Source organism: Somniosus microcephalus, chromosome 14 (genome assembly GCF_052327205.1).
Source record: "Somniosus microcephalus isolate GS21.2 chromosome 14, FLI_Smic_1.0, whole genome shotgun sequence".
Lineage (NCBI taxonomy): Eukaryota > Metazoa > Chordata > Chondrichthyes > Squaliformes > Somniosidae > Somniosus > Somniosus microcephalus.
The window spans coordinates 83,883,424-84,093,380 of NC_141000.1; the positions used below are offsets into that span (position 1 = coordinate 83,883,424).

A 209,957-nucleotide genomic window follows, 5' to 3' on the forward strand; every position below is an offset into this window, starting at 1 on the left:
GAAATCAGTATTCAAAATTTTCAGACTCTTTTGTGTCAGGAACCCCTCACTTCCCCCTGTATCAGCTGACTCTGGCTGCTGCTGTGCCTCATACACCCGACTGAGTTACCCAGAGTGCATTAGCGGCTCAAAAGCAGGGAACTCACAGCTGCTGTGCCATCGGCCCTCACTGTGCCATCTGTGGAGAGAAACGATAGATTCATGTTGCAGGCAGAATCCTTCTTTAGAACATTTCTTCTCAAGGAGGCTTCTGCCCAAAAGATGAATCTTTCTTTTCTCAAGGAGCTGACTGGCCTGCTGTGTATTCTGTTTCAGAAGTGCAGTGTTTGCAATTTTTTATTTATATTTGTACTGCCAGCTGTATCAGGTTAAAGTATGCTGTTGGTTAAGGTAAGATATTATTTGATGGTGTATGGGAAGTTCCAAGGAATCTTATCATATTTAAAGTTAAATCAATTATTCTTTGGGAAAAAAACATATTGGTCTCTTTTTAGGTGAGAAAGAAACATGCTTTTTAATCTCTGTAGCTCAGGTTATAAGGTAACAATGTTTTTGCTTAAATTTCAGAAACTGGCTTGCAAAGAGGCTAAAAATCCAATTAAAGCAGTTTAGTTATCAGAACTGACTTCCCAGAGTGTTTATGGTGTAATATTAGATTTTAATATTTTTGTATATAACCTGAAGCAAATATCTTTTTAAAGAATAAATCAGCATTAACAGTGTAGTACAGTGAACATGCTCCTTACCTCAGGGCAACCACAAATGGACAATAAATACGTCCTTGCCAACTTTACCCACATTCAGAGAATAAATAATAATTTATAAAATATTGATAAAGGAAATTATTAGCTTGTTAATATTCATTTATGGACAATTTTCACAACTTTTGAAATCCAACATTATACCATAATGTCGTTGAATTACAGTATGCAGACGACGCTTGCGTCTGCGGTCACTCGGAGGTCGAACTCCAAACCATCGTCAACACCTTCACCGAAGCATACGAGAGCATGGGCCTTACACTAAACATCCATAAGACAAATGTCCTCTACCAACCTGCCCCCGCCACACAGTACTGCCCCCTGATTATCAAAATCCATGACAAGGCCTTGGACAACGTGGACTGTTGTGTCGGTACCTTTCTACCTAGACACCATTTAGGACTCAGAACTCAGAGATTCAAACATGAAGTGCTTTATTGGAAGGAAAGGAAGTTCTGGCAAGTTCCGAACAAAGAGAGCTAGACTTAACCAAGAGAACACCCAACCATTTATCTACTGTGACAGTGCCACCACAGGTGGGAGGAGAACACACAATACATAACATTTCCTCCCCTCTTAAATGGAAGGTCCACATTATTCCTCAATAGGTAAGTTACTTTCAATACACTCAACTAACCTAGGGTAGAGGTAGACTGCCTCAAACCCTGACTTTACCCTGGGCTTTATTCTGCCCCAGTCTTGTGGGTAAGTCACTAAGCCTACAGATCCAAGTGCCTTGGAGGCCGCCGCTCTCTGACAGGATACCGGCGGTCATCGCTGGCTTCCACAGCAGTAGGCATTGACACAGGCCTGGATGGAGAAGGTGCCTGTGTCAGTTGAAAGTCAGGAGTTTGCACAGGTGGAACAGTCTCTTTGACTTCCTGTGTTGGAGAAGAGCACTGTGGCAAAGGGTGCTGGTTTGCGGTATCATTCGGAAACAGTTCAGGACAACCAGCCGTTGGAGCCTCTGTGGCTGTCTCTGCTCCTAGCAACAGTTGATCTGTGTGTCTTCTCCAGACGACGTCCTCAGCAGTCTCAACCGTGTAAGACACAGGGCCCGTCTGCGCGATCACCATAGCAGGAACCCATTTCGGTCCAGTGTTGTAGTTTCGAGCTAGGACGTGCTCTCCCGGATGAAACCGTCTCTCCTTGGCTCTTTTCTCTCTCTTTTCAACTTGAGCTTGTTGTTGACGATGGACAGCCTGCCCTGCCCTTGGAGGTTTGAGTAAGTCAAAACTTGTCCGCAACTGCCTCTTCATCATGAGCGAAGTGGGGGAAGTTTTGGTTGTGGCATGCGGCTCGTTCCTGTAGGACAACAGGAAGCTGCTCAGACGTTGGTGGATTGAGCCCTGACCTTGCGATGCCTTCAAGGCGTGCTTCAAAGTTTGCACGAACCTTTCTGCCTGGCCGTTAGTAGAGGGATGTTAGGGCGCAGACCTGATGTGTTGGACACCATTCACATGCAGGAAGGTTGCAAACTCCTGTGATACAAATTGTGGACCATTGTCACTTACGAGTTGTTCCGGTGAGCCATAACGGCTGAAGATCTCACCAAGTTTCTCAATTGTTTTCTCTGCCGTGGTAGACCTCATCACAGTGACCTCTGGCCACTTGCTACGAGCGTCCACAACCACCATAAACATCTTCCCTTCGAAAGGACCGGCGAAGTCCACATGTACTCGCTGCCACACTTCTGCAGGCCAATCCCAGGGGTGTAGGGTTGCCAGCTGTGGAACATTCCGGACCCTTTGACATGGGGAATATGTTTTGGCTTTCTCCTCAATATTCCCATCGAGACCTGGCCACCAGAAGTAGCTTCTTGCCATTTCCTTCATCCGAACCATCCCACTGTGGCCTGTATGAAGTTGTTGCAGTATAGGTTCCCTCAGAGGTGGCGGAATGATGACACGGCGTCCCCAAAGAAGACAATCTGCCTGGACGGAGAGCTCATTTTTTTTGAAACGTAAGGTTTCAAACTAGGAGAATCTCCTATCACTCTCCCTCGAATGACATCGTCCATTACCTCAGACAGGACTGGATCGTTGCGGGTGTACCTTCGCACCTGAACTGCAGTGACAGGTGCTCCCTCCACTTGTCTAAAGTAGAAGATGTCTATCTGACGAGGCTCTGGGGGAGTAACAGGCAAGGGTAGCCTCGAGAGACCGTCTGCGTTGCCGTGCAAGTCTGATTTGCGATATTTGATGTCGTATGTGTGTCCTGACAACAGTAAAGCCCACCTTTGCATCCTGCTTGCAGCGAGAGACGGAATTCCGGTGTGGGGCCCGAAGATTGAAGTCAATGGACGGTGGTCTGTCAGGAGTGTGAACCTTCTCCCAAAGAGGTACTGATGAAATTTTCGAATTCCAAAAACGATTCCCAAGGCCTCGCACTCGATCTGCGCATAGTTACTCTCGGCCTTGTTCAAGGTGCGTGATGCAAAGGCGATAGGTTTCTCTTCACCCGAAGGCATGATGTGGGATATGACTGCTCCCACACCATATGGTGATGCATCACATGCTAGCTGCACGGGTAGCTTTGGGTCGAAGTGTGTCAGGACCTCCGAATTCAGCAATGCTTTCTTTGCTTGGGCGAAAGCTTCGTTACACAGTTCAGTCCATTTCCATGTTTTGCCTTGACATAGCAACTGATGTAACGGCTTCAGCAATGTTGCTAAGTCTGGAATAAACTTCCCATAGTAGTTAAGTAGCCCCAGAAATGAACGTAACTGGCTCACATTCTGGGGTGCTGGGGCCTCCACGATCGCCTTGACCTTTGGCGGCGCCTTATGCAGGCCAGTAGCGTCAATCACATGCCCCAGGTACTCAACTGAAGACTGAAAGAATTCACATTTGTCTTTACGAACTCTGAGTCCGTACTCTTTCAGTCGTTGTAGTGTCGCATCCAAGTTCAGAAGATGATCCTCCTCATTTGTCCCAGTGACAAGGATGTCATCCAGGTAGCACTGGACTCCTGGCAGTCCACTCAAAATCTGATCCATTGCCCTTTGGAATAGAGCAGGGGCTGACGTAATTCCAAACGGAAGGCGGCAGTACCTGTATAGCCCCTTGTGTGTCACAATTGTCAGCAGCTCCTTTGATTTGTCATCGACATGCATTTGTAGATAAGCCTGGCATAAGTCTATTTTGCTGAACTTTTGCCCTCCGGCCAGGCCCGTAAAAAGATCAATGAGGGGAAGAGGGTACTGTTCCACAGACAGCACCAGGTTAACAGTCACTTTAAAACCCCCGCAGATTCGAACAGATCCATTCTTTTTCAGGACGGGAACAATGGGTGTGGCCCATTTGCTCACGCTCACAGGCTCCAGGACTCCATTCTCGACTAAGGCCTCCAAGTTAGCCTCAACTTTTGGCCTAATTGCATAGGGTACAGGTCAGGCTTTGTGAAACTTCGGCTTGCTGTCAGGTTTAATGTCCAGTCTCACGCTGATCTTTTTCATGCTCCCAAGTTCCCCATTGAAGAGTTCTGCATGTTTGTTTAACACTGCAGTCAGACCTGACTCCCTTTTTGACATCATGCGGACTGCAGGCCAGTCCAGCGTGATTTTCTCTAGCCACGCACGTCCCAGTAGTGATGGGTAATTTCCCTTTACCACATATAGTGGCAGTTTTGCAGTCTGTCCGTTCAATTTAACTGTCACCTCAATGACGCCTCTCATGGCCACAGGTTCGCCGGTATACGTCTTTAGCACAATGTTTGTTGGCTGAAGGGTAAGATGCTTTAGAATTTTTTTGTAGACAGTGTCTGAAACAAGGGACACAGCCGCGCCTGTGTCCACCTCCATCCGCACTGATTGTCCCTCCACCAGTGGTGACACCCAGTAGCCATTTGAACCACCTGCAACCGTCAGTATGTGCACCTCTTCCTCCTCAGAGGTGTCGCTCCCCTCTGTTTTGCTTGTTCCATCATACTGCACTGAATGAACACTCTTTTTCCTCTCTTGTCCAAATACAGACATTTTGCTTCCATGCTTCCCAGCTCTGTCTGTTCTTTTTTTACCTCTACAGGCGCGTTCAATGTGACCTTTTTTGCCACAATTTTGGCATTCCAGCTCTGTACACCAGCAGTCATTAGCGTGATGGCCCGTTTTCCCACAACGGTAACATGTGCCGTTCCGCGCACCTTTAGGCTCAGATGACACCTTGTGAACTCTCCCTGTTGAACTCAACTGGTGAGCCTCCTTTTCCGCCATCTCCATGGAGACACTAACTTCAATGGCCTTTTCAAGAGTAAGGTTGTCCTCAGTAAGAAGGCGCTTCAGTGTGGCTGCATTTTGCAGACCACACACAAGTCTGTCTCTAATGGTGTCATTCAGCACCTCCTTGAACTGGCAGTGTTCCGACAACCTTTTTAAAGCAGCAATAAACATCATCACTGATTCCCCCTCCTCTTGATTCCGTTTGTGAAATCTAAATCTCTCAGCAATAACCAGAGGTTTTGGTGAAAAATGTGCTCCAAGAATTTCCACTAGTTGCTTATATGTGTTAGTTCCTGGCTTATCTGGCTGCACGAGGCTGCGAAGTAAATTGAAAGTCTTCGGCCCGATTACACTCAAAAAGGTAGGCACGACCTTTTCATTTGCCACCGCATTCGCCAATACAAAATAGTCAAAACGTTCCGTATATGCGCTCCATTGCTCCACATTTTCATCAAAATCGCCGATGTTTCCTAATATAGTAGCCATCTCACGTTTCAAATTAAATTTTCTGTTTACTCACTGCACCCGTAACGTACGCAGATTCATCCCATCCTCATCGCCACTTGTTGTGTCGGTACCTTTCTACCTAGACACAATTTAGGACTCAGAACTCAGAGATTCAAACATGAAGTGCTTTATTGGAAGGAAAGGAAGTTCTGGCAAGTTCCGAACAAAGAGAGCTAGACTTAACCAAGAGAACACCCAACCATTTATCTCCTGTGACAGCGCCACCACAGGTGGGAGGAGAACACACAATACATAGCATGGACCACTTTCCATACCTCGGGAGCCTACTGTCAACAAGGGCAGACGTCGATGACGAAGTCCAACACCGCCTTCAGTGTGCCAGTGCAGCCTTCAGTCGCCTGAGGAAGAGAGTGTTTGAAAACCAGGACCTCAAACCTGGCACTAAGCTCATGGTCTACAGAGCAGCAGTGATACCAGCCCTGCTTTATGCCTCAGAGACATGGACCATGTACAATAGGCACCTCAAAGCACTGGAGAGGTACCACCAATGCTGCCTCCGCAAGATCCTGCAAATCCATTGCAGGATAGGCGCACCAACGTCAGTGTTCTCGCTCAGGCCAACATCCCCAGCATCGAAGCTTTGACCACGCTTGAGCAGCTCCGATGGACAGGTCACATCGTCCGCATGCCCGATACGAGACTCCCAAAACAAGCGCTGTACTCGGTGCTCCAACATGGCAAGAGAGCCCCAGGTGGGCAGAGGAAATGCTTTAAGGACACCCTCAAAGCCTCCTTGAAAAAGTGTAACATCCCCACCGACACCTGGGAATCCCTGGCCCAAGACCGCACAAAGTGGAGGAGAAGCATCCGGGAAGGTGCCGAACACCTCGAATCTCTTCGCTGGGAGCAAGCGGAAGCCAAGCGCAGGCAGCGGAAGGAGCGCACGTCAACCCAAGCACCCCACCCACCCACCCCTTCAACCACTGCCTGCCCCACCTGTGACAGAGGCTGTAGGTCCCGCATTGGACTCATCAGTCACCTGAGAACTCATTTTTAAGGTTCCCGAGGGACTGCCTAAGAAGAAGATACAACATTGTGGGGATAAATAAACTTATTTAGTTGTATTTTTAACTCAGTTGCAAACCAGTTTATGTAAATAAGAGAAAAAAAATATTGGCCAATTTTCTTTCCTTTTCCTATCCTGAACACATTGATATATCTACTGGAGTATGGTTCTATGGGTGACAGATAGCCTCCTCAAGTAACTATTCTTTGTTTGTGAGTTTAGATAGTAACCGTTGGCAGGCTATTTGACTGGGGGGCGGGAGGCGTTACGGCTGAACTTAATCTGATGATTACCCAATAAACATATACACGCAATTTCAACATAAGAACATAGAACATAAGAAATAGGAGCAGGAGTAGGCCATACGGCCCTTCGAGCCTGCTCCGCCATTCAATAAGATCGTGGATGATCTTCAACCTCAACTCCACTTTCTCGCCCAATCCCCATATCTGTTGATTCCAGTCTAGAATATGCTCAACGACTCAGCATCCACAGCTCTCTGGGGTAGAGAATTCCAAAGATTCACGACCCTCTGAGAGAAGAAATTCCTCCTCATCTCCATTTTAAATGGCCGACCCCTTATTCTGAAATTATGCCCCCTAGTTCTAGACTCTCCAGCCAGGGAAAACAACCTCTCAGCATCAACCATGTCAATCCCCCTCAGAATCTTATATGTTTCAATGAGATCACCTCTCATTCTTCTAAACTCCAGAGAGTATAGGCCCAATCTACTCAATCTCTCCTCATAGGACAAGCCTCTCATCCCAGGGATCAATCTATGGGTCATAGTCTAAGGATAAGGGGTAAGCCATTTAAGACTGAGATGAGGAGGAATTTCTTCACCCAGAGCGTGGTGAACCTGTGGAATTCTCTACCACAGAAGGCAGTGGAGGCCAATTCATTAAATATATTCAAGAAGGAGTTGGATATATTTCTTAAGGCTAAAGGGATCAAGGGATATGGGGAGAAGGCAGGGACAGGGTACTGAATTTGGATGATCAGCCATGATCTCATTGAATGGCGGAGCAGGCTCGAGGGGCCGAATGGCCTACTCCTGCTCCTATCTTCTATGTTTCTATGTTTCTAATCTAGCGAACCTTCGTTGCACTGCCTCTAAGGCATGTATGTCCTTTCTCAAATAAGGAGATCAAAACGCTGCCCAGTACTCCAGGTGTGGTCTCACCAAAGCCCTGTACAATTGTAGAAAGATTTCCTTACTCTTGTACTCCAACCCCCTTGTAATAAAAGCCAACATGCCATTTGCCTTCCTAATTCCTAAATCTCTCTGAAAACTAACATTTAATAGTTTCCCACATTTAAAAAATATTCTGTTTTTCTATTCTTCCTACCAAAGTGAATAACTTCACATTTCCCCACATTATACTCCATCTGCCATCTTGTTGCTCACTCACTTAACCTGTTTATATCCCTTTGCAGACTCTTTGGGCTCGATTTTCATTGGGCTGTTGAGGCGGGATTGGAGGCGTGTGGGGGATTAAAATTGTGAAATCGGGGGGTACGAACCCATCCCGCCCCCAACGCGCCTCCATGCCAGTTTCAAAGGAGGCGGATAGCCGACCTGTGCTGGGACCCACATCCCCGAGGCGGGAAAGGGATTAGTGCCAATTAACTGCCTGTTAATAGGTAGTTAACAGGCAGTTTTTAGCCTAATCCCTATTTTTATCCCTGAAGTGTGGGATTCCCGATGGCTCCAAATCACGCCAAGTTAGCGAGTTGGACCGTCGGGCTGAAGGGCTTGGAGGGTTCGAGATGTCCGATGTTCAGGTGACTGATGTGTGCATGAGTGCAGAGGTAAGTGTGTTTGGTGTGTGTAAAGTGTTTAAATAAGTTTTACTTGTGTATGTAATATGTATGTTACTTTAAACCTACGGCCAGGGCGGCACTACTTTGTAGGGCGTAGTGATACCATAGTACCACTCCTGGCCATAGGGGTATAAATAGTACTGTGGGTACTGATCTCCCCTCAGTTCCTACCTGTTGGTATTAAGTAAAGACCTACGTTGAATCTTCCAAGCTGTCTCGTCATTATTGGATTAAGTATAGACACATACTTTACACTGGCGACGAGTAAGGTTCGAACTCACCAGTACACGGTGCAACAAAGGAACGGCAGCAGTACGGAGAGAGGAGAGAGGCTTCTTACCAGCCAGCCTGCAGAGTCCAGCGTCGACCAAAGGAAACCGCCCAGCACTCCAGGTTCGGGAGGAGCAGCAGCAACAGAGAGAGAGAGAGAGGGTTCCAACAGAAGCTGCAGCAGCTGAGAAAAGAGGCTGAACGGGCGCTCCAGCCACGGGGCAAAAGTCCACCCAGGGCCAGGTAAACTGAAATCCTTCCCGGGGAACGGGAGCTGCAAGGGCCAGAACGGGCAGACGATCTGGGGAACAAACGGAGCCACGAGGACTAGCAAGCCACGAGAGGGGAAGGTTGTTGTTAATAGCGGCGGTGGCAATAACGGGAGCTGCAAGGGCCAAAAATAACGATGCTGGAGAGAGGTCGTTAGCAGCAGCAGGAGAAAAGGCAGGAAAAACGCCATCTAGTGGACAAAGGGGAAAAGTTTTTTCTCTTCAGCAGTTTAAAATAAAAAAATAAAAAAACCGCCATCTAGTGGACAAAGGCGGGAAAAGCTCTTCAGCAGTTTAAAATGTCTAAAGAAGGTTGGTTGTCAGAATTTGTTGAGGACACAGAAGAGTGGGATGCCTATGTCGAAAGGCATGAACTTTATTGCATAGTACACAAGGTGAAAGATGACGAAAAGGCAGCAACCTTATTAAATTTTATGGGGGCAAAAACATACGGTCTGCTGAGGAATCTTCTTACTCCAGAAAAGCCAGCAGACAAAACGTATGCCCAAATTGTTGATACGTTAAGGGAACATTTAAACCCTAAGCCACCATTTATAGCGGAAAGGTACCGCTTCTACAGACGCGACCAAAGGAATGATGAGTCGCAGGCAGCCTATTTGGCTGAGCTCAGAAGGTTGTCCAAACATTGCCAGTTTGGAGCCTTTTTGGCAGACGCGATCAGAGACAGATTTGTCTGTGGCATGTTAAATGAGAGTACACGAAAACGGTTGCTAGCCAAGAAACAGCTCAGCCTAGATCAGGCGATTGAAATAGCATCTTCCCATAAAGCAGCAGCACAGGGTGCTGCTCAAATGCGACAAAACACAACCTGCTATGACACCCATGAGGTGACATTTCACAAAGGTAAATGCTACCGTTGTGGCAAAACCACCCACGACCAAAGTAATTGTTGGTTTCGTGATAAAATATGCCGGCAGTGTGGGAAAAAGGGGCATATAGCGAAAGTTTGTCGGTCGGGTACGAAACCCAATAGTGGGGGCAGTCCGAGCAGTACCAAGGCAAAGACAAAAATACATAAGATGTCTGACAGTAGCTCAGACGAGTCACAGGAAGGCACAAAAGCAGAGCCTAAAGGTCTGGGATGTCTCAAGTTATATGGCAAAACGGAGGACCACAGCACAATGTGGGTTAAAATGAAGGTAGCAGGCGTCGAAGTTAATATGGAGCTGGACACGGGTTCAGCCCTATCAGTAATTAATGAACAAGATTATAACAGGCTGTTCAAACGCATTCCCTTAAAGGATATGGAAATTTAATTAAAAACATATACAGGACAAAAAGTTTACCCGAAGGGAAAAATGCAAGTAACAGTTAAATACAACGGCAGAAAAGTGCCAGGACTTTATTTATACGTCCTACCAAACGGTGGACCACCACTTTTGGGTAGGGAATGGATAAGAAAAATCCATTTCGACTGGAAGTCAATACACGAGTTAAAAGTAGAGACCACCAAGGATGATACAACCATTACAAGCAGGCTGTCGAAAATATTGGCAAAAACGCCAGAGGTGTTCCAACAAGGGCTGGGGACCTTAAAGGACATTAGAGCAAAAATAACTATTGCTCAAGACGCAAACCCCAAGTTTTGTAAGGCCAGACCGGTGCCTTACGCCACTCGGCCAGCTGTGGAAGCAGAACTGGATGCCTTAGAGAGTGCAGGTGTCCTTACAAAGATTGAGTGGAGTGAGTGGGCCACGCCCATCATCCCAGTTATAAAGAAATCTGCAAATAACACACCGGGGGAACCAAAGAAGGTTCGCATTTGCGGGGATTTTAAGATAACTATTAACCCAGTCCTGCACACGGTACAGTATCTGCTGCTGCGGATAGAGGACATATTCGCATCGTTAGCTGGGGGTAGACACTTTACGAAGATTGACCTTTGTCAAGCTTATTTACAGATGGAGGTGGAACAGGACTCGAAAAAGCTCCTAACGATTAACACACACAAGGGATTGTACCAGTACAATCGCCTGGTATTTGGTGTGGCGTCCGCCCCGGCAATATGGCAGAGGACCATGGAACAGGTCTTACAGGGCATTCCAGGAACGCAATGCTACCTGGATGACATCCTGGTGACAGGACAAACGGATAACGACCACCTCGCTAACCTGGAGCGAGTACTTCTGCGGTTACAACAATACGGACTCAGGGCGAACAAGCAGAAATGTGAGTTTTTCCAGGAACGTATCTCATACTGTGGTCACATTATAGACAAGGAAGGCCTGCATAAGTCCCCGGAAAAGATCGAGGCAGTAGTGAAGGCCCCGCCCCCTGAGAATGTATCTCAGTTACGATCATTCTTAGGCCTTATAAACTATTACCATAAGTTCCTCCCGAACTTATCGTCCATTTTACATCCACTAAATTCATTGCTGCAAAGGGGAGTCTCCTGGAATTGGGACGAAGCATGTGAGGCTGCTTTTAAAAAGGGTAAACAACTCATTACATCAAAGGAAGTGCTCGCACATTTTGACCCAAAAATGCCAATGAGGTTGGCATGTGACGCCTCCCCGTATGGTATAGGGGCAGTGTTGTCACACAAATTTCCCAATGGGACGGAGAGGCCAATAGCATTTGCCTCAAGGTCGTTAACTACAGCCGAAAGAAACTATGCGCAAATCGACAGGGAGGCCCTCAGTCTGGTGTGGGGTGTAAAAAAATTCCACCACTACCTACATGGGCAACGTTTCACACTACTGACGGATCATCAACCGTTGGTGTCGATATTTAATCCAACAAAAGGGGTGCCCCTGATGACGGCCCAAAGGCTACAGAGATGGTCACTGTTCTTAGGCGCACACCAGTACCTTATCGAATATAAGGGTACCAAACAGCATGGCAATGCGGATGGCCTGTCGCGGCTACCATTGCCTGCCAAGATCGAAGAGATAGTACAGGACCCCGTGGAAATATATCATACGGCTGTTATGGAACACTTGCCCATCACCAGCCAATGTATCGAGCGGGAAATACAGAACGACCCGACACTGGCAAGGGTTTACGAATTGACCGTGAAAGGCTGGCCGGCGCAGGGTGACGCATCATTGCCGGCATTTTCGGCAAGGAAGGACCAGTTGTCCGTCTGCCGGGGCACATTGATGTGCGGAGCCAGGGTGGTGGTCCCTCAAAAATTACAACATAAAGTGTTGCGGGACTTACACGAAGGTCATCTGGGGGGTGTCAAAATGAAAAGCCTCGCCAGAGCCTACGTCTGCTGGCCCGGCATTGACAGGGACATCGAGGAAGTAGCAAAAGCATGCCAAGGGTGCCAGATGGTACAGAACGTACCACCCCAAGCCCCACTACATCCGTGGGAGTGGCCCTCAACGCCGTGGCAAAGGAGCCACGTGGACTTCGCTGGGCCCTTCCTGGATGCGATGTTCCTTATTGTAGTGGACGCCCACTCAAAATGGCCGGAGGTCATAAAGATGTCATCAACGGCAGCCGAAAAGACGGTCGCAGTCTTAAGGACCATTTTTGCCCGAAACGGGGTGCCCGAGCAAGTCTGTTCGGACAATGGGCCACAATTTGTGGCAGAAGAATTTCAAGCATTCCTAAAAAGGAATGGAGTGCGACATTATACGTCCGCACCATATCATCCGTCTACAAATGGGCTGGCAGAGCGCTTTGTACAGACTTTTAAAAAGGCCATCAAGGCGATGGGGGAGGAAAGGTTGCCACTACAACACAAGGTGGACAATTTCCTATTCGCGTACCGTAATGCTGCACATACGGTGACCAACCAGGCCCCCGCCGTCATGTTCTTTAATAGAAGGTTAAGGTCTCGCCTTGAATTGCTCAGACCAAACATCCGGAGAGATGTGGAAAACCGAGTATTTCGTAGGGCTCCTGACAGACAGACACGGAGCTTCGAGGTGGGGCAGCAAGTGTTGGCCCGTGATTATAGAAATGAAAAGTGGCGGTCTGGTACGATAAAGGCCCACCAGGGACCTTTGATGTACACAGTGGATACAGGGGACGGCATAATCAGACGACATGCTGATCAACTTGTGGAGTCCAGAAACCCAACTGATTCACTACCTCAAACGTCTCAGCACATTGCTACAGCGGAATCACGGCCCAGCTCGTCGTTACGGAGGTCTCAGGATTGCGAGGAGTTCAGCACTCCAGTGATCTCCACGGCACAGGATGTGCCATCAGACACCGACGACTCCAGCGATGAAGTGGTGACGGAAGTACCGCCGCCTACACCGAGACCGACTAGAGAAAGACGTTATCCTAGTCGAGACAGGAGGCCTCCTCAGAGACTGAATCTATAACATGTTTCTTTTTATATATATATATAGGTAGACAACTCTGATGTAAATATGTTATGTATATTGTGTTACCAAATGTTATTAGCCCTAGTTATGGTGCATCTGTTGACTTAATTGCACGGGTATGTTTTAATTAAAAGGGGAGGAATGTTGTGTATGTAATATGTATGTTACTTTAAACCTATGGCCAGGGCGGCACTACTTTGTAGGGCATAGTGATACCATAGTACCACTCCTGGCCATAGGGGTATAAATAGTACTGTGGGTACTGATCTCCCCTCAGTTCCCGCCTGTTGGTATTAAGTAAAGACCTACGTTGAATCTTCCAAGCTGTCTCGTCATTATTGGATTAAGTATAGACACATACTTTACATTACTTACCTTTACTTACCTTTACAGCCTTGATCTTCCTTCAGGTCTCGGGAGTCCCTCATCTCACCGGCACAGAAAGCAGAATGGCCACGAGCTGTCAAAAGTTGCAGCATTCAGCTTTCTGTTCTGGAGAGATCTCTAAATCAGCCTGAGAGGAAGGAATTAACTTAGTGTACAGATTGTCAGTGTTTGACAGCTTCAAAGAGCTGTCAAACGCTGATATTTCATCTGTCAAAAACTCACTGGGTGGGCTCAACAAGATCAATCAAGTGAAAATCACGTGGCCACAACTCGATGGAGGCGGGACTACAACCCCAAAAGTTGTAGTCCTGCCTCCTACATGCCTCCAGTATCAAAATCCAGCCCTTTGTGTTCTCCTCACAGCTGACTATCCCACCTAGCTTTGTATCATCAGCAAACTTGGATACATTGCATGCGGTTCTTCATCTAAGTCAGGCCAGAGGCTGGGAATTCTGCGGCGAGTGTCTCACCTCCTGACTCCCCAAAGCCTTTCCACCATCTACAAGGTACAAGTCAGGAGTGTGATGGAATACTCTCCACTTGCCTGGATGAGTGCAGCTCCAACAACACTCAAGAAGCTCGACACCATTCAGGATAAAGCAGCCCGCTTGATTGGCACTCCATCCACCACCTTCATCATTCACTCCCTCCACCACCGGCGCACTGTGGCTGCAGTGTGTACCATCTACAAGATGCACTGCAGAAACTCGCCAAAGCTCCTTCAACAGCACCTTCCAAACCCGCGACCTCTACCACTTAGAAGGACAAGGGCAGCAGACGCATGGGAACATCACCACCTACAAGTTCCCCTCCAAGCCACACACCATCCTGACTTGGATCTGTATCGCCGTTCCTTCACTGTCGCTGGGCCAAAATCCTGGAACTCCCTTCCTAACAGCATTGTGGGTGTACCTACATCATATGGACTGCAGCGGTTCAAGAAGGCGGCTCACCACCATCTTCTCAAGGGCAATTAGGGATGGGCACTAAATGCAGGCCTAGCCAGCGACGCCCACATCCCATCAATGAATAAAAAAATATATATATAGATTGTAAATAGCTGAGGCCCAAGCACTGATCCTTGTGGCACCCCATTAGTTACAGCCTGCCAACTGGAAAATGACCCATTTAGCCCTACTCTCTGTTTCTGTCCGTAAACCAATCCTCTATCCATGCTAATATATTACCCCCAACCCCATGAGCCCTTATCTTGCATAGTAACCTTTTATGTGGCACCTTATCAAATGCCTTTTGAAAATCCAAATATACTATATCCACCGGTTCCCCTTTATCTACCCTGCTAGTTATATCCTCAAAAAACTCAAAATAAATTTGTTAAACATGATTTCCCTTTCATAAAACCATGCTGACTCTGCCTAATCATATTATGATATTCTAAGTGCCCTGTTACCACATCCTTAATAATGGATTCCAGCATTTTCCTGATGACTGATGTCAGGCGAACTGGCCTGTAGTTCCCTGTTTTCTCGCTCCTAGAAACTAGAACTAGGGGGCATAATCTTAGAATAAGGGGCTGCTCTTTCAAAACTGAGATGAGGAGAAACTTCTTCACTCAGAGGGTGGTAGGTTTGTGGAATTTGCTGCCCCAGAAAGCTGTGGAAGCTACATCATTAAATAAATTTAAAACAGAAATAGATAGTTTCCTAGAAGTAAAGGGAATTAAGGGTTACGGGGAGCGGGCAGGAAATTGGACATGAGTCTAGGTTCAGAATGGTCATGGCCCTGTGGGTAGTGGAGCGGGCCCAGGGGCCGTGTAGCCTGGTTCTGCTCCTACTTCTTGTGTTCTAATTCTGTGTTAGATTTCAGGAGATGGTTTTATTCCTGTTCCTGGCTGGGGTGGAGATCGCCTTTACAGAAGGTAAGTACTGTAGAAAATATAGGGACAGAGTGATCTCCTGGACGAGTTTCGATCGCCTAGATGGGTCGGAGAGGAATTTCCCAGATTTTTTTCTCCCAAATTGGCCATTGGGTTTTTTATCTGGTTTTTCGCCTCTCCTGGAAGATCACATGGGTTCAGGTGGGATGGAGAGTGATAGTAGATTTGAGGTTAGGATCAGATCAGCCATGATCTTATTGAATGGTGGAGCAGGCTTGAGGGGCCGATTGGCCTACTCCTGCTCCTATTTCTTATGTTCTTATGTTCTCCTTTCTTGAATAGTGGGGTTACGTTTGCTACCTTCCAATCTGCTGGGACCTTTCCTGAACAAAATTTGACTGAGCCACATAAGGAGATATTAGAGCAGATGACCAAAAGCTTGGTCAAAGAGGTAGGTTTTAAGGAGCGTCTTAAAAGAGGAAAGAGAGGTAGAGAGGTTTAGGGAGGGAATTCCAGAGCTTAGGTCCTAGAAAGCTGAAGGCACGGCTGCCAATAGTTGAGCGATTAAAATCGGGGATGCGGAAGAGCCCAGAATTGGAGTAGTGCAGATATCTTGAAGGGTTGTAGGGCTGGAGGAGATTACAGAGTTAGGGAGGCCATGGTGGGATTTAAAAACAAGAATGAGAATTTTAAAATCGAGGTGTTACTCAACCGGGAACCAATGTAGGTCAGCGAGCACAGGGATGATGGGTGAACGGGATTGTCGTGAGTTAGGATACGGGCAGCAGAGTTTTAGATGAGGTTAAGTTTATGGAGGGTGAAAGATAGGAGGCCTGCCACTGCCAGGAGTGCATTGGAATAGTCAAGCCTAGAGGTAACAAAGGCATGGATGAGGGTTTCAGCAGCAGATGAGCTGAGGCAGGGTTGGAGTCGGGTGATGTTACGGAGCTGGAAGTAGGTGGTCTTTGTGATGGAGCAGATATGTGGTTGGAAGCTCATCTCAGGGTCAAGTACCACACTAAGGTTGCGAATGGTCTGGTTCAGCCTCAGACAGTTGCCCCAGATAAGGGAGCGAGATGGAGTTGATGGCAAGGGAATGGAGTTTGTGGCGGGGACCAAAGACAATGGCTTTGGTCTTCCCAATATTTAGCTGGAGAAAATTTCTGCTCATCCAATATTGGATGTTGGACAAGCAATGTGACAAATTAGAGACAGTGGAGGGGTTGAGAGACAGTGGTGGTGAGGTAGAGCTGGGTGTTGTCAGCGTACATGTGCACCCTGATGTGTTTTTGCATGATTTTGGATGATGTCACTGAGGGGCAGACTGTAGTTGAGAAATAGGAGGAGGCCAAGGATAGATCCTTCTTTGCACAGTGTTGTGAGGTGAATTCACTTCCAAGGTTAGTGGTTTAGGCAGAAACTATTATGTCATACGATAGCAAAATACTGCGGATGCTGGAAATCTGAAATAACAACAGAAAATGCTGGAAAAACTCAGCAGGCCAGGCAACATCCGTGGAGAGAGAAACAGAGTCAACGTTTTGGGTCAAAACCCTTCTATAGAACTGAGAGAAAAGGCAGGAAATGAAACAAAAGGCAGTTTGGGGGCTGGGAAATGGGGGAGGGGATGAAAGAAGAGACATTAAGAGATATTCAAGGTGAGACGAGATAGTAATAGGACAGGTAAAGAAACAGACAATGGCTCTAGATGAAGTGTGAAATGCGCTGGCAGAGTGAAAGACAGCTGCCATGTGGGAGAGAAAAAAAGGAAAAGTCACAAACCAAAAGTGTGGATGAAAAATATAAAAATATAATAGGGGCCGAGGTTATGATCTGAAGTTGCTGAACTCAATATTGAGTCCGGAAGGCTGTAAAGTGCCTAATCGGAAGATGAGGTGCTGTTCCTCGAGTTTACCATGAGCTTCCGTGGAACAATGTAAGAGGCCGCAGACAGTGAGGTCTGAGTGGGAATGGAGCGGTGAATTGAAATGACAGGCGACCGGAAGCTCAGGGTCACCCTTACGGACTGAACGGAGGTGTTCCGCAAAGCGGTCACCCAATCTGCGTTTGGTCTCCCCAATGTAGAGGAGACCACATCGTGAGCAGCGCATACAGTATACTAGATTGCAAGAAGTACAAGTAAATTGCTGTTTCACCTGGAAGGGGTGTTTGGGGCCCTGGACAGTGGGAAGGGGGGAGGTATATGGGCAGGTGTTGCATCTCCTGCGCTTGCACGGGAAGGTGCCGGGCGAAGGGGAAGGGGTTCTGGGGGTGATAGAGGAGTGGACTAGGGTGTCTTGGAGGGAGCGGTCCCTACGGAATGCTGAAAGGGGAGGGGAGGGGAAGGGAAGATGCGTTTGGTGGTGGAATCACATTGGAGGTGGCGGAAATGGCGGAGGATGATCCGTTGAATGTGGAGGCTGGTGGGGTGAAAGGTGAGGACAAGGGGAACCCTATCGTGGTTCCGGGAGGGAGGGGCAGGGGTGAGGGCTGAAGTGCGGGAGATAGCACGGACCCGGTCGAGGGCCGTGTCAACCACAGTAGAGGGGAATCCTCGGTTGAGGAAAAAGGAAGACATGTCGGAAGCACTGGTGTAGAAGGTGGCATCGTCGGAGCAGATGCGGCGGAGACGGAGACACTGGGAGAATGGAATAGAGTCCTTACAGGAGGCGGGGTGGGAGGAAATGTAGTCCAGGTAGCTGTGGGAGTCAGTGGGCTTGTAGTGAATGTTGGTCAGTAACCTAACCCCAGAGATGGAGACGGAGAAGACGAGGAAGGGAAGGGAAGAGTTGGAGATAGACCATGTGAAGGTGAGGGAAGGGTGGAAATTGGAGGCAAAGTGAATGAAATTGTCTAGTTCAGGGCGAGAGCAGGAAACAGCACCGATACAGTCATCAATATACTGGAAAAAGAGGTGAGGGAGGGGACCCAAGTAGGACTGGAACAAAGAGTGTTCCACATATCCCACAAAAAGGCAGGCATAGCTAGGGCCCATAACAACACCTTTAATTTGGAGGAAATGAGTGGAGTCATTATGTCATGATTAGATGAGATAGCTGGATGAAGAAAAAGGAGATGGAGAGATATGGGAACGGGGTGGGTAAATGTGATTAGGACTATTTGCTATTGTGGAAGGTAAATACCAACACAGTCTGGTCGGGCCGAACGGCCTGTTTCCTTGTAATTTCTACTTTTTTCATTGAAACCCTTAAGAAGACACAGGGTTGCCCCAATGCCATCAACCAAAAAACCTAACAAAAGTGCGCCGTTTTTAGAGGGTCACAACTAATAAAAACCCAAATCATTTAAAAAGGAAACTTATGTTGCACCTTCTGTGTATGCATTTCTCGCTCCCTCGCTGGCTGTGTTGATTTTTAGTCGGCTAAATGTGCATGTGTGACCTGCCCCTTTAATGGCACCAGTAAGTGCAGGTGCTGGAAATCTGCAAAAGCGGAAAACCCGGGGCGGATCAGTGAGTGTCTGTGGAGCCCAAGGGTACATTCACTATTGAGCTGCTAGACCCATCAGAACTTGAACTTCCCGGCTGGGTTCGGACACCGTTCCGCGACCCGCTTTCTTTTGTTTCTCTTCTGTAATCATGGAGTTGATCTGGTTGGCGCTCCTGGCGATTGTCTCTTATTTCGGCTTCTTTTACCGCTGTACGGGCTGTTGGATGAGGCCGGTGATCCGAGAGAAGGGCAAAGCGGATGGGTCGCTCCGTTATGGTCTGAAGGACATGGTAAGTGAGCCAGGCCCTGGATCAGAGCCACAACAACCAAGTGCGGCTGGGCAATCTCTCTCCTTCCAGCTCCTTTTCAACTTTTTGTAGGTTTGCATTTTTCCCCGTTTAGATTTTTCTACTTCTCCTTTGATCGTTTTGATTATTTTGTCCGCCTTTTATTCAGCCCCACCTCCAAATATCTTTTATAAAAGCAGAAAATGCTGAAGATACTCAGCAGGTCTGGCAGCATCTGTGGAGCGAGAACCAGAGTTACCGTTTCAGATCGACGACCCTTCATCCAAATAACTTTTTCTCGGTTCCGTTCCTTTTATAGGATTTATATTCAAGTGTCAACCCAGTAGATAAAGGGAAATAATCCAAAAGCAGGAAATAAGATTTTAATTTCCTGTTGCAGGCCCATAAATTGAGATTTATTGAGTTTATTTTCACAACTTGCCATGTTAGTCCAGTACCATAGCCACCGGACGACTGTACCCTATCACCTGGCTCAGTTTGACCCACTTTTTGGGTTGACAATTAAGGTTTCACACCCATTCCTAGCGTCCTCCATATTAGTAAACTTGGCTCAAATTGCTTCTCTTCTCGAATTTGGTTCGGAAAGTCTGACTCTGGAATAATCCCACATCACACCAGTGACATCTTCACATGTATTGTATGAAACGTAATCACACAACATGTGATGATGCCTCTAGTGCAGCCTGCCTGCTTTGCTGGATCCAAGAACAGCAAGGAAAAATCCTCTTCTTTTTCATAGGTCAGAATCTGGTAGAAATCGGATTTTACCAACCCAGAAAAATCCAGGAATTTATCAATGGGAGACCCAAAAAAGGGCCTGCATTTATTGTAACCTTTCGTAGTTTTGAGGATCTCTCCGATCACCCATTAACCTTCTCTGCTCCAGTCCTAACTTATCACATCTCTTCATAACTAACCCCTCCTCACTAGTGTCATCCTAGTGAACCTATGCTGCAACTTTTCCATTGCTTTTTATATCTCTCCTGTGATGGGGTGCCCAAAATTACTCCAACTGCAAGCTAAGGTTGTGTACAAGCTCATACAAGTCCTGCGGTTGTATTTGAATGCTTCTAAATACAAAACCCAGGATTCTGTTTGCCTTGTTTATGGCTTTAGCTATATCTGCTGCCAACTTTTAATAACCTTAGTCTGCACACCAAGGGCCTGCTACTCTTTTTTTACTTTATTTAAAATCTTGCCTTTTAAGGTATATGTCCTTTCTGTGTTTCTTTACATAGAATTAGATGCAACAGATGCTCACACCACCTTCTCCAGGGTTAGGAATGGGCAAAAAATGCTGGCCTTGCCAGCGATGCCCACATCCCAGGAATGACTTTTTTAAAAACAGGAAAGGCAGGTGCAGGCTGGAGATGAGGTGCAAAACAAGTTACATGCAAGTTGACAAGCTGTGAGATTAATTCTGTGATGGAAACCAACTTGCTCTGACTGATTGCCAAATGGAAATGTGCCAGAAAGAAGAAAACGGAACAAAATAAGTGATCAAACAGTTCAGTCAGGGGCGATGTTCACTCGAATACAAATCCATAGGACTAACTCAAAATCCCAAATATAAAGAGATCCATGAAACCAATGTTCTCATGGATAGGATAGAATTGATTTGATTTTTACTAAATAATACTGATTGTGATCCAACTGTCACTCATTGATTATTACTATTAGGATTACTTGAGAATTAAATGGGAGAAAACAATAAACTTGAGAGACTCTTAACTGCTCGTTTTCCTACTTTTTTTTGTTTCAGCCAGTGATGCGTCTGTCTGGTCTTGCACTGAAAATAACAGCACATCTATCAAACACAGTAAGTGAATATATTGAAATTGACCTGAAGGAAGTGATTATTCAAGATGGATTTTGTAGCTTTTTTTCTGGCAGTGTGATCATTATGAAACAAATAATAAATGCTGCTGAAATGATTATTGATTTAATCTTTAGCCTTTCATTTGTGTAGGAGAAATGAAAACTTTTGTGTTTCTTTTGAATTTAATTCCTGAACCCTATTTTGCAATAATGATTGTTGTGGAAATCCACAAGAATAATGTCTTCGATACAGTAGCAGACGAGCTTTCATTGTTCAGTTGTGGGTAACTGTAAACGAGGGGCCGGGGCGAGAGTCTAATAGTTCTAGTACACATTGTTACAGAGCAATCTTCCCATTGCCCACCCAGAGAGTTCTTGATCCCAACCCTTCGGCAGTACCTCTCAAACCCGCGACCTCTACCACCTAGAAGGACAAGGGCAGCAGGCGCATGGAAACACCACCACCTGCAAGTTCCTTCATCGTCGCTGGGTCAAAATCCTGGAACTCCCTCCCTTACAGCACTGGGGGAGTACCTTCACCACACGGACTGCAGTGGTTCAAGAAGGCAGCTCACCACCACCTTCGCAAGGGCACTTAAGATGGGCAAAAAATGCTGGCCTTGCCAGCAACACCCACATCCCATGAACGAATAAAATAAAACACAGCAGCGATATATTTCCCTAAGAAGCAGGTAGGAAAACATCACTCTGCACTGCCTTTGCCCACCTTCTATAGTTTCTTATGAAAATGCTTTGACAGAGGTCTTTGGAACAGGTCACTTCTCAACACGTTGCATCAGGGAATGGCATGATGCAGTTAGACCTAAAAACAAGAAGAAATTGCTGGAGATTGTAACAAATTTGAACTTATAAAAATTAGGTACCTTAAAAAGTATTGTTTAAATAAAAACATCATGGTGAAAGCATTTGTTTAATCCTCCCTCTTCCCATAGTTTAACAAGTGTCTTGTGAATGAATCATTAGTAATTTTTGCAAATGATGCTGCAGAGATGGTGTAAAAATAAGGTTCTAAAATGTTCTTATTTAACACACTAAAAAATAATAGTAGCACTGCAACTCTAAATTGCCCTATTGTATCAGGTTTCCTTTTTTAAGAGTACCAAACACATTCAGAATGCCCATTGTAGAGATTGTAATGACTCAAAACTGGCATGGTCTGTGGGGCATTTAAGGGTTTGAAATGTTAAAGTTTATCTTGGTTTGTGACTGGATGGTGCAGTCCATTACCCCTATCATTTGTAAGTACAGGTTTACTACCAACCCAGACTGGTGAGTTGAAGTCTCTTTCTTGTCTTTAGTTTATAATGAGTTTGGCCAGTCTTATCCCATTTCTTAAAGGGGTATGCTCACAGCACAAAACTTACAAAATGGCAATCTCGATTAGCGAGGTCACAAGAAGCTTGTGTGGAAAAAGGAAAACATTAATAGGAGGTGGCCTTCTGAGGTTGCAGTAAAGCACATTGTTAGGTTATAATAGAGGCAGCGTTACTCCGCATCTGGCTGGACTATGCCTGACCTGGGGATGCTTGACGGTGACATTGAGTGCCAGAAGTAGAAAATTGTTCTACAGTACTTCATTAACATTCCTCATTCTGGTGAATATGAACATTTATCAGTGTCTCCTATAAGGCTTCAAAACCTACCTAGCTGTAATGGCAAAAAAAATGCTGATGAAATGGTTGTAACAAAACCCCCACTTCACTGCAGAAAGTGGAATCTGTTTTGCTTTGATACCTCACTGTGCATCTTCAGAAGCCCCCCCATTGTCCATGCTTTTGTTCACCACCCCAGTTTTTACCTTACTGCTTCGAGTTTAAAGCACTTTGGAGCATTTTGTTATGTGCAAGGCACTATATAAATTTAAGACCTTCCTGAACCCTGTCCTATTTTTCATTTGTGTTCTCACAGTTGTAATTTAGATTTCCCTGCCTTATTCTCACAGTAGTGAATTATATAAATTCTTTTCCATACACCTATATGTGGTGCAGAGTGAACAGGTGCGAAACTCCTTGACATTGCCTATCAGTAGTAAAATAATACCGTATTTTGACAAACCTATAAATGTAGACCGTATCTCTCCAATCTAAAAAAGCTAAATCTACTCAACAGATGGAGTTTTGTGAGCTGTAACTAGGGATAACTTTCCATTCTGACCAGACTCCTGGCAGGGAGCCACATCCACTGGAAGTGCATGTTGGAAATTTGTTTAAATTAATGATTGGAAAATATGAGCAGTATGTGCCTGAATTTCTGATCCTTGCTCTTGGTGGCTGAGACTCCATGCTGGAGCATGAAATCATAAAATGACTCCTGTCTGTTTTGGAGTGGGGACAAGGTGAGAGAACGTTTCCCACCTTGTAGCCTGTAAGAAAATCATATGTCCGTAAATGCAATGGAGAGCTTATAAAAAGAAAGACTTGCATTTATATAGCGCCTTTCATGACCACCGAACGTCCCAAAGCGCTTTACAGCCAATGCAGTACTTTTTGAAGTGCAGTCACTGTCGTAATGTAGGAAAGGCGGCAGCCAATTTGCGCACAGCAAGCTCCCACAAACAGCAATGTGATAATGACCAGATAATTTTTTAAAATTTGTTTTTTGATTGAGGGATAAATATTGGCCAGACACCAGGGATAGCTCCCCTGCTCTTCAAAATAGTGCCATGGAATCTTTTGCGTCCACCTGAGGGAACAGACGGGGCCTCAGTTTACCGCCTCATCAGAAAGGCACCTCTGACACTGCCGCACTCCCTCAGTACTGCACTGGAGTGTCAGCCTAGATTTTTGTGCTCAAGTCTTTGGAGTGGGACTTGAACCCACAACCTTCTGACTCCAAGGCAAGGGTGCTACCAACTGAGCCACAGCTGACACTTGCAAACAACATAACTTTCCTTATTTTAATCCTTTTATAGGTTGCATAGTGCATAATCATTGAATCAGTGCCTCTGTTTAGGAACAGATTTTGGACTATGGACACTTTAAATGCACAATCTCAACCAAAAAGAAATGATCTTCATCCCTCCTGTCTGGAGTACATTCGAAGCCAGATTGAGATGAAAGGACGGTGTTCAAAAATATTGTGCTACCTTTACTTTTATGACCTGGGATAAGCAGCTGGTCTTCCTCAAAGAGCAATTTCCAGTTTTAATTAAATAGAACGAGCACCTGGATTGAGCAGCTGTTGCAGACACAGTTGTTGCTTAAAATGAATGTAATATATTTGTATTTGTCATCCCAACTGAATGGTCTAGGGACAAAGAAGCAAGTCCATGTCCTAGAATCTTGTTACCTGCTCCTGCTCTGACAGCCAGAAAGCAATTAAATGCCACAATTGAGTTCTGCCTGTCTTGCATACAACAGAAATGATTCCAGACACTCCCACATCTCGGTGGATTATCTGGTTTTCTCATGTGACTAGTTTGGTTTTGACTACTTTCTGCAATATATCTTAAGCTATTATGTTTAACGCACCTATTTGCGAGACCAGGATCAATATATAGGTTTATATTATCCTGCTATAACTATCCCCAGACTGCCCAGCTGGTTAAATCCATTCTTGTTCTTTCTAGTCTATTTTTAGGGTGAATCTATTGAGGACTGCAACAACAATAACAGCATACCAGTTAGAGTCTTTCTCACTAGCAATAGTAGAAGTAGCTGCAACCTAGGAAATCTGCAGTATGACTTCCTCATTTTCTACTTTAGAAAATTTTAAAATAACATTTATAAAAAAAAAAAAGCCTGTAACTATTGTTAGTAGATGTCTGGTAATTTTACCTTCAACCATGTTGTGTTTGCATCAGGCAACTTTTTCCAAATTATTAGCATAGCCTTGGGGGCACTACCAGGTAATAAACATTTATTTTCCACATTTGCTAAATGTTGAATGACTGACTTTCAGGTGAGGATTTGTTGGAATGTGAATGACCAGCAGCTTAGGATTCAATTTGCTACTTTTTCTTAAATGAAGCTACTACTGTGTTTTTTTAAGCAGCACTATTGCTGTAATAGTGGCCCCACAAACTGTATGCAGTGGTTGTCATGCTGGGTTATAGAGCAAATCTGTAGAGAGAGTTCTGAATTACATCTAATCCATGGGGTGCCTAACCCAAGAGTGCTTGTTTTATCAGTGAATAAAAATGTTATGTTTCTTAGAAACTGTCAGTCTTATTTTAATGTTTTTCTTTATCAGTTCTATAATTTAATATGTCATTGTGTGTGGTTATTTTTCAGATCTTTGGGCAGCTGATTTTAATTCCACTGATCATGAGGTACAGTATTTGCACATGTTGTAATCCTTCAGTATGGATGACATCCCGTGTCAATTATATGGACTATGTGGCCACTGCGGTCACTATGACAATGGGCCAGAATTTACTGTAGCCGGCAAACAAATGGCACCTGCTGTTCATTAGACTTGCCCTTGCCCTTTTTAATTTCCATGAGCTTTTCAACATCAAGTTGCTGTAAGTGGGAGATCAAAATATCTAGGACCTGTGAACTGTGTTTTTCCTTAACCAATCCAGATTGAAGAATTGTTAATGAACCGCACAGAGACTGAACCAGGAAGTGTAAGTTAGAATCGTGAATTTAATATCAAATCCGGTACATAAAGCAAAATAAAGAGAGGGAAAGAAAGATTGGATTGGATTGGATTGGATTAGATTAAGAGTGAGAGGAAAAAATGATAGAAAGTGAAAGTTAAAAAAAATATTTTTTACATTTAAAAAAAAAAAAAAATCTCCTGAAGGACTGCAACTCCACACTTTTTTGGAAGTTAATTTTCAGTGCCAAGAGGTTGTTTGGCAGTAATTAAGACTCTTCACACCATTAAAAAGGGTATTTAGTCTGAAATGGACAAGTCCTAACTCTCTGTGGCAAGGTTAGTTTCGTATCTACCATGCAAGTACAGGAACCTCCCGCCTTTCAAGGCATTTGAACGTATTTTGCAGTGGATTCTACTTATTGTCCTACCTGGGTAAGGACAGTTTCATCAGGCTAATGTCAAAATATGGATCTCTTCCTCTTTATCAGTTAAAAGATTTACAATGATGATACCAGAACTGAGAGGTTATAACTATCGGAAAAGATTGAAGAGGTTGGGCTCTTTTCTCGAGGAAAAGAAAAGGCTGAGGGGCGACCTAATAGAGGTCTTTAAAATTATTGAGGGGTTTGGTAGGTTAGACGTAGAGAAGATGTTTCCGCTTATGGGGGAATCTAAAACTAGAAGCCATAAATATAAGATAGTCACTAATAAATCCAATAAGGAATTCAGAAGAAACTTCTTTACCCAGAGAATCGTTAGAATGTGGAATAGCATAGATTCATTTAAGGTGAAGCTAGATACGCACATGAGGGTGAAAGGAATAGCAGCTTATGCTGATAGTGTTAGATGAAGTAGGGTGGGCGGAGGCTCGTGTGGAGCATGAACCAGTTGGGCCGAATGGCCTCTTTCTGTGCTGTAGGCTCTATATAATTCTATGTAAACCTGAGCCAAATCATTATTCTGCTGCAGGGAAACTTTTTTTTAAAAATTTGTTCACAGGATTTGGGCATCGCTGGCAATGATTTGATTGGGATTACAGAAACGTGGCTGCAGGGTGGGCAAGGCTGGGAACTTAACATCCAGGGATATACAATATTTAGGAAGGATCGGCAAAAAGGTAGGGGAGGTGGGGTAGCATTGCTGGTAAAGGAGGGGATTAATGCAATGGAAAGGAAGGATATTAACTCGGATGAAACGGAATCTGTATGGGTAGAAATGAGAAATAGCAAGGGGAGGAAAACGTTAGTGGGTGTGATATATAGGCCTCCAAATAGTAATATGGAGGTGAGGGAAGGCATAAAAAGGGAAATTAGAGAAGCGTGCGATAAGAGCACAGCTGTCATCATGGGTGACTTTAATTTACATATTGATTGGACTACCCAAACTAGTAAAAATTCTGAGGAGGAGGAATTCCTGGAATGTTTTCGGGACGGTTATCTGGACCAATATGTCGAGGAGCCGACTCGAGATCAGGCCATTTTAGACTGGGTATTGTGCAATGAGAAGGGACTTATCAGCAATCTTCTTGTACGAGGCCCCTTGGGTCAGAGCGATCATAATATGATCGAGCTCTCAGTCGAGATGGAGAGTGAGGAAATTGAATCAGAGACTAAGGTCCAGAACTTAAATAAAGGGAATTACGAGGGTATGAGACGGGAATTGGGTAAGATTGATTGGGTGGTGTTTCTGGGGGGATTGACAGTGGATAGACAATGGCAAGCATTCAAAGATAGAATGGAAGAATTCCAGAACATGTTTATACCGGTTTGGCACAAAAATAAACCTAAAAAGGTGACTCAACCGTGGATAACGAGGGAAATTAGGGACAGCATAAAATCAAAAAAAAGGGCATATCAACTGGCAAAAAAAAGCACCAGACCGGAAGATTGGGGGCAGTACAAGATACAGCAAAAGAGGACAAAGGGATTAATCAGGAAGGGGAAAATAGAATACGAAAGTAAACTTGCAGCAAACGTAAAGACAGACTGCAAAAGCTTTTATCGGTATATCAGGAGGAAAAGACTGGTAAAATCCCAAGTCGGTCCCTTGCAGTCCGATTCGGGAGAATATATAATGGAGAATAAGGAAATGGCAGACCAATTAAACTCATACTTTGGTTCTGTATTCACAAAGGAGGACACAAATAACCTCCCAGGAATATCGGCAAACATAGGGACTAATGAGAGGGAGGAGCTGACAGAAATTAGTATCTCTAGGGATATGGTGCTGGGTAAGTTGAGGGGACTGAAGGCCGACAAATCCCCGGGGCCTGATAAACTACATCCTAGGGTACTTAAGGAGGTGGCCCTGGAGATAGCAGATGCTCTAAGGATCATCTTCCGGAACTCCATTGACTCGGGAACAGTACCCGTGGATTGGAGGGTAGCTAATGTTACCCCAATATTTAAAAAGGGGGGTAGAGAGAAAGCAGGGAATTATAGACCAGTAAGCCTTACATCGGTTGTGGGCAGAATGCTAGAGTCCATTATTAAGGATAAAATAGCGGAGCACTTGACAAATGGGGAAAGGATCGGACAGAGTCAACATGGATTTACAAAGGGTAAATCGTGTTTGACTAATCTGCTGGAATTTTTTGAGGAAGTAACTGGTAAAATAGATGGGGGAGAGCCAGTGGATGTGGTGTACCTTGACTTCCAGAAAGCCTTCGATAAGGTTCCACACAAAAGATTATCATGCAAAATTAAGGCTCATGGGATTGGGGGCAAAGTATTAACGTGGATAGAGAACTGGCTGGCGGATAGAAAACAGAGAGTTGGAATAAACGGCTCGTTTTCGGAGTGGCAGGCAGTGACCAGCGGGGTGCCGCAAGGATCTGTCCTGGGACCCCAGCTGTTCACAATATATATAAATGATCTGGATCAGGGAATTGGATGCAATATTTCCAAATTCGCTGACGACACTAAACTAGGAGGAGGGGTGGGCTCTGATGAGGATGTCAGGAGGCTACAGTGCGATTTGGACAGGTTGGGGGAATGGGCGGATACGTGGCAGATGCACTATAATGTGGATAAATGCGAGGTTATCCACTTTGGGGGTAAAAACAGGAGGGTAGATTATTATCTAAATGGCAATAGATTGGGAGATGGGGAAGTGCAGAGGGACCTGGGTGTTCTTGTGCACCAGTCACTGAAGGAGAGCATGCAGGTGCAACAGGCGATTAAGAAGGCAAATGGTATGTTGGCCTTCATATCAAGGGGGTTCGAGTATAGGAATAGGGATACCTTACTACAGCTGTACAAGGTGCTGGTGAGACCGCATCTGGAGTATTGTGTACAGTTTTGGTCGCCCCATCTGCGGAAGGATGTTCTTGCCATGGAAAGAGTGCAACGGCGATTCACCAGGCTGATACCTGGAATGGCGGGAATGACCTACGAAGAGAGATTAAATAGTTTGGGCTTGTACTCACTGGAGTTTAGAAGATTGAGAGGGGATCTCATCGAAACATATAAAATTATGGCAGGCCTGGACAGGCTGAATTCAGAGAGAATGTTTCCAATGGCCGGGGAGCACAGAACCAGGGGCCACAGTCTAAAAATAGCGGGCAAATCATTTAAAACAGAGATGAGGAAGAATTTCTTCACTCAAAGAGTGGTGAGCCTGTGGAATTCCCTGCCACAGAGGGCTGCGAAGGCTAATTCAATAAATATTTTCAAGAGAGAATTGGATATATTTCTGAAGGCTAAGGGGATTAAGGGTTACGGAGAAAAGGCGGGGACGGGGTACTGAACTGGTAAGATCAGCTATGATCTCAGACGAAGATCAGCCATGATCTCATTGAATGGCGGAGCAGGCTCGAAGGGCCGAATGGCCTACTCCTGTTCCTATCTCTATGTTTCTATGTTTCTATCCCTAGTTGCCCTGTAGATGGTGGTGGTGAGCCGCTGCCGTCCCTGTGGTGAAGGTACTCCCACAGGGAGTTAGGGAGGGAGTTCCAGGATTTTGACCCAGCGACGATGAAGGAACGGCGATCTACTTCCAAGTCAGGATGGTGTGTGACTTGGAGAGGAATTGGAGGTGGTGGTGTTTTCCCCTAATCCCACCCTCTGCTGAAACACTCCTGCAGGCCTTTGAGCATTCTATCATCTGTGGAATTCTCTGCCCCAGAGAGCCGTGGAGGCTGGGTCATTAAATACATTTAAGGTGGAGATAGACAGATTTTTTCAAGATAAGGGAGCGAAGGGTTATGGGGAGCGGGCAGGGAAGTGGCTTTGAGCCCAAGATCAGCCATGATCCTATTGAATGGCAGAGCAGGCTCGAGGGGCCAAGTGGCCGATTCCTGCTCCTATTTCTTATGTTCTTAAAACAAATTGTAAGGGAGGTGATTTCTAATGGGGATTGTGAGTTGGTAATGTAGTTTTTTCCAGTTTCTCTCTAAAATTGTGATAGAACCATAGGAGACAAGAGGACCATAAGAAACAATGCAGTCCATTTGGCTGATGCCAAAAATTAATATCTCTCAATCACCCACTTCCTAAGCTATCTGCATTTGTTCATATTAAATGCCATTTGCCATTCATCAGCCCACCTAGATTACATGGTTTGCTTTTTCCCTATTGTTTGAATTCACCCCCACATCCCAGTATAGTGTCTGCAAATTTAGTGATCTTGACCAATTATTCTAGGTGACCATCCAGTATTGTGTCCAGTAACTCTAGTTCAAACTTATTTTCCTATTACTGTTCAGGTCACCTGTAACTATGATCCGTATATCAGTAGGATTATCCTCGAGCGCCATTAATAAGTTAATTGGTTTCTTCTATTCTGTTACCCTTGTAAAGGAAAATATGTTCAGTTAATATGAGATCACCATCTTCCAGGCATATTCTCGCTTAAATGTGCCATGAAAATCTTAATGGGGATGTTTAATTTGTTTAGCCCACCTCCTATGCGACCCATTCAAACTGAAACTGAGGTGGTTAAAGTGTGGTAGTAATCGGCAGCAGCTGGTAGAACAACACAGTGCTCCAGAACCTAATTTGTGCCATCATGCCATTGCATGCATCAGAATTGCTTTTGAGCCAGTAGTCTAACCCTGGTAAATAAATATAGCATGCATGGCTATATTATACATGTACATGCTGGGTACTCTCACTTCCTCTGCAACCGAGGGTACCACTGCTTACATGATGTATGTGTGTATAGTGACCCTTCAGTTTCTTCTGAAACATGTAACAGCCATAGTGCATGCTTAGTGTAACCTGGCCAGTACAAGTAATCTCACTTATGCTTGCCTGGTAAGTACTGCACCCACTGCCTTCCCTAGCTCCTCCACCCTCTCCTCCAACAAGTGCGAGGACCTCATGGCCTACTTTGGTATTAAGATTGAGACTGTCTGTTCTGCTGTCCCGAGTGGAGGTTTCCTAGGGATCAGTATTGGGCATCCCTACTGTTTTTACTAGTGTATTCACCTCCCAACTGTAGTGTTGTTGTTGTGAACTGGTTTGGGGTTCACATTGACGCTGCAGTCATAATGTAGATGCAGCCTGATTCCTGTACCTTGGCTTGACCTGACATTAAAAAAAAGTTGAGTGAAACTGCCTGGAGTTGGGAATCCGTTCAGGCCTTGGCACTCAATTTACACTTTGCACCAACATTAAACATCCCTAATTTACATTAGCGACCTAGATTCAGAAACTTAATGCAAATTAATTACACTTTTAGATAATGCCAAACTAGGAGGAACACCTAAATCTGAGGAAGAAACTTGAGAATGATAATAGCCTGGAATTTGCAGTTGTGATGACGGCAAAACTGTTGGTGTTGGCCATTATTGTTCTGTGAAACTGATAGCAACTTCTGGCATCCGCACCTGCGCAGTTAAATGCAGAAATCCGGAAGACGATGTCAATGATGCCCTGCTCCTCTACAGGGTGCGTTGTTGCAGTCCTCACAGATGGAATCAATTAGAAGTCACCGATTTGACATGAACTTCAACTTTTTACAGATTATTCTTGCTGTAAAAACCTTTGAAAAAGTTAAGTCTTGTTGAATGAGGTTTAACTGAGTTTTTTAATGGCATACTAGGTCATAATTACTGCTGAACAACTTCTCTGGCCCTGAAAAACTAATTTTTATATTGTGCAGTGTTATTTTCTCTCTTCCATGATTAAAAATTCCATAGATTTAAAAAAAAAAAAAATTTTTTAAAGCTTATATTTCAGCTTCTACCTTAATCCCATATGTATATCCCAATCTTTATTTTGCTTTCTGTAAAATTATTAAAACGTGAATAACAAAACTTGCTTTTTATTTCCTGGTTTGCTGTCTGTGAGAATTCTTCAATGTGATTGGCTGCTCAGTATGCTTGATGACATCACCGTTGCTGGATGCCACAGATCCCCTATCGATGGTGCCAGATGGAAAGTCATGTCGGAAAAGGGGAAATCAACGCCAAATAGCCCGCTAAGACATTGTGGATAGCTTTCTTCGATGTCAGCGGCGAGCGCCGTCACTTCACCGTGATTGGGGGCACTCACTTGCTCAATATCTTGGTTGGGAATGATCTTTGTTGGATAGCAGCAGAAAGAGAGGAGGGAAAAATAAAAAAAATAATTGAACAACATTATCCTCCAATTTATAAAAAAAAAAAATGTGCTCCTGTTTCTAGGGTGACCAACCTTACCTTGCTGCGATACCTAGTTATTTCCGAAGACCCTATATTCATTCCTATTGTTAACCCTGAGAGCAGCATTGAGGCACCAAGAGATAGTGACAGCATTCTGAATGAAGTCCTACAGCTGAGGTGGGTAATACGTGTTGGATAAGGTTTTATCAGAGATATTTTCGAAAGATGTTTTTGTTTCCAGAGGTTATGAATGTATTTACAAGCCTTATACTAATGGATGAATCATTTATGTTGATCTCTTTGATTCTGAGACAGTCGCCAGAATAATTGGTGCTAATGAAGTGACTAATCCGCAAAATTGCAAATTAAGCTTCCAATCAGGATTATTCACTTAACAGGAATGCACAAACATGTGCACTCTCCTGCATACTTTAAATTGGAATTTCTTCCAAATGTAACGTGTTTCATAGTAAGTTAATTTGATAGAATTTAATGCTTGGTTCATAAACCTAATAAAATGAGAACTTTGTAAATCAAACTTTAAGAAAACCCAAGTCTCTTCTGTAGTTTTTTTGCAAATTGCTTTGCCTTAGCCTCCCACTGGATGAAGTAAAAATTATTACTAAGATAATCCACTCACAAACTACCTTATCGCAAAATTAACGTTTGGTAGCACAACCAGTTGGTCAAAGGTTCTCAAGTTGGGGGAAAAAGTAAATCTAGAATTTTACATAAAATGAAATTGTAAGGCTAAACCAAGGATACATCGGTTCAAATTAGTGAAAGGTAAATCGAGAACTGATATTAAAAAATCTTGGTAGCGTGCATTCAGCATCTTGGGATCCGAGAAGACAGCAGGAGACTGCTTGCCATACTGTTGCAGTATCTGTCTCGGGACAGTCCTTTGCTGTTCGGCAGTGATTAGAGGTGCACCAAAAACGGACTGAATGGGTCCTATTTTGACACATTCATTGTGTACCCATGTTTTACATTCCCATGTACAATACCTTAACATTTCTTCATGTTCTATATCCATTGGCTTATTTTGTCTGGATTCTTTTGAATGTTGTTGATTTCCCTTATGCATAAAGTCATTGTAATTGCTAATTTCAGCACCTGTAACATGTCTGGTGTAAACAGCAGGGAACACAGAACAAATTTCTTCCTCACCCAGACATAGCCTTTTACATTTCTTACTTTCTGCTCTGCATTGTCAAGCAGCTCTCAAACAAGGTAGCTAATTGTCTCTCAATTTCATGAACGTTGATCTTCTCTAAAAGACTTGTATTTAAAACTCTATATAAATCTTTATGAAAATCAAAGCGACCTATATCCATTACTGTTATCCATCAATGTAGTTAGCTCCTCAGAGTTCCTGTAGACTTCTGAGGCATAACTTTCCTTCTAACACCATGTTGCCTCTAAACATGTCCAACCAATGCAGCACAGCAATCAACAGAGCCAACAGAATGTTGAACTACAGAGCCAGAACAGTAGACCACAAGTCCGAGGAAGCTGTGATAAAACTGTGCAGTGCTCTGGTCAGACCCACCGCCACCTTCTCAGGGCAACTAGGAATGGGACATAAATACTGGTGTTTGCCAGTGACTCCACATCTTGAAAATGATTTTTTAAATATAAGACACGCCTTCAATACTACAACCCTTTCTGAGATACAAAGGCTACATTCAAGCACTGGAGGCAGTGGAGAGAAGCGCCACAAGGCTGATCTCCAGCCTTTGATGTCATGATAAATACGGCAGACTTGGGCTTTTCAGCCTGGAAATTAGGTGTTTGTGAGGTGACCTTAGAGGTATAGGGGCATGGAAAAACATAGTTAAGGAAATGGGGAAAAAGTAAATCTAGAATATTACTTAAAATGAAATTGTAAGAATAGACCAAGGACACATCGGTACAAACAAGCAAAAGGTAAATCTAGAACGAATATTAAAAAATTCTTCAATGTATTGTTCAATATATGGAATAAACCTCTAGATAGAGTAGTGGAAGTGGAAAAACCTGGAAGTATTTAAGACCGTTGAATGCCGCAATGGGGAAATGGAAGGATTTTTCTTGATGACAAATTTAGATGGGTTGAATGGCCTTCCTCATCAATAATTATCTTGTGACCTATATTCCTTATGGACCCTGCACTCACTAAGGGAACACTGATAACACTTGTTTAGAAGAAAATGATTGGAGGTATGACAGTGTGGAAAAACAATAAAGAGGAATCTTTGTTTATAGATATTTATGTTGTTCAGTCTCCCATGTAAGTAATGGCACATTGACATGTTGCTTAGTCTAACCTTTGGTCCATTTTTTTTAGTATAAATGCTTCTAATTTGCTAAGAGTGACAATTTCATATATAATTTGCAGTGTTACTGAAGAGAGGCCTGGATTTAACTTCAAAAGCATCTCTGATTTCCTCGAAGGATACAAGTATGTATATAAATGTAAAATGTGACTTCATTATATCCTTAATGCCCCCCCCCCCAAATAAAAGTTCAATGGTTCTGAAAAGATCAGTGATAGCTTAGAATGCTATACTGTACTAGTGCCATTTCAACTACCATCCCCACCCGATCCAAAAAGTTTTACACATATAGAATTAAAATCCTGTTGAAAGAAAAGAGAGAGAATTATATTATGTGCTTATCACAAAGTATTGTTATCTTTGATCATCATTACTAGAAGCTATAGATGCTAACCCATCATAGACCGGAGTCTAATCACAAATGCCTTGCTTCAGAAAGAATTTGGCAACCGCAGATGAACAGCATGTCCAGTACCTCAGGAACAGAACCTGAGGAACACGAATACACTGGCTTCAATTTGCAAATATAGATAACACAAATTAAGTGACAATGTAATTGACCTAAAGTACGAAATGTAATAAATGTGGCTTTCTGACATTTAAATGCTGTGCAGGCTCCATTGCTTAAAAAGTTACCCTAATTGCTGCCACCCAAGCACCCGTCATTCTACAATGACTGTGTCTCGTTTTCCACCAGTGTTTATTTCAATATTGATGTCACTAGGAGCAAAATAGTGGCCCAGGTGAATGTTGAGAAAAGCCATGGTAATGAGTATTTCCAGGGTATCTTTGGCCATATGATTTTTGCCTCCTTATTTGTTAAGCTATTCATGGAGTGAATGGAACAGTTTCATGAACAAGTAGTTGGTGTAGTTTGAATGCTCCGGCCCAAATTTTTGGTTCGAATAAGTACCAATGTGGGATAAGTGAGACTTTTCATTTACTGGCTACATTGAAGAGTAATGCATGCAGGCGCTTGTGCCATTTGGTTATATATAAATAATAACTATGTAGTTATTATGAACTGCTGTCAGCTATTGACAAATGTTTTAAGACTACCAGCTACTATATTAAAATAACCATAAGTTGCTGATGTAGGTTTGAAATTTGTGTTACATGAGGCAATAATGGAGAAAATCTACACGTCTGGAACAAGGTTTATAGTTCAGAAAAATCTTTTTTGCTCCCACAGGCTAGTGGATTTCTGGAACACATTCTTAGAAAAGAGAGTTGATTCAGGGTCAGTTTGAAAAGGAACTCAATTGATAGCTGTTAAGAAGCAGGATTGAGATTAAAGCAATATTTAATACTCTTTGGTTTTTCTTTCATGGGAGATTGGTGTTCCTTAAAGTATGGGATTAACAGATGGTGTGGGAGAGACGTCCAGTATAGAACATTGCATGAAGCAGGCTCAGTGGGCTGAGCAGCCTTTTCATACTCTGGATTTTGTTATATTCTTGAGATGAAACTTGCATGTTATGGATGTTTACATAAACTAGAAACGGAGCGTCCAAATATCCATATTAACAGCTAATGGATAAACCACATAAAACATTTTGGTAAATTGGGTAGTAAACTGGTGGAGCAGGCAGCCCAGTTTTCATTCATTGCCACACATGCAGTGAAGATGAAAATGTATCTCGCCCACCCTCTCCTGTCTTAACACTGTTAGTTTGACTCCTAAAAAACCATGTCTTGCCTTGCTGAAGTGCTTTTTTAAAAATAAAATGGGTGCCCGTTTTACACCCCACTCAATTTTACTCTCCATTGATATCAATAGGCTAAAATCTGCCCCTGGGTGTTTGTCTTCTCTAGGTACCTGTATCAGTGAAGAAGTGGATTGATGAATAACTTGTCCCTAATGCTAGTATGTTCTTCTTGGCTAATCAATTGATCTAATTATTACCAATATATTTTTAAAAAAACATTCTAACCCATCCAATTTTGTTCTTGTACAGGTCAGGTAAGATTACTCCAACCCAGGTTGCTAAGAATGTGATCCGAGCTCTAGAAGATGCCGATCAAGCAGTTATTCCATTGCATGCTATTGTGCAGTATGAGGGTGACCTAATAATGAAGGTTGGTAATATTTTTAATTTATCAAAGACAATGGTAATCGTTCTTACTTGGACTGTGGAGCCTGTGATGTTCAATAGGGAGATTTTGATGGCGAAAGAGCCCTCATGTTTTATAGTTTTAGTTTGATGAAATTTTTATCAATCCAGTTGGATGACAAGACCATATCTTGGCTTAACATTACATCAATGATTGTATCACTGGGTGCACACAACTAATGTTGTTGAAGAAAAATTCTGAAGATCTGGAGCAAAATTATTTTATTTTCATGTTTTCTAAGCAAGACTTTGTGGCGGCTCACTCTCGCCACAAATAAAGGATCAAAATTAATCTCGGTCCCCGTGTGTATCTGTGGTTTTCTCACACTCTATCACTGCATATCTGGATTTCTCTCTATTGCTCACTCTCTGTACCATTCTTTCTCTGTCCTAAACTTCTTTTCCCATAACTCTCTGGTTTTCACCTCTCCTCTCACTTGGTTCCTGCTGGGAAAGTTTCCATAGGTGCTGGGCGCCTCCCAATACCTCATTTTAAGTGTCTTTTTTTACATACGAGCCCAGGCCGTGGTTGTTGGCAGGATATTTGACTCTCTGGTGGGATAACACAGCCAAGCCTGATGATGTCTACACATCTGCACTTTCCAGCATGATCGTTATCAGGAACAGGAATCATGTTTGATTTTCCTCTCCCTGGCGCAGGAGTGCTGATTGTAGCACCCCATGCAGATCCACGAGTATAACACAGATTATGGATTGAACCTGGGACATCCAGGTTATATACGGTTTAGTTATATTCTGCTTTAAGCAGCTGAGCATTTGGAGGAACTGCATATTTAATTATATTCACTTTCTCTTCCCCTCCCCCCCCCCCCCCCCCCCCCCCCCCCAACCACATACATACACCCACTTTCCTGCTGCTTTATTCTTTTACTACACACTATGTCAAATACCCTATTTTTATTTTCCTAATCTGCTTTTAGAAGATGAAGGGCAAAAGTGTGTGGGGGTTAATTCTGTGATCTGGTGCTCCAAACAGGAAATATAGCTCAGGAAATTGCAGGCGCACAGCTTTTGTTTTTCCAACCATTAAAATGATGAATGGTTGGATAATCATCGGCTGCGTGCCCAAGGTTTTGCGATCATATGCTCGCTGCAGTTGTCACTCTCCGCTGAGTCGCAGAATTGCCATTGTATGCGGATTGACACTTTTTCTATTTTGAGAAGAGGTGGCAAAGCAAAAGATCTGCATTCGATTTGTGGACTGCAAAGCTAAATATTTACCATGTTGTGTACTTGGCATAACAAGCTCCTTTGCAGTAAGTGGGTGGGTGGGGGGAGGTGTGGAGAAAATTGAGCTTTTACTATGTTCATTTAATTTGACCTTCACTAACAGTTACTTTGGAACCCTGTGATCAGTCGTAGCTCAGGCAGACAAAAGAGTTCCATCTAACAAGACTCTGCTGTTTATTGACTATGAAAGGAACAATACTAGTAACAACTTGGCAGCAATTCTAATTTGTCAGCACATTGCCAGGAATGTGCTTAATACTATTGACCATTCTTCCAACATGGTATTTGTAAACCAGCCAAAAATTGTGGAATGATGGGATTACATTATAGGCCCTGGACTCCCGTAACGCCTCGTGAAAACAAGATTCTCCTCACCTACTGTAAAGATAATCCAAACTTCTCTGCAAGGATAAATACTGGTGGTAAATTCCACATATTACACACTGTTCTATTTCACATTCCTGAGAATGAATACCTGCTGTGGCAGTATTGAAAGCAATGATCATCTGAGACGCTGGTTAAAAGCATATGCGAAATGTACAGCAAGTCAATTTCCTCTCCTAGGCTGATGTAACTACAGCTTCAGCAAATGGATGCGAGGAGAAATATTGAAGCCAATCAAGCAGTCAAAGTGAGGAAACTGTAAAACATCCACATGCAGTTACTGCTGAGTGGCATCAACAGCGTTCTGGTCTTGCAATATGAATTTATTTCTGTTTTACTGTCCTTGCAACTTAATGTCATAGCTATTTCCATCTAGCTGTTCACCTTCACAACCAGCTGGCTCACTCCCGGTAATCTGTCAGCTCTGTGCTTCTCCACCTTTGTGCAACACCATCCTTCTCCGTGGGGCCTATCCCAGTTGATTTCCACTCTGTCCTGCATGTTGCTGTTTTATCTATGTGCCTCAGTGAAGTATAATGTTTTGCTGTAGAGAATGCTAGAGACAGATATACAAGTGGAGAAGTATATCGTATAAAAGTGGAGAAGTTGCTTATGTTTTTCAGCAGTCTTTGTACTGGTGCATGACTCAAATGTCAAGCAGCTCCAGAAAAATTGAAAAATTGAGATAAAATGATGGCCCGGATTTTGCGGTCGGTATGATGGCGTACTCGCAGAGTATGCCATCAGGCCGCCTTTGAAATGGACAGCAAGTTCTGGATTTCAGCGCATGCGCTAAATCCCGAACTTGTGATCTGTCAAGTTCCGACGTGACAGATGATCCGCACCGACATGGAAATCCTAATTGCCGGTGCAGAGTTGGGCTAATCGCCCACCAACTACCCGGCAATTATGTATGAAAATTTTACAGCTGGTGCAAACGGGCATAGCGCCTGTTTCCACAGCATAAGGGGTGTTCTGAAGCACAGCCCCAAGTGGAACAGCAATTAATATTGAATACTATTGCCATCTGAAATACTCTGATAGATACGAATTTATAGTCCAATATCTCTAGTCATGCTCTCTTCTGATTCATTTGCTGTAATAGGTTGCTTTTTTAAAAAATTAGATGACATCCTGGAACATATGAAGTTGTAAAACCTGAGTGTCTCATTTGGGACGGCACCCAGTGAACATGTGGAATATTAGCACAAATATTAATTGACAGGCATACACACAGAATCATCTAATAACTTATAGTGGATGTTGTTATTTTGTCTCCAATTTGTGTTTCTTTAAAAGAAATAGGAATGTAGCAGATGCTAATTTAACTGAATTTCACCCCGATTCTCCTGAGTAACATTAAACTACTGCAAAGAACTGTAGTTCTGATAAAAGATCAATTTCATTTCTCCAAATAACATGTTGCTTCTGTTGCTTGATTGGAGCACCGGCCCACGTGATCCCAAGTACGCGTGCGCACACGGTGCGCCCCGGGATCCGTGGGCTACTACGCTGCGCTCAACTGTGCAGCGTCTGACAGCAACCTTTCCTTTGCGCACTCCTGTTGCGAGGCCCCATTCAGTTCGGATGCCGGTGGCATAATCTTTAATTACACCGCCGACTGCAAAATCCCGGCCTATGTGTTCGCACTATTATTCTGCTACTTTTCAACACTGTGACATTCTGTTCTGATGTATAGATGGCAGAAGCCTCCACTGCTCGATACAAAGCCAATGCACCTCTTTCTCCACTGGATGGAATTCCTGTCTGCGTGAAGGAGGAAATTAAAGTTGTAAGTATAATACTGTTTGAGTAGGGATTGACTAGAATGAGAATATGTTGGAATAAGGTGCTTTTTGTGATGAATACCAACAACTGGGGAGCAAGAGGAGGGAGACTGGGGGAACTGACGGAGAAAGAAGGGGAGTGGGGAAAGAAGGGGAGTGGGGCAAGAAGGGGGGAGACTGGGGGATTGGTGGAAGAGGGGGTGCCTGGGGAAATGGGTGGCCATGGAGCCCAGAATTCCCTGCAAAGCTGGGAGCAGCAGCAACGTGTTGAGTGGGACCAGCATCAAGAGGAGCAGCGAGTAAAAGAGTGGGTGAAAGCTGCAGACATTACTGTGGGTAAACAGAAACATAGAAGATAGGAGCAGGAGTAGGCCATTCAGCCCCTCGAGCCTGCTCTGCCATTCAATGCGATCATGGCTGATCATCCAAATTCAGTATCCGGTCCCTGCTTTCTCCCCATACCCCTTGATCCCTTTAGCCTTGAGAAATATATCCAACTCCTTCTTGAATATATTTAATGAATTGGCCTCTACTGCCTTCTGTGGTAGAGAATTCCACAGGTTCACCATTCTCTGGGTGAAGAAATTCCTCCTCATTTCTGTCCTAAATGGCCTACCCCTTATCCTTAGACTGTGACCCCTAGTTCTCGACTCCCCGACCATCGGGAACATCCTTCCAGCATCTAGTCTGTCTAGTCCTGATAGAATTTTATAAGTTTCAATGAGATCCCCTCTCATTCTTCTAAACTCCAGCGAGTACAAGACCAATCGATCCAATCTCTCCTCATACGTCATTCCTGCCATCCCAGGTATCAGCCTGGTGAATCTTCGCTGAACTCCTTCCATGGCAAGAACATCCTTCCTCAGATAAGGCGACCAAAATTGCACACAATACTCAAGATGTGGTCTCACCAAGGCCCTGTACAACTGCAGCAAGACCTCCTTGTTCCTGTACTCGAACCCTCTCGCTACGAAGGCCAACATACCATTTGCCTTCTTAACCGCCTGCTGCACCTGCATGCTTACCTTCAGCGACTGGTGCACAAGGACACCCAGGTCTCGTTGCACTTCCCCTTCTCCCAATCTATTGCCGTTCAGATAATAATGTGCCTTCCTGTTTTTGCTACCAAAGTGGATAACCTCACATTTATCCACGTTATATTGCATCTGCCATGCTTTGGCCCAATCACCCAACCTGTCCAAATCATCCTGGAGTGTCTCGGCATCCTCCTCACAGCACACACGCCCACCCAGCTTTGTGTCGTCTGCAAATTTGGAGATATTACATCTAGTTCCCTTGTCTAGATCATTAATATATATTGTGTATAGCTGGGGTCCAAGGACCGATCCCTGTGGTACCCCACTAGTCACTGCCTGCCACTCGGAAAAAGACCCGTTTATTCCAACTGTTTGCTTCCTGTCTGCCAACCAGTTCTCTATCCAAGTCAGTACCTTGCCCCCAATCCCATGTGCCTTAACTTTATATGCTAATCTCTTATGCGGGACCTTATCGAAAGCCTTCTGAAAGTCCAAATACACCACATCCACTGGTTCTCCCTTATCTATTTTACCAGTTACATCCTCAAAAAATTCCAGTAGATTAGTCAAGCACGATTTACCCTTTGTAAATCCATGTTGACTTTGTCCGATCCTGTCACTGTTTTCCAAGTGCTCTGCTATTACATCTTTTATAATGGACTCTAGCATTTTCCCCACTACCGATGTCAGGCTTACCGGCCTGTAATTCCCCGTTTTCTCTCTGCCACCTTTTTTGAATAGTGGGGTAACATTAGCTACCCTCCAATCCATGGGTACTGTTCCAGACTCCATCGAATGTTGGAAGATGATCAGCAATGCAGCTACTATTTCTAGGGCCACTTCCTTAAGTACCCTAGGATGTAGATTATCAGGCCCTGGGGATTTATCGGCCTTCAATCCCATCAATTTCCTTAACACCATTTCCCTACAAATACAGGAAACTTTCGATTAACCGGCCCCTAAATAACCGGTAATGTCGGTTAACCGGCAAAATTCAGGAGTAGGTTCAGGTAACTTTTATTACTTGCCTTGCTCCATGTGTTGCTGTGCAAGGGTGTGGCTGCAGCTGTTGCTAAGCTACAGAGACGCTTGCGACTTGTGGCCATTGTTTTGAACCTGTTGCTAAGCAACAGGGTTTGTTGCTTTATACGGAGCTCTCCGCTCCGTATCTTTTACTATAGCGTTCGGTTATCCGGAATTTTTGATAAACCGGCACCACGTCGGTCCCGTCTGTGCCGGACAAAAGAACGTTTCCTGTACTGATTTCTTTCAGTTCCTCCCTTTCATCAGACCCTATGTTCCCCAACATCTCTGGGAGGTTATTTGTGTCCTCCTTTGTGAAGACAGAACCAAAATATATATTTAATTGGTCTGCCATGTCTTTGTTCCTCATTATAAATTCCCCTGATTCCGACTGCAAGGGACCTACGCTTGACTTCACCAATCTTTTTCTCTTCACATATCTATAAAAGCTTTTACAGTCAGTTTTTATGTTCCCTGCAAGCTTACTCTCATATTCTATTTTCCCCTTCTTAATTAATCCCTTTGTTGAATCCTAAACTGCTCCCAATCCTCAGGTTTACTACTTTTTCTGGCCAATTTATATGTCCTCTCCTTGGATCTTATGCTATCCCTAATTTCCCTTGTTAGCCACGGTTGAGTCACCTTTTTTGTTTTATTTTTATGCCAAACTGGGATGAACAAATTCTGTAGTTCATCCATGCGGTCTTTGAATGTTTGCCATTGCCTATCCACCGTCAACCCTTTGAGTGACATTCCCCAATCAATCCTACCCAACGCGCGCCTCAGACCATCGTAGTTTCCTTTATTTAAATTCAGGACCCTAGAGGTAGATTTCGCCGAACCTGTCGGGAAGAAGGCGGCACTTCCCCTTTCGGGTTTTTGACCCGCCTACTTTGACGTCCGGCCAATCTGCGGAATTTTCCCTTGATTGACCTTGTTGATCCCGCCCAGCGGCCAATTAAGGGCCACCCAGCAACAGGTGATGTTACCGACTGCAATTTCATCTGTCAAGAGTTCTTGACCGATGGAAGTATCAGTGTCTCACAGCTGTTTGAAGCTGTGAAACACTGACACTCTGAGTTCTAAGCTGAGTCATTCTGCACAGACTCCGAACTCTCACTGGCACTCAAAGCTGAAGGCTGTCACTTTTGACAGATCGCAGCCGTTCAGCTTTCAGTTCCGGCTGAGTGATGCGCTCCCGACGGCTACAGGAAGAAAGGCTGCTAAAGTAAGTACAGGTAAGTAAAAGTTCTTCACACACTTTAGACACACCAAACACACTTACCTTTGCACTCATGCACCCATCACTCACCTGAACACCGACATCGCGACCCCTCCAACTCCTTCAACCCGACGGCCCACCTGCTCTACCTGGCGTGGTTTGGAGCCGTCAGGAAACCCACACGAAACCCCTCAAGATAGGGATTAGGCTAAAAACTGCCTGTTAACAGGCAGTTAATTGGCACTAATCCCTTCCCGCCTGCTTTCGGTGGGTCCCAGTGCAGGGCAGGTACCCGCCGCCCCTGAAACTTACGTGGGGCGTGGTTTTGGGCGGGATGGCGGCGGGACCCCCAAATTCGGTATTTCCCCCCCACGCCTGAAACCCCGCCTGACTGCTGGGGGAAAATCGGGGCCCTAGTCTCTGAGTCAACAACTTCATTCTCCATCTTAATGAAGAATTCTATCATATTATGACCGCTCCGACCCAAGGGGCCTCGTACAACAAGATTGTTAATTAATCCTTTCTCGTTACATAATACCCAGTCTAAGATGGCCTGATCTCTGGTTGGTTCCTCGACATATTGGTCCAGGAAACCATCCCGTAAACACTCCAGGAATAATTCCTCCACAATATTGTTACTAATTTAGTTAGCCCAATTTATATGTAGATTAAAGTCACCCATGATGACTGCTGTGCCCTTATTGCACACTTCTCTAATTTCCCTTTTAATGCCATCCCCAACCTCTGCATTACTGTTTGGAAGTCTATATACCACTCCCACTAACGTTTTCTGCCCCTTGGTATTTCTCAGTTCTACCCATACAGATTCCACATTATCAGCGAAAGATCATTTCCACCAGTGGGTGAATGGGGAACGAGGGGACGGAAACTGATGATTCTTGCTGGAAGAATCAAGAGGGTCGGGAGAAGGAAGGTTTTAGAACTGAGTGCTATTAGATCATCAGATGCTATACCATAAGTGGTTATTGAGGCAGAGACTAGAACACTATTTTAAAGTGAATGGGGTATTTGAAAATGTGGACTATGAATGGGGGTCACAGGACAGAGGGTCAGCACCGGCACCGGCGGCTGAATGGGCTCCTTCTATGCTTTAATTTCTGTCATTCTATGAAAACTCTTTTATTGTGTTTGAGCCCAGGGAGTGGTTTTGAAATTTTGGTGCTTCGCTTTGACGTGTCCCAAACACTGAGCCCACTGCCCTTTGTGCGATCTCTGTTTGGTTCAGGTTAGTCTCTGCCAGCTGATTTTTGACATGTAAAGTCAAAGCACATATTGGCTCCGTCTGAGGCTCCCAGTTCAAAGTTGTCCCCTTCACACACAATTTCGAGACAATTTGTTGTTTTTGACTCGTAAAACAGTTTAAAGTATCAGAGACAATCAAGTAATTGTGTTCTTAATCTATCTGCTGATTTGTTTTTGCATCTGGATAACTTTTAAATTGTGCAATAAAATAGATTTTTTTTTTAGTTTTATCCCGAGTTATGTATTTTGGCAATGTGCTGTTCCTCTGGCACATTAAGAGATCATGATTTTGTTTTTATTATTTGCTCTTGGGATGTGGGCGATGCTGTCAATACTGCAATTAATACAGCATCGCCCACATCCCAAGAGCAAATAATAAAAACAAAATCCTGATCTCTTAAAGTGGCAGAGGAACAACACGTTGCCAAAATACATAACTCGGGCTAAAACTAAAAAAAATACTGCATTAATTGCTCATCCCTAGTTGCCCTAAAATGATGGTGGCAATCATTCTCGTTTAAACTTCAACAGTCCTTGTGCTAATGTTGCTTCCATGGTGCATAGGTAGAGATTTCCATGACTCAATCTTCCCATCCCACAAGGAAATTGATGTGCATCCAGGTGGGTAGGGAGGGAGGAAAGCACAATTATAGCATTTTCAGTTCATGGGCAGTGGAAGGTTTTTGCAAAGAATGGGGCATCTAGAAATCAATTTATGTTTAATGGAAATGTTAACCTCTCACTCAAAATGAGTTAGACTTCTCATGGGACAATACACCCTGCTCCTGCTATTTAAAGGGGGGTGGTTGATGGACTGCTGCATGCAACAGTGTTTTCCAAAACCTATTTTATTTCTTGCAACTAAAAGCAATGTAGATGGGAGCTTTAATGCACAAATGTTGAGGCCTCTGAGCTTGGCCTTGAGAGCTAATGAAAATAGCATGAACTTCACGTATTATTGCAAAACTTCAAATCAATAACCATAAATAATTACTCTTCTCTTAGTGTTTGTATTTGTAAGTCTTCTCTTGTTACTGATTTTTTAAAGATAAGAGAAACCTGAATGTCGTGTCTCTCCTGACCACTGTACCAGGCTGTATTCCTTTGTTAAAGTGATGTCACTATGTAAAGCTTTTACCACGGAAACCAGAGATTCCCAGATACGCAAGCGAACCTATTTGATAACATTAGAGCTCATCAGCATCCATCCAAAGATGTTGGCTTTTTCCTTTTTTAATTCAGAATTTTAGCAAGATTTTGATTGGAGGAGAATGTATCAGATTGAAGAGGATACTTGCCTGGAAAAACACACCAAGTTGTGTACAATGTGTAGGGATGGTGACCCTCTCCTTTCCTCTGCTAATAACATTGCTCTTTACAGGAATGTTAAACTGTAAGTCACCAAAAAAGGGCTGAATGTATATTGTAGTGCAAACCTAATAATCAAGTTCATTTGCTGCTGAAACCCTAATCTGTGCTTATGTCACTTCTAGGCTTCACTATTCCTGGCCAGCCTCCCATTCTCTACCCTCCATCATCCAAAACTCTGCTGCCTGTGTCCTAACCCACACCAAGTCCCACTCTATAATCTCCTGCAGCTCTGCAACCATTCGATAACTACATTCCTCCAACTCTGGCTTCTTTTTCACATCTTCCCCCCCCCCCCCCCCCACTCTCTTTGCTCCACCATTGCTTGGGATGAGAGGGTTGTCCTATGAGGAGAGATTGAGTAGATTGGGCCAATATTCTCTGGAGTTTAGAAGAATGAGAGGGGATCTCATTGAAACATAAGATTCTGAGGGGGGTTGACAAGTTGGATACTGAGAGATTGTTTCCCCTGGCTGGAGAGTCTAGAACTAGGGGCCATAGTCTCAGGATAAGGGGCCGGCTTTTTAAGACTGAGATGAGGAGGAATTTCTTCACTCGGAGGGCTGTGAATCTTTGGAATTCTCTGCCTCAAAGTGCTGTGGATGCTGAATCTTTGAGTATATTCAAGGTTGAGATAGATAGATTTTTGGACTCTAGTGGAATCAAGGGATATGGGGATCGGGCGGGAAAGTGGAGTTGAGGTCGAAGATCAGCCATGATCATATTGAATGGTTGTAGCAGGCTCGAGGGGCCGTATGGCCTACTCCTGCTCCTAATTCTTATGTTCTTATTGCTTCAGCTATCTAAGCCCTGAGCTTTAGCATTCCCTCTCTAAACCTGTCCACCTCTCCACCTCCCTCCCTCCTTCTTTAAGACCCTATAGTCACCACTCCTAATATCTCCTCCTTTGGCTCAGTGTCAATTTTTGTCAAATTTTGCTTCTGTGAAGTGCCTTGGGATGTTTTCCTATATTAAAGGTGCTATATAAATGCAAGTAGTTATTCTGACTCTACCCATTCAGTAACAATCCAAGGTTATTTAAGTTATTATAAATCAGAGTTAGCAGGCTATAACACTGTCCTCAAGTCTTATTGCCTGTGGGCGGGCTGGCTAACTGACCGATTAGGGCCCGTTTGAATGAGTAAAATGTTATACCTGACAGAGGCTGAGACGTTTAATGAATGTAGTGATTAAATGAAACCCAATTGTGCAATGGGTGTTTTTGCTTAGAAATCAGTTCAGTTGATGTACAACACGGGTTTGTGAGTAGGGTGGAGCTTCAGGACTTTGATTATAGATTCAGTTCAAGTGATCACATTCAAATGTTTAACTTTTTTTGAAAAATGGAACCAGTTGAGAATTACTGAAGTTAAGATCATCATTTTGCTGTGAAATTTCAGATGCTCATCCCTACCTGTTGACTGTTGTACTTAAAGCCCCAGTACAATCATTGCATTAGGAAATCTGTCACTGTTGGATAACATATGTTGCACTTGCTGCTTAAAAGAGATTTCTTTACTAACTTCATTTACTTTTGAATAGGTTCCATACTATCACCGGGTGGGGACTCTTTATCTTGGTGAGGAGCGAGAAACTGAGGATGCTACAATCACAAGAAAATTACGAGAGGCTGGAGCAGTTATCATTGGTGTATCCAACATGCATGAGCTTGGGTTAGGTGTAACTGGCTGCAACGTCAACAGGTGAAGCTTTGGCTTTTGCAGCTTAACTCCATAACCAATAGACAGTTTAATTTACAATTCTGTTTCCCATGGTGCAAGTATTTTAATATCTTGGGGGATCAACAACAACAACAACTTGTATTTGTATAGCGTTAAGTAGTAAAACATTCCAAGGCGCTTCACAGGAGTGTTATCAAACAAAATTTGACACCGAGCGACATGAGATATTAGAACAGATGACCAAAAACTTGGTCAAAGAGGTAGGTTTTAAGGAGCATCTTAAAAAGAGGAGAGTGAGGTAGAGAGGCGGAGAGGTTTAGGGAGGGGATTCTGAAGCTTAGGGCCTAGGTAGCTGAAGACACGGCCGCCAATGATTGGAATTTACTCGCTAATGTTTTATACTATAGTATAAGCAGCCAAAAAGTATAATGCATAATTTTTTCTGGTTTTTACATTCGTGAGACAATTGTAACAATGTTGTGTACTGACTGTGGTAAATGGAGGATGTGGAATGTGCCAGTGTTCTAAAGTGATGTCTGCTGAATTTCTACATTCTTGCTGGAAATTAACATTGCTGTAAGCGATGTGGATTATTTGAATTACGTTAGTACATGATCGATGGAGAGTCCTATGTATAATATTTGGAGTATCTTAGTAGAGGTTGCAGCATTTTCAAACTCGCACATGCCACCTTCTTCAGCATTCTTGTGAGGTGCTCCAAGTGTTGTCTTGTCCCTTGTTGTGCTGTAGATCAATGTTGTGCTGATGCCTCAACTCCTGTGCATTTACCCATCAAATGATATTTCTGCTTCTCTTGCTTCTGTTTGGAGTTGGTGGCATGCCCCTGTCCTGTCTCCATAACCTTTTGAAATTTTCTTTTTTCAAATATTTATCCACTTCCCATTTAAAAGCTATTGTGGATTATATTTCCACCATTGTTTCTGTCCAAACAACCCTCTGCATCAGTAAATTCTCTTGATCTTTCCCTTTGTCCTTTTTTGGTTTTAGATTTAAATGAGGCTCAAGCACAGCATAACACGCTTTGCTAATCCCAGAATCATTCAGAGCACTACAAATTGGGTGGACAAGGTTCAGGACCCTACTAACCAGTCCTAACCTAGCCCCTGGAGATGCTGCTGTGTTCATCCCTCCAGTCCAAAAAGCCTCTTCAACCACTACTCTCTATTTTCTGCCCTTTAGCCAACTTCCTATCCATGCTGCCACACTCCTTTCAATATGCAGTGCCTTCATTTTAACAACAATCCTTCTCTGTGGCATCTTATCAAATGTCTTTTGAAAATCCATATACACAATATTATCAGCAGTTCCTTTATCAATTCTTTATTTCATCTGAAAATTCTATCAAATTTATCAAACACAAATTGCTTCCTGGCTGCAAGGTATTGTTATTTGGAGACTTTTTTGGAGTCTAATTTCTCGACCTTTATCCTATCTTTGCTTGTGCATTAAACATTTGGCAGAGATCAATTTCCCCTCTATAGTATTGCTGGAAGGCTACAATTGGCAAAGGCACGTTTCCCTGCAGTCTAAGTGATAACTGTTGCAGTTGCAACAACAAAGTAAGGATGATGGAAAACTTTTTGGGTGTTGCCATAGTGGTTTGTAAATTGTATGGGAGGAGCATTTCATGAAGGCACAACATCTCCATATCCAGTGATACTTCAGGCTCACTTCTGCGAAGACCCAAGCTCCCATACTTAGAGTGCACCACTCCAACCTGGGTATGTCAAAGGACACCCATCTCCAGCACCTACACTTTACTCCAGAAGTATGCCATCTGCTGCATGCTGACTTACTGACAACAACAACTGTCATGGCTCTCCTCATAGCTATGAAGGGCTATAGAACTATGTTTGTTTTTAAGAGCGAGGTACATCAAAATTGATCATGTTTATGAATTTAAATTAACTGTCCTCATTCCTGAAGGGTGACATCGCATGTCTGCGCTTTGGCAGGTCTTGGGTGTATGTGGCTGATGTAACTGGTTCCGCCCCTTCCCCGCCCCCCCCCCTCCCCGCACACTCCAGTAAATCTGTATCTGCAGATTGACTGACTGATAGAGGTGAGTTAGGAGGAGTTGTAGTGTAAGACCGCAGCAAGAGACCTAACAAAGAGGAAACAGTATGCATGCACGAGGCAGTGGAAATATACATTTTTTTTAAATTCTGCTGGTGTGAAGTATATTTTACAAACTGTCCTGTCATTCCAGCTATCATGGTGTTTCCAGGAACCCTTACAACCCTCGCCATTTTACTGGAGGAAGTTCCAGCGGCTCGGGGGCCTCCGTAGCAGCTGGTAAGAGTTTAATTGTTCAAAGAATATGGCAGTGTCTGACACCAAATTTTAAAATGGGCCTTCTTAAGCTACCTGTTTTAGTGAAGAATGTAGAAATAATGTATTCAGTTTTCTGGTAGCATCATCTGTTGTGCATATTGAAGGCAGAGCGTGCATATCTAGTAGGATGTACAAGGAGCTGATTAAATCTCCATCTGAACTGAACTGGTGAGGTGATTTCCTATAACAAATGTGTAGCTCCTGGGACTTTTGTGGATTGCTTAAGTAACCTTGGCTAGTGCTTATCAGAATAAGTCATAATAAGGGTGCTCTGTATTTCACAGTTTCTAGAAGATGAGTATTTCTAGAAACCAAGAAAATACTATGTAGGCACTCTCGCCACTTTAGTTCCATTTGGCCTGCAGTAAAGGAACTCATTTTCTGATTACTAGAAAGCAAAATATTTTTGTTCCTTGCCAGTTTTCTCCTCTTCGCCTGTCTTCATGAAGTCTTTGACTGCTACTAGAACATGGTCCCAGGAGTGCTGGTTGCTCTCCAGTACCTTTCCAATTGGCCACTATTCACGTTTGAACTTTGACAGAATGTGTAGATGGCATAGCCAAGCCCAATCCCGCACTCGTCTGATATCCCGGATACACTTCCAGCATGTGTTGCTTGACGGTGATTAGGAGCAGGAACCTCTGCTGAATCTTCACCTCTCTAACAGGCACTAAAATCAATTGTAGCGTTCCGTCACCATCCAGTTCAGATCAGCTAGTTCACCACAGACGGGACGAACCTGGGACTTTTCTGGTCTGTATGGCTTAGCTACTGACCACATAAATTTGCTGAGCCAGCAGAAGAACCTGCTATTCTTGTATATCAACATATCCTCAATTTAAAAAATATATTACAAGGAAGAGAATGTGTTAAATCTGCTATTTTTTTAAACGCTTAGTTATAATGGAACTGCACCAGCAACAAAGTCTACATAGTTTGCACTTTAATTTTCCTTGAATTGATTTTTTTGAAAGTTCATATTTGTATTTGCTTTTACTTATAAAACACTTAGCCACAGTTATCTTATTTAGAGTTAGATCGTTCCCTATTTTATCTGTGATATTGCCCTGTCACTTTCTGTATCTTAGAGTAACTTTTGTTGGCATCTGTCAATTAAATAATTGTTATTCATGTGGCTTGCTTTGTTGCACTGATTTTGTTACATTAAGATGTAGAATATAGTTCACAGACCTAAGCCTAGAAGTTGCAGTCTCTCACTGTGTGGATTTAACCTGTAGTCACTTTTTTTGTTTTCTTAAAGGTCTTTGCCCATTGGCTATTGGGACTGATGGAGGAGGTTCGATAAGAATTCCAGCATCGTTTTGTGGTGTGGTAGGACTGAAAGGTATTTTTGTCTTGGTATGATTGTAAGATGCACTTGCAAAGAGGAGCTCTATAATCAAGAACTTTGGGCTGGATTTTGTCAATGGGAAGCTTTTGGAGGCGGGACTGCTGCTTGCCGGCTTTCAGTCCCGCCTCCATCAGCTTTTGGCCAACCAGTGGGATTTTCCCCTGATTGACCTTGTTAAGCCCGCCCAGCGGGCTCAGCAGGCCAATTAGGGGTAAGTCAGTGACAGAGCACGTCAACGTCTGACGTGCCATCTGTCACAATTTCTTGAAAGAAGAAATGTCAGCGTTTGACAGCTCTGTGAAGCTGTCTAACACTGACATTCTGTGTAGTTTGATGAGGCCTTGTGTTCAGGACTCCTCAAACCTTTCAACTTTGCAGAAATCACCTGGCTGTTGGTTCAGAGGATCCAACAGCCAGTCTGTGAAATCTACAATGAAGATGTCGGGACTCCAGATCCACAGCGGCTGAAGGCTGTAGGCAGAAACAAAGGTAAGTGAACATTTTCTAACACTTTACACTCACCTTACATAATTACCACTCCACGCTTGCACCCATCACTCACCTCTACATTGCACTTTCAGACCCCTCCGACCTCCTACACCCCGGCGGGGTTCCCCGAGGTCAGGAAGCCTGCACTTGGAAAGATAAAATGGGACTAATTCTATTTTCTGCCTGTTAACTACCTGTTAACAGGCAGTTAATAGGATTTAATCCCTCTCCCGCCTCGGAGACGGGACCCGGGGCAGGACAGCTTCCAGCCTCCTGGTAAAAGGGCATGGAGGCGGGACGGGGCGGGTTTGCCAGCCGCCCCCACATTCTGCAACTTTACCGGCAGTCCCGCCTCCATACCCACCTCCTCGGGGCTGACAAAATCCAGCCCTTTGTGTCCAGCCTAATATCTGCCCATTTGTAGGTCTTTGCCCTTATACTTGCTACTTTAAATCAGAAATCCTTTATTGAGGTGACTCAGGTAATTGACTTCCAAACACAAAATTGCAAGTTAGGGTCCAGTAGTTGTATGTCGGTAAGGCAGCAGTTACCCTACAAGTGTGGCATCGGTGCATAGGGAAACTCTGTCTACTTTGCCCTAGAATCAGGTCAGGTGAAACCACCTCACACTGACTCTACAGCTGTGTAAATGAACTCCAAAGGGATGAGTTTCTGACATTGCCCTTCCAGTGAGGACCCTTGCGTAATGTAAATATGGGCACGCGCTATCGTGTATCAATAGTCAGAAAATCGCACGCGCAGGTATTTCTAATATGCACTGTTGTGGGGGAGGCTTCCTGCTGGGAGTTTGAAATCTGGAACTCACCCCTTTTTAAATGCCAATTACCTCATTTAGATGACTTCATGAATTCTTAGCTAGGCCATCGGATGGAGTACTAACAGAAATGTATTTAGTGTAAACAAACTGGAATTTCTGTATCCACCAGGCTGTAATGACAGAGTGCACCAGTAAGATAAAAACATATAGAAAAAGAAAATAAAAAACATAGCTTGGGGACAAAAAAATCATCAAACGAATTCTGCTGGAAATATGCAGTTTACAAAATTATATTGAAGGTAATTGCACAGAGTTCTACAGAAAAGACCATTTCAGCTGGAGAATGAAACATACTAGTGAGCAGACTGCAGGTGTAGAGAAACCATTTCTGAAAATCTATGCAACGTGTTATCTGCTCATTACAAAACTTTATTTTAGAAGTAAGTGCTTGTCAGACTCTGGGCCTTTTATCTGAAAAGGAATCTGCTGGGGACAGAACATCTGGTACACTTCTCCTTTTGTGAGCACTAAAGCTGTCTCTTAAACTGACATGTATAGTATTGTTCAGTTTCAAGATTTTCTGTTTATGTAGTTAAGTTTACACTTTTTTTGTGACATCCTGCAAAATTGGCAGAAGAACCAAAGGCAACATGAGGGGAAACTTTTTTACGCAGCGAGTGTTTAGGATCTGGAATGCACTGCCTGAAAGGGTGGTGGAGGCAGATTCAATCATGTCTTCCAAAAGGGAATTGGACAAGTACCTGAAGGAATTTTTTTTGCAGGGCTACGAGGAAAGGGCGGGGGAGTGGGACTAGCCGAAGTGCTCTTGCAGAGAGCTGGCATGGGCTCGATGGGCCGAATGGCCTCCTTCTGTGCTGTAACCATTCTATGATTCTATTTAGACTTTGGTTTGGTCTCAAGAACTTCTGTTGACATATGCAGTCGAAATACTTGTTTAATTGTTAATTTGATTGTTAAAGAAGAAATCTGTTAACATTTTTATTTTTGTGGTTTTCTTTTAGTTACTTTTGGTCGAATCAGTACCTTCGGGTCCCATCCTCTTTCTTACTCCACTGTCAGTTTGGGTAAGACGAGACTTTGCTGCACTCCATTAAGTTACATACACAATTCTCTGTCCAATTTTATGAACCTGCAAGGAATATACATGATATGTGTAACAGGCTGAGTTTGTTAAAAAATATTTTATTACATTTTACAAATACTGAATTATAGCTTGGGAAGAGTTTTAATACTCAAGTGCTATTTAAATTCTAAATAATCTTTTAAAGAAAACTGAGTGACACTGTGCCTCTTCACACATTTATAATGGATGAATTAATCCAAATTCCCATTGCAACACTATACAAAAGTGATGTTGCAGCTGTATCTTGTCTAATACACTACTCTAAGGATCGGAAACAATTGCTGTGTAGAACTACAGCATTTAATTGAATTGTTTTTCAGTTTATTTAACTTCATTTTCTAAAAGGAATGTGGTGATATTTTCTGCTCCTGGACGTGTTGTAATGATGCAGAAAGGAAGTTACAAAGTCTAGCTGCATCCTCCACTCTCTCCTTAATCTAAGTTGCTCCTTTTTCTCCAAAGTGTTAAGAAAAGAACTGTTTGATTATCTGCTGTGTTGGACAAGGCTGAAAACTCTGAATAATTTGTTTGTAATTACAGGTCCAATTTGTACCTCTGTGAAAGATGCTGCTATAGCCTATGCAATTTTGGCAGGCCCAGATTCCAATTGCCCATATAGTAAGTTTTTTGTAATTTACTGGAATTATATTTGGGTGCTGAATAATTCTCAGCATCGATAATTGTGATTAGCCCAACATCAATAATTGTGACTAGATCAGCAGAAAAACATCTAAAAGAAAAATGTAGCTGTTACAGTCCTAATACAGTAAAATGGAAAACACCCACTATTTTAAAAGTGGGGAGTGTAACAGCATTGTTTTCCTCTGTATTGTGCAGAAATCTAGCTTGTAACAGAGGAGATAATCATTATATCTGCCTGGATTTGAGCCTATATGCCAGAGTTCATTTGAGTGGTGTCCTGAGCTGCTCTGACACCAGCGCCCTGATTTTGGTGGCTGATAAAAGCCCTAGGAAAGGTCCAGAGGAGGCTCACTAGATTGACATGTAGTTAAAAAAGACATTAGTTAACATGATAGACTTCGAGACCTGGGGCTTTTTAACTTTAGAAAAGTGTAAACTTTGAGGAGATTTGATTGAAGTTTTTAAAATAATGCAAGGATTAAACTGCATCTGGATGGGCTATTCAAGCTAAACAAATTTGGGAGGACCAGGGAGCACGGGTATAACTTTGGTAAGCAAAGAACTAGGTTAGATGTTGGGAGGTGCTTTCTTTTCGTAAAGAGTTGCCGACCTCTGGAATAAGTTGCCAGCATATGTAGAGTGCGGATTTGCTGTAAACATTCAAAAGGGAACTCAGAGTTTTTGTGGCCAACATAACTGCATATAGAAGATAGGTGGGTATTAATGGGGTGTGTCTGTTACCATGGTTTCCTGGAACCTGTTTGATTGCCTTCAGTGCTTAAAGAGGAAGTTCCTAGAAGCTTTTCCCAAATTGGCCAAAGATTTTTTCATTTTTGCCTGTTCAGGAGAGATTTTGTGACTGGTATGTGGGCGTAGATGGGTGTGTAGAAGTCACATCATTACATTATAGGACAGACTCTGGTCTTTTCCTGTTTTGTTTTTGTATGTTCATAATTTAAGTGCAATCTTTGCAAAATTCTGTGATTTTTTTTTTTTTGATGGTTTTTGAATAACATGACATTCAAACCTGCAATTTAATGGGCATTTTGTAAAACATGTTTATCCCTCTTGTGTTGTCATCTTTCTAGTAGGGTGAAATGAAGACATTTTGCATGTATGTTTGGGAGCCAGAGGAACTCGTGAAGGGTCATTTCTCCCACAATAATGTGTTCTGCTACAGAGTGGGAAATTCAGTGTGGCAATCATCCTCGGGCTGTTACCTGCACTTGGCAGCATTGCCAGTGGTCTGGGAACAGCTTATACATTTGTTTTCTTGGCTGCAGGTGGTGCAAGGTCTAGGGTGACAGTTGACAAAATAAAGGAATTCTTACCCTCACGAAAATTATGAATGAAATCGATGTCCGTCTCGTTCCCTCCCCAGCCTCAATCAACGCTCTCTTGAGCAGAGGCGCCTTTGTGCCTCAGTGTATTTTCCCTGTTCATTTAACTGAATGTTTGTTTGAGATTTTATTGCATTTTATTCCGCATGTGAATTTAGTTTTAAAACTGTATAAATAATGTTACTACAAGTTTACAAGATTTGGAAGTTTACAAGATTTGGAAGTTTCATGTTTTGAAAGTCTCTGGCAGTGCAAAAGAATGCACAGATCTGTGGGAAAGATCTGTGGGAAAGATCTGTGGGAAAAGTCTTGTAGCTGACTTCCCACATGTAAAAATGAGAGTGGCATTGTCAAGTTTCCCCCAAAAATTACAAACTTACAACTAGAAGCATTGTAAAAGTTGCCTAATTCTCTTTGCAGGAAAGCAACCATTTTAAAAAATAAGGTCTAGTCTTATCCAGTGTCCTCGTAGTCCTTTGTTTCACCTTCCTGGTGAAAATGCAACTTTCAAATCCGTAACAATTGTGTTTTAATCTACTTCATCGCCAAGCCTTCTTGGGGTAAATCTAATTTAGGTTGGTGTCATGTTGCTGTTCTTCTTTCAGGTCTGCAACAGCCTTCGTTGAACTTTGACAATATTGGAAATCCTGATCTGAAGAATATAAAAATTGGGATAGATTGGAAGTTCTTCATGGTAAAGTCCAGATTATTCTGCTGTGGTGAAATAACGTTCTATGGAAATGTATGTTTGGGTACAAGAATGTGTGGCAGGGCAGAACTTCCACCTACCCCTTTACCCTGCTGGTGATTTCCCGCCCCCTCCCCCCCACCCCCCCCCCCCCCCCACCCGCACCCCAACCAAATCTGGAGGATGGGGCCATGTAAACATCTAAAGGTTTGCCATGCATGTGGAAGTGCAACAGAGGCACGCAACCTGATAAAGTGTTGGAGATCGGAGCAGATCCCTTGAGGTACCTGAAGAAAAATGTCCTTGTAATTGTTACAATTCTCAAGGGGGCAATTGTTTGAACCTGCTGAGTATTTTCAGCATTTTCTGTTTTTATTTCAGATTTCCAGCGTCCTCGGTATTTTGCTTTTGTTATAGGTGTTCAATTCCTCTGGGATCAGTTAGCTTTCATTGCTGCATTTCTGGGCCTTGAAGGCGCAGAATGGAACCTGTGCCTACTTTCAGCCAGTTTAGGTACTGCTGGGCCCTATGGGATGGTAGTCTGGGCAGAATTCCCAGGAATGTCCAGACACACCTCCTAAGTGGCACATCTTGGGTGGGCCCAAGAAATGTCTTGCTCCTCCCTCAGAAATCAATATCAAGGGAAGACACTGGGCACAAAGTTGGTGCGGTTTCTGCCACCCCGACTGGATCAAGCTGCAATTGCTCTCGTTCCGGTCCCTGGAACTGTGGGGTCTAAATGTTTGCAGTATCTCTGTCTCCTGATTCATGTTTTCCTATGATTTTCTGTTATTTGTGGTTTTGTATCCTGAAATTCTATTCTGTTCTGAATTTCGTCTTTGTCTTGAATTTTAACAGGACTGTGATACTGAAATTTTGGATATTTGTCAGAAAGGTATGAATACCTGGAAAGTTTCCTTTTCTAAATTTATTATTCTATACAATGTGGCTGAAAATCCGCAGTGGAGCCTCTACCTGTAGCTATCAGGCCATCCTGGACCCCCGTAGAATGGAAGAATTTTATATTTTACAATGTTACAAGCTGATCTCCCACCTTTGAGGGTGGTGGAGGTAGGGGGAAGAAGAGAAGCTAGCACTGCATCCTACCTCCCTCCCCACACCCCCTGTCCCCCGACACACACAGGCTGGCAAGCTTCAACTATCACTTCTGGCCTCTTTGGCATGGGGGCACTGTAGAAATGCCTCAATCCACAAAAGGCTCACTTCTCATTACCCGACCCTGCAAACTTCAACAGGGTGAGCCATAAACAGACTCATCCTGACACTTGTGCTCCACACAGTTTTTAGATCAATGCCTTTTTGTGATCTAGGACACTTTTTTTAAATCTGAAGTGAAATGTGTAAGGATAGAAGAGCTGGTAAGGGGGTTTGATTTAGGTAATTGAGCCTGGATTCAACAAATCTTCAGTTGAATTGTGGCTCAAACCTTGGCAAAAGTAAAATGAGGATCTGAAACTCAGCAGGAGAAAAGCTAGATCAGAGAATACATTTTCTGTTTGTGCTCCCAATGCAGAGCCTCAGCTCTGCAAGTGGATATCGGGGAATTATCGGCACAGCCCATAGTTTTCCATTCGTTCAATAATCTCTTCTCTTCTTAGGCAGTCCCTCGGAACCGAGGATGACTTGCTTCCACATTAAAAATGAGTTCTCGGGTGACTCCATCACCGGTGGGGCAGACGGTGGTTGAAGGGGTGGGTGGGTGGGGTGCTTGGGTTGACTTGCGCTTGGCTTCCGCTTGCTCCCGGCGAAGAGACTCGGTGTTCGGCGCCTTCCTGGATGCTTCTCCTCCACTTTTTGCAGTCTTGGGCCAGGGATTCCCAGGTGTCAGTAGGGATGTTGCACTTTTTCAAAGAGGCTTTGAAGGTGTCCTTGAAGCATTTCCTCTGCCCACCTGGGGCTCTCTTGCCGTGTCGGAGCTCTGAGTAGAGCGCTTGTTTTGGGAGTCTCGTATCGGGCGTGCAGACGATGTGACCCGTCCATCGGAGCTGATCGAGCGTGGTCAAAGCTTTGATGCTGGGGATGTTGGCCTGAGCGAGAACACTGACGTTGGTGTGCCTATCCTGTCTATAATAATAGACAGAAAATCACAACCTGCACCTGTGTCATTCCCTGATGTATATTCCTGGAAGGTAAGGCTGTGTGTGAGGAGCACATTAGTGGAGAATTTACCCGCTAATATAGGAACCACTTCAGAGTCTGATTTTGGTCAAGAGTAAGATAGCTTCAACTGAGTTGATAGCCGTAGAATTGTAATACACAGTCTTGCACCAATGACTTCCTACAAGGTAAATTCTCAATCTCAGCCATTGACCACCTAGCGAAAGGGAGGAAACTGCGTTTCTCCAACATACCTCCTAACAGCTCATTCAATTGCTGTTGAGAGATGGTAAAAGCAAGTCACCTGCCCTCTGCAGAGATTGATGCAGGGCCTTCGGAGACTTGAGAGAAAATTTAAAAAAAATTAGAGGTTAAATTAGGAGAGTGGTGAAAATTGCCTGTTTGAATAAATAGTTTATTATGCCAAATAACAATATATCATTTTTTCTTTATTAATAAAAGATCAGTAACTCAGTCAGATGTACCAACCTAAACTGTGATTTTTAACATGTCAGCTGGGCTGCTATTTACATGCCTTCCAGCAATGCTGCATCCATGTAAGAGCGGAGAGCGAGGGGCAGGGCCCTTGTATCACTAACGCACCCTCCTTAACTTTGAGGATGGTCAGTACAACAGGACTCGCAGCCTGCAATATCCCATTGTCTTGCACAGAAATTAAAATTGGTATTTACAAAAGGAGTTGAGTTAAAAGTAGAAAATGCAAATGAATTATTTCAGTGCTTTCACAATCAATTTGTTAATTTTGTCACTCTTATGTAGCGGTGCAGTACCTAACGGGTTTTGGCGCAACACTGGTAGACCTGCACATCCCAGAGTTGGAGGAGACCCAGGTTTCTCATATTATCTGCATTCTGAGTGAGATACGACAGTCCTTACACATGGATTTAAAAAATCAGTACAACAAGATGGTAAGGAAATAATTAGATTTGGTTGTTTAATGGAAAGAATACCCTTCATTACTTAATACTTGCTACTGATTAATTCACCTACACAGTAAAAAGTACATTTCAAAGTAAATATTTTTTACACTCCCGAGACGTCTTTAATCCCTCTGGGGAGATAGGTTACTGCTTTCTGTCAGCAGGTGTTATACGAAGGTGCCTGTTGCTGCTGGCTGCAATCCTGTAGCAAGGAAATTTTAAATATGCAAGTTGTTACTGTTGTTGCTTTAAACCAAAAGGGGACTTCCTGTGTTTTGATGTCCATCCCAAACTTTGACAAGATTTTTTGTGCATTTTTTTAAAATTTAAAGCTTTTAAAATAAAACCGTATTTATCTCGGTTTGGAGTCTGTTCTCCTCTATCAATAATTCATCATTGATTACTAGTGCCAGTTTTTAACCATTTAGCCTTGCTATATCTGTAGGATTGTAACCGTGACCCCCTCAGGATTAAAAAAAATTTTTTCTTGCAATGGTTACTTAAAATGAATTCTGATAAAATGTTTATCATTATCATTCCCAACTAGGAGTCATTTACCTGCTGATTAATATTTTCAATCATTTCATCTACATGGTAAAAGATATTTTTCATTTATCCAGTATCATCCATTAATTGTTTTGCAGAGATGGAAAGATGCTTACAATTAAAACAAGATATTATAAGAGAGTTCTGATTGAAGGGTCATCAACCTAAAACGCCAACTCTCTTTCTCTCCCCACAGATGCCACCTGACTGCTGAGTATTTCCAACATTTTCTGTTTTTATTTCAGATTTTGCTTTTATATTAGAGTTATGTAGCTTAGTAAATTGGCATCAGGAGATCGCAAGATAATTACAGATGATGAAGGCTATTTGGCCCATCTTAGATCCTGCATCCAGAATAACCCTAAAGGCTCACATTACAGCATCAAAGGCTGGAATTTTCCCCTTAAAAAAACGGGTGGGTTTGGAGCGTGGGGGCAGTTAAATTGTTAAAAATGGGATTCCCGACCTGATCCCCGCCTCTAACTTGCCCACTTCCGGTTTTACCGGGGGCAGGATGGTTGGTGGGCGACCAACCTGCTCCCGGTGGGGGGGGGGAAACTTAATTTAAATATTGTAATGAGACTGGAAGCCTCTTTTTTTTTCCCCATCCATTTTGAATTTTAACTGCCCGTAGATGGGTTTCACATAATTCGTGAGACCCGGCAGTTAAACCGAGGCGGGGATTGCTGCATCCAGGAGGTAAGCCTCCCGGGTTTCCGGCCCGCCTTGGAGGCCCCCTGCCCCCCTGGAGAAAATTCCAGCCAAATTGGTTTTTTAATGGTGCCAGTGTTTGTTAAACCGAGGCGGGGGCCTGCTACATCCAGGAGGTAAGTGGCTTTATACCTACCTCCTGTATCCAGGGTCCCTGCCTAACCCACCCCCCCCCCCACGATCGGAGAACCCCTCACGAGGCCGCCGATCACCTCCTCCTCCCCACCCCCACCCCTGGCCAGGCCTCCGATCCCCGCCATGAGGCCGATGATGCTGAGGCCGTCCACAGGCACTTAAATTCAAAACAGTGTTTGTAACATCTAGGAGTTCATTCCATTTGTTAATTTTTTTTTTTTGAGTGTAGAAAAATGTCCTAATATCAGTCCTAAATTTTGTCATTTACTAGTTTGAACTTGTGGCCCCTTATCTTACACTCTCAATTGAAAGTAATTTTCTGGATTTACCTTTTCCATACTACTTACAACCTTGTACGTCTATTTGATCAGCTCAGTGCTGCTGCTGTCAAGAATGAGAAGCCCGAGTTTCTCCAGTCTTTCCTCGTAGATTAGAGCTGTAAAATTAGGGAACAGTTTTGTGACTCTTTGAGCTGATTCCAATGCTTGAAAGAATCTCTGAGTATCAGTGAACAGAACTGGACACCAGTGCTCAAGGTTTTGGTCTGATCAGAGCTCTGTACAGTTTGATCATGACTTCCTCTGACTTTATTCTACTGATTTGGTTATGCAGTTCAGCATTCTGTTGCCTTTGTTGATTGTTCCTCTGCAATGGTTGGACATGTTGAGTATTGAGTCTACCAAGGCTCCTTCCTGCTTTTCAACTTTATCTTGGCCAGTTCAGCATCATTCATGGAGTATGCAAGTTGCCCATTTTCCCTTCCTACGTGTAATACTTTACACTTGTCTATATTTCATCTGGGACTGTTCTCCTATTTTGTCCAACTCATTCTCTAATTTTTACTTCTGCTGATTCCACTGCCCCTCTTGGTTTTGTAACATCTGCAAATTTGATCAATTTTCATTGGGTTTCTAAGAAAAGTAGACACGATAGATTCTGTATCTCAATTGTCACTGAAATGTGTTACAGGCATAAATTGTAAGTGATTATAATATATTTTATCTTTAATGTTTTCCTTTAAAAATTGAACAAATGAGAGCAGGATAGATAGTCTGATTATTTTTATAGTACATCTTGACACTCTGGCCTAGAAATTGAGTTTGCGCTGCGCCGGGGCTTAACGCCGGAAATTTAGCGCCGGTGCTAAGTCGCGCTGTGCGCGCCAAAGATTCAGTAGCGCCGCGCCCAAACGGCTGCCGGCGCTACTGAAGGCTGTTTGCGCCTGAAAACTGGCGCTACGCGCCGCATTGCGGCGCTATTCCGGCGCTGCGGCGCCCGATGCGGTGCGGCAGGCTCGGGAAGTGCAGGCCTCCTCCTTCAGTTAAGGAGGAGCTGCCTGCACCCACCCGCTGGCCGGTTAAATCGCCACAAAAATGAGCCCGGCACCTCGGGGAAGTGCCGGGCTCGCAGCCGAGAAGCATCTGTTCCGCGGGGGGGGGGGGGGAGTCCGGGGAGGGAGGTGCGGGCAGGCGGCCGGCGGGAAAGCGGCCGGCCGCCGCTCCACCTTTATGCGCCGGCGCAAAGTCGTGCAAGACTCTGTTGCCAGAGTCTTAGTTGCGGCTGCCACGGGCGAGGTGGCCGCAACTGAATTTCGGCGCTGGGGCCCGTCACCACGGCAACCGGGACGCTGCGCACACCGATGACGTCATCGGTGCCGGCGCAGCGCTACCGGTGTAACGCCGATGTTGGGCCCTAGTCAATTTCAAAACCGGCTGTAAGTCCAGCGCAATGCCCTCTAGCGCCGCAAAATGGGCGCTAAGCCCACTCAATTTCTAGGCCTCTGTGTTTTGCATCATAGAATTAATTGCCTAACACTTCCCAGTCCTAAAGCAAGGCAGAGAATCCTGAGTATGTGTTGTCAATATGAGATTACGATCATCTGGTTGCCTTTAACAATGTTTCTACTGGTTACAAAACTAAACATAATAAAACTGTTCGAAGTAGGATAGCTGACAGGCAAAAAGATGAATGATAATTGTATTTTTTTGTAACTTTATTCTCTGCCTGAGAGTTTTTCTTGTTTTTCCTCCTGGTAGCTTTGGTGCTTGCCTAATGGGAAGTTGCATGTACAAATTTAGATCTTGTCATTACATATCGGAACACCAACATGGTACGATATCTCTTGCCCCATATCTGTCTCTCTGTTGTTAACACTTGGAAGGTATTACAGCTCTTTATTAGTTTCTTACCCGCATGTGCCTGTCATAGCTGCAATACCCATTTTACCTTACTTTGCAGCTGACTGCAAAGCACGTTTTATCTTAAACTGTACCGTCAATATTTTTTTCTCTTACAGAATCTAGATACTCGTGCAACTTTAGCTCTTGCTTCTTCATTCACAAGCCTTGATTACATACAGGTATGTAACCATTCATAAATATCAGTCTCTCTTGCAAAAAAAAGTAGTTTGTCTTTAAATCCCTAATTGTGCCTCTTTGCGCGACCCCCCCCCCCCCCACAATATTTCTCCTAGGAGCTGCTCGCAGCCAAGCAGCTTCCCTTACCTAGGTAGTTGTGAGTGTTCACTGTCTCATTTCTGTTGTCAGTGCTGGTCCTTGATTGGCTGACTTGGAGGTACATGTACTACAGCAAAGAAAGTCCATTATTCTCTTTACTGGCGATGAAGTGAAAAGCGCTTAACCAATCTCTGGACAGCTCCCAGGAGATGTAACTTCATATTTAAAAATGCTCACAACCTGACATCCATTTGGGAATCTCACAGTGCAGCTATAACACCAGAGAATAATATTTCAGGGTGTGTTTGAAATTTGGTATAAGGATAATCGGGTGTGTTCTCTGTTTACATCTCTCCACGCCTATTCCAATTGTCTTGCTCTGCTGCTTTCTGATGAGCCCAAATGTGCATCTTTCCCTTCAGTAAAAGACAGACTCTTAAACTGCCATTTTCTTCTTGTATCTTGCACTTCCTCGCAGGCTAATCGTCAACGATCACGGACTATGCAGTTCCTGAAAGAAATCTTCAATGACGTGCAATGCATCATCACACCAGGTAAGGCTATACTTTTGTCCAACGCAGTGTCAAACTAAACAATAGATTAAATGAAGTATGCGCAGATCATTTTAATATAGATTCTCTAATCCAAGAATGTCTAAGCTTTTTGCCTTCATGGGCAACTTAGGTATATAGCATTGAAGCCGCGGAGACCACAAGTAAAGTTTAAATCAATGTTCTTGTTAATTTGCATATATCTTAAGATGTGGATGCTAATTGATCTTAGGGGGAGAAATTCAGTTGCTTAGTACCTCCCGTTAGCGCCTGGTGGGGGCGCTAATGAAGTAACGCGGGCAAGGCGAAACCAGTGCCACACAGCAAATTTGGTCACCCCTTAGCACCGTCGGTAACAGTTAGCACCTGGGGCTTTAGCACCAGGCAGATCGTGACGTCAGTGAGTGTGCAACACTCACTCAGCGCCCGATCTGCCAAATTGATCCTACCTTAGTGCCTCCCCCTGACAACAACAGGAAGAGGAGGCATGAAGCAAGCGGATGGCGGCTCCAGGGGCACTATTTAAAGGGATCAGTCACAGCTGTCGGGTTAGTGCTGTTTCACTGCTTACTTGTCAGTCATTGTGCAAGAGTTTAATTCAGTCATTTAAAGGTTCTTTAATATCAGGAGTGTTGTGGCTACTAGAAATTTGTTGCATTTATTCTGACAAAATTTCAAAGTGCTAACCATCGTTACATTAATGGGGGGCTGTACTGGCAGTCAACCTCGCCCTCCAGGATCTACTGCGGAGGCAGCGAGAAAGATTGCAAGATGTAGCCAGAGGGAGGAGGAGGGCCATCAACAGAAGGCCTTTCCCTCCGAGTGTATTCCGAGAGCACTTCTCCTACCTCCAATTAAGCGAGGAGCAGTGTATTAGAAGGCTCCGCCTCAGCAAGGATGTGGTTACTGAACTCTGCCACCTCCTGCAACTAGACCTCAAGCCTCAGATCAGGTCGACCACAGCTCTCTCAGTGGCAGTCAAGGTCACCGTCACCCTCAATTTCTTCGCCAGCGGTTCCTTCCAGTCTGCAGCAGAAGATATAGTGAACATCTCAGAGACGAGGGCTATCCGCTCTCCACCTGGCTCATGACTCCCCTCTGCAACCCCAACACTCCTGATCAGCACTCATATAATGAAAGCCATGCTGCCACCAGGAACATCATCGAGCAGACCATCGGGGTGCTCAAGCAACGGTTCCACTGCCTTGACCGCTCGGGAGGAGCCCTCCAGTACTCGGCTAAGCGCGTGTCCCATTTCATCGTGGTCCGCTGCATGCTCCACAACTTTGCCATCATGAGAGCCCAGCCCTTGCCACCAGAGATTGCGGGACCACCTCAGGAGGAAGAACAGGAGCAAGGGAGGAGGCAGCCACTCAGTCGGCCTTCTGGAAGGGCGTTCCGTGACCGTCTCATCAGACTGCGGTTCCAATCATGAAAACCCAGATCCCCTTTGCTCACCACATTCCATCCCTGTCACAGGCCATATCACAGCGCAAAGCTGAAATGAGAGACACCACAAAAATCATCCCAAGCCAATTAATAAATTTATCAGTAATCAGTGAACACATACTTACAACAACAATATTAGCTGTTCACTTTTGTGCAGTCCGTTCGTGACCCTCGTTACAGTGCCTTTGTCTATTTTGCCCCCTGGTACAAGGACTAGGGGACACAGATTTAAGGTTTTGGGCAAGAGATTCAGGGGGGATTTGAGGAAATACTTTTTTACGCAGCGAGTGGTGAGGACCTGGAACTCGCTGCCGACGGAAGTGGTGGAAGCAGAGACACTCAATGTTTTCAAGGGGAGACTGGATAAGCACTTGCGGGAAATAAACTTGCAGGGCTACGGAGATAGAGTGGGGGAATAGGATTGACTGGATTGCTCTGCAGAGAGCCAGCATGGACTCGATGGGCCGAATGGCCTCCTTCTGTGCCGTTATGACTCTAGTGCTCCTACAAAGTGTTGGCCTAGTGTCTGCAGCACGGTGGGTGGAAGGCTGCGAAGTGTCCGTGCGGGGAACTTCAGATGGCCTTGCAGGGCGCCCTCGACCAGCTCTGGGCCTGGAAGGCCTGGCTGTAGACCGCAACACCTCCGCATAGGCGGCAGCAGTCTGGGCTGGCTGGGTGACCAGCAGCGACAAAGGCAATGGCGGAGTGGCAGTGGTGGGAGCAGGAATGCTGTCATCCTGAGAGAGGACAGTAGCTTACTGATCCACTGCTACTCCCCCGGGGCAGCACCTCAGCATCACTATCAATCGGCTGGAGCACAGATTGCTGGCCTGCAGCCACAGTGAAAGCCCTGGTGGACGGTGGTCGACTCGGCCATGATGGCAGCAGTCAGAGCTTGCGTGGCATCAAGCTGAGACTGCATGAGAGCAGTCGGAGAATCAATGGCACCAAGCATATACTGCATTACAGCACGAAGACATTGCGTGGCTTCTGCCTGTGCTGCAATGGGAGCTGCCAGATCACCCATCACACGTGGCATGAGGTCTGGGTAGCCATGGTCTCTCTGGGTATCCAGCATCCTTTGCAGACTGCAAATGATGGGCTCCATGGTGTGCACAGAGCTCTGTGCAATGTTGGAGACGGACTCCTCCAAACTCCTTCTCATTGCCGAGAGACTCTCGGGCACCCTTGCCATTGCACCGATCATCTCCGTATGCATGTCCATCACCCTTCTCCTTAAAGCCTCCCCATCGAGGTCCTCACCTGAGTCTTGTGCAACGTGCGAATTTGCCCTCCGGGCAGCTGACTCCCGAGCTACCCTTTCCCCCTGGCCTTGCTGCAGCCCACTCATCCCCGGTGCCTCAACTTGTGCAGATCCCACTACTATACTAGCCTCTAAAGAACGCGTAGTACCAGTATCTGAGCTGGTGTCTGTGGGTGAGACATGCAGTGACGCAATGTGTTCTTCGTCGTCCTCTTCTTCACCTCTCTCTCTATGGTGCCCTTGGACAGGCTGCTCAGCTGCTTGCTCATTATCTGAAAGCATAACCCAACTCTTGTGCCTTTATGGTGAGGGGAGGGGTCAGGAAGAGAGAAAGGCATGAATACAGCATGATTAGCTGGAAAGTGGGAGTGGCTTGTGGGGGAAGTGGGATGTGAGAAGGAGGAGTCCGAATGAACATACTGTTGTTGTTCCCAAGGGGGTCAGCGTTGCCGGTGGCCACAGCGCCCGCCTACCTGGCGCCCAATGATTTGTAGCACTCTTTCCTCCAGCTCAGAAAGTGGTTGGTGTCGGTTTGTTCCCCCGCCTGTGCGCTCCTGCTCCCTCCTGTTGTGAGCGACCTTGGCCTGCAAGAGAGAGGAAAGTGTGTGAGTGAGTGTGGAGCAATATGTTTGGGAGATGTACCAGCCATAGTTGAATAGCTATCATTGTGTGCAAGGGGTGAGATGTGGGTGTAAGTGTTGGTAGGTGGAGATTGTTGGTGGGTGAATGCTGGGGGTGGGGGGCTTTGGCCAGTGTGTGCAGACTGTGGTTCAGACGGTGGTATGTAGCATTTGTTGAGGCATTGACTCACCCTGACCACCCGAGTGAGGTCGTTAAATTTCTTCCTGCCCTGTGTATGGGTCCTGTGGACCACAGCGGTGCCCGAGACCCACTGGGCTACCTCCCTCCATAAGTGCGGCAGACTTGCAGCGAGGGCCTCTTGCCACTTGCCGGGTAGAGCACCGCCCTCCGTCTCTCCACAGCGAAGACCAACGCCTCCAATGCTTGGTCGCAGTATCTGCGAGCTCTCTCCCTGGGCCGTGGATCTGCCATAATGACATCTCCTTCAGTGATCCAGTTCCTGTAAAGTATATTATAAGCTATGCTCACAAGTTATTAATTGAACAGATCCTGTAATATCCAATATTATATCACATTGTTAAGAATTTTACCATATCTGTCTCTTGGCGTAGGGTCTGACATGCTATAGATTCAGTTCCCTGAAATAAACTTTAACCAATCTTGCCAATTTAGAAGTGCTAATTTGCATTGCTGTTGCACATTGTCCATCGAGTTAGATATAAAGGGTTTAATGGAGGATTTCTATCCTGATAGAGACTCAAACAAGGTTGAAATGTTTGGGGGACGATTCTCACAGCCTTTACCATGTTCTTCACTGAATTCAGATAATGCCAATAAGCAGAATTTAAACATGTTGGGTCTAGATTTTTGGTAACCTTGCCTGGGATATTTAAGAAGTTATTCTGCTTGAATCCAAGAATCAATTTGAAAAGGTTTGGGAGGCAGCTGTTCTATCTACAGTGATGAAAAAGAGGCAAATGTTACATTTATTGGCTTCAAGAGACCGCTTGAGAAAAGGAACCATTCAATTTGAAACTCGTAAGAGGAAAATTGGTTTGAAGCTTAGATTGGAGCAGCCTCTCAACAGTAAGAAATATAAGACCAGAAACACTGGTTGGAATTTTCTGGGGTCCGTGCAGGCGCGATTGGAGGCGGGTCGGGTGGGAAATTTGAAAAAAGCCGGAGCGGGTTGGGAACCCGCCGTCATCCCGTTCCCACGTGCCTTTCCCTGCGGCTGCGACCTGACCAGCAGAGGCGGGCGTCCTAATTGAAATCATTATAAGCTTGTTGTCAGACACTTTCCGCCCCCCCCCCCCCCCCCCAAATTCCAAATTTCCCTGCACGGCCACGGGATTCACGCAGCTCGGGAACCACATCTGTCAACCTGTGGCGGAAGTTGAGTGGCCATTGATCCAGCTGATTACTTGACCGCATCAAATATACTATAAAAGCTCCAACCTCACAGCTGATCACTTTCTTCAGGCAGAAGCTGTTGCTTACATTGTCAGCACAGATTTAACTTTCTGAAGGCTGCCAGTGTTTCCAGCAAAGTTTCCATCCAGTGTCCCCTCATTGGAAGAACCCCTCGCACCAGTGACATTGTTTCCCTCATCTCTACTTGACCTGCCATCTATTCCATCAGCATGGGTGCCGTTTATACTGTCTCCCCTTGGTCCTCCGAATCTGACCACGATGAGCCCCAACACCAGCAGCACCACCAACCTTCTCTGCAATCACCTGATGCTGTGCAGGACAGAGGGCATCAGCACTCGAGCACATTGCTGCCCGGGAGGCCAGGGATGCCGTCATCATGGCCAGATTTAGTTAACTTTATGCTGTACACCCATATCACTGTCACATGCTGCGCCAGGATGGCACCACCCCACAGCAACACCATAAACCATCCCCACAATGACCAATCCATTCCATTGGTGGAAGTACTGTTATGTCTCACCATTCAGTGCAACTCACTAAGCCACTTCCAAAGGTGCACACAAATATGTCCAAGATGGGAAAGTGAGGAAAATAAAGATTTTAATGGTTGACAATACATTAACAGATTCTTGCCATTAACATTGACTAAAACACCCAAGTGACTACCCTGGTGAATCTACTTGTGTGTCACCTTTCTCTTCCGCATGCTTCTACGAGGTGCTACCCCTGTGGCTTCAGCAGAGGTAGAGGCAGCCTGCTCACTTCCCTGCTGCCGCTGTTTAGACACTCTTGGCGGACGTCCTCTAGGTTTTGGAGCCTGTGATGGCCCCGGCAAACTCTGCTCCTCCTGCGACTGTGCAGGGGCAGACTCGGCCATCGCTGTCCGAGGAGCCACCTGGGACTCTGACTGAGGGGATGGCAATGGGGGAGAAGTATAAGCGCTTTGAGAGGAGCACCCACTTCCCTCTTCCCCTCTCGCCATCATCCCTATTGTGGGCCACCCGCACTTCCCTGCTGGAGAGCACCTTGCTGCACATCATTGGGCCCATGAGGACCCACGTCTGCACTGACATCCCTCCTAGACAGGAGGTCTATAAGCCTCTGCCTTCTAATCTCCATAGATAGCATATGCGCCTGTGAGTGGCACATTAGCTGCTCCATGCAGGTGGCCATCCTATCCATGGAAGAGCCTACAGTCACTATCGTCTGCGACACGGTGGTGCTCATGTTGGAAATGGACTCCTCCATTCCCTGAACATTTGCAGACATCGCGGTCGCAAAACCTGTCTGAGCCTCCTGCACCTTCAGGATCGCCCTCTTTCTGGATGGCCCCTGAGGCTCAGCGTCTGCATGCAGCTGAGCACAGCTGGGAGCATCCTGTGCCCTCCAGCCAGGAGTCTCCACTGCTGTCCCTGTCTCCACCATCTGCTCTTGCTGATTTGTGACAGACGCGGTGACAACACTACGCGATCTCGCGTTCGACCCAAGGAAGTGTGCATCTCTGCGCTGGTGCTGGGTGTACTCCTGTCTGGTGATGGTGCGCCCTTAGAGGCTGGCGGCTCCTCTGAGGAGTTGTCTTGCTCTTCCTCCTGGACAGTTGGGGTGGGGGGGGGGGGTCTTGATGGACCTGTGGGAGAGTAAAGAGATGAGTTGGATATGTCATATGAAGAATGGGTGCACATACCATTATGCACATGATGACTGTTATAAATCTCATCATCAAGAAACTACTTATGAAATAACGCTGGACGGCCAGCTGGTGGCGCCGTCCAAGGAGTATAAATACTCTGGTGTGGGCCCCAGCTTCCCAGGGACATTTTGTAAGACAAGGAGCTAGTGAAATACAACTAGACTTCCATGTTCTGAAACAAGTTGATTAAAGCCTTGCTTTATGCTCAAACCAAGTGCGTAGTGAGCTTTATTAGGTCAATGACCATTCAGTGGCTGGTGTATGCCATGTAGCTGTATGATATGTAATTCTGTCACCAGCTTGCTGGGATGCCCCCCTCTCTCCATCTCCCACCTCCAGCTGCTTGGCAACTCCAGAGATCTCCCACGTATCCTCCTCTGCTGTTGAGGTTCGCAAATGATGGAGGCCCACCTCCAGATCTCTCCCTCTCCCTCTTATTGTGCACTCTGTTCTCCTGCAAGGTGGAAAAGAGGAGAAGGTTGAGTGAGAGTGATGGAATGAGTGTAAGGAATGGATGGGTTAGAACTTTAGAGGAGACTATGATAGATTGGGGTGGCAATGCCAAGTGGGCTCTTGTGTGTTAGTATAATTGCATTAGGATGAGGCGGAGTGTGAGGGGGGGTTAGTAAGATAGGGTAGTGATCATGTAGAGAGAGAGAGAGGGATGGATGGATGTGTAAGGTATGTTGGTGTGAGTAAGGATGTGCAGCAATAGGGTTGGAAAGGGAGAGTGATGGGGATGTGATGAACGGCACAGCAGGATGAAGTTGAGTGTGGCTTTGCACTCACCTTTCCCGATCTAATGAGATCATTGAAACGTTTGCGGCATTGCACCCAGCTCTTCCTGACAACATCCCTGCTGTTGACCTCCTCTGCATTTTGGAGCCAGGCTCTCTCTGTCTCCTGGGGAAGTCTCTTCTGCCCTTTGGTAGAGAAGTGGGCCTCCCTGTGTGCTGTGACTCCCTCCACAAGGATATGGAGGGAGTCATCGGAGAACCTCTGTGCAGTCATCTCCAACTGTTTGGAGCAATGAAAACCTCCACTGTGCTGCCTGCACACTCCTAGATGAACCTTCAAGTGCAATGTGCCACGGCTCCTTTAAAAATACCGGCTGAAAACGTGTTATGGATGATGTCATCAGACCCGCACCATTTAATAGGGCCGGGTAACACGCAGGACTGGCTTAATAGGCCCCATTATCGCCAAGTTGTTTTCTGCAGCGGGATGGAAGCAACAACAGGGTCACGACCCACCACGCTGATCACACGTACCCGACCCGCCCAGGTACAGAAAATTCTGGCCTGTGTATTTAAAAGTTATTTACAAAGACTTAGCTTATTACTTAGAGTTGAAATCCTTTTATTATTTCCCTCTTGGGTGAAAGGAATTCTACTGCAAATATATCCCTGTTATATAACTTATTTTTAATAAATTCATACATTTAAATCTAAAATGAGGTCTGCTGTGATGTCTGGCCACTTTCAATGACTGGACTGAGATCCTATGGAGGCATAAAATAAATTCAAGAAACTTAAAAATAATTACATAGCAACATAGTAGGAGCAGGAGTAGGCCATTCAGCCCCTCGAGCCTGTTCCGCTATTTAGTGAGATCATGGCTGATCATCCTAATTCCCGGCTTTCTCCCCATATTCCTTGATCCCTTTAGCCTTAAGAAATATATCTAATTCTTTCTTGAATATATTTAATGAATTGGCCTCAACTGCCTTCTGTGCTGGAGAATTCCACAGGTTCACCACTCTCTGGGTGAAGAAAGTCCTCCTCCTCTCTGTCCTAAATGGCTTACCCCTTATCCTTAGACTGTGACCCCTGGTTCTGGACTCCCCCGCCATCGGGAACAGCCTTCCTGCATCTAGTCTGTCTAGTCCTGTTAGAATTGTATAAGTTTCAATGAGATCCCCTCTCATTTTTCTAAACGCTAGCGAATACAGGCCCAATCGACCCGATCTCTCTCCATACGTAATTCCTGCCATCCCAGGTATCAGTCTGGTGAATTTTTGCTGCACTCCCTCCATGGCAAGAACATCCCTCTTCAGATAAGGCGACCAAAATTGCACACAATACTCAAGGTGTGGTCTCACCAAGGCTCTGTACAACTGCAGTAAGACATCCTTGCTCCTGTACTCGAATCCTCTCGCTATGAAGGTCAACATACCATTTGCCGCCTTAACCACCTGCTGTACCTGCATGCTTACCTTCAGCAACTGGTGCACAAGGACACCCAGGCCTCGTTGCACTTTCCCTTCTCCCAATCTATTGCCGTTCAGATAATAATCTGCCTTCCTGTTTTTGCCAACAAAGTGGATAACCTCGCATTTATCCACGTTATACTGCATCTTCCATGCATCTGCCCAATCACCCAACCTGTCCAAATCGTACTGGAGTTTCTCTGCATCCTCCTCACAGCACACACGCCCACCCAGCTTTGTGTTGTCTGCAAACTTAGAGATATTACATCTGGTTCCCTCGTCTAGATAATTAATCTATATTGTGAATAACTGGGGTCCTTTACCCCACTAGTCACAGCCCGCCACTCGGAAAAAGACCCGTTTATTCCAACTCTTTGCTTCCTGTCTGCCAACCAGTTCTCTATCCAAGTCAGTACCTTACCCCCAATCCCATGTGCTTTAACTTTGCACGCTAATCTCTTATGTGGGACCTTATCAAAAGCCTTCTGAAAGTCCAAATACACTACATCCACTGGTTCTCCCTTATCTATTCTACCAGTTACATCCTCAGAAAATCCCGGTCGATTAGTCAAGCATGATTTACCTTTTCAAATCAAATCAAATCAAATCATCTTTTATTGTCATTGTTAGTGCACAAGTGCAGTACAACGAAATGTAGGCTTGCGGCTCCCGAGAGTGTACATTTAGATTAAGACATTTAAACATTCAACATACATTTGGCTTGTAATACATTAACATAAACATAACCATAATAAAGTGCATTGGCAGATGTGCAGGCTTTAGAGTTTATTTGTGGAGTTCAGTAGGATGACAGCCCTGGGAAAGAAGCTGTTCCTAAATCTGGTCGTACGGGTGCGAATGCATCTGTAGCGTCTCCCAGATGGCAGGAGGGCGAACAGACTGTGGCTGGGGTGGGTAGGGTCTTTGATGATGGACCGTGACCGCCGTAAACAGCGTTTCTGGTATATGTGCTCTATGGTCGGTAGCCGGGTGCCGGTAATGCATTGGGCAGTTTTGACTACCCGCTGCAGGGCTTTCCGGTCATAGTGGCTACAGCTGCCATACCATACTGTGATACAGTTCGTCAGGATGCTCTCTATTGTGCAGTGGTAAAAGTTAGAGAGGATCAGGGGCGACAGGTTACATCCCTTCAGCCTCCTCAGGAAATATAGGCGCTGCTGGGCCACCTTCACCAGAGAGGAGGTATTGAGGGGCCAGGTTGACTTTGTCTGATCCTGTCACTGTTTTCCAAGTGCTCTGCTATTACATCTTTTATAATGGACTCTAGCATTTTCCCCACTACCGATGTTCAGGCTTACCGGTCTATAATTCCCCGTTTTCTCTCTACCACCTTTTTTAAATAGTGGGGTTACATTAGCTACCCTCCAATCCATGGGGACTGTTCCAGATTCTATAGAATTTTGGAAGATGACCAGCAATGCAGCTACTATTTCTAGGGCCACTTCCTTAAGTACCCTAGGATGTAGATTATCAGGCCCTGGGGATTTATCGGCCTTCAATCCCGTCAATTTCCCTAACACCATTTCCCTACAAATACTGATTTCATTCAGTTCCTCCCTCTCATTAGACCCTATGTTCCCCGACATCTCTGGGAGGTTATTTGTGTCCTCCTTTGTGAAGACAGAACCAAAGTATGTTTTTAATTGGTCTGCCATGTCTTTGTTCCCCATTATAAATTCTCCTGATTCTGACTGCAAGTGACCTACGCTTGACTTCACCAATCTTTTTCTCTTCACATATCTCTAGAAGCTTTTACAGTCAGTTTTTATGTTCCCTGCAAGCTTACTCATATTCTATTATCCCCCTCTTAATTAATCCCTTTATCCTCCTTTGCTGAATCCTAAACTCCTAATCCTCCGGTTTGCTGCTTTTTCTGGCCAATTTATATGTTCTCTCCTTGGATCTTATGCTATCCCTAATTTCCCTTGTTAGCCACGGTTGAGTCACCTTTTTTGTTTTACTTTTATGCCAAACAGGGATGAACAAATTACGTAGTTCATCCATGCGATCTTTAAATGTTTGCCATTGCCTATCCACCTTTAACCCTTTTAAGTAACATTCACCAATTCATCCTAGCCAACTCCCGCCTCATACCATCGTAGTTTCCTTTATTTAAATTCAGGACCCCAGTCTCTGAGTCAACTACTTCACTCTCCACCTTAATGAAGAATTCGATCATATTATGATCGCTGCTTCCCAAGGGGCCTCACCCAACAAGATTGCTCATTTCATAATACCCAGTCTAAGGCCTGATCTCCAGTTGGTTCCTTGACATTTTGGTCCAGGAAACCATCCCGTATACACTCTAGGAATTCCTCCTCCACAGTATTGTTACTAATTTGGTTAGCCCAATCTATATATAGATTAAAGTCGCCCATGATAACTGCTGCGCCCTTATTGCACGCATCTCTAATTTCCCATTTAATGCCATCCCCAACCTCAGCATTACCGTTTGGGTGTCTGTATACAACTCCCACTAACGTTTTCTGCCCCTTGGTATTTCTCAGCTCTACCCATACAGATTCCACATCATCAGAGCTAATATCCTTCCTTATTGTTGTGTTAATCTCTTTAACCAGAAATGCTACCCCACCTGCTTTTCCTTTTTGCCTGTGTTTCCTGAATATTGAATACCCTTGGATGTTGAATTCCCAGCCTTGGTCACCCTGGAGCCATGTCTCCGTAATCCCAATTATATCATATCCGTTTACATCTATTTGCGCAGCTAATTCATCCACCTTATTACGAATGCTCCTCGCATTAAGACACAAAGCCTTCAAGCTTGTTTTTTTTAACACTCAGACCTTTTAGAATTATTAATTACTGTGGCCATGTTTGATTTACACCCTTGATTTCTCTGCCTTCCACTTTTGCTTTTCTCCTTCCTGCCTTTTGTTTCTATCCTTGTTTCCCTTTCCTCTGTCTCCTGCATAGGTTCCCAATCCCCTGCCATTTTAGTTTAAACCCTCCCCAACAGCATTAACAAACACTCCCCCTAGGACATCGGTCCCGGTCCCGCCCAGGTGCAAACCGTCCAGTTTGTACTGGTCCCACCTCCCCCAGAACCGGTTCCAATGTCCCAGGAATTTGAATCCCTCCCCCTTGCACCATTCTTCTAGCCACGTATTCATCTGAAATATCCTTCTATTTCTACTCTGACTAGCATGTGGCACTGGTAGCAATCCTGAGATTACGACCTTTTGAGGTCCTATTTTTTAATTAATCTCCTAACTCCCTATATTCAGCTTTTAGGACCTCATCCCAGTTTTTACCTATATTGTTGGTACCTATATGCACCACGACAACTGGCTGTTCACGTTCACCCTCCCCCTCCAGAATACCCTGCAGCCGCTCCGAGACATCCTTGACCCTTGCACCAGGGAGGCAACATACCATCCTGGAGTTTTGTTTGCGGCCGCAGAAACGCCTATCTATTCCCCTTACAATAGAATCCCCTATCACTATACCTCTCCTCTTTTTCCTCCCGTTCTGTGCAACAGAACCACCCATGGTGCGAGGAAGTTGGCTGCTGCTGCCTTTCCCTGATAAGCCATCTTCCCCAACAATATTCAATGCGGTATATCTGTTTGAGAGGGGAATGGCCACAGGGGACCCCTGCACTACCTGCCTGTGCCTACTACTCTGCCTGGTGGTCACCCATTCCCTTCCTGCCTGTGCAGCCTTTACCTGCGGTATGACCAACTGATTAAACGTGATATCCACGACGTCCTCAGCATCACGAATGCTCCAGTATGTATCCATTCGCAGCTCCAGCGCCGCAATGCGGTCTGCCAGTAGCTGCAGCTGGATACAGTTCCTGCACACATGGTCGTTAGGGACACAGGAAGTGTCCCTGATTTCCCACAACGTGCAGGAGGAGCATGCTACGGGGCCGAGCTGTGCTGCCATGACTTGCCCTTTAATTAATTTAAATTAAATCAAATTAATGCCACTAATTACACTACAATTAAATGATATTCTCAAGGGCCCTTGTTTACTAGCACTCCCCGCTACACAACAGAGACCTTAGAAATTATAACCACAAAAATTAAGACCAGGTAGGATTTGGCTGTTTATTATTTTGTAGCTATTTCTGCAGTCTTACCTAGATCTTAAGTTTGGGATAGACACTTTCAAAGTAATGGAGCACTGGGACTTGCCCATGAAACTGATCTAAGATGAGAGCTGAAATAATCTTGAGTAAGAAAGAATAAAAGGACCAAAAATAACCACCTAATTTCTTGGTCCCCATTCACCAAAATTCAGCGCAAGGCAATCTGTCAATCGCAAAATTACCCTTGTATTTTATAATATGGTTTTCTCCTGTATTACAAAATAAACATTCTTTTATATTTCCGAAGCTGTCATTGTGTTCAGTAGAGGGAAGGTTGTGATTGCTGCAACCTCAAAGTGTGCGAGAATGCTGGAACTCGAGACTGATCTCTTGACATATTATGTTCATATTAGAGGGAATGAGGGGGTGATGTGTCCGATGCGAAAGACGCCGCAGGAACCTGGGAGGTTATGAGTAACCTGATCCACCAGGTGGTGCTGTGGCAATTGCTCTCCTGAGTTAAGTCTGATCTGTACTGGTTGTACTCTTTGTTTTTGCTGCCTCATGGCAGAAGCTTTTATGTGCAAGTGTTGATTCAACCATGTTAAGGAGTTAACCGGTGTCTGTCTCCATCTATGGCCACCTCAAGATACCACATATGGCGACGAGAATAAAGGACGGAAGAGTTTTGGAGTATTCGGAAGAGGTGCTCGGGTTGGTTAGCAAACTAGTCAGAAAAGCACGAGGCTGGGCCGCGGGAGTTGAAACGGAGTTTGATTTTTTGGCTGAAGTGACCGGACTCCAAGGATGGCAGGAACGGTAGGCTCCGTGGCACCTTTTGACAGCAAGTCGCAGTCTTGGGAGGAGTATATTGAAATACTGAGCCATTTCTTTATGGCAAACGAGGTGGACAGTGCTGAAAAGAAAAGGGCCATTTTACTGAGTTGTGTGGGAGCGCAAACCTATACACGGATGAGGAATCTGCTGAGCCCGGAGCGGCCAGGAGAAAAATCTTTTGACGAGTTGGTGAGTCTACTAAAGAATCATTTCAATCCGAAACCTAGTGAAATAGTACAGAGATGGAAATTCAATTCGAGGATTAGGAGGCCGGAAGAAAGCGTTACTGAGTATGTGGAGCAGCTTCGGAAGCTCGCACAGGACTGTAATTTTGGAAATGCGCTCAGTCATGCTAAGGGACAGACTAGTATGCGGAGTTAATGACGACAGTATACAGCAAAGGTTGCTGTCAGAAAAAGGATTAACGTTTGAGACGGCACTTAAAAAAGCACAAGCCATGGAGACGGCTAACAAGGACATTAAGGACTTAAACAGTATGAGCAAGGAGAAATGGAGTAAACCAGTGGGAGGAGCTGTTTTCAAGATGGAAGCTGGCGCGAAAAGTCCACCAGTCGGGGTTGGGGATTGCTACCGATGTGGCGGGACGAGCCATTATGCAAAGGACTGCAGGTTTGCAAAGACAAAGTGCCACAACTGTGGAAAAATAGGGCACTTAAAGAAAGTCTGTAAAAGGGCAGTGAGTGAGAGAAGCAGTGCTAAAGGGGCAAAGCATGCTAAAGGGGGAAGGGAGAAGTACACAAAGTGGGCAAATTACATACAAGAGGAGGAAGAGTCTAGTGAGGAGGTTTTCATTTCTACTGAGGAGGTTGGCCATTATATTTGGAGTAAAGAAATTCCATAAGTACATATATGGGAGGAAGTTTGTAATCAGTACTGACCACAAGCCTCTTATTAGCTTACTGAATGAGATTGACACCGGATGTAGCGTAACCATAATGTCGCAGACTGAGTACACCAAGCTATGGGGGGAAGCAAAAGTACCAGAGCTAGGTACATGCCCCATTAGTCTCAAAACCTACACAGGACAGAAGGTGGACATTTTGGGGGTGGCCGAAGTACAAGTGGAACACAAAGGAGTCACCAAAGAGCTTAGGTGGTAGTGGTAGCAGGGTCAGGGCCAAACCTGTTAGGGCGAGGGTGGATCAGTGAGTTGAGTGTGTACTGGCAGGCAATGAATAAAATGGAGGACAGTACAGAGGCACTGCAAGAAGTGCTGATGAAGCATGAGTTAGTGTTCAAGGACGAACTGGGCACCTTAAAGGGAGCCACAGCCAAGATTCATGTAGCCAGTGATGCCACGCCTCATTTCTTTAAACCAAGGTCGGTACCTTTTGCAATGAAAACCAAGGTTGAGGCGGAACTAGATCGCCTGCTAAGGGACAAAGTAATAGAACCAGTGAAATTTTCAGACTGGGCGGCACCAATAGTCCCGGTATTGAAGCCCGACGGTAAAGTAAGGGTGTGTGGTGACTATAAGTTAACAGTGAACAGAGTATCATCACTGGAACAGTACCCCATTAAGAGAATGGAGGACATGTTAACATCGCTCGCTGGGGGAGAAAGATTCAGCAAACTGGACATGAGTCATGCGTATCAGCAGATATTGCTAGATGAAGAATCAAAAAAGTTTGTCACGGTGAACACGCACAAGGGGCTGTTCACGTATGCCAGGTTACCATTTGGTGTCAGTTCTAGCCCAGCAATATTCCAACGGACTATGGAGGGCATTCTGCAGGGCATTTCAAAGGTGGCCGTGTACTTGGTCACTTCCTGTTAGCAGAATATCATCTATCAGGATCACGTAAAAACACTGGACAAAGTGCTACAGCGGCTGGAAGAGGCGGGGCTACACCTGAAATGGAGTAAGTGTAGTTTCATAGAGAAGGAAGTTACATTCCTGGGACATCGGGTGGATGCCACAGGCCTCCAGCCATTACCAGGGAAAGTGCGGGCAGTGCAGGATGCACCGGCACCCACCTCAGTGACTGAACTGAAAGCCTATCTAGGGCTCCTGAATTATTATAACCGGTTTCTTCCAAACTTATCGATGCTGCTGGCACCCCTGCACAAACTGCTGAGAAAGGAGGAGCCATGGCGTTGGGGGCCAGAGCAAGTGAAAGCGTTTCAGCAGTCAAAGGAGCTACTTCAGTCCAGCAGGGTGTTAGTGCATTACGACGAGAAGAAGGAGCTGATAATGTCCTGCGACGCATCACCCTATGCAGTGGGGGCAGTGTTGGCCCACCGCATGCCAGATGGAGCGGAAAGGCCCATCGGGTTTGTTTCACGCACGCTCACAGCTGCGGAAAAGAACTATTCACAGCTTGATAAAGAGGGGTTGGCCGTTATATTTGGAGTAAAGAAATTCCATAAGTACATATATGGGAGGAAGTTTGTAATCAGTACTGACCACAAGCCTCTTATTAGCTTATTGAATGAGATGAAAGCGGTGCCTCAAATGGCATCACAGAGAATAATGAGATGGGCAGTAATACTAAGAGCCTATGAATATGTGATCACGTACAGAGCCGGCAAGGAAAACGGGAACGCGGATGCTCTCAGCTGCCTCCCTCTCTCGAAATCTCCTTGCAGTACTTCCCCTGAGGAGCATGTCCTGATGCTGGATCAGGAGATCAGTCCCCTGATGACTTCAGCGCAAATCCAGGGCTGGACAGCCAAGGACCCCGTTCTGTCAAGGGTCCGTGAGTATGTGTTGAAAGGCTGGCCAGATCACCGTGAGGGACCGGAGTTTGCGCCGTACAGACAGAGGCAGCACGAGCTCAGTGTCCAAGATGGATGTGTGCTGTGGGGAGCACGCATCATAGTCCCAGAGCGGGGACGCTCTACTTTGATGGAACAGTTGCATCAATCGCACACAGGAATGACTAGAATGAAAGGACTGGCTAGGAGCTACCTATGGTGGCCTAACTTGGATGCTGAAATTGAGTCAAAGGTAAAGTCATGCACTATATGTCAGGAACAGAGGAAAGCACCTGCCAGGGCACCACTCCATCCCTGGGAGTGGCCCAGCAAACCCTGGAGGAGAATTCACATAGACTATGCGTGACCTTTTTATGGGCAAAATGTTTTTGGTGCTGGTTGACGCTCACTCAAAGTGGAGTGACGTTTATCCAGTGAGCTCTGCAACGACTGATGCCACACTGAATTGTCTCAGGAACAGCTTCAGCACGCATGGTATTCCAGAAATGATTGTATCCGACAATGCACAGTGTTTAGTTAGTGAAGGGAGCAAAGAATTCATGGTAAGGAATGGAATCACACATGTCACCTCTGCTCCATATCACCCAGCCTCAAATGGGTCAGCCGAGCGAGCCATGCAGACTTTTAAGGAGCTCATGAGGAAGAGCTCAGGTGACACCCTGGAGACCAAGCTCAATAGAGCCTTGTTTAGTTATTGTATAACACCCCAAGCTACCACGGGGCTTTCTCCGGCTGAGTTGATGATGGGGAGAAAGTTGCGGTGCACGTTAGACCTGATACACCCAGATCTCAAAAGCAAGGTTGAGAAAAAACAAACAAACCAAAAAGCGTACCATGACAAACATACTAAAGCTCGCCATTTCGCCATAGGGGACTCTGTGTACACCCGGAACTTCGGTTATGGACCTAAATGGATACCAGGACTAATCCAGGACATTACAGGACCTGTGTCGTACTCCGTGTTACTAGGGGATGGTCGAGGGGTTTGTCGGCATGTGGATCAGCTTTTCAGCCGGCAGCAGGGGGAACTGCCTCAGATGGAACAAAGGGCAATAGAGGAGGCTGTTCCAGGACCCAGCACGGCTTAAGGTGCCAGTGGACACTGGTACTGCCAGGCCACAGTGGGACAGAGTAAAACCAACATCAGAGACTACTCCAATCTCAAGTGCGAGTGAATCTGAGAATCCACCACAAGTGGAATTAAGACGTTCACAAAGGATTCGCAAGCAACCAGGAAGACTTATACAAACCTGTTTAAATTAGTCAGGGGTTAACCATGGTTAGAGCATACTGGTTAATTAAAACGTAGTACCTAGTAAGGGTTATTGTTTAAGAATTGCATACGGCAATCTTAAGGGGGGAGGAGTGTAGTAACCTGGGAGGTTATGAGTAACCTGATCCACCAGGTGGTGCTGTGGCAATTGCTCTCCTGAGTTAAGTCTGATCTGTACTGGTTGTACTCTTTGTTTTTGCTGCCTCATGGCAGAAGCTTTTATCTGCAAGTGTTGATTAAACCATGTTAAGGAGTTAACCGGTGTCCGTCTCCATCTATGGCCACCTCCAGATACCACAGTTCAGTAGAGGGAAGGCTGTGATTGCTGCAACCTCAAAGTGTGCGAGAATGCTGGAACTCGAGACTGATCTCTTGACATATTATGTTCATATTAGAGGGAATGAGGGGGTGATGTGTCCGATGAGAAAGACGCCACAGGAATCAATCACAACTATAGTGTTTAATGTTTACTGCGAGGGTTGTTTTGAAGTATAAAATGGCTGCTGAGCTTCAGCATTACATCTAAGGTATGGGATTTCATTTTGACAGTGTCCTGGATTGGTAATGCCACTCACACAAGTAAGGAGCTAATTTGTTTATGTGCGTGATATTACCATAGAATAACATTGCATGCAATTTGGGACATTTAAATCTGTTTGTCATTGGTATGGATTTGTTAAAAATGGGTACTTAGGTGGTTTTAGCAAGTTTGCCACTGATTTTATGCCATAAAGTCTTCATTTGGTTAACTTATAGGCAGTTTTGTTAATGATTTTTTATATTTGTATTTTTATGTATGTCCCTAGCTATACCATGCACTGCTCCACCTTCTGAACCCTCCGACTTTGAAACAGGTTGCAGTGATCTTCGTTCCTTGTTCTGTATAATAAGGTAAGAATAAGGGATTAACGGATTAGGCTTCTGGATAAAGGATACCAAAATGAAAACCGTAATATAGATAGGAACATGACCTGATCTGCCAATAATTCTACAGATTCTACAATTAAGTAGTGTGTTGGCTGTGCTTAAATGAAAGCTGAAAATATGAGTTTTTCTCCACCTTACTAAATTCTGTGGTGGTGTGGTCACACCTTGTCTCTCCCCTACTCCTCTGACACCATTTCCCCCTTTTGTACTTCACCTTGTTCCATCCTCTCCTTTTAAAATCCTCAATATCTACCGCCCCTCTTGGACTTTTTCGCTAAGATTTGCTCCTTCAGCCTCTGCACTGAGCAACTCCTCATCCACAGTGATTTCAATCTCCAACTCAATTCTGCTTGCACTCTGTCCTCTGAATTTATTGCTCTCCCTAAACCTCTCCCTCCATATAAACTCTCCTACCCGTGGCAAACCCCCCAGACCATCTCTGACTTCCTTGTATCCTTCATTACCCACATCCCTCTATCCTCTTTCAACCCTTCTGCATCTGCCCCTGGAAATAAAAACTCTTCCTTCAAGTCATTAACGAGCTCCTACTCCCTAGTCTTTGGAGCGCCATTCACCATGGTACCTCTGCATCTGTTGATTTGTTCAACAATTCCTCCACCTTTGACGCCCTTGTTCCCAGCAGGACCTTAATTGTCACTCTCTCACGCTTTGTTTGATAATATTAAAGGGGATGATAAATGGAAAAACGCAGTCCTTGGGTACACCAAAATATTAACCAGAGTTTCACCTATTCACTTATTTCATTCAAAAGTATAGCATGTATCTCATTTGGTTATGGTAACCTGTGGATAATTTATTCTAAATGTTTATCTTCTTTTACTTAGTACCACTGCAAGCTGACCAGGGATTAGTCAGAATGTCATGAGTGCAAATCAGACATTGTACACTGCAGTAGGAAATGTGCACTATTCTGATGGTGTATGGTGATTTATACATTGCATTTCACTTATACTGGGCCTTGAAGTTGTTATTCAACCAAGAAGAAAAATAAGTAAGAGTCCACCGTACACACCATGAACAGATATACAAAAGAAATGCATAATCAAATTCGCATTACTTAGCTGTGGGAATTCTTACTTTTAACTGGCTAATAGATTTTTTCTTCAGATATATGCAGCTTGCGAATTTGACAGGAATTCCCTCTCTTGTGGTTCCTGTCGGGTACAGCTCCTCCAGTCTACCCATAAACCTTCAGGTAATTTCACATTCTCTCAATACTCAATGCAAATGCCCCACAAAAGTCATCCTGAGCGAACAAAGCAAAAATTCTTCTTTAGATCTGATTACGGATTACGGCAATGAGTAGCTGAAGATCCCAGGTACGAGCCACCGTTTGTACTGTGCTGATGTGGCTCTACAATTGCTTTAAGTGCCCTTGGGTAAGGGAGTAAAAAATCCATCAGACTCCTGCTCCTGATTGCTGCTCGGTAATCTGTGTTGGAAATGCTCGTGTGTGGATGTTGGGTAAGGACAGAATTGGATTTGCCTGTGATGCTCCATGAGGTTGAACAGCAAGCCTATTCTGCCTATGCTCAAATGAGGAAAGGCCATTTAGGCAACGTCCTGGAGAATGCGTGTTGCCAATAGAACCATACTCTATCTAATAGTCACTGCCTTCAAGAAAGATAAGGGGAGAGAACAAAATTAGCAAAAGAGGACACCACATATGTAAAACTGATTGTAAGAATTCTGATAAGCTTTAAAGATTGGGGACAGGGGGGCAGGAGGTAGACATCTAATTTATTCCCATCCAATCAAACTTTCATAATTCAAAATGGGCAGAGATTTTTTGGAACTATGGTTCCATGAGAGCTATGGTGCACTCAAGATATCCACAATGTCTGTCCGCAAGGAAAAGATCTGGTTTTGGTTATTCTTGGAGTAATATTCACTAGGAATTTCTGGTGGATTGCTAGGATTACACCAATTGATGTAAGTTTCATAACATTATCAAATTTTATGTTAATGACACAGACTCTTCCCTCCAGTAGGGGAATCCAGAACAAAGAACATAGTATTAGTATTCAAGCTAAGCCAGGTAAAAGGGAATCCAGGAATAATTTCACACGAAATGTAATGCGAATGTGGAATGCACTGCCCTGGAAGGCCAGCTGCAAAGTCTGAACCACCCTGAATTCAATGTAATCTTGAGACTCCCCTAATGGCTTAGTTAGATAAAGTAGGTAGTAATGCTGGAAATACTCAGCAGGTCAGGCAGCATCTGTGCAGAGCGAAACAGAGTTAACGTTTCAGGTCACTGACCCTTTGTCAGAACTCCTTCAAGAAAGATGAGGTTCTGACAAATGGTCATCGACCTGAAACGTTAACTTTGTTTCTCTCTCCACAGATGCTGCCTGACCTGCTGAGTATTTCCAGCATTTTCTGTTTTTATTTCAGATTTCCAGCATCCGCAGTATTTTGTTTTTTGTAAGCTAGGTAGTAGCTGTGCCGTACTGACCAGGTAGGTCCTATTAGAATAAAAAACAAAATATAATCTTGGGGAGTATTCATGAGCCTTTTTCAAATACTCTGCCGTTTCATTTTAAGGTGTTTGTGGTAAATTATTACTTCCTCCATGGTTGAGGAAAAGCTAGTTATTCATTTTTATTTTGTGGAAGACTCCATATGAGAAAATGAAACCACGGTCTATAAAATGTGAAATGCAGCATACAGGAAAGATTCAGGCATCTATGTAGATGAGTCTGTTGTAATTGGGATCAATCAGCTTGAATTGGGACAGATTTGCATTTTTTAAAACTCATTCACTGAATGCGGGTGTCATTGACGAGGCCAGCATTGATTGGCCATCCCTAACTGCCCTTGAGAAGGTGGTGGTGAGCCGCCTTATACATCTGAGTGGATTGCTAGACCATTTCAGAGGGCAGTTAAGAGTGAACCACATTGCTGTGGGTCTGGAGTCACATGTAGACCAAGTAAAGATGGCAGATTTCCTTCCCTAAAGGACATTAGTTAATCAGATGGGTTTTTACAACAATCCGGTAATTTCATGGTCACCATTACTGGTGCTTATTCCAGATTTATTTAATTAACTGATTTTAAATTCCACAGCTGCCGTGGTGGGATTTTAACTCGGGTCTCCGGATCAATAGTCCAGGCCTCTGGGTTACTAATCCAACAGCATAACCATACTCGGCATGCACTGGCATGTGCCGAAACATTAAAAACTAAGCCTAAAACAATGCGGAAATCAGCGCAAACTATCGGGATCTTTCTACTGTAAGATTTCTTTTTTCCCCTCATGTGGTTGCACCTCTTTAATTGTTACCAGTAGCCTTGAGCAGCTAGAGTGCTCAGCCCTGCATCGTTGTGTTCCCAGCATGTCGTGCGCCAAGTTCTGTGGGTACTTAAGTCAGCTAACCTTCTGTTATACCATTGCACTGGGATCACATAGTCTGCCCTTGTATTAAAAAAAATATCATGTGCAATTACATTAATAATTCTGATTCTTCCTCCCAGATTATGGGTAAATGGTGGGATGAAGCAATTCTTTTCCGAGTTGGAATGAAGGTGGAACAGTTCCGTGCTGAAACTAAGAAACCTCAGATTTATTATGATCTTCTGTAACAAAGCATTCAGGACCTCACGGTGATTTGTTGTGTTTTACAAACTGGAGCCAATATTCTTTAATGCTCATGTACTTGGAAGAAATATTCAACACTTGTGCATAATGACTTGAAATTTGAAGCTGCCTCTTTTTTCAAAAGATTTTATTAAGTTATCTTTAGCTGTGTCTCCTGCTTAGCCATTCCTGTACATTTCTTTTTGTTGTACTGCTCGTCAGCCCTCCTGCTGGAGACCAAATTGGTTGGTTGTAGGCACAGCTGATCTGTTTCTCTTTCCTTTTACAGATTACCTGTAGGCTGCTATTGAGAAGGATGTTAGATTAAAATGGTTCTTTACGTATGTACAATAAATTATCTCGTGCAATTCATGGAGTGTAGTACTATATTACACAAGCTGGCAGCAAGTGCGGAGTTTAAATAAACAAAATCAAACAAATGATTTCAAGGAGGAAGCTAATTCTAAATGAGAAGGCACTTATCAAAACTCCTCGCCAAATCTACCTAATTGAAAGACAGTGAACTTTCTGTTCCTGATAATGCCATTTTTGGTGCTAGTCATTGAGCAGCTTAATCATTAAATCTGGGAGTCACACAGAAACACTTGTTACAAGCCACATCATCTTAAGCAACTGTATTCATTCTTGCAGCATTCCCGGGGTTTTCCTTTTCAGGCCTGACCTAAATGTGCGTTTCTTAGATTCCGAACACATTGAAATCCATAATTCTAGATTCTGATGATGCATAAATTGTACTGTCTTAAGTTATGAGTTATCCCAAAGATGAAACTTAGTATAAAAAGCAAAATGCTGAAACAAAAACAGAAAATGCTACAAACACATAGCAGGCCAGTTAGCATCTGAGAGAACACAAGTTTATGTTCAGCATCTGAGAGAACACAAGTTTATGTTCTGGGTGGAAAATGTCTGCACCTTAAACATGAAACTTAACACTCTCTACCAGATGAAGATAGCCTGGAAATGACTGCGTTTTTAGGACCGTGCAATAAATTACAAAAATGATTTTTGTTCAAAATGAATGTAATGTAGATCATTGCCATCATGTAGCGAGACTGGAATGACATTTGTTGTTTGCATTATGTAATAATCTTGAGTAACTCTGCTTCTAATATTAAAACGCACTAACTTGTCTAATAGTTTTGTTAGCATGATCCTACTGAGAGTTTGACTGTTGCCTGCCAGTCAGGAGAGACCATCAACATGTCCCATCCCCCAAGGAGTTCTCTCTATGGAGTTTTAATCAAATAGTGAGTTGAATAAGCCTTGCAGGCCGTGTGGTTGATGGTGAGTAAGAAAGCTGCAGACTGCAGGAAGATATCTATGGACTGGCCAGGTGGGCAAAAAAGTGGCAAATGGAATTCAATCCGTAGAAGTGTGAGGTAAGGCATTTGAGGAGGGCCAACGAGGCAAGGGAATACACAATAAATGGTAGTATACTGAGAAGTGTTTAAGAACAGAAGGACCTTGGAATGCATGTCCACAGATTCCAGAAAGTAGTAGGACAGGTAGATAAAGTGGTTAAGAAGGCATACAGGATACTTTCCTTTTTTAGCCGAGGCATCGAATATAAGAGCAGGGAGGTTATGCTTGAAATGTATAAAACACTAGTTAGGCAAAAGCTAGAATACTGTGTACAGTTCTGGTCACCACATTACAGGAAAGATGTGATTGCACTAGAGAGGGTACAGAGGAGATTTACAAGGATGTTGCCAGGACTGGGGAATTTTAGCTATGAGGAAAGATTGGATAGGCTGGGGTTGTTTTCTTTGGAACAGAGAAGGCTGAGGGGAGACTTCACTGAGGTGTATAAAATTATGAGGGGCCTAGATAGAGTGGATAGGAAGGACTTATTTCCCTTAGCAGAGAGGTCAGTAACCAGGGGGCATAGATTTAAAGTAATTGGTAGGAGGATTAGAGGGGAGTTGAGGAGAACTTTTTTCACCCAGAGGGTTGTGTGGGTCTGGAACTCACTGCCTGAAAGGGTGGCAGAGGCAGTAACCCTCATCAGATTTAAAAAGTACTTGGATATGCACTTGAAGTGCTGTAACCTGCAAGGCTGCGGACCAAGTGCTGGGAAGTGGAATTAGGCTGGATAGCTCTTTTTCGGCCGGCACAGACACGATGGGCCAAATGGCAGCCTCCTGTGCTGTAAATTTCTATGATTCTACAGATACTACAACTTGAAATGAATTCTGCCCCAACATCAAAGCTTTCTGGCGAGCTATGCAGTGCAATTTCAGCACAATTGTTAAAACATTATGAATAGGAACTGCATATGCCTTCCTTAAATTGTATTGCATGTTATGTTGTATAACTCACATTCTTTCATTTGAATTGCTCAGCTGGAAGATGAGAATGATTTTAGGAACATTACTGAAATGACAGACAGTGGGTGGAACTTTCAGCTTCGGGGGTGTAAAATGGGCGATAGCTGATCGATGGCCTGTTATACAAATTTCATTGACTTCAATAGAAAGGAAAATCGGGCAAGGCATATAACGGGCGGTTGATCCAATATCACTCGTTCCACACTCGTGCCGAAGTTGAAGTTCCAGTGAATGTTACTGAACAATGAAGATAAGCACAAATTCATTACATATTTGATTAAATAAAAAATCCTTCTATATTGCACCTGCAACACTTGTTGATGTTTTGTGTTTTAAACTATTGCTGTTGTACTATTGTGGTATGACTGACCAACCTTTTAACTGTGCTGCTCACATGAATCTGTTCAACTGAATAAACCATGTGATGGGGTAATTCAGATGAGTGTGATGGAGCCCATCCACTTTTTGGGTATATATTCAGCATCTGTATCTTTGAAATATTTTCATTTTAATAAAAAGCCTGTTCACTATCCGAATTGAAGAAGGCTTTTGTCGCATTCCTTGGCAAAACCGTTTATTAAAGACCTATTTTTACATTTTTTTAGCATTAAAAGATTAGGATTCGATTGAGAAGTAAAATAAAAGCATACAATTTAACCACAATGATCATGATAGGGCTTCACTAAATTACTGTAGCAATATACTGTTACCTTACTAATGTCTACCAAAATTGCAAAGCTTTGTTCTTTGAGCTGGAGATTTGTTCCTTTATTGAAGAAAAGATATACAAAATTATATTAAGCATTTGTCGATTTTTACTAAGCTTCCTGTAGCTTTATATAGCGCCTTTCACAACCACCGGATGTTCTAAAGCACTTTACAGCCAATGAAGTACTTTTTGAAGTGTAGTCACTGTTGTAATGTAGAAACGCGACAGCCAATTTGCACACAGCAAGCTCCCACAAACAGCAATGCGATAATGACCAGATAATCTGTTTTAGTGATCATGATTTGAGGGATAAATATTAGCCAGGACACCAGGGACAACTCCTCTGCTCTTCTTCGAAATAGTGGCATGGGATCTTTTACATCCACCTGAAAGAGTAGACAGGGCCTCGGTTTAACGTCCCATCCGAAAGATGGCACCTCAGACAGTGCAGCACTCCCTCAGTACCGCACTGGAGTGTCAGCCTAGCTTTTTGTGCTCGAGTCTCGAGTGGGACTTGAACCCACAACCTTCTGGCTCAGAGGCGAGGGTGCTACCCACTGAGCCACTGACAGATTATTGTACATTATTTACATATTCCAACCCCGTACACTGTACATAGTAAATTTAGAATTGTATTCGCTACATCTAAATGCTGTCCTGCATGCCCTCGCCCCCATCATGGCCCACAGGTGGTATATTTAGGATAATCTGTACACTATTCACTGGATGATTTTGAATTTATATATTAAAAATGGTGCATTCTGGTTCATATTAAACATTTATTTTACTTCATGAATGATCATTTTAAGGTAAAAGAAGTGACATTTTGGATTTGTCCATAGTCCGTATACCAGCTGTGATTTAACGTGTCTGCTACATATTCAACATAATTTCCTTGCTTTCATATTTGATGCCGCTATGTATAAAATAATTTTATGGCTCAAACAGAAAACATAGAAACTAAGAAAAATAGGAGCAGGAATCAGCCATTCGAGCCTGCTCCGCCATTCAATACTATCATGGCTGATCCTCTATCTCAATACCATATCCCCACACTCTCCCCATACCCCTTGATGCCTTCTCTGTCTAGAAATCTATCTTATCGCCTTCTTAAATATATTTAATGACTTGGCCTCCACAGCCTTCTGTGGTAGAGAATTCCACAGGTTCACTACCCTCGGAGTGAAGAAATTTCTCCTCAACTCAGTCCTGAATGTCCTACCTCGTAGCCTGAGGCTGTGACCCCTATTTCCATATCTACCTCTTTTTTAGTACTCTGGGATGCAGATTATCAGGCCCTGGGGATTTATCGGCTTTCAGTCCCATTCATTTCTCTAGCACTAATTTTTTTTACTAATACTAATTTCCTTTAATTCCTCCTCACTAGACCCTTGGTTCCCTAGCATTTCTGGAAAGTTATTAGTGTCCTCTTCCGTGAAGACAGAACCAAAGTATTTGTTTAATTGCTCTTCCATTTCCTTGTTCCCCATTATAAATTCTCCCATTTCTGACTAAGGGACGTACATTTGTCTTCACTAATCTTTTTTCTTTTTACATACTTGTAGAAGCTTTTACAGTCTGCTTTTATGTTCCTTGCAAGTTTACTCCCATGCTCTATTTTTCCCCTCTTAATCACTTGGTCCTTTTTTGCTGAATTCTAAACTACTTTTTCTGGCAACTTTATATGACTCCTCTTTGGATCTAATACCATCCTTAATTTCTTTTGTTAGCCATGGTTGGGCCGCTTTTCCTTTTGTGTTTTTGCGCCAGAAAGGAATGTGTAACTGTTGCAATTCATGCATTCGTTCCTTAAATGTTAGCCATTGCCTATCCACTGTCTGCTGGCACTCTCACTTTTTTAACGACCATTGTATTTGTGCCTCTAGATCTCTCTCTTCCTCCAAGGTTACCCGACCGTTATACACATCACAGAATTTGCCTTTCCATTGACTTCAGTGGAACTTCCATCAAAGTTGAATTGTACCCCCAGTATGTTTCATGACCGTAGGAATTTCCAAAAGTGTGTCACAGCCAATGCATTATTTTTGAAGTGTAGTCACCACTTTGTAGGCAAATGTGGCAGCCAATTTCAACACAGCAAGGTCCCACAGACAGAAGTGAGATGAATCTGTTTTGGTGGGAGGGATAAATGTTGACCTGGACACCAGGAAAACTCCTTGCCCTTTTTATATAAAAAAGTGCCATGGGACAAAACAAGGTCTCTGTTTAACATGTCATCTGAAAAACAGCCCCTCCAACAATGTATGGCTCCCTCTGTAATTCACCTGAAGTGTTAGCATAGATTGATTTTTATTTGTTTTTTATGGGATGTGGGTGTTGCTGGCAAGGCCAGCATTTATTGCCCTTGAGAAGGTGGGGGTGAGCCGCCGCCTTTAATCACTGCAGTCCTTGTGGTGAAGGTACTCCCAGGTGCTGCTAGGTAGGGAGTTCCAGGATTTTTGACCCAGCGACGATGCAGGATCAGCGATATGCTTCTAAGTCATGATGGTGTGTGACTTGGAGGGGAACTTGGAGGTGGTGGTGTTCCCATGCGCCTGCTGCCCTTGTCCTTCTAGGTGGAAAAGGTCATGGGTTTGGGAGGTTCTGCCGAAGAAGCCTTGGTGAGTTGCTGCAGTGCATCTTGTAAATGGCACACACTGCAGCCACGGTACTCCGGTGGTGGATGGGATGCAAATCAAGCAGGCTGCTTTGTCCTGGATAGTGTCGAGCTTCTTGAGTGTTGTTGGAGCTGTACTCATCCAGGCAAGTGGAGAGTATTCCATCACACTCCTGACTTGTGCCTTGTAGATGGTGGAAAGGTGTTGGGAGTCAGGAGGTGAGACACCTGCCGCAGGATACCTAGCCTCTGACCTGTTCTTGTTGCCACTGTATTGATGGGGCTGGTCCAGTTAAGTTTGTGGTCAATGGTGACCCCCCCAGGCTGTTGATGCTGGGGGATTAGGCAATGGTAATGCCGTTGAATGTCAAGGGGCGATGGTTAGACTCTCACTTGTTGGAGATAGTCATTGCCTGGCACTTGTGTGGCGCAAATGCTACCTGCCACTTATTAGCCCAAGCCTGAATGTCGTCCAGGTCTTGTTGCATGTGGGCATGGACTGTGTCATCATCTGAGGAGTTGTGAATGGCACTGAACACTGCAGTCATCAGCGAATATCCCCATTTTTGACCTTATGTTGGAGGGAAGATCACTGATGAAGCAGCTGAAGATGCTTGGGCCTAGGATACTGCCCTGAGGAACTCCTACAGCAGTGTCCTGGGGCTGTGATGATTGTGTGCCCAAGATTATGTGACAAGTCCTGGAGTGGGGCTGGAAGCTACAACGTCACAGCTTGGCATACTCCTAATTTGCTATCAGCAAACATTGTCATTCCTCTTGTGCCTATATCCAAATCTTTCAGATAAATGGAAATAGAAGAGATCTCTGGGGCATATCACTGCCTACATCCCACCAATCATGAACATTTTGCTTTACTCCTACTCTTTACTTTCTGCCCCTAACCATCCTCTATCAATGTGCCTATATCCCCTTTAATATCACGTGCCTTAATTTTCATAAGTCTTTTAAGTGGACCATCTAAAATTCCTTCTGAAAATCCATATATTCAACGTTTATTGTAGTCCTTGTAATTTCTTCAAAAATTCAGTGAAATAACTGAAGCACAATCTGTTGTTTACAAGTCCATGCTGAGCATCCTTGATTAGCCCATGCCTTTCTAATTGCTTATTAATTTCACCCTGTAGTACAGACTCCAGTGAGCTGATTTCCTTCTGCATTGTGTGCCTATTTCCAGGGTGCAATGCAGAGGGAAAAGGAGTGGAGATTCCCTGTTCCTGGTCTCTGTCCCATTGGTGCTTGTTGTGTCTGTAACTTTCTACCTAGACACAATTTAGGACTCAGAACTCGGAGATTCAAACATGAAGTGCTTTATTCAAAAAGAAGGTTCTAGAGAGTACCGAACAAAGAGAGCTAAAGCTTAACCAAGACAACAACCCCAACCATTTATTTGCTGTGACAGTGCCACCGCAGCTGGGAGGAGAACACCCAATACATAACATATTCCTCCCCTCTTAAATGAAAGGTCCACATTATTCCTCAACAGGTAAGTTACTTTCAATGTACTCAACTAACCAAGGGTAGAGGTAGACTGCCTCAAACCCTGACTTTACCCTGGGCTTTATTCTGCCCCAGTCTTGTGGCTAAGTCACTAAGCCTACAGATCCAAGCGTCTTGGAGGCCGCCGCTCTCTGACAGGGCACCGGCGGTCATTGCTGGCTTCCATAGCAGTAGGCATTGACACAGGCCTAGATAGAGGAGGTGCCTGTGTCAGTCGAAAGTCAGGAGTTTGTACAGGTGGAACAGTCTCTTTGACTTCCTGTGTTGGAGAAGAGCACTGTGGCAAAGGATGCTGGTTTGCGGTATCATCCAGAAACAGTTCAGGCCAAACAGCTGTTGGAGCCTCTGTGGCTGTCTGCTCCTAGCAACAGTTGATCTGTGTGTCTTCTCCAGACGGCGTCCTCAGCAGTCTCAACCGTGTAAGACACAGGGCCCGTCTGCGTGATCACCGTAGCAGGAACCCATTTCGGTCCAGTGTTATAGTTTCGAGCTAGGACGTGCTCTCCCGGATGAAACCGTCTCTCCTTGGCTCTTTTCTCTCTCTTTTCAACTTGAGCCTGTTGTTGACGATGGACAACCTGCTCTGCCCTTGGAGGTTTGAGTAAGTCAAAACTTGTCTGCAACTGCCTCTTCATCATGAGCGAAGCGGGGGAAGTTTTGGTTGTGGCATGCGGCTCGTTCCTGTAGGACAACAGGAAGCTGTTCAGACGTTGGTGGATTGAGCCCTGACCTTGCGATGCCTTCAAGGCGTGCTTCAAAGTTTGCATGAACCTTTCTGCCAGGCCGTTAGTAGAGGGATGATAGGGCGCAGACCTGATGTGTTGGACACCATTCACATGCAGGAAGGTTGCAAACTCCTGTGATACAAATTGTGGACCGTTGTCACTTATGAGTTGTTCCGGTGAGCCATAACGGCTGAACATCTCACCCAGTTTCTCAATTGTTTTCTCTGCCATGGTAGACCTCATCACAGCGACCTCCGGCCACTTGCTACGAGCGTTCACAACCACCATAAACATCTTCTCTTCGAAAGGACCGGCGAAGTCCACATGTACTCGCTGCCACACTTCTGCAGGCCAATCCCAGGGGTGTAGGGTTGCCAGCTGTGGAACATTCCGGACCCTTTGACATGGGGAACGTGTTTTGGCTTTCTCCTCAATATTTCCATCAAGACCTGGCCACCAGAAGTAGCTTCTTGCCATTTCCTTCATCCGAACCATCCCACTGTGGCCTGTATGAAGTTGTTGCAGTATAGGTTCCCTCAGAGGTGGCGGAATGATGACATGGTGTCCCCAAAGAAGACAACCTGCCTGGACGGAGAGCTCATTTCTTTTTGAAACGTAAGGTTTCAAACTAGGAGAATCTCCTATAGCTCTCCCTCGAATGACATTGTCCATTACCTCCGACAGGACTGGATCGTTGCGGGTGTACCTTCGCACCTGAACTGCAGTGACAGGTGCTCCCTCCACTTGTCTAAAGTAGAAGATGTCTATCTGACGAGGCTCTGGGGGAGTAACAGGCAAGGGCAGCCTCGAGAGACCGTCTGCGTTGCCGTGCAAGTCTGATTTGCGATATTTGATGTCGTATGTGTGTCCTGACAACAGTAAAGCCCACCTTTGCATCCTGCTTGCAGCAACAGACGAAATTCCGGTGTGGGGCCCGAAGATTGAAGTCAATGGACGGTGGTCCGTCAGGAGTGTGAACCTTCTCCCAAACAGGTACTGATGAAATTTTCGAATTCCAAAAACGATTCCCAAGGCCTCACGCTCAATCTGCGCATAGTTACTCTCGGCCTTGTTCAAGGTGCGTGATACGAAGGCGATAGGTTTCTCTTCCCCAGAAGGCATGATGTGGGATATGACTGCTCCCACACCATATGGTGATGCATCACATGCTAGCTGCACGGGTAGCTTTGGGTCGAAGTGTGTCAGGGCCTCCGATTTCAGCAATGCTTTCTTTGCTTGGGCGAAAGCTTTGTTGCACAGTTCAGTCCATTTCCATGTTTTGCCTTGACATAGCAGCTGATGTAACGGCTTCAGCAATGTTGCTAAGTCTGGAATAAACTTCCCATAGTAGTTAAGTAGCCCCAGAAATTAACGTAACTGGCTCACATTCTGGGGTGCTGGGGCCGCCACGATCGCCTTGACCTTTGACGGCGCCTTATGCAGGCCAGTAGCGTCAATCACATGCCCCAGGTACTCAACTGAAGACTGAAAGAATTCACATTTGTCTTTACGAACTCTGAGTCCGTACTCTTTCAGTCGTTGTAGTGTCGCATCCAAGTTCAGAAGATGATCCTCATTTGTCCCAGTGACAAGGATGTCGTCCAGGTAGCACTGGACTCCTGGCAGTCCACTTAAAATCTGATCCATTGCCCTTTGGAATAGAGCAGGGGCCGACGTAATTCCAAACGGAAGGCGGCAGTACCTGTATAGCCCCTTGTGTGTCACAATTGTCAGCAGCTCCTTTGATTTGTCATCGACATGCATTTGTAGATAAGCCTGGCATAAGTCTATTTTGCTGAACTTTTGCCCTCCGGCCAGGCCCGTAAAAAGATCACCAATGAGGGGAAGAGGGTACTGTTCCGCAGACAGCACCGGGTTAATAGTCACTTTAAAATCCCCGCAGATTCGAACAGATCCATCCTTTTTCAGGACAGGGACAATGGGTGTGGCCCATTTGCTCACGCTCACAGGCTCCAGGACTCCATTCTCGACTAAGGCCTCCAAGTTAGCCTCAACTTTTGGCCTAATTGCATAGGGTACAGGTCGGGCTTTGTGAAACTTCGGCTTGCTGTCAGGTTTAATGTCCAGTCTCACGCTGATCTTTTTCATGCTCCCAAGTTCACCATTGAAGAGTTCTGCATGTTTGTTTAAAACTGCAGTCAGACCTGACTCCCCTTTTGACATCATGCGGACTGCAGGCCAGTCCAGCGTGATTTTCTCTAGCCACGCACGTCCCAGTAGAGATGGGTAATTTCCCTTTACCACATATAGTGGCAGTTTCGCAGTCTGTCCGTTCAATTTAACTGTCACCTCAATGGCGCCTCTCATGGCCACAGGTTTGCCGGTATACGTCTTTAGCACAATGTTTGTTGGCTGAAGGGTAAGATGCTTTAGCATTTTGTTGTAGACAGTGTCTGAAACAAGGGACACAGCCGCGCCTGTGTCCACCTCCATCCGCAATGATTGTCCCTCCACCAGTGGCGACACCCAGTAGCCATTTGGACCACCTGCAACCGTCAGTATGTGCACCTCTTCCTCCTCAGTGGTGTCGCTCCCCTCTGTTTTGCTTGTTCCATCATAATGCACTGAATGAACACTCTTTTTCTTCTCTTGTCCAAATACAGACATTTTGCTTTCATGCTTCCCAGCTCTGTCTGTTCTTTTTTTTACCTCTACAGGCACGTTCAATGTGACCTTTTTTTCCACAATTTCGGCATTCCAGCTCCGTACACCAGCAGTCATTAACGTGGTGGCCCGTTTTCCCACAACGGTAACATGTGCTGTTCCGCGCACCTTTAGGCTCAGACGACACCTTGTGAACTCTCCCTGTTGAACTCAACTGGTGAGCCTCCTTTTCCGCCATCTCCATGGAGACACTAACTTCAATGGCCTTTTCAAGAGTAAGGTTGTCCTCAGTAAGAAGGCGCTTCTGTGTGGCTGTACTTAGCAGACCACACACAAGTCTGTCTCTAATGGTGTCATTCAGCACCTCCTTGAACTCGCAGTGTTCTGACAACCTTTTTAAAGCAGCAATAAACATCGTCACTGATTCCCCCTCCTCTTGATTCCGTTTGTGAAATCTAAATCTCTCAGCAATAACCAGAGCTTTTGGTGAAAAATGTGCTCCAAGAATTTCCACTAGTTGTTTATATGTTTTAGTTCCTAGCTTATCTGGCTGTACAAGGCTGCAAAGTAAATTGAATGTCTTTGCCCCCATTATACTCAAAAAGGTAGGCACGACCTTTTTGTTTGCCACTGCATTCGCCAAAACAAAATAGTCAAAACGTTCCATATAAGCACTCCATTGCGCCACATTTTCATCAAAATTACCGATGTTTCCTAATATAGTAGCCATCTCACATTTCAAATTTTATTTTCTGTTTACTCGCTGCACCCGTAACGTTAATGTGATGCTGCAATCTCTGTTGCGAGTGTTTTGTAGTCGAAAACAAGAAAGTTCCCACAACGCAGATTCATCCGCTCCTCGTCGCCACTTTGTTGTGTCTGTACCTTTCTACCTAGACACAATTTAGGACTCAGAACTCAGAGATTCAAACATGAAGTGCTTTATTCAAAAAGAAGGTTCTAGAGAGTACCGAACAAAGAGAGCTAAAGCTTAACCAAGAGAACAACCCCAACCATTTATCTGCTGTGACAGCGCCACCGCAGGTGGGAGGAGAACACCCAATACATAACAGTGCTCCTCAGGACTTCTGATTGTGGGTCCAGTGGGGACTGAGTCAGTGTGCCTGAAACGTGTTTCAATTCAAATTAGCTTAAAATGATCTGCAAGTGGTCATTTGGGGCCTGCATGCCAATTTGGTTGCTAGACCTAACAATAACATCACTTTCCACACGAACAACACAAAGAAATAGGAAAGAGTCCTAAGTTTTTAAAGAATAGCAGGATTCCCTAAAGTTCAGGGTGTCATTGATGGCACCAATGCAGCCCTATGTGTTACTGTACATGGGACACAGGAACTTTTATTTCACCAATGTGCAGCTTCTGCGTGACCATCTGCATCATCAATGCCTGTTTCCCAGCGAGCAGTCATGATGCATTAATTTTTATAACAGGCCATCATTATTTGCAGATACCCAGCAAGTCAAAGATTGGGTCCTGGAAGACCACTGCTGTCTTGGTGGCATCTCCGTACACCAGGTAAGTGCAGACACAATGAGGTGTGTGTCTCTACCAGATCCATAATTGAGCACAACATGGGTATGCTGAAGCCATCGTCCTGTTGCTCTGACAGGTTTGAGAACATCTATCAGTATAATCCAGCCAAAGCTTCTTGCATCATTATGGTCTTCTGTGTTCTCCATAACATTCCAATACAAAGGCATCCACATGGAGCAGTAGCAACAAGAAACCTGTGAAAACCAGTACCCTGAGGAACCATAGGAGGCAGCAACCCAAGCATCTTCGGCAGCTGGAAGAGCCATTCGAAATACTTTAATACAGGACACTTTCTACCAAAGTCCCCAAGAGCCCTTTTCATTACCAATCACCTCTGTATCTTTTCTGTCTCCTGCAATAAATTAAATTCCCTAAATTTTACATGCAAACCCTATTCAGCCAGCCAAAGCACATCTCTTTACTGTACGTGTTACCACAGCCTCACAAATGAAACTCTTTAAATACAGTACCACCATAATTTATTATCCAAATGAGAAGTTTCACTAAAATTAGAGCCTGCTACAAGAGTACCACACTCCCTCCTATCAGTGGGTATGCATTGTTCTTTACCTATTTCAGTTCTTAGTAAGAGCTTGAGCACAGAGCTGGGTAATATCGCAATTGGAGTGGATCGCAAGCAGAGTGGAAGAATTTGGTGATAGTAGGAATTGGTGGAGAGGAGGAAGGCAGTTTCTCACATCTAACTCAAAAGGAGGATTCTAAGTTAAGTGTAATGTATGTACCTTTAAGGGGGGGAACTACTTTTTACAGCTCATGTATACTGTAGTACCGGCAGTGACCACACCTGTATATAACATTGAGTAGTAATCTGTACAGATCAGTTGCAGTCTGAGCCACTTTGAGTAAACACCGTTTGTACCGTTCTCCGCAGTCTGTGTCTGATTATACACGGACGTAACATTGGCAACGAGGCAGATTCGAACCTACCTGCAACTCTGCATCACCTCCCAGGGATTCGCTCCTGGAGAACAGTGGAAGAAGGTCGAGTCCAGAAGCACGGGCGTCGACCACGGGCAACCGCCCAGTCATCCAGCGGAGATTTGAGCATCGCAGGGGAGGCTGTCGAGAGCCAGGCTTGGCTTTCCAGTCACGGTGGTCCAGCGAAACAGGCTGGCAACAGGTACTGCGCAGACCCTTCCCGGACAGCGGCGGGCTAGAGCCCGACCGAGCGGCACAGAAAAAGGCCGAGCAGCGTCGATGGGGGAGAGAGAGAGGGCAGAGCGCACAGAGCACAGCCAGTGTTCAAGGGCCGAGCAGCGTCAACAGGGGAGAGAGGCGCGCAGGAAAACGTGAGGCGCTGCCATTGCCACGAGGACCGCAGTGAGCGGCGTTGGCAGCAGCGCAGGAGCAGCGCATGAAACCCACAGGGCGTCGCTATTTGCCACGAGGACCGCCGAGAGCGGCGTTGGCAGCAGCGCGGGAGACGCCATTTTAAGCCGCAGCGGGGAAGAAAGGAAAGCGTGGGAGATGCCATTTTAAGCCAGTTTAACCACACCCAAAAATGCCGAAGAGTGGCAGTATCACAGCGTTCGACAATGAAGTCGAAGATTGGACAACATATGTCGAACGCATAGAAGTATACTGCAAGGCGAATGAAGTGCCAGATGACAAGAAAGCGCTGGTATTGTTGAATTTAATGGGTGCAAAAACGTATGGCTTACTACGAAACCTAGTAACCCCAGAGAAGCCAGTAGAAAAGGATTTTGAAAACATAGTGTCAATCCTACAGGACCACTTAAACCCCACACCGCTGCTGATAGCAGAAAGATTTAAGTTTCACAAAAGGAACCAGCATAAAGATGAAAGTAATGCTGAGTATTTAACGGAACTGTGCAAGCTATCGAAACACTGCCAGTTTGGAACGGGACTAGCAGATACCTTAAGGGACAAGTTTGTGTGTGGGCTTCAAAGTGAAGGAACCCAGAAACGGCTTTTATCTGAAAAGGACCTAACGCTGGAAAAGGCTTTCAGCATTGCGGTATCATATGAAGCAGCAGCACAGGGCACTGCAGAGATACAACAGAGACCGCAAGAATATGGCACAAACGAAATGTCATATGGAACAGAGAAGTGCTATCGCTGCGGCAGAACAACACACGACCAGAATGATTGCTTGTTCAAAGACAAAGTGTGCAGACAGTGTGGAAAAGTAGGACACATAGCACGAGTCTGCAGGTCAGGAAAGAAAACCAGCAATAAGAAACCGACCAAAGGAAAGTACAAGAAGGTACATAAGATAACGGAGAATAGTTCAGACGAACAAAAGAGTGATAGTGACTCCAAAAGCAGGGAACTGAGTTGTCTGAAACTACATAATGTGATCACAACAGAGGATCACCGAACCATTTGGGTCACTCTCAAGATAGCAGGAGTCCAGGTAAAGATGGAATCGGACACAGGATCAGCCCTAACAGTCATAAACCGACGGGACTACGAGCGGCTATTCTCACACATACCCTTGAGAGACACAAAAATTATTTTGAAGACGTACACGGGGCAAAAAGTCTACCCCAAAGGAAAAATAAGGGTGACCGTTATATATAACGGTAAGGAAACACCAAAACTAGACCTGTATGTATTGCAAGATGGAGGACCACCATTACTGGGACATGAATGGATCCAGAAAATACAACTGGATTGGCATTCCATACAGGCACTGACTGTGGCTGACAAAAAGGATGACGACATCACACCTGGGCAACTGTCAAAGATCCTAACTGACGCGAAAGAAGTGTTCCAGCAAGGACTCGGAACACTAAAAGGCATGACAGCAATGATTAAAATTGAAGAAAACGCAAGACCAACATTTTTTAAGGCCAGACCGGTACCTTATGCGATCTGCCCCGCCGTCGAAGCAGAGCTGGAGAGTCTGGAACGTTCAGGTGTACTGTCCAAGGTAGACTGGAGCGAGTGGGCTACACCCATCGTCCCTGTGATGAAAAAGTCATTGAGCAGCACGCCTGGGGAACCAAGGAAGGTTCGCATCTGTGGGGACTTTAAGGTAACAGTGAACCCGGTCCTTCACACCGTACAATATCCACTTCCGCGGATTGAAGATATTTTTGCCTCGCTATCTGGAGGGAAACGCTTCACTAAGATTGATCTGGCCCAGGCGTTTCTGCAAATGGAGGTAGAAGAAGCATCAAAAAAATACCTCACAATCAACACCCATAAAGGTCTCTACCAATACAACCGGCTGGTATTCGGGGTAGCATCAGCTCCGGCTATTTGGCAGAGGGCAATGGAACAAGTCCTGCAAGGGATCCCAGGGACCCAGTGTTATTTGGACGACATCCTGGTCACGGGCGAAAATGACAGTGATCACCTTGCCAACCTGGAGCAGGTGCTCACTAGATTGCAGGAATATGGGCTCCGAGCTAACCGCCCCAAATGCGAGTTTTTTAGAAAACAAATCTCGTATTGTGGCCACGTTATCGATAAAGAGGGGTTACATAAGTCCCCAGAGAAGATTGAGGCAGTCGTCAAGGCTCCAGCACCGGAAAATGTGTCACAACTGAGGTCGTTCCTCGGGCTGGTAAACTACTACCATAAGTTCTTGCCAAATTTGTCTACAATACTACACCCACTGAACACCCGACTGCAAACTGGGGTGCCATGGAAGTGGAGTGACGAATGTAGACGAGCTTTCCAGAAGAGCAAAACACTAATCACATCGAAAGAGGTATTGGCCCATTACAACCCAGCATTACCAATTCGGTTGGCATGTGATGCGTCACCCTACGGCATTGGAGCAGTGCTGTCGCACAAATTCTCGGACGGCTCAGAGAGGCCAATAGCCTTTGCGTCATGATCACTAACCTCAGCTGAGCGTAACTACGCCCAGATTGACAGGGAGGCCCTCAGCCTAGTGTGGGGAGTGAAAAAGTTCAATCACTATCTGCACGGGCAGAAATTCACCTTGCTGACTGATCACCAGCCTGTCTCCATTTTTAATCCAAAGGAGGGCGTTCCGGTGATGACTGCGCAACGACTACAAAGATGGTCACTTTTTCTAGGGGCGCACCACTATGAGATTGAATATAAGGGCACGAAACAACATGGAAATGCTGATGGGCTATCACGCCTGCCACTGCCTACTGCGGAGGAAGCACCAGCAGTGGATCCTGTCGAAATATTCCATTCGACTATCGTTGAATACCTACCGGTAACTAACGCTTGTATCGAAAAGGAAACCCGAAATGACCCGACACTGTCTCGGGTATATGACTTGATGGTGAAGGGATGGCCAGCACATGGCGACTCACTGTTGCCAGCATTCTCGACAAGGAGAGAACAGCTGTCAGTGTGCCGGGGGACCTTGCTGTGTGGATCCCGAGTGGTAATTCCACCCAAGTTAAGGGATAGAGTGCTCAATGAGCTTCATGAGGGTCATCTGGGAGGGGTAAAAATGAAAAGCCTAGCCAGGGCTTATGTGTGGTGGCCGGGAATCGATAAACAAATCGAGGACCTGACCAAGAGCTGCTCAGGATGCCAGAAAGTCCAAAATGCACCACCACAGGCCCCTCTACACCCATGGGAGTGGCCCTCATCTCCATGGCAATGGGTGCATATTGATTTTGCTGGTCCATTCATGGACTCAATGTTTTTAATAGCCATGGATGCGCACTCGAAATGGCCTGAGGTCATCAAAATGTCCTCCACCACCACGGAGAAAACTATTGCAGTCCTACGGACCATTTTTGCCAGGAATGGCTTGCCAGAACAGATTTGCTCTGACAACGGACCACAGTTTGTGTCCGAAGAGTTCCGGAGGTTCTTGAAAAAGAATGGGGTAAGGCATTACACATCCGCCCCGTATCATCCAGCCACAAATGGATTGGCTGAGAGGTTCGTACAAACCTTTAAGAAGGCAATAAAGGCTATGTACAATGACAACATTCCGCTGCAGCACAAGGTGGACAATTTCCTGTTCACCTACCGGAATGCGACACATGCAGTCACCAACCAGGCCCCAGCCATGATGTTCTTTAACTGAAGGTTAAGATCTCGCCTGGATTTGCTCAGACCAAACGTACGAAAAGATGTTGAGAGTAAGCAATTCCAGCACATCCATGAGAAGCCAACAAGGAGCTTCAATGTAGGGCAACCAGTCTTGGCCCGCGACTACCGAACAGAAAAATGGCAGCCAGGAACGATATGCACACGGCAGGGCCCACTAATGTACACAGTGGACGTTGGGGAGAGCATCGTGAGACGCCATGCTGACCAGATCCTAGAGTCACAGGAACAAGTCAACCCCATGCCTCGCCCATACGTACCTGGTGATGAACCCGACGTACAGGAAGCCTCCCCAAAGACTGAATTAATAAATAGACTATTTTCAGCTAATGTTGCATGTTAAAAGTGTTAATTGTAATTAGTTTGATATTTAATTGTTAAATGAGTGTTATGGTACTGTTAATCTAAAAGTGGACGAATTGTAATGTATGTACCTTTAAGGGGGGGAACTATTTTTTACAGCTCATGTATACTGTAGTACCAGCTGTGACCACACCTGTATATAACGTTGAGTAGTAATCTGTACAGATCAGTTGCAGTCTGAGCCACGTTGAGTAAACACCGTTTGTACCGTTCTCCGCAGTCTGTGTCTGATTATACACAGACGTAACATTAAGTATCTAGATAGTTAATACATAGTTTCTTTGTGTTTTGTATCTCTGTGGTTCTTGTTAAACTTGAGCAAATTTGTGTCTTCTTTCTCTCTCTTAGGTCAGTGGGTTAAACTAAAGTTTAAATAGTAGTCTAATAAATAGAGGCATGGCAGGGCACCTAAGTCTAGTCAAATGCACATCCTGCACCATGTGGGAAGTCCAGGATACTTCCAGTGTCCTGACCAGCCACATGTGCAGGAAGTGTCGTCAACTGGAGGAGCTCAGGCTCCGGGTTTCGGAGCTTGAGCAGCAGCTGGTGTCACTGCAGTGCATCCGCGAGACCGAGAGCTTCACAGATAGCACTTTTCAGGAGGTGGTCATCCCGCAGCTTAAGAATTTGCAGGCAGAGAGGGAATGGGTGACAGCCAGACAAACAAGGAGGACAAGGCAGGTAGTGCAGGAGTCCTCTGAGTGCCTCTCGCTCTCCAACCGGTATTCTGTTCTGAATATTAAATGGACTATATTGAAGGAAATGAGTGAACAACTAAAAATAAAAATATGGGGAGGTTGTTCAACCACACTTAAGTTTTCTGTTAGTGTTGGTTTTCTGGGACATTTCAGTTTTCTAAATATATATATATTGGCCCAGAAATTTGGGTCGGGGGCTTCCCGCGGGTGCAAGCCCCCGACCTACACTTACCTAGCGCGCCGGCAGTTGACCTCTTGGCCTGCGTGGATTTCCTCTCCGAGGCCTGTCCCAGGGGCCGGCGCGCTATGCTGGCGTGTCCCAGGGGCGTAGTTAGTGCAAAGCGTCCCCTGGGATCACGTGAGCAACAGGCAGCCAATCGGAGCAGAGAATGCTCCATTCATAAGTCTTGACAGATAGACCTGACAAAACGTATAAATGCTGAGGCTGTAAAACTGTACTTTACCTGCAAATAAAAAAAATTTTAAATCACACTTTGTAAATAAACTATAAATGACATTAAATAACTATTTTAAACAAAAATTTAAATTTTTTAAAGAATTTTTTAAATAAAAAAACGGGGCTAAAAATAAACTTACCTTGCTTTAAAGTATTTAAAAGTAAAAAACCTGTGGAAAAAATGTTTTAATTTTAAATAATTGACCACTTACCTTTGAAAATGAAATCCTTACGCCTGCTTTTTACATTTCTAAAATGTAGAGACATACCCGCACATTAAAACCTGAAAAAAAAAGGAAGTTCAACGCGCACGCGCAGACTCCCGCGCGCACGCGTTCGACCTCTGAACCCCTTGGTTCAGAGGATCGGAAGTGCCGGTTTCCTGCGCATGCGTAGTGCATGCAAGATTCCGGCACTTCCATCGGGTCCACGCGTGAGTACTCCGTCTGTACTCACGCGTTGGGACCCGAATTTCTGGGCCATTATGGTTTTTCCCTTGGAATTTTAATATAAATCATTCGTAAAATTAGTTCAGTGATTTTGTAAATTTCCAGAAGATTCTTACTTAACTTAGGGTTTTCAATTTACTGTTCTCTAAGAGATGAACAGGTAATGGGGGGTCCAATAATCTTAAATTAAAAACAGAAAATGCTGGAAATGCTCAGCAGGTCAGGCAGCATCTGTGGATATAGAAACAGAGTTAACGTTTCAGTTCAATTAACTTTTGTCAGAACTAGAAGAAATTAGAGATGTAACAGTTTTTAAGCAAGTACAGAGGCTGGGAAAAGGGGGAGGCCATTCAGCCCCCCTCGAGCCTGTTCCATCATTCAATGAGATCATGGCTGATCTGTGCCACTCATGGAGGGGAGGAAAGAACAAAAGGGACGATCTGTGATAGGGTGGAAAGCATGAGGGTGGAAAGCATGAGTGATTAAATGACAAAAGGAATGATGATGCAGGGCAAAAGGGGGCGGTAATATAACGTGGATAAATGCGAGGTTATCCACTTTGGTGTCAATAGCAAGAAGGCAGATTATTATCTGAATGGCAATAGATTGGGAGAAGGGGAAGTGCAACGAGACCTGGGCGTCCTTGTGCACCAGTCGCTGAAGGTAAGCATGCAGGTGCAACAAGCGGTTAAGAAGGCAAATGGTATGTTGGCCTTCGTAGCGAGAGGGTTTGAGTACAGGAACAAGGATGTCTTGCTCCAGTTGTATAGGGCCTTAGTGAGACCACATCTTGAGTATTGTGTGCAGTTTTGGTCACGTTACCTGAGGAAGGATGTTCTTGCCATGGAAGGAGTGCAGCGAAGATTCACCAGGCTGATACCTGGGGTGGCAGGAATGACATATGAGGAGAGATTGGGTTGATTGGGCTTGTACTCGCTGGAGTTTAGAAGACTGAGAGGGGATCTCATTGAAACTTATAAAATTCTAACAGGACTGGACAGACTAGATGCAGGAAGGATGTTCCCGATGGTCGGGGAGTCCAGAACCAGGGGTCACAGTCTAAGGATAAGGATAAGGGTAAGCCATTTAGGACAGCGATGAGGAGGAATTTCTTCATCCAGAGAGTGGTGAACCTGTGGAATTCTCTACCACTGAAGGCAGTTGTTGTATGAACACATTAAAGCATAGAATCAGGCAGACAGGCTCATAACTGCGATGTTCACTTTATTGTGTAAAATGGCTGACTGCCGTTTTCCCGGGTAATTCCCATAATGCAATACACATTACATTACTGTATTTACTGGTGTCAAACTCGCACATTACATTACTGTATTGACTGGTGTCAAACTCGCAATCAATACACGCCATCCCCCTTTTCCTTGGAAACAAACTTGCAGTTTACAAACAGTTGCTTACAATAACGCTGCATAACTTATTTGGTTTATAAACTTTTTACAAACTTGTGTCTTACCACACAACTAAATAATTCCCAGGTTTAAACATTTAACATCACCCATGCAGTTCTCGCACAGTTTATGTTGTGACATAATCAGACAGTCTTTGGGGTTTTCTTTTAACCTTTTGAGGTCTGGCTGTATTGGGTGTGTCTGACATGTTGGTGTCAGTGGGTATCGCCTGTGTCACAGTGGTATGTCTACTATACTGTCCTCAGTCCCTTGTGTTTCCTCCTGCTCATGGAGTGTCTCCTTTGGTCCATTGGTTCTGTATTTCTTCACAAACGTAGTGTTTCTCGAGTAGTGTGCTCCGTCTGGAGATTCTACTACTACTTGACTCCCTGTTTTACTCAAAACTTTGTGGGGTGTGGCATTAAAAGGAGTGGTGAACTTGTCCACTTTGTCCTGCCGTACCAGCACCGTGTCGCCAACTTCCACTTCTGAGTATTGTGTTCTCCACTGTTCATCTGCGTATAGTTTGGACTTGCCTTTTTGTTCTGCGTCCCGGTCACGTACTTCCATGTCTGCACGTGACTCTGTGATGTCTGGCAGCTTTCCTCTCATTTTCCGTTTAAAGAGCAGCTCTGCCGGGCTCTTTCCTGTCGTGGCATGGTCAATGCTCCTGTACACAGTCACATATTTTCTAAGTTCACGTTTCCAATCTAGTCCTTCTGACTGAGCAATTCTGCTTCTCTTCATCAGCGATGCATTCTGGCGCTCGACTTCTCCGTTAGCCTGAGCCCATTTTGCTGTCGTTTTCAGGTGTTTGATCCTGTTGTTTTCACAGTATTCTTTGAATAATTCAGATCTGAATTGGGGACCATTATCAGATTTGCAGGTGATTGGCAAACCATGACGGCTGAAGATTGACTCTAAACTATCAATAACCTTCTCTGTTGTTGTGGAGGTCATGATGTCGTATTCATAGTAGTGACTACAATAATCAACTACCACAAGAGTGGAGTGGTTGGATGGCAAGGGTCCCGGTAAGTCTATAGCTACATCCTGCCAGGGGCCCTCCGGTAATGGTGTTGGTCTCGACGGTTCAGGTGGGTCGGGTCTGGCTACTACCTGACAGCCGTGGCACGCTTTACAGTGTTTTTCAGCTGCCTTGTCCATGCCAGGTCACCAAACCTTGGTTCTGAGATGTTGCTTTGTTCCAACTATTCCCAAGTGTCCTTCATGTGCTAACACCAGGGCTCATGCGTGTAACACTGTGGGTAGCACGATGCGTGTTCCCCGAAGAACTAGGTACCCCACTACGCACCCACTACGCACAGCTCGTTTGCAATTGCTGCATAAGCTTTACAGTTCTCAAAATGTCCGTTTGTGATTGCCTTCCGTACCTCAATCAGCTCTGGATCGGTAGCAGAGGCTTCCTCCACCTCTCTAGTAGTGAGTGCTTTTGGTGTCGCCCTCACAGCTACAAATCTCACGTATTCATCTGAGCCATGAGAATGTCTCTCCTGTTTTGCTGTCTCCCCCAGCAATCGTGACAGTAGGTCTGCAATGTTTTGCTTGCCTGGAATGTGTATCACCTTAAAATCATACGGCTGTAATCTAAGTACCCATCTCTCTATACGGGCACAGGGTTTAGAGTGTGGGCCGTATATCACTTGTAATGGCTTATGGTCAGTTACCAAGTTAAATTTTCGGCCATACACATATGGATGCAGCCTCTCACAAGCCCATACAAGAGCTAAGGCCTCTCTCTCTGTTTGAGAGTATTTCCTCTCACAGTCTGTTAAACTATGACTTACATAGCATATTGGCACCTCTTGTCCCTGTTGGTCCTGAACTAGTACTGCGCCTAAACTTACAGGACTGGCATCTGCTATCACCTTGGTTGGTGCGTCCTTATCAAAATATGCTAAAGTGCCAGCTCTAGCCAACTCTTCCTTGAGTGCACTGAATGACTGTCTCTGTTGTGATCCAAATTTAAATGGTGTGGCTTTTCTCGTCAGGCGTCACAGTGGCTCTGATAGCGTTGCAAACTGCGGGATGAATCTGCTGCTGTACCCAACGAGTCCCAAGAAACTCCTCACCTCTGTAGCATTCTCTGGTTCCCGAGCTTCTGCCACCGCTCGCACTCTCTCTGCTGTTGGTCCGATGCCCTTTTCAGACAACAGGATTCCCATGAAAATCAATTGGTCCATGTTGAATTGGCACTTCTCTGAGTTTAGTGTCAATCCACTTTCCATTAGTCTGGTCATGACAGCGTGCAGGCGTCTGTCATGCATTTCCTGGTCGTGTGCATGCACGATAATGTCGTCTGAGATGTTTTCAACACCCTCTATTCCAGCTAAGGCATTAGCTATCTCGTGCTGATATTGCTCACTAGCTGAAGATACACCGAATATCAGCCTCTTGTATCTGTATACTCCGTTATGTACTGCAAACGTTGTGATTTCTCGTGACTCAGGGGTCAGTTCTAGCTGGTGATAACCCCATTTCAGGTCTAGCTTACTAAACACCATCGAGCCATTCATACCTTGGAGTATCTCATCAACGGTGGGGATTGGATATCGTTCCCTCACTATTGCCTGGTTTGCTCGTCTCATGTCTAGGCATAACCTTACATCCTTATCTGCTTTTGGTACAATAACCACAGGATTTATGAAGTAAGATATTAAAATTGGGCATAACAGGGCAAGACAACCAGGATTCAATTGCAACACCAATGTACAAGGTGGAGGTAATGGGTTAATTCATACTCTGAGTTAAACGATATCGAGGTCTATATATTGCATTTACCCAGCTAAGTTTTAAAAACAAGATTAGGTGACTTCAACTGCTGAGAGATTAAACTGCAGAGCAACTCGTAGAAAGATTAGAGAGGATGTCTGGTCAGCCAGGTGAGGCGGCACATATACAAGATAACACAGGAAGAAGTCATTTGTTATAAATTACAACAGGGTTGCATTCTTCAAAGTATGCAGCATGCGGCATCGGCAGCGGGTGGAGGCGGAGCAGCGGGGCAGAGCGACTACAAGAGGCCCCAGAGGCTCAGGTAGGCCTCAGTGCGGCATCGGCAGCGGGTGGAGGTGGAGCAGCGCGGCAGAGCGACTACAAGAGGCCCCAGAGGCTCAGGTAGGCCTCAGTGCGGCATCGGCAGCGGGTGGAGGCGGAGCAGCACGGCAGAGCGACTACAAGAGGCCCCAGAGGCTCAGGTAGGCCTCCGTGCGGCATCGGCAGTGGGTGGAGGCGGAGCAGCGCGGCAGAGCAACTACAAGAGGCCCCAGAGGCTCAGGTAGGCCTCGCCAATCTCCAATCTCAGGCAAGGAGAGAGGTAAAAAGTATTCAAGGTGTGACGTCACCACAAAACAGGTAGGTGATTGGTTGGAGTATTTCTCTCGTTGTTAAGTCTGTGGTTTATAGTTTTTAAGGTTGCTGCGGTGTACCAAGGCCTTTCTGGTGCAGAGTGACTGTTGGTAAACCATTTAACTGGTGTAACTAGAGGGATTGATTTAATTTAAATCCAATTAATTAAAGGGGATACTAGCATCTAAAATCGGGCAGAGGGTGTCCATAACTAACAATAAAAAATTTAATTAATTAAATAGAATGGAGCAGGTGATGTGTTACTGTTGCGAGATGTGGGAGCCATTGAGGCTCACGGTGATTACGTCTGTGACAAGTGTCTGCTGCTACAGGAGCTCCAGCTCCGTGTTGATGAGCTGGAGTCTGAGCTTCAGACACTGCGACACATCAGGGAGGGGGAGAAGTACCTGGACTCTGTGTATCAGGAGGTGGTCACACCTATGAAGTTAAGTAATTCAGATGTAGTCCATGGTCAGGGACAGGACGGTGTGACTACGAGTGAGGCAGGTACGGGGATCCAGGAGGTAGAGCTGGAGGAGCCGCAGCCCTTGCTCTTGACCAACAAGTTCGAGGTTCTTACTCCCTGTGGGGACATGAGCAGGGACTGCAGGGAGGATGAGCAACCTGGCCACAGCACCGTGGAACGGGGGGCCATTCAAGAGGGGGGAGTAAATAGAAATGTTGTAGTGGTAGGGGATAGTATTATTAGGGGAATAGATAGAGTTCTCTGCAGCCGAGAGCGAGAGTCCCGAAGGCTGTGTTGCCTACCCGGTGCCAGGGTTAAGGACATCTCCTCTGGGCTGGAAAGAAACTTGCAGTGGGAGGGGGTTGATCCAGTTGTCGTGGTCCATGTTGGTATAAACGACGTAGATAGGACTAGGAAGCCGGTTCTGTTAAAGGGGTATGAGCAGCTAGGGGTCAAATTAAAAAACAGAACCTCAAGGGTAATAATCTTTGGATTATTACCTGAGCCACGAGTGAATTTGGCTAGGACAAATAAAATTAGAGAGTTAAATGCGTGGCTCAAAGACTGGTGTGGGAGAAATGGGTTTTGCTTCCTGGGACACTGGCACCAGTACTGGGGCAGGAGGGAGCTGTTCCGTTGGGACGGGCTTCACTTGGCCAGTGCTGGGACTAGAGTCTTGGCGGATCATATAACTAGGGCTGTAGAGAGGGCTTTAAACTAACTAGTGGGGGGAGGTTCCTAGAGAGCAAATAATAAAAATGACAACAGAGAAGGTCATAGACTTACGTAGCAGTGGGGAAATTAAAAACCAGAGTGTGTCAGGAAGGGGCAGAAGGTACGGAGTAAAAGGTAAAGTAATAAAAAGGGCAAAAGCAGGAACTAAGTGTCACAAAACATATTTGAAAGTTCTCTATCTGAATGCACGTAGCATTCGTAACAAAATAGATGAGTTAATGGCACAAATAACTACATATGGGTATGATCTTGTGGCCATTACAGAAACATGGCTGCAGGGTGACAATGCCTGGGAATTAAACATACCAGGTTATTTAACGATCAGGAAGGACAGGCAGGAAGGAAGGGGAGGTGGGGTGGCTATGTTAATAAAGGAAGGAATCACTGTAATACAGAGAAATGATATTGGGTCAAAAGATCAGGATAATGAAACTGTTTGGGTGGAGTTAAGGAATAATAAGGGGAAAAAAACACTAGTGGGCGTAGTCTATAGGCCTCCGAACAGTTGCAACTCTGTTGGACGGAGTATCACTCAGGAAATAGTTGAGGCTTGTAATAAGGGAACATCTATAATTATGGGGGATTTTAACTATCATATTAATTGGACAAATCAAATTGGGCAGGGCTGCCTTGAGGATGAGTTCATTGAGTGTATTAGGGATGGGCTTCTTGAGCAGTATGTAACTGAACCGACCAAGGGGCAAGCAACCTTAGATCTGGTCCTGTGTAACGAGACAGGATTAATTAAAAATGTCCTAGTAAAGGATCCCCTTGGAATGAGTGACCATAACATGGTTGAATTCCATATTCAATTAGAGGGTGAGAAGGTTGGATCTCAAACAAGCGTGCTAAGCTTGAATAAAGGAGACTATGAAGGTATGAGAGCGGAATTGAGTAGAGTGGATTGGGAAAATAGATTAAAGGGTAAGACGATACATTTAAGGAGTTATTTTACAACTTCCAAAAAATATATATTCCACTGAGAAGAAAAGGGTGTAAAAGAAAAGACAGCCATCCGTGGCTAAGTAAAGAAATTAAGGATAGTATTCAACTAAAAACAAGGGCATATAAAGTAGCCAAATCTAGTGGGAGGATAGAGGATTGGGAAAACTTTAAAAGACAGCAAAAAGTAACAAAAAGATTGATTAAGGGAAGATAGATTATGAAAGTAAATTAGCAAAAAATATAAAAACAGATAGTAAGAGTTTTTATACTTATATAAAAAGAAAAAGGGTGGCTAAAGTAAATGTTGGTCCCTTGGAGGATGAGACCGGGAAATTAATGGTGGGAAATATGGAGATGGCAAAAACACTGAATGAATATTTTGTATCAGTCTTTACAGTAGAAGACACTAAGAATATCCCAACACTGGACAAACAGGGGGCTAAAGGGGGGGGGAGGAGCTAAACACGATCAAAATCACTAAGGAAGTGGTACTTGGTAAAATAATGGGACTCAAGGCGGATAAATCACCTGGACCTGATGGCTTACATCCTAGGGTCTTGAGGGAAGTGGCGGTAGGGATTGTGGATGCATTGGTAATAATTTTCCAAAACTCCCTGGACTCAGCAAAGGTCCCGGCAGACTGGAAAACTGCTAATGTAACGCCTTTATTTAAAAAGGGCAGTAGACAGAAGGCTGGAAACTATAGACCGGTTAGCCTAACATCTGTGGTAGGTAAAATATTGGAGTCCATTATTAAGGAGACAGTAACAGGACATTTGGATAATCATAATTTAATAGGACAAAGTCAGCATGGTTTTATGAAGGGGAAGTCATGTTTGACAAATTTGTTGGAGTTCTTTGAGGAAGTAACATATAGGGTGGATAAAGGGGAACCAGTGGACGTAGTGTATTTAGACTTCCAAAAGACGTTTGACAAGGTGCCACACAAAAGATTATTGCTTAAGATAAAAAATCACGGGATTGGGGGTAATATTCTGGCATGGATAGAGGATTGGCTATCTAACAGAAAGCAGAGAGTTGGGATAAATGGTTCATTCTCGGACTGGCAATCAGTAACTAGTGGTGTTCCACAGGGGTCAGTGCTGGGTCCCCAACTCTTTACAATCTATATTAACGATTTGGAGGAGGGGACCGAGTGTAACATATCCAAGTTTGCAGATGATACTAAGATGGGAGGGAAAGTAGTGAGTGAGGAGGACATAAAAAACCTGCAAGGGGACATAGACAGGCTAAGTAAGTGGGCAGAGATTTGGCAGATGGAATACAATACTGGAAAGTGTGAGGTTATGCACTTTGGCAGGAAAAATCGTAGAGCAAGTTATTATCTTAATGGCAAGAAACTGGAAAGTACTGAAGTACAAAGGGATCTGGGGGTCCTGGTGCACGAAACTCAAAAGGTTAGTATGCAGGTGCAGCAAGTGATTAAGAAGGCCAATGGAATGTTGGCTTTCATTGCTAGGGGGATAGAATATAAAAATAGGGAGGTATTGCTTCAGTTGTACAAGGTATTGGTGAGACCGCACCTGGAATACTGTATACAGTTTTGGTGTCCATACTTAAGAAAAGACATACTTGCTCTCGAGTCAGTACAAAGAAGGTTCACTCGGTTAATCCCGGGGATGGACATATGAGGAGAGGTTGAGTAGATTGGGACTCTACTCATTGGAGTTCAGAAGAATGAGAGGCGATCTTATTGAAACATATAAGATTGTGAAGGGCTTGGATCGGGTGGATGCGGGGAGGATGTTCCCGATGATGGGTGAAACTAGAACTAGGGGGCATAGTCTTAGAATAAGGGGCTGCTCCTTCAAAACTGAGATGAGGAGGAACTACTTCACTCAGAGGGTGGTAGGTCCATGGAATATGCTGCCCCAAAAAGCTGTAGAAGCTACATCATTACATAAATTTAAAACAGAAATAGAGAGTTTCCTAGAAGTAAAGGGAATAAAGGATTATGGGGAACGGGCAGGAATTTGGACATGAGTCTAGGTTCGGATCGGTCATGGCCCTGTGGGTAGTGGAGCGGGCCCAGGGGCCATGTAGCCTGATCCTGCTCCTATTTCGTGTGTCTAATTCTGTTAGATTCAGGAGATGGTTCAGTGATAGTAGATTGGCGGTTAGGATCAGATCAGCCATGATCTTATTGAATGGCGGAGCAGGCTCGAGGTGCCGATTGGCCTACTCCTGCTCCTATTTCTTATGTTCTTATGTTCTTATGGTGGGACTAATGAGGATGTGCTTGCTTTGCAGGAGTAACCCGAGTCGAGGCCAAAGTCTGTGCTTTGCACGCCTTAACGAGGACTGTTATCTTAAGGAAACATGTAACGAGTAACACCACCTGGCTACGGGCAATTAGATGGTTGTAATGCAATTAAAATGAGGCCCATAGTCACAGGACATGATGGGACCAATTGATAACTGGAATGTGGGATTTGAGGGTGGCAGGAAGAAGAAATGTCACGGTTTTATTGCAATTTAGCTATAACTCTGTATATGCTGATAAGCTTACCCCCCCCCCCCCGCCCCTAGGGCAGGGCCTTAATTTTTGTATAACTGTGTGGACTTTGAGAGGCTCGTTGGAGTTTTGGTCTTGCGTAGGGACGCAAGAAGTTCTCCCCAGGCCTGAATAAACTGTTTTGACTTCAATTATTGGGTCTGTCTTTCTTGCAACAAGCCAGTGATGTCGACCTTGTATATCACTTGGTCCGCACTTTGGGGGCTTACATCAATTTACCCATGGGGTGGGACCAGTTACAGGTTCGATAATGTCCATGTCCCTCAATTGTTTTATTTTGACCTCTACTGCCCCCCTTAAGTTGAATGGTATACACCTGAGTGGCTGGGCCACAGGCTTCACTTGTGGGTCGATATACAAACTGATCTGTTTTGTGTTCAGCCTTCCTCCTCCCTGGAACACCTTTGATACCGCTGTTCTAGTAGCTGTCTTACATCTACCACAGCTGAGACATCTGTGCCTATTTTTAAAACTCCCAGTTTCATGGCTGTCTCCCTTCCTAGCAACGGCTCTCCATGGCCTTTAACCACAATGAACTCCGCCTGCTCAGTTCTCTTACCTATTGTAATCCCACATGTGAATACACCTTTAACTGACAGTGGTCGGCTAGAAGCATAAGAGAATAACTTTCTCTCTGTCTTAGGGACATGTGACTGACACTTAATGTGTTCTGACTTTAATCCTTCCCATATATTCTCATCTATCACATTATTAGTTGCACCCAAATCAATTAACATTCTCAGGTTTACTCCCCCCACACAAAAGGTAAGTCTCTCTGTCACGTTATTTCCAGTAACAGCAAATGCAAAGTCATTTTGTTCCTCTACATTGTTCACAACGTGTTTCTTTGTACCCTTTGTGCGGCATACTTTGGAGAAATGATCCTTTCCCTTGCACTTATGACACGTTTGTCCACATGCTGGGCATTTCGGATCTCTGCCCATGTGGTCTATGTGTCCACATCTGTAACATTTCCTTTCGTTCCTATCGCCATTTCCCTTTGGTTTCTCTGTCAAGCTTTTCGCATAATACCCTCTTTTCTGTGTAACACGACGAACAGTATCTGTCTCCGCCTTCTCTGTACATGACATGGCTGACATCTGCTCCTCGACGTTTTCACATTGTGAGGCTAATTATAACATGCGGGCGAGCGTTAGACCTTGCCCTTCCTCTAGTAATTTCCTCCGCACATAAGCTGATGTGCACCTACTCAGGATAGCGTCTCTTATTTGATTATCCGCAAACCCCCCAAAAGCACAGTCTTTAGCAGCCTGCCGCAAGCGAGTAGCAAATTGTTGCACAGTCTCACCTGTCTTCTGGGACAACTTATGAAAAGTCTGTCTAGCAAATGCTGCATTGACCTGGGGCATGAAGTAGTGATTCAAAGCACTAACCGCCGCCGTGTAGTCTGCTGGTTCTCCTGCGTCCGGTAGAGTCGAAAAGATATCCTGGACATCTGGTCCTGCTAGGTGTAGAAGTAGAGCTATTCTCCTCTGCTTTGTGGCAGCTGTAGAGGTATCGTCGATAATGAGTCCTTTGCTGTCGGCATAAAGCTCAAAAGACGTTAACCACCTCGTCCATCTTGGACCCAACGTGGCTGGCTTGGCGAAGCATGCAAAATTCTGAATGCCGGTCTTCTCCATCCTAGCTAACTAAAACTTGGGCAACTACCTATCTAAAATGATTCCGTTCGTTATCCTCGTCGCCAATGTTGTATGAACGAATTAAAGCATAGAATCAGGCAGACAGGCTCATAACTGCGATGTTCACTTTATTGTGTAAAATGGCTGACTGCCATTTTCCCGGGTAATTCCCATAATGCAATGCACATTACATTACCGTATTTACTGGTGTCAAACTCGCACATTACATTACTGTATTGACTGGTGTCAAACTCGCAATCAATACACGACAGCAGTAGAGGCCAATTCATTAAATATATTCAAGAAGGAGTTGGATATATTTCTTAAGGCTAAAGGGATCAAGGGATATGGGGAGAAAGCAGGGACCGGGTACTGAATTTGGATGATCAGCCATGATCGCATTGAATGGCGGAGCAGGCTCGAGGGGCCGAATGGCCTACTCCTGCTCCTATCTTCTATGTTTCTATGTTTAATAGGACCAAGTAAAGAAACAAAAGATGTGTCTAGAGGAGCTGTAAATGGCAACAGCAGAATCATTACTGTTAAATCCGTGAATTTTAAGGTATGGTGTTCTTCAATAAATAGACGGAGACTGCAGATCAACAATCAACAGGTGTTTACTGGATGAGGGTAGTCTAAAAACTAACAGTACAGATGCCTGCTCAAGGCTTATATACAGGTGTGGTCACTGCCGGTACTACAGTATACAGGAGCTGTAAAAGTAGTTCTCTCTTAAAAGGTACATACACTACAATTCCTCCCCTTTTAGGTTAACAGTACCATAACATTCAAATAACAGTTAACACTTTTAACATGCACATTAACTGGAATAGTCCATTTATAGATTCAGTCTGTGGGGCAGCTTCCTGATCCTTTCTGGATAGCGCCTTTCCTGAGTGTCTTGTTCTTGGTGCGGAGGCGATTCTGGCCCCCTGTCGTCGGTTAGTTCATCAGTTTCCGATGCTACTGTTTCTGGGGTGGATGCTACCGGTATGTTGGGTTCATCACCAGGTACGCGAGACATGGGGTTGACTCGTTCCTGTGACGCTAGGATCTGGTCGACATGGCATCTCACAATGTTCTCCCCGACATCCACTGTGTACATTAGTGGCCCCTGCCGTGTGCATATCGTTCCGGGTTGCCATTTCTCTGTTCGGTAGTCGCGGGCCAAGACTGGTTGTCCTACATTGAAGCTCCTTGTTGGCTTCTCATTGATGTGCTGGAATTGCTTATTCTCAACATTTCTTCGCACATTTGGTCTGAGCAAATCCAGACGAGATCTCAACCTTCGGTTAAAGAACATCATGGCCGGGGTCTGGTTGGTAACTGCATGTGGCGCATTTCTGTAGGCTAACAGGAAATTGTCCACATTATGCTGCAATGGAATGTCGTCATCGCACATGGCCCTTACTGCCTTTTTAAAGGTTTGTACGAACCTCTCAGCCAATCAATTTGTGGCTGGATGATACGGGGCAGATGTGTAATGCCTTACCCCATTCCTTCTCATAAATTTCCGAAACTCTTCGGACACAAGCTGTGGTCTGTTATCAGAGCAAATCTGCTCTGGCAAGCCGTTCCTGGCAAATATGGTCCGTAGGACTGCAATCGTTTTCTCCGTAGTGGTGGAGGACATTTTGATCACCTCAGGCCATTTCGAGTGCGCATCCACTGCTATTAAGAACATTGAGTCCATGAATGGACCAGCAAAATCAATATGCACCCATTGCCATGGAGAGGAGGGCCACCCCCATGGGTGTAGAGGGGCATGTGGTGGTGCATTTTGGACCTTCTGGCATCCTGAGCAGCTCTTTGTTAGGTCCTCGATTTGTTGATCGATCCCCGGCCACCACACATAAGCCCTAGCAAGGCTTTTCATTTTCACCCCTCCCAGGTGGCCTTCGTGGAGCTCATTGAGCACTCTCTCCCTTAACTTGGGTGGAATTACCACTCGGGATCCACACATCACTGTCCCCTGGCATACTGACAGCTGTTCTCTTCTGGATGAGAATGCTGGCAACAGTGAGTCGCCATGTGCTGGCCATCCCTTCACCGTCAAATCATATACCCGAGACAGTGTCGGATCATTTCGGGTCTCCTTCTCTATATCCGCGTTAGTTACTGGCAAGCGTTCAATTATCGACGAATAAAATATTTCGACAGGGTCCACTGCTGGTGCTTCCTCCGCAGTAGGCAGTGGCAGGCATGATAGCCCATCAGCGTTTCCATGCTGTTTCGTGCCCTTAAACTCTATTTCATATTGGTTCACCCCTAGAAAAAGGGACCATCTTTGTAGCCGTTGCGCAGTCATCACCGGAACGCCCTTCTTGGGATTAAAGATGGAGACAAGTGGTTGGTGGTCAGTCAGCAAGGTGAACTTCTGCCCGTGCAGATAGTGGTTGAACTTTTTTACTCCCCATACTAGGCTGAGGGCCTCCCTGTCAATCTGGGCATAGTTGCGCTCGGCTGGGAATTTGTGCGACAGCACCGCTCCAATACCATAGGGTGATGCATCACACGCCAACCGAAATGATAGTGCTGGGTTGAAATGGGCCAACACCTCTTTTGATGTGATCAATTCTTTGCACTTCTGGAAAGCTTGTTTACATTCGTCATTCCACTTCCATGGTACCCCCGTTTGCAGTAGGGTGTTCAGTGGGTGTAATACTGTAGACAAATTTGGTAAGAACTTATGGTAGTAGTTCAACAGCCCGAGGAACGATCTCAGCTGTGACATATTTTCCGGTGCTGGAGCCTTGACTACTGCCTCAATCTTTTCAGGGGACTTATGTAACCCCTCTTCATCAATAACGTGGCCACAATACGAGATCTGCTTCTGGAAAAGCTCGCACTTGTGGCGATTAGCTCGTAGCCCATATTTCTTCAATCTAGTGAGCATCTGCTCCAGTTTGGCGAGGTGATCACTGTAATTTTCGCCCGTGACCAGGATGTCGTCCAAATAAGACTGAGTCCCTGGAATCCCTTGCAGGACTTGATCCATTGCCCTTTGCCAAATAGCCGGAGCCGATGCTACCCCGAACACCAGCCGGTTGTATTGGTAGAGACCTTTGTGAGTATTGATCGTGAGGTATTGTTTCGAGGCTTCTTCTACCTCCATTTGCAGGTACGCCTGGGCCAGATCAATCTTAGTGAAGCATTTTCCTCCAGATAGCGAGGCGAAAATATCTTCAATCCGCGGAAGCGGATATTGTACCGTGTGAAGGACTGGGTTCACTGTCACCTTAAAGTCCCCACAGATGTGAACCTTCTTTGGTTCCCCAGGCGTATTACTCAATGACCTCTTCATTACAGGAATGATGGGTGTAGCCCACTCGCTCCAGTCCACTTTGGACAGTACTCCTGAACGTTCCAAACCTTCCAGCTCTGCTTCGACGGCTGGGCGGATCGCATAAGGTCTGGCCTTAAAAAACTTTGGGCTTGCATTTTCCTCTATTTTAATCGTCGCTGTTATGTCTTTTAGTGTTCCGAGTCCCTCCTGGAACACTTCTTGTGCCCCAGTTAGCATTTTTGACAGTCGTCCGTGTAGTGTATGTAACCGTTCCACCTTTAAGAGAACCGTTCCACCTTTAAGAGAACTATTTTAAGAGTTGCACTACTTTATCTTGGCTGCTGTATACTGTAATACCGGTGGTGACCACACCAGTATATAAGTGTTGTGTAATGATTTATTGGGCAGTTCCGCCCTGACCTTCGACTAGTAAAGACCTGTTAAATTTTACTCTTGTGGTCTGTGTAGTAATTCTCAATATAACACACAGACTTAACAGTGGCGACGAGTACGATCTTACCCTGCGGCAGAGATACATCCAAGGCAGGTTAACGGGCGTCGAGAGGAGGCATCCGCCCTCATCATTCTGCTGAGAGAAGACTCGGGTCTGCAGAGCAAAGGAAGAATTCTGACACGAAGCCTTCCATCAGCAACAGGCAGTGATCATCCCTTCTATCACGGTGGTGGGTAAGCCGATCAGCGACGAGCAGCAAGTCGGCCACGTTGGCTGTGAAATAGGGGAGGGAAGATCGGAGGATATAAGGGCGGAGAACTCGACCACGGCCGGGGAAAAGAGCCGGACAGAAGTCGGGGCCAGAGGCGCTGAGACTGGGGCAGCGTAAGGCACGGAAGCCGCGGTGAATGCAAACGCAGCCGGTGTGAGAGACCGGGCTGCAAGCGGGCTGGGAGACGCAACAGCGTCGAGAGCAAGCTCGACCGCGACCGGTGAAAAAGGCCGGGCAGCTACCGAGGCCGCGAGGCGCAGCGACCGGGACAGCGAAAGGCGCGGGAGAAAATTAAAAAAATTTTTTTTTAAAACCACGGAGAACTCAGCCGCAGCCAGGGGGAGAGGACCGGACTGCAAGAGGGGCTGGGAGGCACGATTTGAGAACCGCTGGGGAGGGCGAACGCAGCAATACGGCAATCGCCATTACAGCCAGCGGGGGAGAAAGGCAAACGTGGGAAGCCGCCATTTTCGTGGGCGGGGAAGAAGACAAGCGCGGGAAACCGCCATTTAAAAAAAAAGTTAAAGAAAAATTTCTTTTTGTTTCTCAAGAAGATTGCGAAGATGCCTAAGCATGGTAACATCAACGATTTCGATCCCGATGTTGAAGATTGGGCCACGTATGTAGAACGCATAGAGATATATTGTAAGGCAAATAAAATATCAAATGAAGATAAAGCACTAACCTTACTAAACTCAATGGGTGCAAAAACATACGGGCTATTGAAGCATCTTCTATCACCAGCTAAACCGGCGGATCAGACTTTCGCTAATATTGTTGCTGTCCTGAAGGATCATTTGAACCCCACACCGCTGATGTTAGCGGAACGATTTAAATTTTATGCGAGAATGCAACTGAAAGAGGAAAGCAACGCGGAGTACTTAATTGGACTGCGTAAGCTAGCGAAATACTGTCAGTTTGGGGAAAGTCTGACAGAGGCACTGAGAGACAAATTCGTGTGCGGATTGTCGAAAGAAGGAACACAAAAGCGGCTGCTTGAAGAGAATGATCTTACACTTGATAAGGCTGTCTCTATTGCAGCATCGCACGAAGCCGCAGCGAGAGGCACTGCGGAAATGCAGCTGAAGGCAGCGGTACTCGGCGTAGATCAAATGGCTTTGGGTACAACGAAATGTTATCATTGTGGGAAGACAGAACACGATCAGAACCAATGCTGGTTTAAAAACCAGGAATGTAGAAAATGTGGCAAGCTCGGTCACATAGCTAAAGTATGCCGGTCAGGAAAGAAGGCCAGCAACAAAAAGTCACCGCAGGAAAAGTGCAGAAAGGCACATAAGGTGGCTGAGAAGAGTTCGGATGAACAGAATTCGGATTCAGACTCCAACAGCAAGGAACTGGGTAGTCTGAGAATTCACAATGTGAGTAAGGAAGCTGACCGACAAACTATCTGGGTCACACTGCAGATAGCAGGAGTCCAAATGAAGTTGGAATTGGACACCGGATCGGCGTTGACGGTCATGAATAAGCAAGATTACAAAAGGTTATTCAAACATATTCCCCTACGGGATACGGAGATAGTATTGCAGACATACACGGGGCAAAGAGTATACCCCATCGGAAAGATAAAAGTCAAGGTGAGACACAAGGGCAAAGAACACCAAGGAATGGACTTATATGTACTACCTGAGGGAGGTCCACCACTTCTGGGACGGGAGTGGATCAGGAAAATAAATATGGACTGGCACTCCCTAAAAGCAATGACGGTAGATTCCGGAAAAAGAAAAGATGTCAAACCTGAACGATTGTCCAGAATATTGGATGAGGGCATATGCAGCAGTGACAGTGACAAAGCAGAGAGTGAGAACTCGGTGAAGACAATCAGCTCAGACTCTGGAACTGATGATGGTAAGACCAGCCCATGTGCAAAAGACAAGTCTAAAATGGACTTGCAGACTAATGATGGAAAAACAAAGGAGGGCATAAATGCTTCAGAAGAGAACAAAGTAGCAGAACAGAATTCCACTGAACAACAACAACAACAACATAGTTTGACAGAGAATTCTGAGTCTGTCCAGTCTACAGACATGTATATTTCTGAGGAACACCGGGCTCGAACTCAACTCCATTTCAAACTACAACAGCAATTAGAACAAATGATTCGCCGTTTTGAACAGGAGATGAATGCAAAGAAAAAGTTCTTTGACACAGAGTTGGAGAATCTGGGAAGACAGCAGAAGCAGCTGATCGAGAAAATGAATCAGGAACACACAAACCGTCTGCGCGATGAGGCCAAACGAATCAAAGCTGAGCAAGAAAGGGAATATGTCAAATTCATCGATCAGTTGAAAGCTAAGAAGAGCACCCTTTTGTGAGCAGTGTCAGCAGTAATAAGCCGCTAAGGGAATTGGTGGCAGAGGCAAAAGCTGAAGTGATGGAGGAAATAGAAGACAATAGAGAAGAAGCAGGAGATGATGACTCATCTGAACCATTATCACCCCTACCAGGTCACGCACGTGGTCCCTCTGAACTGAGCCAAATCAGTTTGGAAGTAGAAAAACTTCCCAAGGTACTCGAGCCTTTAGAAGTCAGCAATGCTGGTTCTGAAGTTACGAAAGTTCAAGCTGTTAAGTCCAGTGAAGGACTATTAGATGAGTCACCCCAGCAACGAGAACCTACTACACCACCGAGAACCACTACACCACCGAGGCGTTATCCGGACCGAGTCAGGAAGCGCAGGAGGCGCCTCCGCAGAGACTGAATCTGTGAACTGTTTTTACATGAAGTTGTGTATATATGTTATGATGTTATGTTTAATGGGAAACATATACTGTTAAGCTAAAAAGGGAGGATTGTAGTGTATGTAACCGTTCCACCTTTAAGAGAACCGTTCCACCTTTAAGAGAACTATTTTAAGAGTTGCACTACTTTATCTTGGCTGCTGTATACTGTAATACCGGTGGTGACCACACCAGTATATAAGTGCTGTGTAATGATTTATTGGGCAGTTCCGCCCTGACCTTCGACTAGTAAAGACCTGTTAAATTTTACTCTTGTGGTCTGTGTAGTAATTCTCAATATAACACACAGACTTAACAGTCCGGGTGTGACGTTGTCATCCTTTTTGGCCTCTACCGTCAGTGCCTGTATGGAATGCCAATCTAATTGTATCTTCCGGATCCATTCACGTCCTAGTAGTGGTGGTCCTCCATCTGGCAATACATATAGGTCCATTTTTGGTATTTCCTGGCCGCTGTAGATCACGTTCACCCTTATTTTTCCTTTGGGGTAGACTTTTTGCCCCGCGTATGTCTTCAAGACAATCTCTGTAGCTTTCAAGGGTATATGTGAGAATAGCCGCTTGTAGTCCCTTTGGTTTATGACTGTTAGGGCTGATCCTGTGTCCAATTCCATTTTCACTTGGACTCCGTCTATCTTGAGCGTGACCCAGATAGTCTGGTGATCCTCCATTTTGATTACATTATGTAGTTTCAGACAACCCAGCTCCTTGCTTCCGGAGTCTGTATCACTTTTCTGTTCGTCTGAACTACTCTCCGTCACCTTATGTACCTTTTTGTACTTCTCCTGTGGAGATTTCTTGCTGCTGGTTTTCTTCCCCGACCTGCAGACTCTTGCTATGTGTCCTGCTTTTCCACACTGTCTGCACACTTGGTCCTTGAACCAACAATCCTTCTGGTCGTGTGTTATTCTGCCGCAGCGATAACACTTCCCTGCTCCATATGACATTTCATTGGTGCCATATTCTTGCGGTCTCCGTTGTATCTCTGCAGCGCCCCGTGCGGCTGCTTCGTGTGATACTGCCATGCTGAAAGCCTTGTCCAGCATAAGATCCTTTTCTGATAGAAGCCGATTCTGGGTTCCTTCATTTTGAAGCCCACACACAAACTTGTCCCTTAACGTATCTGCTAGTCCCATTCCAAACTGGCAGTGTTTCGATAGCTTGCGCAGTTCCGTTAAATACTCAGCATTACTTTCGTCTTTATGCTGGTTCCTTTTGTGAAACTTAAATCTTTCTGCTATCAGCAGCGGTGTGGGGTTTAAGTGGTCCTGTAGGATTTCCACTATGCTTTCGAAATCCTTATCCACTGGCTTCTCTGGGGTTATTAGGTTTCGCAGTAAGCCATACGTTTTTGCACCCATGGAATTCAACAAAACCAGTGCTTTCCTGGCATCTGGCACTTCATTCGCCTTGCAGTACACCTCAATGCGTTCCACATATGTCGCCCAATCTTCGACTTCATTGTCGAACGCTGTGACACTGCCACTCTTCGGCATCCCTGGGTGTGGTTAGACTGGCTAAAATGGCGTCTCCCACGCTCTCCCTTCTTCTCTGCTGGCTCAAAATGGCGTCTCCCGCGCTCTCCCTTCTTCTCCGCGGCTCAAATGGCGTCTCCCGCGCTTCCTTTCTTCCCCCGCGGACGCTGCTCAGCCCTTGAGCCCTGGCTGCGCTCTGCGCGTTTTCCTGTGCGCCTCTCTCGTTGCCACCGCTCGGTCCTGAACCCCGGCTGTGCTTTACCCTCTCTTTTTTTTTTCCGTCGAAGCCGCTCGGTCTTCAACCCCCGGCTGCGCCCTGTGCGCTTTACCCTCTCTCTTACCCCGTCGACGCTGCTCGGCCTTTTCTGTGCCGTCAGTTGGCTCCAGCCGCCGCTGTCTGGGAAGGGTCTGCGCTGTACCTGTTGCCAGCCTGTTGCTGGATCGTCATGACTGGAGAACCAAGCCCAGCTCTCAACAGCCTCCCCTGCGATGCTCACTCTCTGCCGGATGACTGGGCGGTTGCTCCTGGTCGACGCCCGTGCTTCTGGTCTCGACTTTCTTCCACTGTCCTCCAGGAGCGAATCCTTGGGAGGAAATGCAGAGTTGCAGGTAGGTTCGAATCGACCTCGTCGCCACTGTTAAATCCGTGAATCTTAAGGTATGGTGTTCTTCAATAAATAGATGGAGACTGCAGATCAACAATCAACAGGTGTTTACTGGATGAGGGTAGTCTAAAAACTAACAGTACAGATGCCTGCTCAAGGCTTATATACAGGTGTGGTCACTGCCGGTACTACAGTATACAGGAGCTGTAAAAGTAGTTCTCTCTTAAAGGTACATACACTACAATTACCAGCACCTGCTGACTGAAAATATAGTAGTGGTTATGATCTTACATGGGCTTGACGGGCTAAATGGCCTTTCTGGCTCTGAATTTTCTGATGTTAGTTTATGAAGAATTTTATTCCTGTCGATTTCAGACTTTTTTTCGTTTTTTTAAAAACATTTTTTTCTTGTATTTCTGTTGCAAGGTTAAACATTCCGAGTTCTCCACATCCTGCCGCAAGAGGGTACTGTAGGAAGAGCGGCCACAGAGAGAGGTGGGCAGTGTGCGCATGCTCAGCAGGGCGGCCGGCCGTGTTAATAAAGTTGGGTTTGAAGGACGCTTGTCGCTCGGGTCGCTGTCGATAAAGTTGTTGTTGCAGCGATGGCGCAGTATCGCGAGGCGCCGCTCGCTTCCCTGCCTCGCACCCTCGAGCCCAGTGAGTACCTGCAACTGAGCCTCGAGGAGCGCCGGGCCCAGCAGGAGAGGTTCGCTATCCGCTCCCGCCTCAAGCTGCAGTACCTCCGCCAACTCAACGACCCGAGGCGGACGGAGCTGATTGTGAGTGAGGGCGAGCGGGCAGAGAGACAGGCGCTCTTGGTCCTTCTAACAGTGAAGGGCATCGAGCGCAGGCTGGGGATATATTGGTGAGGGTGCGGCACTTCACAGTGAGTCCGCGATGTGTCAGCCAGTGGCTCAGTGGCTAGCACTTGGACTCTGAGTCACAAGATTGTGGGTTCCAGTCCCCCTACAGGGACTTGTGCGCAAAAAAAACCTAGGCTGACACTCCAGTGCAGTGCTGAGGGAGTGCTGCACTGTCAGAGGTGCCGTCTCTTGGATGAGACGTTAAACTGAGGCCCCATCTGCTCTCTCAGATCGACGTAAAAGATCCCATGGCATTATTTTGAAGAAGAGCAGGGGGGTTCTCCCCAGTGTCCGGGACAATATTTATCCCTCACTAAAACAGATTATCTGGTCATTATCACATTACTGTTTGTGGGAGCTTGCTGTGCACAAATTGGCTGCTGCTTTTCCGATATTATAATAGTGACTACACTTCAAAAAGTACTTCATTGGCTGTAAAGTGCTATGGGATATCTGGTGGTCGTGAAAGATGCTATATAAATGCAAGTCTTTCTTTACTCTTTCTCTCATAATTTAACATCCACCAACCTGAAATAAGAGCATGGCATCTCTGTCTGGGGACTGTAGACCCTTCAGGGCAAAGTCAGACCTGGTCCAGACCCATTCAAATCTGTTTGTTTCTGGAGTGTTGCCTCCAATGTAAAATTAGTTTCTTTCAAGGACTTGCCCCTCCCCATCTCTAACCTTCCCCCAAAAACACACTTCCTCTTGTTCATCCCTGTTTTGTTTGTCTTGCCATTGGTGACCCAGCCTTCAGCTGACCAAGTGCCATGCTCTGGAAGTCTGAGTTTCCTCCTTGAAAACATTCCTGAAAATCCACCTGTTCAATTGACCAAGCTTTTTTGTCACCCCTTCTAAAATCTCCTCCTTTGGCTTGACATCCACCTTTTTCTGATTACACCTCTGTGAAGCGCCTTGGAATATTTTTCTATGTTAAAGGAGCTATATAAATGCAAATTGTTATTGTTGAAGATGGATTACACTTCTAAACCAAATTCAGTGATTTCCCCCTCTGAACGACACTTCATGGATTCAAATGAATGTCTCGCAGTGCCTTACAGGAATGTTATTTACATTATTAAGTTGGTGAAAGTACAGTAAAACAATTGTATGCTGCAAGTTTAAAAAAAAACAGAATTACAGTCCACTGTTAGTCTGGTCCATGTCATTTAGATGTTAATGCAAGAAATTAGATTTTTCTAGACACTAAGTACTTGCATATGGACAAGTAAAGACCCTCTGGTTCATCCAGCCTGTGTGTCTCAATTGCGATACCTTGTGTATTACAACATATACGTTCATTAAACCATGTGATCGCCTGGGAGAGGCAAAAAACCCAGGCCAATTTGGGGGGGTAAAATCTGGGAAATTCCTCTCTGACCCATCTAGGCGATCGAAACTAGTCCAGGAGATCACTCTGGCCCTGAATTCCCTACAGTACCTACCTTCTGTTAGAGGTGATCTCCGCCCCAGCCAGAAACAAATCCAACTCTTGCTTGAAGGAATTCAGCGAGTCTGCGTCCACCACACGAGACAGCAGCCTGTTCCAGAGGTCCACTATTCTCTGGGAAAAGAACCAGCTCCTGACATCTAACCTAGATCTAGCCTTATACAACTTAAATTTGTGACCCCCTGGTCCTCCCTAACCTATTTAATTGAAACAAACTTTTTTTTTATTCGCTTATGGGATCTGGGTGTCGCTGGCAAGGCCCAGCATTTATTTTATTGCCCATCCCTCGTTGCCCTCGAGAAGGTGGTGGTGAACCACCGCTGCAGTCCGTGTGGTGAAGGTGCTCCCACAGTGATGTTTCGTAGCAGTTAGTTACAACTGAGTGGGCTTGCTTGGCCATTTCAGAGGGGCAGTTAAGAGTCAGCCACATTGTTGTGGGTCTGGAGTCACATATAGGCCAGACCAGGTAAGGACGGTAGATTTCCTTCCCTAAAGGAATTAGTGAACCAGATGGGTTTTTACGACAATCCGGTAGTTTCATGGTTACTAGCTTTTTTTAAATTCCAGATTTATTTAATTAACTGAATTTAAATTCCCCAGCTGTCGTGGTGGGAACTCACGTCTGTGGATCATTAGTCCAGGCCAGGATTACTAGCCCGGTGACATTACCACTACACTACCATTCCCCTGAACTGTCAGTTGTAACACAATCTATTCCCTTCATTATCTTATGAACCTCAATCAGATCCTCCCTAAGTCTACGCTTCTCTAAAGTGTAGAGCCCCAACTCTTTTAGCCTAGCTTGATAACTGAGATGCTTTAAACTGGGAATTAGTCTAGTGGCCCTCCTTTGCAAAGCCTTAATATCACCCACCATGTGAGGAGACCAAAACGGGACACAGTATTCCAAGTGAGGCCTGACTACTGTCTTGTACAAGGACAAAATAGTATGCCTCGTCTTGTACTCAATTGTCCTATGGATACACCCCAACACGGTGGCATAGTGGTTAGCACTGTTGCCTCACAGCGCCAGGGACCCGGGTTCGAATCCGGCCTCGGGTGACTGTCTGTGTGGAGTTTGCACATTCTCCCCGTGTTTGCGTGGGTTTCCTCCGGGTGCTCCGGTTTCCTCCCACAGTCCAAAGATGTGCGGGTTAGGTTGATTGGCTATGATAAAAATTGACCCTTAGTGTTAGGGGGATTAAATAAGTGGGGTTACTGGGATATGTGTTGGTGTAGGGGTTACGGGGATTGGGTGGGATATGTGTCGGTGCAGGCTCGATGGGCCGAAATGGCCTCTATCTGCACTGTGGGGTTTCTGTGATTCTGTGAATACCCTATTTGCTCTAGCTGTACTTCATGCCGGTCACATTGCAGAACAGAGTGGGACAGTGGAGTGAAATTCTCAAAGTCACACACTATGCTAATTTGGATATATATCACTGTTTCTTCATTGTTGCTGGATCAATATTCTGGAATTCCCTACCATACACCACTGTGGGAGCAACATCACCAGGAGGACTGCTGCAGTTCAAGGCGAAAGCCCACCACCATCAAAGGGAACTAGGGGTGGGCAGTAAATGTGGCCATGCCAATGTCACCAACAACAACTTGCATTTATATAGTCACCTACATACTGAGAACCAGTAATTAAAAAAAACCCACAATCTTCCCAAAATGATGAGCTGAACTCCTTAACACGTGGTTGTAAAAGTTAGAAGCTATACAGTTGCTTAAATGTTTCCGCATTCCACTTGAAATGAATTTTGGCAGTTTAACCGAATTCCTAATGTGTATGGATCACAAAACTGCTCACAATTTGCTTCAAGTTGGTAATTTCAAGTCACAAGGCTGGTTATTGTGAGAAATAGAAATGTTACACTGCATTAGAGAATTGGAGCAGGAGAAAGGCAGCAAAACTGCATCTGATCGTGCTTCTTCAGGGTAACATGGGAAACTTATGAATGTTATTGATACTTAATTTGATGAATGTTCTTCAATGTTTAATAGGAAACTTATTTGAAGCTTGTTTACATTCTGTGCAAATTGGTTGCTCAAAAAATCGCCATAATCTATTTCATATTTTGACACTAATTTTTAATGCTTCTAGTCTTTTCCAACAAATAATTTGCTGCAATTTCTTTGCATTTTACAGGAAGACCCAGCCCTCACTCGCTGGGTATATGCTCGCAATCTGAACCACATCTATCCGAACTTTCGTCCAACTCCTAAGACGTCACTGATGGGGTTTGTCTTTGGCGTAGTGCCTCTATTTTTCTGGTACTACGTCTTCAAAACTGATCGGGTAAGAATAATGAGAATAAATGAAAGAAGCGGAATTGGGCAATAATTAGATGAAATTTGATGAAAAAGTGGGGAAATTGGGACTATTCAGGGCTGGATTTCCTAATTGACAAATTTGTCACCGGAAGTGCACTAGAACTGTGCTTTCACCTGCTAGTGTTATACTGCTGATACCTGGCCTGATATTCCTCAGTGTAGCTTCATTATATATTTGTGGCAGGTTCCAGGCAGTGTTGGAGATCTCTGTAGGTAGCCTGCCTTGGTGGGAGGGAATAGAAAAGTAATATCCAATGCTGCAGAAGAAGCTGAAAGGGTCAAGGCAGTAATTTTGTGTACGTAACAATGCGGCTCAGTGAAGTATTTGAGGCTGGTACATCATCAGTGGACAGAGCCCACAAATTTAAAGATTCTTCTGTTGAGGTCTGTAATATGGCAAAGGAGGACCTAAGGAAGGAGGCCCTTGAAGGGCATGATCTGGGCCTGTGGAAGGAGGTGGCACCTCACCCTTGTCAAGGAATGCTTTCTGAAATCTTAATTCCATACGATGGCATGCAATGTGCTTTTACCCCCTCTACTTTCTACTTGAAGGGAAAATGGCCCACAACTAAAGACACGGAAGTATCACTTCAGTCCCCAAAGCTGTTGCTGAAAATCATCAGCCAGCACCCTCAGAACCTCCTGCCACTTTAGGATAAGTCAGTGGCTGTGACTGAAAAGTACACGAGGCACCAAGGAGAGGCATGGTGACTTCAAATAGTTGGAGGGTTGTCAGATTTGTTTTCAGTGAGATGTTTTTGTCACTGATGGGTTATGTGCAGAATGATTTGGTACAAGATAGAGGGAATGCCTGTGTGATAGGGTAGCAGAATGATCTCCAAATAGGAGCCTTAGTAGTTGAGGAGGTAACTGTTTTTTGCAAAGGGGGAGTGTGAGTTGTGCACAAAGCTATCTGTAGTTACTGCTTTGTGAAGGAGCTGCAGCCATCTAAAGCATTTCTGAGGGGAGTCGGTGAAGTAGTGAAACCTGGATCTGTGGATGTCACGGTATGGGTACCATCGGATAGGATACCAGAGGCTGCCTACAGTGCTTGTTCAGCTTGATATCTGCGGTAGTCTTTCTGATCTTCAAAGCAGAGGTATGGAGGAGCCTTAAGAGAGACCCCATAGGTTCCCCAAACCCAGTCTGCAAGATTTATCTTTGAAAAATACTTCAAAGAATATATGAAAATACTTCAAATATACTTAAAGTTTTTTCCCAAAATAAATAAATAGTTGAAGACTTGCCTGCTGATTTTTCCTGTAACAGTGGAGTACATCTGGCCCACTAAAGCAGGCCACAATGCCTGATATTCAACCCTGCCTGTAGCGATTAGAGGTGGAGAAAACTCTTTTGGGTATATTTCTGGGATGGAGATTTGGCATTGGACCATCACATCTGATTGCCTGGCCCAGGTGTGCCCAAAAATGGGCAGCTAAACAGACAAAAGCAAGGCCTCAGACTGCTGAGCAATTGGTGAGCATTTTCTGTTGGGATCAGAAGTCTTGTATATTAGGAGTAAATGTGAAGTTATTTGAAATTCTGTACTTTAATTAAAAATGAGGTCTTCATAATTAGTATCACATTTTGTTTGTTCTGTGTAAGATGCAGGGCATATTTGAAATTAAGTGACTTTTAAATGAATAGTGAGTTCTCTTGGTGGGGGGGGGGGGAAGAGAGGAGGAAAGGGCTTAATTAATTGTAGTGAAAGCTACCCAGAACATTTAGCAAACTATAAAAGAAATGAGAGATGAGAATAAAAGTCAGACGAAGGTAAAGAATAAGCGTAACTTAAAATGGCCAGAAAACAGATACAGTTATAGTATACAAGTATAAAATTATTGTTTAAAAATAAAGTGAGTGGAACAATTACTAAAAACAAATTAATTTACCTGTACAGCATTGTTCACCGCATCCGAAACAAAGTGGGGGAACACAATGATTCATAGTGAGGAGCCGGATGTAGAAGGGGTAACTGAAACTAGGTTTAATAAAGAACAGGACTGGCAGTTATATATTGCAGGATGTAGTGCATTTAGAAAGGGACATAACCTTAAGATAGAAACAGAATCCATATGGATTGAGACAAAGGATAAGAACTGATCGATCACGTAAATAGGGGTATTCTACAGACCATTTAATATTGGAGAGAAAGAAATATGTAGGCAAATCTATGAAATGAATAAAAGAAATAGAATAATCGAGAGATTTCAACAACCCCTATTTCTGTAAGTCAGTTAATAGTCTATTAAATAGAGGCATGGCAGGTCAGCTCAGACCCACAGAATGCACATCCTGTGCCATGTGGGAAATTCAGGATGCTTCCCATGTCCTGGACAACCACATGTGGAGGAGGCGTCGTCGGCTGGAGGAGCTCGAGCTCCGGGTTTCGGAGCTTGAGCGGCAGCTGGTTTCGCTAAGCTGCATCCGCGAGGCTGAGAGCTACGTGGATAGCATGGAGGTGGTCACCCCACAGCTAAGGAGTGTGCAGGTAGAGAGCGAATGGGTAACCACTAGACAGAAGAGGAGGACCAGGCAGGTTGTGCAGGAGTCCCCTGAGTGCATCTCGCTCTCCAACCAGTTTTCAATACTGAATACTGATGAGGGCGATGGTTCCTCTGGGGAGTACAGCCAAAGCCAAGACTGTGGCACCACAGGTGGCTCAGCTGTACGGGGGGGGGGGAGGAAGAAGAGTGAGAGAGCAATAATGCTAGGGGATTCGATAGTTAGGGGAGCAGACAGGCGTTTCTGTGGCTGCAGACGTGACTCCAGGATGGTATGTTGCCTCCCTGTTGCCAGGGTTAAAGCTGTCTCTGAGCGGCTGCAGAACATTTGGAGGGTGAACAGCCAGAGATCGTGGTCCATATTGTTACGAACGACATAAGAAGAAAGAGGGATGAGGTCCTGCAGGCAGAATTTAGGGAGCTAGGAAAGAGATTAAAAAGCAGGACCTCAAAGGTAGTAATCTCCGGATTACTCCCGGTGCCACGCGTGAGTGATTATATAGAAATAGGAGGATAGAACAGATGAATGTGTGGCTGGAGAGATGGTGCAGGAGGGAGGGCTTCAGATTCCTGAGACATTGGGGTCGGTTCTGGGGGAGGTGGGACTGTACAGGCCGGAAGGGTTGCACCTTAACAGGGCTGAAACCAATATCCTCGTGGGGAGGTTTGCTAGTGCTGTTGGGAAGGGTTTAAATTAATTTGGTGGGGGGGTGGTGGGCACCAGGATGTAACATTAGAAAAGGGGAAATAAAGTGCTCAAAGGATTGGGAGAGGCAGAGAGTCCGAAAGTAAGAAATGGTAAGGTATTAGGTGGGGTCAAACTAAGAGAGAATACAGGATGGTCTAAGATGGGTTTACAGTGTATGTATGTGAATGCACGAAGCATAGTAAACAAGGTAAGTGAGCCGCAGGCACAAATAGCCACATGGGAATATGATGCTGTGGCAATAACTGAGACCTGGCTTAAAAAAGGGCAGGATTGAGTATTAAATATTCCTGGTTATAAGGTGTTCAGGAAATATAGGGAAGGAAAGATAGGAGGTGGTGTGGCAGTATTGGATAAGGAGAATGTTACAGTACTGGAGAGGGAGGATGTCTTGGAGGGGTCAAGGACAGAATCTATATGGCTAGAGTTAAGAAATAATAGAGAAGCTGTTACACTAGTAGGTGTATTCTGCAGACCACCAAATGGTGGGGAAGATATGGAGGAGCAAATTTGCAGAGAAATTAGAGAGGTGCAAGAACTGTAGAGTAGTAATAATGAAGGACTTCAACTATCCGAATATAGACTAGGATCGTAATAATGTAAAGGGCAGAGAAGGGGAAGAATTTCTGAAGTGTGTTCAGGAGAACTTTCTTGATCAGTATGTTTCCGGCCGATGAGGGAGGAGGCATTGTTGGATCTGGTTCTGGGAATGAGGGTCGGTCAAGTGGAGCAACTGTCAGTAGGCGAACATTTAGGGAACAGTGATCATAGTATCATTAAGTTTAGATTAGCTATGGAAAAGGACAGGGAGCGATCTAGAGTAAAAATGTTTTAACTGGGGGCAGGCCAATTTCAGTGGGATGAGAACTGATCTGGCCCGGGTAAACTGGAATCAAAGATTGGCAGGCAAAACTGTAATGGAACAATGGGCTGCCTTTAAAAAGGAAATAGTTGAGGTACAGTCGTGGTATATTCCCACTAGATGGAAAGGCAGGGCAACTAAAGTCAGGGCTTCCTGGATGACTAAACAGATAGAGAATATGCTGAAGCAGAAAAAGAGTGCGTATGACAGATGTCAGGTTACAAATGCATCTGAGAATCAGGCTATATATAGAAAGGTCAGAGGAGAAGTGAAAAAGAAAATAAGAGGGGCAAAGAGAGGGTATGAGAATAGAATGACAGCCAACATAAAAGCTAATCCAAAAGTCATCTTTAGGCATATAAATAGTAAAAGGGTAGCAAGAGGAGGAGTGGGGTCAATTAGGGACCAAAAAGGAGACTTATGCATGGAGGCAGAGGGTATGGCTGAGGTACTAAATGAGTACTTTGCATCTGTCTTCACCAAGGAAGAGGATACTGCTATAGACATAGTGAAGGAGAAGGTAGTGGAGACACTTGATAGGATAAAAATTGATAGAGGTATTAGAAAGGCTGGCTGTACTTATAAAGTAGATAAGTCACCAGGAGCAGATGGGATGAATCCTAGGATGCTGAGGAAATTGAGGGCAGAAATCGTGTTGGTACTGGCCATAATATTCCAATCCTCCATAGATACGGGGGTGGTACCAGAGGACTGGAGAATTGCAAATGTTACACCATTGTTCAAAAAAGGGTGTAAAGATAAACCCAGCAACTACAAACCAGTCAGTTTAACCTTGGTAGTGGGGAAGCTTTTAGAAACAGTAATCAGGGACAAAATTAAGTCACTTGGATAGGTGTGGATTAATTAAGGAAAGCCAGCACGGATTTGTTAAAGGCAAATCGTGTTTAACCAACTTGATTGAGTTTTTTGATGAGGTAACAGAGAGGGTTGATGAGGGTAATGCGGTTGATGTAATGTACATGGATTTTCAAAAGGCATTCGACAAAGTACCACATAATAGGCTTGCCAGCAAAGTTGAAGCCCATGGAATAAAAGGGACAGTGGCAGCATGGTTACGACATTGGCTAAGTGATAGGAAACAGAGTAGTAGTGAACGGTTGTTTTTCGGACTGGAGGAAGGTACACCGTGGTGTTCCCCAGGGGTCGGTTCTAGGACCTCTGCTTTTCTTGATATATATTAATGACTTGGTTGTGGGTGTACAGGGCACAATTTCAAAATGTACAGATGACACAAAACTTGGAAGTATAGTGAACAGTGAGGAGGAGAGTGATAGACTTCAAGAGGACATAGACAGGTTGGTGAAATGGGTGGATACGTGGCAGATGAAATTTAACACAAAAGTGTGAAGGGGTAAATTTTGGTAGAAAGAATGGGGAGAGGCAATATAAATGAAATGGTACAATCCTAAAGGGGGTGCAGGAACAGAGACCTGGGGATATGTGTGCACAAATTGTTAAAGGTGGCGGGGCAGGTTGAGAAAGCAGTTAAAAAGGCTTATGGGATTCTGGGCTTCATAAATAAAGGTATAAGTACAAAAGCGTGGAAATTATGATGAACTTCTTGTACAAAGAGTGGTAAGAATGTGGAGCACACTACTACAAGATGCATTTAAGGGGTGGGAAGAGGCTCGTGTGCAGCATAAAGTTGGGCCGAATGGCCTGTTTCTGAACTGGAGACTCTGTAACTCTAAATTATGTAGGTAATCATTTTGCGATACAGTTCATTATATTTCATGTGTATTTGAAATCTTACCTAAGTTGTGGCTTTTATTTTCATTCAAGGATCATAAAGAAAAGCTTATCAAGGAGGGAATGGAGCGACCATTTAGTCTATCATCATGAGCACTTGAAGCAGAGACAGCAGACATGACTAGTAATTGTACAGTATATTATGCAGAAGTTATAAAATGCCTTTATGCTTTAATAAATGTTGATCAACTTATTCCAGTTTCCTTGGTCTTTGCAAAATTCCATTACGTAACCAAGGCGAGAGTGTTGGGTCTACATGTTTCTGTTTCTGGTTCAGATCATACCATGAGTATACTTGATGAAAGTAGCGAAAGTGGGTTGAACTGTGAGTTGACTATGCATCCACTTGCCACGTCCCGCCAATCAGCGAATGTTCCCTTTATGCCAACTCACCTACCTCCCAACCCATGTCACAAGGTTATCTCCAATTTTGTGCACTTTCATTTTTGCTAATCTTGTGCAAAACCTTATCAAATGCTTTCTGGAAGTCCGTATCGACAATATCCATAGACATTCGCCTATCCACCATGCTAGTGACCTCAAAAAAATTCAGCTAGATTAGTCAGCCATGATCTACCCATTACAATTCCAACAAGCTGATAACAGAAGAGGTTTTGGAGGCAGAGGGTGTGATCAGCTGGGTCAAAGGTTGCAGAAAAAACGAGGAGGAAGAATGTACCGCGCCACCCAGAGAAAGTTGGTTAGGGTCATCTCAATGCATTCTCCACAGAGAAAGTTCTCCAACTCAATTAACTGCAAAAGGACCTACATACACTGCTGGAAGATGATTAATTGATGCATCTGTAGACCAGGGCATTGTGGGTTCAGGCATCACTTAAAACTGGAGTTAATACCCAATACTAAACATCCCAGTGAAATGTTAAGACACTCACAATAGGAGAGCAGCTGGCAACAGACATGTAGGTCTTGCTCCATCAGTGGCATTGCTAAATGCAAATGAGCTCAGGTTTCCAGAGCTTATGACATTGTAGGCCCACCATACTGTGGTTTGTCCAAGACAATGTCAGACAAACAGTCTGGCTGCAGAGGCAGTGCAGAGTCAAGAGGTGATGAACAGGTAGAGCTGGGTGTTGTCTGCATACATGTGTCTGCAGATGATGTTGCCAAGGGGCAGAATGTACAGGAGGGAGCCTATGGAGGTAACCAGGTGAGGACTGGATGGGCAGCCATTGCTGGAGATTGGATAATTATGAGTGGAACCAAGCGAGTGCAGTGCCAACAAGCTGACAGCGAAACAGAAGTGTTGAATGGGGATTGTGATCAACCAGGTCAATACCTGCAGAGAAGACGAGGGGGAATAATGCATCATGATCACAGAGAATGTTGTGACTGGTTAGTGCCATTTCAGTGCTGTGGGAGGTATGGAAACCTTTTTTGGAGCGATTCAAAAATAACAAAATGCTGGAAACACTCAGCAGGTCAGGCAACATCCGTGGAGAGAGAGAAACAGTTAACGTTTCAGGTCTGACCCTTCGTCAGAACTCGGAGAGATTCAAATATTGGCATAAATAAACAGCAGAGGTCCAAGTATGATCCATGTGGAGCAATAATACTCCTCAACCACCATCTTGTTTGTTGTCCTTTAGCCAGCTCTATCTAGTTCTGTAATGTCCCTTAGATTTCCATGTTTTTCTCAATTAATAGTCTTTCATGCCAGAACCTTACTAGAAGTCGCTGAAAATCCAAGTAAACAATATCATAGGGAATGTTATTGTCTACCTATAATGCTCTGAAAGAAGTCAAGGAGGTTTATCTAGCATGTTCTTCTAAACTTGTTCACTCTTGTAAGGTAATTTCTATACAGCCATCCTCCATTATTTTAATTTTAATTGCTCTATTTATCCATTTTGAGCATTGCTTTTTTGGCTTACATGCATTTCTCTAAGGCTTATGCTTAGCCTGTATGTTCAACATTGAGTTAAAGTGTGTTCCATTTTTCCTGAATGAGATGTAGTAGTTCCCAATAATTGCAATACTTCTAAATTAAAACTGTTGTAATAATTGCTTCCTGGAACCATGTGCAACTAGTCAGGTTCTTCATGCATTGGGTCAAAAAGCAATTGCGTACTACATTGTTTGTGATTTCTTCACAAATGTTTGGGTGTTGCTAGCTTATGTTGGCATGATTGAAGTCAGCCATGATAATCATACATCACATTGTAATATTTTGGAACTTCTGTTTCTGAATCTTTTAGTTCAAAACTACAGGGTCCACATGGCTAGGTTAGAAGAATGGGCCAGAATTTGCTGGAGTGGGATATCTTGCGACATGCCCTGTTAGTTGGATTTTTTTTCTTCACACTTCAGCTTGAAAAAATTTTGTGCCACAAATTGCTGGAAGTTCAAGTTGAAAACAGTCGATCTTTGTGAACGACGGGACCAACAATTTATCTTAACCAGTGAGATTTAAGGATAAAGAAACAGTAGTGGAGGAGGAAATAGGGTGAACTAGAATCAAATTAGATACAGAAAGAGAAATAAAGAGGGAAATAAAGGTTGGATTGAGAGAAAAATTATGACTAAGGAAAAGTAAGAATTTTTTCAGAAATTTACAGTTTTAAACACCTCCTAGGAACAATTTACTACCTGCAGGAGTGAGACGCCACTGTTTCAATTGTTCCCTTTCTGGGCCGCCGAGGTTGAGTGGCATTGTAAGAAAGTTAATCTCATCATTAAAAGGGTCCTTACGTCATTAAATACCAGCCCTAACTTTCTGTGGCGAGTTTAATTTGTTTTAACAGCGCAAATGCAGCAATATCTTGAAACTCATGGGGAGGTTGACGGCGAGCTGCTGTTTTTGCAAGGATAATGTCAGAGTGGCGCAAATTGTCCAGCATGGGATATGGGCCAAAGGCGGGTATATGGAGTTAGGTCGCAGATCAGCCATGATCTCATTGAATGGCGGAACAGGCTCGAGGGGCTGAATGGCCTCCTCCTGTTCTATGATTTGCAACTCCTTTTCTCGCCACAAATTGCTAGATTATTTACACACTAATAGCGGCGTGTGCATTCAACTCACCGTTACTTTCCCAGCAAATTCTGGCTCAATAATGTATTCTTGTGCTCCTACTGTCTTCCACAATGTTTGCTTCTTGGATGCACCTTCCCTACAGAGACTGACAAAATGGTGTCCAGTAAACCAAAATGCCTAAGTGTCTCGAGTGACGGATAACAGGATATACTGTATTACAAAGATTTGTAGTACTAAAATAGTTACATAAATCTTGTTTTAGCTTTCCAGATGGGACATAAGAAATAGGAGCAGGAATAGGCCACTTGGCCCCTCGAGCCTGCTCAACAGAATGCACAAGGGGGTAGCAAGTGTGTATCAACATAGTTTTGATGACCACTTTGTGCACCATCATGTTCTTTATTGTTTCACATAACCAGCAGTGTGAGTCTGAACATCAGTCATTTAACTTTCTTTTACTTGACTAAATTCATGGTTAAATGTAAATATTTAAGTAAATGGAAAATTACACTTTCTATTACTGTAAGCAATTTTATGTCAGTAGAAGTGAAAATTACATTTCAGTGGTGACTTGATGATCTGTCTGTTGTATGGAAAATAAAATGGAAATGTTGTGACTTCTTTCCAGTGGTCACGGGCTGATCTGAAAATATAAAAATGAATATAAGTTGACTAAAAGCACATTGGAAATATAAATCCAAACAATCTGGAACAAATAAGAAAAAATAATTTAGTTTGTGAATACGGTAACCATGTGACAGATCATGCAAAATCTGATGGGGGAAAAATGGGAAAAGTGCTTCAGCACTAACACAAATGTTTCAGCAAGCCAGAGAAGGGGCATCCAGGGTCTCTCACGCAGCACTCCATCTTTGTGCAGGGGATCAACACTGCAAGAGAGGTCCTCTACCCACAGGAGCCAGGAAGCCCTCCAGAAAGAAGGATGAGGGACCAGATCACCGAGGCCGCCACTGCGAGCAGGGTCGCCCCCATGACCTGGCTCCAGTGCGCGAAGAAGCTTCTTGACCTCAGACCAGTGGTCAAGGTCAGTGAATGCATCTTCAAAAGCTGTTTCCTACCAACTGCACCACTAGCCTCGCACACTGCTCAATGCAAGACTCATTAAGCCCCCACCCCAATCACTTACCAACAATCTGTACCAAACAAAGGTTTCCTCCCATTCCTAGCTTCAGAGGAGACGGTGCTGGCCATTTTTGGCAGGGGCATAGCTGAGCCCTTGGCCAGCGGTGGGGCTGAAAGGATACACAATGTTGGTATCCTTATATGTTATCCTCCTCCTGGCATGCACCGCTTGCTTTCCCACCCTCCCCTCACCACAACTCCACCCTTGTGCCTTCCTCATTTCACACACACACAAGAAATGCAGCCTGCCCAGCCAGTGGTTGACTAAGAAGAGGGAGATACCAGCTTCTCAAGGTCGACCAGTAAGGTCATTTGCAGTGTCCCCCACTGAAAGTCAGCAGCCTTCCACCAGCCATGCTGCAGCCACTGGGGTAGCACTGCGTGACATCAGTAGGATAGGCAAAGGCACACACATGACAGTCACTAAAGGAATGCATAAGGATGATTAGGTGATTGCTTGATGTCATATTGGATTGACAGACGTATAACGTTGGATTGGAAAGTTTGATTTGTGGTGGCTTTTATTTCAGCATTGTGGCCAAGAGGACGCTGTGATGGTCAGTAACAGAGGGAAGGTAAGGTCTGGGACTAATGTTGAAAGGGGAATAGGTGTTGTAGGCACTGGTACCGCAGGTGGATCATTCCATCCTGGATATCCCACCAGAAAGGGGCTGTCTAGGTTGCATCCTTCCTTCTGCCTCTTCCTCTTCTGTGTCTTCCTCTTCCCTCTGAGAGTGGATGCTGTAATAATAAAACATAAAATGCTGGAAATACTCAGCAGGCCAGGCAACATCTCGACCTGAGAAGTGAACTCTTCTGTTTCTCTCCCTATGGATCTGCTGATTATTTCCAGCATTTTCTGTCTTCTCAGAGGCCTTCCTTTACCATCCAAGGCCTTGGAAGCAGCCAGCTGCACTCCCTGCACACTTAAAAAAACCTTTAACGTGTATTGAACCAAGCCACTACTTCAATAAAATATTAAAAATCCAATCCAAAAACTTAAATGCAAACTTACCTAAAACATGTGTGTGTCCCTTGAAGAAGTGCTGACAGCGTCTCGGTAAGTCTGCTGCATGCTTGCTTTTTAGAGCAAGCTTAGGACCCTGGGCTAAACTCAGCGCTAAGGTCCAAGTTCGCAGAGCATGACGTTAAGTCGGCGTGACATCACGCTCTCCATATTTGCGTCTCCAGGGCCAGCGTTGCTAACGGCAGCGCTAAGGCCCTCGCCAAAATGGCGGCAGCCATGTCCTGTGCCAGAGAAGGGCGTTAGAGTGGTGGCCACCATTTTTTGCCAGGATTGTGGCGCTAACTCGTAGCGGTAAGTGTAATGTATGTACCTTTAAGGGGGGGAACTATGTTTTACAGCTCATGTATACTGCAGTACCGGCAGTGACCACACCTGTATATAACACTGAGTAGTAATCTGTACAGATCAGTTGCAGTCTGAGCCACGTTGAGTGAACACCTATTGTACCTTCTCCGCAGTCTGTGTCTTATACACGGACGTAACATTGGTGACGAGGCAGGTTCGAACCTACCTGCAACTCTGCATCACCTCCCGGGGATTCGTGCCCGGAGATCAGTGGATTGGAGGTCAAGGCCAGAGACTCGGGCGTCGACCACGGGCAACCGCCCAGCCATCCAGCAGAGACTCGAGAATTGCAGGGGAGGCTGTCGAGAGCCAGGCTTGGCTTTCCAGTCGAGGTGGTCCAGCGAAACGGGCTGGCAACAGGTAGTGCGCAGACCCTTCCCGGACAGCGGCGGGCTAGAGCCCGACCGAGCGGCACAGCAAAGGGCCAAGCAGCGTCGACGGGGGAGAGACAGAGAGGGCAGGGCGCAGCTGGTGTTCAGGGGCCGAGCAGCGTCGGAGAGAGGGAGAGAGAGAAGCGTGCAAAACCTACAGGGCGCCGCCATTGCCACGAGAACCGCCGGGAGCGGCGTCGGCAGCAGTGGGGGAGGAAGGAAAGCGTGGGAGACGCCATTTTAAGCCATTGGGAGACGCCATTTTAAACCACACCCAAAATGCCGAAGCGTGGCAGTATCACCGCATTTGACAATGAAGTCGAAGATTGGACTACATATGTCGAACGAATAGAGGTGTACTGCGAGGCAAATGAGGTGTCAGATGACAAGAAAGCGTCGGTATTGTTAAATTTAATGGGTGCAAAGACGTATGGGTTATTACGAAATCTAGTAACCCCAACGAAGCCAATGGAAAAGAGTTTTGAAGACATAGTAACGATACTAAAGGAACATTTAAACCCCACACCGCTGCTGATAGCAGAAAGATTCAAGTTTCACAAATGGAACCAGCATAAGGATGAAAGGAATGCTGATTATTTAACAGAACTGCGCAAACTATCGAAACACTGCCAGCTTGGAGTGGGACTGGCAGATACCTTAAGGGACAAGTTTGTGTGTGGGCTTCATAGTGAAGGAACCCAGAAACGGCTTTTATCTGAAAAGGACCTTACACTGGAAAAGGCTTTCAGCATTGCGGTATCATATGAAGCAGCAGCACGGGGCGCTGCAGAGATACAACAGAGACCGCAAGAATATGGCACAAACGAAATGTCATATGGAACAGAGAAGTGCTATCGCTGCGGCAGAACACACGACCAGAATGATTGCTGGTTCAAAGACAAAGTGTGCAGACAGTGTGGAAAAGTAGAACACATAGCACGAGTCTGTAGGTCGGGAAAGAAAACCAGCAATAAGAAACCGACCAAAGGAAAGTACAAGAAGGTACATAAGATAACGGAGAATAGTTCAGACGAACAAAACAGTGATAACGACTCCGAAAGCAGGGAACTGAGTTGTCTGAAACTACATAATGTGATCACAACGGAGGATCACCGAACCATTTGGGTCACTCTCAAGATAGCAGGAGTCCAGGTGAAGATGGAATTGGACACAGGATCAGCCCGAACAGTCATAAACCGACGGGACTACGAGCGGCTATTCTCACACATACCCTTGAGAGACACAAAAATTATTTTGAAGACGTACACGGGGCAAAAAGTCTACCCCAAAGGAAAAATAAGGGTGACCGTTATATATAACGGTAAGGAAACACCAAAACTAGACCTGTATGTATTGCAAGATGGAGGACCACCATTACTGGGACGTGAATGGATCCGGAAAATACAACTGGATTGGCATTCCATACAGGCACTGACTGTGGCTGACAAAAAGGATGACGACATCACACCTGGGCGACTGTCAAAGATCCTAACTGACGCGAAAGAAGTGTTCCAGCAAGGACTCGGAACACTAAAAGGCATGACAGCGATGATTAAAATTGAAGAAAACGCAAGCCCAAAATTTTTAAAGGCCAGACCTGTACCTTATGCGATCCGCCCAGCCGTCGAAGCAGAGCTGGAGAGTCTGGAACATTCAGGTGTACTGTCCAAGGTAGACTGGAGCGAGTGGGCTACACCCATCATCCCTGTGATGAAAAAGTCGTTGAGCAGCACGCCTGGGGAACCAAGGAAGGTTCGCATCTGTGGGGACTTTAAGGTAACAGTGAACCCGGTCCTTCACACCGTACAATATCCACTTCCGCGGATTGAAGATATTTTCGCCTCGCTATCTGGAGGGAAACGCTTCACTAAGATTGATCTGGCCCAGGCGTATCTGCAAATGGAGGTAGAAGAAGCATCAAAAAAATACCTCACAATCAACACCCATAAAGGTCTCTACCAATACAACCGGCTGGTATTCGGGGTAGCATCAGCTCCGGCTATTTGGCAGAGGGCAATGGAACAAGTCCTGCAAGGGATCCCAGGAACCCAGTGTTATTTGGACGACATCCTGGTCACGGGCGAAAATGACAGTGATCACCTTGCCAACCTGGAGCAGGTGCTCACTAGATTGCAGGAATATGGGCTCCGAGCTAACCGCCCCAAATGCGAGTTTTTTAGAAAACAGATCTCGTATTGTGGTCACGTTATCGATAAAGAGGGGTTACATAAGTCCCCAGAGAAGATTGAGGCAGTAGTCAAGGTTCCAGCACCGGAAAATGTGTCACAACTGAGGTTGTTCCTCGGGCTGGTAAACTACTACCATAAGTTCTTGCCAAATTTGTCTACAATACTACACCCACTGAACACCCTACTGCAAACTGGGGTGCCATGGAAGTGGAGTGACGAATGTAGACGAGCTTTCCAGAAGAGCAAAACACTAATCACATCGAAAGAGGTATTGGCCCATTACAACCCAGCATTACCAATTCGGTTGGCATGTGATGCGTCACCCTACGGCATTGGAGCGGTGCTGTCGCACAAATTCTCGGACGGCTCAGAGAGGCCAATAGCCTTTGCGTCACGATCACTAAACTCAGCCGAGCATAACTACGCCCAGATTGACAGGGAGGCCCTCAGCCTAGTGTGGGGAGTGAAAAAGTTCAATCACTATCTGCACGGGCAGAAATTCACCTTGCTGACTGATCACCAGCCTCTTGTCTCAATTTTTAATCCGAAGAAGGGCGTTCCGGTGATGACTGCGCAACGACTACAAAGATGGTCACTTTTTCTAGGGGCGCACCACTATGAGATTGAATATAAGGGCACGAAACAGCATGGAAATGCTGATGGGCTATCACGCCTGCCACTGCCTACTGCGGAGGAAGCACCAGCAGTGGATCCTGTCGAAATATTCCATTCGACTATAGTTGAATACCTACCGGTAACTAACACTTGTATCGAAAAGGAAACCCGAAATGACCCGACACTGTCTCAGGTATATGATTTGACGGTAAAGGGATGGCCAGCACATGGCAACTCACTGTTGCTAGCATTCTCGACAAGGAGAGAACAGCTGTCAGTGTGCCGGGGGACCTTGATGTGTGGATCCCGAGTGGTAATTCCACCCAAGTTAAGGGATAGAGTGCTCAATGAGCTTCATGAGGGTCATCTGGGAGGGGTAAAAATGAAAAGCCTAGCCAGGGCTTATGTGTGGTGGCCGGGAATCGATAAACAAATCGAGGACCTGACCAAGAGCTGCTCAGGATGCCAGAAAGTCCAAAATGCACCACCACAGGCCCCTCTACACCCATGGGAGTGGCCCTCATCTCCATGGCAATGGGTGCATATTGATTTTGCTGGTCCATTCATGGACTCAATGTTTTTAATAGCCATGGATGCACACTCGAAATGGCCTGAGGTCATCAAAATGTCCTCCACCACCATGGAGAAAACTATTGCAGTCCTATGGACCATTTTTGCCAGGAATGGCTTGCCAGAACAGATTTGCTCCGACAACGGACCACAGTTTGTGTCCGAAGAGTTCCGGAGGTTCTTGAAAAAGAATGGGGTAAGGCATTACACATCTGCCCTGTATCATCCAGCCACAAATGGATTGGCTGAGAGGTTTGTACAAACCTTTAAGAAGGCAATAAAGGCTATGTACAATGACAACATTCCGCTACAGCACAAGGTGGACAATTTCCTGTTCGCCTACCGGAATGCGACACATGCAGTCACCAACCAGGCCCCAGCCATGATGTTCTTTAACCGAAGGTTAAGATCTCGCCTGGATTTGCTCAGACCAAACGTGCAAAGAGATGTTGAGAGTAAGCAATTCCAGCACATCCATGAGAAGCCAACAAGGAGCTTGAATGTAGGGCAACCAGTCTTGGCCCGCGACTACCGAACAGAAAAATGGCAGCCAGGAACGATATGCACACGGCAGGGCCCACTAATGTACACAGTGGACGTTGGGGAGAGCATCGTGAGACGCCATGCTGACCAGATCCTAGAGTCACAGGAACAAGTCAACCCCATGCCTCGCCCGTACGTACCTGGTGATGAACCCGAAGTACAAGTCGCATCTACCCCAGAAACAGTAGCCTCGGAAGCTGATGAACCAACCGACGACAGGGGGCCAGAATCGCCTCCACACCAAGAGCAAGACACTCGGGAAAGGCGCTATCCAGAAAGGATCAGGAAGCCTCCCCAAAGACTGAATATATAAATAGACTATTTTCAGCTAATGTTGCATGTTAAAAGTGTTAATTGTAATTAGTTTGATATTTAATTGTTAAATGAGTGTTATGGTACTGTTAATCTAAAAGGGGAGGAATTGTAATGTATGTACCTTTAAGCGGGGGAACTATGTTTTACAGCTCATGTATACTGCAGTACCGGCAGTGACCACACCTGTATATAACACTGAGTAGTAATCTGTACAGATCAGTTGCAGTCTGAGCCACGTTGAGTAAACACCTATTGTACCTTCTCCGCAGTCTGTGTCTTCTTATACACGGACGTAACAGTAAGTAGCCCAATTTCTGGGCCTTCATTTAAGATTCACACTGGCATGAAATTGCCACTGTAAACAGAGAACATGCTCACAGTCATTAACTGAACAAAGGTGTCAGGAGTGCCTCATGTGGAATTTTAAAGATCATCAATTGATAGTTCTTTAAACCACATTGTGAGCTCAAGCATCACTTAGAACTGGAGTTCATAGCCAATACTAAACATCTCAGTGGAAGGTTAAGACACTTTTACACAATAAGAGTGCAACTTGCAACATACATGTTGGGCTGGATTTTCTCAGCCCCAAGGAGGTGGGCATGGAGGCGGGACTGCTGGTAAAGTAGCAGAAAGTGGGGGCGCATGGCAAACCCGCCCCATCCCGCCTCCCTGCCCTTTTGTCAGGAGGCGGGAAGATGTGCTGCTTCGGGTCCCGTCTCCTGGAGGCGGGAAAGACATTAAATACTACAGAGCTGTCAAACGCTGACGTTTCTTCTTCCAAGAAGTCTTGACAGATAGCATGTCTGACGTTGACGTGCTCTGTCAGTGACTTCCTCCCTAACTGGCCAATCAGGGGAAAATCCCTCTGGTTGGTCAGACGAGGATGGAGGCGGGACATTGACACGACAAGCAGCAGTCCCGCCTCCAACTCGTCTCCATTGAGAAAACCCAGCCCGTTGTTTCCACTCTATCAGTGCATTCCTAAATGTAAGCAAGCTGAGGTTCTGAGAACTGATTACATTGTAGACCCACACCTAACACCATCCTCTCCGAGGAGCGGCCATCAAACAATGGAAGATCCTGCCGAAATGTTTCAGCTGATTCCAGGGGCCAGCCATTATAGAAACCTACATCACTAGAGGTTGAGGGGAAAGTGCTAAGGATGTAGTAATGTAAACATTATTAGAATCGTAGCTTGTCTTTATTCATGCATCCCCCACCCCAGTGGAAGTATTTCTGTACTGTGATTCACTTATACGTGTACTGGATAATCAGAGGAAATGCAATGTGCAGCCACAAATTGTATAACATACAGAAAAAGGTCAATCAAAGGAACAGAGGAGGCCCTTTATGCCTTTTGTTACCAATGGCAGCTCTTATGTCTTTAATCCGAATTTCCTGACTTTCCATATCCCTTAATATCCTTACTTTCCAAGTATCTATTTCCCTTTTAACACTGCAATTGATTCTGCATGAGTTGGGTTTACTGGACCATCTCACCCTGTAGTTACAGGCATCTTGCACCCCAGGTTCACTTGTCACTTGGCTTCCAGTTGGGATTGAAATTACTTTTCAGTGGCTGCCAACAGTTTGAGTAGCTTTTGTCCAAGCGATTGCAGGTCTCCAGGCCCCATTTAGTGACAGTCATGTTGAATGAGGACTCGAACATAAACGCCTGTCAAATGAAATAGAAAATGAAACAACTTAATGTGCAGATTAGCTTAACAATGAATGGAGTATTATGCCGTATTGGACAGGGACCAATGTACTTTGAATCAAACTGGGATAATTATCATAAAATGAGTATGTGTTCCTCTAGGAACGGCAGATTTCCCAGTCTGTACAAGCTTAGCAGTGCCACTCAATTGGAGGATGCATATTCACCAGCAGCATCCTGGGCCATGAGCAATCATGTCCTAGGAAGCAGTCTGCAGTGTTGAAGTTTTTGTTTGTGACACGGCCTGTTCACGTATAAGTAACAAATGAGAAGTATTGCTGCAATATCACAATCCCTAATTCTCATGATCAAGCTTTTGAAAAGTAATTATTTTCATCCATTTTAATTTAGCCCCGTTAGTGGTGGTTGAGGGAGTTTATGTTTGGGAGATGTTTGATTTCCAGTAGTCGTGACTGAGTAAGATTTAATATGGCGGTTCTACTGATTATGCAATAGATTTTGCAGACCTTCCAGAAACAGGAACAGTCTCTGACACTAACACACTGATCTCACATGAGACTTTGAATCATCATCTCTTTAATACACTCCTCTGATTACCAATACAATAAATGCCCATCAATGATTTGTAACTCTTTTGTGCAAACGTTCATCATGTGAGAAGCTATTTGAGTTAATTTAACAAGTCAATGGGATGTTTATAATCTTAAAAAATTGTGTGCACAATACTCACAAAACAAAAAAAATAAGACAATGGTAATCTGATCCCGACTGCTTTGCCATCATCTCTCCTTCTGAGGTATTGGCTGTGCCTGTGTCCGAATGAGCGGACCTCATTGCATAATGCAAAGTCAACTCATTTGAATATTTTAGCGGTGATCCTGGCGCAAAGCGCAGGGCACATTGGGAGCACCACAGGAGTTGGGGGCCAGAATGTGGTGAGCTAAGAGCCAAGTGAAGAGCTGAAGGCTACCCATAGAGTGCTGCTATTTTTTTTGTATTGGTTTGCCGCTGGGGATTTGTCCTCTTGTGCAATTTGGCTGTTGAAGGTTGAAAACAACAATGGTAGCAAAGAAAGTTGGCCCTATAACAGGGAGAGAGACACCCAATAGCAACATTTATCCCACTTATGGGCTGTCCTTGGAATACTCACCCAAGTAGGTGCTTAGTGTCTGGAGTACCATTCAGATACTCCACTCACGTTATTGATGGGCCCCTAATTTAAATAAAATGTGTGGCCTCAATGAGCCTCTCAGTACACACTGACCACCTGCACTGGGATTCGATGAGCACATCAGGTACATGGTAGATCTCAGGCCTCCATAGAAACATAGAAAAATTGGAGCAGGAGTAGGCCATTCGGCCCTTCGAGCCTGCTCTGCCATTCAATATGATCATGGCTGATCCTCTATCTCAATACCATATTCAGGATCAGCCATGCCCAATAATACACGGCACATGTTGACCATTACATGATTGGTCACTTAATGTCCTCTGTAATTTAGTATTTTCATTTATTGTTGGTCACAGCACTTATCTGCTTAATGTGATTATTAATATCAGCTCAATATAAATGTGAATGTATAGGGCTTGTTCAGATTTGGCTTCATGCTCATTCTTTCTGTACATCGGCAGGATTCTCTTTAGTTGTGGTCCAGCAAGGCACTTATAATTGTCTCTCAGCAGAACACTGCTTGTTTTTTTATAATTTTAAGCAGGGTTACCTCAGGTTTACTTATGCTTCCCACTTGGTAACCATTGATCCTTTTAATGAGAAGTGCTGTTTTTGTTAGCCTAGTTCTGCTCTGTAGTATTTTTGTATTTTTTTTAAATTCAAATTAATTAAACTGATCTTACTGAACTTGCCAAATGAAATGATGATGTCAGATGTATAAGCTGCTACTCCAAACTTGCCAGGGATGACATTTTTTTGTACAGTGTGACTTATACAACTTTTTGGTCAGCATTATTTATTCTGAATTTTAAGAGACTTGGTCGTGTTGGTGAGTTACCTTTTAGCCTTGGCTTGGTGGTCGTACTCTCGTCTCTGAGTCAGAAAGTTGTGGGTTCAAGCCTCACCCCAAAGACTTGAGCACATAGTGAATGCTGTCACTTCGGTGCAGTACTGAGGGAGTGCTGCATTATCGGAGCTGCCATCTTTTGGATGAGAGTTAAACTGAGGCGCTGTTTGCCCTCTCAGGTGGACGTAAAAGATCCCACGGCATTATTCGATGAAGAGCAGAGGAGCTCTGCCTGACCAATATTTATTCCTCAACTAACATTACTAAAAGACACATTATCTTGTCATTATTTCATTGCTATTTGTGGGACTTTGCTGTACACAAATTGGCTTCCGCATTTCCCTACATTACAACAGTGACTGCACTTCAAAAGTACTTCAGAGGCTGTAAAGTGCTTTGGGGCATCCTGAGCTTATGAAAAGCGCTGTATAAATGCAAGTTCCTTCTTTCTTCCAAGTCTTTCAATTAAGAAGATCATGGCCAGCACTCCTGTCTTCCACCTAGTGGCTGCTATTTGAGCTGCACCTAATATAATTTTAATGGAAGCAAGACAAAACATTAACACCAAAAATGCAGTAGCATTTTTTTAAGCTCCTTATTTGCCAGAATTAGCCATCAAACTGTTTGAGCACAGGAAGGGGCTGGCAGTGGCCATATTTTTCTCCATTGCAACAGTATAAATGAGTCAGTTTATTGCTGCAACACAAATTAAGTATAGGGTGTGGCGTACCGATCACAGAAAGGACACAATCCGCTTTTTGGTCCGTAGACTATAAATCAGGCGTCATGCCTTTAAGAAGGATCACACCTTTAAGAAACTCGATCTGCAACATAGTTAAGCCCAGAGCGGGGGAGGGGCAGTGGAAGCTGTGGACTGATGAAAAGCAGTCAGACTTGGTGTAAGCTCTGACGCCATTTTTGTGTGCAACATGTGGTCTCAACAATTAAACCTTTTCTGTTGAACCTCTCCGAGTTCAGTATATTTTGTTAGGAGTACATAGACTCCTACATTGGTGACCCCGACGCTCAGGACGACTCCTAAGCGTAACCATGGCTGACACAAACGCAGTTTCTGTGAAGCTGCCGGAGTTCTGGGAGAACCTAGCCACCGCCTGGTTCCTTCAAGCCGAATCGCAATTCCGACTCCGCGGCATCACCGCCGACGCAACGATGTACGACTACCTCCTCGCCTCCCTGGGCAGCTCCACAATCACGAAAGTCTGGACAACACTAAAAAACCCTTTGGAGGAAGGCAAGTACGCACATCTCAAGGCCGCGCTCCTTAAAAAATTCACAGCCTCCCAATTCGTGCACAACTGCCACCTCCTCGACCTCCCGGGCCTCGGTGACTCCACGCCGTCAGACTTGCTCTCACACATGCTTGCTCTGACCAACGAGAAACCGCCCGGCTCCCTCTTCCGCACGCTCTTTATCCGCCAACTACCCCCCAGCATCCGCCCGGCGATTGTGGCGTCCAGCCTCACGGACCTCGAGGACCTGGCCGACGAAGCCGATAAGCTCCTGTCCGCCGGCTCCAACCACGCCGTCACCCCCGACCTGGCCTCCGCAGCATCGGCGCGTGCTCCACCCTCTATCGCGCGGCCACACAGCTCGGCCACGAGGCCCCCCAGGCCCCCACGTCCCCCAAGCCCTCCGACCCAGGGCTACTGCTAATTCCATACCCGGTTCGGCGCACGGGCACGCCGCTGCAGCCATCCCTGCACGTTTCCAACCGCCCCCACACCGGCCTACACGATGGCCGTGGGGCAAGCAGGCGCGCTGCTGTACGTTACGGACAGCGCCTCCGGACGCCGTTTCCTATGCGACACGGGCGCACAGCGCAGCATCATCCCCGCGTCCGCCCTCGAGATCCAGCGAGGCGGCCGCGGCCCTGCGCTGGCTGCCGCCAACGGCACCGACATCTGGACGTACGGCACCCGCACCATCACCATTGACCTCGCAGGCCGCCGCTACCACTGGGAGTTTATCACCACCAAGGTGCTCTCCCCGCTCCTCGGTGCGGATTTCCTGTGCGCCCACGGCCTGTTGGTCGACATGCCTCGGCGCTGCCTCGTGGACATGAACACCATGTCACCTATCCCGGGCGCCATGGCCCCCCTCCCCAACCCGCCGAAATGGCGTGACAGTGCCGCGCCCGCTCAACGGACGACTACTCAGCACTCCTGGCTGAGTTCCCAGCTCTCACCAACCCGACCTTCTCCGCGAAAGTTGCTAAGCACGGGGTAGAACACTTCATCCCCACCACAGGCCCACCGGTGTATGCCCACGCCCGCAGGCTGGACCCGGCCAAGCTGGAGATCGCGCGGGCCGAGTTCGCCAAAATGGAACAGCTCGGCATCATCCGCCGCTCCAACAGCCCCTGGGCCTCTCCACTCCACATCGTCACCAAACCCGACGGGGGATGGCGCCCCTGCGGGGACTACCGGTGCCTAAACAACACCACCACGCCGGATCGGTACCCCATACCGCACATTCAAGACTTCTCAGCTAGACTGGCCGACCGCTCAGTCTTCTCCAAAGTCGACCTGGTGCGCGGTTACCATCAGGTGCCAGTCCACCTCACGGACGTCCCCAAGACGGCCATAATCACCCCTTTTGGGCTATTCGAGTTCCTCCGAATGCCCTTCGGCCTCAAAAACGCGGCCCAGGCCTTCCAGCGGCTCATGGACTCGGTCCTCCGGGACCTGAAGTTCCTCTTTGTCTACCTGGATGACATCCTGGTAGCTAGTTCCTCCAAGCAGGAACACATCGAGCACCTCCGCACCCTGTTCCAGCGGCTCAGTGAGCACGGGCTCATCATCAGCCCAGCCAAGTGCCAATTCGGCCTCAGCAGGATCGAATTCCTCGGCCACCACATCACGCAGGACGGAGCCATTCCCCTGCCCGCCAAGGTGCAAGCCGTCCAGCAGTTCCCCCGGCCGACCACCATCAAAGGCCTCCAGGAGTTCTTGGGGATGATCAACTTTTATAACCGCTTCATTCCCGGAGCGGCCTCCCTCATGCGGCCCCTATACTAAGCCCTCCGCGGTAAGAAAGACAGAATGGCGATCGAGTGGTCGGCGGACATGTTGACCGCTTTCGACTCGACCAAAAAGGCGCTCGCCGACGCCACCATGCTCGCTCACCCACAGCCCAACACTAGGGTGGCCCTCACCACGGACGCCTCCGACCACACGGTCGGCGATGTGTACGAACAGTGGGTCGACGGGGCCTGGCAACCGCTGGCCTTTTTCAGCCGCCAACTGCGCCCCCCGGAGGCCAAATACAGCGCCTTTGACCGCGAGCTCCTCGCACTGTACCTGGCAGTCCGCCATTTTAGATTTCTTCTGGAGGGCCGCCCCTTCACCGCGTTTGTCAACCACAAACCCCTGACATTCACGATGGCAAAATCTGCGGACCCGTGGTCAGCCAGGCAACAACGCCAGCTCGCCGCCGTGTCCGAATTCACCACGGACATCCGGCACATCTCCGGTCGAGACAACGTGGTGGCCGACTGCCTATCCCGCCCCGCCATCCACGGCGCCCACCTGGCAGTGGACTATGCTCAACTGGCAGCGGAGTAATGCATCGACCCCGATCTGCTCTCCGCGCCCACAACCCTCCCAGGGCTGCGACTGACCGACGTCGCCTGCGGCCCGTCCGCTGTCAGTCAAATGCGACACCTCCTTGGCGCAACCCCGCCCCGTAGTCCCAGCGTCCTGGCGAAAACGGGTGTTCGACATCGTCCACGGCCTCTCACACCCCGGCACCCGTGCGTCCATTAGACTGGTGGCCAACCGATTTGTCTGGCGCGGCCTGCGCAAAGATGTGCGCATCTGGTCCAGATCCTGCATAGCTTGCCAGCGTGCCAAAATCCACCAGCACGTCAAAGCCCCACTCGAGGAGTTCACCGTGCCAGAAAGAAGGTTTGACCATGTCCACATCGACCTCGTCGGCCCCCTGCCGCCATCACAAGGTCACACGCACCTGCTGACAATCGTGGACCGTACCACCCGCTGGCCCGAGGCCATTCCACTGACATCCACCACCACCGCCGACATCGCGAGGGCGTTCATCGGGACCTGGGTCGCTCGGTTCGGCGTCCCCTCCGACATGACGTTGGATAGAGGCCCGCAGTTCACCTCTGATCTGTGGGCCGCCATCGCCCGAAACCTCGGGGTGGCCGTTCACCGCACCACGGCTTACCACCCCCAAGCCAACGGACTGTGCGAGCGATTCCACAGGTCCATGAAGGCGTCCCTCCGCGCCAGCCTCGAGGACGAGGCCTGGATCGACCGCCTCCCATGGGTGCTACTTGGCCTACGCTCCGCGGTCAAGGAAGACCTGCAAGCCTCGGCGGCGGAACTCGTGTACGGCCAGCCGCTGCGTGTACCCAGAGAGTTCCTGCCCACCGCCACGACCCCCTGGTCGGCTGACCAGCAACGCCGCGCTTTCGCCAACCGAGCACAACAGTTCGCTCCGGTACCCACCGGCCGGCACGGCGAACCTGCAACCCGCGTACCACCTAGCCTGCACATGGCCAAATTTGTTTTCGTGCGCCATGATGCCCACCGAGGACCTTTACGGCCCCCATACGACGGACCCTACAAGGTACTCCAGACGGGGAACAAGTTCTTCCTCCTCCAAGTGGGCGGCAGAACTGACAAGGTGTCGGTCGACCGGCTCAAGCTGGCGCACCTAGAGCCCGACGAACCCGTTCAAGTGGGCCAACCCCCACCGCGGGGCAGACCGCCTAAGAGCCCGACGCGTCCGACCGCCCCGCTCCCGACACCAACCGCCAAGAGCCGTTCCGGCCGTGCCATCAAGCTGCCACGCCGGTTCGTACACTTCCTACTAGCGGATTCTGGGGGGAGCTGTGTGGCGTACCGATCACAGAAAGGACACAATCCGCTTTTTGGTCCGTAGACTATAAATCAGGCGTCATGCCTTTAAGAAGGATCACACCTTTAAGAAACTCGATCTGCAACATAGTTAAGCCCAGAGCGGGGGAGGAGCAGTGGAAGCTGTGGACTGATGAAAAGCAGTCAGACTTTGTGTAATCTCTGACGCCATTTTTGTGTGCAACATGTGGTCTCAACAATTAAACCTTTTCTGTTGAACCTCTCCGAGTTCAGTATATTTTGTTAGGAGTACGTAGACTCCTACAAGGGTGTGATCAAGACTGTGATTATGATTGCCTGCATAACCCAGATTCCACTTTCTTATTACTATCCTGTCACATTATTAACAAATAGTTCTAGTTCCAAAGGGAAACTGCTTTTGAGAATAAAGGGGTTGTTTAAGATAGGAGCTGATGATCGAGAAAACTTGTTCCATTGTTCAGAAGGTACAGCCCACAGTCTTTGAGTTCCTCTGTCACTTACCATAGTTCTGTCAGCTACTCGTTCTGGTTTGAGTTCTGCCTTGCTTGCTTTCTCAAAGCATTCTGCATCTGGCCCATGTGGAGTCATAATACTATGCAGACTGCCTCCGCCAGGCAGAAAGCCCTCCTCTTTTGCCTCATAATGACCTTTGATCAGCCCCATAAATTCACTCATACAGTTGCCTGGTGAACAAAGAAACAAAGCATTAAAACCCTTTCATTTGCAAACTACTGATCCTACTTTCTACACCGATCAATTTTCTGTTTGAGCAGTGTCGTGCTGGGATTTTAAAACAATAATGCTCAAATCTTAAAGAATTATAATTAAGTCTCTTTTCATAACAGTTTATTACTCGCCTTCCTTTTAGGTAAAATGCAAAACTCAACTGTTGAGGACTTGGGAAATGCACATGAATGATTTACTCCTGTGGTGGAGTGAAACCTGTCTTAAAAATGACAGGCCCAAAAATCCCCACGCCAACCACCCCAGCATGAATGCAGGTGACCTCCAGCGCGAACCCTGTCAAAGTATGCAGGGTTTGGGGAGATCACCCTATTTACATAATCCAACCCCCTCCCCCACCTAAAAGTTGTCTTCAGTATCCTATTGGGGGCTGAATAATATTGGGAAAATTCTTTCAATCTTCAGGGGACCAGGCTGTGATCCAGGCCTGGACCCTCAAGTGGGATTAATATATGCCAGTAGACAGGCCGGTACATCTCTTCTCACTCTGTGTACCAGCCTGCTGCTGATCCGCCAGGCTAGGAGCAGGAAACCCTGAGCCCGGAAGTCCCTTTCCCCACCCATACACTGTCTGATACGGCTGTCCTTGTTTGGGGCTCGGAAACCTGTGGGAAGTCTGGGTCCACCACGTTCCCACCAGGCTTATGGTGGGAGTGTGCCAGAAAGGCCACAAAGTTTTGGCCTCCACCTGATTACTTAATAATAGTACTAAAATGTGATATTAGATTGGGTATTAGAGCCATTGAAAGGGTACACCAGAGATTCATGAGTGTGATGCTGGGAGTTAGAGGTTATAGTTATAAAGAAAGGCTTTTCAAAATTGTGAAAGGTTTAAGAATGATTGTTTCTGCTGGTTGTTGGAATGGTAACAAAGGACATAGATTGAGGATTAGTGCTAGAAGAACAAAGGGAGAAGTTAGAAGTTTTTTTTCACACAGAGGATTATTAGGACATGGAATGCTTTACTACAAATGGCTATAACATTGTTGTAGGTCATACAATTGCATGTTCATGCATGTGCAATGCATGGCCTCCTACAATCTGAAATATTGCACTACAAAACTAAGATGAAACTTAAATACTTGATCCAATTTAAAAAATAATCATGTAACATTATAGTTTACCTCCCAGTTTCAGCTGGAAGTTAATTACAGATTAAATTTTGAATCTGCCTTAGACCACCTGTCTAAAATCTTTTAAAATCAGTGGCTTTCAAAAGGGAGTTGGATAAGTACCTGAAGGAAAAAAAATTGCAGGGCTACAGGGAAAGGGCTGGGGAGTGGGACTAGCTGGAGTGCTCTTGCAGAGAGCTGGTATGAGCTCGACGGGCCAAATGGCCTCCTTCTGTGCTGTAACCATTCTTTGATTCTATGACTGGACAGGACTCACTGAACTGGTTTACTTGCCCTCTTGTACATAATATCAGTTTCTATTACTGTATCGTGTTAATAAAAAAGCACAATAAATTTGCAATTGAGATTTGCCATGCCTTACGATGGTAGTAGGGGGGTCTGAATGTGTGATCAGCTACTCCCCAGCGTGGTGGAAAGATCACAAAGTCTGCGATAGCCACACCTGGACGAGTCGACTTAGCAGTCAGCACTGTGAAAATCGAAGGATCCTGAAAAGACACATGGTTATTGTTAGGCTGGTCTTCTATCTCTCAACTGTGGTAATATCATGCAAATCTGTGTTGTCTGCATTTGGTTTCCTGTACTCTATTTTTTCCTTGCACAGGAATCTACTGTATGAAGCTTTAAAGTTTAACTGGGCTGTTTGGATATTTAAGGAAAACCAGGCTGATACCTGGGATGGCAGGAATGACGTATGAGGAGAGATTGGGTCGTTTGGGCTTGTACTCGCAGGAGTTTAGAAGAATGAGAGGGGATCTCATTGAAACTTATAAAATTCTGACAGGACTGGACAGACTAGATGCAGGAAGGATGTTCCCGATGGTCGGGGAGTCCAGAACCAGGGGTCACAGTCTAAGGATAAGGGGTAGGCCATTTAGGACAGAGATGAGGAGAAATTTCTTCACCCAGAGAGTGGTAAACCTGTGGAATTCTCTACCACAGAAGGCAGTAGAGGCCAATACATTAAATATATTCAAGAAGGAGTTGGATATATTTCTTAAGGCTAAAGGGATCAAGGGGTATGGGGAGAAAGCAGGGACCGGGTACTGAATTTGGATGATCAGCCATGATTGCATTGAATGGCGGAGCAGGCTCGAGGGGCCGAATGGCTTACTCCTGCTCCTATCTTTTATGTTTCTATGGCCTAGAAATTGGGTATAGCCCCGCTTGAGGCGTTAGAACTGGCGCGGCGCAAAGTTTATAGCCAGACGTAACTTATCGCCGCCTGGCGCGATATTGGGTTGCATCGCCCCCAAAGGTGATTGAGGCGCGAATTCAGACGTTGCACGGGACTCCTAAGGCGCAAAACTTCCGGCGCAACCCAATATTGACGCGGACGGGCGCAGCGCAGGTGCTCTCAATTACCGATAACCACGAGACTTCCAGGCGCCAGCCGGCTCTTAAAGGGGTGGGTCAGTCAGCCTCAGCTTCCACACTCAGCGCCTTGTAGGCCTCAGAATCAGCGCAGGCCCTTCTCTGGCGCAAAAAACTTGGACCAGATGGAGAAGGTGAGGCAGAGAGCAGAGCGCTTCAGCAATGAGGCTCTGGAGCAATTGGTGGCCGCAGTGGAGCACCGTCGAGATGTTCTGTACCCAGACAATGGCAGGAGGCCGAATCATAAGGACTACCGACGAGCTTGGAGGGATGTATGCCAGAGGGTCAACTCCAGCAACATGGTGACCAGGAGCCCTGTCCAATGCAGAAAGAAATTCAACGACCTCACTCGGGTCGTCAGGGTGAGTGTTGTTTCTGCATATTTCTGCATCCCTTCATTTGCACCTGTCTTTATGGCTACAGGGTGGCCTGTGCCCCATTGGCCATCTGCTAGCAAGCACCGATGGCCCTTTCTGGGCACACACATCCACATTTGACTCAGGGCATCATGTAAGGGCTCTTGCACCATGGGGGGCATGAGATGCTCACTCAGGGCATCATGTAAGGGCTCTTGCACCATGGGGGGCATGAGATGCTCACTCAGGGCATCATGTAAGGGCTCTTGCAACATGGGGGGCATGAGATGATCACTCAGGGCATCATGTAACATAACTTCTCCTCCTTTCCCCTGCAGTCCAAGCTGGCGAAGATTCGCAAAGACCAGCTTCGAACCGGTGGAGGACCTCCACAAGTGGTCACTCTCACGGATCTCGAGGAGAGAGTGCACCAGATTCTTGGAGGACGTCTGAGTGGTCCTGTTAGCACTGCAGCTGCCGACCCCATTGTCGACAGCGATGGTAAGGTTCTCACCTTTTACAACTGTCTCCTTCCACTTGGTCCCCCCGCCAGCATGCTTTCTCACTGTGGAGCCATGTCAGAGCCTTGCCGCAATCTGGCATCCCTTGCTGCCAACCTGTCCTTTTGCTAAAGCCACTCTTCCATCTCCCTGCTTTCAGATGCTGCATCACCAGCTCGGGATCCGGGCCCTGAAGCTGCCAGTACCAGTGCCTCCGGAGGCGAGGAGCAGGAGGAAGCCGGACCATCCGTTCCAGCCTCAGGGGAGCCTACACATCTGCAGACTGGGGATAGTAGTTCCCTGGAGGGGAGGGGGGGGGTGGCTCTGATGAGGAGCCAGTTGCCAGAACAAGCGGCCTGCAGCAACGCGAGGGGGGTAGGCAAGTTCGGGCACTGGCTCCCCGGAGGGCAAGGCAGGGAACGATGACTGCTGCACAGAGTGCAGAGGAGGTGCATAGCCTGGCTGAAATGAGCACCCAGGTCCGGCTCAGGCACTGAGCTTATGGCTGCAGTGGGGAGGATGCCTCAGTCGATTGACACACTGGCAAAGAGTGTGCTAGACTTTGGGGCAGCAATGGAGAGGACTGTCCAGGGCTTCGAGGCCGCTATGGAAAGGACTGTTCAGAGCTTCGGACAATCCCTGGAAAGGTCTGTCCAGGGCTTGTCCGAGGCAGTGGAACGGACTGCTCCGGCCTTGTCCGAAGCAATGGAAAGAACTGTCCAGGGCTTCTCCGAAGCACTGGCACCTGCCACACAGGTCCTCACTGCTGCCACGCAGTCACTTGCTGGCCTCGTCCACACCCAGATTGAGGTAACGCGAACTCTCACTGCTGCCACCCTATCTGCATCAGCCAGGATCACCCCGGGCCCTTCCAGTACCACACGAGGCCAGGAATCAGTGGAGCAGTCGATTGTGGCAGATGATCCGAGCCGGTCCCCTCAGAGAGCCAGTGTGTCGTCCGACCATGGTGCAGGTGTCCTCTCTCGGCAGGTGAGCATTGCTCATGCCACCGCTGGAATGTCTGCAGTGCAGCTGCCACCACCTGCAGTGCACACTGCTTCCAGCCATGCCCAGTTCAAGCAGCCAGCTTCGGCGCCCTCCAAGCCCAGAGGTCGTCCAGGCCATCCCTCAGGGGCTTCTGCGCTTCCAGACAGTCAGCAGGCGTCCCCCCGCCTTGACGCTGCCACTGGGGTTCAATTACGTAGGAGCTGCAGGGAGGGAAGGGGCCGACCGCGAAAGAGAAGTCGGTCTCCATCAAGGGGCCAGCAGTAGAGGGAGGTGCTGAGACGTTTCTTTCTCCAAATTCAAGGACGCCCTCACCTGTTGTGATTGTTTGTGGTGGTTTGTTTAGTTTTGCGGCTTTGCCAGAGAGTTAACTGTTATTTTGTTAGTTATGGTTTCTGTTGACATGACGTTATTATGCTGAAAGGAAGCACTTTTTTGACAATAAAGAATTTTTTTTATTTACAATGGTAATTGTAACTATTTACACTCATGGTGGCCTTCATAGGCTTTGTACGAGCCGAAGTGCACAGTACGAATGACACCCATCATTCCGTCAGAGGGGCCTAGAACCGAGTCCTTATGAGCCTTTGACGGACGGCCCTTCCAGTTTCAGGAGCCCTCCCATCTTCCTCCTCCTCCTCCTCCTCCTCCTCGTCTGCATGCTCCTCCTCCTCCTCCTCGTCTGCCTGCTCTTCCTCCTCCTCCTCCTCGTCCACCTGCTCTGCTGGACCTTGAGGGTCGGCTGGCATTGGCTGGGTTCGTCGAATGGCCAAGTTGTGGAGCATGCAGCAGACGACGACGATGCGACCCACTTGCTCCGGTGAATACTGCAGGGCTCCCCCCGAATGGTCTAGACAGCGGAAACGCTGTTTGAGCACACCAATAGTGTGCTCCACAATGTTCCTGGTCGCCTGATGGCTGCTGTTGTAAAGCTCTTCTGCTGGGGTGGCGGGCAAATGGAGTGGGGTCATGAGCCATGGGCAGAGAGGATAGCCCTTGTCGCCAAGAAGCCAGCCTCGTGGGTGAGCCGGGCCCTCAAAAAGGTCAGAAACTGAGGTCTGCCGCAGGATGAACGCATCGTGGCTGCTCCCAGGGAATTGTGCGTTGACTGCCATGATCATCTGGCGGTGGTCACACACCAGCTGGACATTGAGGGAGTGGAACCCCTTGCGGTTGCGGAACTCCTCCGGATTCTGTAATGGCGCCCGCAAAGCCACGTGTGTGCAATCAATGGCCCCCTGCACCATGGGGAAGTCCGCAATAGCAGCGAAGCCCTGCGCACGCTCCGCCTGCTTCTCCAGGGTCACTGGGAAGGTGATTAATTGACGCCTCCTTCTATAGAGGGCAGCTGTCACTTGCCGGATGCAACAATGCACTGCAAATTGTGATATATTCGCGATGTCCCCAGTGGCTGACTGAAAGGATCCGCTGGCGTAAAAGTTCAGGGCAACAGTCACTTTGACGGCCACTGACAGAGAGGTCCTGCACCGTAGGCGCGGCTGCAGATCTTCAGCAAGCAGGTGGCAAAGCTCAGTCACAACCTCCTTACCGAATCTGAGCCTTCGCAGACACTGCTCCTCCGACATGGTAAGGTATGACACCTGCTGCCTGAAAACCCTCGCAGCGTATCGTCGGATTGGGCGACCTCCATTGCCCCTCCTCCTTCTGGCCAATCCCGGCCCTCTCACCCGCCGTCTCTGTGCCCCTTCCAAGTGTCCGGCCATGAGGACGTTCCCCTCCAAAGCAGCTCCCATTGCTATGCCAGACGGGCAACACGCAGTAATGTCTAGCGCTCCAACTGCTCCGGACAGGGCTGCAGGTCCCAAGTCTCCGAAGGCTAAACCCGAAAAAGACTGTGCAACAGTAGTTCACCAACTCTCTCCAACAATGCTCAGAATGACCAGGCCAAGTGGCTGCAGCTTTTATACTAGAGCTGTCCCCTTTAAATAGCGCCCCCCGACTCAGAGAAGGGCCTGGGAACGTTCCATCCAACTGTCACTAATAGCGCCAGGCGGAAAGGTTCCGGGCGCCACCGAATATCCGGTCAGGGGCGCCAAAAAGGCGTTGCACACTGAAATGACGTCATGATCTGCCTGCGCACGCGGGCGCGCGCTAAGAGTTAGCGCAGGCGCTAAATGGATACTCAATATGGGAGGTGGCGCTATCTTCACTGCGCCCGCCTGAACATTGGGTAACGCCCCAATTCTCGGGCTCTTTAGGCGCTAATCGCTGGCGCAAACAACCGAATTTCTAGGCCTATGTTTCTAAAACAGAGTGAAAAAGCAGGATTTTTAAAATTCATCTCTAATTCCTAAGTCATATAATACCTATCTTTTGTGAATTTACATATTAAAATTTAGACTAAAATACAAGGTAATACAAGGTCCCCTGAAGAGGAGTCATTTAAAAAAAAAAATTCTTGCTTCTCCCAAGAAATGGGCTTTACTGTGGTTCAGTCCACCTGTGTCAAAAGGCAGAATGTGAAAATGCTTGAAACAGTTCCACAAATGGCTCCTGTAGCCTTGTAAAGGTCAAGGTGATGTGAATCTATAATTTTGTAATATTTTCTATGTTCTTTTGAATATTTTCTCCCCTTTTATAGTCTTCTTACCCTTCATCTGGTCTGTATAAATCAGCTGTGGACATCTCCATAGATGCCATCAATTGATGGATACACTAAGGGTGCACATTGTGGTGTGGAGCAGAACCTCTTGTCAGTTGTTCCTCCTGGCTCTCTCCCAGAGACAAAACATCAGATGGCAAAACACGCCATCCAGTGGAAGCCCCCACTTTTGGAAATCATTTTAGTTTGGTTAGAAATCAAAGTGCCTGCAGTTCACCACAAGTAGGAATAAAACAGAAAAACTACCAGCTTAGCACGTTGTCATTGCAAAATATTTGACTTCCAAATAGTGCCTATGCTTAATGTACCAAAAAAAGCAAGGAGACACATGAAGAAAATGACTTACTGCATGATCAAACGCAACAGAATTAATGACCATGAAGCTATCCAGATTGTACTTGTAGGGTGTATAGTTTCCATGCCAGGCCACAACATTAAATGGAGAAGCGCCCTGAAAAGAATGAGATTGAATTCTTTAATCTGTTTGAATATTAGAGACTGAAGGATTATATTTGAGATCAAAAGGCCGGTTCCATGATTCTGGGCAAATGGGCCCCAGTATTGCTGCACTTAGGAGTGTAAAGTAATTAAAAATTATTAAAGTATGCTTGCCTTTATTTTGAGGGGGTTAGAATATAAGTGAGAAAATGATGCTTCAGTTGTACAGAATCTTGGCCAGACCCCCATCTGGAGAACTGAGTTCCCATGACACGAAGCACTCCTCAGTGCACAGGTACCAACACAAAAATATCCACCTAAGGCGCATCAACTCAAGAAAGGCAGGGGGAAGTACCTGGTGAAGTGCATAATACTAGAGGGGGGAGCACATGGAGGGGGCAGCAGAGGAACACAGGGTAAAGGTGGGGCTCGAGCTAGATGTTTCTCTGCTACAGGGTCCCTGTACCCATACCTCATGGGCTGCATACAAAGGGGAACTTAAACAGAGAGGAACTATCCAATCAATCCTTTGAGAATCTTCAGTGCCCCCCGCATTATGCCAGAAACTTTGCAAAAGTGCAGCTCCATCATCTGTGCAGGCATGCAAGAGGGTTTCAGAAGTGGAGTGAGTGGCAGGGGGTCCCTGAGGGCAGAGGTCGTGAGTTTGTCATGGGACTTATTTAATTAAGAATGACTGATATTAGGGAGGTAAGGAGGTCTACACACATTCTTAGTACAAACTGAGGGAATGTTGAACACGGGCAGACACTGACTTTACCCAGTTTTCTCCCCTCCACCCTGAATGTGCTGACTCTTGCTGGAATATTGTTCCATAAAAATGTGCAGACCTCCAGTACCTTTCCCAAAGTGCCATAGGAACTCGAGCCCGTTCTGTCTCCTTTGAGCATCTCACCTTATTCCACCCCTTTGTGTGTAGAAGTGTTTCCTAATTTCACTCCTGACAGGTCTGGCTCAAATTTTTAGACTATACCCCCTAGTCCTAGAATCCCCAGCCAGCGGAAATAGTTTCTCTCTATCTACCCTCTCTGTTCCCCTTAATATCTTGAAAACTTCGATCAGATCACCCCTTAACCTTCTAAATTCTAGGGAATACAACCCTAGTTTGTGCAGTCTCTCCTCGTAACTTAACCCTTGAAGTCCGGGTATCATTCTGGTAAACCTGCGCTGCTCCCTCCAAGGCCAATATATCCTTCCTAAGGTGTGGTGCCCAGAACTGCTCACAGCACTCCATGTGTAGTTTAACCAGGGTTTTGTATAGCTGCAGCATAACTTCTACCCCCTTGTATTCTCGTCCTCTAGATATAAAGGCCAGCATTCCATTAGCCTTTTTGATTATTTTCTGTACCAGTTCATGACATTTTAATGATCTATGTACCTGATCCCCAAGTCTCTTTGGACCTCCACTGTTTTTAGCTTTTCACCATTTAGAAAGTATCCTGTTCTATCCTTTTTAGGTCCAAAGTGGATGACCTCTCATTTGTGTACATTGAAATCCATTTGCCACAGTTTTTCCCATTCACTTAATCTATGTAATTTTATGCTTTCATCTATACTGCCTACAATGTAGCCTATCTTTGTTTCAAATTTGGATATATGAATTTCTATGCCATCATCTAAGTCGTTAATAAATACAATGAATAGTTAAGGCCCCAACACAGATCCCTGCGGGACACCACTAGTCACATCCTGCCAATTAGAGTATCTGCCCATTATCCCTACTCTCTGTCTCCTGCCGCTCAGCCAATTTCCTAACCAGGTCAATAATTTGCCTTCAATTCCATGGGCTTCTACCTTAATTAATAGTTTCTTATGTGGGACTTTATCAAATGCCTTCTGGAAGTCCATATAAATAACATCCATAGACATTCATACAAAAGCAAAATACCACAGATGCTGGAAACCTGAAATGAAAACAGAAAATACTGGAAATACTCAGCAGGTTGGGCAGGTTGGCCAGTTCTGACGAAGGGTCATCGACCTGATACGTTAACTCTGGTTCTCTCTCCATAGATGTTGCCCAACCTGCTGAATATTTCCAGCATTTTCTGTTTTTAATCCATAGACATTCCCCTGTCCACTGCTTTAGTCACCTCCTCAAAAAATTCGATCAGGTTTGTCAGGCATGACCTACCTTTCACAAATCCATGCTGGCTCTCTCTGATCAACCGAAAATTTTCGAGGTGTTCAGTCACCCTATCCTTAATTATAGACTCTAGTAATTTCCCAACAACAGATGTTAGGCTAACTGGTCTATAGTTTCCCTCTCTCACCATTCTTAAATAGCGGAGTGGCATGCACAATTTTTCAATCTAAAGGAATGGTTCCTGAATTGAGAGAACTTTGGAAGATTATAGTTCGGGCATCTGCAATGTGCTCACTTATTTCCTTTAAAACCCTGGGATGGAAACCATCTGGTCCTGGGGATTTGTCACTCTTTAGTGCCATTATTTTCCTCATTACTGTTATTTTACTTATGTTAATTTTGTGAACCTTATATGAACCTTGATGACGAGTGTCTGCAGACCATGCAAAGAAGTGGTGGGGGGGGGGGGACATTTCACAAAGTCTAGTCCTTCAGCTCAAGTCACTGGATAGTGATAAGAAGCAGGAAACCGGGCTGAACTTTCCCCATCCCAGTTCAGGAGTGTTGCGGCCAATTGTAGCGCCTCTTATTGCTGTCCCAGCAGAGATTAGTTAATTCAGCACAGACCGGAGATTGAACATAGGCCTTTCCTGGTCCATATGGTTCAGCACTACACTACGCAGAGTGCTTTCTGAGTAACTTATTAATGGACCTGCGCACTAAAAGTTTAGTCTGATCTGTGTCTTTGTACCCTCATGACACATTCAGTATTTGACACCGAGAATAAGATACTGATTTACCTGCTGAGCAGCAAATAGCTTGCCCTGGAACTTGCTGATGACAGTGAACCCAGCTGGAACCTGTCGGTTCTCATACCATGCAACTGGAACCTTGAAATCCCTGGGATTGGCAAGGCCATTGGCTCCTAGTGAAGCAATTCAAATAAAATTCTAGGGTCAACATCATGGATCTTTGAGAATATAAGAGAGAATACTTATTTGATATGGAGTACTAAATTTCTGCTACTTTTTAAAACATTATATTTTCTCAAATATTTCACGTTTTGTTTACTTCAGTTTAACAAACGAAGGGGGCAAGCTCTCTGTGACCACCCACAGTGATTGGTGGAGGATGTCCTTTTAGCAGATTAAATTCAGAAATGTTGTTTTTGTTGTGATGTTGTCATCAGCGCAATGCTTGTTCATCTCGGGATTCACTAAGGGCAGAGAAAAATCTAGCTTTTGAAAGATAAGAAACGGTCAGAAATTGATTTTAACCAATCCACCAACATAGAAAATCCAGGAATATTGTTGCGTTTGCAAAGATAATCCAGAGACCGTCAGTGAGTTCAGTTCATGCTGCTTTTAATATGGCTGCCACACACACACACTTCCAGGCACAAGCAATCGAATACCTATACACAATACAATGATCACAGCACTATCAAACTCCATGTGCTCAGGCCAAGGCAATCGAGTACCTATCACCAAATGTCAGACATAACAAATATATCGGCAGAAACCTGTAAAAATCAATTTAAAGAATTCTAAAATCAGTCAATTAAACAAATGAGTAAGATCTAAAACCCTGCTGTGCTGGTGTGTTAAAAGTAGTTCTCTCCCACCCCATATCTATGCACCTCAATGTCGCTGACAACAGGTTTTGTTAAAGCCTAGGACTAAATATTATGCAATGTAAAATCTTTACCAATAGGCCCAAGATCAGGCAACTCAAAATGGCCTTCAAAGATCTCCAGGATGTAACCTCTGGTCTCTTCGAAAACCTGCACACTGAAATGCATCCCTTGCTGGAAGAAAAATCGAAATGATATTGCTATAAGTTCTATATATTTCATTGGTTATTTTTCATTCAAACAATAGCTATGAATTTCATGCAAAAAAACAACTAGTTCTAATTTTCTTAAAATTCATAGGTAACCCTTGCGTAATCGGAAAAGGCTACAAAAGGAGACTGCATCGTATGCTTCTTGAGTTAATGGGGTACAGCCAGGTTAATAGTATTAAAATTAGAACTGTGTGTGAAATATAGCTTTCTCCTTTTATAGATTATTAGTATAGTTACCATATGTAATGTGAGCAGTACAATAAGGCTTCCCCTCATGAGATAACCTGAAAGGAGTCAGCAGCCCCGGAGAAGGCAGAGGATAAAGAGCACGGGAGGCCGAGGGCAGCGGACCTGAAAGGAGTCGGCAGCCCCGGAGAAGGCAGAGGATAAAGAGCACGGGAGGCCGAGGGCAGCGGACCTGAAAGGAGTCGGCAGCCCCGGAGAAGGCAAGGATAATTCAGAGCAGCTAAAGGCAGTTAATCAGGGAAACAAGGCCTATAAAAACAGGCTTCGCAGTGCAACCTGCACTGAGTGCGGTTTGAACAGAGTGCTGAGAGTTGGGTGAGTGAGGGAGTTAGGTGGGTGAGGAGTGGAAGGAGGAGCCCCCTTGCTTCGCCTTTGCTTTCCCTAACTTTTCACTCTGTAGGAATTGGTTCTTACTTTACACCGAGGAAAGAGTCCAAGAGTGGGAGCAGTCAAACAACAACAACAACTGCAAAACCGCTAAAGTGATGTCAAAACCAGGGAAGGAGCTGATTGGCAAGTGGGACCTGGTGAGTGTTTCTACAGTCCAGTCGTTAAAGTAAAAGTCAGGTCTCTAGTTTAGAGTAAATAGTGTTTAAAGTGAAGTAAGGTCCCTAGTGTTTTTAATATTCTTTAATTTAGAGGAAGTAAAGGGAGTAACTTAAGGGTAGGACATGGCAGGGCAGCTCGGCAGCGTGGAGTGCTCCTCCTGTGCTATGTGGGAAGTCAGGGACACTTTTGGTGTCCAGGGCGAACACGTGTGCAGGAAGTGTCTCCGGCTGCAGCTACTCGAAATCCGTATTTTGGATCTGGAGCAGCGGCCGGAGTCACTGTGGAGCATCCGCGACGCTGAGATTGACGTGGATAGCATGTTTAACGAGGTGGTCATACCGCAGGTAAAGACTACACAGGCAGAAAGAGAATGGGTGACCGCCAGACAGAGTAAAAGAACTAGGAAGGTAGTGCAGGAGTCCCCTGGGCCCATCTCCCTCTCCAACAGATTTTCCGTTTTGGATACTGCTGGGGGAGATGGCTTCTCAGGGGAATGCAGCAAGAGCCAAGTCCGTGGCACTACGAGTGGCTTAGCTGCACAGGAGGGGAGGAGAAAGAGTGGGAGAGCAATAGTGATAGGGAATTCTATCATAAGGGGAACATTTCTGTGGCTGCAGACATGACTCCAGGATGGTATGTTGGCTCCCTGGTGCCAGGGTCAAGGATGTCACTGAATGGCTGCAGGACATTCGGAAGGGGGAGGGTGAACAGCCAGAGGTCATGGTCCACATCGGTACCAACGACATAGGCAGAAAGAGGGACGAGGTCCTGCAAGCAGAATATAGGGAGCTAGGAAATAAATTAAAAAGCAGGACCTCAAAAGTAGTAATCTCAGGATTACTCCCAGTGCCACGTGCTAGCGAGAGCAGAAATAGAATAGACCAGATGAATGCGTGGCTGGGGAGATGGTGTAGGAGGGAGGGATTTAAATTCCTGAGGCATTGGGACCGATTCTGGGGAAGGTGGGACCTGTACAAGCTGGACAGGTTACACCTCGGCAGAACCGGGACCAATATCCTCGCAGGGGGGTTTGCTTGTGCTGTTAGGAAGGATTTCTAAATGTGGGCCCAGAATGGAGAGAAACAAAGCTGGAAGTGCAAGTTAGAAAAGTAGTCAGCAAAACTAGTAGGGAGCAGAAACAAAGGCCAACAGTAAAGAGAGTCAAAGTGCAGAAAAATATTAAACAGGCAAAGTTGAAGGCACTTTATCGAAATGCACATAGCATTCGCAACAAGGTGGATGAATTAATGGCACAAAAAGAAGTAAATGGGTATGATGTAATTGCCATTACAGAGACATGGTTGCAGGGTAACCAAAGCTGGGAACTGAATGTTCCAGGGTATTCAACATTTAGGAAGGACAGACAAAAAGGAAAAGGAGGTGGCGTAGCGCTATTAATAAGGGATGAGATTGGTACGGTAGAGATAAAAGATCTTGGCTCAGCAGATCGTGATGTAGAACTGGAATCAGTTTGGGTGGAGCTAAGAAACAGCAAAGGGTGGAAAACATTGGTGGGAGTTGTGTATAGGCCACCAAACAATAGTGGTAATGTAGGGCACAGTATCAATCAAGAAATTAGAAGTGCATGTAACAAGGGCAATATGGTAATCATGGGGGACTTTAATCTACATATTGACTGGGCAAATAAAATTACCACTAATGGTGTGGAGGACGAATTCTTGGAATGCATGCGAGATGGTTTCCTGGATCAGTATGTGGAGGAACCAACCAGGGAAGAGGCTATTCTGGATCTGGTACTGTGTAATGAGAAAGGGCTAATCAATAATCTTGTGGTAAAGGGGCCTTTAGGGACAAGTAACCATAATATGATTGAATTTTACATTAAGTTTGAGCATGATGTAGTCCAATCTGAAACTAAGGTCTTCAATCTAAACAGAGGAAACTACAAGGGTATGAGGGACAAGTTGGCCATGGTAGATTGGGAGACTACACTAAAAGGTATGAAGGTGGACATGCAATGGCTAACATTTAAGGAAATAATGCATAATTTGCAACAAACATATATTCCTCTAGGGCATAAAAACCCAAAAGGAAAAGTGATCCAACCATGGCTAACAAAAGAAATTAAAGCTAGTATTAAGTCAAAGGAGGAAGCTTATAAAGTTGCCAGAAAAAATCGGTCAGCCTGAGGATTGGGATCTTTTTAGAAATCAGCAAAGGGGGACCAAGAAATTGATAAAGAAAGGGAAAATGGAATATGAGCACAAACTAGCGAAAAATATAAAAACGATTGTATGTGAAAAGGAAAAGACTGGTGAAGGTAAATGTAGGTCCTTTACAGTCAGAAACGGGAGAATTTATAAAGGGGAATGAAGAAATGGCAGAGAAATTAAATAAATACTTTGTTCTGTCTTCACAGAGGAAGACACAAAAAACCTCCCAGAAATACGAGAAAACCAAGGGTGTGGCGAGAATGAGGAACTTAAAGAAATTATTATTAGTAAAAAAACAGTACTAGCAAAATTAATGGGACTAAAAGTCGATAAATCCCAAGGACCAGATGATCTACATCCTAGGGTTTTGAAAGAGGTGGGCATCGCGATAGTGGATGCATTGGTTGTCATCTTCCAAAATTCTATAGATTCTGGAACGGTTCCTGCAGATTGGAGGATAGCAAATGTAACCCCGCTATTTAAGAAAGGAGGGAGAGAGAAAATGGGGAACTACAGACCTGTTAGCCTCACATCAGTAGTTGGGAAAATGCTGGAATCTATTATAAAGGATGCAATAACTGGGCACTTCGAAACTAATAGTAAGATTGGGCAGAGTCAACATGGATTTATGAAAGGGAAATCCTGTTTGACAAACCTATTGGAGTTCTTTGAGGAGGTAACTAGTGGAGTAGACAAAGGGGAACCGGTAGATGTGGTGTATCTGGATTTTCAGAAGGCCTTCGATAAGGTCCCACACAAGAGGTTGGTGAACAAAATTAGGGCACATGGAATTGGGGGTAATATACTAGCATGGATTGAGAATTGGTTAACAGACAGAAAACAAAGAGTAGGGATAAACCGGTCTTTTTCAGGATGGCAGGCTGTGACTAGTGGGGTACGGCAAGGATCGGTGCTTGGGCCCCAGCTATTCACAATCTATAGATTTGGATGAGGGGACTAAATGTAACAGTTCCAAATTTGCTGATGATGCAAAGCTAGGTGGCAGTGTCAGTTGTGAAGAGGATGTGAAGAGGCTTCAAGGGGATCTCAACAGGCTCAGTGAGTGGGCGAGAACATGGCAGATGGAATATAATGTGGATAAATGTGAAGCTATCCACTTTGGTAGAAAAAACAGAAAGGTAGAGTATTTCCTAAATGGTGAAAGATTGGGGAATGCAGATGCTCAAAGGGACCTGGGTGTCCTTGTACATGAGTCACTGAACATGAATGTGCAGGTGCAGCAAGCCATTAGGAAGGCAAATGGTATGCTGGCCTTCATTACAAGAGGATTTGAGTACAGGAGTAAAGAAGTCTTACTCCAATTATATAGGGCCTTGGTGAGACCACACCTGGAGTACTGTGTACAATTTTGGTCTCCTTACCTAAGGAAGGATATACTTGCCATAGAGGGAGTGCAACGAAGATTCACGAGATTGATTCCTGGGATGGCGGGACTGTTGTATGAGAAGAGATTGAGTAAACTAGGCCTGTATTCTCTTGAATTCAGAAGAATGACAGGGGATGTCATTGAAGCATACAAAATTATTACAGAGCTTGATAGGATGGATGCTGGGAGAATGTTTCCCTTGGCTGGGGAGTCTAGAACCAGGGGCCACAGTCTCAGGATAAAGGGAAGGCCATTCAGGACTGAGATGAGAAGAAATTTCTTTACACAGAGGGTGGTGAATCTTTGGAATTCTCTACCCCAGAGAGCTGTGGAGGCTCAGTCATTGGGTATATTCAAAACAGAAGTCGATAGATTTCTGACTAGTAAGGGCATCAAGGGATATGGCGATAGGGCCGGTGAATGGAGTTTTAAAAAAAATTCATTTATGGGATGTGGGCGCTGCTGGCAAGGCCAGCATTTATTGCCCGTCCCTAGTTGCCCTTGAGAAGGTGGTGGTGAGCCGCCTTCTTGAACCGCTGCAGTCCATGTGGTGATGGTGCTCCCACAGTGCTGTTAGGTAGGGAGTTCCAGGATTTTGACCCAGCGACGATGAAGGATCGGCGATATACTTCCAAGTCAGGATGGTGTGTGGCTTGGAGGGGAACTTGGAGGTGGTGGTGTTCCCATGCGCCTGCTGCCCTTGTCCTTCTAGGTGGAAGAGGTCGTGGGTTTGAGAGGTGCTGCTGAAGAAGCCTTGGCGAGTTGCTGCAGTGCATCTTGTAGATGGTACACAGTGCAGCCACGGTGCGCCAGTGGTGGAGGGAGTGAATGTTTAAGGTGGTGGATGGGGTGCCAATCAAGCGGGCTGCTTTGTTCTGGATGGTGTCAAGCTTCTTGAGTGTTGTTGGAGCTGCACTCATCCAGGCAAGTGGAGAATATTCCATCACACTCCTTACTTGTGCCTTGTAGATGGTGGTAAGGCTTTCGGGAGTCAGGAGGTGAGACACTCGCCGCAGAGTACCCAGCCTCTGACCTGCTCTTGTTGCCACAGTATTTATATGGCTGGTCCAGTTATGTTTCTGGTTAATGGTGACCCCCCAGGATGTTGATAGTGGGGGATTCAGCGATGGTAATGCCGTTAAATGTCAAGGCGAGGTGGTTAGACTCTCGCTTGAGGCAGAGGATCAGCCATGATCTCATTGAATGGCGGAACAGGCTCGAAGGGCCGAATGGCCTACTCCTGCTCCTATTTCTTATGTTCTTAAATAGTACTACATGCATGACAGATATCAATGTTCCTGCTAGTCCTTTTGAATTATGATACACACTGCGAAACTGCTCCTTGGTGGATTATATAAATTATATTGGATTTAAGTGCAGTAATGTGCTGTCAATCATGTTTTTAGAGAATTATTTTATACAAATACATAGAAAATTAAATTAGGAATCATGTGGTGTAGGTAGGTTTGTGGCAATGCCTTGCAGTCTATTCATACAATTGTCCATTGTCACTCATCCTGTTCCACATTTTGGCCAACGATGTGCTGGACAGCAGCATGTGGGTCTTGAAGTATATTTCTGAATAAACTGTGCTGCTTTTTTCCGGTCAATATGTTGTTACTGGATTTGCTTGAGAATCTAGTATACTCCAGTAGAAATGTTTAAAAGAAAAAGGATATATTTCACATATCCGTCTAACTTTAATATAAATAAACTGGCTCTGTCTATTAACTCAAACATTAGGCTACACTCCCATTGCCCTTGTCCTTGTCAAGCGCCACAGGCTCCCTGCTCATTATTGAATTAATTTCAAGATCAAATCCTTCCATGGTTTTGCCCCACTTTATATGATGGATCTTCTTTAGGATAGTTGGATCCAACTCTACTCCTCTGATTATAGTTTTCTGCTTGTTCTCCATTCCCTCTGCTCTACCATTAGAGATGGAACCTCAATCACTACATCCTTCAATCGCAATATCCCTACTCTTTGGTACTCTCCCGGAACCACCTTGCCTTGCAACCTCTTTCCTTGCCTTCAAAACTTTCTGAAAGATAACTTTTCAAACATTTTTTTTCTGTTAATCTTTTCTATTCTTCTCTGCCTTGTAAAACAATCAAAGACATTTGCATTGTGTTGTGTAGTTAAACTGGCAAACATAAGAACATAAAAATTAGGAGCAGGAGTAGGTCATACGGCCCTTCGAGCCTGCTCCGCCATTTAATGAGATCATGGCTGATCTTCGACCTCAACTCCACTAAGCAAAGTGAAGAAGGAAAATGTAGTCATTAATATCAAATTGGATGATTAACAAAACAGAATTAATAATTAATGATATTTCAAAAACAGGCCTTTCCTCCAGCTTACCTGAATGACACAAATCTCATAGGGTTCAACCAGCATCTTGCCAAATTCTGTTGTAATCAACAGGTTCCCTTTTTGGGGCACTGCAAGCAAACAGGTATACAATAAAAATCCAAAATCTTAAAAAAAAATGTATATGGTGTTTCCTATTGTCAGTTTTGGAGAACTATTAATGGCCCAGAAATTCGGGTCTCCACGGGTGAGAACTCACGGGGTACTCACCTGTAAGCCCAATGGAAGTGCCAGTTTCCCGCATGCACTGCGCATGCGTGGGAAACCGGCACTTCCGTTCCCCTGAGAGAAGGGGTTCAGAGGTCGAACGCGTGTGCAGGAGAGGCTGCGCGTGCGCATTGAACTTACGCTTTTTTTGCAGGTTTTCCCGGGAGGGTAAGTCTCCAGAAGTTACACTTTAAAAAAGCAGTCGCAAGACCTGCTTTTTACAAGGTAAGTGGTGAATTAATTAAAATTAAAACATTTTTTCCACAGGTTTATTATTTTTAAATACTTTAAAGAAAGGTAAGTTTATTTTTAGCCCTGTTAGAAAATAAAATTATTTTTTTCAAAAATTTAAATTATTGTTTAAAATAGTTATTTCATGTAATTTATAGTTTATTTAAAAAATGTGATGTTTTTTAAAAATTTATTTGAAGATTTAGTGATGTTTTGGGGCTTATAGTATTTATAAGTTTGACAGGTCCTCCTGTCAAACTTATGAATGAAGCATTCCCTGATACCATTGGCTCTCCATGGCCCACGTGATCCCAGGGGACGCATCGAACTAACTGCACCCCTGGGATACGCAAGCACTGCGCGCCGGCAGCTGGTGGAGGCCCAGGATCGCAATTCCACGGGGGCCCACAGCTCAACAGCCGTCGCGCAAGGTAAGTGTAGGTCGGGGGTTTGCACCCGCGGGAAGCCCCCGACCCAAATTTCTGGGCCATTATTTTACTTCCTCCCCATCTTTTCCCATTTTCTTTCTCTTGTGGGTTAGCCACCACTGCAATTTTTCTTAAGTCAGCAAGGTGGAATGGTCTGGCCTGCATATTTCCCTGTAATTGACATTTGTGTCATACCATTATTTAAACCAAAATAATGCAATGACAATAATTACATTTTGAGGATCAATACTCTTAGCTATGTTTGTAGTGTTCTATTCAGGTAATGCAGTTCAAAATAATGAGAGCAGAGGTCACCTTATTATCCATTTATACTGTTCACTACTCCATTTTATTTGGTAAAGTATTCTCAGTATTAATTTTTGGTACAGCAGAGATTTTAATCCACCCAACAGATTAGATTTAAGGTCAGATTTCAAAATTGAAGGGACAATGTTCGGAAACATTGCAGCCCCTTTTATCATTATCAATAAACTGCCTTTCCCTTGTTGGCTAAACATGAATCCAAGCCCAAATAGTGAAAGTGCCAAGGAATGCCCTCTGAAGTTTGCTTCCAGAGTGAATCTAGGGTTGATGTTGGAGTCTGAAATTAGTTACACAATTCTCAACAAAATGGGATGTGCATTCCTTGTCCGGCTTATTTCTTAGATTTATGTTCTGCTACACATAAACAGGAAAACAGCCATTTAACTCCTGCAGTCACGAGCAACACTGCCTTCTAACTTCAATCTCGTTCCATGGTTCCACCAGCAGAAGGTTCAAATTCATGGAATACAGGACTGGCACTATTTTTTTGTAGTTGCTTTGATATTAAGTTTCTAGGGAGATAGAATCATAGAAAGTTACAGCACGGAAGGAGGCCATTTTGGCCCATCGTGTCCGCGCCGGCCAACAAAGAGCTATCCAGCCTAATCCCACTTCCCAGCTCTTGGTCCATAACCCTGCAGGTTACAGCATCCCAAGTGCACATCCAAGTACTTTTTAAATGTGGTTAGGGTTCCTGCCTCTACCACCCTTTCAGGCAGTGAGTTCCAGACCCCCACAACCCTCTGGGTGAAGAAATTTCCCCTCAAATCCCCTCTAAACCTTCCACCAATTACTTTAAATCTGTGCCCCCTGGTTTTTGACCCCTCTGCGAAGGGAAATAGGTCCTTTCTATCCACTTTATCTATGCCCCTCATAATTTTATACACCTCAATAAGATCTCTCCTCAGCCTCCTCTGTTCCAAGGAAAACAAACCCAGCCTATCCAGTCTTTCCTCATAGCTAAGATTCTCTACTCCCGGCAACACCCTTGTAAATCTCCTCTGTACCCTCTCTAGTGCAATCACATCTTTCCTGTAATGCGGTGACCAGAACTGCACGCAGTACTCTAGCTGAGGCCTAACTAGTGTTTTATACAGTTGAAGCATAACCCCCCCTGCTCTTGTATTCTATGCCACGGCTAATGTTATGTCAATTTAATTGCTGGATTACATGGGAGACTCATTTCATTCACGTTATGATAATATGGTAGAGTATGTGAACAGACTTTTCAAAAGGTTTTACTTACCTAGAAGGAAATCCCCATCTGAATTATAAAAACTCCTGAAATACAAAACATAAGTACTATAGTACCCTAGGATTTTACTATTATGAGTGGGAAATTATATTGAATTACTGGTCCATGATCATTTAAAATGAAGTTAGGACAAAAGAATTGTATTAGCTGTTGGACCAATGAAACAATATTCTTCAGGCTGGTATTCTGGTGGTAAATCCTGGGTCAACACAAGCTAGTGCCAGGTAACTTGAGACTAATGGAGATGTCAAATACTCTTTAAAATAATTACATAATTGTAACTTTTTTTCTAATACCAATCAGTGTTGCCAATGAAGCATAGTCAAACACACCGACTTGGTTGAGATTGCTGCGACTAATTTAATTAAAAATCTTTGCAGCTGTAAAACACAAGTTCCTTCACCTGTTTTAGGCGCAACTGATCCCGATCTTGTATTTGAAACCACTCTGCTACCAGACGGACCACCCAGCATCAACCTAGGTACCGGACACGACAAAGGCACACCCAGTTGACCCTGCAAAGTCCCCCTCACTAACAAAATTGGGAGAGCTATCCCACAGACTAGTCAAGCAACAGCCTACACACAGGATTATACCTTTCAGCCAAAGTCCCAGACTCCTTGATCAACCTCTCAGAGGTGGCGGCACAGTGGTCTACAGTCGGGAGGTAGTGCTAGGAGTCCTCAACATTGACTCCAGACCCCATGACCTCATGGTGTCAGGTCAAACTTGGGCAAGGAAACCTCCTGCTGTTTACCATTTACCGCCCTCCCTCATCTGATGAATTGATTGGTACTCCATCCACCACCTTAAACGTTCACTCCCTCCACCACCAGTGCACCATGGCTGCAGTGCAAGATGCAGCAACTCGCCAAGACTTCGTCAACAGCATCTCTCAAATCCACAACCTTTACCACCTAGAAGGAGAAGGACAGCAGGTGCATGGGAACACCACCGCCTCCACGCTCCTCTCCAAGTCACACACCACCCTGATTTGGAAATATATCGCCGTTCCTTCATCGTCGCTGGGTCAAAAATCCTGGAACTCCCTCCCTAACAGCACTGCGAGAGTACCTTCACTTCATGGACTGCAGCAGCTCAAGAAGGAGGCTCACCACCACCTTCTCAAGGGCAATTAGGGATGGGCAATAAATGCTGGCCTTGCCAGCGAAGCCCACATCCCATGAATGAATAAAAAAAAAGATTGGCACCCATGTCCCAGAGATGATAAACACTCAAACATTCAGGGGCCCAAATTCCTTGGAATTCTGTGGGTCTTCGGCCGTAAATCTGCCAAAAAATAGCAGAGACCTGGTTGCACTGGGCTCCCTCATTTTGTTTTGGGGTCAGAACCCCTGCCCTGACTGCCCACCTATGCTGTAATCTTCAGGCAGTGGGATGTGGCCGATACATACTCTGTGACTTCGACCTCTGGCCCTGCGAACTTCGGTAAGGACAGCAGTGGCAGCTGTGTGCAGGCACATCCCAGTACTTATGCCAGGATGTGTCTGCCCACACATTTCCGGGGCTTCAGTCTTCAGTGCAACAAAGAAAACACGAGTAGCAATAAAAAAAATTAAAGAGAAAAATAACAGAAACGAGGACATTATCTATCTTCATACCACAGAAAAAGGCAGAAATGCAAAACAGTTTACAACAGTAAATTTTCTTAAAGGTAGTCACATACTTATTCACCATTGATGTGTTGCACGCAAAAATGTGAATAGCCAAGCCACTGCGGGCCTTGATGTCTCCAGCTCCACATAATGTATGTAAACCCTGTTGAAAAAGAGTGCCATTCAATTGCTGTTCTGCCAAAAAGATAAAGCGGTTACACTGGGATAGGCAGTCTGTTCCAGAGGCTAAGAAAAGACCCATAAGTGACAAAATGATAAGTACGTTATGGAGGCCTTATTCATGCTGGAATAAACTCGACAACTGATAGTTCCCCATTACGCTTTCAGTTTATTCTGCTTCAAAAAATAAAAACAGGAACTATTATCATCTATCTCCTGTAAAAAAGTGTATTGGTTTTAATAAAGTGAGAGAGAAGGAGTGCATGAATGCAACTTATGTACAATATTTTGCAGTAATCTATCTACATAATATATTAAAAATATTATATCTGCTCAGCCCCCTCCTGATCGCCTCCCCCTGCAGGTGTCTGCAGCTCGTCAGTCTAGTTTAAATGAGCCCTGAGATCCAATTCCAATCGGCACTCCGGTCTACCTGTTCCAGTGCAGGGATTATTCCCTGCACCCAGTTCGCATCGGCAGACCAGCACTATCCAATTTCTACCCCTAGTAATTGTATCTCCCTCTATCCCAAACTTTGTAGGTACGATATAAGTAAATTCACAGATGGAGAAGCAGGCAAAAGTAAAATAAACCCAGTCTTACTGTTACAAAGTCGACCATCTTCTCCGATGTTTCGTGAATTTTAAATGGCAGCCATCTGAGCTAGAAGCAAAATGAAAGAGTTTGTGTGAGACAAGTTTTATTTCAAGGTGTGTATATGCACTACAAGTAATATCAATCAAGACTTCTGCTGTTTTGTCAGCACTGAGTTGAAATTCCATGTTTGGAAGATATAAAGACCTACAGGAATGTACAACTTATGTACAATATTTTGCAGTAATCGATCTACATAATATATTAAAAATCATGTATCTGTGAGCACTTCCTGTCAACAGAATATATGGGAGCGAAATTGGGTGCCTTTGCACCGGGCGTGGCGCTGACATCGACTCCCACCATATTTGGCAGGAGTTTTGCGGCAGCGCTACAGCGTTGCACCCTGTTCTCCTTCGCCCGGAGATCGTGACATCATCGCCGTGTGCATCGCCCCGGTAGCGCCCCGGACCCGAAATTGACTTCCGCCCCCTGCAGCAGCGCTGGTTGAAAACACCGACAGCTGCAGGAGGTGTGCAACGGGCGGCCGGCCGCTTCAGGGGCAATGATTAAAGGCGAGGTGGCTGAGGCAAGTAAAAAAAGCACTTACCTTTCTTGTTGCAGTTTTTTGTGCGGGTTCCTGCCCGCGATCGATCAGCCCGACACTCTGCTTGAAAATTACCCTTGGTGTCAAGACCAATGTAGTCTTCAGGTGAAGCAGGGTTAGAGGGCACGGGATAATTGGGCCAGATATAATTCAGACCCCATTTTTAAAGTCATAGGGAGAGAAATTCATTATAGCCCTGTTTGGGGATGCCTTGGTGGTCCAGGTAGGTACTTTTTATATTGCAGATCCTGCAGCGATGGCCCTTCCCTTTAAGGGAGGGAAGGAGCCTTTGAACTCTGAGGCGCTGCACGGCCCAGTGAGCAGCGCTGCTGAAGTCTCCGCCCCGCCTGCTGCCAAGAAGGAAGTGGAGCGCTTGATTTAGTGCTCTACTTCCTGGAGCGCAAAACTGAATTAAATTTTTTTTTGAAACATTAGTGCCTGGCGCTAATTTTCTCAACTTTTATAAGTTAGCGTCCTAAACGGGGCTATAATGAATTTCTCCCCCTATGACTTTAAAAATAGGGTCTGAATTATATCTGGTCCAATTATCCCCTTCCCTCTAACCCTGCTTCACCTGAAGACTACATTGGTCTTGACTCCAAGGGTAATTTTCACACTCACCATCTGGGTGATAATCTGATGGAGTGGATCGTCCACCCATTGTAGAACCTGCCAGAGTTTCATCCCATCAACAAAATGAAAATTAGGCAGGTTCTACAACGGACAGGCTAAACACCAAAGACCACTCACGTAGGCCAGACTTTGTTCCCTGTGAAACAAACTGTGCCTTGAAACGCCCGATATCCCAAAATGTAGCAAGCCCGGGGCTAACAAGAAATCTTTGTAGTGTACAGGTATTTAGCTTTCTGAATATGTCATACATCCCCTTGTGACATTCTAGATTTTGGAAGGTGGTAGAATGAACATTTTACAAGACTGTTGCTTAGACTATTAACTATGGAACAGGTTTATTAAAAACTAACAGATAAATGGTCACGATATACAATGTAGTTTTATGGCTGGAGAGTCTAGAACTAAGGGACAAGTCTCAGGATAAGGGATTGGCCATTTAGGACTGGGATGAGAAGAAATTTCTTCACTCAGAAGGTTGTGAATCTTTGGAATTCTCTACCCCAGAGGGCCATGGATGCTCAGTCGTTGAGTATATTCAAGGCTGAGATCGATAGATTTTTGGACTCTAAGGCAATCAAGGGATATGGGGATCCAATTCTACAGCTACTTAAGGACACAAGAAATGTCTAGAGTTCAGGAAGTGTCAGCAGCTTCCAACAACACCCTGGTCCACTCCTCTATCACCCCCAACACCCCTTCCCCTTCGCCTGGCACCTTCCCATTCAAGCGCAGGAGATGCAACACATGCCCTTTTACCTCCACCCTTCCCACTGTCCAGGGCCCCAAACACTCCTTCCAGGTGAAACAGCGATTTACTTGTACTTCTCGCAATTTAGTATGCTCACGATGCGGTCTCCTCTACATTGGGGAGACCAAACGCAGATTGGGTGACCACTTTGCGGAACACCTCCGTTCAGTCCGTAAGGATGACCCCGAGCTTCCGGTCGCCTGTCACTTTAATTCTCCGCTCCACTCCCACTCAGACCTCACCATCCTCGGTCTCTTACACTGTTCCAATGAAGCTCAACGTAAGCTCAAGGAACAGCATCTTTCGATTAGGTACTTTACAGCCTTCTGGACTCAACATTGAGTTCAACAATTTCAGATCATAACCTCTGCCCGTATTCTTTTTTTTCCATTCATTTTATTTATTTATTTATTTATTTATTTTTACACTTCATCTAGAGCCATCTTTTGTTTCTTAACTCGTCCCATTACCATCTCCTTTTGCCTTGCACCATCTCTTAATGTCTCTTAATCTCTCCTGCCTTCCATCCTATCACAGACCTTCCCTTTTGTTCTTTCCCCCCCTCCCCTCTTTCCCTGCCCCTGCACTTGTTTAAAAATCTGTTCGATCTCCAGCTTTTTCCAGTTCTGACGAAGGGTCATTGACCTGAAACGTTATCTGTTTCTCTCTCCACAGATGCTGCCTGACCTGCTGAGTATTTCCAGCATTTTCTGTTTTTATTTCAGATTTCCAGCATGCGCAGTATTTTGCTTTTGTTTCCATCTAACAGATGTCTGACACAAATCTATATGTCACCTCCAATTGTCTTAATGAACCATTCAAGGAACAAAGCAAGCAGCAACAGGAAGTGGTTCTGGTGACATCAACCCAAAGGGTGCTGCAATTACCCATTATTAACATATGGAAACAAATTGGTCTCTCCCCAGCCAATTTGTTTCTTGGAATTGATACACTGGGATAATGAAATGCACAGCTCCTAGACTGGGTAATTTATTTAAACAAATCTGGTTTTAATCCCAAAGGTACTGTGTCGAAAAGACTGAACATACATCACTGACAACATTTTGGCACAATGTACAACATGCAAGACATTTTGTTTCATTAGATTGTGCCTCATGTTGAAAGAGTACAAATCTTTTTTAAATGTAGCACAAATATTTTTATGCGTAGATAATTGCAACTCTGTGAAGACTTATTGTTACCTGGTTGGGGTCAGGGCTGATTTCATCCCAATTGTAGGACAGGTTTTCCTGGGGTATGGAAGTGAAGGGCTTGTGACGAACTGAAGGTAAAATACGATAGAGCCAACTGGAAGGAAAAGGGAAGGCAGAAACAAATTAAAATTGAAGTAAAACGTGTAGACGTATTAGGCCCCATATTGCATGAATAGCAAAAATGAGGTTGGACTGGCCTGTGGGCAGGTTCACCTGTATTGGCAGCTTAGAGAGTGGGTCATGCCAAATTTTGCAATGGGACTCTCTCCCTCAAATTTGAATAGATGACTGGCAGGTGAAAGCATGCCGTGAAAGCTTGGCCAAGAGCATATATGCTGGAGAGTGTAAAATCCAATGAGGCAGCAGTCTTTAAAGGGCTGCATAATCCATTAAAGAGCAAGTTGCGCTGGTGGAAGAAAAGTGGGTTAATTGTTCGTAACATGTGAGCAATAGTGCTCTATTTAATGCTGAGGAATTGGAGGTCCTCCCACAGGAGGTACACCAAAGGAATGCAGCCCTATTAGGGGTTGGAAGCTTGCCTCCAGTAAAAGCACAAGTGCAAGCTGAAAGGAGGAGGTCATTGATTGAATCAATGCAGTCACCAGGGCTCCTTACACCTGGCTTCAAAGGAATAAGAAGTTTGCTGGTATCAAGAAGCAGATGAAGGTAAGTGTGCTACTCACCTTTACACACATTTCTTGTCAAACCCATCAAGCTTGACACAAACCTAAGTTGAAAGCGCCCGCACTTTTTGGGAGGTACCGTTGCAAGTATCGTATACAACCATTATCCTTCTCAACACACATCTTTCATTGTGCCTAAGCTGGATAGTATAGAATCATAGAAATTTACAGCACAGAAAGAGGCCATTCGGCCCATCGTGTCTGTGCCAGTTACTGGTGGCTGTGGAAAAGCGGCAGGCTGTCCCCTTCCCGCAAGCCGGCAGGAAGCCATCAGCTCAAATGCCCATTGGAGGTGATGGACAAGGAACAACAGCAGCTGTTCAGGCCTAAACCTGAGGCTCTTCTCTGCTATTGATAGGTTTTTCAGTGGGGTCATCAGCCAATGATGCAGAGGTTAGTCCTGGTCTCCTAAGAGCCATCACCCCAGTGTTTCTTCTCCTTTCAAAAATGTAGGAAATGTAGAAAATCTGTTATTTTAACAAAAGCATTAACACATTTAAGAGCTTTACTCCACCCCAGCCACCAGCCTTTTGCCAAAACTCTATTTTATTTCATTATAAGATTAATTACCTCTGGATAAAATTCTTCAACTGGTTTTGATAAATTAAATATTAAGTTAGGAAAAGAAAGGTTTTAAAATATTATGGGCTGGATTTTCTCAGCCCCGAGGAGGTGGGCATGGAGGCGGGACTGCCGGTAAAGTTGCAGAATTGGGGGGAGGGTGTCAAACCCGCTCCCATCCCGCCTCCGTGCCCTCTTGCCAGGAGGCGGGAAGCCGTCCTGCCCCAGGTCCTGTCTCCTCGAGGCGGGAAAGCAATTAAAGCCTATTAACTGCCTGTTAACAGGTAGTTAACAGGCAGAAAATAGGATTATCCCCATTTTGCATTTCGATGTGCAGGCTTCCCGACCTCGGGGAACCCCGGCAGAGTGGGGGAGCTGAGTAGGAGGTCTGCGGAGGTCGGAGGCGTCTGAAAGTGCAATGTAGAGGTGAGTGATGGGTGCAAGTGTGGAGTGGTAAGTATGTAAGGTGAGTGTAAAGTGTTAGAAAATGTTCACTTACCTTTGTTTCTGCCTACAGCCTTCAGCCGCTGTGGAGCCGGAGTCCCGCCATCTCTATTGTAGATTTCACAGGCTGGCTGTTGGATCCTCCAATCCAACAGCCAGGTGATTTCTGCAAAGTTGAAAGGTTTGATGAGCCCTGAACACAAGGACTCATCAAATTACACAGAATGTCAGTGTTAGACAGCTTCACAGAGCTGTCAAACGTTGACATTTCTTCTTTCAAAAAATCTTGACAGATGGCACGTCAGACATTGACATGCTCTGTCACTGACTTCCCTCTAATTGGCCTGCTGAGCCCGCTGGGCGGGCTTAACAAGGTCAATCAGGGGAAAATCCCGCTGGTTGGCCAGGTGCTGATGGAGGCGGGATTGAAAGCCAGCAAGCAGCAGTCCCGCCTCCAAAAGCTTCCCATTGACAAAATCCAGCCCAATGTGTTCAAATAATTTAAATAATTTTTAGCTGATGTGTTCTGAACCGAGCAAAACACAATACCGGGATTTTGTAATTACTGTGGTTCAGAATTATTAATACTTAATAATGTCATTCACTTCTTAAAGACTTCTTGTGAGAAACTAATACTTGCTTTGAAAGCCTCACTAAATTGATGGGCCAGTGTTTTCACCATTTGAGTAATAGGGATATTGGAGTCTACCCATTAAGAGGTTTCTATGAATATCATGGTTTATGATGATCACATAGGGCATTTCCAATGGGGCAATTATTGGGTGCAGGAAGCTGTTTCATGATGTAGAAATTATCTTATTTCTTTACATGCTACAATACATGGAGTAAGTAATATTCTTAATTTTACCATAAAATCAATATTACCTCCTTTTATTGTTGTATCTTGGGCAGGTGAAGGCTGAACCCGAGAGCTGTTCGGCGTACAACCCATATGGACAAACCTGTGGATTATTCTGAAATGTAAAAAAAATGCAGAAAAGTTATTACTTCATTGTTTACTTGACAGGATTGTTCCCTCTGTTGCTGCCATTCACAATTGGAAATCATTGCAGCATTCCTGACCAATCAAGAGTAACCCTTTCATATACAACAACTCATTGTCAAACAATTGCTATGGACTCATAACTCCCTCCCCTCCCACCTCCACCACCCCCCAACCCAGCACACTCCAGAATATTCGGAATTGTTTTGATGTATATCATTAAATGTGTATATTTCTGTTAGATGATGAAGAATTCCAGTTTGATGTAACAGTTTAAGTTGCATTTTAGTCTTTCAGATGAGACATTAAACCGAGGCCCGTCTACTCTCTCAGGTGGACGTAAAAGATCCCATGGCACTATTTCGAAGAAGAGCAGGGCAGTTATCCCTGGTGGCCTGGCCAATATTTAGCCCTTAATCAACTTAACAAAAACAGATTATCTGGTCAGTATCACATTGTTGTTTGTGGGAGCTTGCTGTGCACAAATTGGCTGCTGCCTTTCCTACATTACAACAGTGACTCCACTTCAAAAGTACTGCATTGGCTGTAAAGCGCTTTGGGACGTCCTGAGGTCATGAAAGATGCGATAGAAATGCAAGTCTTTCTTTCTTCCTTCAGTAAATGTTAAACAAGTTAAAATGTTGCTGGCATTTACAGGCCAGCATTAAACTGTCCTTTGAAAAATAAGGGCATTGTGGACATTACCAACCGGAACATTGGCATAGATCTATCTCCACTCATGGTACATATCACACACATTTCCAATGGGGCAATTATTGGGCGCAGGAAGCTGTTTCATGAAACAGGCAGGAGCTTCATTTGAATATTCAAATGATGTTCCAATGACATCACATTGACATGTCTAGAATTACCTTTAAGCTGCAACAAGACTATAAATCCTCCAGCAACATGCGATTTCCTACACACCAAAGGGTGAGCTTGAAATCACAAGCAGTTAACATGCCTGGAGATCAAACACAATATTAAAATGAGGCTGACCACAGAAACATGCATGTTGGGAGGGTATTATTCCCATACTGCCCCACTTCTGGTTGGGCTAACACGTGATTGGAAAGGCGATGTTGTGCAGTGAAAAGATATGCATAGTTTATTCCAGTTGTTCACTTGGTTGGCAGAGCGTCGGCGGGAAACTCGAGCGGCAGAGCGGGGCTATAAAAGGCTCCAGAGACCAGGTAAGGCCTCACAGCGTCGGCGGGAAACTCGAGTGGCAGAGCGGGGCTATAAAAGGCTCCAGAGACCAGGTAAGGCCTCACAGCGTCGGCGGGAAACTCGAGCGGCAGAGCGGGGCTATAAAAGGCTCCAGAGACCAGGTAAGGCCTCAGAGCGTCGGCGGGAAACTCGAGCGGCAGAGCGGGGCTATAAAAGGCTCCAGAGACCAGGTAAGGCCTCAGAGCGTCGGCGGGAAACTCGAGCGGCAGAGCGGGGCTATAAAAGGCTCCAGAGACCAGGTAAGGCCTCAGAGCGTCGGCGGGAAACTCGAGCGGCAGAGCGGGGCTATAAAAGGCTCCAGAGACCAGGTAAGGCCTCAGAGCGTCGGCGGGAAACTCGAGCGGCAGAGCGGGGCTATAAAAGGCTCCAGAGACCAGGTAAGGCCTCACAGCGTCGGCGGGAAACTCGAGCGGCAGAGCGGGGCTATAAAAGGCTCCAGAGACCAGGTAAGGCCTCACAGCATCGGCGGGAAACTCGAGCGGCAGAGCGGGGCTATAAAAGGCTCCAGAGACCAGGTAAGGCCTCAGAGCGTCGGCGGGAATCTCGAGCGGCAGAGCGGGGCTATAAAAGGCTCCAGAGACCAGGTAAGGTTCACTAATCTCCGAACTCGGAACTCAAAGGGAAGGAGAGAGGTAAAAAATAATCAAAGTGTGACATCACCAGAAAGCAGGTAAGTGATTGGTTAGTGAGTATTTCTCTCTTTTTAAACTTAAACTCTGTGGTTTATAGTTTCTAAGGTGTGATATTCATCATCTAAAATCAGGGCAGAGGGTATTTAAAAATAATATTAATAAATTTAATTAATTACATAGAATGGGAGAGCAGGTGATGTGTTGCTGCTGCAATATGTGGGAGCTGGTGGACACCATTGATGCTCACGGTGATCACATTTGCAGTAAGTGCTGGCTGCTCGAGGAATTCCGGCTCCGTGTTGATGAGCTGGAATCCAAGCTTCAAACAATGAGACACATCAGGGAGGGGGAGAGTTACCTGGACTCTGTGTTTCAGGAGGTAGTCACACCAATTAGAGTAATTAATTCAGATGTAGTCCGTGGCCAGGGACAGGATGGTGTGACTAGAAGTGAGGCAGGTACGGGGATCCAGGAGGTAGTGTTGGAGGAGCAGCAGCCCTTGCTCTTGTCCAACAGGTTTGAGGCTCTTACTCCCTGTGGGGATGGGAACGGGGACTGCGGGGAGGATGAGCAACCTGGCCACAGCACCGTGGAGTAGGGGGCCATTCAAGTGGGGGGAGTTAAAAGAAATGTTGTAGTAGTAGGGGATAGTATCGTTAGGGGGATAGATAGGGTTCTTTGCAGCCGAGAGTGAGGGTCCCGAAGGCTGTGTTGCCTGCCAGGGTTAAGGACATCTCCTCTGGGCTGGAGAGAAACTTGGAGTGGGAGGGGGAGGATCCAGTTATCGTGGTCCATGTTGGTACCAACGACATAGATAGGACAAGGAAAGAGGTTCTGCTGAGGGAGTTTGAGCAGCTAGGGGCCAAATTAAAAAGCAGAACCACAAGGGTAATAATCTTTGGATTACTACCTGAGCCACGTGCAAATTTGGCTAGGGTAAATAAAATTAGAGAGTTAAATGAGTGGCTCAAAGACTGGTGTGGGAGAAATGGGTTTTGCTTCTTGGGACACTGGCATCAGTACTGGGACAGGAGAGAGCTGTTCCATTGGGACAGACTTCACTTGGCCAGTGCTGGGACTAGAATCCTGGCGAATCGAGTAACTAGGGCTGTAGAGAGGGCTTTAAACTAATTAGTGGGGGGGAGGTTTTAAGAGAACGAAAAATAAAAATGACAGCGGAGAAGGCAATAGAGCAAGGTAGCAGTGGGGGAATTAAAAACCAGAGCATGTCAGGAAGGGACAGAATGTATAATGATAAAGGTAAAGTAGTAAAAGGGGTAAAAGCAGGAATAAATTGTCAGAAAACATATTTGAAAGTTCTTTATCTGAATGCACGCAGCATTCGTAACAAAATAGACGGGTTGATGGTACAAATAACTACACATGGGTATGATCTGGTGGCCATTACGGAAACATGGCTGCAAGATAATCATGACTGGGAACTAAACATACAAGGGTATTTGACAATTAGGAAGGACAGACAGGAAGGAAAGGGATGGAATCACTGCAATAGTCAGAAATGATATTGGGTCAAAGGATCAGGATAGTGAAACAGTTTGGGTGGAGATAAGGAATAATAAGGGGAAAAAGTCACTAGTGGGCGTAGTCTATAGGCCTCCTAACAGTTGCAACTCGGTTGGTCGGAGTATAAATCAGGAAATAGTTGGGGCTTGTAATAAGGGAACAGCTATAATCATGGGGGATTTTAACTTTCATATTGACTGGACTAATCAAATTGGGCATGGCAACCTTGAGGAAGAGTTCATAGAGTGTATTAGGGACGGGTTCCTTGAGCAGTATGTAACTGAACCAACCAGGGGGCAGGCAATCTTAGATCTGGTCCTGTGTAATGAGACAGGATTAATAAAAAATGTCCTAGTAAAGGATCCCCTTGGAATGAGTGACCATAATATGGTTGAATTCCAAATTCAGTTTGAGGGTGAGAGAGTTGGATCTCAAACCAGCGTACTGAGCTTAAATAAAGGAGACTATGAAGGTATGAGAGTAGAATTGACTAAATTGGACTGGGAAAACAGATTAAAGTGTAAGACGGTACAAGAGCAGTGGTCTACATTCAAGGAGATATTTCACATCTTTCAAGATAAATATATTCCACTGAGGAAAAAGGGGAGTAAAAGAAAAGACAGCCATCCGTGGCTTAGTAAAGTAATAAAGGATAGTATCCGACTGAAAACAAGGGCATATAAAGTAGTCAAGTCTAGTGGGAGGATAGAAGATTGGGAAGCATTTAAAAGCCAGCAAACAATAACTAAAAGATTAATTAAGAAAGGGAAGATAGATTATGAAAGTAAACTAGCAAAAAATATAAAAACAGATAGCAAGAGTTTCTACAGCTATATAAAAAGAAAAAGGGTGGCTAAAGTGAACGTTGGTCCCTTAGAGGATGAGACTGGGAAACTAGTGGTGGGGAACATGGAGATGGCAAAGACGCTGAACAAATATTTTGTATCAGTCTTTACAATAGAGGACACTAAAAATATCCCAACACTGGACAAACAGGGGGCAATGGGGGGGGGGAGGAGGAGCTAAACACGATTAAAATCACTAAGGAGATGGTACTCGGTAAAATAATGGGACTTAAGGCGGATAAATCCCCCGGACCTGATGGCCTACATCCTAGGGTCTTGAGAGAAGTGGCGGTAGGGATTGTGGATGCATTGGTGATTATTTTCCAAAACTCCCTGGACTCAGGAAAGGTCCCGGCAGAGTGGAAAACTGCTAGTGTAACACCCTTATTTAAGAAGGGAAGTAGACAAAAAGCTGGAAACTATAGACCAGTTAGCCTAACATCTGTGGTTGGCAAAATGATGGAGTCCATTATTAAGGAAACAGTAACAGAGCATTTGGATAAACATAATTTAATAGGACAGAGTCAGCATGGTTTTATGAAGGGGAAGTCATGTTTGACAAATTTGCTCGAAATATTTGAGGACGTAACATACAGGGTGGATAAAGGGGAACCAGTGGATGTAGTGTATCTGGACTTCCAAAAGGCATTTGACAAGGTTCCACACAAAAGATTACTGATCAAGATAAAAAATCACGGGATTGGGAGTCATATACTGGCATGGGTGGAAGATTGGCTATCTAACAGAAAACAAAGAGTTGGGATAAATGGTTCATTCTCAGGATGGCAATCAGTAATTAGTGGTGTTCCGCAGGGGTCAGTGCTGGGACCCCAACTCTTTACAATCTATATTAACGATTTGGAGGAAGGGACCGAGTGCAACGTATCCAAGTTTGCCGACGATACAAAGATGGGAGGGAAAGCAGTGAGTGAGGAGGACATAAAAAACCTGCAAAAGGACATAGACAGGCTAAGTGAATGGGCAGAGATTTGGCAGATGGAATATAATATTGGAAAGTGTGAGGTTAGGCACTTTGGCAGAAAAAATCAAAGAGCAAGTTATTATCTAAATGGAGAGAAACTGCAAAGTGCTACATTACAAAGGGATCTGGGGGTCCTGGTGCATGAAACACAAAAAGTTAGTATGCAGGTGCAGCAGGTGATCAGGAAGGCCAATGGAATCTTGGCTTTTATTGCAAGGGGGATGGAGCATAAAAACAGGGCGGTCTTGCTGTAGTTATACAGGGTACTGGTGAGGCCACACCTGGAATACTGCGTGCAGTTTTGGTTTCCATATTTAAGAAAAGATATACTTGCTCTCGAGGCAGTTCAGAGAAGGTTCACTCGGTTGATTCCGGAGATGAGGGGGTTGACGTATGAGGAAAGGTTGAGTAGGCTGGGCCTCTACTCATTGGAGTTCAGAAGAATGAGAGGCGATCTTATCGAAACATATAAGATTGTGAGGGGTCTTGATCGGGTGGATGCGGGGAGGATGTTTCCACTGATGGGTGAGACTAGAACTAGGGGGCATAATCTTAGAATAAGGGGCTGCCCTTTCAAAACTGAGATGAGGAGAAACTTCTTCACTCAGAGGGTAGTAAATCTATGGAATTTGCTACCCCAGAGAGCTGTGGAAGTTGCAACATTAAATAAATTTAAAACAGAGATAGACAGTTTCCTAGCAGACAAGGGAATTAGGGGTTACGGGGAGAGGGCAGGGAAGTGGACGTGAGTCTAGATTTGGATCAGCCATGATCCTATTGAATGGCGGAGCAGGCCCGAGGGGCCATATGACCTACTCCTGCTCCTACTTCTTATGTTCTTATGTAGGAATAAAAATAATGAAAAACACCAACATTTTTCACGGCCCAACAGGATTACCTATTTAAAAGAAAATTTCAAATTCCAGGAAATTTCTGGTAACTTCTGCAATATCTAGAACCTAACATTAGAGCTTATCATTCCACCTGCGCAGTAAAGTTTGCATTTCAATTTAAATGTCTTTCATTTACTGAAAGCAGCCAATTATTATTTTTGTCAAGTTAATCATCAGAAGCCTTTTGTCGCTTGGTTGATGCAACACTTCTTGCTGTTGTTGGATGGAACACATAGCTAAACTCAAGCTGTCAGTGACATCAATGATCTTTTTTATTAGGAGCTTCTGTAATATCAATTTTTACTCGTGGAGTGAACAGGAGACAAGTTCTCTGTGTGTTAATGGGCATCAAAAGAAGAAAAGAAAAGTTTAAAAGATTAGAGAATTGCTTTTGCAAATCATTTCAGCAGAAACTGGTGATACGACATCGGACCTGATGGTATAAAAGACACTGGCCTAGAAATTCAATAAAGCCCGAAAACAGGCGGTGCCACCATGGGCTGAGGTCAACTCCCGCCCGTAAAAAGAGCACAGGCAGCACTGTTATTTTGGTGCTGTCTGCTGATTTAAATGAGGGCAGCACAGAATCTCCCGTGCAATGCACTCTTTCAGGCAGTAAGATCAGCAGGAGGCCGAAGGTCGGGTCTAAACTATCTGTGGAAATATTTCTGATTTTTGAAATATCTGTTCTCAGGAAATCGCGATTTATGAAAGTGAACTGCAATGTTTCCAGTTATGTTTCTGGTGTTTTGTAGGTTGACAGAGAGGGTATGCAAAATAAATCAAAGCTTAAAAATACACTAATCTGTCAGATTTTAAAGAATGCAACCTGCAGTTTAGCTGAAATCTATCTTTAATTCAACTGCTGACACTCTACTATTTAGCCGGCTAATTTGTCAAGTGCAATTATTAATCAAAAAAAGTAATCATTAACGGATTAAATGACTGCAATTTGGGTGGAATAATTCTAGCAGTTTGAGATTCCAAACACCTGAAGTTATCAAAACTCATGCAAAATGCATCATAAAATTTCTGATTACACCATCTAGTGCAAACAATGTCAAAATTATTTGAAACAGTGATCAGTGAAGAATGCAAAACTGTCACAGCCTGGGTTTGGTGGTGCGGCACATACTCTGCATAGTTATTGGAGACTTCTCAGAGATCTCTAGATCTCTGTCGTTTTCTCCCAGGTTGGATACGCGCTGGCAATGGCTGCACACACAGGCGTGCTTTGGAGAGGGCAGTAAATGGAGCGCCGATGCCCAAAAACACTCAGAGTGCGTCAATTTGGCGTTGCACGCAGATTGACTTCACGCTCTTGATCATTAAAATATTTGAGGCAAGCGCAGGCAACGGCAGCGCTGCCGACCTGCCCAATATGGCGGTCGCTGCGTTCTGCGCCGGAAGTGGGCAGAAGCGAGGCGGCTGCCATTTTTTCTTCAAAACCGGCCTTAACGGCTGGTGCTTAAAGTTCCAGTTTCTAGGTCTTTGGACCTTTAAAGCAATTAATTACTGCTTCAGTAAGTGGAAAACATTTACCCTGAAACTTATTTTTTTACTGTACAAGAAATAATAATTAACCACTCTGGGAGTTACACAAACCCATGTACAAACATTGGGTGAGATATTACCATACCCTCAGCAGGCTGTGGGTGGAAAACGGGCACCCCGAGGCAGCCCAGTGGCACCAGGCTGGCCCAATATTGGGCAGCCAGGAGGCTGACTCAACCCAGAAAAGGGTAGATCAGGGGAGTGGACCCGTTCAAAGGGAGGAATCCAATGTGGCAGCGGCCTTTTGTGCATCCTGAAGGAGCACTCCTGCTCATTTTGATGCCACAAAAATTAATAACAACTTAATTATGGGCTCCCCTTCGGCTGGACTGTCAGTTGAAACTGGGTTGAACATGCGCAGCTGAAACAGATGGGCATTTTGGCTGCCCAGCGGAAGGAGCCTTTGAAGGTGGCAGAGGCTTGAGCGTTGGCATAAATGGGGCACTAAGCCATTTTTGGGATGTTACTTCCCCATTTATGCTGGCTGGCCCAAGTTAAAATGTAACCCTTTATATCTACTTTAGATTGGGGGAGGAAAATTTGGCTGTTTTGCGCCTCCTGTTAGCGCCTCAAGGAGGCGCTAACAGGGTGCAAAGCAACTAGCGCTGGGGCACGGCGCCACTAATACCTTCCGCGAAATTCAGTGGGAGGTTAGCGGCGGCAGTAGCCAGTAGCACCCCGCGGTGTGCGCCTCCGGCGATGACATCATCACCGTGCGCAGTGCCTCGCTCGCACCCCCTGACCTACCGTCGGACGCTCTGTCTGACAGGGTCAGGATGGCGTTATTGCGGCCGGGGCGGCGATAATTAAAGGGCAGGTGCCGGGCAGCCATTTTTTTTTGGGCCGCCTGCCAGCAGCTGCCCACTCTCGCCTCCTCCTGCGGGGTGCCGGCCGCGATCGGTCAGCCCGGCACTCCTCTTGAGCCAGGGGAGGGAGGCCTGCAGTACCGTGGCGCTACATGGCGAAGCAGCACGTAGCGCCGCGATTTTCAATGGGAGCGCCCCAAGAGGGAGGGGGAGCACTTCCAGTAGCGCCCCGCCTCCTGCTTGGGGCGCTACCATTGAATTCTGGGCGCGTGGGCGCTAACTTTTGAATATTGAAGTTATCGCCCCAAAGGGGGCACGAGCCAATTCCCCCCCCTCCCCCCTCCCAAGGGATTTTAATTAGTCTGTGCTGCCGGTGAGGAGCCTTGCCCACTAGTGGTGCATATCAAAAATTCAGGCGTGTGCTGCCCACTATTTTCTGACCATTCATTTTATTGGAAAAACATGAGTAGCATTCACCCCAGTTTCAAATATACATTGCAGGGGAGCAAGGCTTCCTGCCAGAGATGCGGACATATAAGATTTGCCCCTATTGTGTCGTGTCTGAATCGCTCCTGTTTGCTTGCTGCCTAGCATTTGCAGATCAAGTGAGTGGGAAAGAGTGTTGAGAAAACATTCTTCAATAGAGGGAAGCAATTGCAGTCATCATTATAAACTTCTGTGATTACTACGGACTAGTGACACACAATAGTAGGAAGATAAAAAAGAATGAGGACACTGCATTCTTACAGAGCAACATGATTAACCATCAGCACTGCAGTGTCAGTACTCTGTCTTTTGTATTGACGAGTATTGTAGCATAAATAAAAAGAAAAAACTGCAAATGTTAGACATCTGAAATAAAAGCAGGAAATGCTTGAAATACACAGCAGGTCAGTGGCATCTTAAAGACAAAAGACAGGTTATGATCTTTCAGGTGTATACATGTAGCACTGTGGAGATAATTTCTACCACTGGCAATGTTCCCGTTGAGCTGCACAGCCGCGTGGCCACGCAGCTGTCTGAAGCTCCCGCACAGGCCTTAAAGGGGCCACGCACCCAAAAAAAATTAGAGGGAACATTGCTGACATCCCACATAAAGATTGGTGCCCCAGTAGTGCCCTGAAAAATCCATTGAAGCGTTCATTTTTAATAAGCTCAAGCTTACAGGTACATACAAACATACAAACATACGAATTAGGAGCAGGAGTAGGCCACTCGACCCCTCGAGCCTGCTCTACCATTCAATAAGATCATGGCTGTCTGATTACTCCACATTCCCACCTGCTCCCAATAACTTTCCACCCCCTTGCTTATCAAGGATCTATCTACCTCTGCCTTTAAAAAGACTCTGCTTCCACTGCCCTCTGAGGAAGAGGGTTTGAATCGTCAAACTGACTGTCCCGTTCGCCCATCACCCTTTTGCTCGCTGACCTACATTGGCTCCCGGTTAAGCAGCGCCTCAAATCCCTCCATGGCCTCGCCCCTCCCTATCTCTGTAATCTCCTTCAGCCCCACAACCCCCCGAGATATCTGCGCTCCTCTAATTCTGCCCTCTTGAGGATCCCTGATTATAATCGCTCAACCTTTGATGGCCGTGCCTTCTGTTGCCTAGGCCGTAAGCGCTGGAATTCCCTGCCTAAACCTGTCTGCCTCTCTACCTCTCTTTCCTCCTTTAAGACGCTCCTTAAAACCTACCTCTTTGACCAAGCTTTTGGTCACCTGCCCTAATTTATCCTTATGTGGATTGGTGTCAAATTTTCTGTCTTAAAATACTCCTGTGCAGCACCTTGGGATGTTTTACTACGTTAAAAGCGCTATATAAATACAAGTTGTTGTTGTTGTTGTTGTGCAGATTTCAGCAGGTAACTGTCAGAACTCAGTGAAAAGTGCTAGTTATTTAATCTTACTGCAGGTGATAAACAGGTGGGAATTGTACAGTACCTGACCCTCTGGTAAGGACCCAGGACAGCGTGGATCTTCTGAAGCAAATTCATTGCCAAATCCTGACATGTACTGGAAAAGAACACAGTGAACAATCAGTAATGTACCATGTTGGTATTCTTGTAAAGCATGAAAGTGGCAGATAAACACCAAATAATATTGCAACAGAGCAGAAGTATCAGAGTTGGGCTGTTCGAAAGCCTTTTCATATTCTCATGAATAACTAGGAATGGCGCAAGAGTACTACAAAGACTACTGCTAGAACTAGTAAAAAAAAACTAGAACTAAACTAAAATCTAAGGACTGAGACTGAGAACTGAAGACTGAATTTTAGTTCAAAAACACTATCTTGTATATCCTTCATTTCCAAAGAAACCTTTTCAATTCTATTGACCAATCTCAATGACACATGTGTTGGAAGAGTTCAGCCCTTCTGGTATCAATCACCTCATCAATTGCCCTGTTGGTACCTCTGATGACCTCCATATCAATAAAGCACCAGCTCCTCTAAATGCCAATTTTCTCGCATACTCCCTAGTTTCACAGGTCTTTGTTAACAAAGAGGTTGCTCACGGTTCCAGATAAGACAGGACATCTTTATGTCTCCCTTAATGAGTCATCTGTGGTTTTGATGGCTTGCTTTCTATCCCTGGCAAGGAATGTTTTGTTTCTATAAGCCTTCATGGCTAAATTAATATTAATATTTTCCTTTAGTATTTTACTTTCCTAGCATTCAGTTTGACTACTGACTCCATTTTGAGGACTTCTTAGTGCAATTCTCCTATAACCTATATTCTATTGTTTTGACTGTGTGGTTCAAAATCCTATTGGCTTTGTTGACTACTGCTCCACCCTAGTTGGACATGCATTGTGTTGACTCTACTAGGACTCCTTGGTCTCTTCAGTTTCATCCTTATCTATTTCAACATCATTCATGGAGCACGCTTGTCATCCATTTTACTTCCTATGTTGAAAGGATTCGCAAATTTCATGTCTCCCCCGAGGATTTACTTTTGGTTTATTAAAGAAGCCCTGGTTGGACTGAGTTTGGAATCCAGGGCTCAACAAGATGGCCTCATGGCCAAAGCCTGTAAGTTTCAGTTTGGACTGACAAGCTTGTATTCTGATGACTGTGAGAAGGAACTTTCCAGAACTCAAATGCAGACAGACCTTCTGCATTTATGCATTAGAAGCAAACCCAGTGGCATTCGGGCCTCTGATTAAAAGCCATCAAGGTTGTTTGCACAAACAATCAACAGCAGTCAGGGCCTATTGAATATGTAGTGGGACAAGCTCAGCAGCATTCAGGCCTCCGTTTAGAGAACATCAACACTGTTTACAAACGATCAACAGGGCATTCAGACTGGAATGGCCCCATCACGAAACCAGTTGGACAAAGGGGAACACTGATGAGATCAGTAAAACCGATTACCGACCGTCCAGGTCGATGGGCCCAGATCGGTACCTTTTGTATAAGTTTCAATACGTCCAGATTAGACAAAAGAAATGAGCTGATCTGGTGGGAGATAAGGGCTACCTGGAAGGGTATAACTAGTCCCTCGGGAAGCCGTATCTCTCTCTCTCCTGCCTCGCCTCCAGTGCCCTGCCTTACCATCAACCCAGCATAAAGGACCATCGACGAAGAGCCTGTCCAGGGAAGTAGAATACCCACAGTTACGTTTAAATTACCGGGGTATCTCTGCTTTGGGGCGGTGAAAACCTAAGACATCAGCAGGCAACAGGGCACGGAGCAGGCGTTTCAACATCCTAGACTAGTGAGCATCAATTACCTGGCCCATCACAAGATAACTTAGATAGGTATAAAGGGTGGGAGTTAAGGGAAATTGCTAAAGTGTCATTTTAGTCATTTTCCCTCGATGTGTCCGTTTCTCCTCCCCCGTTAAGTGTAATTGTGCTGTATCCATAATGATTTTCTCTGTAGTAATTGTTCTCTATTTTAATAAACATTGGTTTTCTTTGCACCGAACCACTGGTCTCGCTTGTCTATATCGCTACTTGTAAATAAGTCCGGTGCTCAGAACCAAAAAGAGGAAGCGATTCGAACTGCATGGGGCTGGAGCAGCTCAGACACACGACTGACTGACCAGACACAAACCCCAAACCAAAACCCCCTACAGAAATGGCGAGCCAGGTAGGAGCATCAGCGACAGTATGCGATATGACAGACAGTGGTGTGGAGGGAGAAACCGCAATGGAAGAGAGGTTGTCCACTTATGTGTGCAGAAAGGTCAATATCGTCAAGAAATGGGTGGGCGCTATGTTAAAGGCCGAGCGTCCCATAGACGCCGCCGCCCAGTGGACGGCAAGTAAACAGCATAAGCGGGCAATTGAAAAAGGCAGTCTGTTATAAGAAACAAGTCCTAGTGCTGGACAGTGTTGTAGCAGCACAGGCTGCCAAGCTCAAGAAATTGGCCCTAGAAATGCAGGATAAGGTTTTAGCGGAAGAGAAAGTGCTAGTGGCACTTCAGGCGTTAAGCCAAGAAAGAGCGCAGACGGCAAAGGAACACCAGGCAAAGGTAGAGCGCCTGGAGGCCCGGGCCGGCGAAGTGCAACGGGAACATCAGGCAAGGGTAGAGCGCCTGGAATACCAGGCCGCTGAAATTAAAGCCAGCGCTAGGCGCAAGATGGAGCAGCTCAGACACACGGCTGACTGACCAGACACAAACCCCAAACCAAAACCCCCCTACAATGTGTAGCACTGTACATTTACTTGCATTAAATTTCATCTGCCATTGTCCTGTATATTTACATATTTTGTCCAACGCATTTTGTAATTTCTGAGCTATGTTTTCGGATTTCACATCTCGTCCTAGTTTGGTATTATCTGCAAATTTGATCACTTTCCATTGGGTGTCTGAATCCAGGTTATTTATGTAAATTAAAAACAGTTGTAGTCCCAGTACTGAGTCACTCAGTATCCCCCCTGACTCTGATGTAACTCCTGTAGTGTCCGCGTATCAATAACACACGGACTGCAGGAGAACGGTAATAACAGGTGTTTACTGAACAGAGGGTATGCTGGAACTGAAAGTACAGAAGCCTGCTACGGCTTTATATACAGGTGTGGTCACTGCCGGTACTACAGTATAAAAGCAGTTCTCTCTTAAAGGTACATACACAACAATTCCTCCCCTTTTAGATAAACAGTACATAACATTCATTTAACAATTAAATAATAACTAATTACAATTACAATTTTCTCTGTACTATATACATCAACTGAAGTAATCATTTATAAATTCAGTCTTTGAGGAGGCTTCCTGATCCTGTCTGGATAGCGCCTTTCTCGAGTATCCTGTTCTTGTGGCGGAGTCGATTCTGGCTCATTGTCATTGGTTGGTTCATCAGCTTCCAATACCGCTGATTCTGAGGTAGACGCAATCTGTACTTCGGGTTCATCACCAGGTGCGCATGCTCGTGGTATGGGTTTGACTTGTTCCTGTGACTCTAGAATCTGGTCAGCATGGCGTCTCACGATGCTCTCTCCAACGTCCACTGTGTACATTAATGGTCCCTGCTGTGTGCATATCATTCCTGGCTGCCATTTTTCTGTTCGGTAGTCGCGGGCCAAGACTGGTTGCCCTATCTTGAAGCTCCTGGTTGGCTTCTCATTGGTGTGCTGGAATTGTTTATCCTCAACATCTCGTCTTATGTTTGGTTTGAGCAAATCCAGGCGACATCTTAACCTTCGGTTAAAAGAACATTATGGCTGGAGCTTGGTTGGTAACTGCATGTGTCGCATTCCAGTAAGCAAACAAGAAATTATCCACCTTGTGTTGTAGTGGTATGTTGTCATTATACATCGCCTTTATTGCTTTTTTAAAGGTCTGAACAAACCTCTCAGCCAATCCATTTGTGGCTGGATGATATGGGGCAGATGTGTAATGTTTTACCCCATTATTCCTCAAAAACCTCCGGAAATCCTCGGACACAAACTGTGGTCCATTGTCGGAGCAAATCTGTTCTGGCAAGCCATTCCTGGCGAAGATGGCCCGTAGGACTGCAATAGTTTTCTCCATGGTGGTGGAGGACATTTTGATGACCTCTGGCCATTTTGAATGTGCATCCACGGCGATTAAAAACATTGAGTCCATAAATGGACCAGCAAAATCAATGTGCACCCGTTGCCATGAAGATGAGGGCCACTCCCATGGGTGTAGCGGGGCCTGTGGTGGAGCATTTTGGACTTTCTGGCATCCTGTGCATCTCTTGGTCATATCCTCGATTTCTTTATCGATTCCCGGCCAGCACACAAACGCCCTGGCTAGGCTCTTCATTTTTACCTCTCCCAGATGACCCTCATGAAGCTCATTGAGCACTCTATCTCTCAACTTGGGTGGAATTACCACTCGGGATCCACACATCAAGGTCCCCCGGCACACTGACAGCTGTTCTCTCCTTGGCGAGAATGCTGGCAACAGTGAGTCGCCATGTGCTGGCCATCCCTTCACCGTCAAATCATAGACCCGAGAGTGTCGGGTCATTTCGGGTTTCCTTCTCTATACTTGAGTTTGTAACAGGTAGACATTCGACTATGGTCGAATGGAATATCTCAACAGAGTCCACTGCAGGTGCTTCCTCCACCGTAGGCAACGGCAGGCGCGACAGCCCATCAGCGTTTCCATGCTGTTTTGTACCCTTGTACTCTATGTCGTATTGATGTGCCCCTAGAAAAAGGGACCATCTTTGCAGCCGCTGCGCCGTCATCACCGGGACGCCCTTCTTTGGGTTAAAAATGGAGACAAGAGGCTGGTGATCAGTCAGTAGGGTGAATTTCTGCCCGTGCAGATAGTGATTGAACTTCTTCACCCCCACACCAGGCTGAGGGCCACCCTGTCAATCTGGGCGTAGTTACGCTCGGCTGAGGTTAACGAGCGCGACGCAAAGGCTATTGGCCTCTCTGAACCGTCAAGGAATTTGTGTGACAGCAGCGCTCCAATGCCGTAGGGAGACGCATCACATGCCAACCGAATCGGTAGTGTTGGATTGTAGTGGGCCAATACTGCTTTTGAAGTTATTAGGCATTTACATTTCTGAAAGGCACGCTTACACTCATCACTCCATTTCCATGCTACTCCAGTTTGCAGCAGGGCGTTCAGTGGGTGCAGAATTGTAGATAAATTTGGCAAGAACTTATGGTAGTAGTTCACCAACCCGAGGAACGACCTCAGTTGCAACACATTTTCTGGTGCTGGAGCCTTGACTACTGCCTCAATCTTGTCTGGGGACTTATGTAACCCCTCTTCATCAATCATGTGGCCACAATACGAGATTTGTTTCCTGAAAAACTCGCATTGGGGGCGGTTGGCTCGTAGCCCATATTCTTGTAATCTAGTGAGCACCTGCTCCAGGTTGGCAAGGTGTTCACTGTCATTTTTGCCCGTAACCAGGATGTCGTCCAAATAGCACTGGGTCCCCGGGATCCCTTGCAGGACTTGTTCCATCGCCCTCTGCCAAATAGCCGGAGCTGATGCTACCCCGAATACCAGTTGGTTGTACTGGTAAAGACCTTTGTGAGTGTTTATCGTGAGGTATTTTCTAGATGCTTCTTCTACCTCCATTTGTAGATACGCTTGGGCCAGATCAATCTTCGTAAAGCGTTTCCCTCCAGATAGTGAGGCGAAAATATCTTCTATCTGCGGAAGTGGATAATGTACTGTGTGCAGGACTGGGTTCACAGTTACCTTAAAGTCCGCACAGATGCGAGCCTTCTTCAGCTCCCCAGGCGTGCTGCTCAATGATTTCTTCATTACAGGAACGATGGGTGTGGCCCACTCACTCCAGTCCACCTTGGACAGCACACCCGAACGCCCCAGACTCTTCAGCTCTACTTCGACGGCTGGGCGGATCGCGTACGGTACCGGTCTGGCCTTAAAAAAATTTGGGTTTGCGTTATCTTCAATTTTTATCGTTGCCGTTACTCCTTTTAGAGTCCCAAGTCCTTGCTGGAACACCTCTTTCACGTCAGTTAGAATTTTTGACAGTCGTCCAGGTGTGACGTCGTCATCCTTTTTGTCAGCCACAGTTAGTGCCTGAATGGAATGCCAATCCAATTGTATTTTTTGGATCCATTCACATCCCAATAATGGTGGTCCTCCATCTTGTAGTATATAGAGATACAGTTTCTGTGTTTCCTTGCCATTGTATTTAACGGGCACCCTTATTTTTCCTCTGGGGTAGACTTTTTGCCCCGTATACATCTTCAATACAATGGACGTGTCCTTCAAGGGTATGTGTGAGAATAGCTGCTCATAGTCTCGTCGATTCATGACTGTTAGGGCTGATCCTGTGTCCAATTCCATCTTTACTTGGGACCCTGCTATCATGGGGGTGACCCAAATGGTTCGGTGATCCTCCTTTGCGATCACGTTGTGTAACTTTAGACAACTTAGTCTCCTGCTCCCGGAGTCATTATCACTCTCCTGATCTTCTGAACTAATGTCTGTCATTTTTTTTAACTTTCTTGTACTTTTCCTTAGTAGTTCTTTTAGTGTTGGTTTTCTTTCCCGACCTGCAGACTCGTGTTATGTGTCCCACTTTTCCACATTGCCTGCATACTTTGTCCTTAAACCAGCAGTCCTTCTGGTCATGGAGGTTGGTCAGGAGAATCTCCCCTTCCTGAATCCACACTGACTGCAATTATCTATGCTATCGTTGTACAGTGATCCTCAAGCTTGCTCCTGTTAATCAATTCCATTATTTTACACGGAATGGAAGTAAGACCAATGGGTCGCTAGTTGCCTGTGTCTGTTTTTGAATATGGGCACCACATTAGCCTGCTACCAATCTACTGGCACCTCGGCCATTCCATTGACTCTTTCATAATGATTGTTAGTGCCTTACAAGTCTCCTTCCTAGTCTCTCTCAGCACTGTGGGATAAATACCATCCACCTCTGGGGATTGATTTGTTTTGAGGCCGTTCAACCTGTTTAGCACTTCCATCTGATTTATAGTGAAGTCATTTATTGTTTGGAGAGGGCACGTTGCTCATATCTTCCTGTGATTACTTGGGATAAGTCATCATATTTACTATTTTGTGCCTTTCCTCAATTTCAACCCTATTTGCATCTTTTACGATTTTCACCTCTTCCCTGACTGGCCTCTTACAGTTGTAGTACTGAAAGAACTTTGACAGTTACGCTTCGCCTCAGATGCTATACAATCTTCCAGGTCTTTCATTGCCTCTCTGATCATCCTCCTGAAGTGTTTCTGTACTTTCTTATATTCTTCCCAGTGCGTCCTTCTTCTTTGTCCCTGCAGGATTTATACAAGCCATTTTCCCTCTCTCTCTCACTTTTGTTTGTTAATCCATTTAGGATCATGTTTGGTTAGTCTGAGCTTGTTGGTTTTGTTTGGTTTTAACTTGCATTCTTGGCATTGTACCTTTAACGATGTTCCACTTTTCTTCTACTGAAGTGTTGTATTTGTTTTAGTTGTTCCCTGATTTCATTGAACTTAGCCTTTTAAAGTTATGTATTCAGCTCACTGTTCCCTCAGGGATGCTATGAGTTCCATTTCATTTACTGGGTCATTAACGAATACCAGTTCTCATGGCTTCCTTGGTGCATTAGGTCAAGAAGTAGTTGTGCACTACATCTACCCATACATCACTTGATTTTCAGTTTATTTAAAGATGACTGAAGTCTTCCATTATAACTTTCCTGTCCTCATATAACCTTTTGATCCCTTCATAGAGCAAATGTTCTCCTTCTTATGCTGACCTTGTGGTCTATAGCTTATCTCTAGTTTTAGATTGGATCATTTGGCATTTTGCTTTATTCATTCTTGGGATTTGGGCATCGCTGACAAGTCCGGCGTTTATTATCCATTTGTAGTTGCCCTGAGAAGGTAACGGTGGGCCTTCTTGAATCACTGCATTGTTTCTTTGTACTACTCTAGTTAGATTTCTCTTCAGTACAGTAAGGTAGTGATTATGTTACTGGACTGATAATCCTGAGGCTTGGACCAATCATCAAAAGAACAAGAGTTCAAATCCCACCATGGCAGTTATAGAATACAACTTGCTGGCTCACTTCAGAGGGCAGTTAATAGTCAACCACATCAGTGTGGGACTGGAGTCCATGCCAGGTAAGGATGGCACGTTTCCTTCCCTAAAGGACATTATTAGTGAACCAGTTAGGTTTTTATGACAATCTGACAGCTTCATGCTCATTTTTACTGATACCAGTTTTTTAAATTTGCAGATATTTTTTTAAACTGAATTCAAATTCTAAAACTGCCATGGTGGGATTTGAACTCTTGTTCTTTTGATGATTAGTCCAAGCCTCAGGATTATCAGTCCAGTAACATAACCACGACACTACTGTACTGAAGAGATATCTAACTAGAGTAGTTCATTCTGTAGCTTTCTACTTCCCACAGGATCAACTTATTTTACCTCCCAGGTGTCCCTGACTTACAGGGCTACACCACATCCTTTTTTATCCACTTTGTCTTTTCTAAACACTCTATACTCCTGAATGTCATATTCATTTCTATCCTCTGGATTTAGCTATGTTTCTGATATTTCTACAACAGCCTCCAGTTCCAGCATTTTATTTCTAATGCTTCTAACATTTGTGTATATACCTCTTATAGTTCCCCCTCTTCCCACAACCACCAGTGTCTGCCTATTCCTGGTCTCCAGTTCAGGTGAGAATCAAATAGTACCTGCTCGATCCATAGTTACTGTATTATGGATCTTATGGAACAGGATTGGGAAAAAAAACATAGGATCTGTAGGATTTGGGGGAAGACCAGTTTGACCGGATTTAGCAATTTAATTCTTGTACAGAAGTATTAATGGAGTAAAGGTAAACAGTAATATTATTTTAATAACCAATTGAGTGAGTTTCTGAGTTGATACCAGCCTGCCGACTACCTTCTGTCCTATGATCTGTTTAATCTGGGATCTGTTTCCTCCCTGCCCTTTCACCCCCTCACCCCACGCTTCTAGTTTAAATGATTTGCTATTGCAGCCTTGATGTTCCTTGCAAGTCTTTTTGTTCCTTCATGATTTAGGTGCAGCCTACCTCTCCTGTACCAGTAATTTTTTTTCTGGAAGGATTCCCAGTTATTTATGAAGGTAAGAAGGTTGTGCTCACACCATGTTGCCAGCCATTTCTTCAGCTCCTCAATTCTTTTGGTGAATTCTCCTCCTTTCCCAATTATTTTTGAGGAAATTAAGACTGGATTATCACAGAAACATCACAAAGGATATGTTTAAAATGATGGAATTTTAAAGAGGCAGCAATATTGTTTAGCATGTTTACAATATACCCCATAATAATGAGGAGGCACAGGGTGATGTTCCAACTATAACTGTGACCTCTTGTCGGTAGGCAGATACTTGCAGCCTCCTGCTCATTGGCTGTTGTTCAGGCAACGCCCAAGTTTCAAAATACATGTTTGTGATCAAAGTCTGAAAGTTGTGCAATGCACAGTCACAGACTGCTTTTTACCGGTTTTAACCAAAAAAAATACTGCTATATTTTATTTCCAAAAGATACCAACTTTCAGCTGCTGAAAACAGTAAGTTATGTGACAGAGATATTGGAGAAAATTGTGCATTTGAAAGAAAATGATAAAGATGCAGTAGAATTTCAGCAATAAAACTAAAAAGTGATTATAATTTTCAGAAGTATAGGTAGACTAAATAGATCCATAGTATGCTAACAGTGGTTGGAAAGATAATACTATTACAGCAAAGTAAATTGCCCAAGAAAAGTTATAAATGAATATAAAATTAATTGGGAGAAAATAGAATATATTTTTAATTAAGGTTTTTACCCCCTGAGTAATTTGAAACCAAGGATTATATCAATAAATATTAGTGGATCATATCAACATTGGTGAAAGAAAAACAATAAAAGAAATTGTTTATGAAATTTGGCTCCTGTGATAAAACATATTTAAGTCTAACATTGATAAATTTGTAGTTCTTACCTTGAGCGATGCCATTTTTATTCTGCTTTTCTTTTGTTTTTATAATCCACGGCAGGTCCAAATTACAACTGGACAGAAGTGATTGAACCAAAGGTAATTCCCGGAGAAGAGAGAACCTTGTAGCACCAGGGGAGGGAACTTTATAAAACAGGGATTGCATTCGGCAAGTCCAGAACTGATGCAACACATCTGATAAAAAAGATATGTGGAGAATCAGAGAAGTCACAGAATGAGAAGTAGAGAGAGAAAAGGAAGAGGCTTAAAAAATGTGAATAAAAAGTAAAAAAAACACCAAACAACTAAGAAAAATTAAGTAGTGAAAAAATAATTTTAAAATGGAAAAGAAAAAGGAGTCGAGAAAGAGAAAGGTACTACAATTCAGAGAGAGTTTAATTATTAAATAGTCATTCTTCTATTAACCGCTTTCACCTTTTGTATCAGCTTCCATTTCAGAGACTATTCCGAAACCACATCAAGTACTACTGGACTTCCTTCTCCTCTGCCAAGACCACCAGTACTCCAGGTTCATTCTGGAGAGCAAAGATAACTCCTGACTTCTTTTCTCCACAGCCATGACCCCATTCCACCTAAACTGCTGGCCACTCATCATCCTTTTTGGCCTCCATGCTAGTTGGCATGATAAATGGTTCCCTCTCCTCAGGTACTGTTGTCTTCCCATTCAAAACTACCATTATCACCCCCTCCTCATAAAAATCACCCTCAACCCCTCTGTCCTTGCAAACTACCATCTCATCTCCAACCTCCCTTTCCTCTCCAAATGTGTTGTTATTTCCCAAATCCGTGGCCATCTTTCCCATAACTCCATGTTTGAATCTCTTCAATTAGGTTTCCGCCCTACCACAGCACTAATATGGCCCGAGCCAAAGTCTGAAATGACCTTCTCTCTGACATAGAAACATAGAAGATAGGAGCAGAAGTAGGCCATTCGGCGCCTTGATCCTGTTCCGCCATTTAATGAGATCATGGCTGATCATCCAAATTCAGTACCCTGTCCCTGCTTTCTCTCCATATCCCTTGATCCCTTTAGCCTTAAGAAATATATCTAACTCCTTGAATATATTTAATGAATTGGCCTCAACTACCTTGTGTGGTAGAGAACTCCACAGGTTCACCACTCTCTGGGTGAAGAAATTCCTCCTCATCTCAGTCCTAAATGGCTTACCCCTTATCCTTAGACTGTGACCCCTGGTTCTGGTCTCCCCTGCCATCGGGAACATCCTTCCTGCATCTAGTCTGTCTAGTCCTGTTAGAATTTTATAAGTTTCAATGAGATCTCCTCTCATTCTTCTAAACTCTAGTGAATATAAGCCTAATCGACCCAATCTCTCCTCATACGTCATTCCTGCCATCCCAGGTATCAGTCTGGTGAATCTTCGCTGCACTCTCTCCATGGCAAGAACATCCTTCCTCAGATAAGGTGACCAAAACTGCACACTCTGACCATTGTGCAATGTCTCTCCTTGTCCTCACCACAGCCTTTGAGATGGTTAGCCACACCATTCTCCTCCAACACCTCTCCTCCGTTGTCCAGCTCAATGGGATTGCTCTCACTTTGTTCCACTCTTATCTATCTGATCAGAGCCACAGCTTCTGTTCCCTCACATCCCCCCACCACCCACACACTATTACCTCCAGTGTCTTAAATCTATCTTTGGGCACCTCCTCTTCCTATCTATATGCAACCCCTTGGGAACATCATCCACAGACATGGAATCAGCTTCCGCATGAACATTGGGAATACTCAGCTGTACCACTCTCAACCTCGATTTGATAGATAAGAATGGAACCGGGCAAGTGCAGTCCCACCCAGCTGAATGACGGTGGAGAGGCGTTGGAGGATGATGGAGTGTTCAATCGTGTTAAAGACTGCAGACAGGTTGAGAAGGACGCAGAGGGATAGTTTACATTTGTCACAGTCACAAAGGATGTCATTTGTGACTTTAACCTGATTGGAGGGATTCAAACATGGAATTGTGGGAAAGATGGGCACGGATTTGGGAGGTGACAACACGTTCAAGGACTTTGGAGAGGAAATGGAGGTTGGAGATGGGGCAATAGTTTGCAAGGACGGAGGGATCAAGTTTTGGTTTTTTGAGGAGAGGGGTGATGACGGCAGATTTGAAGGAGGGGGGACAGTACCTGAGGAGAGAGAACTGTTAACAGTATCAGTTAACATGGGAGCCAGAAAAGGAAGTTGGGTTGTCAGCAGTTTGGTAGGAATAGGGTCGAGGGAGCAGGAAGTGGGTCACATGGGCAAGATGTGTGCGGAGAGGTCAAAAGGGGAGATCGGAGAGAAACTGGAGAAAGATGCGAGTTCAGGGCTAGGGCAGGGGGGAACCTTAGAAGAAGTTTTCCCCCGTGGGCATGGGGAAGGAAGGGAAGTGGCAGAGGCAGCTGATCAGATGGTCTCAATCTTTGAGACAAAGAAGTCCATGAGCTCCTTGCACTTGTTGTTGGCACTGAGGATGGAGGAGACAGGGGAGAGGGGTTTAAGAAGGTGGCTAGCAGCAGAGATTAGAAGCCAGGGGGTTATCTTTGCATTCCAGAATGATCCTGGAATACTGAGAAGTTTGGCAGACGAGAGAAGGACCCGATAATGCTTTATGTGGTTCAGCCAGATCTGGCATGTAGCAGTCGACGCAGACTTCATGGATTTTTGGATTTTTAACCCCTATTAAAAACTGGACAGGCTGTTTGGGGGGGGGGAGCAGTGTAAAACCCACTCAAGCTGGAAATGACTCATTCGTATGGAAACGAATTGTCCTGGGAACAATGGCCCGAGAGGCCCACTCCCAAGTCTTGATTAACAAGGCTGACGTATCATTGTTCTAGTCAAGATGAACTCGTTAAGTTAATCGGCAGGAAGATCAAAAAGAGATCAAAAACTATTTCAAACCATTCAAGAGATCAAAAACCCATTCCCCCAGGCCATGTGTCCATTAAAACCACAATGATTTGTGTATTGGAGGGGTATATCAGAGAGCAGTTTGGATAGAACGATAGCAAAATACTGCAGATGTTGGAAATCCGAAATAACAACAGAAAATGCTGGAAAAACTCAGCAAGTCAGGCAACATCCGTGGAGAGAAATTTGAGTTGACGTTTCGGGTTTGACCCTTCTTCAAAACTGGAGAGAAAAGGAACTAGATCGAAGGCAGGGCTGCGATCGGACAAAAGAATAAAAGAACCAAAAGAAGTAAAAGAGATTAGAAGCTAGACGAGATGGTAATAGGCTGTGATTAGGTGTAAAGTGTACTGGCAGGGCAAAAGACACCTGGCAGCTATCTTTTGCCCTGCCAGTACACTTTACACCTAATCACAGCCTATTACCATCTCGTCTAGCTTCTAATCTCTTTTACTTCTTTTGGTTCTTTTATTCTTTTGTCCGATCGCAGCCCTGCCTTCGATCTAGTTCCTTTTCTCTCCAGTTTTGAAGAAGGGTCAAACCCAAAACGTCAACTCAAATTTCTCTCCACGGATGTTGCCTGACTTGCTGAGTTTTTCCAGCATTTTCTGTTGTTATTTAGCAGTTTGGATAGCTCGCTCTCTCTATCCTGCCCTCCACACAACGTAACACCAAGAAGAGCTGAGCCTTGCTCTTCCAACCGAGATGAACGTCGACTAAGGCTGGGACTCGCATGCCGCAAGGCTGGTACGGAACCAGGTAGCCGAGACGTACAGGAGGAAGCTGCAAGCAAGATGAAAGGGGCAATCTAGGTGAACATTGTCAAGCCTACACACCCACAAGATCACTTAGCTGTGTGAGGGGGTGCCTGTATGTTCTTACCAAACCAGAGGGGGTTTAGTGTTGGAAGGGTCCTGTGATAGTTTAGTTCACGGGAGGGTGTTTTTAGGCCGTGGTAAGTCAGCACGGCAGGGGCTTGTTGGACAAGTCAGGGTTGTACTGTTTTAAACTGTACTGTTGTGTTCACACTGCTTGTACTGTATGCGAGTGGAGTGGTTTTTGTTAACCTTAATAAACACTGTACGGGTGAGCCCGAAAACGCTGTCCGCATTCAAATCTGTCCTCAGTAATCCCTATCGTCCAGAACTTGTAGTAAGGGGGTTTGCGTGCTTGCTACAGGCGGGGCGAAACCACTTACAATAATTGCCGATTGCGGCAGAGCCCATAGGAAATTGGCCACCGCAGAAACCGGTTACAGGCAGTGAATGGCTAAACTAGTTGTCCACCATATCTGTTTAAGTCTGCGTCCCTTGGACTTAAGGGAGCGAAGATGAGGGCCGTACCAGGGAAACGGCCAGGGTGAGAGAGAGTAATGGCTTTAATAGGGACTAGGACATCAAAAGTGGTGGTGAGGGTGTAGTTGAGCAGATCGGTAACTGCAGAAATATCATGATGAATGGAGGGCCAAAGGCTGGACAGTTGTGATTTCATAAGTGCAGTTGTAAGAGAGCTGGGAGTTTTTTCCAGGGGTAGACACAGAAGGAAATAGAGTTGCGGGGGGGGGGGGGGGAGGAAGAGGGATGTGTGTAGAGAGCGATAAAAGGAAGTGGCCAAAGATGACCTTACCTGCAATTGACACAATAGGTGTAGCGAGGCCACGAGAGTTGGCAAGGTCAAGGGGGTGGCCGTGAATATGGGTTGGAGAGTTTACATGGAGGGAGGGATTAAGGGAGGATAGTGAACTAAAAGAAGAGAGAGCATGATGAATTGAGATGGAGGTTGAAATCACTGAGGATGAGAAGTCGCTTGGTGCAGAGGCTGAGGGAGGAAAGCAGTGAAGGTATCTCGGTGGTAATTTTTATGGTACTTTGAAGGGCGGTAGAGAACAAGAATTTTAAATAAGAGGTGGGAGGGGTGGAGCAAGGTGAGATGTTCAAAGGAGCAGAAAGTGCCAGAGGAGTAGGGGGAAAGACCAAGGTGTAATTTGGTGATGAGAGCCACACCGCCACCATGGCGGTCTGGGCAAGTGGTGGAAAGTATAGCCAGATGGGGAGGCTTCATTTAAGGGTAAGGTGTCATCACCCCTCAGCCAAGTTTCCGTCAGGCCATGATGTCAATGCAATCATCCATGATAAGCTCATGGATAGCAAGGGCCTTGTTCACAAGTGAACAGACATTCTGGAGGGAGATGCGGAGAGGGTTGGTGATGGCTGATCCACTGCCAGCGTCCACAGGGTCAGTGCTGGGAGGGGTGAGTTGGATGGGGAGGAGATTGGCAAGATTAGCCCCTAGCAAACGTGCTGGGCGGGAAGGTCGGCGAGAGGGTAGGATGAGACAGTTGGGGTTGCTGCTCGTGAGGAGGCAGCGACGAGTGCCATGGTGGGCCTTTTGGAGAATGTCAGGAGAGGCACAAAGGGAAGCTATAGGCTTATCTAAAAGGGAGTCAAGCCTGGGACAGTGGCAGGAGAGTAGGAAGGTGAAAGAGTAATGAAGGATTGGGGTAGGGATTTGTGAGGGCAGTGTATCTGAGAGAGGAGAGATGAAAGGAGGCATGACAACAGGAGCGAGCAATCAGGGAGGGATAGAGAGAAAAGAAAAAAGTGGAAGTAGAAGTGAACGGCGGCTGCCAAAATGCACACGAATGGACACAGGGAAAAACTCAGGTTACATAGGCCTGGTTATGTAGCACCAAACGTATCTTCCCCTCCCCTCCCCTTTCAGCATTCCGTAGGGACCGCTCCCTCCGAGACACCCTAGTCCACTCCTCTATCACCCCAAACAGCCCTTCCCCTTCGCCTGGCACCTTCCCGTGCAAGCGGAGGAGATGTAACACCTGCCCCTATACCTCCCCCCTTCCCACTGTCCAGGGCCCCAAACACCCCTTCCAGGTGAAACAGCAATTTACTTGTACTTCTCGCAATCTAGTATACT

At 45.3% G+C, this 209,957-nt stretch overlaps 3 protein-coding genes and 1 long non-coding RNA gene across 9 annotated transcripts; 2 read left to right on the plus strand and 2 right to left on the minus strand.

The window, feature by feature from the left end:
• Window positions 1-18,846: 18,846 nt before the first annotated feature.
• On the plus strand, window positions 18,847-88,790 carry LOC147107633 (uncharacterized). 6 transcript variants are annotated; one of them, XR_015080842.1, is made up of 21 exons: window positions 18,848-19,144; window positions 20,925-20,981; window positions 25,234-25,271; window positions 32,175-32,309; window positions 34,513-34,575; window positions 36,409-36,529; window positions 39,899-39,991; window positions 47,442-47,602; window positions 49,812-49,897; window positions 51,198-51,281; window positions 53,577-53,639; window positions 54,239-54,316; window positions 56,286-56,374; window positions 57,227-57,263; window positions 59,267-59,415; window positions 63,116-63,178; window positions 63,754-63,829; window positions 82,185-82,269; window positions 83,151-83,317; window positions 83,434-83,521; window positions 85,804-85,830. XR_015080842.1 is itself a non-coding variant. In XM_086006830.1 (20 exons), the coding sequence occupies exons 1-20, from the start codon at window positions 19,004-19,006 to the stop codon at window positions 85,812-85,814; spliced, it is 1,731 nt and encodes a 576-aa protein (XP_085862956.1). In that variant the 5' UTR covers window positions 18,847-19,003; the 3' UTR covers window positions 85,815-85,926. The 6 variants fall into 6 exon arrangements, 4 of the variants coding, with proteins under 4 accessions (XP_085862956.1, XP_085862955.1, XP_085862957.1 ...); XM_086006830.1 differs by lacking the exon at window positions 83,151-83,317 and having other exon boundaries at window positions 18,847-19,144; window positions 83,421-83,521; window positions 85,804-85,926; XR_015080843.1 differs by lacking the exon at window positions 85,804-85,830 and having other exon boundaries at window positions 83,421-83,502.
• Window positions 86,122-125,402, minus strand: LOC147107634 (uncharacterized). The gene is made up of 3 exons (XR_015080844.1): window positions 125,251-125,402; window positions 88,965-89,020; window positions 86,122-86,210 (listed from the first exon to the last, which is right to left on the minus strand). It is a non-coding gene; the product is annotated as an uncharacterized LOC147107634 (long non-coding RNA).
• A 74-nt stretch (window positions 125,403-125,476) lies between these two features.
• Window positions 125,477-135,647, plus strand: ndufb4 (NADH:ubiquinone oxidoreductase subunit B4). The gene is made up of 3 exons (XM_086006834.1): window positions 125,477-125,738; window positions 129,428-129,577; window positions 135,488-135,647. The coding sequence occupies exons 1-3, from the start codon at window positions 125,562-125,564 to the stop codon at window positions 135,545-135,547; spliced, it is 387 nt and encodes a 128-aa protein (XP_085862960.1). The 5' UTR covers window positions 125,477-125,561; the 3' UTR covers window positions 135,548-135,647.
• Window positions 135,648-138,957: 3,310 nt separating this feature from the next.
• On the minus strand, window positions 138,958-204,423 carry hgd (homogentisate 1,2-dioxygenase). Its single transcript, XM_086006833.1, has 15 exons — window positions 204,101-204,423; window positions 194,134-194,205; window positions 183,609-183,697; window positions 181,024-181,129; window positions 177,843-177,902; window positions 177,131-177,222; window positions 175,435-175,469; window positions 172,990-173,069; window positions 166,131-166,230; window positions 165,224-165,348; window positions 162,228-162,332; window positions 156,385-156,511; window positions 154,648-154,829; window positions 147,068-147,242; window positions 138,958-139,089 (listed from the first exon to the last, which is right to left on the minus strand). Exons 1-14 carry the CDS (start codon window positions 204,113-204,115, stop codon window positions 147,099-147,101), a joined length of 1,332 nt encoding a protein of 443 aa, XP_085862959.1. The 5' UTR covers window positions 204,116-204,423; the 3' UTR covers window positions 138,958-139,089; window positions 147,068-147,098.
• Window positions 204,424-209,957: the final 5,534 nt, after the last annotated feature.

Coding starts and splice junctions, on each gene's coding strand:
- LOC147107633 (XM_086006829.1), top strand. CDS start 19,004: ATGGAGTTGATCTGGTTGGCGCTCCTGGCGATTGTCTCTTATTTCGGC. Junction 36,530..39,898: donor AGGGTGACCTAATAATGAAG/GTTGGTAATATT, acceptor TCTGATGTATAG/ATGGCAGAAGCCTCCACTGC. Junction 49,898..51,197: donor GGGGGCCTCCGTAGCAGCTG/GTAAGAGTTTAA, acceptor GTTTTCTTAAAG/GTCTTTGCCCATTGGCTATT.
- ndufb4 (XM_086006834.1), top strand. CDS start 125,562: ATGGCGCAGTATCGCGAGGCGCCGCTCGCTTCCCTGCCTCGCACCCTC. Junction 125,739..129,427: donor CGAGGCGGACGGAGCTGATT/GTGAGTGAGGGC, acceptor TGCATTTTACAG/GAAGACCCAGCCCTCACTCG. Junction 129,578..135,487: donor ACGTCTTCAAAACTGATCGG/GTAAGAATAATG, acceptor TTTTCATTCAAG/GATCATAAAGAAAAGCTTAT.
- hgd (XM_086006833.1), bottom strand. Junction 162,333..165,223: donor AGCTATTTGCTGCTCAGCAG/GTAAATCAGTAT, acceptor CATTCTTTTCAG/GGCGCTTCTCCATTTAATGT. Junction 156,512..162,227: donor CTGTTGCGTTTGATCATGCA/GTAAGTCATTTT, acceptor GTGTCTTTTCAG/GATCCTTCGATTTTCACAGT.